General features: G+C 38.9%; 11 protein-coding genes and 1 long non-coding RNA gene across 27 annotated transcripts; 7 read left to right on the plus strand and 5 right to left on the minus strand.

Moving 5' to 3' along the window:
* The first annotated feature begins 41,905 nt into the window (after positions 1-41,905).
* LOC121635395 (L-threonine 3-dehydrogenase, mitochondrial-like) lies at positions 41,906-47,769 on the plus strand. Of its 3 annotated transcripts, none has more exons than XM_041978510.1 (10): positions 41,906-42,011; positions 43,000-43,194; positions 43,318-43,360; positions 43,528-43,598; positions 45,876-46,025; positions 46,109-46,281; positions 46,381-46,471; positions 46,574-46,666; positions 46,754-46,930; positions 47,003-47,769. In XM_041978510.1, the coding sequence occupies exons 2-10, from the start codon at positions 43,008-43,010 to the stop codon at positions 47,137-47,139; spliced, it is 1,122 nt and encodes a 373-aa protein (XP_041834444.1). In that variant the 5' UTR covers positions 41,906-42,011; positions 43,000-43,007; the 3' UTR covers positions 47,140-47,769. The 3 variants fall into 3 exon arrangements, with proteins under 3 accessions (XP_041834444.1, XP_041834443.1, XP_041834445.1); XM_041978509.1 differs by having other exon boundaries at positions 41,907-42,011; positions 47,000-47,769; XM_041978511.1 differs by lacking the exon at positions 41,906-42,011 and having other exon boundaries at positions 43,050-43,194; positions 43,319-43,360; positions 47,000-47,769.
* Positions 47,770-48,524: 755 nt separating this feature from the next.
* Positions 48,525-52,729, minus strand: c24h8orf74 (chromosome 24 C8orf74 homolog). 3 transcript variants are annotated; one of them, XM_041978517.1, is made up of 6 exons: positions 52,627-52,729; positions 51,772-51,781; positions 51,598-51,672; positions 51,231-51,454; positions 49,397-49,555; positions 48,525-49,306 (listed from the first exon to the last, which is right to left on the minus strand). In XM_041978517.1, the coding sequence occupies exons 1-6, from the start codon at positions 52,672-52,674 to the stop codon at positions 49,055-49,057; spliced, it is 768 nt and encodes a 255-aa protein (XP_041834451.1). In that variant the 5' UTR covers positions 52,675-52,729; the 3' UTR covers positions 48,525-49,054. The 3 variants fall into 3 exon arrangements, with proteins under 3 accessions (XP_041834451.1, XP_041834449.1, XP_041834448.1); XM_041978515.1 differs by having other exon boundaries at positions 51,267-51,454; positions 51,598-51,781; XM_041978514.1 differs by having other exon boundaries at positions 51,598-51,781.
* Positions 52,730-58,730: 6,001 nt separating this feature from the next.
* On the plus strand, positions 58,731-91,874 carry rp1l1a (rp1 like 1a). Its single transcript, XM_041978484.1, has 11 exons — positions 58,731-59,011; positions 60,856-61,108; positions 61,495-61,893; positions 61,991-62,255; positions 62,340-64,960; positions 64,991-67,033; positions 67,303-68,247; positions 68,331-69,275; positions 70,901-71,713; positions 73,448-73,450; positions 91,862-91,874. The coding sequence occupies exons 2-9, from the start codon at positions 60,875-60,877 to the stop codon at positions 71,354-71,356; spliced, it is 7,908 nt and encodes a 2,635-aa protein (XP_041834418.1). The 5' UTR covers positions 58,731-59,011; positions 60,856-60,874; the 3' UTR covers positions 71,357-71,713; positions 73,448-73,450; positions 91,862-91,874.
* gckr (glucokinase (hexokinase 4) regulator) lies at positions 75,805-91,337 on the minus strand. Of its 3 annotated transcripts, none has more exons than XM_041978500.1 (19): positions 91,183-91,337; positions 89,924-90,073; positions 89,775-89,843; positions 89,628-89,696; positions 89,312-89,385; positions 87,557-87,623; positions 87,413-87,466; positions 87,232-87,326; positions 87,041-87,146; positions 86,818-86,936; positions 84,599-84,697; positions 81,636-81,733; positions 81,463-81,539; positions 79,940-80,036; positions 79,766-79,869; positions 79,604-79,687; positions 79,163-79,303; positions 77,486-77,620; positions 75,805-77,382 (listed from the first exon to the last, which is right to left on the minus strand). In XM_041978500.1, the coding sequence occupies exons 1-19, from the start codon at positions 91,222-91,224 to the stop codon at positions 77,269-77,271; spliced, it is 1,794 nt and encodes a 597-aa protein (XP_041834434.1). In that variant the 5' UTR covers positions 91,225-91,337; the 3' UTR covers positions 75,805-77,268. The 3 variants fall into 3 exon arrangements, with proteins under 3 accessions (XP_041834434.1, XP_041834433.1, XP_041834435.1); XM_041978499.1 differs by having other exon boundaries at positions 79,163-79,306; XM_041978501.1 differs by lacking the exon at positions 87,413-87,466 and having other exon boundaries at positions 79,163-79,306.
* Positions 91,875-105,193: 13,319 nt separating the features above from the next.
* On the plus strand, positions 105,194-112,663 carry LOC121635390 (XK-related protein 6). Its single transcript, XM_041978502.1, has 4 exons — positions 105,194-106,031; positions 109,369-109,565; positions 110,174-110,591; positions 111,773-112,663. The coding sequence occupies exons 1-4, from the start codon at positions 105,448-105,450 to the stop codon at positions 112,275-112,277; spliced, it is 1,704 nt and encodes a 567-aa protein (XP_041834436.1). The 5' UTR covers positions 105,194-105,447; the 3' UTR covers positions 112,278-112,663.
* Positions 112,664-121,911: 9,248 nt separating this feature from the next.
* Positions 121,912-127,797, minus strand: enpp4 (ectonucleotide pyrophosphatase/phosphodiesterase 4). The gene is given in 8 exon segments (XM_041978506.1): positions 121,912-122,758; positions 122,848-123,117; positions 123,576-123,749; positions 123,825-124,023; positions 124,113-124,217; positions 124,292-124,585; positions 126,074-126,311; positions 127,660-127,797. Coding segments are annotated over 7 exon segments (1,377 nt in total). The 5' UTR covers position 126,311; positions 127,660-127,797; the 3' UTR covers positions 121,912-122,660.
* Positions 127,798-132,286: 4,489 nt separating this feature from the next.
* clic5a (chloride intracellular channel 5a) lies at positions 132,287-141,740 on the plus strand. 2 transcript variants are annotated; one of them, XM_041978507.1, is made up of 6 exons: positions 132,287-132,801; positions 138,184-138,293; positions 140,511-140,636; positions 140,718-140,824; positions 140,935-141,116; positions 141,198-141,740. In XM_041978507.1, exons 1-6 carry the CDS (start codon positions 132,307-132,309, stop codon positions 141,360-141,362), a joined length of 1,185 nt encoding a protein of 394 aa, XP_041834441.1. In that variant the 5' UTR covers positions 132,287-132,306; the 3' UTR covers positions 141,363-141,740. The 2 variants fall into 2 exon arrangements, with proteins under 2 accessions (XP_041834441.1, XP_041834442.1); XM_041978508.1 differs by lacking the exon at positions 132,287-132,801 and adding an exon at positions 136,145-136,334.
* A 5,079-nt stretch (positions 141,741-146,819) lies between these two features.
* mgat5 (alpha-1,6-mannosylglycoprotein 6-beta-N-acetylglucosaminyltransferase) lies at positions 146,820-228,067 on the plus strand. Of its 5 annotated transcripts, none has more exons than XR_006009451.1 (18): positions 146,821-146,992; positions 162,461-162,931; positions 166,397-166,561; positions 178,012-178,088; positions 179,993-180,082; positions 188,063-188,134; positions 190,098-190,259; positions 191,154-191,323; positions 193,176-193,310; positions 197,389-197,522; positions 203,000-203,133; positions 217,202-217,351; positions 221,432-221,578; positions 221,662-221,778; positions 223,695-223,769; positions 224,662-224,819; positions 224,914-225,823; positions 225,872-228,067. XR_006009451.1 is itself a non-coding variant. In XM_041978497.1 (18 exons), the coding sequence occupies exons 3-18, from the start codon at positions 162,691-162,693 to the stop codon at positions 225,110-225,112; spliced, it is 2,226 nt and encodes a 741-aa protein (XP_041834431.1). In that variant the 5' UTR covers positions 146,821-146,992; positions 147,778-147,812; positions 162,461-162,690; the 3' UTR covers positions 225,113-228,067. The 5 variants fall into 5 exon arrangements, 3 of the variants coding, with proteins under 3 accessions (XP_041834430.1, XP_041834431.1, XP_041834432.1); XR_006009452.1 differs by having other exon boundaries at positions 224,914-225,493; positions 227,375-228,067; XM_041978497.1 differs by adding an exon at positions 147,778-147,812 and having other exon boundaries at positions 224,914-228,067.
* Positions 188,779-211,028, minus strand: LOC121635405. Its single transcript, XR_006009456.1, has 3 exons — positions 210,842-211,028; positions 205,152-205,157; positions 188,779-188,789 (listed from the first exon to the last, which is right to left on the minus strand). It is a non-coding gene; the product is annotated as an uncharacterized LOC121635405 (long non-coding RNA).
* A 4,276-nt stretch (positions 228,068-232,343) lies between the features above and the next one.
* On the minus strand, positions 232,344-265,878 carry LOC121635404 (transmembrane protein 163-like). Its single transcript, XM_041978526.1, has 8 exons — positions 265,506-265,878; positions 262,795-262,914; positions 254,786-254,829; positions 254,614-254,705; positions 247,531-247,627; positions 235,682-235,793; positions 235,196-235,337; positions 232,344-234,574 (listed from the first exon to the last, which is right to left on the minus strand). The coding sequence occupies exons 1-8, from the start codon at positions 265,690-265,692 to the stop codon at positions 234,514-234,516; spliced, it is 855 nt and encodes a 284-aa protein (XP_041834460.1). The 5' UTR covers positions 265,693-265,878; the 3' UTR covers positions 232,344-234,513.
* Positions 265,879-268,572: 2,694 nt separating this feature from the next.
* On the plus strand, positions 268,573-274,558 carry LOC121635400 (cyclin-T2-like). Of its 5 annotated transcripts, XR_006009455.1 has the most exons (8): positions 268,573-268,769; positions 269,281-269,362; positions 269,444-269,572; positions 272,054-272,114; positions 272,386-272,448; positions 272,607-272,999; positions 273,158-273,230; positions 274,423-274,508. XR_006009455.1 is itself a non-coding variant. In XM_041978521.1 (7 exons), exons 1-7 carry the CDS (start codon positions 268,612-268,614, stop codon positions 273,255-273,257), a joined length of 612 nt encoding a protein of 203 aa, XP_041834455.1. In that variant the 5' UTR covers positions 268,573-268,611; the 3' UTR covers positions 273,258-274,020. The 5 variants fall into 5 exon arrangements, 2 of the variants coding, with proteins under 2 accessions (XP_041834455.1, XP_041834454.1); XR_006009454.1 differs by lacking the exon at positions 273,158-273,230 and having other exon boundaries at positions 274,423-274,558; XR_006009453.1 differs by lacking the exon at positions 274,423-274,508 and having other exon boundaries at positions 273,158-274,020.
* Positions 274,178-276,538, plus strand: LOC121635513 (cyclin-T2-like). Its single transcript, XM_041978717.1, has 4 exons — positions 274,178-274,202; positions 274,383-274,586; positions 275,500-275,570; positions 275,651-276,538. Exons 1-4 carry the CDS (start codon positions 274,178-274,180, stop codon positions 276,404-276,406), a joined length of 1,056 nt encoding a protein of 351 aa, XP_041834651.1. The 3' UTR covers positions 276,407-276,538.
* The last annotated feature ends 11,820 nt before the right edge of the window (positions 276,539-288,358 follow it).

The following is a 288,358-nucleotide window of genomic DNA, read 5'->3' on the forward strand; positions in this document are numbered from 1 at the left end:
TTTTTTTTTCAGCGGGCTCAAATGACCCTTTATTTATCCATTTAAACAATAACAAATGTCTTCTACTGGTTTAATCTCAGTCTATTCTGTTAAATTATTTTGTTAGCAGTCACTGAATCTTTGTTTTCTAATTTGTTAAAAGCTAATTAAAAGATTTTTATACTGTCTTTCTTATGCTTGTTCAAGCCCAATTATTTAATTTTTAATTGGCTTTTTAATACAGAATTTAAATAGGAAAATGCCATTCAGTAATTGATATTTGGATACACAAGGATGAATTTTAAAAGATATAAACAGGAAATGAATTCAATAGTTTTTTTAATCCTAACTCAATTTCCTAGAAGCAGACTGGTATGCTTTTACTAATTTACTATCACACCTCCATCCATACAGGAATGTGGCAGACATGATGTGGTCTAATCCCTCCTCAGGAGGAAGAAAGGTCAGAAAATCATCACCAAATAACTCTGTGAATTGGAACTACTCTATTGCTGTGTGTATGCGGTTGGATGTGAAAGGCGTGTTACTCCTACGACAACTTCTCTGTTTGGAGATAGAGAGAGGAGGCTCTTTCTTCTCACTCTCAGTGAAGGATATTCAGATAAAAAGGTAGAGCAGATGAGAGGATGGTTGGTGAGAGGTGATACAGCGCACAGAGAAATTTCATTTCCTGCCTTGTATAGAGAAAATAGCATCAGCTGGGAAAACCTGGCCAAGAGATGGGACATTTCCCCTCCAAACATTGATAACCATTTGTTCATTTCCTGACAACAACAGAGGGGAAAAAAAAAAAAAAAAAAAAAAAAGGAGAATGTTGAAATGAAATAGGGTGAATTTTCCTTCTCTTTCTTGTTTTGTTCTGTGGGAGGACGGGCGTCTAGTTCATCGGCAACATGTAGCACTGCTCTTAATCACAGGATCAGTTATTACTGGGGGGGGGGGGGGGGGGGGGTATTGCTGCATCAGCTGCATAGCTGAGAAACGAAAAAGAAGGGGTCTGCGGTCAAATTCTCCCACTTTTGTGTCGCTTAGCTTCTCTCCACCAGGTCGGATTTGCATTTTAATGGAAGGCTTTTATAGACTTCTCTGTGGCGTTCGTGGCACCACAAGTGGCATCATTAAGTGAACTAAGCCGGATTAGAGGCGATGCTGAGGTCAGATATCCGTACGCCAAAACACAACCCAAGCTTTTTCCTCTGGGATTAGGTAGAGATGGAGCGGTGACAGTAGAAGGAAGGGAGCGGGCAACATAAGAAAGAATTTATATTATATCTCTCTCTGTGTGTGTACACACATATACAGGGCTGGGCAATAAGGCCTTAAAATAAAATCTCAGATTTTTTTTTAAACCAAATCTGATTTTAATTTTTTTTTTTCGTTTACAAAACAAACTTACTAAAATATATATGTACAGACACAAATACCTCAAAAATCTTTCAAAGAAATAGATTTTTTGTATGTAATAATCAGCCTCAAAAATCACCCAAAGCACAAGTCAAACTGTCACATTTTTCTGGTATCTGGTCATTTTGATGCTTAACTTTTCCTTTAAATATTTATATTCTTTTCTGGAAAACCTTAAGTGGTCCTTTAAACCCTTAACGTCTTCACTTTCCAAGAATCTAGGACCATCTAATACCTTCCAAATGACTGGATAATATAAAGCTAATGAAACACTCACACCAGCCTGCATACATCAATTGTGAAGAGGTTAGTTGCATTTGAAGCTGTTCTTGGTTCTTGGTGGTGTCTGGTGTAGAGAGGGTGCATTTTAACCTAAACACTCATGTTTTCCTTAACCAAACCAAGTAGTTTTGTTGCCTGAATACAGATATTCATGCATCATTTGCCCCTGATATAATTTAATGTGTCACTGATTAAAAAGATAAGACTTTATTAAACTCATTCTGCACAACCTGACAAGCAGTGAACCTTTACAATTTGCATTACAGCTTATGAGTAGAACTCTATTTAATCGCAGAATTAATCCACCAACTCATTCACCTTCATTGTCCACCAGAGCACCAGCAGGAAACCTACTTTAATCTACAAACTTTCTCCCCTGCTCTGCTGTCTTGTTTTCCAATTAACCTTTCCAGCTTCCAACCTTTGCATGGAAAGACACGGATCAATGCCCTTAGCGATACACATCTGCAGAGCACCTATAACTGACTGGAAAAGTTGCTTTGTAAATACTGTGTAAATATTAACTAATGGTTGTTTGCCATCGGTCCACAGGTCTGATGTGTGCCAGGTGCAGATATGAAGGGGAAAGTTGCTGAACCGTTTAAAAGTGCCGTGGAAGGTGAACTGCTGGAAACACGAAGGACTCAACAGATCTGAGTTCATGTCTGTGTTGTGTCATTTTGCATTGTTATTTAAATGTCTCAAGACTGATGAGTGGCTATAATCAGAAGCTGCTGCTGAAGATGTGTGACAAGTTAGTCAGTTTTTAACAGCATCAACTTCCAAATATGAAAGGTTATGAAGACATTTTCTGCTGTTAACGACATCTAAGTTAGGACACTGCTGCAGTAACATTTCCTAGGTAACTACAGATGTTCCATCTGTATTATGAGATATAATTTCTCCTCTGATTTGTAGAAGACTGGACTAATAGTACATAAAGAAAAGAAAATGTGTTTCAAGGTGTTTCTACTACTATCTGTACAGACCATTATATGTAAGCCTCACTGGTGATACAACCCTAGTTTTGTTTAAATGTTTGACAGTTCATGGGTAGTTGTTGGCTAACAAGCTGGCTGATTGTGATTGTACCAATCCTTGTGTACATGTATAAAACCTCCATGATCTATTTGTGGCATGTGACAGAAAAATAACTCCACTGAGGTGCATCTTTGAGCATTTCATGCAATTCGGTGCTATTAAAAGTTTGCATTTGGAGGTTAATAGGTTTTAGTAATTACTCTAAACTAGGAGATCAGAATTTGCCCTTCAACACAGTACTCCCTACATATTGTAGCTATATTTTTTTGGGGGTGTTCCTGAAGACATTTCATCTTCATTTCTGTACCAGATGTCCAGGTGGTTTTTTTTTCAACCTCTTAATATAAAACATGACCTGGATGACTATCTTCCGATACTCTAAATTAACATTAAAACCTGCAGGGCACTGGTTCAAGAGGTCCGAAGTTTGTTATCCATGCTGTAGAGTATGTGGTTTTGTTCTGAGCTACTGCCTGAACAAAGTGAAGCTGAATGAGGAGAGAAATTTTAAGTGATGTATAGAACGAAAAACAAATGTGCCAGTGGTTGAACGGTGGAAAGACCGAGGCTGGTTGGTAATTAATAAGTTACTTTGTTCCTTGCTGCAAAAGAAAACAAAGAGAATTTTATTTTGTTGTTTAGCTAGTGTACATTCTGACTGATTGGTAACTTTAGGAATGTATCAGCCACATTAGCCAGTAATAAAAAAAGTTCATTTAGAGTCCTGATTTCTTTATTAAGCTTCAACACTTTGTGTTTGAGCTTTCTGAACATTTTCAGCTAATTAGGTTAAGAATTTAAGTACATGGTTAAGTTTAGGCATTAAGAAAAAAAATTGTTAAATTCAGGGATAAAATATTTAGTTAATGTTAAGCAATATAAGCAAGTTGATTAGGTGATATAATGTAAATTTACTTGGTTAGGCCTAGGCATTATAAACTAATTGGTGAGGTTCTGACATTAAAACAGAAAACTACTATGCTAAGCTAAGGCATTGTAAAAAATACTTTTACCATTAAAAGAACTTTGGTCAGGTACTAGAATTATAAATTATCTGGTTAGGTTTAAGCATTACAAACCATTTGGTTAATGTAAAGTAATGTGAGCTAGTTGATAATTGTAACATAATTAACTAATTTATTTAGTTAGGCCTAGGCATAATAGGTTTAATGGTAAGGCCATGTAATTAAAACTATTTGATTCGAGACAGGAATTTAATCTTCTTTAAGTTTAGGCATTGCAAAAATATTCAGTTATGGTTGGGTTTTTATAACCTTTTTGGTCAGATATGAGTATAAGAATGTATCCGATTTAGGCAGAATAAACTAGTGGTTAACATAAAGCATTATGAGCTAGTTTGTTTGTGTAAGATAATAAACTGAATGGTTAGACCAAGGCATAAAGCATAATTGGTAAGGTTCTGGCATTATTACTATTTAATTAGAGACGGTAATTAAAAACTACTTTAAGTCCAGGCCTTGCATAAACACTTGGTTAGGGATCGGCATTAAAACTATTTGGTCAGATACAAGGATTAAATTGTACATGGTTAGGTTTAGGCATTATAAAGTATATTATTAGGGAGGAAATAAGTGTTTAAAATAAAAATCTCTGCAAGAGAAGTAAACTGGGTGAATACATGAACTTTAACGCATGGCTCTGAAAATTTTTCCTGAGTGGGTCAGGATTGCGGTTGTGGGTTATGGCTGTAGTTAACAAATTTTCAAGCTAAAGTACAAAGCATTTAGATGTGAATGAGCAAGTGGCTGCTATACATGACAGTTAATCAAGTCATTATACTTGAGTTGTCAATACTGAAGGAACTTCCATGACTGCTGAGATGTAAAGCCAGGCGATACCATGATGGGATATATTCAGTTTAATCTAGAATATAGACATAGAGTCTCTTTCCTGAAAGACAGATGGCGAGAACAGCATGAAAAGAAAAACTGTCTGAGGGTTAGCGAAACACAGCAGTGGCTCCAGCTTGGTGAGAGGAAGGGTCACTTTAGATCACAAACCTGTGAAAAACAGCAATCTAACAGGCAAGTTGACAAAAAAAAAGTATCATGTCAAGCGTTTGTGTTGTAGATCTAAAAAAAAAACACCAGCACACAATGTAAGTAGATGTTACTGATGCAAAAGCAGGAGTGTGTGTGTTGCTCATGAGCCTAACGCAGCATGCTGAGCAGAGATGAGCGGCCCGTCACTCAGCAGGCATCAGGCCGTGGAGGTCACACCCCAACAGTTGCGAGAAGAAGAGATTACGTCTGTGTGTATTTGTGTGTGTGTTTTAAAAAGCAAAGATTATGCATTGTGATATCAAACTGGGTTAACGTAGCGGACTGTGTTTGCATACAGGCCTGCCGTAGACTCGCGGGTTTTAGCTTTAATCCTCACACACGCTGAATCTTCACCAGCTGATTTGGCACTTTTTCAGAGTATTAGGCCACCATGCGAGAAGCTTTGTTTACCTGACAGAAAAGTCATCATGTTTATTAAAATTTCTACTAAGGCTCCATTTTTCTCAGATTTTTCTAAAGCCGCTTGTATGGAAATTTCACCTTCATTCAGACCTACCTCTGCAACACTGACCCGCTATTCAGCCATGGTTTTAAATCTTTTCTAAAACAAATTGAGTGGCCTCTAAGTGAAGGCCACATTATGGCAACACGAAGCCAAATTAGCATGTTGACACATTTATTAAAAAGAAACATATTTTTCTACTCATATGATTATATGTTTAATGAGACTTTAAAACCAACTTTATATTTAGGCCTATTAGATTTATTTTTAACATTTATAATGCTCCAGGGATAAGCATTAGGGCCAATTTCTCACCATAAATAAAACATACAGTAGTTTGTGAGCAAATTAACTAAAGGGATTAAAAACAAGATTAAAATCAATGGGACAAACACTTCACAGTTGCTTTGATTAATGGTCTATCTCCGAGTGATAAATTAAAGTTGAAAACTTTCTGTACACATTATTAACCCCCCATTTTCTAACTCATTTAAAAAGCTGCAGGCTTAGTGCCCATTATGTTGATAATATGGGTACGGTTTGCCAAAATTCTTTGCGTTAATTGTGTGTTGGTTCAAAAAGCCATTTTCTGTTAGAGTGCACAAATCCATTACAGCCTCCTCCTTGGCCTGGATAATAGGGATTGAATTAATGCTGGAGCTAAAACATGCAGGCCCGGGACTCCTGGAGATATGATTGATCATCGTATTGCTGAGAATTCAGCCGGTTTGGTTGATTTAATCAATACTATTACCTCTTTTGGATTAAACAGCATGCTGTTAAGGAACCCAGACATAAAGAATAGAAGCGAGAATGATCTCAGGTAGTTAGTTAAAACACATTTCACTCATTTTGGCTGTTTTCTTCCATTTTCCACAGCTAGATGGAAAACATCCACTAAAAGATTCCCATCAGGAAGCAGGTCAGGAAATTCTGGTGCCATCAAGTGACAAATTCTACATCACAGCTCATAGGAGCTTGGGTTTTATCATCACGTCATCCCAGTTTGTATTTGTTTATTTGTATTTGTTTAGATATTTTAATGCCATTCATGGCTGGCATTATATTTTTTTTAACAATGTGATTAAATCTTTCATTTCTCCATTAAGTTCACACTAAGTTCATTACTCTGGACATCCATGAAGGAATCCCAGAATACTCATCCAGGAGTCTGTTCAGTGGATAAAAGATGAAACTCATCTTTCAGTTCTGATTTTGGTTGCAGCAGCTTCGATATAAAAATGACACATTTTCATTGTGACTGTTTTAGGACAGTGGTTCCCAACCTGGGGTCCTCCAAAGAGCAGTGGTGGTCCCCAAATTAATGTCCCCACATTGTCCCTATTTTAAGAAAATAAAGTAAGGCTATATGTTGTTAACTTAACTTTGGTTTTATGGATGACAGAACACAGTATTTATGGAGAGAAACTCACTTTTGAAAGCATAAAACCAAGTATTGTTTAACCCCAGGGTGGGGCAGGGGGTCCATGGCATTTTAGTACTTGCATGAAGGGGGTTCCAAAGGTTTAGGATATGACCACTTTGTCTATTCGTCTCTCTTAATAGAATAAAAAAAAAAAAAACTGTTGTAGAAAGGAATGATTTCTACTTTCCAAAAAAAAGACATTTGAAGGTTGTAGGACTCTGGAGGTTTATACTCCATCCCCAATTTTTTCATTTCTACACATCCGTTTTTTGTTTTGTTTGTTTTTTTGTTTGTTGTTTCTTTGGTTGTTGGTGTTAACCCTCTCTCTCTTCAGGGTTTTTTTAAGGTACTTAACAGTAAATGTCTTACCAGCCTGTAGATGGTCATTAAAACCAAGTATAGAGTAGATATTGATAAACACTACAATGTCTTTTGCATGACCTCGCATCAGAAAGCTGATAAAAAAGCGAAGAACATCCATGTCGTCTTGCTTCATGTACAGTGGCTGATTTTCACTGCTGATCAGCTGGAGTTGCGTCTGGGGTGAATTCCTCACTGCCAGGCATTAGCTGGCCAAAGATGGAAAAGATGGTAAGTGTTTGTGCTTTTTAGGTTATTTCTTTGTATTCAACAGGCAGAAATGTCATTAAACAGCCATCCTGCATTTAATAACCAATATTTCAAAGCTATTCATTTGAGAATCTTGTACAAAGATGCCCATGGCAGAGACTCGAGAAAAGGTAGTCTATAACGTCCCAATTTTTTCAACATTAAATTTTTTATATAAACTTAGTCATTATGTCCTTTAGAATAATGTATTTTGGAGAGGAAGGATAGTGCACTGAATATGACACAGCCTAAGCTGTTCTCGTCAATCAAAATTATAATAAATGTTGGAAATATCTCACTGAGTCCATATATTAGTTTACATTTTAAGTTGAATTACCTAAATAAATTGAGATTTGCACAATATTCTAATTTGTTTAGTTTCACCTGTCTGAGTTGCTCATTTAAGTATTGTTTTTAAAACCTTGCAGCTTATAGAAAGGATAGAAAAATAAAGCTTTGTCAGTGAACAGAACAATACAATTAAGATGCATCTCCAGAATGTTCTTATTTAAATAAGAATAACATACAAAATATATAAAGATAATAAAATACAGTATAAAAGTATAACTAAAGGCCTGAGTGCAGTTCAATTTTGTATACAATATATACCACATATGTACAATACTCTAACGGTGCAGCTGAGCAGGTCATTTTGCACTTGGTGGAATTATTGCACATATATTATTGTAATGTTTAAATTAAGTCTTATTACAGTTTGTGAGTGTGTTTGATTCTGGCTGTGTGGGCTTCAATTGACCTACATCTCTTACTACAAGGGAGTGGGTCAAACAGGTGGAGGGATATCATAAAAGATGTTTACATCATCAAAACACAGTGAACACAGGTATTTGTTTCTGTTGTAAGCAGGTGGGTTTGGTAATCATCTGTTATCGCGTTCCTCAGCTATACTAATAAAAATCCAGCCTATCTGCATCTGATAATTCATGAACAAGCCAAGCAGAAGTGTGTGGAGCAGATTACATCGCAGGTGCGGTCGCTCATGGATCACGTTTCGACGTTGTGGGCATCTTTGCTGCCAACCCAGTCACGACGAAATGATCTGTGGCATGAACAGGAACAACAGATACATCATTACACCAGACTAAATGAAGAACTCGCTCACACAGTTTCCTTTTAGATGAAACTAAATGTGTTTGGGAAAGGGGGATTGAAGTGTAGGAGAATGTGTGTTGGGGTTAGACAGCAGGGCAGGTCATTGCAGGAGGGGTGAGAGGTGTCGGTTAATCTGATCTGTGATGATATAAACAGAAATACCTCCAACAGTACGGTTGTTGTACCCAGATGGCTACAGGGCAGCTGGTGGCAGCAGGAGAGATGAGAATGATAAACACTGCAAATTATATCTCGTGATCTTAATTTTTCAACACGTATTATTCATTGCGATTTATATTCTGTCATTCGACCGACTGGAAATTTTTTAAATCCTCTCCATGTTGGAATGAGTCTCTAAATTTTAAGATCTTTAGAGAAGTATGGTTTTTATAAGAGTTTTTGAAGCAAAGGGGATTAGATAGTCTGTCCTGGACTCCTCAGATGTGTCATCTCACACTAATAACCCTCGTCTGATCTGAATCTCCCATTTTATCCTCTTCTTTTTTCCCCATCTCCCTCTCCTTCTCTATTCCATCTGCTTCTCATTAGACCTTATCTCATTTTCCACATTAGGACTGGGTTTTATCTGTCTAATTATGTTGCTACTCACCTATGGAGGCTCAACGAGGAGCCCTGTGGCATGTTGGGAGCCCGATTCTTCTCCAAAGCTCTCCAGCAGCCTGCCCCATGACTTTTACACACATGTATAAGGACGAGCAGAATTTTTCTATCCCCTTTACAATTCAGTCACCTTTTCAGCATCACAGGGGCCCTTTGAGCAGGACTCCCAGCCCCCAAGTCCCCCAAACATCCAGGCTTGGTGATAAAACTCCCCAGACACTCTTCCATTATGAAGCAAAGATAGGAAGAGCTGCTGGGAGTAATGCACAGAAATATACTCACCACCATCTTGCATGTGCATGCACAAATGCAAGTACAAAAGAATTTATACACACTCCTCCTGTGCTTCCTTATCAAGCTTTTTCAATACCTGCTGCGTGAGCTGAATGTGCTCTTCGTAGACATAATCCCTTTATGAATTCAGCTGTTATTGATAGAAAACTTATAATACTGGCTGACTAGTCTGTGTCAGAAAATGGAATTTGTTACCAGCGTGCTAGTTTTGTTTTTGTCTTTGTTTTCTTCTTACAAACTATAGACAGACTTCATTTTCTTTATGAGATGCTTTTAGTTCCAAGCAAGAATCTAATTTACTCAAATATAACTATTAGTACAACAAATGTAACATTTGTATAAAAAGTACAAAATGAAAGCACAGGAATATATATATACACACACACACACACACACAAGATCTATTTGAATATTTTCAGTCATAGTAAAGGGAACACTTGTAAGAAGTGTAAATATCAGTATGTGTGTAACTGGTGAAGAAAAAATTTGAATGGCATATAGCACAAATAAAAAAAATTTCAGGCTTGCCTAAAAAAAACACTTCAGAATAAATCTGAATATCCATGAGAAACTACATCAAAACAACCACTCTTTCATGTAGTAAAACACATTCACAATTTTTCTTATGTGAAGTCATGGTTCATCTTCTACGTCTTTCGTGTCCTTTGAAAATTTTCACAAACTGGTTTAACAAACTTCTTAAAGGGATAGTGCAAGCAGACAAAGAGCTTCTTGTACATATTGGTTTTGCAAATTTTCCACATGAACGCTCTTAGCTGGGATGTGACGTAATTCCAAGATCAGACCTCCGAGCTCCGAGTCAAATGAAATGTACCATTAGTCCAGTCAGGTCAGGTCTCCAAAAAGGCCAGTTTGGCACCATCTGTTCTCCAAGTCCCTTAGTTAGGAGGATAATAGTAACAGTAAGGATAATAAAAATCAAAATAGTATTTAGTTAAAAATTCTTTATTTTCAAAACATTTTTATAAAAAGTAAATGTAAATTTATAGGTAATACTCCTGAAAACTTACATCATTGAACTTGTGTATTTAGCAATTAACAGTAAGCAAAGACATGCTGTCAACAGAATTCAAACAGCAGTCTACAGAAAAAAAGGTTTTAATTCAACCATATTAACATTTTTTAATGCTTCACTTTTTTAATCAGATAAAATGCAACGTGTCTCCCTTTAAACTTGAAGCAACACATGTTTGCATCTCAATTTCAAGCTTCATTGCATTCAAGACACAACAGGTATTTTCTTAAAAGGAAAAAACTATGTAACATAACAGCATAATCAGTAAATTACAATTAAAGTTGATGGTTTAAGATTTCAAATGGTTTTTATATTTCTATAGAAGGTAGAGAAATGTTTCAGTGGACAATAAAAGTTCTGAGAAGGTGTTTCAACCGTCGGACATTAAGAGGTTGCTTTGGTCATCAAATACTGTTTGTTGCTAAAATGGCTTTTAGCAAAAAATTTCAATGCAATGGATAAACAGTTTACCCAGATAACCCAAATTATCTGATAGAGGCCATTTTTATGGATTCAAATTTGACCCAAATCTTTTCCCTAAACTGATTAATTTGGGTTAGTTCCTAAACCCAACCAATTATATATGTTGTTAAAGCCCAACCAAGTATTTAAAATGCCTAAACCTAACCACAAAGGTAGTGAGAAGATGCGTGACACTGAAATAAACAAAAAAGAAAAAAAGACAGAACAAACTTATCTTCAGTGTGTTAGTGTTAGCCTTATACAAGTTTTTGTATGAAAACCAGAAAAAGTCCAAACCAATGGCTTTAGAAGCCTTTTTGGGCTTAAGTGGAAAAAAAATCAAATTTTCAAAAAGAGCAGCTCATCGACAAAAGAAAAAAATCAAAAACTTTCTGTAGAATTTGTTGAGAAACAGAAAAAACCCTTTAATTTTACCTGGAAAAATAACAGAAGATCCCCGCTTTTTGATTTGTTCTGGCCTCGAGAGCTGCAGTCCTGCCGGTTTTAGATGTTTCTTGCTCCAACATGTTAGATTAAAATTAAATGGATCCAACAGATTATCAAGTTCTTCTTAGTGACTCGTTCATTTGAGTCAAGTGTGTTGAAGCAGAGAAACATATAAAACTTGCAGGACTGCGGCACTCCAGGCCTTAACTTGACTTGGTTAGACTTTGCTGTGGCTTGCACACCTGCAGTAAATCTTAATGAGCCAGTCCACACCAGTGTACAAGCTTACTGGTTTAAAGACAGAAATTACAACATCCAAACTATAAAAGGGGGAAAGAAAAAACGCACAAAAAAAATAATTAAAAAAGGACAAAAAAAAAGTAAATATATTTTTTGGAATAAATAAAATAATGCTAAACACTATTTTTTGCCATCTTAGAATAAAGACTTAATATTTTGTAACCAACTCGAGTCATATGCTTTAAAAAAAAAAAAAAAGTTTAAAAAAAAGTTTATTCAAATTTAAAAGTCTTGCATCAAGCAGCCCATAAAAAGTTTATCTAAATTTTCCTCAAATATATTTGGATTTATTTTTTTTTATTATTTTATTTTTTCTCTCCACTTTTGTAGTGATTTTCAGAAGATGAAAAAAAATCCATGTCAGGACACTGAATAAACACTGATCGCCATTTTCTGAACACATTCAAATCAAAACTTGATAGCTGTATGTTGACTAAATCATTGTCAGGCAGACTAATTTTTTTCGTAGATTTCCACTTGGATGTTAATAGTGCTGCTCTGTAGCTGTAGTGCCACACACATTTTCCACAGAACTGGGTGGGAAGACTGAGAATTGTCCTTCCTGTTACTGCTATAAACTTTTTTCCATCTGTAAAGAAGTATATTTCCTTATGGTGAAGCTAAGACTCATAGTTCGTACATGGACTAAAAACATATTTAAACCTTTTAAAAGTTGTCTGTAGCCACTCAAACAAACCAGAGCTGAGTTTGTCAGAGGCTACAGAAAAACCTGAAGCCAGATGTAGATGGAGAGGGGTGAGCAGGGGAGGTTTGCAGGCGTCTTTGTATTCGTGTGTGGCAGGATCTACAAGGGCAATAACCCCAGTAACACTGGCCCTTTTCCCTATCTACACACTTGATCTACACACATGCAACAACACACAAAAACAGTGCGTACAATATGTGATTTTAATGAACCTAATCTCCAGGATCACCAGGTCTCTGAGCCGGGAAATTAACGAGAGCAGGTTAAACACACACAGTAGGTTCAGTAAAACTCCTTTCAAATGATACATGTGTGTGTGTGTAGGGGTGAAATTGGTTTTCCTCGGGATTAAAGGATTAAAAAGGCCGTTAGTTCCTCAAAGTGCTCCAAATACACCCCCCTCAATATTCATTACAGCAGATACAAAAGGCAAAGAGGAGCTCATAATGGTCCAAACCTTCTAATCATTTCAAGCAGGGACGCTCATGATCAGGCACACCGTCTCTCTCACACACACACACACACTCCCTTTTTATTATCATTATCCACACTATTAGCATGATATAAGAACTGTCTGGAAATCGCAACGGGCTGAATCTGATGCAGAAAAGAGATTACTGAGGAAACGGTGGCTGAAATTCTTTTAATATCTGTACACACTGCAGATGCCTCCTCCAGTCTATCGCAAAGCTCAAAGCTAATGACTACCTGATGCCAACAGGTATGGTGTGAGGTCCTTCAACCATATATATTGTTGAAGAGGATAATAAATCAATATCAGTGTGCAATCACAGCCAGGAGGAAGCCTAAGTGCCCCCTTCACACACTTCATGGAAAAACTGTCCTTTTTAAGTCATTTCAAGAGGAGTGGGGGGGATTAATTTAAAGTGATTGAGAGTGTTTCTCACCGTGCCCTTTTTTCACCCAGCGGGTAGCCACTTGTTAGCTGACAGCAACAGAGGGATTGGTTTACATTGTGTGCTGCAGGCCCACCGCTGTGTGTATGCATGTGAGCACATAAAAGTGTGGAGGCCTAACAAGGCTGAAATTGATGCCGTTTTGGGTGGGGAGTCACTTTTGATGGTTGCTGACATTCAAGCTCCTAAAAATACTGCACTGGATGTAGAAAAGGTCAACAGCAAGAGCAGGAAAGGGAAGAAATGGAAAAGAAAAACGGGGGGGAAAAAAAAAAGAAAAACGAAGTGCACATTCAAGATTTGAAGATTGAAGTCAAATGATATTTAATATGCAAGTGAAAACAAACTGATCCTAGTACTAGTCTAATAATATAGTTTAGTATAATAGTTTAGTCTTAGTGATAATTTATTGTTTACTAAAGAGATGAACAATATTTTTTCCCATACAAAAAAGTATGATATACGTAAATATTTTTTATTTAAAATACAGTTGCTTGCAAAAGTGTTTAACCACCTTGACAAAATTTTCATTATCCCCCTAAATAATGTAATATAATAAATAGTCCCACTTTTTTTTTTTTTTTTTTTGGTTCGTTTGTTTTTATGTTAAAGATAAAAAAAAAAAAAGTTGGGACTGCATGTATTTCAGCTTCACAGCTGAGGTTGTCCCATTTTTCCATGAGACCACCAACACCTCATTACACCAAGAAAACCACCCAAACGGTGAAGCATGGTGAAGCATCATGGTGTAGGGATGTGTACATCACTGGGAAACTAGTGAAAACTTCATTTCAAAACTTATAGTGCATGGACGACAAGGAAACATTTATATTTTAATCTGGGGGGTGAAATAATGTTACAGGCTACACAGTGACCTGCGACGACGTCCAAACACCAGTTCATATCAAAGTTTCCTCCATTTGTAGACAAATTTGACTGTGATTTGAAGTCCAAGCTCTTTACAAAATGGTTTTGTATCCTTTTCCAGCTCAATAGGCAGCAACAACGCAGGCGCAGTATTTGAAAGTATTAACCATCTGGGGTCTACGAATGCTCTGGATCACATATCTGATTTAAGATGACGTAGTAGCAAGACACCTTCAAACTTCAACAAAGACAAAAAAATAAATGAAAAAAGAAGAAACCCATTTATACATTAAAAATGACCTACAGCTTGTTGCAACCAAGCGTTAACCTCAAAATGTGAAGCCTTCACATCACGGTTAGTCAATTAACATTTGAGGTCCAGTTACAGAAAATTTCTGAGACCGCTGCGGCTAGCAGTGTTGCTAACTTAGCAACTTTGTTGCTGTATTTAGCGAGTAACTAGTCACAAATCTAGTGACTTCTTCTGGTGTTATTGGAGACTTTGAGACTGCGGTGAAAGGCAGGTATTTATTATTACTTTTCAAAGAGCAGTAGGCTGTCATGCCCCTCCCCCACCTAAAAGCACTCAGTAGTGGCTTCATCCTCACTCAGCATCAGTCCCAGCTGCCAGCGTCAGTCCAAGCTCAGAGTGTTAGTCCCAGCTCCCAGCGTCAGTCTAAGCTCAGAGTGTTAGTCCCAGCTCCCAGCATCAGTCCAAGCTCAGAGTGTTAGTCCCAGCTCCCAGCATCAGTCCAAGCTCAGAGTGTTAGTCCCAGCTCCCAGCATCAGTTCAAGCTCAGAGTGTTAGTCCCAGCTCCCAGCGTCGGTCCAAGCTCAGAGTGTTAGTCCCAGCTCCCAGCGTCGGTCCAAGCTCAGAGTGTTAGTCCCAGCTCCCAGCGTCGGTCCAAGCTCAGAGTGTTAGTCCCAGCTCCCAGCGTCGGTCCAAGCTCAGTGTTAGTCCCAGCTCCCAGCATCAGTTCAAGCTCAGAGTGTTAGTCCCAGCTCCCAGCATCAGTCCAAGCTCAGAGTGTTAGTCCCAGCTCCCAGCATCAGTTCAAGCTCAGTGTGTTAGTCCCAGCTCCCAGCGTCGGTCCATGACCAGGCTGAAAGTGAAACGCAAAAACTTGCTACCGGCTGATTCCACCTTGGCTTACAGTCAGAAATTAATGTCTATTAATGGACAGTATGAACAAAAAGATTTTAAAAGTTAAGTGCTGTAACATGTTGTAGACTGTCAAACCCAACCCAAACTAAACTTAATAAAACTAAACTACATATATATTATTTTTATTTTATTTTTGCTATTTTGAACATTTTTAGGATGTCTTTGCGCCAATTTAGCCTCTCCCATGACATTATTCATCTCCGCAGCAGTGCCTATTACGACTATATGTATGAGGTTGATTATGCAAATTAGATGACATCATTTAGCAACTTCTTGGACAGCCAATAGCTACTTTTCTTACTGAGGAGTTGGCAGCAGTGGCTGCTGGACCAAGCCTCTTCTGAGTGACCAAGCCACTTATCTGTATTAAGTGAGGGGAAATCACGAGCTTGACTCCCCCTACTGGAGCCTGGTGGTACTGCATGCTAATTGACTTAGCCAGCAGATTCTCATGTTTTAACTATCTGTCACCTTCTTAGTAGATAGTAAAGTAAAACTAATCAGCACAGAAATTAATGTGAAAATTGCAAATAAATGTGACAAACATTGAATACTCATCACATTACAATTCTACACCTATGATCCGATTACGTGATGGGTGGCTCAAGACTTTTGTCTTTCATGAACTCAACTTTATCATTAAATCCAGTTTAATGTTTAAATAGAATTTATTGCTGCTTTAAAACACTTGTTCTGTTCTTCAACTCACTTTTTTCAACAATCAGACTATGGATACCGTATTTATCTTTAGTTATTTAACAGCATCCACCTTTCTTCTACCTTTTCCCAGCCAAACTCGGCTTCATTTAAACATTGATGAGGCCCATTAATTGACCCAGAGATCAATTCCTTAGCCGGTGTCTTGAGCCTCAGCTAATAAGGTGTGATTAGTGTTGGTTCTACTCACTGAACCTGTGTGTGTGTTTGTGTGTTCTGCCGTTATCTCTGATCGTTATTGATTTGCTGTTTGGCCAGCAGATGCCCAGGTGTGCTTTCTCTGAGAATTTCTGCCTCTTAGATAGACTATTTTATAATCTCAGCAAGTTGAGCCTAAACAACATCAATCATATGAACGTGTTAAATACCATCAGCATACCAGTTGCAAATAAAACCTTATTTTAACCCTCTTTTATTCCTTCTTATCTCATTGTTTTTGTCGTAGTTTCCATCCATGTTTTGCATTATCCCCACCCAGCCCGTCTGTGGGTTTGAAGTGTCAGAGGAGGCATGGAAGCCTGGACCTCCATGGCTGAAGAATCCCAGAGGTTATAAGGATGTCGACACAGCAAATCAGAGTTTGATGGCATTCCCATATGCTCACAGCTGACTGGGACAGCTCATCCCACACAAGAGATTGGCTGTTCCCTAATAATTCTTCAGATTAGTTCTTTTACCCCTTGAAAGTCAGCCAGATGGCTGCAGCTTAGCGCTGAGAGCTCAGAAATTTTAGGGCTTGCTGCTAAAGTTTGAGAAAAGCTTTGATACAAAGTAGCTCAACTTTTAATCCACAACTTAATGTAAATTTACAATATTCACAGTTTGGTGGCACTTTTGAGTTCTTAATGACTGTTTTTTAAACTTAAACTGTGCATCAACGCAAGTGAGTTTCCCTGATTTGGAGCAGGAGTCCCGACTTTCTTTGTCTGATCTTATGTGTGCATCTCCTGCAAACAGGCCTCTGTGGATTCCCCTTTGAGGTTTGCGGATGATATTGTTCTCTCAGTTTGCATCTGCTGGTTTGATAATCCAGTGATTTTGCCGTCAGAGGGGGATTCTGGGAGCGCAAGTGTGCAACTACACACAAACTCCTGGACTGTGACGGCAGCCATTGTTCCTCCCAAACAATGTCTTCACTTTGATGTCTGTGATGCTTGGCCGGCAGAGGGAAGTTTTTCCAATCTGTCCATTAGCACCAAGCCCCCCCCCCCCCCCCAGTTTTTTTTTTTTTTTTTTTTTTTTTGTCCCTTTCTTTGCAGTCTACCTACTGAGGATCCAGTAAACTACATAAATCTGAACCATGGCCTTTATTTCTACACACGAGGTATATTGTCTTTAATGTATTTATACTGATTTTAAGCAGCAGCATCCACGTATTAAAAAGAAAAGTGTCAAATTAAATGAGCAGTTGAATATTTTATCAAGCCAGGGATCACTTGTGTTTTGCACAATCCAAATTATGTGTTGTAATGATTTAATAGTCTTTATGTAAAATATTTAGTTTTTTCCTATATGATATCATGTCGTGTTTTTATGTCTTCTCAGGGTGAAAATGAGCATTTTGTCTTCACATGTGTGCATTTTTACACTGAAACTAAACTAGAAAAATATTTTACAACAAGCATCATTCCTGAAAGTCTGGAGAAGAGTTTAGTATTTTTATATTGTTACATTTTAATTTAAAAGTCTTATGTTGTAATACCAAAAGTAGATTTTCAGACTAAACATTTTAAACAAATGATTCACATTTTAAAGCCTTTTCTTGAGGAAACGTTCAATTTGTCTTTTGCTCTCATTTTGCTTTCTAACATGACGTGTCGTGTGTTTTTCCTACATGAACAGAGGCTGTGTTTTGTTGAACTAAAACGCCATTAAAAGCCTCTTCAAAGGCTTCGTCCCGGCTCGTATTGTCTTGCAGCAGCGGCCTCACGCTGGTTTGAGTCCTGACTGATGGGTTCAGTCCTCCAATGTTCTCCAGCACAAAAGGTGACAAGCAGAAAGGAAATTGGCTTTTTGTTCCCACCTCTGAGCTGCTTAACCTGCGCCTGACTTCTCATTTATTAAAAACCTGCTGTTTCTTTTTTTTATTATTTTTAGAATATGCAAGCAGAAATTATTTGAGGAGCACTGTAAAAAAAAAAAAGTTTTTCCTTGAAATTTATGCAAACAAATTGCATTAATATTAAAATGCCCCTTTTTTATTATCTTTTTTGCTACAAATTAACCTGCAATTATTTAAAGGGCTTTTTCTTGAATTACTGCCATTATAATTTTTTTTATATTTATTTATATAGTTAGACCAAACAGATACATCTGACTGTTTTTTAACTTTAAAAAAAAAAAGAAAAATTACTTGAAAAAAGCGCTTGGTTTGTCAGTTTAGCTCCATTTTAGGAGGACTTTTTTTTTTTTTTTTTTTTAAATAAAGTAATTACAAACTCAAGCAGCCAGAGATGGGGCCTGCCGTTCACCGTTTGGCCTGTAATGACTTTAGTCCAGTAGATTTGTGCCCCCTTCTGGCAGTTCAGCAAACACTGACCAGCTGATGCAGCTGTGATAAACAGAAATGAGACGCCTGCAATGAAGTGGAAATATATTTTCTTCCACCCAAAAGTCCAGCAACTCTGTTCCCTCATTAGACTTCCACAAGCTTGTCCAGATTTATGAACATTAATAGAATTTAATGTAGCTTAAAATAGGAAGTTTCTCTAAATACGCCTCTTAAAAAACAAAATAGTAATTAGAGATATTTGAAATGCATGTAAAATAGAGCTATTTATTTCATTTCCAAAGCTAAAACAAATTATATCTAAATTAGCAGCCCAATTTCAATCTTTTAAATTGCTATAGAAAATCACAGATAGGAGTGTTTAGGAGAAAAAAAAATGATAAAACATAATAGAAACCAAATCACCCTTAATTTGTCACCCTGATGTTCTCTGAGAACCAACAAGGCAGCACACTTTCCATTTCCCACATCCGCTCCCTCCCTCCTGCTCTTTTGTGACTCCATAACTTGTCACATTTCCCATTAATTTCCATGACAGATGCTGACTTTGCCTCTCCACCTTTTCTTTCTCTCACTCTCCATCTCTTCCAGCCAATTTTTCCATTTCTGCCTCCTCTTCCTCAGGTTTATGTCTGCCCTTTATTTCCCTGTTTACTGTATTGGTGTCTTCCATTTCCTTTCCTTCTGTCTTTCATAGCATCTCCTTTCTCTTCCCATTTTTACTGTTTCTATGTTCATTGCCTCCGTCCTGAATCCTGGTAATTTCCATACGTAAGATGCTGACTTTGCAGCCGTTCAGTGTCGTTGCGGAGGGTGGGCTGTAAATGCAACACACATGTGCATCTATTGCACATAAATTTTAGCTGTTAATGTCCAATTTTCTATGAGTGGCGAAGAGTAAAAGTATCACTAACCAAAGTATTAGGGTAGATGGTGGCTTCTTAAAAAGACTACAGCAGAATTATGATGGAAAAGGCCAAGAGATAGAAGAGAAAGGGTAGGAAAAAAAGGACGGGAAACAACCAGCAGCCAGGAAGCAAAGAGACCAAATGAAGAAATCAAACAAGAGCAAAGAGGAGGAAACGGCTGGAAACTGAGAAAAGTTCAAGAAGCTCGTCAAAAAAGATTGGAGTAAAAAAAAATAAATAGGACAAAAAAAAAAAAAAAGCACGAAACATTCAAACATTATCTCCTAAATCTGATCCCAGAAAGACACAAAACATCACCATTTACATGTTGCTGCTTTAACCAATCCTATTCTAAAACCCAGAGACTTTATGTGAGAATAATTAGTTTATCTAATATTTCTATGACTTCCTCTGAAACAGATCAACAGATGACATTCATCACTTTCATGAACAGCTTATATTTACACATTAAAAAGGTAAAAACAGCGTTGATACTGAACTTCTAAAACATTACATTAACATTTATGTATTCAGGCATGTAATTTATATTCAGCTAAATGAAAAAACGAGGGCTGGAAAATGAAACTATCTCAATGTTGGATTAAAATTAAACCCATCGATTTTGGTGACGTTAAAAAAGCGTTACGTATTTTCTCCATCTTTGGCGAACAGCTGTATCGACCCCTCTCCTTCATATATATTAGAGTTACATAGCAACGTTTAAGCTTTTTTACACCTTTAGTAACTTTTTCCTTAATAAAGCACCTAGAAAAATATTAAGTTGTCTGTTCCTGCTGCAGGTGGAGAGCAAGACGGGCGTCATATGCATGCAAACATGTAAGCAGGTGATTTTACCAGGGGCGTATCCAGGACATTTTTAAGGGGGTGCCCCCCCACCCAAAAAAAAGACAGAAGTTAGTGTAGGGTGGCCAATCAATACATTGACTTGCTGCAATGTCCAGTAGGATTACTATTAACTAAGAATCAGTGTATGAAATGCAGGGATTTCTGGCTGTCTGGAACCTTTAATCGCAGGAACACGCACAGCTAAACAAGCTTAATCTAACATTGTTGTAGTAATTTCTTAGTCAATTTACTTCTAAAATAGATCCGGTACTCTTTATGTTTTATTAACGTCAATCTGAGAATTGAACTTTAAGATGATTTAAAGCAAATCCTAAATGAAACGGTTTCATCAGGACATTTAAAAAGTTAAACTCTTACGGCTTGAATGTTTGTTTTTTTTTATTTCTAGCTTTAAAGTTGGGGAAACACTGACTGGTAGACGATCTTTCTAATATTGTATTTCAGAAGTACATGTAAACATATCAAACAATCACAGTAATCTGATTACTCCCACATGTGATTTTGATGGTAATGTAAATGGGCTCAGTGATTTATCCAAAGTTATCTGAGAATGTCTTAAAAATTCAAGAAGAATTGGTGATATCTGTAAATGAATTGATATAATTTATCAATTCACAAGTTATCACTGCAGCTATTTTAAAAATCTGAATTTGGCATCATCTGGGCCAAGATTTCTTTCAGGCATAATCCAAAAGAAATGTAATAGATTAAAAAATGTAGACCAGGGTTCTTATAATTACTTATTACATTATTATATTTATAATTATTATATTATCCGATTGCTCACAGTTTTCGGTTATGAGGTCGGAGCTTCATTCTTTTCTATTTCCATCATTCTGCTGTTGATTTACTGCTGTGTTTGGGATAATTTTCATGTTGTATGACCACGTTTTAGCTGTCAGACAGAGGGCCTCGTGTCTGAATACGTCGGTATACAGATGAGTTCATGGTCAACTCATTGGGTGAGAGGTGTCCAGGTCCTGTGGCTGCAAAACAAGCCCAAATCATCAGCCATCCACTACCGTGCTCTACAGTTTTTGAGGCATTTGTGCTGATATGCTGAGTTTTATTTTCTCTCAACACGCTGCTGTACATTATGACCAAACATCTCCACTTTGGTCTCCTATGTCTCAAGTATACTACTTCAGAGGCTTTTGTTGTTTATTTAGAAGGAGTTTTGCAAATCTAAGTTGTGCTCTCTTAGCATTTACCATGCTAACTGAAGCCTGGAGAGTCTGACATGTAGCTCGTGTGGTTTTTTTTTTACATTCCATAGTTTGAACTTGCCACTCCTGGGAAGAGAGTTTGGAAATGGGTTTTTAACCCTTCCTAGATTGATGGGTTGCAGCATCTAGGATCATTACTGAAGTGTTTCCTCCCTCCTTGTTGCGTTAACTCACACTTGAATACTGCAGACCAGCATTTTTTTTTTTTAACAAATTCAAGTTCGCCTAATCAGCAGCACCTGGCTGCTACTTGCATCTTAAGTCATATTAAAGCAGAAAGGTGGACTTTTGTCACACACTATTTGCATTTTGGCTTAGTTTAATAAATATCAGCTTCTGCTTGTTCATCTGAGGTTGTATTTACTTCATTTTAAGTCCTCGTGTGTTAGCTAAAGTAAGGCCCAGGAGACTTACGTCCCAGCACATAAAACCATAGAACTGAAAGGTGTGCTTTCTTAGTACTCTATGGCTTCCATGATGTAGACAACATGGATGGAACCACAAAATTTGGTCATGAAAATGGAATAAACTGTAGAACACGGTAAATTGTGTGATTTGCTTATGTGGGTGTGATCTGCTTCCCCTACCAAGAATTTCCTGAGGAGCTCATGAGACTAAAGTTGTTAAAAGAATCAATTCATTTGACGCCAAGTTCCTCTAGAAATAAAATTAAAAAGCTGAGCCTGTATTTGGTTGCACTGTAAACAAGAAGCATTGCTAGAAAATAAGTTTACACCAATTGTATGAGGAGCACATGGAAAATGTCCTGCAGAAATTCTAAATACTGACATAAGAAACTGCAGCGTATATATAAAAAATTTGATATTTCCATATTGAACTGCTGAAATTTTAAACACCAGTGACGTAAGAGATGTTCCTCCTGGAGAGAAATTAGGTCACCTAATACAAAACAAATTTCAGGGGGAAAAAAAAAAACTGATAAAAACAGAAATAATCTGTATAAATGCAAAAGATGTTTATTGTCAAAGTAGGGACACAAAGGTGTTTAATGAGAAAAATTATCCATTTGTATTTAAATCCTACTAGTTTAACCGTTTGACCAGGTTGGATCAGAGTACAATTTTTCTTCTACATGAAGAAAAAAAACGGGTTTAAATTTTTTGCCATTTCAGAATTATTTTTTTGAACAACGAACCTCAGCTTGGAATGGACGTACTACTGATGCCTCATGCAAGCAGGAGGGTAAACAAATCCAGTTTTAATAAGAGCTTGTAGCCCATAATCCTTACCCATCAGCAGGTGAGGACCAACATATGGGGCGAGACGACAACAGGACAATATGAACACACACACCGAGCAGCTGTCACTTGTTTTCCGAGGCAAGACCGATCCAACAAGAACACTGTTGGTCTTCGGGAGTCTGGCCAAGAATGGAAAAGATGGGAGAGGGAGGTGGAGATATATTAAAGCAACCAGAAGGGGTGAAAAAGAAGACATATTTGCCTTTATCTCCTCTATTTAAGTACAGTTGCTGCCTCCCTCTATCACATTTCTAAGCTGATGAATAGCACAACACTAAGTACTCCGTGGTTATTAGAAATCAACATGAAGCGAAGTAATAGCACAATATTTTACCCTGCTGAACTCAAGTGTTATAGCTCAACTAATTTACCACTTTGCCGTTTTGTAAACATAATATGTTTGACTAGTGGGACTTGTTCATGGTTACTTTGCCCTTGTGTGCTCTATAGCGATAAAGTTCTTTCAGTGTGTGTTTGGAGGGGGGTAGATGGGGGGGGTTGAGGGTTTGGTGGGAATCAATTTCTCCCCCGACTGATTTACTTACACACAGAACAGACACTGTGAAGCTCACCGCTGTCTTTTAGCTTCCTGGATGCTCTTTTTTGTTGCTATTTCAGCTTATTTTAGACAGTTCAGAGGTTTTAATGAATTAAAAAGCAGAGTAATCTTTCAAAAGGAGTTCAAATAGGGATGGAAGATATCAACAGGAAAAATGTTGGTATGGTACAATTCGTTTATGGTGCATTTTCCATCAATACCCCCTTAAAAGGGAAATCAGATTTATAGTGTGCATTAATATCTTCATAGCAAGGGCAAACTGATAGGAGTATTAAAAAGCTAGGGTGTATTTTGGGTTGCTGCTGTGAGGGAATTTAGCGAGCAGTGGTTGTAGATGCTACAGATGGGCAATCCCTACATTTTTCCTTTTAATATACCATTAATTTATGGTACTTTTTAATAAATACAAACACCCTTTAACTCTTTAAAACCAGATGCTGTCACCAGCAACAGAAAATTACATTCTTTGAAGTACCGTGACTCTTTCACTGTTTATACCATTGACGTTGTTCTAACGGCTTCTGAAAGCTGAGAAGAGCAGCTTTGCAATGATATATGCTACATTACGGTACCATAATCTATTGGTTTGACTAGAAGTGTGAAAAAGGTCACCAACTTAATCCCTTTGGGGCCGGTCAAAGGGCATCCACCTCAGAAAAATGTGGTTTTAAAATGTGAATTTGGCATTCTGCTGTACTCAGACGAAAATAAACGAGAAAAGACAACATCTGCATAAGAATAGGATAAAGAACATTAAGAGCATGTGCTACAAAATCTGGAATATCACCTGGAAAACCTCGTTTTGTTGATCTTTTTAAAATACCAACAGCAGGAAGCTGTTTTGAACTCCTTTTACCTCAGTCTTACATAAAAGCCGTCTTTCTCCTGGCCATGCTAGATGACACACCAGACCGGTTATCGTCATTCCATTAAACCAGACACTTGTATATGATTTAGTTTTCCCTCTTATCTAACAAATGAAAATCTGACAACTATACACAGAAGCAATTGAGATGGCCTTCCCAAAATGATTCAAAACATAAGACGAGTCAAGATAAGACTGCATCTTACTGGCTGAACAGTACAGGTGGATACTGACTTAGCCGTTGAATTGTGTCATTGCCAAGAAACGGGCAGATATCGCAGTACTGATTCCAGAGTATCCGATGTGCCCTTTACCCAGTTTACGTTTGAACATGAAACCAAAGCTGATGTTCACATGATTGTGTCACATGTGTGCATTTGCACTTCTACATTTTCCCTTCTTTTCCTGCTCTTACAGTCTGTCGTGGCTCTCAAACCGTTTCTCCATCTTCTTTTCAGCTGCAGCTCCTATCGTTTCCTTCTCTTTTCCTCTTCCCCTCTCCTCCATCTCAACCTATTTCTGCCTCTTATGAAGTGTGAAAAATGATCATCTGCAGGATGAAGTGGACAGAATTCGCCGGCTTAATGGCCTGACAAAATGAATCGCGACCTTCCTCGCCATCCATCACCACTCCGAGGCGACCGCGGTTAAGATCTGTGAAGGTGCTGGCTTATTGATTACTGGTTGTAACTACAAAGTGTCTGATTCACTGCTCACGCCGAAGCACTTGCATGGAGGGGGTTGGGGTAGGTGGCCGGTGGAAGGGAATGCAGGCAGCTGTAGCACTCTGGAAAAGAAAAAAAAAAAATCTTCTTTTGATAGATTTTAAATGGTGAAATATTGATTTCTGTCTGGTCCAAGGCCTGGCCGCGCAGGCCGCAGCTATTTGTCGAGGCTATAATGCCGGACACCCGTTTCTGCTGGCCACCATCAGTCATCCTGACACCAGGAAAAACGAGAGAGGAAGCGGGAAAGGGAGGAAAAGAGGAATAACATTGTGAATCACCCTTTTATTTTTATTTAGTTCTAGTTGAACTCCTAAATATGAAACACCTCACACATGCCCAAAAAAACAGCTGATTACACTGAATATTCTGCATATTATTTACAGCATTAAGGATAAAAAATAACAGAACGCCCTCAAAAAATTACAATACACCCTCCAAACTTTCCTCATTATCGCTCATTAGGTAAAAGTAGTGGGACTTTGAGGTGGGGGTGCCATAAAATGGAGGATAATGACCTACGAAGGGACCAGACCATGAAAAGGTGATTATTGCTCTTAATTGCTGTCCACAGAGGATGCCAGAATGCAGGCAGGTAGCATTAATCTACATTAAAGTGCACACTCTGCTTTTCTGCTGATTCACACACTCATTTAAGGCTGCGTGCTGCTGAGCTGATAAGCCGGAATTAATAGTATTTTTAATGCTGAGCTACAGGAAAGAGTTCTGCAGTTAATTCAGTGCAGACTGAGGCGCAAGCATGCAAAGAGATAAAGTCGTTACCACCACGTAGCAGGCAAAAATCTGATCTTTATCTTAAATTTACATTTTTGCTGAAAATGATTTTATGAAAACTGGGAGCAGGGGAAATTGTTAAATCTTAGATGCATCAAAATGCAGATAAGGAAAATGTAAAAAAAAAAGTCACCACCTAGATTTAACTAATAGGTAGGAGCATCCTAAAGGATACATACTGCATGGGTGATGATGTTTCAGCAGCAACAAGTTATTTAACCCTAACTGCTTTGCATTAAACCACCATGTGATCATGGAAAATATTAGTCTGGTTCAGAACGGTCAAATTATTGGCATCAAGCAGAGCAAACATGGAGATGAAGAAACTACTAGAATTGGTTTACTAACTGTACAATTATTAAAAACTGGGAAGATAAAGATGAATGAACAATATTTGCCCAAAAATGCAACATTTTTAAAGTTGTTAAAGTGGGATTTAAGGTATATAGCTAACCGCTCCGGCTGTTCTCTAATTAGTCTACAACATGTTACAGTATTTTTTACTTTTTAAATGTTTTCGTCCACATTCTTAAGCCAAGGCGGGATCAGCGAGCAGCAGCTTCGGACATTTAATTTTCAGGCTCTCTGAAGCTCATGGAGCTCTGAAGGCAGTTGGAAGATGAGGTGGATGCTGAGAGCTGATTGCTGCTGTTGCATGAGGACAGAGTGCTTTTGGATGGGGGAGGGGCCAGTCCAATAACACCAGAAAAAGTCGCTAGATTTTTCACTATGACCTTTTTGAAGTAGAGTCTCTAGAGGATCTTAAAACCTGCTAAATATAGCAACAAAGTAGCTAAGTTGGTATCACTGCGTTAGATTTTCCCGGTGTACCGAGAAATTGTGCACTGACAAACGTTCCATGTTGTTTGGAAACTGCGATTAAATGCATTCATTTTTTAATGTGTTATTTTTTTTCTGTAATTAATCGTAATTAACATGTTAAAATACCACCCCTGTATAAAATAAAAATTTTGAAACGCTAACACATTGGAATGTCAGAAAAACATCCTGAACGATGGTGATTGGTGATACTTAAATATTTGTTGAAATCACATAGAAGAAAAACAGCAGTAGAACTCTGGGCTATGTTTAGTAGTGACAGTAAGACCATTTCCACATGTACAATGTGAAGGAAACTCAAGGGACTGGGAGTGAACGGCTGTGTAAGAAAACCACTAATCAGTGAGGGTAACTGGAGAAAAGGCTTCAATTTGCTAGGGAGCATAAAGACTGGACTCAGGAGCAATGGAAGAAGGTCATGTGGTCTGATGAGTCCAGATTAACCCTGTTCCAGAGTGATGGAGCATCAAGGTAAGATAAGAGAAGGGTAAAGTGATGCAGCCATCATGTCCAGTGCCTACAAGCCTGTGGGAACAGTCTATGATCTAGGGTTGCTGCAGTTGCTCAGGTATAGGTTCAGGTCTAGGTTCAGCAACATTATGTGTCCAAAGAATGAGGTCAGCTGACTACCTAAATATACTGAATGAGCAGGTTATTCCATCTTCCCAGATGGCACGGCCATATTCCAAGATAACACCAGACTCAGACTGTAAAAGAGTGGTTCAAAGTCCAGACCTGAACCCCATTAAGAATCTTTGGGCTGTTCTGGAGGTCTGACTCCTATCACCAATAGAAGAACTTGGTAATAATAGAACTCCAGATGGAGATAAATGTGACACTGCAGTAGCTTATCGATACAATGCCACAGTGAATGCTGCTGCAATCAAAGTTAAAGGCCGTTCAACAAAATATTTTTCTGTGCCTTATTTTTCAGATGGGTAGTGTATTTTGGGAAATTTAAGCTTCTTGTTGACTGGCCTCATATATCTTCCATTTGGGTTATTAATAAAAGATATAGCAGGTAAATTAACTCTTTATTGTAGTGTTCAATACTGTGGACGGATTAAAATCTAGTATGGATGGGTGAGGATGGCAGATTTGGAAATCAGCTACTTCAGTGAGTCATCCAGTATACTACCATTCACTGCTGAATAAATATATCATTTATATACATGCATTGTAACTACTGAGTTTGCCTCAGGAAAATAAATGATAGCTTTACCTTTACAGAATATTTATGTTATGGAAATATAACATTTTATAAATTCTTTAATAGAAAACAGTAGATAAAAATACATTAAAATAAATAAAATTCAAAAGCATCACTGCGTGTCTGTAGAAGGAAAATGTATAAAACAGTACGTAGCACTGTTTTCAATAATTATTAAAGGTTTATTGTGGATTGTGTCAAACACTTTGCAGATTGTTTTGTGATTTTATATAGATGACAGTGACGCATCGTATCAAACTTATTTACACCCCTAATACATTTAAAAAATACTGTATATAAATAAGCCTTAAAAATATTTTACAACCACTTGCTTTCTTTTTTTTTAAAAAATAGAATTATTCAAATATAAATTTCTGTTAAATTAATACAGTATCAGCATGAAATTCAGCCCATTTAAAAATCTGGTTTTTCATTTAAATGCATCATTTAGATCAAACTCATTGGGACTGAAGTGTTATGTTTTGGTCCTGAGAAAAACTGAAATTAGGTTGAGAGCAGGTGGTGACTGCCACCCACACACCCTCCACCCGACACATACACTCCTGGTGGGAGGTCCGAGGTCTGGCCCTCCACATTCCACAGACAAGTGTCTAGCACCTGCTAGGCCTCAGTCAGCCTTTACTAGCCAACAGATTAGGACGGACGGACACACTCCAAATCCGTTTATTTTACAGTCCGTGTATTTGTGTGTGTCTGTGTGTGTTGGAGAAAATGAGAGAAAATAAAAAGAAAATCAATTTACAGAATAGAATTACTTGATAATTTGTGTACAAACAGCTAAAGTTCTAAGAGAATCTCAGGTCAAAAGTCTCAAAAACCAAAATAATACATTTAACAGCTGCCAAGATTCTTCATTTTGATCTACAAGACTCCAGATAGCAAAGCTCACCCACAGAGAGAAAGTATGTACATAATAATGCGCACACACACCTTCAGCAGCCCATGTCTGACAGGTGCACATGTCAGTGGTTAGTTCAACCTGGATCAGAGCATTTGGTCTCACTCTGCGGCAGCCAAACTCTGAGGGGGGTGTGTGACCCAAGGGCCTGATGCGCAGTACCCAGACACTACCCATATTGTTCTTTTTATAGTGGAGCTAGAAAAAGGAAGCTGATTTACAGAGCTGTCTGGCAATGGAGCACATGGATGCATGAGTGACTCAGCCTAATGGAGTTTTCAGCTTTGGATTTACACTTCTCCATCTCTGCATGGAGATCATGGTGTGTCGCTCATAAGCACCACACCGCCGCTGCACACCTCATTGGCAGCACCATGATCCAGAGCTGTGGCCGTTCGCTGCCAAAAACTTCACCTATTTTAACCCTTTAATGCAAAGGGTCCACTACAATGGATGCCTATTTAAAGGCTGTTTTCTGGTATATGCATGGGTGTGGATGGTATACTTGCAAATTAGCCACTTCAATGGACATTGGTGATACACCTAACAGACTGCCACTCACGGTAGAATTGATTTTAAATCTAACCCTTTAATACCGAATGTATCATGGTTGATACATACAGTTTCAGAGACCTTTTGCATCTCTCTTTGGTAAAAAAAAAAAAAAAGGTTGGCTGAAAACCCCATTGTACACAATCTGATAACTGTCTTCTGCCTCCTGCTGGACACAATGATAATAAAATAATGCAGTACAATAATTTTGGCATATCAAATAGCAATAAATATACGAAATTATGATTTCATATACATATATAAAACTTTTCTACCCATTTTGAAATGAAATAATAATTAAATGGTTCAAATCTGAAGCAGTAATGAGAAACACTTTTGATGTTATATACCCAAACCAAGTGGTAGATACGACAGGCGGGTTTATTTCCACAAAAATCTTTATAAAATTCATTATAGTTACTAAAAAAATAAAGAGCAGGCTGTTAAAGGGTTAAGAATTAACTATAATTAGAACATGAGCCAGAGAACTGGAGCTGATAATGCTGGGAATCCAACATTAACGCGTTAACTGGACCTAAATCAGTTTTATCTGTGGCAGATTGCTGGATTGCCATCATGGTAGGACTGTGTAACTGTGCGCAGCTGCCCCCCAAATGCTGGCCTTAACAAATTACCCATTTCACAGCTCACAAAGCATTTAGCCTTCAGACTATGTGAACAAATCCATTCCTGAGCATTTAGAAGGACAGCACCCTATATTTCTATCAGCAATGCCAACATTCTTCAATACAATTGTCCTTCAAATTCAAGCTGCAGTCCGGATAGATTTTGATTAATATATCATCATGGTCTCAATCTAGTTACTCCCCCCCACAATTTATCCTAATGCCACACATCCAGATAGCTATGCTAACATCTTGAGACCCAGGTCGACTTGACTTTCAACACTTTCGCCATCTTGATGGGCTTTCATATAGGATCATGGTGGTGTTGCGTCTGTGAGTTGCACGATGCAAAAACAAACCTATCAAAACCAATTACTCCCTTGGAAGGAGCTGGTTCCAGCTGGTAAAATCCATCCAACATGAACCCAATGTAACAAAAAAATTATTTAGATATTTTTAGATAAAAATAGGGACAGTAGGGACATGTCTTTACCAATATCCAGGAAATCCTGAGTCATCCTTTTCATTTTCCATCAAACAAAACAGCCGGGAGATCCCTGCTCTTTATCTGCAGCGTGGCTGTCCCACCATATAACGCATGTAAACCGTTCTGATTGGCTCAGCTCTTTTGTTTCTTGCTAACGTCATTGGCTGTCCCAGCTGTCACTCTGTTTAATAAGCTAGCACTCCTGGCTAGTGCTAGCTAGCTACTGCTAGAGAGTGGTGCCAACTGTAGTTCGGGCTTCAGTCACAACTTCAGGACATCAGGAGTTATTTTAAAGCGAGTCAACGTTAAACTTTAAGTCACAAGGAAATTATTTTCAAACTGTTAGTCATTAATGACAGTGAAAATAATAGCCTTTAAGTTAAAACATGTTTCTTTAGCATGCTTCAATGTGTTATTTGTTAAGTGACAGAATCAAAGCTGCAGGTTGTTTAGAGAGGAAACGCTGAGGCAGGTGAAGACGAAAGGTGATTGCATTGGATCTACATAATTAATTTAAATTAATTTAATTATGGCACACTGGAGTGTTTACCTGACCGTCAAATTATATTATAGAGACTAAAAAGACATTTGTAAAAATGAAAATGAAAACAATGAAAACATGAAAAATTAACATTTCCTAACAAATTCAATGCAAAATTATAGTTTTTTTTTTTTTTCTCAGAATTATTGCAGCTATATGGTTAAGGATGTACTTGTAACAATGGTTTATTACTGTTTGCAAATTTGTAAATGGTCATATTTTCCTTCAAGGTTGAATTTGAAAAGTGGATTTAAAGTGTGATAGAAGTACATTTCTTGACGATTTCAGTGTAGAAGTTACTTTCTTGTCTGGACAACACTGATGGGAAATAAATATACCAACAAGTCTCAATAACTCACAAAACCACAGAAGTCATTAAGTAAAATAATCCTGGATTCAGTTTTAACAAAAAATAAAGCAAAAGGACAAAACAAAAAAAAAAATTTTAAATCCCAAATTTTTCCTTTGAATTTTGCATCAAACTTTTGCTTGGTCAGACGCTTTATCCACTCATTTACATGTTACTGCAAATAAACGTCTATCAAAAGTTCAACAGAGCACTATTCTTCCAGAGAACGACTTTTATGTCCCTTCCAATGTCAAAATCAAACCCTTGACTTTCAGCAAAGATTATGTCTGAACGACAGATTAGCGCAACTTCCACTCCAAACGAAAACAGATTATACATTGATACTTTAGTGTGAGGCTTGGAAACCATCACAAACTTAATAAATAAGGAGGACAAAGTTGTTTTTGATGGATTCAGCTCACTGCTGTTACAAGGCTCCTACATGCGCGAAACCATGGCAGGCAAAAGGTTTTTGTTTTTTGTTTCCATTAAAATCAACTAAATAGTGTTGAAAGTTATTGTGAGCTCTGTGTTTGATGGTTTTCAGAGAAGTCCATTTCAATCATAATGTAGCCGAGGCCATCAAATCCAAGTTATGGCAGCATTTAAAGAAAATTTTTTTAAAAACTATGGCTCTAGTTCAGGGGTGGCCAACATCGGTCCTCGAGAGCCACAATCCTGCAGGTTTTCCAAATTTCCCTGATCCAGCACACCTGACTCAAATTAAATGGATCAAACAGCCTATAATGATCTGCACAATGACTCATTAGTTTAAGTCAGGTGTGTTGGAGCAGGGAAATTTGGAAAACGTGCAGGATTGCGGCTTCCGAGGAACGACGTTGGCCACCCCTGCTTTAGTGGCTTTACACAGAACTACAGTGAATACCCAACAATCTTCAAACACATAAAAACAATATTAAAAACAAACATTCACCAGGTTAAATATGATGCAGCAACACCTGCATGCAAATCGCCATCATGTCTGACAAGAGTTTTAAATTCAGGGTGACTGAAGCTGTTCCAACTCGAGAGAAGAGCACATGAATTCCTTCTTCCAAAACTTGGTGAGATATCTGGGCCCTGAGGCAGAGAGACAGACCTGGGATTGCATATTATGAGATGGGTTGTGTTTAAATGCAAGGGGAAAAAAAGCATTGCCACCCAAACAAGGCACAATTAAAACCAGCTTAACAAAATCATAAAGTTTGTCTTTGTTGTTTTGTGGCTAGAAAAAAAGCTGCTAAAGTTTACTGCTTTGACTGTGTTAGGTGGAAATGAATCATGAAGGCCCAGATCATTTACATTTTGAAGAAAAAATGTTTTAGGATGGAGTGTGCCCACTTCCACCACCTTTGGGTCAAATTTCCTCTAGACTGTCATTGTTGTTTCTCCAGTAAATGTGAGTGTTAGTTTTCATTCCTCTTAACTGGTTGATAGAGTTGTCAATCATCAAAATCAACCGAATGATGGCAGACACCCCCTCTTTAAAAATACTGCTCTCAGCGCCCCCCGACATTCTCTTAAGCCTACTACTTTAGATGAAACACTGAGGTCCCCCAAGTTCAAGTCCACTGTGTTTCCACCTGAGGCAGGAGGAAAAGCTGTACAGCCAAAGGTTTGCAATGGTTCCTGAAGCTGGGAACACGAGTACTAGGGTGAAGGGCCGTCACCCAGCCTCTATGGAATCTCTAACCTCAAGTCCGTTGAGGTCTTTGAGCAGAGCTTCGCAGAGAGTGCAGTCCTCCAGAAGACAGCTAGCCCTAAGAAGGTGGTTTGACCACTTGGAGTCCATCACACATCGATAACTACAATTCTCATACAAGGGCAGCACAATGTATAGAAAACGTACCTTCACTGCAACATTAGTCTACATACTGCAGAAACTACCTACACTGCGATACATTTTTTGCATAATTTAGGGAAATGATGTGACATACCAAACGCTGTACTTTCATGCTCTGTGTGCATAAATAGACTCTTTCTGGATCCTCCTTGTAGATGCTAACGGCTGCAAGCACATGGAGTGAGCGGTGTGGTGGTGGAAGGTAATAAGAGAAGCCATGAAAAATACGGATGCAGAAGAACATGTGGCTCTGCAAGGCATGCTGGATGCATGCACCAAGCATCAGAGAAACGCATTGAATCGCTGCTGTCACTGACAGGACAACCACAAGGAGCTATAGATCAATCCTGCTGTTTTGTGTTGAGCCATCTTGCAGCGCCGCCATTACTGCAAGTCCTAATTAGCTCGTACCTACCGACATGGACATCAAGACTGAGGACGTTAGTGGTTCACAAGTACTGATGAGAGAATCTTATCTGGAGATCTGTAGAGTTTATGTTAGACATGAGTGCATCAATGTAAAACTAGGATTTATCTGACAGAATCTGCTTGTAAAAACTGACAATCCACACTGAAATATCAAACACTAATTTTATTAGATGTTTAATGACTTTAGCTAAAAGCTAAAAAAGTTTGTGTTTACTTGATCAAGTATTGGGAAGGACACACGTTAATAAGTACACTGACTAGTGGTAGAATGATGGTGGTTTGCACTACAGTTAGAAGATCTCAGCAGCTAATAGAGTTTTAAAATTATACACTTTTATAATCTTAGTGTTTCCTTATAATATATTTTTATTGTATTGTTTGGGTTGTTATCTTATTTTTTGGTGTTCTGACTTAAATGAAAAAATGTCCCCCCATAGTATCACAAATGGTACTGAATATTGAGCACCATCCTTATTATTGATAAGAGTTTGAAATATTGGTATCGTGACATCCCAACAAAATTCCTCGTCTTTCTCTAAACTCGTAGTTCTGAAACTGTGGTAAATGCATCACTGGTGATACTCGCGTTCTCACCAGTGGTGCGCTGAAGAACGTTCCGATATCATCCAATTTACAAATTATGCTCCATATCCTCTTTAAATTAAGAATATCAAATTCAAACCATCATATTTCCCGTTTATGTGGCCAATCAATGTCAAACAATATTGTCAATAAAAAATATTTACCTGTGCGTAAAACTGGGATGACGGGGCGTTGCGTTTCTCTTTCCTTGTCATTTTACTAAACAGAAAAGTTCAGTAATAACGAACTTTTCTAGTGATACGATCTCTTTGTGTATTTTTTGAGCCCAATTTGTAAATGAAAAAGGTCAGAGTGAAAAAATTATCAGATCATATAGATAAATTTGTGCTGGTTTTATTTCATAGATCCATTGTGATGTGTCAGTTGTAACTAATGTGTAAATATCAAATAAAATATGTGAATAAAAATAAAATGGAAATAAAAGTAAAAAATCTTCATATATAAAAATATAAAATAGAAATATAATGAATGATAATTATAATTTTGTTGAAATTTCTGGTTCATGATTTCTAAACGGATAGTTCATTATATGTAAAATATCCTGGTTATATACTCATACTTCTTTGGACTGAAATAAATGGGAAACCTGGACATTTTTAACATTTATAGGTTCTGTTATTTTTACTGGTTTGGCTCACTGGAGATCGGCTTGCACTGAATGTGGCCCCCAAACTGAAATGTAAGCTGACACCCTTGTTTAGGGGGTACTGGGCTAAAAAAACATTATTCAACAGGTTGAAAAAGTTTGAAAACCACTGCTTTCAGCTGAATTCTGTACACACAAGCACTTTACATAACCCTTCCTAAAATATCCCTTCCTAGTTTTTAATCAGTCATACTGAGTGCAGGCAGGTTGCATCATCCACAGCTGACCTGTCTGTACCAGTGTTACCAGAAGATTATAATTACAGGCATCTTGAAGCATCAGCTTTAAATACCTTTCTCTGCACAATGTTTGGTTCTAGATTAATTTTCAATGGCTGAATCTCTGCTAGAGGCTCTTCATTTGATCAAGCTGGCCACCATCATGCCACAGTTCAACTCCTGTGCATCTACATTCAGAGACTCGAAGGCCAACCCTCAACTGTGTGAAAGCAAACCACGAGAGCCCGCTTGAATCCAGGGCTGCCAGACGACTGCGATGCATGTGTGCCATAAATTCAGGGTGTCCTATAATAATGCAACTACAAACCATAGATGAAGCTAATGACTGGAGCATAAACTGAAACCTGATTTTTTTTTTTTTTATTTGATCAATTTACACTTAATGTCTGTCACAAAACAAAATATAAGAAAGAACCAAGCTGATTTTTTTATTGCTGACTTCCTGAGCGCAAAGCTGGGATTTGTCTCTTGGGCTACTTCTGCAACATTTATCGAAGGAAAAAAAAGACAGACCATGGGAGACAAAAAGCAAGAGGAGGATCAAGGTCTACCCTATAATTACAAAGATAGCACAGTCTCCCTCCCTCCCTTGTGGAGCTTCCGAGGCGTCACTCCCCGTCCTTTCATATTGTACAAAGACTGTTCTATCAGCCCAGGAACGGCATCATTGCTTGTAAATTAATTTGGGGTTCCCGTCAGCCGGGCCCTCTTCTTCTCTTATCTGGCAGTGTAATATGGGAGGCTGAGAGGGCTGGGAGATACTGCTGAGAGTACTGGAGGAGCGGAGGTGAGTGAAGAGGGGATGGGGACGAGAGAAGGGGGGTGGAAGCAGCATTAAAGAGAAGAGAGATAGATAGGAGGAAAGAGAGAGGCAGGGACAGACTAAGAGAATCAAGTGAAAGAGGCAAATAGGTCCCAGCTGGGTGTCAAGAGTGGATTGGAAGAAGGACCTGACTCAGTGATAAGTGAATATGGTCTGGCATCCTATTTCACACACACACATACAAGCCATTTGTCATCCAGACTGGACTCTACTCCGAGAGGCCTTCACCTATCAGCAGTATTTGTCGCTGTGTCACAGACCACGGATAAATCTTCTCCCAAGGATCCTTGTTTAAATCCGCCCCCTATTACCAAAAGGTCCGTCCTCGTCACCATCACATGAGCTCAATACACCCTCACACCTCTGACCCCTTCAGTTGTTTGTAATTAACCCCTCACCCACTGTATGTAACCTCAATTCCCTAATGGCAATAAATGGGCGCGACTACAATCCCATTAGCGGACAGAGTCATGATGGGGAATTAGGAGGGACACTGACTAAACGCTGGGAGGAAATTTAAGCCGAGTTGAGCCACAGACAACGTTAGCACTGTTATTCTGATTGAGTACCCTCATTTTCATTCATACTCTCATTAAGTGAAACTAATTCTAAGGTCATTTATGAAGAGCAAAATGTTTGTGACAAGTTGGGTTGGGCTGAAGTCATTTTACAGGACGTAATATAAGGAAAAGGCTCGTTTTTTTCATTTTATTTAATTTATTTCACCTTTATTTATGCTGGTTTAACTCACTGAGACAAAAGGTTAATTTCTACAAATGACCTGCCCACAAATACAAACAATACACTCTGTACTTTCTATATATGCTAAATAAAGGGGATTTAAAAGTTACAAAAAGGGGGTTGGGGCATAAGACTTTTTATTTTTCTCATTTCAGACCAGACCTACATTTAAAAGGAAGTCTATGTGGACACTTAAATTTGTGCTTTCTTATGTTGACAACCACTAATAATCTACATATTAAGAGACTGAATTTTGCACAGAATCCATCTTATTTGTAAGCCATTTTAAAACTTACATAGAGAATACAATCATATATAATGCAATTAAAAATTAGCTCGACCGGAATTATATTTAAAAATTTGCTTTGTTATTTCAACAACAGGTAATTTAATAAAGTATTTTTCCGTTTTTACATCCCTGCCTTTTAGAAAATAAAAAGTTTAAGGCGAATAAACCCATACAAGGAATTAAGATTCAACTGAAACAATTTTCTGGAGCCAAAAAGTTGCATGTGCTAATATTTTTAGCGTAAATGGTTTTGTTTTAACAACATTCATAATGATACTGTAGGCCATCACTTCATTGTCTATTTTTTCCCGCTGCCTCAACAACATTTAAATCCATCTGTAAATAATCGTTTTCACTTTGTATTTCACTTAAATATCATCTTTTTCATGTGGCAAACCAAAGCTGCCGAAGCCAAAAAAAAAGGGAAAAAAGCTTCCCGTTGTTTCCAGTTATTACACAAAACAACAATGTGCTAAACAAGCCAGGAATATGGGAACATATTCAAATATTTGGCAGGGCTCCAGTGTGGCAAAAAAAGAGGAAAAAAGAAAACAACAGAGGCTATTTAAGCACATGAACAATAAGACATGAATCATCTATTGTGGCGTGTTCTGTGGGGCTGGAAATGAATCCACATGAAAAATTGGTTCATATTCAGACATGAAGGTAGACGAGGTTTAAGTAACACTCCAAATGAATAAATCCCTCTCCATTCATTTCAACAGAAGACACCATTTGAGGATATTATGTACATTTTGTCATAACTCTGCTTTGGTTTGGGAAGATTAAACATTTAAACCTGGAAATGCAACACCCAAAAGCACAAAAACACAATTCCCTGGAAATCTTTAAATCATGCCTGCTTTGTTTAAAATGAAGGGAAAAATAACTGTGCATCTTATATAACTATTTTTCTTAAAATAATTATAAAATAAATCATTGTTTTAGCATTTGCAGAACTAGAGGCCGAAAAACAGACAGAAGCTGCTGGATTTCTTAAATTTGTAGGCCTTTACTGCCATCTAGTGGTAGTTGCAGAAACAACCACGTAATCCTAGAAACTCTTTCTGCTTTTGTTTGAAAACTATCATAACACCAGACATCTAAATCTAGCCATCAGTAGATTTATCTTTCATCAGTTCACATTTCAACCTGTAATAAATTTGGCCAGTGCATCATACTGTGCAAAAGACTTGAGTCACCCCTGTTTTTCTATTTTGTTTCCAAGCAGACTTATCTTTAAAGACCTCTTGAGCAACAGTTTTCCAGACTTTCTAAAGGTCTTTGAAAGTTTTTATTTGAACATTGGTGCCTTTCAACTTATTCTTAGTCTTGTTTGTTAAGCCACTAAAACTGACCTGCAGTTTATTCAAAAAGGAATAAATAAATAACATCTCTAACAAGCACAGAACCAAAGACGCGTAATTATTGTGATTATTGTAGTTGCAACAAGGTGTTCTGAAGAGTTACCTGAAAACTTGGTATATCTTAGCATGATGTGCATATTGTTCTTAAAATATATGCGGAAAAGGTGAACCTGAGCTTTGGAAAGTCCATCAAAAAACCTGGAGAAATATTTCAGAAGACTGCTTAAAGAAATCACAAGAAAACTGTTCTCAGATGGTTCAGATTAATGATAAAGCTGTTTTTACTTCACTGCATTCATTTACATTTGCACACAGGTTTCAATAAATTGTCGCACTAATTTCCTGCTTTCTTTTAATACTTTGAAACTAAAGAGTGGTTCAAGACTTCTGTAGAGTTTTGTATCTCTAATTAAATAAATAGATTTTAACCATTTTCAAGGAAAATAATCTTTCACAAATTTGCATCAAACCACTTCTGGTCTTTATTTCTTCATATCTAATCATTCTGGTTTGTAAAATGCATTTATTTGATTTGATTGACTATTATTTATGTATTTATTTTTATATTATTATTTTATTATTAAATTGTGCTTACTTTTTCTAGTCTGTTTCTTTTTTCCCTGTATTTGTTTTTTTTTTATGTGAATTAATTCAGACATTAAGTGGTTAAATCTCTGACTCCAGCTCAAAAAATTTGACTTTACTCATACAGTAATCTGATCATATTTGGATGATGGAAAAATCGCATCACACAGATTCATCAACATTGAAAATTATTTCATTCATTGCAGTACAGATGCATGTTTGCATCTGCCTGTGTGTCACTTGTCCACCATTCAAATTAGTGATGCAAGACACAGATTAATCTCCTAGCCTACTACAGAGAATAAATCACTTGTGCATAATTAACAGAGGGGGGCTGATAACTGACATGAGGTTCCATCTTAATTACAAGATGAAATTTGTTCCACTTATTTTTATTAGGTTTGCATGAACACATCTCGGCTTAATCACACTTGTCACTGTTCTGGTAAATGTTAACAACTTGACACATAATTTATTCTTATGGGCTATTTATGACTTTAATAGCCATGCATTGGCTTGTATGTAATGAATAGTGTAAGAGCATGGTAGTATTTCGTAGTCAGCTCATTTAAACTAATACGTCTTCACAACAAAGCTCAAAAGTTTAAACCTTGCCTGCTGTGCGAAAACACTTAACAGCAAAAATACTATAGATTAAATCCAGTGTGCAGCCTCAACAGGAACACAGCAAAAAGTTGTATCCACATAAAAGCGTTAACCAGATAAAACAAGCATGAAATGCGCAGGTGCGTCAGACTCACCTTTTTATGTCGAAGTTCATCTTCTTCTCCTGCATTTTACGCCATAGTTTCCCAGTTTTTGTTTAATGTAACTATTTTTTTCCGTGTAGAAATACCAGGACACTACTCTAATCACGATTCTCTTCCTTTCAGAAACGTGTCCATTAAAGTTTGTAACAACAGTGACGCACCTGGTTTTAATTAACCTGGTCCTAAAGTGTGCAATACCATCTTCAGCCACACACATTGGATAACGTTCATTACCTATTACAGGTCAGAGGGGCGCTGTTTCCTGCATTTCCCACTGAAGACGCCAGTTGTCAACTGAGAACATAACTGTTGCACGTCAAGCCATGTTGCATTCTGGGACAGCGGAACCATCTTGAAAGGAACGCTCTCCCATTGTCTGAGTTTACAGCCATTGTTTATGGCTAAGTTTGATAAGTTTGGCTGAAACAGAAGAGAGAGACAGAGAGAAACAGAAATAGAGAAAAATAACTGAATTGCACTGCATTGACCACATGCATTGTTTTGAAAATCAATCTCACCTCTAATTTTTTTTCTCTACATATATCAGTAAATGTGTTATAATACTTCCAAATACAATAAGAGATGTGTTTACTTTAAAGTATTTTTCATTCCACTACATTTATGGAGACGTAGTTTATTTTATGATAAATAAATGATCATGAAGATATGTTTTTGTTAGTGAAACTCATTGGAAATGTGTATATTTTAACATGGAGTAGACAGATAAGTTCAGTATTTGGTTACAATGATTAGAAATGGACAAAATTATGATTTAAGAGGCTGATCCTGCTGTATGAGCTTAAGTTACTTTAAAGTAATTTTTCTCTTTTTTTCCCCTAAACCTTTATTGAAAGTAAGCTAGATTACAGGCAATAATATTCAGACAAAACCAAACAATGCAATGAAGAGAAAGCATAAAGCAAGGCCATGTCAGAAGAACATGTATATACAAAGCCAGACAAATTATTTATATAAATATGTAGAAGGTACAGCACAAATCACTTTCATAGTCTTTTCATATTTAGAGAAAAATATAGTTTTCCTGTTTTGTTGTGTTTGTTTCATTTTTCAAAGGTTATAAAAAAAAGTTTGAATGGTTTTAAATATAAATTTGTGTAATAACATAATTTGAAACCAAGCAATACATTCCCAAGAGATAGGGTTAAATCAGTGTCAGTGTTAGCCAGCCAACCTCTTAGAAAGCAGGTAAACAATATGGCAGAAATATACTGTATCATCTTAAAAATTTTCATTCAAATTTGGTGATAAAATACTGCTGTATATATTGTTTTTCCTTTGCTTTGTCACAAAAGCATAACCCCCAAAAACTGTAACAAAATGCAACAAGTATTAGAATAAAGTTGGCTATTCAAACTAGAACAAAGGATTTAAATTAAGCATTTCTTGCACGATAATGGTGTTGTTCTGTACACACTCAGTCTCTCTATCTTTTTAAGACAGATATCATGTTACTTTTCCTGTTGACCTTCACCTCAGATTTATCAGACCTTTTAAAACAATATGAGCCTAAGAAGTCTGAGTTCTTCTGTCAGAAGACTTATGATCATCTCAGAGACTTGAATGAAGACCATGTGCCAGAGCATTTACAATAAAAGCCCTGAAACTCTGGAATGAGTTTCCAGCCGAGATCAAGTCAACAGAATAAAACTCCTGTCCAACATCGACAACCCAAATAGTCCAGTTTATCATCTAGCTGCACTCCCAGGTATCTGTAGGTGTGTGTCACCGCCACACAGTTCCCTTTGATAAGGACAGGCTCTGGGTGCAGCCTGAAGTCCACCACCATCTCCCAGGTCTTGGTACTGGTGAGGAGCAGGTGGTTGGAGTCACACCATGTGACGAAGTCCTGGATAAGTTCTCTGTACTCATCCTCCTGTCCACTCCTGAGACAACCCACAATCCACATTGAGATGTATATGAAGCAACATCTGCTGAATTGGACTAAGTGGTATAGAAAATGAATGAATGAATGAATGAATGAAAACACCTGTGCATATGTAGAAAATACCACTTGTAGGCTTCATCCTGTAAAAAGCTTCTTTCATTTCACATTATTTTCAGTGTTTACAGTCAATTATTTAACAGTTCTTCTAGATTTTTTTTTCATGTTTAAATTTTCTTTTACTATTTAGTGCATATTGCTAATTAACTGTTCTTCAGTCATTTGAGTTGCTGTTACCTATCTTCTTCAACCAGTCCACCCATTTTTAGTTTTAGCACCTTTTTCTTATTTCTATTCTACATTCTGTTCTACAGACATTTGGCAGACGCTTTTATCCAAAGCGACTTACATCTTCGAATTTATTTTGACAGTTCTCACCGGAAGTTCGTCGTCCGGTGGGCGGAGACTTGGTCGCCGAGCCTACCGAGCTTCAAGCCAATCATAACACAGTAGATTTCTCCCCATGCGACAACATTGATGTATAAAACGAACCGTGGAGAAATTCCAAGCGGTCTTTTCGGTTTCCAGCTCACGTTGAATGTAAGGAATGAATGTGCTGTTTACAGTTTTATAGTCACATTTTCAGAAGTTTTATCAGTCTGCTGGGTTTTGTTGTAGCTCGTGTGAATACAAAACATATGAAAGCTTTAATACCAGCCGCTTAAAGCGATATACAAGCTTTGCCGTTATCTAACGTTTGGCAAAGAGCGCGAGCCAAACGAAGACTTACTGTGGCTAACGTAGCATAGCATATAGAGTCGTTTCCGCTGATGGTTAGCATTGTGTTTGAGGCATTTCGCCATATACAAAAGAGGAAACTCATTCAAAAGGCCCTACCCTCAAACCCAAACACACTGCTTAACACAGTTATCAACCGTCTATATACTGGTACATTAACTGTACATGAAGTAAAGCTGCAGCAGTGGGAACAAGTTCCATTTTTTTATACATAAAAAGATCATAAATAGTCCATCTGAGTTATTATAACATGTTATTTTTCTTATTTTCATAGGAATACACTGGGGAAGATTTAGGTTTACATATTACATGGTTTGCTTTACAATAACTGTGTAATATATGTTGCATTACTGCAGTATTTAGTAGTGGTACAGGTCAAGGATTTGGCCACGTTAATCTGAGTGCCCCCATAAGCTTAAGGGTGGTCTGTAATAAAGATCTATATTTAGACCAAGTCAGCAAGAGGCTTTAAGAGGCTATCTGAGATGGGTGTGAGGCAAGACTTGATAGACGTGAAAAAATACACTGATCACTGCTTTTAGAGGAAGTAAGTGGGATAATTTAAACCACAGTGGAATGTAAATGATTGAATACATACATGTTGATTATTTGTGCTGTTGTAGCATAGCAGCAGAGATGTTTATTGCCCTCATGCCAGACGCTAGGTGACCTATTTTGCTACAGACTGTCAAAGTGTGCTTATTAATAGTAATCTAACGTAGCAGTTGTAAACCAAGGATGCAGACGTGCACACTGTTTTAATGCTGTTTACTTATGTTTTTGTGTGCAGGAGGGTTTATGATGTTGCTGGTGCAGATGATGAGAGGTACAGCAATGCATGCTGGAAGCAGGTGGTCTCGCAGTGTTGAGAGGTTGATCTCTTCTGGACGTGACATTAACTCATCTGCACACCATTTCTCTGGTTTTGGGGAAGCTTGCACTTTATCATGTGGTCATGGGGACCAAACCAAAGTCCTCATCACTGGTAGTTTTTTGGCTTGATTCCCTTTTCTGACATTTGTTATCAGAATTTTCTTTTTATTTTATCAGGTCTAATCTAAGACTTAACCTCCATTTTAACCCAAATCTTGTCTTTTTATTATTGTAGGCGGACTCGGGCAGCTGGGTATTGGGCTGGCAAAGTTGCTAAGGCAAGTCTTTTGCATAAACAAAGTATTAGTAATTATACATAGTTTACAAGATTATGAAGACCTGATAACACAAGTGTTTCTTTTAAGGATTTATTAAATTATTTTGACCCTTAAATGCATATTAAATCACATTTCTTGGAAGTGATGAAGTTGAACTTTCCCTTCAGGAGACGATTTGGCAAAAACAACGTGATCCTGTCTGACATCCGAAAACCCCCCAGCCATGTCTATGATGATGGTGTGTACAACTTCTTTTTTAAACCTAGTCTGCACAGGTTCTATTTCTTTCTTTTTTTTCAAATGGACAACATATAGAGGAATATGGTGCAAAATATTCAAGGAATCTGGAGGCATTTTAATCTGTGAAGGGCAGATCTTCACACACTGATTTGTTTTCACTCTGCACTAAATAATAAACTGACATTCATCAGTAGTTAATTTACATTATCAAATGGTACTTAAAACGTCATTGTGCAAAGAAGAAGTGTTTTGTTAACTTTGTTAAGAGGTGGCATCAACCAGGCGCCTGGGATAGACCAATACAGAGTGGAAATAAAAACCTACCACAAAAAGTGAGGAAATTGGTGGTTAAGTTGGTTATTTCTCCCCTTTAATAATGCCAGTTGCTGTTGTATTATAAATTGTTGTAAAGCCTGATTAGTTACATTTATACAGGGTGAATTTGTCAGGATGGTTTTCCTGTGGCATGAGCGTCACAGATAAATGTGAGTGGGACTCCATTCTGGAGGATGGAGTTAGGTCCTAGATGGAGATATAGGATCACCACTGGCTCCAGAATCTCATTCTAATATCTCAAAACAAGAGTGAATCCCAACAGTAGAAAATTACAGGGGATTTTGAAACTGTACCAATACATTTAGCTGTGTTGTTCATTCCACAGAAGCAGAATCTCCTGGTTGTAAAGGTGACTAATCAGGCTTTCCAACCACGTATAATAAAAAACCAGTTGGTGTTATTAAAAGTATGAAAAAATCCACCATGAAAAAAAATGTCTATAGTTTATATTGTGAGGCACATCAGTTTTCTAGATGTTTTTGTCTTTTTAGAAGACAAAAAGAGACTGTTATGGTAACAGGTCCAATAGCCTGGCTCTGTGATGGTAAGGCGTTGTATCAGTGTTCTTAGGAAAGCTCATCTACTGTACATTTCTATAATGGCAGCATTAATACAGAAAAGTTGGGCTGGGCGATATGAACAAAATCTTATATCTCGATATTTCTTACCCGAATCCCGATATACGATATATATCTCGATATATTTTTTTTTGTCAAGTAACCAAAAAAACTGTTCTAATTTACAGCCTTCAGTTCTAAATATACTTTTATTAAGGACCAGCAGCACATGTGCATTAAAACAGCTGAATTAAATTAAAGTACCTTTATATTAGATTAAATGCTCCTGAAACAAAATAAATTAAAAATAATTTTCAATGACCATAACAAAAAATACAGCTGTGCAAAATGTAAAAGAAAAGATGCTTTTAACTCAAACAAGCTATCTCGATATAAACGATGTTCCTTCCTTCTATATTGCGTCTGATAAAGTCTCGATATATTTAAAAATCTCGATATACTGCCCAGCCCTACAGAAAAGTTTATACATTTAAGAGCAACATATGCTTCCTTCAAGAATGAATCTTTTCCAGGGGTTTCCATGTGTTTATTATACTAATGTGTCCCCAAGAGAGTATGTTTAAAGGATAATTAAAAACAGAAATACGACCACAAAAACGCTGTACTGTTGAACACTTTAAAGTAGCACTACGTATTTTCTGACCTTAAAAAATGTGATTCTGACTCATTTTGATGGCACTGTGAAATTTCTGTACATATCTGGAGCCTTTGTTGTCATGCAGCGCCCCAAGCCTCAAGAACTTCACAACTTTTTTTTTTTTCAAGATGCCATGTCACTTTACAGCTGAGTTTCACTTTGCGGTACTGTGTCACACGCTAGCAACTGGATATCAACGCACTGGCTGCTTTGAATGTGCACCATGGCTGATTTATCAAAGAAACACAAGAGGACATTATCTAAGGAAGTAAAGAAAAGAAAGAGAAAGGGACACACCAACATCAGACTGACTTTTACAGATGCAGAATTAGCCGTCAGTAGGGGGTGCCAAGTGCAAAAATGTGTCAGAATTCAGTAGTGCCACTTTAAAATCACTCAAAAACTAACTTTAGAAACTGGTACATCAGCTTTCTAAGAGTCTGAGGAAAAGAAAGTGTGGCAGAGCAAGAGATGAGACATGAGTCAACATCAGACTGACTTTTACTGGCTGGAGACAGCTCAGAGAAGAGACAGAATGCAAGATGAATGCCAAATTAGCCGTCATTACGGTGCGCCCCAATGAGAAAATGTGCCAAAGCTTTCTTTAAGAATTTGTTGCAGGAAGAATCTGACAAACACTTCATCACTGAAGTGCTGAAATTTCAGGAATGTGTTGCAATCCTGAAATACAAAAAACAGAAAATCTTTTATATGTCTTCCACAGGTCCATTCATCTTTTCAGATATCCTGGACTTTAAGAACCTCAGGGAGATTGTGGTCAACAACAACATCAGCTGGCTGATTCACTACTCTGCAGTCTTGTCTGCAGTGGGTGAAAATAACATTGCGTTGGCTAAAGAGGTCAACATCACAGGTCCACATCACTTAAATATCCTGCAGCAGCGTTCAGACTTAATCACTGTAACACACTTACACACAGCTTCTCTCTGTTCGTAGGATTCCACAACATATTAGACGTAGCAACCGAACATGGTCTGCGTGTGTTTGTCCCCAGCACCATCGGGGCCTTTGGTCCATCTTCTCCCAGGGACCCCACCCCTGAGCTGTGTGTGCAGAGACCACAAACCATCTACGGTGTATCTAAAGTCCACGCAGAGCTGATGGGTGAGGTGAGACGCGGATGATACGCAATACAAAATACATACATGCTTTTGTTTTCTATTTTAATGTCCAGTCTGTCTGAGTCTTCCCTTTCCCTCGTCTCTCAGTACTACCACCACAGGTACGGGCTGGATTTCCGCTGCCTGAGGTATCCAGGCATCCTCTCTGCTGACTCCCAACCTGGAGGAGGAACTACAGGTGAGGAGGTGCTGGATGTAAATCCTGAGAAAGCTGTTGAAGATGACACCAAACACAAGTTTGATCTGGTTTCAATATTTTTTCCTTTATTTTTTTCCCCAGACTACGCCGTCCAGCTCTTCCACGCAGCATTAAAGACGGGTCATTTCGAGTGCTACCTGCGCGGAGACACTCAGCTTCCCATGATGTACATCGGTACAGCAGTTGTTTTATTTCATGGTAAAATACTGCTCACAGTTTAACAAATGAGGCCATCTTTACCCGAGTTCCCCCTCTGTGTAGATGACTGTGTCAGGGCTACGTTGGAGTTCCTGGAGGTTCCCACAGACTCGCTCCCCAGCCGCACCTACAATATCAATGCCATGGCTTTCACGCCACAGGAGCTCACGCAGGAGATCCAGAAAGTTCTGCCTGACCTAAAGGTCACCTACAATGTTGATCCTCTGCGGCAGGCTATTGGTAAGATTTCTAAATTACATCCTCATGCCTCACTTTCATACTTTAAATATCAACTGTTTGCATTTGCAGCAGACGGCTGGCCAAAGGCGCTTGAGGACAGCTCTGCAAGGCGGGACTGGGGCTGGAAGCACGAGTACAACCTCCCAGAGCTGGTGCAGACCATGCTGGCGCTCATTACTCAGGGAAAGCAGATGGCAGAGGCCTGCTGAGCTACGTTTTGTGTAGCAACTCCATATTTTTAGCCTTTGTTGTTATGTCTTAATCTAAATCACCAAGTCTTACATTGTCCAACAGATAAAGATCAGTACAGGTATTTATTGAAATAGAAATAAATATAAAGGGAAATACATCATATATGTCTAAAACAGAGTTTCTAAGAGCCTGAACCCTCTTAGACAAGCTTTAAATAGTTTTCAGCAATAGTTCTCCAGGTGTCTTGAAGGACTTTCCAAAAGCTCTTCTTTGTTCCATTCTCAGTCCAGATGATCTCACGCTACGTCAGTAAGGCTGAGGTTCAGGCTCTGAAGACGATCCCTCCATCAGACCTGTTGCCACTGATTCACAGTCCAGTTCTTGTCTATGGCATACCTCAGCCTTTTCTCTTGACACTGACTTCTTAGCAGCCATCCTTCATGGAGACTGTTTCTGACCATCCAGCTCTCTCAGGTCCTGTATCAGGTCTTTGCTGGATTTTTTTTTCCTAGTTCTTCAGGACACTTCTTTCAGACCCTGTCCATCTATTATAGTTTTCTAGTCCCGACACTCCTTCTTTAGTCCTTCACTTATCCAGTTTACTCATGCACATTGTGCAGAGATATGCCAAGATTTCAGCTAATAGCTCTTTGGGAATCATCTCATCTCAACTAAATGAACCGGAAAAAAATGTCTATTTGGTTCTTTGCTAGTTAGGGGCTGTTTTCCACGCTGGAATGATTCATAGGTCAGTGCAGCAATCAGTGAGCAGGTACAAAGACTGGACTTAAAATGAGTTAAAAAAAATTCTGAGACCTTCAGAAAGTCTAGAGAACTGTTGCTCAAGATTAGAAGAAAGTCTGGATGCTTGAAAGAGATATATGTAACAACATAGGGGTAGTCTTTTTTTTTATTAGACATCAGTATTAAAGACAAGAAGACATTCCAAACTACTCACCATCTTAAATTGAGTGATTTTATATCCATCCTCTTCTCCCTTCTCAATCTGCCTCAGTTCTTATTTTTTCTCTATACATGCAGCTTTTTCATGAACCAGGTGGTATTACAGCAGCTTAATGTAACGATCTGAGCGCTTTCTGAATGTACATGTACACGTTTGTCAAGTTGTCTTTGATGATGCTGTCAGCCTGCTGTGGTCTACATATGTGCCTTATAAGGCCGTCCTCAGAGCTAACTCAGCACTAATAGTGTACCGTTATCATTAAACACATTACCTCTGGTGTTGGTTAAACTGGGAACTTCACATAGCAGCTATCTTTTGGACTTTTAGGAAACAAAATGCAGCAAAGCTTTAAAACATGAAGTTGCTTGACTTTGCACTGTTGTTTTTAAATGTCGTTTATATTTAAAATATATTTATTTATGTCTAGAAGCTCTAATCTTATCTTAATATTGGTGCTCTTTTCAGCTTTTACTAGTAAATGGAAAGGATTATTTTAGGTCAAATAAATCCTAAGATGCAAACTCTTCTGACTTTGCCTTTTTTTTCCTTTTTTTAAACCAAAATGTGATACAAAACAACAATAAAGACATGAAAAGTGATCAAAAACATGTGGGCTTAATAGCTTTTAACTAAATCTGATCAAAGATGCAAATTCCAATGTGAATTACAGAGAACAGATCTAGAAATGACCAAGATGAGTCCTAAAACAACGTAGTAATGATACAAAACTGACCAAATTTAACATTAAACAAGTAGAGATGAAAGAATAAGCTGCCAAAATAACTGGAGGGAGATCTGCATTGATTGAAATGAGGCACAAGATGAATAAAAAGGACAAAAACCAGAGAAAACACCCCCCAGGTTATATGAACATGTTTTAGATGCTGTTCCAGCCCAGAAAAATCAATGAGTAGAAGTAAAATGTGACCAAAATCCACAGGCAAAAAAAAACTTAACCTAACCTGTCCTCACACAGGATTTCCAGACTTCTCTCCTGTTTTACTTTTAACTGGTGTAACTTTGCTTTTGCTGCTGCGCTGACTGCTGACGTCGCCCGTGTTGGTGGGAGGTGTGCTGCAGTGCCCTCTGGTGGCCACAGCCTCCTGCTGCAGTTTGAGCTGCAGGATTTCAGTGAGCAGGGCGGCTTCTTGGGTCAGACTTGCTACAATCTGGCTTTCTGAGGCTTGAACTGCTGCAGCACGGATCAGCTCCAAAGCGCGCTACAGGCAGAAGCCGATGCAAATCAAAAAGTCAGATTATATAGAACATTTCATTCGTTTTCAGCTTATCTAAATGCTTTAGTTGGTTACCTGTGTGTCCAGGTGCTTGTCCTCTGGGACACTGATGTCCCCCAGAGTGATCCGTGCCCCGTCTCGCAGATGCCTCAGCTCTTCTTCCTTCTGCTGCAGGGCGGAGGCAAGTCCTGTTTCAAGCTGAGGCTGAGTCTCCCGCTCTTGTAGCTCTGTACCCTGTCGCGTGAGCACACCAATCAGCAGGAGCTATTCTGGAAAGTATCTCTAACCTTCACAAGCCACAATGTTTACAAAGCAAATCTGACATGATGATGACTTAGTGGCATCTCTCTTAGTCTTTTCAACATATACAGGCCAAAGTCTATATATTAGAACAATTTATTTGGATAGTGTGGCATGTTTTAAATTATAATGGAAATTTCCTGCAGGGTCATTTTAAAAATCTGACTTACCAGTTCCTAATGTTAGATTTTATTTAAGTGATTTTGAACCCTTGAGGCACCTATAGGGGAACAAATGTGTACTTTCTGCTAATTAAATTTTTTTATTATTCTCAATATCTTCTTAAGTGTAAAGGCTAATTGTATGAAACTTGACCAGAATATTTCTTTTATTATTTTTTAAATTCTATAATCCTCTTTATTGCAATTTGTACAGAATAGGAGATAATGGGGGATAATGCATATTTCTGACACTATTTACTCTCGGGATGGATTTGGTCCCATTGAATCCCATTATAGCCACATAGTTTAATTTACATATATAATATCCTTATAAAAATTCTGGGTTTCTTATGACAAAAAATAGTATGTTTTTCAAAAAAAAACTAGCAGAGTCCAAAAATAATAAGGCTTCAAATTAATCTTAGAAATTATTTACCCATTCAAGCAAACAAATATATTATGCAAAACTTTAAATCTGTGCTTAGGTCGAATGTCATTAAAAACATCAGATGTGAAAAATAAGTTTAAAAAATTGGAATATATTACATTTTCAGGACATTTTATGAGAGGTACCATTTTGGGACCTAAGGGTATTAAGTGTATGTTTTTTTTTTTATTAAGTGCCTCAAGGGTTTAAGCAGCACTACTAAATGTTGGCAGATTTTCACACTATTGAAGGTTCCTCTGATAATAATATCCTTGCATTTCTTGAAATCAGCTACGGTGCGCTTTCAAAACGACCGATATGTTGACATCTAGTTGCTGGCATGTGATGTGGTGCCGTAAAGCGAAATGATGCACAAGACAAAAAAGTTGTGAAGTGTGGTTTCTCAGTCTCAGGACGCTTCAGAGCAACGACAGCATAATGAATGTCGGTGTGGCACCAAAACGAGTCAGAAGCACAGAGTTTGAAGGTTGGGAACTAAAGTAGTATTGCTTTAAATATTATGGGAATGAATGGGAGTTTCTGTGGGAAACCCTGAACCATATTACAATGATTGTCACACTGGGTGAAAGAAGACAAGAATACCTACGTTTTGATGTATGTACTTTGACGTTTTGTATAGACAAAATTAATTTAGAATATTTTACAGGGTTACAGTATTAAAATCACATACAGTAGAACCAGTTATTAGGCAAAATTCTGTAGCAAAACAATAATGTAGGCTCAAACTATAGCAGCGGCACCTTCAAGTAAACCCTGTTGATGATCTTTTGTATCCAACAACTTCAACAAACTATTATCAAAAGCCTCAGATGTGTAACCATAGTAACCAACTCCCATTACTGCCAGCACACAAGATGTTCTGGCTTGAAAACTTGGTTAAGTTTCTGTTCAGTTATGGCTGCTGGGACAACATGGAAAGTGAGGAAAATCATCCTGAGTGTTTAGTCTAAAATTTCATGACAGAGATGTTAACAGTGGCTGCTTAAAGGGGTTTCCTGACCTGTGCTAAAGGACAAGGTGTGGGCGGCAAATGCACCTCCAGGTGTAGCTGAACTACGGACATGTTGGCATCTCCATGTACCACCGCCTGGAAAAGCCTCCTCCTGGTGATGCAGGTATCTGCAAGGTACTGGGTGAATTCATGTTGGTGGACTGGAGTCAGGTTTGGTAAATGCTCATAGAGAACATCTCTCAGTAGAGACAACAACTTGTCCACATTGAGGTCTGATGGACAGAAGACAGCATCTTTGTTTGCATTCATGTGAGATGTGTACAAAAAAAGAGCTGTGCTGTAGTTTAAATAAAACACATATTCATAGCTAAGCCTTTTATCATGATCTACACAGCACACTGCTGTTTGTTCTGACCGTCCAGCTGTGGGAAGATGCCTTTGGCGAGCTCAGCTGACTGTATCACGTCGGTCCAGGAGAAGCCAAGGTTCGCTGCAAACAGAGTGACGTCATATACAAACTCTTGATGAAAGTGCCGCCTCTCATCACAGAATTCAGACCACAGGAAGTGACGGCTGAGCCTCTGAATACCTGCATCTCTCTGAAAGCACACACACAGCAAGAGCTTTCAAACCATACTACATCAAGGGATAACATATATATTTAATAATGAGAAATCCTGCATTCAAAAGTACTCATTATCTATATCACTGAGTATGGAAGCAATGAATAAGGAACAATTCAACTGTAAAACTGCTTTTATCTAATACAGCTGTACAGTTTGTAACAGTGAATCATTCTGTACAGGTGACAAAGGAAGCCCTGTACTATGGCCTGTCTATGTTATTGTACATTTGTTCACCTGTATATTTGATTACAGTGAATATGATGTTTACTGTGATGTGAAGGTGCAAAATGATATGTTTTCTGCATCATATGTACAATCTCACATGAAAGCTTGTTATGAACTTTTGGTGAAAGCTACTTTTATAACCAATTTTGACACCCTCACCTGTTACCAATTAATTGACATATTATGTTAAGATACATTTAATGCTTTATGTCCATTTTGTGTCCATTTTAAGTTTGAAAAGATAATTATTCTCATAAAATCTGACAACTGATGATTTAATGTCAACATAAAATTGAGATTCAATATCAAATCAAATTTATATGCATGACAACAGAAGTTGACCAAAGAGCTGAACAATTTTTTAGAAGCAAAGGTAAAAACAATAAAATATTTACAAAAATAATAAAGCTTTTTAAATAAACCTGAGAGATTTGTTAAGCGCATCAAAACAGCTCCAAGTTACTTAAAAAATTGGAGGTCTTAGCTTCAAGCTAACTTTCAGCCTCTTGGGCTATTTTGTTTTTACCGTTTCCGCTGAATATACACGTTTGTATCAAATGAAAGCTATTTGTGTGAATTTAACATCGGCCTACCTGGAGCTCTGCTATCTGTGTTATCTCACTCTCTGTAAGGGAATTCATCCTTCATCAACAACTCAAACGAACTCGGTAACCATTGGAGACGGACGCAAGCCCGAAGGGGCGACGCGATGACGCCGTAAATTAGACGTCATCGCGACCTTAGACGTGTTGCAGAAGAAGTGTTGGATTAAACATTCAATCAGTTGATAAAATATTATTGAAATTAGATTATAATTAGCTTAACGTATTTAGTTTAGTACCTCCTATTATTTTTTAGATTTAATGGCGACTGTTTAACAGAGGGATGAGTCACAGCCGTTTCGCGTATCAGTTGTGGAGTCGCATATCTGTTAACAAAGCTTATCAGTCCAGGACCACAGATGGTTCAGACAACTAATCCTCTTTAGGAAAAGTCCCACTCCTCTTCCACCCTTACCTCCCCCCTCTCTTCCTCTACCTTTTCCTCCTCTCCTTATAAAGCTGAGGGGAGCGAGGGGGGATTTATAATCTGTCATGGTGGTCATATTTAGGTCGAAGTTTTCTAACTTCCGGTTAGTTGATTAAAAAATAAAACTTTATATGAATGGATGAATTCCAAGTAGTCTGCATTTTATGTCTCATCTATTTTAGAATTTAGTTTATAAATGACAGATAAATTTTAAAAATAAAAGGAAATGTTGAGCCTGTTAGTTAAAGAAGATGAAGTTCAGGCAATTAGAAGTTTCAAACTTGATTTTATAAATATAATAATAATAATAATAATAATAATAATAATAATAATTATTATTATTATTATTATAAATATAAACACAAAATCTTCTATGTATCTTTATAGTTTCTATTTACACTTAATTATGTTTTAGTTTTGAGGTTCAGGCATCCCTGTTCACAATGTGTGATTGTGAAAATGTATTTAACTAAATTATAACTTGTTTCTAAAAACCCATTAAGCTAAAGGTTGTAGATTTAGAATCTATGTAGAATCTAATGTCCAACTTATGTTTTATCTTTCAATGGAAAAAAAAACATCCTAATTCTTCAGATCTTACCTTTGCCTGGTAATCACAAAGTTACTGCATGATTTGTTTTCTGTCCCTGAAGTTAAAATCAGGAATGATGTTCACATCATAGACATGACATTTTAAAGCCTATGTTGTCTTTTGGCATAAAAAGAAAGCTTGTCAAGTGAATGAGAAGTTCTCTGATAAACACGTTTAGGACAAGGCTTAAGCAGGTAGAGAACCGAAGTAAGCTTTATACTTATTGTTGTAATTCCCTTTTGAGTGGTTTTACTCAATTTTTCTATTTTCTTGTATATATCTGCTCTTGTTGGCACCCACGCACCAAAAGAAATTCTTCTACGTGTGAACATACTTGGCAATAAATCTGATTCTGATTCTGAACAGGGATTCAAAGTAATTGCAGACAAACAGACCTCAAGAAGTCTCAGGATGGCAAAAACTTTGTATGACATCCCTTTATCTTTTTTTCATTTTTTCAAACGTCAAGACAACTTGATAAAGTTGAAACTGTGCATCAAAATGAGGAAGAAAGGAGATTTAAGTGACTTTGAACATGGCATGGTCGCTGTTATGCTACTTTCATGATATGTATTTTTGATTTGGTTATTTAAAAACTCTTAATGACTAGCAGCTCTGTTTTGTGTGTGTGTGTTTGTTTTTTGTTTTTGTATTTTGTAAAAGTTGTAGGAAAGTTTCTGGTGTGTTCATGTACAACTGTAACAGTTTGTTGTCTGGATTGAAGGGTCCTTTCCCTCTGTCTGTGAATATTTTGTCTCCTTTCTTCTTTCCCTTTTGCATCTTTTTGCTATTTTCCATCTTTTTCTGTCCCCTCCGGTCAGGTCCAGCAAGATTACATAGATTCCATGATTCAAAGTAAATAAATACAACAATGAATCAGATTATCAAGCGGAGCCTTACCCATAGGACTTCCCTTAGCAGAGCAAATTTGTTCAGCACGATACAGCAACCAGATTATCATTTTGCTGCTATGATGCAGGACAGAACAGGTTAGAAAAAAAAAATAAAAAAAAAAACAGAAAGGAGATTTAAGTGACTTTGAACATGGCATGGTTGTTAAACTGCTCATCTACTGGAATTTTTCACACACAACCATCATTAGGGTTTACAGAGAATGGTCTGAAGAAGAGAAAATATCAAGTGAACAGCAGTTGTCTGGACCAGAATGTCTTGTTGATGTCAGAGGAGAATGGGCAGACTGGTTGGAGATGACAGAATAGCACCGGACGATAGAATAGCTAGCCTAAATAGCTAGCAGCTTCCCTGTTTCTGAAGAATTAGGAGGGTCCAACCTGGTACATGCAAGGTATATCTAATAAAGTGGCCGGTTTGTCCGGCGTAGGTGATGGCGTTGCAACGCGGCGCATTATACTGAAAATCTTGTTAACCCTGCTTCCGGTTACTTGCTGCAAGCTTCAACGTGCGACTCGCGACGGGACCTGGATGCACAGCGGCTCTCCGGCTGGCGTAGCCGTCCACGTCTCGGCTCGACTCGTAACCGCTTGTGGATTCATACAAGTTTAATATTCTGATTTCAAACTCAGTTTTTTTGTTTGGATTTATCATCGATTATTGATCCTCTGTCCTTCCTGTGATCATGAATATATGCTGGTAAGAGTTTTCTTTTTTCCCTCGGCTTCACTTGTTGCTTTGCAAATAACCTAATTTAAAGCATTTAAAATAATGCCTCATGTAATCTGTTTTTGAGAGATATAAACACGACTAATGAGCGAATTTGTTTTCTTTTGTGATCCAGTTGTGGAGAAGAGGTGAGTCACACCTGCTTATGGGATAAGTGACAGGAGGGATTCAGGAGGTATAAAGAGGAGTGAGTGGACTTGCAAATCTAGGTCATATATCACATAATCTCTTCTTCTTCTTTTCTACTTCTCTTGTCCTACTGATTGAACCAATAATGCATCAGCAATTTCAAACCTCTTCAATTTCAAGAATAAGATTAAGCTCCATCATGCAGTCTCCAAGACACTGATTTATTCCTGTGTGATGAAGTGTCTCTGCCTGAACGCTTATGCGCAACATCAGCAGACAAAATGCACAGGTGATGAATTCCTTGATTTATCCACAGGAAATACCCATTAGCAGCTACAAGTACCCAGAGACAAGCTGCCTGGCTCCTGTCAGCACAGGGCCGACATCCCTGACTTCCTGTCTACCTTTAAGTCCCCAAAGCCCACATTTCTTCCTCTGCTTCTCATTAAAGCTGTGAAGCAAATACAGACTGATGAAATACAGACTTAGATACAACAGAATTATGCAATAATTTGCTCAGTAGAATAACACCTCAAGGCCATTTTAAGCTTGCAAATGGTGTCCTTGCATTCTCAAAAAGTCAGTACTTTTATTTTTTTCATCTTTTTCTGTAACTGAACCCAACACATTTTGAGTAAACTGAATTTTTTAACAGACGAATAACATGGATGTGACTGAACTGGAGATTTTGTGACGTCTATAATGATTAATATGATGTGCAATTATCCTTTAATTAGTTTTTTTTTCGGATTAGATTGAAAGAAAAACCTTTACAAACCATAAAGTCAGAATCTACAAACCTCATTTCCAAAAATCTTTGGAAATTATGTAAATTGCAATGTGAAACTAAATCTATAATTTGTTCATTTATTTAAATAAATAATTTTCAGTGTCTTTACTGACTAACTTCATTGGATTTTGAAAATACAAACAAATTCAAATTTCAGTGCCAGCAGCACTCTAAAAGGTAAGGGTGTCAGGATTGGGTATAAAAGGACTATCTACCATAGCTTCAGCCTTTCCAAGTTAGGATGGGCCATGGCTCAGGCTTTCAAAGAACAATCAGTGAAAAAAAAATAAAATAAAACACTACTCACAAAAGTTAGGGATACTAAACTTTCATGTGTGAATTTATGGAAAAATGTAAAAAGTTTACGCTATACTGATATTCTCTTACGAATTTAGGGCATTTAAGTAGAATCATGGAGTGGTAACTCCTGACTATGAGGTACTGAAAAGTTGTACATGAACATTCAATTGTTTAGAAAAAGTCTATTTAAGTTCACCTGTACAGGTTATAGTGCGTTTTAGGTTCATTCTAATATTTTACAAAAAGCTGAATATCCCTAATTTGAGTGGGAGTATTTCTAAATACAAGACTTCAAAGACCTTCGGTCTTTTAAAACCTACAGTGCATAATATTGCAAGTAAATAAATAAATACAAAACCCATCCACCCTTTGAAAGACTGAACCTGTGGTAGATGCTCCTTTTATTTCCCTCTGGCGTAAATAAAAGAATTTTCATTTCATTTCACTAAGTGCATGTGTGAAGGTAACGTTGCAGAGGTGGATGTTGGTAATTTGGAGACATATGTTAATATAAGATTGATGTTATTTCCTGGAAAGTAAGTGGTTATTTCAGAAAGATAATGTCAGATCTCAATATGTATAACTTGACTTCAAACATTGACCTGTTGCAGTTTAGATCTGTGCCCTACTGGACATGTATGGAGCATCGGGAAAACAAGAATCAGACAGCAATGATCATTGACTTTTGAGCAACTAAAAGCTCATTTTCATTAAGCTCATTCATCTGAACATTTGCAACAGTAAATAATAATATGACACACTGTGCTTCAATCTCAAATTTTTATATGCTGGCATTAAATTTTAAATTAGTTTATCTTTTCAGAATGTGATGAAGTTGGTCAGTGAATCATTTCTTTGGAATGGTGTCTGTTAATTCAGTTAAGAGCGTTCAGTTAAGTTTTTAGGAAACATTTCTTCTCTGGAAATTGTTTTTTTAAACTGAACTGAGAGCAAGCTTTTCTAATAGAATCTTTGTACAATCTAGCCTTCAGCATATACAGCCAATCATATGAGCTGTTGGCTAGTTTTTTAATTATTTACATACAGCCACATACATGCTGCAGATTACTGCAAACGAACTGAATAACCATCTCCCCATTATCCTTAAGTAACATTACATAACAACACGTTTATCTTACTTTATACCTTTGTTTTCTGTCACACAGTTCAGACAGAGCAGTTGGTGTTTTCAGTGATTTCCAGAGAAGAGACACCCTGTGGTCAAACAGATTGTCTGTGATTACAATCCTCCCCTGACCAGAGACATATGTGTGTGTGTGTGTGTGTGTGTGTGTGTGTCAGACATACTGTATGTGCAGAAAATCTCAAACCTAAAGTAAAAGGTCTATATGTGAACATCTCAGTCACCTCACAATCACCAAGACTTTTATTAGCCCAGACCGTTAGCTTAACAGTTGGAGCTTTAACTTGTGTCAGTGATCCATTTAAGCTAACTCATTAGGTTTGTTAATCTATAAGATATATTATTGTTTTGTGAAAATTATGTTAGTTAAAAAAAAGTTTGTTTACAACAAATTACTTGCATGTGTTCAACAAATCTTTATATATTTGTCTATAATTACATGGCAGTGAGCTGTATGTTGGGAATAATCAAGGAACAGTTAGCAATTAGCAGTTAGCTACTCGTCAAGAGTTAAAACTCCCTGTGATATATAGATATTGAAAAATTATGTGCACACAATTATGTGCAAGATAGATAAATTTGCTTTAGCTAGTAGTCTTTTTTTTTTTTTTTTTTTTTTTTTTTTTTTGGCAATACCAATCATTGAACTTTATTAGCCCTAATTAGCTAAATATCTTGAAAAGTTTCTCCTGTGGACTAACCACCGGCTGGAGGGCCATAGGGGTCGGGATGCAATGTGAGCCGAGTGGTGCAGTGTGGACTTTTGTGCTCGTCAAGGATTGTTTAAGCATTGGCTTCACTTTTCAGACAGGAGAGTCCATTCATTTTGTAAAGTACAGTGTAAGGCACAAATAGAAAACAAACATATTAACTCTATTTATTCACATGCAAATTATCTTTGAACTACTTTCCACTGAATAGTATTTTTTCTGCTCAGTGTAGCTTAAAATCATCCCTATAATTGCAAATTAGCATGTGCATCCTCTCGTGAACATTACCTGTCTCATTAGCCGTTCTACCTCACCAATAGCAACCCCCTCCTCCTCCTTCCTAAACACACACATACAGATTCTTAAGTAGGCTTTTCTTTCTATCCTTAGCCTCACCCCTCCTGTCTTCTCTCCTCATTTCTCCTCTCTATATCCACTCCCCCTGCCTTACACCTGATTACTGGCTGCCATTTTACCTTTAGAGCCGCGGAGCCTCAGCCTCTGCTGAACATCCTGACATTTGTCTCGAGCTGTAAAGTTAGCCACCACATTATACACAGGCTAACCGTGGCCAGACTTGGCTGATAGTCACACCTTTCTTCTCAGCTGTTTCACGTCTCTTTGGACCATGTTTCCTGAATATGTGAGTAAAGAATTTAATAGCTTATGGTTTGAATTAAGAAAATTATTTAAAATCTTAAAATATTCGGAATATTACATATAAATTACTAAAAAAATGTCCTGAACTTGTCTTACTGCTCAGAAGCAAGTGCATGTTTTAATTAGTCTAATGATATTAAATTATTCTCAGTGAGTTATCATTTCTTTTTTTTTTTTAATAGCAAGTTAAATGTAAAAAGGTTTGTCATGATGCAAAGTGATTACTGTGGAGAATATGATTGCTTGGGGAATGCTCTACGCTTCTTTAATCTCTAGGGATTTTAAGAAAATACTAATCAGATAAACTTGTAATTAGAAAAATCACTAGTTGCGGCTCTGCTACATATTTTCAGCTACTTCGGTTTGTTTTAAGGGGAAAAATAAGGACACAAAAAGGGTAAATAGTGCTGTTATTTAAGTGTTTACAAGCTGCAGACTTGCATGATGCTGGATTAAGCTGTTCAGGCCTCAGCGGGGGGAGAATAACCTGAATTCTTAAATTGTGTAACTCTTCCTTTGCATCAGTTCAACTTTATATCTGAACCTTTTCTTAGTCCTGCAGCAAAATGAAGTCACCCTTTGTTGGTGGTTTTTATTTTCTTTGAAGTACACAAAAATTATATTTTGCTATCCAGCTCAGAAACTTAATCTTCTGCTCATGAAAGCAGCCAAAATAAGTGATATAAGACGGACTGTAGCAGGTTTAAAGCTAACGAAAAATTGGCTTTGCAATAGCTTATTTGAATATTTCTTGACAATGTGTGGTTTTCTGCTGGACTAAGCTGAAACGAAACATCAGACATTAAATTTGTTGAGAAAGAACAAGCTGAAGAGGGATTAAGAAGGGCAGCGTCACGTTGGGACTGTCTGCTGCTAAGAGCAGCGATTTGGCCTCGCATCCAGTTAAAAGCCGTCTAAGCCTGCTGATAACGTTCACCTTTTCACACAGGTTGTCACAGTTAGACATCAAGTGTTAGATTATGCACATTATACTGGATATAAGAAGTGATAATTGAGTCAAACTGAGGAATTGCAGTTTATTTAAATTCTTTTTGCACTTTGTTTTGAATACGTGTCTTTAATCTTTATCAGTACTCTTAAATAACTGCATGCAGACCTAAGTAACCCATCTAAAACCCAATATTCCTTTATATGAAAATGTTTCTCAGTGTAATGCTGTGCTGTAAAACTAATCAAAACTATTTAAATAACAAGCTTAATGTTACACAAGCTGGTTAACTTTGGCTTTTCAGAAGGAGAGGATTTCTAAATATGTGCAAGGACAATCCGCTAAAAATAACATGTTGTCTGAGGCTCTATCTTTAACATTTTTCTTCTATTTTAAATTTAAAATTGATCTCAGTCTGGTCTTTGGCTTATAAAATTGCCAAAATGAAGCAATGTTGCTTTGCATAATATAATTTGGTTGAGAGGCACAGGACATTTTTTTAAAAATCAGGATGAGTACGGTAACAAAACATGTGGAGGCCTATAGGGTTTTATTAAAAATGACTGAAAGTGAATTCAAATCAAAATGATTTTAAGTGATTAAAAAAATCTTTCCCTGTTTAGACGACATGTAACACCCTGAATGTGAGGCAGTCCTGTTAGAGGATGTCCTGTCCTGAATCCTCAGTTAAACATCCTGATTAAGACCTGTGGCCTTGCAAGATCAATAAGAAAGTATGTAAAGAGGAAAACAAAGAACGATGCAACATGCCAGATAAACTGGAACTTCAGCTGAATGTGAATGTTTTAAAAAATACTCTTTATTTGTTGCTCCTTTATGACTGTTTTAGATTCAGTGCTGCATGTGTGTTCACGCAGGTGCGTGTGAGATCAGAGCATGCATTCAGTCCAGACGAGGTTGTGGGATCCCCGACCCCCGTCTAAACATGTCTCTCCGTTCCCTGCACCACCTCCCTCCAATTTGCGGCAAGCCCATGTGACTTCAGCCCCCCCAGCTAAACGGATCACTTTCTACAAGAGCGGTGACAGCCAGTTTGGGGGCGTCAGGATGGCCATCCACAAGCGCAGCTTCAAATGCTTTGACGCCCTGCTGGATGACCTTTCTCAAAAGGTTAGTGGGATGGGTATGATGCAGGATCTTTTTTGAAGACTTCTTAGATCAGGGGCTGTCGGTCCTCGGGGGCCGCTGTCCTGCAGGTTTTAGATGTTTCCTGTTGCAGCACACCTGAATCAGATTAATGGCTCAATATGTTTGGGCAGCACTTGACAATAAGCTGTTGAGGAGAGTCATTTGATTTTAATCAGGTGTGCTGGAAACATCTAAAACCTGCAGAAGTGCAGCCCTCGAGGACCAGAGCCGGACACCCCTGTTTTAGATGCACATAAAAGAGCATCAGATGTACTTAGGTATAAACAAATCTCAGCTTCACTGCAATGAACAGATAGATTAAATATGAACAGTGTGCACAATGTACATATAATTTTATCTATATGCAGGTTCCCTTGCCGTTCGGAGTGCGAACTGTGACCACACCACGAGGCACCCACACCATCAAACACCTGGAGCAGCTCCAAGATGGCGGCTGCTACCTCTGTTCTGACCGGCGGCATGCTAAGCCAATTAACATAGAGCTGGCCAGCAAACGGCAAGGCCTCTGGTACCACCATGGCAGGAGGCCCCAGAGGCCTGAAGCCCCATCTACAACACCCCCTGGCCATATGCATTTGCCTTACAGGCAGCGACGGATCCTGCTGGTGAAGAACAGTGAGCCAGGAATGAGGAGAAGCATTGTGCTGAGCAGGAGGTCAACCAGAAGCCTGAGAGCCTTTTTAGAGGAGGTGTCCGAAGTGATGCAATTTCATGTTCACAAGCTCTACACAGCGGAGGGACGCAGGGTAAAAAAAAAAAAAAAAAATAAGAACAATTTCTGTATGAATGAGTAGTTAAAAGTTAAAGCATTTTTTTGTGAAAACTGTGTCAATTTGCTTCCAGATCGACAGCATACAAACCCTGATGACTTGTCCTGGTGTGTTGGTGTGCGTCGGCCGGGAAGCCTTCAGTCCAATGCTCATAAATTTTATTAGGAAGACATCAGAGGAAAAACTGCCAGGTTTGAGCAACAAGTCTCCTAGTTTTGGACCCCGGACTCCTGGCAATGGGTCTCGGTCTCCTGCAACCCAAGGAGTAAGGTCCTCTCCTCACGGAGCTCAGTCCAGAGCCAGTGAGCATGATGAAGGCCATGAAAGTAAGAAAAATGGTAAGTTGTTTGATTTGATACAGCAGAAAGGGCAAAAATGAGTAGAAAGTTGTTGTTTCATATGTACTTTATTCTTGTTTACAGTTAACTTTGGACTTGAAACCAAGAAGAGCATTATCCACCCTCGCTCCGATTCCTCAAATCGCTCCGCCCGTTTCTCCTTATCCTCTGAAAAGTCATGCGGTGTCTTCTCCCAGGCAAGACCAGCTATTATGAATGACGACATAGAAAAGCGCGTTCTAGTAAATAAAGATGGCAGCCTCTCAGTGGAGATGAGAGTGCGTTTTCACCTCCAGAGTGATGAGACTCTTCAGTGGTCTACACAAATTAAGAAATCCCCCTCTCTGACCAATGAATCTTTGCCCCTCAGCCAAACACAGCCGGATTACCTGCAGCATGGTCAGTCAGAAAGCTGTTCAGACCCTGATTCTACAGGCTACGAATGTGTGGACTATAATGGACGACCACTGCAGTGTGCATTGGAAGAGAACCATTGCCCCTGTTGCTACCAGAGACAAGACCATCAGTTTGACTTGTGGGAAAACCCCGCTCACAGTCTGAAACATCCTCCAGTCCCACCTCCACATACATCCAACCATACCATGATGAGACATACACACTCCTCTAGCTCTTCCTCGTCATGCAACTCCAGAAGGGTGGTTCGCTGCAGAGCACGGCTCTCTCAGTCTCCAGGTGGATCGGGTTCGGAGCAGAGCCAACTGGTCCAGGAGGAGATGTGCATGACAGAGCAAGTAGAGCGCAGAGTAGAGGTGGCAGAGGACGGGGACACTCAGGTAGAGGTCTGCAAGGTCAGCCGGTGCTGCAGTAAAACTGAATTGGTTGCCATGGACACTAACCTTCGACCACACAGTGGAAGGTCAGTTGAAGGTGAGCTGATGATAGGGGAAGACGAAAATCGCCCATTTTCCACCGTCAGCACCTCGTCACATGTTCTTCAGTCACTGAAAGAGGACCAAGATGATGAGGATGATGATCTGCCACCGAGCGCCTCTCAGTGCTCCCACAGAGATGTACCATCACCATCCTCCACTCCTGAGGCTCACCTGGATGAAAAGCCAATGAGCAGGATCTCGGCCAGTTCGATCCACTCTACTAAACTCAAGGAAAGGGAAGGGACAGGAAGCAAAGCATTATCTGGAGCCCCTTCCTGCCACTGTGGAGCAGCCACCCCACACTCAGCAGAACGAGTTCCCAGCTCCGCATCTAATATAAGCAAATCCAGGATCCCAAAATCAGAGGAAGAAGGCACAGCTGATGTTGAGGATGAAGAGATAAAGAGGGCTGTTAGTGGCTTATCTGGTCACACGGGACTTTCGGCTAACTCCCAGAAGTCAGGAACATCCAGTGTGTGCCCACACTGTGGTGGCTGTAAGCGTGCAGCCAGCTCTAACGGCAGAGCATCAAAGAGATCAAATAATTCAAACAGAGCCTCTCCACACCCCACCTCACCTCTCTGCAACAAAGAGAACAGTGATGATGATAATGGTCATGATGATAAAGCCTCGGATATTTCAGCTGTATCAACGCAGTCAAACAAGACCAACCTCACCAATCATGGGCGCCTCTCTGCTATGTCAAATGTCTTGGAAGGCAGAGCACCCAGTGCCATGTCCAGATCCTCCAACCTGGAGTCAACAGGAATAGATGAAGAAGAAAAACCGACATCAAATGAGGGCCAAACATCCAACAAGTCGCACAAGTCTGTGTGTCATGGTTCATCTGGTGTTACAGTAGACCAAGATGAGGAGAGAAGCCCCAGCACATTGTCGGCTCAGTCTGGCAAGTCCAAATACACAAGTGAAGCACTGGTCATCAACCCAGAAGAGGAAGCAGAGGGAGAAAATGCTATAGAAAGAGCAGCCAGCTTCCTGTCAGACAAATCTGGTGCATCAGTCAAGTCTAATAAGTCCAGCTGTAGTAAAGTTGCATCTCCATTAGACAAAACAACTACAGAAGAAGATGACTCAGGTAATAGAGCTTCTAGTAGCCTCTCTGTTAAGTCAAATACTTCTGCTAAGGCTGACAGCGTCCTATCAGATAAATCAACTAAATCAAATGTTCCTGCAAAGTCTGGCACATCTCACAGGTCTGCTTGCAGTCATTGTGCAAAAGCAACATCTCCAGTTAGTAAGATAGAAGAGAGACCCAAAGATGACCTAACAGAAAGGGAAGAAGAAGCAGGGATAGAGGAAAGGGCAGCAAGTGCAATGTCAGCAAAATCTGATCGGTCTGATAAATCCTCTAAGTCTGCTAAAGCTTCACAAAGATCTTCTTCTCCTACATCAGAAGCTAGAGCAGATGGAGAAGAAAGGGCTACAAGTCAATTGTCTGGAAGACTTTCTGTTAAATCTGCAAAGTCATCTAAGTGTAATGACAATGAAAAGGCAGCATCTCCAAGCTTACAAGTGGCAGAGGATGCTGAGGAAAGCGAGAGGCCGGAGAGTATGATGTCAGCTAAATCAGAAAATGAAAAGAGGCCAGCCAGTGCTCGATCCGGTAAATCAGCTTCCTCTGCGAAGTCTTGCCATGTAAACACTGAGTTAGACGGCACAGTGGACAGATCCCCCAGCGCTACTTCAGGGAGATCACACATCTCTGCCAAGTCCCAGAAGTCAAACCCCTCTGCAGCATCTCCAAACCACGACAATACCGATGCTCCGATTATTGAGACAAATGGAGAAGAGATGGAAAATAAAAATCAAGAGCGATCGGAGAGCAGCATGTCTGCTAAGTCAAAATCTTCAGGGAGGTCCGGTGCTTCTTGCAAGATGAATTCTAGCAGAAATCCTTCAAGGTCAAATGTTGTCACTATTAAAACACCAGAAGGGGCTGATGAGGAAGGAAATGAGAGAGCACCGAGTGTCGCATCAGGAAACGAAGCTGGTGAAAATGTTAATAATGCACCAAAAAGTAAATCTCCTGGAAGCTCTCATGGCCAGACACTGTCACCAAAAAGAACACCTTTGCTTCAGACGCATTCACCTAAAACTCCAGCTGGATCCCCCAAAAGCTCTAAATCCCCTGCACAACATCTGCAGCCTGGCTCCTGTGCTGGAGAGACAAGAGGGTCCAGTGCCTTGTCAGTTCACTCCACAACCTCAGTTAAATCTGACAGAGCCAAATGTCGCTGTGGAGCAGGGTCAGGGGAGAAAGAAAAGGAAGAGGAGAATAAGGAGGATGGAAAAAGTGAGGGAGCTTCCAGCTTCTTGTCATCCTCATCAAAGAGGCAGAGGAAAGAATCAGAAGGCACAGAGAAACCTTTGAGTCGTGCTTCATCTGGGTCGGTGTCTCTTGGGCTGCCCGAGGACCAAGATACAGCTGATTCAGACAGTGGCAAGTCTAGTGTTTCTTTTTACAAGAACACCGAGGCAACTCAAAATGCCCCCAAAAGCCCAGCGAGTTCCTCTGTAAAAAACGATATGGAGATAACAGGGTCATCTGCGTCTCAGAGGTCCAATGGAAGCAGTCAATCTCACAATCCTATCCCTACTATTGAAATGCCCAGAGGAGGTGAAGATGGAGGTGAAGAAGGTCTGGAACAAAACACAGAAAGAGCCACCAGTGCAGTTTCAGTTAAAAGCGGCAGGTCTCACAAGTCCTGTAGCAAGTGTAGTGTCAAATCAGCTCAGATGCCTGAATCTAAAGAAAGAGATGCAAGTCCTGGCCCTATTCCTAGCCCTTCTAAAACAGGTAGTGTGAAGTCTGTGTCAGCAACAAATGGGAGCAAAATGGATACCGTTAACAACAGGGCCTCATCTGCAATGTCAGGAAGTGCTGAAGTTCGGAGCAAATCCCCTGCAAGTGCCAGCGTTAAAGATGCAGCAAAAAGTTGTGTTTCAACAAATAGTGACACTGAAAACCAGGATATCAGTAGACCAGCTAGCGAGGTCAAGGATAAGCAGGATTTTGCACAAAATAAAACAGCCAGCATCTACTCCCAAAATCCCTGCTGTCTCAGGCCTGAGTCAGCAGCTTCAACTCAGTCAAAGTCTAAAAAAGCTTTGCAGGAGAGTGAGGGAAAACAGGATTTAGTCAAATCAGAAGGTTTGAGTCCAGTCAAAAGTAAAAAATCCAGGTCAGAAACATCAAGTTCACAGAGGAAAGAAACCCATGTTAAATCCTCTAGTCCTTGCTCCTTACGCAGCTCCAAACCAGACAGCAAAGTAGAGGCTTGTAGCGAAAGCACACTGTCTCACTCTCTGTCAGCTGCTGATCTGCTGAAGGAAACCATGGCTGCTGCACGCCAAAACAGCCAGCAGTCAAAAGCCAGCAAAACCAGTGATAAACCCAGAAGTGAGAAAAGTGATAGGTCTAAGAGAAGCAGAGCTGTCAAAGAGCGGGAGGGTGACATGGAAGTGACACCTGCCTGTCTGCCTAACGCATCCCCCAATGAGGTTGTCAGTGACTGGCTTCGGAGCATCCCAGCTAACACCAGCCTGCATGCACTTGGCAATGAGTTAAATGAGGAATTGGAGGAACACAAGGAAAAGGAAATGGAAGACACACGTGGAGATGAGACGAAAAAAGAGGAGAGCTCCGGAGATGAGAGCGCCGACAAGGATGAGAAAGTTGGGTCGGGAGAAGAAGGGGAAAAAGAGGATGATGGCAAATGTGATGCAGCAGAAGAGGAGAAAAGTTCAGGTCCAGGCTTTGGTGATGCAGTGGGGATTCATCTGTCAAAGAACTGGCATTGTTCTGCAGCCGTGATGAAGGTTCTTTTGAGCTCTTCTTCGGGTCGATGCCGGAGCATGCCCGAGGTAAGGCACTTATACAAACCAACCCTACCCTCATATGTACCAATCAATCACACAGCAGTTATTAAGGTGACCATTCTGTAATTTTAAGAAGAAAATAAATACAATGAAATAGATGTAACCACATAAAATTTGAGGAGGTTTGGGAGTTTGGATTTTGTTTTATTCCCTCCAAATCTCTTTCAAATTAATGCAATTCTCATGAAAGTGAGTAGATAAAAGGTATCTAAGCTGGTCTCACTCTCTTTGTATTTGTTTGCCATCTTTTGTAGGTGTCTCCTGTTTATGGTCGTAGACTAAGCACATCAGCCAGGGGCCTTTTGGACTGTTTAGCCCAGCTCCAGCTCATTGAGCCAGCAGCAGGCAGCGGCAGTCAGGAACAGAAGGACCGCAAGCAGCAGTATGATGAGATAATGGCCATTCTTCAATCTCTCTGGCTCACTGAACCAAGGGACATTGAGGTCAAAGAGGCTAAGGACGGTGGATTGGAGCAGGTGACGCCACCAAGATCCTCATCCGGAGTGGGTATGAGCAGTGGCTCAGGCGGATCAGGGAAGGACAATGGACATCAAGGAGAAGATGAAACACCTGCAAAAGAAACTGAATTGCTGCAGGAAGAAGAGGTTGTGGCAAAGGTTGCAGAAGAGGACGAGGGGGGTACAAAGACCAAAGATGAGGAAAACGGGACAGAACCCGAGGAGACTTCTAAAGCAGAGGAACTGATGAAGAGTGAAGAGCAAAATGGAATTCCTCAAAGCCCCAAAACCACTGAGAACCCATCATCATCAGACAAGAGCTCAACCAACAACAGTTCCAAATCTGCCACGGATAACGAAAGAGAGACCCTGGAAGGCTCCCCCTCTGACACACCCCCAAATGCTCCACGAGCACCCTTGTCCAAAAGATTATCACAAGACCCTGATCCAGTGTGGGTACTCAATCTGCTGAAGAAGCTAGAGAAACAATTCATGAGCCACTATATTGATGCCATGGCAGAGTTCAAAGTTCGTTGGGACCTGGATGACAGCATCATCTTGGACACCATGATCTCCGAGCTGAGGGAGGAGGTGAGCCGGCGCATCCAGAGCAGTATCCAGCGGGAGATGAGGAAGATTCAAAGTCGCGCCGGCAAAGGGGGGAAGTCGCCTCGGCCACCGCAGTTGGCGAATATCTCTCGGGATTCCACCATGACGGAGAGGAGGCGTCGAATGTTGAAGGTAAATGCACTGCAATTCCCCTAAACACCTGATACAAACTAAAACTTAAGCAGTCTAAAATTCATGACTGATTTATGTTGCAGGTGATGAAAAACCAGTCTGTAAAAACTGCTGATTCTCACAGTGATGAAGAAACGGCGGGTGAGTTCAGCGACCAGCGAAGTGATGACGAGTACTGCCCCTGCGATGCTTGCGTCCGCAAGAAAATGGCTACTCGGCCTTTTAAAACCAATCCACTAGCAGCTGAAGCTCCTGTGATGATGGAATTTGACCTCCTGAAGATACTTCAGCTCAAGAAAAGTCCATCACCTGCACCTGTAACGGTGCATCAACCTCAAGAGGTTGTTGATGAGGAAGGGAGGAATTTAGAGGTAGTTCGGGAGGAAGAGGAGGAGGATGAAACCAAAGAGGACATCAAAGCCGATCTTGTTTTAGAGGAGACGATTGCTGAAGAGGACGAGGAAGTAGAACAGGATAAAGATGAGGGAGATACACAAGAAGAAGCGGAGGAAGAGGAAGATAGTGAAGAGCAGGAAGAAGGCGCAACAACTGGTGAGGAAGCTGAGCAAGATGAGACATCTGAAAAAGGAGAGGAGGATGAAGGAGAGTGTACATGTCAGTGTACCAGAGAGCAAGATGAGAACGAGAAAGATGAGCGAGAGGAGGCTGAGGAAACAAGTAGTAATACTGGTGATGAAGGGGAGATGGGAGGAAATGAGACAGGAGAAAAGGAGGATGAGACGGAAACTGGGGAAGAGGAAGAGGAGAGTGACAAGGAGACAGTAAAAGAGGTATCATCAGGCGAAGTAGAGGAAGAATCCGGGGAAGACGGAACTGCAGAAATTGCAGCAAATGAAGAATCAACGCTGGTGGAGGAGGTTGTGCAGGGAAATGTCAGTGCATCAGCAGAGGATGACGATGATGAAGATGATGGCACGGGAGAAGGAGAGTTACACGAAGATGAGAAGGGGGGAGAGAGTGAGGAGCAGGAGGGAGAAGCATCTGAGGAGGAGAGAATCTCCTGTCAGGTAAAGATTGTAAATTTGTAGTTTATTCAGGGGTCATTTTAAGAAAGAAAAACAAACGTAAAAGCAGACAGGCTTTCTGACCTGAAGTACTTGCTGTAGTAAGTCAAACACTTTATTTTAATCCCCCTTGGTGGTGTGTACAAATTTCACATTTTGGTCTGATTTGCTTTTATGGACAGGGCAAAGACAAAATGGGGGATCAAAGTCTTAACTTTTTTGTGTGTGTTTCCATATATTAGGCCAGCATCGTAGCATTGTGTCAAGTTGTAATGCGACGAGAATTTAACAGGATTATTAGAGTACTTCAATGTGATCAGTCTAAATATTTTAACTTTGTATGGTTTAACATTGTGCATTACACTGCTAGCTAGAGGAAATAGTACAAATGATCTATTGGACACACCTTTTATAAGCAGCAACACATGCCAACTTCACTGAGTTAACTTCAAACATCCTCTGATTGAACAAATTGTAGGACCATCGCCTTGCTTCGCTACCATAACTTGCAGAGGGAAGTTAATAGTCACATTTTGTCAAAAGGCTGTGAAAGGAGGGCAAATTACATCACCAGTTTAATCCTGTGTTTTTATCTTGCAAATATGAGCATCTGGTATACCTAACATTAAGCACTGTGGCATCACATCGGTGAATCCTGCCTTATACCAAGACTTCTGTATTCCCAGAAGGGAACAAAAACTTCCTTACTTTCTGGCAGGTTTAGCACCATCCAAACAGAAAGGCAGTATTTAAAATTAAAAAGAACCTAGTTCACTTTAGTGAGAGGAGTGATACCACCGAGAACCACGGGGGCGGTGTTTAGCAGAATACCTGACATGCGACCAGCGAAAGGAACATGGTTGCCTAACAACCATTTCAATGTAAAGGGACACATGGGAATATGTGGTTTTGACACAGATGTATCTACTTATTTACATAAAGGTAGCATAAATGAGACTTTCAATATAGTTTTGACAACTAGCAACCATTTCTGACCTCAACTGACCGACTTATTTAATTGTTCTTAACAGTTTCTGGCAGTAGATCAGTAGATGGAAGTAGAGGTACCATAATATTACTCAAATGTATCTTTGTGAAAGTTGTATTTTACTATCAGAACCACATATTGTCATGATGGCACACAGATCCAGGCAGTGTTTACTGTCAGGAACTTATATTTATTCATAATATAATCATGTAGACACATCAGTAACAGTTGCTGAATGAATATTTCTGGCTCTCTATTTTAAAACAGCTCTAAGTTTCTGAATATGACCCTGGAGTTACAGTCTGCTGTACCTTAAAAAGGAATCTGACCTACTGCAGCTTCACTGCTAATTCTAAGCCAGTGGGAAAAGATAATCTCACCATCCAATTAGGCAGCCTGAACAAATCTGTTTTGTTTGGCTGCAAGACAGAACTTCCCCTGATGGATGTTTGCTGTAACTGTAAGCCATCCACCACTTCTTAAAAGATGTTTCCATAATTTATTTCCATGTGTTTTCAGCAGTAGTTTCTATTCTAGTTAATCATACAGTGGTGAAAATATTTTTGCTGCATTATGACGCAGTTTATTTTATTATGACTGTTCAGCTATAAATCTTTTGTTGTTGTTGTTTAACCCTCAGAGCCAAAAGGCAACTCCAACTATCTGTGTGACTGAGGGAGAGGAAGCCGACGCCGAAGACTCGGACGACAGTAAACGTCGGAGTGACACCGGCGTTGAAGATTCAGGACAGGAGGAGACTGGAGGTACAGGAGATGAGGAGGAGAAAGAGAGCGGAGAAGGTGGAGAAGCTGATGAAGATACAGTAGAGGAATTCAAGCCTGAGGAAGATAGCACAAACAAAAAGGAGGGGGCACTCCTCCATCAGTTCACCAAGACCTCAGTAGAGTCCCAGTCTGGCTCCATGGAGGAAGTTGACATGGATCCATCCTCAAACCCTGTGGACGCTATAGAGGTGCCCAAAATGGCCGATGGTGTATCCACTGGTGGTGGCGTTGGCCACAAGAGGAGCCGGTCACCAGCCAGGGTGAAACGACGCAAACCCAAGGAGATTGACAATGAACTGGAAGACTTTTGACTCACAACATGGGACAACATGTCAGGTGGATCCCAGACGTGGTAAACATCAGGACAAAAACATGCTCTTTCAGAAACTACTCTGGTAAAATGTCTCATTCCTTTGGTTGGTGTTGAACACTCAAAGCACTTTATTCATCCAGATCTGGTAGGTGTCACTGTGATTCACATAACTGATATTTCCCATGATTGTAGAAACCTGACACTTGAAACAACTTAATTTATTCATGTATTTATGAATTATATTTGGTAATTTGTATATTTTTGAAGTTAACTATTTAACAAAGAACATGTTATCATATTTTTGGAACTAAAAGAACCCTTTTTGACACCTGTGAGGGGAATTAAATGAACTCTGGTTGAATATTTAAACAAATCATATAGCCAATAATATAACAAGTACCTCAAGGACGTAATTTATGCTAACTGACTGTCTTTGTAGTCTTTAAAAGACAGTTTCTCACCACTTGGTTTATCTGTGTGTGTCTTTTGGACTTGTCTCATGAGGTAAGTGCTGTATTCTCAGGGGTTTAAACAGCTATCTTGCTTTGGTCAGGTCATCTCATAGCCATTACTTAACTGCCTGCTTAGATCTGTAACCTGCTAAGCAGTTCTCTGTTTCAATATATATAAACTCTGTAATGTAATCTGATTACCTAAAAGAAAAGAAAAAAGACATTTTGGGAATAGATTTCTTTGATTTCTTGCTTTATGAATATACAGACCTGTTATTGAGATCATATTATGTATGCATTTTACTCCTCAGGAGCCTAGAAATTTGCAGATGCATGACACTGAGCTTATCTGTGTGTATCTATTGGAAACCTAAATTTAAGTTAAAGACAACCTTTCTCTGCTGCTTTAGTTTTAAAGACTTTCTTAGTTGGGTGTCTTATATGCTGTAGAGCCAGGTAGGATTTGCGTAACCAGCCGTGTGGAACAACAGCCTGAAGCATGGTATTGATGCCTTATTGAATCCGTGATTATAAGAAGGTACACCTACAAAGACAAAGGGAAGCTTCTTTCCTCTGTTCGATGCTCTCCAAGAGAATCCTGTTGAAGAGGCTGAACTTGAATAAAGCTGCTCTAAAAATGCTGGGAATTCTACTCTTTTGAGACATATTCTTGTCGTTCAAGCTAAGCGAGCTGGGCTCCAGGCTTACTCCTCAAATGTAGATTTTAAAGAGAGGCACTGTACAAATGGTCAGCATGTTCTGTGGACAGAGTGTGAGGCATAAACGTGTTCTTTTACTGCTTGGTTTGACCAAAGCCTCATATTTTATGGTGCAAAGAGGGTGAGGGTGTGTGCCTAAGCTTCTGTTGGTTCTTTTAGCTGTCGTATAATTTCAGTCATCACATTGTGTACATCATATAAGTGAAATTATATGACTGTAATGACTCTGACATAAATAAACTAAATGTACAGATGGTGATTTTTTATACTTTAAAAAAATAATATTCATGCTTTTAAGTTTCTATATTTGTGGATTCTTTGGATAAAAGGTTTTGGTTGTTCATCCAAAATGTCAGGTTATATAATAGTACAATTGCAACTATTTGGTTTTTTACATTAACACTTATTAAACAAAATCCTAATATATAAAATTCATACATTTTCTTTATGACTGAGTTTACATTTAGTCACAAAATTACTTAAGATCTGAGATATTTTAAAACTGGATTTAATTACCTTCTATAGTGCAGATAAGACACAGAGGAAAAAAAACAAAGTAAAGTAGTTTCTCTTTAAAAGAAAGTCATTTTTCTAAATATGTTAAATTGGTATTACTAAAATCCTAAATGCCTATTAGCTTAGCTATATAGCTTGAAGAAACAGCTAGCTTAAAAAGAAAAAGGAAAAAACATCAAGACTTTTTTTTCCTGGAAGTTTGCAATTTTTCTAGATACGTTTTCTAGATATGCATCTTGTTTTTCCAATATTTATATTACAAATTTGTATTACTGTAAAATCTATGCAGTCTGTTAGCTTAGCTATAGCTGGAGGAAACAGCTACCTTAAAGAGAAAAGAAAAACACATCAAAACAGTTTTTTCCTCTTAAAAAAAGAAGCTCGTTATTTTACTCAATATAGTTTGTCTTGTTTTTTACAATAATTATATGATAAATTGGCATTAGAGTAAAATCTATGCACAATATTAGCTTAACTATAGCTTGAAGAAACAGCTAGCTTAAAAAGAAAAGGAAAAAAACACCAAACTGCTTTTTTTCTAGATTTCTTTTGTCTCTTTTTCCAATGATATGATAAATTTGCATTACAGTAAGTTTATGCAGCATATTAGATTAACTAAAGTTACAGGAAACCGCTTAAAAAAGAAAAAAAAAATGTTTTTTAAAAAAAAAAAACCTTTTAAACTAGCCTGTCATCTAAATGAAAAAAAAGCATTTTTTTAAAAGTTAGTCATTTTTTCCTAAATCTATTTAGTCACTTTTTATTTGATAATTACTTGAAAAATTGGTATACCTGTAAAATCTATGCAGCCAATTAGCTTAGCTATAGCTGGAGGAAACACCTACAGCTAGCTTAGCATCCCGTAACCTGACTACAAGCTTTTATTCACTAACAAATTAGGTTTTGTTAGTAGTTGTTTTAATTAATTTGCAAAAGGTACAAAGATTGACCTTTTTCATTTCTGCATTTGTAAACACAAAAAACAGTCAGTAGCACTTTTCTTGTCATTCAAGTAATTTTGTAATAAGTAGTAAGTAATTCAGGTAAAGCTGTTTGAAGGCATTAGCATTTAATATTGATATTTAGAAAGATTACAGTCATAATACTTGTGCCAATGCTTAATGAAACAGAATACCTTTCTCTTTTTTTTATATGCAAACAAATACTGACAATAATGTGCAAATGCTCTCTGATCCAGACCTGGGGTGTACTTGACCTTTCTGAAGTAGCTTTTGCTCTGTGCTTCCCTGCTGTGTTTGGCTCTGATCTAAAGGTGTTTACAAAGCTCCTCAAGCGTTCTCAAGATATGCTCACACGTCACAGTAATCCGTTACCTGTGATTGTGTATGTGTATGTTGAGCCACAGAGGAACAGATCGAGATTGAGGTTGACTTACATCATGGAATATGGCTTCCATCCAGTTTCAGTGACTGTAACTTTAAAACCAACTATTCTAACACTGATCATTATGAAGACTCGAGAAGGACAGAGTGGACCAGCCAGTACTGGTGGCACAGTAAAGACACAGTAAATATGAAAATTTACTGCTTTTAACTTTTCTTTTGGTAAACATGATCAGTGTAATCTACATTTTCCATTCAGCAATGCTGCTGTTTTTTAAGCAACGGTTATTTCACCAATGTGGGAGGTGTTTTTGTTGATTGATTGCCGATTTAAACAGTGCAGCAATTAAAACAAACGTTTTTCTGGGCCACATTTCACTTAGTTTCTAAATTCGTAACATCATCTTAGGAAAACCAAGAATACTCAAAGGAAAATGACTGTTCTATCTATAACTAAAATGGCTGCCACCAGGAGAAGAAGGCTTATATTTTCCTCCTATTATGGATATTATGGAAAGGTCAGTGGTACCAAAAGGCAAAGCTGAAGGAACATGTTGCAGATAATTTGGTTAACTGGCAACAGGTCAGTTGCATTTTTGGGTATAAAAAGAGCACCTTAGAGATACAGAGTCTCTTAGAATTAAGATTGAGCAGCTCAACAATCTGCAAAAAAAAGCATCTACTAATTGAAAAGCCATTTCAGAATGTTTATCAACATAAAATTGCAAAGACTTTCAAAATTCCTTTTCCTACAGCACATAATGTCAAAAGATGAAAAGAATCTGGAGAAATCTCTGTAAAGAGGGGACATGACAAAAAATCAGTAGTGAATGTGATGCTTAATCAAGAAAGTTTCTGCCACAGAAACCCTAGTTAAACAAAGAGGGGATGCTACACATTGGTAAACATGGCCCTTTCCCAACTTTATTCAGTTTTTCCTCCATCAAATTTAAAATAAGCTTAAAATAAGAATTTAAAATAATATTTTCCATGAAATAATGAAAGTGAATTACTTTAACTCTCAATATGTTTTCAATGTTCAACTGTGAATAAAATAGTGAAAACCAGAATTGGGATTGCATTTCGTAAATGGTATTTGGTGCCTGTAAAAAAATGATGTTAGACCTCCAGCTTTAACTGTCATCACACTGCCATGTCCAATCACGTCCATATTGTATCTTGCATTTCCAAGGCATTAACACTTAGTAATCATAAAAACAATAATGTGTTAATCAAAACAAGAGAGACATTTGTGGCTGAAAGTGTACCCAATACTTGGGTTGCCTTATAAAAGGCCTTAAATGAACATGCTCACGTTAATAGGCAAATTAGCATGCTAGGATAAGCTCCAGCTCTCCCATAACCTTGAACAGGATAAAGTAGGAACAGTAAATGAATGAAGGCTGAGAAGCTGACAGCTTTTTCTGAATTTTAAAGGAACAATATCACATATGAAACACATGAAAGGCAAACTGCAAACAGATCATTCAGAGAAACAGATTTTATAATTAACACAGGAAAAAAAGTCTATATGTTGCAGGTTTCTGAATATATGAGGAATTCCCGTTTGTTTCCATTTGATAAAAAAAACACAGCTGGTGTACTTTCCAGTCCGTGCAACAGTCTCACATTATACATCTTCATTTTAAAAATAACTTCTCAAACACTCCCTGTTGTATTAATCATACACACCGACAATTTTTCTAGTTCACAATATAATAAAAAATGTATGGTCCCTTTCATTGAAGGCACAGTTAAAAATTCATTGAATCATTAGAGTTATAAGCTTAAAATCCAGTTAAAATCTGTCAATTTTGTGTAAACATTTACATATAGACATGGAAACTTCTCTGGTTGATGCGCTTCTGACTGACCGTGGGTTGGATATAAAGGACAGTTTGGGCTATATGTGAGCAGAAGTAAAGACGGCTGCATTTACAACATTTAAGAAAGATGAACGGGATGATGAGAGAACATGGGAGGTGGTACACCTGGGAATTCATGTAGAAAGGGTTACTGGCTGCAGACGCAATAAGTACGTGATTTAAAATGCAGCAGTGCAGATCTGGATGATACTGCATGTGCACATGAGAACATATTTGTCCTCCACCAGACTGCGATCATTTGATGTTCTCTGATTATGAGTCCCAGTGTTGTTCTTAATGCATTGTTCAGCCGATTGTAAGGATCTAAGTTAATAATAATTAACGTTTCTGCATCGTAACGACTCTTCACCTCTCTTGCTAGCTTATCATGGTAAAGTCCTTTTTTCCATGTTTTTAACACAGTTTACTAATAAGAAACCTTAAAAGGGCCAATGAAAACAATAGCCGGGTCCTCCCAAAATGGCAGTGAAAGCCGCAGTGACATCACTTGTGAATTTTCAATTAGCTTAGCTACAGCTGGAGGAAACAGCTAGCTTAAAGAGAAAAGGAACAAACATCGAAATACAAAGTATTTTCTCTTTATGAAGCTTGTGATTAATCTAAATATGTCTCTTTTCTTTTTACAATAATTACATGACAAATTGATGTGTGTGTCAAATCTATGCAGCTGATTAGCTTAGCTTTAGCAGGAGGAATCAACTAGCCTGTCCTTTAGCACCTTCACAGCTAGCTTAACCTCTCCAACCATGAGTTTAGGCCTTCACCTACTAGTGTTGTTAGTTATTGTTTTATTTCACCAAAACAGTTAATTATGTGTAACCGGCCATCATAATTACACTAAATACTGAGATCTGTTTGTCAGCAGTCACAGCTGAGCAACCAATCACCTGCTTCCTGTTTTCACCAACAATAGCATACATAGTCTATGGGAACGATCAGGTGATTTGTATAGATTAATTTCATATGAATGGACAGAATCTGATAATGACATCAGTTATGACAAGCACACCTCCACAGCCTCCCTAACAATGGGTCTCTGCTCCAGGTGAGACTCCGCCTCCTTTACAGAGCAACCAGTCAGCAAACAGACCAAAGCCAATGGGACCACCTAAACAGAGAGAACATATGATACAAACACCTTTTATCCATCCATCCAATCCTCCGTCAGCATTCATTCATTTGATTCTCTCTGCATCTTATTGCTTCCCCACCTTCCTCCCATTTTTGGCAGCACGAGTATGCATGGTGATGTCGCAGGATGTAATGTCCTTCGTTAGATTGTCCACTCGATAGACGGCCTTCAGAAGGGCCTCCTCACATTGTGACTCTGGACGACCAGACAGCTTCTGTAATAAAGTTAGTTAGCTTCATACAGATTTACTATTTATTGTTGTTGCATGCGAAAATTATCTTTGTGAAAGAGATAGCTTCGAGTTAGACACACATTTTTACAATAATAATACAGCAATAAGTTATGTCTCATCTGATTGAGATGCAGTTTGACTGGACGTGTTTCAGGTGTGTATAAACATTGCTTGTCACTAGTTTGAGTTGTTTAACTGAGCAGACCTCTGCAACTCTGCTTATTATTACTAAAAACCACTAGCTCAAGGTCACATGCATGAGCTTGCAGTGTACAGTACTTTGCAAAAATCTTTTTTTTTTCTTTTTTGCTTCCAAGCAGCCATTCCTATAATCCTTTTCCTGTCTTTCTGAAGGTCAGTCAAAGTTTTCTTTACTTATTGGTTGCTTTATTCCCTATTTTTAGTCCAGCTCTTGCTCCTGACCATCATTACAATTAGTATTTTTAAGACTGACATGAATTATTCAAACATAAAATCGTCACCTAACTTAAGAAAGAAGCATATGGTAAATACATGCATGTTGTGCAATCTGTTCCTAAAAGGGAAACTGGGTAAGTGGAGGACAAAACAAGTACAGTCTCTAAAAGTCATGTCCCCTTTTTACAGAAGCTGTATACTTAGCCCCATCAAAAATGGTCTCCATGGAAACGTGACTGTCAAGAGACCATTCTTAAAGAAGGGAAACAGACTGAGGTATGTCACATGACACAAGAACTGGACTGAAAATCAGAGGCAGCAGGTGTGATGGGGTGATGGATCCTCCCCAGAGACTGGACATCAACATTATCCAAGCAGTGTGGGATCATCTGGACAATGAACTGAAGAGGAGCTTTAGGATGTCCTTCAAGAACCCTGGAGAACTTGCCTAAGAGGATTCAGGATGTGTTGAAGAACACTAAATTTCCCATTTTCCAGGCAATACAGAGAAGAGAATAAGAATAAGAAGTGATGCAAAACTTTTGCACATTATTTTAATACTCTACTGTTGTTTACCCTTTAAAATAAAACAAAAACATGTTGTCAGCAGGCAAAACCAATCATTAAATACAATCCCAATTCTAAAATATAGTTGGGACACTGTGTAAAATGTAAATAAAAACTGAATAAAATGATTTACAAATCCTGTGAACCCATATTTTGTTTCCAATAACACATTAATAACCTATCAGATGAGCTTTTCCATTACATAATAAAATGTCTCAGTTTCAACATCTGATATGTTGTTTATACTATATCTGCAATAAAATATATAGTTTTGTGATTTTTCAAATAATTTTATCTTGTTTTTGTTTACATTTTAAACAAAATCCCTTTGTTTGGTTTAGTTCTTATATATTTATACATATGTCTGATGTTTTTTAAATGCTTCTTATAGTTTTTAGCATTTATTTATGTGCAGCACTTTGTTTCAGCTGTGCTTGTTTTTAGGTGCTTTATAAATAAAATTAGTATGGTTAGTAAGGGATTTTGATGTGGAGAAAATAGGAAAAAGGTTGTTTCTGTGCTGCCTGTTATTTTAGATACCTGGAGTAAACGTGCGGCTCTACGGTAGAGTTTGCTGTTGTTAACCTGCACGTCCATCATGTGGTTCTGGTATATCTTCCCCTTTAAGATGTGAGCTCCAGTACTCACAGCGTTCAGCACCAGCTTAGTGGACAGCTCCCACTGCTGAGAGAAAGAAGATATTGATTTTCTTTGTTATACAAGCTTAGCTAAAAGGTAACATTATTAATATTATTTAAAAATACGCTAATCTGATCTCCAAAATTAGACCCACAGCAACTAAAAGAAAGTAGAAAGAGTTACTCTTTTTGTATTCAACTGTGGACAAACCATGTTTGTATTTCTGCAAGGTTACATAAGGTGGCAGACCTAGAATAAAGGAGTTAATGAGGAAAGGCTGTTACTTGTCATGCTCTAGTGACTTCTTGTACTGATTTGTATGTGTCCATGTGTATTCTGTACCATGTGCAGTAAGCTCCCTAAAGCAGGAGTTCCCCGAAACCAAGTGAAGTTGAGTGTGGATGAACACAGCGTATTGATTTGATCCTGTGAAGGACAGACAGATCGCTCAGTACATAGCTGGATAAGTAGAGATCTGAGATAGCAGAGCAGGTAAATGTATACCTGTACAGCTGCCGTGTCTCCGTCAGACTGATGGTAAACAGCGTGGAGGTTCAAGGTCTTTTCTCTCACTTTTTGTGCCAACTTCAACACTTCACTGACATTGTCTGCGGAGATTCGCAGTTAAAACAGACCTGATCGGTGTCACATTAAAACAAGAAAACAAGCTTGTCTCACCAGAGTGTGTGTAGATGAGGAAGACAGTGTCTCTGTCAGTCAAACAGGGCAGGACATGACGGAGGAAATCCTCATGTGCTATGCAGAAACTAGGACCCTAAAAGAGAAACATAAACGGTTTTACTAAAGGTAGAAATATTTATAGTGGAGATATTGTGTGTTATTGTTATACATCGAGTTCCAGGATAAATAATTAACACAAAGCAGGAAATGAAATTATTGAAACTGTTTTCACACTGTTGTGTAATTAAGAAAAAAAGTGCCAGCAGCAGCATCACAGGATGGAGTGAAGGACTAGGTTGGAGGCAGGCAGATAAAAACAAATAATAAACTGAATAATAATTAAAAATTAAACAAATAAAAATAATAAACAAGGTATATATTATTAACAATATGTGTAATAGTTAAACATAAATGATATTTATTGAAATATATATTAATCAACACTAAAATTTTTGATTTATACAAATAAATTATATTAAATATTGTAAATAATTATACTTACACATTTTCAAATGATTTATTTTTACATATATAACAGATAATTTTTTATTAATATTATTACTATAATTACTATTAGTATTACTATTATATCAAATAAATAATGACAATGAAATAATAATAAACATTCTTTATTTTAAATTATTTATATTGTTTATGATTATGAAAGATAAAGAATTCATTTTTTATAAAAAAAGTATAAATAAATAAATAAATAAAAAAAGATAAAGAATACTTTAAATGATAACTAAATATGTAGTGAACACATATATTTAAATATATGCATAAATATATTGAAATACATATATTGTAAATAATGATTAACATATCTACACTGGATAACATATACATATTATTATTATAAACACTCATTTACCGGCTTTTTTTTTTTTTTTTTTAATTACTGTCATGCTCTATTGTTAAAGGAGGACTATGATCCATGTACAGGACAGAGTAGACTGGAGGCAACCAGATGAAGGAACTCAGTTCTTTTAATTAATTAGACCAACACCAGGGGGCGCTGCTGAAGCAGGGACTCCAAAAAACATTTTTCCTTTTCTTTATTTTTCAGCCTTAAAATTCATGTCAACTTTATGTGTTCAGCAGTTTCTAGTAAAGCAAATTTTGTGTAAGAGGGGTATATTGTGAGTGATACTGAAGTTGGCTTGAAATCCTAAGTAGGACAATGAGTCCAATGGTGCTCCACATAACAGACGTTCTGGGTTTATCTACCAGTGTCATGCAGCAGGCAGATTTCTCCTTACATGCTGCGTTGCAAGATAAAAATGTTGTTATAATTGAATTTTACTGGATTTCTGACATTTTAATGGTTTTAATAAATGCAAACAAGCCAGTGCAGAAATCTCTGTTATACCAGTGCTGACAGCCTTTCTGCAGGTATTTATTAAATCTGCGACTTAGATGTGAAAATTCAACATTTCTTTGAGGCTGTAATTACCTTTTTGTTTTTTCTAGAGGCTGCTAATTTGCTAAAGCAGACGTTATTGTTCCCATTTACATACCAGAGAAGTTAAAGGACCTTCATTGTTGTTCAGCTCTTTGTATCCACCGCTGACAAAGCCTCGAACATCCTCATAGTCTAAAACAAAGACAGTCATTTGGAGGACAAAATGATTACTTACAGTATTCCTCTGGATGGAAATGAAGCGGTGCTAGTTTGCTGGACTCCTCTCACCTGCTCCAAAGGTGGGGTTACACTCGCTGGCATCAATAAGACCCAGTAAAGACAGGGATCCCCAGCCCAGGTAGCACAAACGGCCGCCAGACAGCAAACTGAAACCCACACAGCAGAGTTGCAGATGATTCAGCTGTAAATGGGCTGAAGATCCTGCTGGAAAAATGCCTGAATTCCGAGGTCCACCTTGCTAGTACCGGATTGGAGCGCATTTTAGAACTGCCTTAATTCTTGGTGTCATAGATGGAACAAGGTGTGGAAACCTTCCTCAGAAGTTTTGCTCCATATTGTCACAATAGCATCACACAGTTGCTGCACATCCATGATGAGAATCTCCTTTTCCACCACATCCCAAAGCTGCTCTATTGGACTGAGATCTGGTGACTGTGGAGGCCGTTGGAGTCCAGTGAGTCCAGTGAATGGTCAGCAACAATACTCAGGTAGGCTGTGGTGGTAAAACCAGGCCACGTTGGTAATAAGGGGCCCAAATTAAATTAAATTAATAATCCTTTATTAGTCCCACAGTGGGGAAATTCTTTCTCTGTATTTAACCCATCCCTAGTTGCTAGGAGCAGTGGGCTGCCAGATTCCAGTGCACAGGGAGTCAGTGGTTAAGGGCCTTGCGCAGGGAGCCACAGCGGTTTTTACCTACGTTGCTAGTCTGGGGATTTGAACCCAGGCTCTCCAGACCCAAGCACACCTCTGTAACCACTAGGGCAGCAGTCTGAAGCATTGATCCAAGGCAGGATGGATCCATGTTTTCATGTTTTTACCAAATTCTGAGTCTAGCATCTGAATGTGGAGCTGAAATGGAGACTCATCAGACCAGCAACGTTTCTCCATCTCTTATGGCTGTCAACCTTCCAGCCTGTGAGACTGATTGACTAAAAGGCTGCAGCCGGGCCTGATGATGATTGACAGCTGATCTCAGCTGGGATCCACCCTCTCCACGCCAGGATTGGTCTGTGCCTCAGTTTCGGAATGGCTGACCAATCCCAGGAGAATCGCTCCTACAAACCTGCACCGGCCACAACAATCAGGGCGCCTGTGGACAGTGGGACACAGTTTGCCAGCCTGGGAGTTTGGACTTGTGTGGTGATTCAGAGTTTTCCTGTGTGGGCCTTTTGCTGGCTTGTGATAAGAGTAAGTTGATTTACGTTCTGAGTTTGCATCTATCGTCCCTGCTTGAGCTGAAGTAGCATTTTTGGTTATAAATTGGTAACCCTTTAGGGGACATTTTCAGTTTAGTTTTGTTCCGTAAGCGTTATAGTAATTATTAACCCATTACGGGACACTTTCAGTTTGGATTTGATCGTATTTTGTTTATTAGATTGTTTTCATAGCGGAACTGGATACGGTTTGTTTTGTGAACCCTTTTGTTTTATGTTTGAGCTAATTAATTGTGGTATTTGATCGAGTATCCGACTCACTTTGTGTTCCGCCCTTATACCCCTGGATAACTTGGGACATTTCTCCATCTTGTTTACTGTTCTTAGCTGACAGGAGGAACTCGGTGTGTCTTCTGCTGCTGTAGCCCATCTGCTTCAAGGTTGGCCGTGTTGTGTGTTCAGAGATGATGTTCTGCAGACCTTGGTTAAAACCAGCGCTTATTTCTATCATCTCCAACCAGTCTACCCATTCTCCTCTGACATATACAGGAAATTTGGGTCCAGACAACCGCTGCTCACTGGATATTTTCTCCTTCTCAGAACATTCTCTGTAAACCCCAGAGTTGGTTGTATGTGAAAATTCAGCAGGTTCTGAAATACAAAGTACCTTAAATCCCCTTTCTTTCTCATTTTGATGTTCAGTTTGAACTTCAGCAAGTCGTCTTCACCATGTTTACATGACTAAATGCACTGAAATGCTGCCATGTGATTGGCTGATTAGTTATTTGTGTTAACAAGCAACTGAACAGATTGACCTGATAAAGTTGGCTGTCATTATGACACTATTTCCATATGCACAAAAACACACTGTTTGCACCATAACTGAACAGACGTTGAGAAAAACGCTGCATTACGCACCAGACACAAGGTATAATTTAAGGTCTATATAATGAAGCAACATTAAAGCAGCACTATGAAACTTTCTGACCTTAAAAATATGTTTTTGACTCATTTTGATTAAACTTCACTCATAATGAATTTTTCGCTTTAGCCCTACCTAACGGCTGATTTAGCATCCATCTTGCATCCTGTCTCTTCTCTGAGCTCTCTCAAGCAAGTAAAAGTCTTGTCTCTTGCTCTTTCACTTCCTTTCTTTTTTTCCACTTTTCTGATGTCTAATTGTATTTTTTTGCTGAATCAGCCATGGTGCAAGTTCAAAACAGCCAAATATCCAGTTGCTAGTGTGTGCCACAACGGCTCCGGGAATGTACATAATAAATCATTGTGCCATCAAAATGAGACAGAAACACATTCAAGGTCAGAAAACTGCATAGTGCTACTTTAATTATTAGCAATTTCTACAAGAAAAATACCTTTTACATCATTTTGAGTGTTTACTGTCGACTACTTAAAGGTTTTAATATTCTTATTGGTTTTGTTTATGTTTCACATTTAATTCCCCACAACCATTTTTTCCCTGCTAATTCTAAATCAGCAGCTCTGTGGATTTAAACAGTTCAATCAAAATCCATTAAGGAAAGAAATAATAAACACACACACAACTGCTGCTGTACTTTCAGTCCAACACACCCATCCTGCAATTAATTTGAGCTGTTTTGAGGGATTTGGCTTCACAGTTTTACTGTAAACTAAATACTTAGTCATAAGGATTTACTGACAGATATTTATGTTAAACTGCACTGAGTTTTAGTATGAACTTCAGGGACTATTTCACCTCTAACCTTTACTGACAGCTTTTAACTGAAACCCTTCTATAAATTAAAGCATTTTGTGTCAGATTATCATGTTATATAAAATTCAGGGCTTGAATATATTTAAAGCGAGACACTTCACCTCTGTCCAGCAGCCTCCACCAGAGTAATTATCCCCTCTCTCTGTGAGTATGTGATGTCCAGAGTTTTCTCATATTCTCTCAAATGCTGTAGAATACCACTATCAGAAAGAAAAGAAAAAGAGACAATCAGAAATGCATCCTAATGTATGCTACGTGTATACCTTATACTTCTAAAGGCACCGTTATCAGATTCGCTGTATCCTGCAGTGTCCTCTAGGGGTCAGCAGCACACAATAAAAAGCAATAGAAGTGCATGAGAAAATGTTATTGATGAATAAATGCTGTTTAAACTCTGTCCAGCTTCATTTTATGGCACAGCTTTGGCTTGTTTTATGCATAAATTGTAATTACATAAAAAACAAATTATTGTCAAGTAATTTCTGTAAGTACCACATTAAGGCCACTCAAACTCAAAATGTTTTAACATTATGTACAATATGTGGCACCAACGAATGGGAGCTCCATTCGACCAAGCAGCACCGACTCCCAGAAGTATGTACGATCAACAGTAATGTGTAAAACTTGTTTCAGGTTTTCAGGTTTCTGTTAAAGAGGAGGCTGAAGGTTGTCAGCTACGAACACAAAGAAGCACTTAGAAAACAGCGAGCAGGTCCTCTGGGTGCAAAGAAGGAGACTCTCTGCACCCAGAGGTGCTGTGAGGATAAGTCAGGCCCACTAATGGAGTCTGATTTTCTTCTAATCTTAAGAATCCGTCCAAAGACTATAAGCACTTTAAACCCCACTTAAACTATATATATATATATATATATATATATATATATATATATATATATATATATATATATATATATATGTATATATATATATATATATATATATATGTAAGTACCACAGACAGATAGCTAAAATGGTGACTATGAACAAGTCCTACCAATGACTAGAGAGGGCTGGATTGAAGCATTGGAGCAATAGAGACCCAGGTCTACCACCCCAGGCAGGATCCCAGGTGCAAATTGTTGAGGGTGCAAGATACTTGCAGGAGAAGAATTACTGAGAACGCCATAGCCAAGTAACCGGCATAGTGTACAAAAACATTTGTGCAGAATATAGACTGGAGCCCTAGGTCACAATGAGAAACACCTCATAAGGTGGTGGAAAATGAGAGGGCTTAGATCCTGTGGGACCTCCAGGTACAGACTGACAAAATGGTGGTGACATAGTGATCATGGATAAGCAGCAAAGGAAAGCCGTAGTGATGGATGTAGCCATCCTCAATGATGAAAATATCAGGAAAAGGGAACATGAGAACCTAGAGAGACACCAAGGACTCAGGGAAGAGCTGGAGAAAGTTCGGAACGTGAAGGCAACAGTAGTACCAGTGGTCATTGGAGCAATGGGGGCCATGTGCCCCACACTGGAGAAGTGGCTCCAACAGATACCTGGAGAACCATCAGACATCTCCTTCCAGAAGAGTTCAGTCCTAGGAATAGCTATGACACCACGTAGGACCCTCAAGCTCTGAGTCCTTTTCATGTTCAGGTTAACTTTTTCATCACTTCTCATGAAATATGTCTTTAAGATGAACTGGCCTTTTATGTGCCATTTATCATCATGTAATATTTGATTATCATGATTATTATAGTTATTGAATCAAAACAGTGATGATTTTCATTCGTCTGATCACAGGGACGTTTTATTTTGTCCATCTTTACATAAGCTGAGGGAAGTCTGTGATGTTCCTGGATCTTGGTGATACTGTAAGTCTTCTTGGCATGTTTCATTTGTTTCATGAGGTCTTTTGGAGCCCATGCTGTCATGAACCTGAAGGTTACAGATGTTCAATGTCTGTTTCCAGCTTTGACTGAGAAAAAATGTATTTTATTTTTTTAAACTCCTTCCACGGGGAAGACTGTCACCTGTTTCAAAGATAAATCTTTGAAGAACTTCAAGCTATAACTTTTAGAATTATGCTAAATGTGTAAGTGTAGATCTACAGTATATCATCTTTAGTTAAGTGCAAATTAATTCACCAAGAACCAGCTGTCCATCTCACATATAACAGTTGTTTTTTATATATAAAACTAAAGTGATAAGGGCTAAACTGCTCGGGGTAAAAGTGGTCTAAATTTAGCCGGAGATATCCGTGGTTAAATGAGGGTTTAAATCATGCCAGCACTGACTGGGAAACTAAAATGGAAACATCCACGAGTACATGTAACTGAAAATTAACTCATTTAGACAATTTCTCCATTCTTACTTGTAAGTGATTGGTGTGCTGGAGAAAGTGGCAGCGTGAGCAGCAGACAGGATGACCTCCAGGAGAATCTTAGTGGTGCTGCCTCCCTTCATCCTGGAAGAGCCGCTGATGGCTTCCGGCTGAGTGGACACACACACATATCCGTGCACGCTGAGTCACGGCACATTTTGAGCCTTGACACAAATGCAACCTGAACAGGCGGCGAAAGAATGTGAACATGTACCCCGACCGCCGGGTTGATGAGGAAAGCCTGTCGCCTTTGGACGAGCTCTTGCATCCTTTGCACAATGCTGCGAAATGTGAATGTACAGCCTTGTATGGGCTCAGCTCTGCACATCATGTGAAAAATAGAGGTATGTTTATTAAATTATTTAAAGGAATAAGGATTAAACAGATGTGTACACACTCACACACCTGGCTTGATGTGCAGGGTTAAAGCCTAGCAGTACAGGAGTGTAAACTTCAGGATGCTGCATGCAGAAGTCCAGCTGGCCTGCCACAAATGGAGCCTGCAGGGCCAGAAATTATACAAACAATATAACAGATAATTTAGAATGATTATGTGATCTAGTTCTGCAGGAGAAGGCAAATTTACAGATAATCCACAGGAAATGCCGATGAACAGGACTCTCTTCTTTCCCTCACACACCTGCAGAAAACCAAAATCATTCAGTTTACTAGCAAAGCTCCAAGACCTTTACCACTAACATGTTCATTCTATTTTCTCTCAAACACTGACCTTCTTCAGACTAAGCATGCCCAGTGTGGGGTCGTCTTCAGGAGCCTCTTGGGAGGAAAGCAGAGCTCTGAGGAAAATGGAAAGAAAGATAAATGAAAGTGTCTGAAAGAGGTACCACAAAATTCTTCATACGCGTTTTGCTGCCATAGCACCAGCTCAAAGTTGCCAGATTTAAGAAGCTCCACACCAGTTCTGCTTATTAAAAGGTGAATAAATAACAGGCTGGTGGGGTTTTTCTGCAGTTATTGGGCTTATACATAAAGCATTTCTATATTATTATTACAGAAAAATTTAAAGGCAATGGACATGTACTTTATGCTTAATATTTTGGTTGTGTTTTGAGGTAAAAGTGACTCATTTTGGAGCCACCTTGCAATGGCTAATAGCATAATTGCTTCCTGTATCTTCTTTGAGATCTCTGCTGTCGGTAAAAGCCAGTCCAATGTTGACTCTTGTCTTATTTCCTGATCTGTCCCTTTTTCTCTGTCTTTTCCTTGCTTCCTCTGATAATGTCTTCTTAAGTTTCTTTGCTGAATCAGCCATCGTGCACATTCAAATTGGCAAGTGTGTTGATATCCAGTTGCTAGCGTGTGACACAGTTTTGTAAAGCAAAAAGCTGCTTCAAAATGAAGCGCTGAGCAGGAAAAAAAGTTTTGAAGTGCATTTTCTCAACTTTGGGAAGCTGCAGAGCAACGATGGCTCCAGGAATGAACATAATAAACATCAGTGTACCATCAAAATAAATCAGATGCACAGATATTTGGAGTCGCAAAGGTTACGTACTGCTACTTTAAACCGAATGAGTGTTGCTTGGGGGTCATTCTGAATACTGAAGCTCCATCTCAGTTCTGTAGAAGACTAACAAAAAAAGGCTTTTTTTCTTAGGAATATGGCTGTTTCCTAGGCCCTGCTGATAAAAGTTATTGCAACAGCATAATCCTGCCACCACCATGCTTCATAGTGGGCACTGTGCGTGTTAGCTTTGATTCCGGTCACTGTTCCATAAAGTGGATTATATGCATCCTAAAATCAGTCCAATCTCTGCTGTGGAGATCTTATAATAAGTCAACAATTACTTATTCACTTTTTATTTCTTCTTTATTTTTTCTTATTTTAAAATTTAAGGTCTTTGAGACTTTGAGAATAGACGGTGCCAAAATGACCATTTTGGAAACCTCACCTGAACTATCTGTATTAAAACCTCTAATTTTGTTCTGCTTCACTTTATCCGAGTTGACCTTTGTAGAGATAATGTTCATAAAATGTTTTCTGATCTGATAGTGGTTTGGACCTACAGCTGCATCCATCCAAGGAGATATTCATATTCATTCTGAAAGTTTTTTTTGTTTTTTTCTTTCAGGCAAGCCCAACATTTGTGCACTGTGCCATCTTCATTTATTCTCCACCACCAACAGATATACTTTTATTTACCTATCTTAACAAATCTCACAAGTGTTGCCTTTACTATGACTCTAAAAGTATCAAACAGACCTTGTAAGTATGGCTATGCAATTTTCAAGCAGAGGCCTAAACAATTAGGCACGGGGTTCAAAGGGTCAAACGTATAAGATATTTTTCCTCCTAATTAGTTTGTGCAAATACATTACACAACATTCCAATAAATCCTCATTTAAATTTCAATAAAATCTGAAAAATGATTTAAGGGGGTGAAATAACTTTTCAAGGAACTGTATTAGCATAGCCATCAAGCTTACATTGTAATAGAACCAGCAAATAACCCCCACCCAAACCTACCTGTCCCCTCCTGCAATGATGTAGGTATAGACCAAACTGTGGTTCAGCTGCCTCAGAGATCTGTTGAAACCTGACTAACAACACACATAAAGAATACAAAACATAGCTCATAGGATATTAATTTTTCACAGAAAATTTGAATAAAATATTTAACCAGGGGATATTTTTCTGATATGACAAGCATTGCTCTGCCTGCTTTTTCCATTTCCATTATGAAACATTCAAGTGAGTGCTGTGGAGCAGCTGTTTGCATCCTTACTCCTGGCATCCAGGGGGCTTAAAAAAATCATGGTGAGCATTTCAGGACAACTTTTACCGTGATGAGGAAAGCCAGTCGACCAGAAGTCCCACAGCCGCTCAATACAACAAGGCTGTCCTGAGGATCCTGGTAAAGGAAGAGAAGAGGCCATTTTAACTTATGCCAGAGTGACCAGCAGAAACAGTACAGTGATGGAAAGGATACCTTCAGTATGAGCTCCACCCTCTCTGCTACATCCATTAACGTTTTCACCACCTGGTCACTCAGAAGTCTCTATAAATGACATTTCATTTTATTTCCTCAGAGGCTATTTTACTCATGCAGGATGCTCATTTCTAACAGAATGCCTTTACCTGGTAGCTTGATCCGGTTTCTTTTATAAAAATCTCTGCATCGCAGACCTGCAACATCCTCACAATGCTGTTAGCTGAAGCTCTGTCGATATCACATGTTAGAGGGTTGGACTTCTCTGTAACAGGAAGTGAAGGCTCGTAATCTGCAGACTGTGGAAGAAAAAAATGCTGTAAAGAATAGGATTCCCCCTTTTTCCTAGTTTCGCTGTAATTATTAGAAAACATCCATTTAAGTGATTTACCTAGCTTAAGTGATTTTATGATTTTTGGCAAACAGTGGTAACGAAACTGGGATGTTGTTACTCAAGAAAAATGGTTAACCATATATAATGGGTAAGAAAACTGTTTAATGGCCCAAAATTAGATTAACTTTATCATTTAATGACTGCCTTTCAATGTGATATAAATGTTTTATTATTAATTATATTATCTGAGTTTGGGACTGCAACAGTTTTGTGCTGAAATTGCATTTTAAAAATTGCATGTGATTTTGGTTGCCAATAAGCAGGACTGAGTGGTGAAAAGTGCAGCAAAACAGACACCATAACGTCTGGATAAGTTTTAAATGAGACAGTTTTGACACAGTTCAAAGGCAACTTGTGTTACAGAATAAAAAAGAAACTCAAATACATGAGCTTGTAAATAGTTAATATACAATAGTATAACAATAGAATGTAACGAGACCTTAAGTTGCACTTAATTTTTAGAAAATATAAATTACTGTTTAAAACATCTTAAATTGGTTCTTTTTATTATGTAAATGATGGAACTGTTGTATAAAAACCAAATCATTTCTGGGCTAAGCCCCCAACGTTTCAAGGTCTTAAAAACGCCCCTGCGTCTGTGAACGCACGTACGTGTCCGCCCAAAATGAAGCCGTGAGCTTTCCTTCACTAAACAAGGCACTTTTTTCGCATAAAAAAGACTGCTACTAAGACAATATGATACCAAATTTACCTGTTTCCGCCTACTTAAAGAGTTTTAGAGCTGTTTATAAAGCTGCGTTTTAAGTTTCACTTTCGGTTTTGGTGTGTTTGTTTTAGTTTTGGTCGGACTTTCTGCTGCTGACTAATTTTCAAAGCTCGTAAATCCCGTTTATTGATGACAGTATTTACTTTCATAGTCGGTCACAGCGTTAGCCTTGCATATCACCTGGTATCTAGTCTGGATGCTGGCTAAGCTCACCAACTTCCTGCTTTAGTTAACAGGTTTCAGAGAAAACACGTCCCACAGCAGTTTTCCACATTCCTTAGACTTACTTCCCAATGCCGCTTCGTGGATTGGCTTTCATGTCCTGCCATTGTACACAAGTCTGTACTCTTCTGCTAAAAACCGTTAGCTACTCGACAAATATCCCCCTGTGGACCCTTTTAGAGATTAAAACTACAAGCGCACTTTTGTCTGTGACAGCAAAGTTCACTTGTGGACCTTTGAGAGGAAGAAGTGAAGAGACAAATATACCAACAGCAGTACCCAGACATCCTGAGCAGTTCTTTAGAAATTAAAATGAAAATATTTCATCCCAGAGGGAAATTTTAATGTTATAGTATTTTTTTTAAATAAAATTAATTAATTAGAGGAAGATAAGTCCTTGTTGTGGAGGGTGATGACTGCTGGCAGGAAGAATCTGAACTTTTCTGTATAGTATTGAATTATAAAAGTCTTCCACTGGACAGCTTTGTTTCTTCACTGTGTTGTGTAGAGCAGTGATTACAAACTTTTTGAGCCACACTCCCCAAGATAATGTTGGGTGTTGGTGATTGTGATGCCAAATTATGCCAAATTCAGATTTTTAATATGCCATGAGTTACAACTTTGTTACTTATTTATTAATGCGTAAAAAATTAAAATGCTAATTTCACTGATTAAACTATTATGTTTTTTTCTGGCCCCCAAGTTTGGGTAAGACTGCTCTATATAACAGCGAGGAAACACTAGTGTGTTCAGTCAGAGGCTTCTTCAAGCAGCTGCACGACAGAGATACAGGAAATCTTTACTCTTAAAAGCCAAAATAAGATTATTAACAACTAATTCTAAAAAAATAAATAAATAAAATTATACCAATTTGTAAATATCAGGGGATTAATAAAGGATGTCTGGTTTAAATTCTTTTCATTTCATTTTGAACATGTATTTCAACCCTAGTACACCACAGATCCAACTGATTCTGGGCAGTGTGGTAATATTTACACCACACCAGATTGTGGAGTCTGATACATTTCATCACTCCTCCAAACTCCCACTGCAGTCTCTCATAACTGCCGGCTAACTGCTGTCAGTGACACAACGGCAGGGATATTTTTCACATCGTGCTTCATCAAGAAAGAAAAGGCTAATAAAATTAGTCACTTTGCAACTCCTGTTCAGTTTTTTATTTTACATAGAATTATTTGCTGAAGGCCACTGACTGTCTGTAGTGATGAATTTGTGTTACTCATTACCAGCTAACACTGATTATTAATGACATCTGAAGTACAGTTTGGTGTCAACCTTTCTGAGTCAGTCCAACACTAAAGCTGTATATGTGGGTTGTGTGATAAGTCAAAACCAGGATGTAGCTTCGTCATAATTTATCTGCATCAACCAAGATGTTCTGTATCAAACACACAGTTTAATATTAAAGGCAATATAATTTTAATTGTAGTTGCATGCATTGAATACAGCTACAGCTATATGTTAGCATCTGTTGTATGATGAAGGATAAACACAACACTGAGTACAAGACAAGTCTTAACAGCTTAGGAATCACAGCTAACCAGTCTGACTGGATGTGGACCACAACCCACAGAGCCTAAACAATCTTTTGCCAACATGGCTGCTGCTTCCTCCAATCATAGGACCATCCAGATAGCAGGTCGCAGCCCACCAACCCCCCCAATGACCTCACCACCTTCTTCTCCCAACTCAAAGAACCCTTAATTGTGGTCTCCATTCCTATGAAGACCTTGGTCAAAACCCTAAACGACATCAGGCCAGTGGCTCGCACCTCACTTCTAATGAAAATCATAGAGAGGCTCATAATGAACCACATCAGCAAGGTGACTGAACCTCTCATGGATCCTCTCCAGTGTGCGTACTGGGTAAGCAAGGGGGTTGATGATGCTAAAGTATTTATAACAAACAAACCATTCACAAACATCTGGAACTCCAAAACACTGCAGCCTGACTCCTGTTGGCAGACTTTTCATCTGCATTCAACACACTGCAACCACACATTCTGGCGGAGATGCTTCCATCTGGACGACATCCTGACCAAGAGCACACAGAGGGCGATGATCAATAAGACCTTCTCCGACCTCTCCTTCACCTTCACTGGCTCTCCTGAAGGCTGCGTCCTGTCACCTCAGCTTTTCATCCTGTACACTGATGACTGCAGAACCTCCCACCCAAACTCATGTGAAGTGCATGTACACAGTTCACCTGTCGCTCCCGCCTCGCTCCTCACACCACCAACTCAGCAGTGGTGTGATAATGTCTCTCTGGAGTTAAACATTGGCAAGACCAAAGACATGGTGATAACCTTTTCCAGTGAGCTGAGGGAGCTGGCTGCAGGATCTGTAAGCACAAGTCAGGCAGACGGTTGAGGTGGTGGAAGAGTACAAATACCTGGACATAGCGCCTTAAATTTAGCCTCCAACACAGTGGACATTCTACAGAGATGTCAGCAGCTCCTCCTGAGAAAGCTCAAGCAAGGACATCCTCAGGATGTTCTACCACTCTTTCATCGAAAGCTTCGTCACCTTCATTACCTGCTGGTACAGCAGCCTGCGTCACAGAACATGTCAGCACAACGTGATGAAAGTCTGCTCCAGGATCACTGGACTCCCGGTCAGAGCACTTTCATCACTTTGTGAGCAGTTTGCAAGATTCTCCATGACCCCTCCCACGTTCTGTTCTGACTTTGAGTGGCTTCCCTCAGGATGCTGACTCTGCTGCTGCAATTCTTTCAAACCAAACACATCGCTCCCACTGCATGAGGCAGCAGATATGTTGGCCAACAAATTACAATGTCATACATGATGCAAGAGGAGGACCTCAAGCTGAAAGTCTTTTGTTCTCTTCATGCCTCAGCTGGTGAAAACTGCTATTTTTTTTATTTCTATTTTATCTTTCCTCTCAGTAACATTTACCGGTGCATTAAAGTAAGAGTCTTGCTCATGGAAAGCCTTCGTAAACAAGTTCTCCTTCCCTTAAGCTAATCTTTCTAACTGAAACCCGCATTGACCCACGGTAGCACATCATGGAAGATGCTTCAATTGTGAAGAGGCTGTTAGCTCTTCCATCCCACTTGTTTATTATTCTCAAACTTCCCAAAGAAGAAAGAAAGTCAATATTTCACCGTCTCTTTGTTAGAAAACTCGGAGAAAGAACATGGCTCATTAAAGCTGCAGAAGGAAATGGATTTTGTTCCACTTGTTTTCAGCGCTGCTGTTTTTACTGTTATATGTTTGATGTACAGAAACCCGCTGCATCACAGTAAAATATGTGATTATATAAAGATTGGCTTATCTTTTGTCTTTGCTTAAAATTGTGTCAACATCACACAATGCCAAAGTCTTGCTGCAGAAATAAGAGCATGAGCATCAAACTGCGTCAGAGTGCTGAATGAAATAAACATTAAATGGCATTAAGCTATGTTTATTCCCTTTTCCAACACTAGAATGTTATTTATAAAGGTCTTTAAATACCTGCGGCAGTCAGGCTGGCATTTAAGAAGCAGTATCTTTTGTACATTCAGCAACCAGTGATGTTGAATAAGGAGATCTTTTGAATCAGCTGTATTGGAACAGAGAGACATCTAAAACCTGCAGGATTGTGGCCCTCGAGAACCAACTTTGGACACCCTTAAACCTTTGCTCAGACTGAATGCAGATGGCATTGTGGTAAGAATCATGAAAGGGCACCAAATGCCTTGAACCATTATGTATATTAAAAGTGCTCTCTTCTCTTTGTAAATGGGACAAAGGTACCAAGGTAATGTTAATGTTTGAGGTCACATTAGAAAGAAAGTTTGAAACTGATTCATATTCAACACTGTAGCACTGAGAAACTATATAAATAATTCTGGCTTTTCTCTTTAGTGACTACACTTTATACACCTCACTTGTTTCTACCAGCTTAAGACCATCGTTAAAATCAGGGCATGTCTTTCGACTGCTGACTTACAAATAGTTAGGCATGCATTTTAGATGAATTTTGCTCCTGCCTCAGTGAGAGCCGCTTTCATCACTTCCAACAGATTCAAAATGCTGCAGCTAGACTCATCACCACAGGAAAAAGAAGTAAGAGTCGATGTGCTGCTGGAACACTGGGGTGGGTGCTGGCCCACGCCAGAGGGTTGTCTGGGGGGTCTGGTCCTTCTAGGCATGGTGCAGTGCGGGGCTTCTGGGCTCTTGGGGCCCTGGACCCGTCGCTTTGGCTGCCCTGGATGGCCAGTGCCTGGCAGGGTTGGCGGCTGCCGATCTTGGCCCGCCGGGGCCTGTGCCCCATGACCATGGGGGGCTCTGGCTGGGGCCTTTCTCTGCCACCCTCGGGGTGGTCATCTTTGTGGTGGGGTGGCTTGGGTTCGTGCTCCAGGATTGCCGCTGCTAGCCCGGGTCTCTGGGCCGCCCTAGTCTGCCTCTAGCCTCTGTGGCGTTTGGATCACACTCCTCTCTGATCACTCCTTATTCCTCATCCTCTGCATGCTGACACAGTCACTGAGTTGTCCAGTGGGTTTATACACTTTTGTTTAGTTTTTTTGTGTGTGTGTATCTGGTACTTTGGTTGTTTTTGTGAAACCCTGAAAAGGGTGGAGTGCTCTCTCCGGGTCTGCAATAGGGTCTTGCCCCAAGTGGAGGAGTTCACGTATCTCGGGGTCTTGTTCACGAGTGAGGGAAGGATCGGTGCGGCGTCTGCAGTGATGCAGACTCTGCATCGGTCTGTCATGGTGAAGAAGGAGCTGAGCCAAAAGGCAAAGCTCTCGATTTACCTGTCAATCTACGTTCCTACCCTCACCTATGGTCATGAGCTGTGGGTAATGACCGAAAGAACAAGACTGCGAATACAAGCGGCCTAAATGAGTTTTCTCCGCAGGGTGGCCGGGCTCTCCCTTAGAGATAGGGTGAGAAGCTCGGTGATCTGGGAGGGGCTCAGAGTAGAGCCGCTGCTCCTCCACATTGAGAGCAGCCAGATGAGGTGGCTCAGCCATCTGGTCAGGATGCCTCCTGGACGCCTCCCTGGTGAGGTGTTCCCGGCACGTCCCACCGGAAAGAGGCCCCGGGGAAGACCTAGGACGCACTGGACGGACTACATCTCTCAGCTGGCCTGGGAACGCCTCAGGATCCTTCCGGATGAGCTGGTGAATGAGGCCGGGGAGAGGGAAGTCTGGGTTTCCTTGCTTAGGCAGCTGCCCCCGCGACCCGACTCCGGATAAGCGGAAGAAAATGGATGGATGGATGGATAATTCCAATTTAAACCCCAGGGCAGGAAAATGGGAAACCAAACTGATGACAGCGTGTTTGTCTTAAAACTTTTTTTTTTTTTTTTTTTATAGCACATCTGATTTTTCAACAGATGATCTCATGTTGTCTGTTATAGCAGCAGTTACTTCCTTTTATTGAATTAGCTATTTAAAAAAAAGATATTTATATTTGAGTCTCTTCAGCATACACAGTAGAATGCTACTGTTCCCAGTTATCCTTCCTGCTGTGCTACCTTTATCTTTACCTGTGTGATTCCATGTAACAACCCAATTTGACATTATTTTTGTTTAAATTTTCCCAGCAGCATTGTTGGCACATCTTAATCTCCTCTGTTAAATGTATGGCTCTTGCTTAAACATCGTCCTTCAAACTCAGAGCAGGTGAACACATTTCCGCTCACTTAGGAAGTGAATCAGGAAAAAAAATATTCTCACCAAGCTTCATCTTCATCACAGTCCGATTAAAACTCTAATTTTGTGTCTTTGTTGTTTCCATTAACTTGAATCAAGGTCATTGTTTTGATCGTACGAGGTTCACTGCTGATCTAGCTGCAGCCTTGTTCCCTTTCCTGAATAGCACCAAATAATCAGTATTGTAGATCTGAAGCCATCAGGCATTTTCACTGATTCATTTAGATAAATATTGTGCTGTGGAGGATGTGAATGCAGCTGCATCTCTTTTACTCTGCGTATGTATCCTTTATGTGCATTTTTTTAAGAAGTTGAGCCCAATTCTGTCATGAAAACAGGACAAAAGTTGGACAATTTCATATTAAAATTCAGAAAGAAACATCCAAACCTCTGCTGACACGTGCTGACACATGCATCTGCAGGTTGGACTAGATTTCACAAGGTTTTTTGCACTTGGGAAAATATCCCACGTTGTTCCATGTGTTTGCCAAGCGTTGCCGTTACCCGCTTCTACTGTCCATTGCTCAGACTTTGACGGCTCAGTGGCCATCTACTCCTTTTCTCATGTCCTTAGCTGCGCAGCCAGGGTCGTCATGACAACAGAGGCTAATCTCCAGTGGACAGAAAGAGAGAAAGTGCAAGAGCTTGCACAGAAACGTGCCTCTGAGAATGAGGAAAGATGGTGTTTGTGTGTGTGTGTGATAAAGATATGCAGTTACACCATAAAAAATATTACTACTATTTTTTCTGTATTAAAAAAATTTCTTGTAACCTGCCATGCAAGGTTAGCACCTCCCACAATTTTTACTTCTTTTTGGATCCCTCAACATAATTGACAGATAATGAATCGATTTTTCTGATTTGTATATCGATTTATAATCTTCCACGTCTGCATCTCAATGCATCTAAAAGACAACTTTTCCCTCCACCCCTAGTTAGAACATGAGTGATCTAGTGGGGTTTTAAAGGTCAAACATTAAAAAGTCAAAATAAACCTACTCCTTTATTACAATATTTTTCTGGCATCCTCATGGCTGGAAGATTGCTGGGTTGTTGTTGTTTGGGTTTTTTGTTTTTACAGTGTAGGGAGTGTATTTGGGAGAAGTTTTGTGGATGAAGATGAAGATTATATTAAATTTTATGTGCTTCTTCTGACCTTCAAAAATCCAGATTTGTAACCTAATCCTGCTGTTTCCTAATTAATTTCCCAAATTATACTCCTTCTTTTTATTCATTTATTTGCCATGTTCTTTTTTTCTTATAGTAAGTCATTTGCTCCTCTCAGAGAGAGGATGCCATTTTTCTTCCTCTTTCTGATACTCTTTTCATCCCTCCAACAATTCCTTAATCTTCCTCTTTCTTGTACTCTTCCAGTCAATCTTGTCATCCTTTCAAACAGCTTCATCTCTGCTCATACACTCCTTTCATCACTCCTGTAATTCCCGAGCCCATCCCTCTTTCCCTGTCCATCCCAAATCCATGCCTCTGTTTCCCAGCAGGAACCAAATATACAGTGTCATGGCTGATTAGGTTGGCACAGCCACGAGGCAGTCAGCCCTCTGAAGGGATGATGGAGGGATGCAAGGAGAGCGTGATGGAGGAACGGTAAAGTGGAGAGCTGAAATGGAGTAAAGTCTGGCAGATTAAATATTTTGTTTTTCTCTCTTTTTTTCTTTCTGGCTGAAGATTGAAGGAACACGATGTTTTCATTGGAAACCAATCGCTGTGTTTCTATCCAGCGCAGTATGGCAGAATCCTGCAAAGCGCACGTGCAGATGTGCATTTGGAGTTGAAGTTATGGGCGGACTGAGCGCGCGTGTGAGAGAAAGCGATCAGCAGTGGAAGCAGTGATGGGAAATCCAGCTCTTTTCAAAGAGCCGGCTCTTTTGACTTCTAAATGGTATTCTTTATTTAGTTTCAGTCAGAACTTCTATTTTAGCCTAATTTATGAATGAGTTTTATGTTGGAAAGTGTTATTTAGTGTTTAAAATATATAGTTAATATTTAACATTTCAATCAAAACAACAACTGAACTCACAACAAACCAAATAAATAAAGACCAAAATCTGATCATTATGGGACTTAAGATCCTCTAATTTTCCAATTTTTCCCGGCATGCTTGTATTTAAATCCACTTCCCCATTTAGCATTAATATTATTATATTTCTTTGGTTTAAAAGGCATGCCTCTAAAAAAGTATTTATTGTACATTAATGCACCGATGAGTAGATCTACTTCATCATTTCCAAGAAAAATTGAACAGTATTAGAAAATATCAGTCCAGCATAGAAAGAAATTGCAGTTTGCTTTCATTACTTTTATACTTATTTAACATCAGTGCTCAGCTTCAAACAGTTAAATTCAAAACTAACAACCAAAGCAGAAATCTGGGAGTTTTCATGGACTCAGACCTGGAATTTAGCAGTTATAATAAGACAGTTGTGAAGTCAGGCTGTTTTCATTTAAAGAACATATTGAGGATTAACACTAGAAGTCCCAGGAATTTTGATGTCTCCCTAAAGTCCCAGAGAAGGGTCGAAAGACCTTTAGTCCAAACTGACGACTCTGCTGGCAAAAATTAGCATCTCTTCATTTGTAAATGCAGCCATTACCTGAGGAATGCACCCATTGCATCCAGCCCCTCCTTGTTACCTTGAAACGTCTGGTAAATTCTGTGGCAGTGGGGGATGGTGGGCTGAGGGGGATAAATAGTAGCTAGCTTCACCTCGAACAAATAGAAGGAAGCAAAATGCAGAGGCGGCTTACAACTCAGCAGGCATTGGACCTGATCCTCAGCGATACAAACCCTTGTGACTCAGATGGAGAAGAGATACAAATTCAGCTGGATTCGGACTCTGACTCTGAGCAGTCTTCAGGTAAGATTTGAAACTATTATTGAACTTTTTGGTATGACAAATTTCTTTCTTTCTGCTTTGTCCTGTACTGTGAGTTGCAACACTGGAATTTCTCCATTTTGGTACAAATAAAGGATTTTTTTAATCTTATTTCCAAAACATCCTATTTTCGTCCTCTGAAATTGTGAAATTGTTTACCTTGCAGATGATGAGACTGCTCCACTGCCAGAAAAGAGGGCTCGGTTGGGAAGTGAGAGGACAGAGATGGCTAAAGATGGCACAGTGTGGCATGAAGAACAGCTGGGGACATGTCTCAATTTCACCCCAATAGAACCATACGGCACAGATGGAGAGCCAACTGCTAAGGCCAGAAGAAGTATCCGGACTCGTCTTCAAAGCTTCTTCTGTTTTATAACACTTGAAATGCTTCGTAGCATTCAAGAATGGACCATTCAGCATGCACGGCAAAAGGAGCAGGCAGATTGGTTCATGAACCTCCCAGAACTAATGGCATTTATTGCAATTATTATCTTGCGGGGGGTGAAGAAAGTTCCATCACTACGTGACAATTGGTCAGCAGAGCTGGGAAACCCACGAATCATTGCTACTATGGCCCGAAAGCGCTTCCAAAACATCATGCAACACCTACGCTTTGATAACATGTTCACACGCAGTGAGCGAGTGGAGACAAATAAGTTTGCTGCAATTTCTAATCTGTGGGAATCTTTTGTCAATAACTGCATCAGATCTTATAACCCTGGTCGACACATCACTATTGATGAACAGCTTTTCCCGACAAAGACTCGCTGCAGTTTTCTGCAGTACATTGCAACAAAACCGGACAAATTTGGCATTAAGTTTTGGCTGGCTTGTGACTTGAAATCAAAGTACATTTGCAATATCCTGCCATATCTTGGCAAGGACCCCAGTCGTCCCAGTGGAGAGAGACTCTCTGAGAGTGTAGTGATGAGGCTGATGGAGCCGTTCATGGATAAGGGCAGAACTGTAACAACAGACAATTTTTTTACATCGCTGTCCCTTGCGCAACGACTGCTTAGCCGGAAAACCACCATCCTTGGCACAGTCAACAAGATTCGCCGGGAAATTCCTCAGTCAACTAGACTGAAGGACCACACTAAATTCACCACTCGAGTGTTTTCCACCACTGGTGCAACACTCACAGTATATGCGCCGAAACGGAAAAAGACTGTCTATCTTCTCAGCAGCATGCACAATGTGGTTGAGACTGAGAATACCACCAAAAGGAAGCCAAACACTGTCACACAATACAACACCATTAAGTGTGGTGTGGATGTGATGGACCAGATGGTGCGGGAGTACAGCGTGCGTGCAGGAACACGGAGATGGCCAGTCGCCGTGTTCTACAACATGATCGACATGGCGGCACTGAACGCTCATGTTCTTCATAAGGAATGCACCGGAGTGCAGGAGAGAAGAGTGGACTTCCTGGTTGAGCTCGCGAAAGAGTTGGCCAACTCTCATGTGAGTCAGAAGAAGGCACATAAGGAGCAACTGCTTCAGCAGCAACCTCCCACACCTAGCCCTGGGAAAAGGGCAAAATGTCAGGTCAACCATCGATGCAAGAACAATTGCGCAACTGTAAGATGTGTTGACTGCTACAAATACACATGTGGCAAATGCAGGATGGAGATACCATGGAAGTGCCAAGCATGTTTGGACTTAGGACAGACGGACTGCTGAAAGAGCAGAAAAGCCATTCACACAAGGGCATGCCACTGTAGCCTTGTGTAAATATTTGTGAAATTGTTTCATTACTTGCATTATTTTAACTGTTTTGTTGTTTTTTTTATGACAAAAATAAAAAGCATTGGAAAAAATTCACAGTTGTTCTTTTATATCTTTGTCATGTTGACATTTATGCCCTCTTGACTTAGACACTAATGCTTCTGGACATTTTACTCACAGACCCTGCCTGTACCACCACAATCAAAAAATGTTCATTTTAAATATTCAAAATTGTTCATTGCTTGGGCTTTTTGGACATAAGGTACATGAACATTGGGTTAGAAAGTTTGAAAAATTGGTAAAAAATTCTGAAAAATTTGTATTTTTTCATTTGTATGAAAAGAGGAGAGCTGGACCTTTTAAAGTGATTTTTTAAAAAAATATGAATTCATCATTTTGTCATATCATTCTAAATTGTTTGCTTTTTTATTGAAGGCCCACAATGATTATCTTTTTTTTTTTCTTCTAAAAGCACACAAATGTGTCGAGGAGGTATATATCATATATCATATCAAATATATTTTTAATTATTTGAAATATACTAGAATGCAGGAAAACCTTTCTGAATCTGTTTGAGGTCTACTCCAATCTCATACTCAGGGGACCAAGCAGTGTCTCAAGCCAAGCTTTGGGCAAAAGTTGACAGTCCAGTTTCAAGAGTCTACAGTGTCTCCCCTAAGTATGCGCCCTCCTGGGGTGTGCCAGTAATTGACTCGTCTACAAACAAAAGAAGCTGTTCACAGCTTAAGACAGGATTTTAGCTAAAATCCTACTGGTCAATCGACGCATCTCTGGGTTGTAAAGGTAGAAAGGTCAATTGACCCCTCTCTGGGACTTCTAGTGTTAAAGGACTGATGACTCTGCAGGATTTAGAAAAACTGGTCCATGCATTTATCTTTGGTAGATTGGACTACTGTAATGCAGTCCTCACAGGTCTCCCTAAAAAGTCCATCAGACAGCTGCAGTTAGTCCAGAACGCTGCTGCTCGAGTCCTCACTAAGACCAAGAAAGTAGATCCTAGAACTCCAGTCCTCACATCTTTACACTGGCTTCCTGTCTGTCAAAGAATTGACTTCAAAATACTGTTATTAGTTTACAAAGACCTGAATGGTTTAAGACCAGAATACATTCAGGATCTTCTGGTTCCTTATGAACCAACCAGATCCCTCAGGTCATCGGGGTCAGGTCTACTTTCTGTCCCCAGAGTCAGAACTAAACGTGGAGAGGCAGCGTTCAGCTTTTATGATCCTCACATGTGGAACAAACTCCCATAAAACTGCAGGTCTGCTGAAACTCTCAGCAGTTTTAAATCAGGGATAAAAACTCTTCTATTTGCTGCCTTTTTATCAAAACAACTGTTGAATTCCCCACACTGGAATTTTATTTCTTGCATTTTATCTATTTATTTGACCTTTTTCTTTCTATATTTATTTAATTTCTTTTATTTCTTTTTAAAGTTTGTTTTTGATGCTTTTTAAATTGCTTTCTGTACCCTGCTGTGATGCTTTTAATGTTTTTTGTAAAGCACTTTGAATTGTCTTGTACATGAAATGTGCTATGCAAAAAAATTGCCTTTGCCTAAGGAAGAACAGGAGAAGCCCTATAAAAGGACCTCCAGCAGGTTAATGTTCATGTTTCTGTGACCTTAGGCCTCACTTGTGGATGTTGGATCCTCATACATCCACAAGTGGGGCTTAAGGTCACAGCCCAACACCATGCAGCCTGATTGGCTTCTTCCACAGAACACCAGGACTGGCCAGTGGTGCCCTGTGATCTTCACGGATGAGAGCAGGTTGCTTTACATGTGACCGGTGTGAGAGAGTCTGGAGATGCTGTGGAGAATGTTCTGCTGCCTGCAACGTCCTCCAGCATGCTCGCATTGCCAATGGGTCAGTGATGGTCCAGGAGGCATATCCTTAGAGGGCCACACAGACCTCCATGTGTTAGCCAGAGGTACCCTGTCTGCCATTAGGTACCGGGATGAGACCCTCAATTCGGCCCTATGAGGGCTGCAAACCAAAAGGTTTTCCATGTATCCCTGCTTCAACACACCCGAATCAAATTAATTAGTCATTTTGCAGAACTTGGTTGGCTGTTAGATGCATTTAATTTGATGCCCAGTGTCAGAACATATGCTGCTGCAGTGGGATCAGGGTTTTTCTGATGCAGGACAATCCTCTGGCTCATTTGGATGGAGTGTGTCTGCAGTTCCTGCATGACGAAGGCATTGACGCTATGGACTGGCCTGCCCATTCACCAGACCTGAATCCAATCCAGCACCTCTGGGACATCATGTCTCGTTCCATCCACTGCTGCCACGATGCACTACAGACTGTCCAGGAGTTGACTGATGCCCTGATCCTGGTCTGGGAGGAGATCCCTCAGGAGAACATCTATCACAGGGCTATGCAACTCGGTCCCACGAGGGCCACAATCCAGCAGGTTTTCAATGTCTCTCTGCTCTAACACACTTGACTCAAATTAAATTAGTCTAGCTGCCTATGTTCTATGCAATGACTCATTAATTTGAGTCAGGTGTGTTGGAGCAGATAGACATTGAAAAGCTGCTGGACTGCGGCTCTTGTAGGACTGAGTTGAATAGCCCTGATCTGTCATCTCATCAGGAGCCCAGATGTCGTAGGGAGTACATACAGGCACATGGAGGCCACACACACTACTGAACCTCATTCTTGAGGATTTTCCATGGATGCTGGGTTAGCCTGTGATCTGATCCTTCCACTTTTATTTTGAGCTTGATTCTGAATTCAGACCTCCATGGTTTCATCATTGTGATTTCCATTGATCATTCTTTTGTTATTTCTTCTCAACACATTCTACTATGTAATGAATGAAAATTTCAACGTGGATATTTAATTCCCCCCAAAATAAAATAAAATAAATAAGTAAATCATGTTAAACATAAATAATTAAGTTACTTGGAATTAGAGTGGTGCAAAGAAATTCTGTTTGATGTGGTCATAAGGGTGTATCATTATAATTTAATATCATTTAATATTAACCTTTATTTATACAGGCAGTCCCATTGAGAGTCTCATTTACAAGAGAGACCTGTTTGCACAACCTAACGTGCATGTCTTTTCCATGTCCTTCCCAGTAATTAGTCTGTTTATTGTCCCACCCATATCCCTCAAAATGAAATGGGATTTTCACCCCTGCTTTTAACAAATAAATACTGAAATTTTATCTTTCTACATCTGATATATTTGATTTTATTACATCAAAGTTAAAAAAAATAAATCCAGTCCTCTTCACATTAGTTAACTTGCCAGGTCTCACATAATGGTAATTCTTCAAAATCCAGCCAAATAAAGACCCGCCCCTTTTTAAGGTTCGGTCTTCTTGTGTCAAGAGTCGACTCTTCTCGTTCACTATCACAGCCAGCTCGTTCCCGAACGCCACATCATTGAAAGCTGCAGCTGTAGAGGACTGAAGCTGCGGAGAGGAGAGGAGCGGGCAGCGGTTGCCGCGGATCCCGGGAACCTGCAGCCTGAGTGCGGGCAGTTTGAGGTGCAGGAGTCGGGTTCAAGTGAAAGGAAGGTTTTTAGCGCGAGCTGGGGTTTAAAAGAATAACCTTACAGGTCGGGTGCGCGCCCCCTCACTTACTCATTCATTCATTCACTCACTCACTCGCACGCTCACGTCTTAAGAACAGCGGGAGATGCATTACGTCATAGCCTCCCATCGCCCTAGATGACCGCACGCGCAGGACGGGATGATGCAGGGCTGCTGGACTAGAAGAGAAACCAATTCCGCTGCTCCTGCTGCACGCAAGCGCCCGGGGGCGGTGTCTCTACCGGACGAGGAAGAAGGGGAGCCGCCGTCGCGCGGTCGCCGGGTCTGATGGCTCCTCGCGCCCCGGGTGGGAAAGAGACACAGCAGACGCCGCGGCGCAAGAGGGAACGGGACAGCAGGTATCTGGGAAGTGACGTGGTGTCCGCACCCCGCCAACAAGCACAACGGTGCGGTTGTCGTGCGTTTCTCAGGAGGGCAGGAGCGGGAAGGGGAACATGGCCGCCCAGTCGGACGGCGGCAAAGCCGGGGTCGGGTGCGGCGGCGGGTTCGCCCAGCTGTACGATGTCGACGCTGAGGAGCCTCTGGACTCCGCTGCCATCCACATCTGTCAGTGCTGCCGCTCCTCCGCTTGCTACTGGGGCTGCCGCTCAGCCTGCCTTGGCTCTCTACTCGGCGGGGGGCAGCCCCCTGGAGGAGTCGGCGTCCGGGAAACTCACTGCCCTCCCCGCGAGCAGCTGTGGCTGGACTGCCTCTGGATCATCCTCGCCCTCCTGGTCTTCTTCTGGGACGTTGGCACAGACCTGTGCCTCGCGGTGGAATACTATCAGAGGCAGGACTACCTCTGGTTTGGCCTCACCCTCTTCTTCGTTCTGGTGCCGTCGGTACTGGTCCAGATTCTGAGTTTCCGCTGGTTCGTGCAGGACTACACGGGAGGGGGGCTCGGAGAGGTGGAGGGGTTGACAAAGCGGGGCACGGTGGCTTTGGGGTGCCTGTATCCCGGAAAGGATCGCCTGCAGCTGGCCACTATTTGGTTATGGCAGGCCATTATACATATCCTCCAACTGGGGCAAGTGTGGAGGTAAGGGAAGGAAGGGAAGGGCTTGGTGTGTGTGTGTGTGTTGGGGGTGTTGAAGTCGAGTGTCTTGATGTTCTTGCTCCATACTGACAGGCTGGACTGGATATTAAGGTATTAAATGGGACATTGATCCTAACTCTACTGATAAACTCTGAAGTATTGCAACTTAATCCAGTTCGTTTTGATTGTGGGGCCATTTAACATTTTAAACTTTGAGGCATTCTTTTTTTACTTTGTTTTTTTCTTCTTGTTGGGTTTTTTTTTTTTAAAGCAAAGATACATGTAGAAAGTCAACCTTTTTAATCAGTCAGCATGCAGACGTTATGTTTTCAGGACAGCCTTAGTTGTCAGATTATGAGGCAAAAATGATGTAAAACAAAACAAGAATTTATTACTAAACACACAGATAAACAGTGACCAAGCCTTTTCTCATCTGCATATCATTCTTGAAACTTTCTGTTCGCTTGTTGATCTTTTGCTGCTCCTAATTAGACATTACTGTTAATTCAAGCTCTGTGATTCGTCAAAAGTTGAACAGAAAGTGATTTAATAATAAATGTCAGGTCTAAATAGAGGTCTCTTAGCAACATATGTGTGATAGTGATCTTTTTCTTTTGTTATGAAAATGTGATAAATAACTTATAACATAAATAACTAATTATCATTGCGTATAGTTTCTGAATAAGCACTACATTTTGTGGCTGTATTTTAAACCTCCTGGACAGGATATAAATATCTGGAAAACTTTCGTAGAGCACCTAAAGGATAGCTATCCATCACAGTTTACCCCCCAGAGCTACACACTACTGGTATTGTTGACTATATAAGCAATATAGCTTGGATTTGACAATTTAGTGGAGTTTTAAGGGTTAATAAAAAGTTCAGCAACTTTCACTGCAGAATTTATATTTGAGAGGGGTTTAAAGTACTATAGTGGTCCTAAAGCTTTAATAGACTATAGAAGATAATATAAATACTCAAAATAAAGGCGAAAATGACTGAACGCTGTCCATGGTCCTGAATTCACTTCCAGCCCAGCCAACATTATAACTGTGAGTTTTTAAGTTTAAGTTAGAGATCTGAGATGTCAGGCTTTCGTGTATGTGTGTGTGTGTGTGTGTGTGTGTGTGTGTGTGGGTGTGTGTGTGTGTGTGTGTGTTTTCATGCATGCCAGCGTGTGCGACCAGTGGAAAAACGATGTCACAGCTCATCCCCTAAGTGTCAGCATGCATGTAGAGTACAAAGAGGAAAAGCATCTGTGCTTCTGGCAACGCATCTCTTTCATGCTCACTGTCCACCTCCCCCCTTCATTTTACACACAAACACATGCATAAACACACATCAACACACAGATGGACCAGTTTAGGTGCTAATCGTGGTGCTAAAAGCGCCGTTGGGGTAAAAGCGAAAGACACAAATGAGCCTTTTGTGTGTTGAGCACACAGTTGTGAGTTTTGTTGCAACTTTCAGGAGAACAGTAGCTTTTTCTGCAACCAGGTTTCTCTTGGAAAAGACTCGCTAATGGCCTCCGGTTGCCTGTGGGTGATGTGTTTACATCCTGCTGCATGAGAGATGTGCTACTCAGCTCCTCTGTTTCAGTTGTAGGGTTAAATCCACCTCCCCTCCAGATGCAAACATCCCTACTCCACCTGCAGAATGGACTCTTCCACCTTAGAGAAGTAGGGTGGGAATGGTAAAGCTGAGAAAATGGCACGGCCTGATTGAGACAGATCTCTGTAGAGATGTAGAGGCTGAGGAGGGGAAGTGTAGAAGGGGTATAAACATGCACAATGGTAGTTGAGAAGGGGGAGGGGAGAGGGATAGAAAGCAAGAAGAGAGAGAGGGAGAAGTGAAAGTGGTGGGGGTAGGGTGGTCTGGAAGATCTACTATATTCAGATCATATTCCTACTAATCAAACGACAGGATTTCATCTAAAAGAAATAATACTGGTTATTTATCTCTTGTGGAACTTGAGTCAAGGACATGCAGCATTTTGGCGTGTGAGCCTCATGTTAAAGCTAAAACATTCATCACGTCTCCTTGGAAGCCCAGAGGAGGCTTATATGTGCATTTTCCTCTGGATGCTGCATTATTTATGCCACCTAAACCTGGCTTGTATGCTGGCAGTAAAAGACACATTTACAGAGTCGTGCATGATGCAGAACCAAGTGCATGCGCATGCAGCGACACCCAAGAATCATTAGGAGTGTTTGCACACAGGTTAGGTAACACATGCATGACTGCATGCACATGCTGGGTAAGTGGCCCGCCCACGTGTGCTGTAGTTTCCCCACAGAATCCACTCAGGTTGGATACAGGACCTGGTCACAGAGGTTCTGTAAATTTCGGGACTTGTTTTTAGAAGAAGTTTAGAGGTAATGGATGAAAAACAGGCGTTCAGTATGAAGTGAACCTGTTAGCTTTGGTTCAGGAGGCCACTCCTCCACCACACCTCTCGTCACCTGCTCAACCCTGTGTTCTTCCATCCAGCCTCATCCTCCCATCCTTCCTTACTTCATTCAAATTCATCCTCACCCTCCCATGTTCTGTCATCCTTCCTCCTTTCTCTCATCCATCCATCCTTATTGTTTTATCCATCCTTGCATCCTTCTTCCCCCTCCCTCTTTTATTTTTTCTTCCTCTCTGTCCTTCATCATCCATCCATCCTTTCCTCTCCCCTCATCCATTCTTCCTTCCTTCTCTTCCTCATCATTCTTTCTTCCTTCCATTTGCTCTTCTCTTCATCCCTCTCGTTCTTCATCAGTTCTTCCCTCCTTTCATCCTCTTCTGTTCATCCCGCCTTCCCATGCTCATCCCATTTTCCTTTCCCTCATCTGTTCTTCGTTCCCCTCATCCATTCATCCCTCCTTTCTTTCCTCTTCCATTTATCTCTTCTTCCCACCTCTCATCTGTTCTTCTTTCCTTCCTGCTTCTGTTTGTCCTTCTTCCCTCTTCTTCTTCTATTAATTCCTCTTCCCTCCCTTTATCATATTCATCCCTTCCTTCCTCCCTCTTCCATTCAACCTATCTTCTACTCCTGTTCTGTTCATCCCTCCAATCAGAGAATGTTTAAATGTTTCTATAAATTCATCCAGACATTTCATTTAACTACTACTCATACTTGGGTAATCTGTTGGTTTTGTCTACAAACTACCAGGAAATCGTAGGAATTATTACCATTAATTGATGTAAAAGTTACTACGACAACAAGCATCATGTCCTTTGACTGGCATTAAAAATGTGTTGTTGCCCCAGTGAAGTGCATCGGAAGTAGTACACTTCATGTCTGTGTTTGAAGCTGAAGTTAAGACTAGAAGCTGTGCTTTTGAACCCCCTGCAGGTACATCAGGACGCTGTACCTGGGCCTCATGTCCCGCCGGCAGAAGGAGCATCAGCGGCGATGGTACTGGGCCATGATGTTCGAGTACGCCGACGTCAACATGCTTCGCCTGCTGGAGACGTTCCTGGAGTCGGCGCCCCAGCTGGTCCTGCAGCTCTGCATCATGATCCAGGAGAACCGAGCCGAGACTCTGCAGTGTAGGTTGGACTGCATGGGGCAGGACACGGCTCTGCCGGCATAATGCCATGTTTTCATGTAGCCAGCAAAGCACTTGTAGACCAACAGCTGTGCAAGCAGTAATTAGCAATTTGCACACATTGTGCTCGGTGGTGTGAGGCTGCAGATGGTGCTGCACTTGTTTATGTACTTTTCTCTGTTTGTTCAGGTATTCTAAAAAAGACAGCTCAGTCAGAAGCGTAGACATGCTTATCCTCTTCCTTATTCATCAAGGAAATGTATCATCAAGGCGGCCACCCACTGGTATTATTCATCCCTATCACTCCTGAGTTTTAGGACAGTTTCTGCAAATATGTGACTAGCACATGGGAGGTGGATGCAAATAGCACCTGGGGCATTAAAAATAACTTCATCTTTGAGGCTCAGACCATTAACCGTCATAGTTAAATGTTTCTGTCGTGTCATTCGCCACCTTTTATGTAAGGATGTGTTCACATCACCACACAAAACACCCCCAGTGAGTCATAATAAGCTTTTGTACCTTGAAACAATGAGTCTGTCTTGTTCTGATTGACTCAGAGGTGGATGAGCTGTGTTATCTTTTGTAACTCTGTGTTTCTGTCTGTAGGCATCTCCTCCCTAGCTTCCCTCCTCTCCCTCGCCTGGGTCCTGGCCTCCTACCACAAACTGCTGCGTGACTCTCGTGACGATCAGCGCAGCATGAGCTACCGCGGGGCGCTGCTGCACCTCTTCTGGCGCCTCTTCACCATCTCGTCCCGCGTCCTCTCGCTCGCCCTTTTTGCCTCCCTCTTTCACATCTACTTCGGCATCTTCGTGGTGGTCCACTGGTGCGCCATGGCCTTCTGGGTGGTGCACGGAGGCACCGACTTCTGCATGTCCAAGTGGGAGGAGGTGCTCTTTAACATGGTGGTTGGCATCGTCTACATCTTCTGTTGGTTTAATGTGAAGGAGGGCCGGACGCGGTACAGGATGGTAGCGTACTACACTGTGGTGTTGGCTGAGAATACCATCCTCACCGGCCTGTGGTGAGTTTTCATGACTGAAAGCTTGGCTGGCTTATCATGGAAAGTCTAAGTTGGTTTTTCTTTGACAGGAGACCAAATCCTGTCTGTACCAAGGTTGAAATGAATGTGTTTGATTAGCTTGTAAAGGTAAATGAGGTTTAAAAAACAAAACATGGGACTTCCTGTGTCCAGTGGACTTCATGTTAAATAACATCACCAAGGGCTTAAATATACGGTGGATTTTTAGTTGTGTAAAGCCACATGTCAAGAAGAAAGAACAAAAATTGGGGGATGTCCACCGTTCAAAGACATCAAGCTATTGCGTAGCTGATGCTTCTGTCGCTATCTGGCTTATACCCTGCCTATAAGGTAAGGTTTGACTCTGGAAACACAACAGAAGTGAGGGTTTACAGAGTCAAATGGTCCCATCCCGAGTCAGACCCCTTAGTGGAAACAAGACTCTTGAAGCAGATGGGCTACAGCAGCAGGCTAAAATTTACACAGACTCACCAAAACTGGACAATGCAGTCTCCATTTCAGCTCCACATTCAGATGGTAGCTCAGAATTTGGTGAACACATCATGAAAACATGGATTCATCCTGCCTTGGTTAAGGCTTCAGACTGCTGCTTGTGTAATGGTGTGGGGGATGTTTTCTTGGCCCAATTTGGGCCCCTTAGTACCAACGTGGCCTGGTTTAACCACCACAGCCTACCTGAGTATTGTTGCTGACCATGTCCATCCCTTTATGACCACAGTGTAGCATCTTATGATGCTGCTTCCAGCAGCAACATAATGAGTGCACTGGATTCCAATGGCCTCCAGAGTCATCAGATCGCAATCCAACAGAGCAGCTTTGGGATGTGGTGGAACGGGAGATTCTCATCATGGATCTGCAGCCACTGTGGGATGCTGTCATGTCATTATCTCTGAAATCTCAAAAGCAAAATCTCTAAGGAATGTTTCCAACACCTTGTTTTCTCTGTCATAATTAAAACAATTTAGAAGAAAAAAAGGGTCCAACCTGGTACTAGCATAGACTGATGAATCGTTAGTGATAGTGCTGAGGCAAATAAAAGAGTAGACGAACATCAGTCAGTAGTAGGACCTGAATTATTTTAATCAAAATCCAAATTATAATGGGATGGTGCACCATACTGGGATTAATGTCTGAACTTAACCCCTCTCTCCACAACTCTCTAGGTATGCCTACAGGGATCCAGTACTGACCGACTCCTATGCCATCCCAGCTTTGTGTGGCGTCTACCTAACCTTTGCCGGTGGCGTCCTGGTCATGCTGCTGTACTACGGCTTCCTGCACCCTGCCACCGCCCACCTCCAACCGAGTCCCGCCTCTTCCTGCTGCGCCCAGCTCCTCTGGGGTCTCCCTCTACCCCCATCGGCTCCGCCCACTGCCCCTCCCACCCCAGCTCACATGGCCAAATCGCAAACGGAAGAGGATGTGGCCGAGACGTGTCTTCCCGTCTTTCAGGTGAGGTCCGCTCCTACCACCTCCAAGCCCGAGGGCCCGCTTATAAAAATCGACATGCCCAGGAAGCGCTACCCGGCCTGGGACGCTCACTACGTAGACAGGCGTCTGCGGAGGACTATAAACATCCTGCAGTACATAACGCCAGCTGCTGTGGGCATCCGCTACCGTGACGGACCCTTACTGTATGAACTGCTGCAGTACGAGTCCTCACTCTGACACAAACACACATGCACAAGTACACAAGCACATAAAGCACCATTTAAGAACATGTATGTATATGTGGACATTCAGATTTAGAGAAGATTTAGAAACACTTTATATAAGCACACAATGAAGCAATCTGTCACATCATTATGTGCTCACACACATTCCTTGTGGGCACCTACAACCTGTGAGTCCTATGGCCATGACTCAGCAAGCTGCTTCAGCACGAGTCTGTCGCCTTCTTCTCACTTAATCCCTCTGTCCCTTATCACATGAGGAGAACCTGAAAAAAGTTGGCTGTTTATGTTGCAATCGTCACGCGTTCACAGGTTTTGTTAGAATTAAACAACAGAAAGAAGGAAAAAATTACACTTTAATAAAAGAAATTGTGAAACTTTTGTCATTAGTCTAGTTGAAAAGGTAGTGTATAAATTTTCTCTGTACAGAGGGGATGTTTTTTTAATGTAATGTCAAGTTGTGGTTGGGAAAGACATGTAGACACAGGCACGAAGTACAAAGAACAAAAGACTCAAGCCTCATTTATGCTCACAGTTAAACAAAACTTCTGTCTGTCTTCTGGGTTAATTTTGTGAGTATTTCAGTTGGTTTTCAGATAGCTTGGGGATGACAGACGTAGCAAACGGTGCAGTACCACCGAAAAACATGGGGGGCAGTGTTGAGCAGTGCAACCAGTAAAAGCCTTTTTTTTTTTGTTCAGGTAATTTTTCCCTCAATTTTGGCCATCATTTTGGATGTGTTACCTCATGTGAGCTGTTTTTTGTGATAAAGTGTTTCATTACCATTGTAATTTTTACAAGGTCAAGTTGACAGAAACAAATTTACTACCTTTCAGGTCTTTAGAGGACAAAAAAGTCCTCTTCCTAAAACTGCTATAAAAACACTAGTTGCTTTTTCACCCCACTTTTTTGCTCAAATCTTTAAGTCAACTTCTATCTTTTCCAAAACTACTACGTATGTAATTATTCCATTTATTTTAACCCTTTAAATGCCAATCCAGTTACATGATGTCATTATATTTATTTTAAAAATATGCATAAAATTAGTTATTTTCCACATAATATATATAGGGAAGCCACAGATTTTAGTGTTTTTTTCATTATTATTGTCTTAAATATATTGTTAAATAGAGTGTATGTTTAATAGATTATTTGAAATCTGACTCTGGAATACATCAAAATCAATGTTTTTACTTATTTTTAGTAACACATTAATAGACTGATCTTTAAAAGTAAAAAAAAAGTGCCGCTATGTAAACACATAGGTATTTAAAGGGTTAAAATAATTTGAATAATTGCATATTTGGTGGTTTTAATTAGGAAGTAGAAGTAGAATTGAAGTAGATTAAAAGATCTGAGCAATAAAAGTGGAAAAATATTTGTTGGTTTAGTTGAATATAGTTAATTCAATGTTTTTATAGCAATTTTTGGTCTTTTCTCTCCACTAATGTGGGCAGTGACGTCTGACAATGTTTGAAACGGATGTAACGATTTTTGTAAGTAAACGGAACATAAATGAGGCTTAACTATCTCTAGCTAGAGAGCACAGCACAGGGACAAGCAACAACAGAAGTTTCCCCCAAAAAATATTACATAACAGTACCTTTATTTACATACTGTGTCGCTTTTGGAGAAAGGAAAATTTGTATGCTTTTTCTCCCAGCAGAGAGATCAAGAGGAAGGTTAGCCTACCTAAGCTTAGCTTAGCATAGGAACTGAAAGTTGGTTGTCTAATTACCCAGGTCATTTTTAAATCTCATCAATATCATTAAAACTTAAATTACTTTATCCACACACAAATGTTGAAACTAACTAAATTTGTTTTCTGAATTTCATCCAGAAACTATAAGTTTGAGGAAAAACTCAAAGAAATTAAAGTTAACTGGTGCTTATCAAAAAGAAGGTAAGCATAAGCATATCTCCTGAACTATGTTGAGATGTCCATTTTGGTATATTATCTTAAATGTAGTTAGCAGCGTTATCTCAAAAGTGAGAAAATTAGAGGTCATTGTTTCTTAAAATACAATTAAAAACTTCAAAAACCACTACCATCTTTACTAAACTGTGAATTCATAACAGTTTCCCAGAGCAGAGCAGATAAATGTTTTGGCGAAATAAAAAATAAAATAATATTTAGCATCTCCTCTGCTCAGATTTCGTGAAAGAACCAATGGAGTCCAAACCAGAGCAGATCCATTAATTAATTATGAGCTTTTATTTTCTGTGTTCATGTTTATGTCATAAATATAACCATAAATACAGTGAGGTCAGGGGGGGTGGTCTGCTATAATTTCCTGATGCTTATAGAGCTGGAAGGCTTAATATATCAATAGCTGGTAATACTCAATAAAATTGGATTACATTAGTGCTAATGGCCGATAAAGACTTTAACTAAGAGGATATGGGAGATTAAATATTTATCCATATGAAATACATTTTCTGTGTGATGTTTTAATCATGTTGATCCCACGCTATCAGGGTGCTGCCACCGAAGCTGATACAAAACAGTTGTAGACTTTAATCATCACAACGGTCTCGATGACTTATCTCCTGTATCGCGTCCAATATCAACTCCTCCAAAGACACCCACAGCTGAGCTGTGATGTGTGGCTTATGATGTATTTATTTATTTATTTTTGTTTGTTTATCCCCTGCAATCCAAGCTGTCACATTGGCAAGTGACAACTAATGAGCTGACATATCAGTCATCTGACCGTCAACGGGAACATTGCAGCTCTTGACATGCGGTTGTTCTGGCACAGCGGTGTGACCAGTAAAAATAAAACACAGCCAGCCATTAACTATCACACAGTGTGCAATTAGAAAAATAAAATGCATGCTTTGTAGTAATACTGCAGCCTATGAGTTCTGAAAAGGTAAAAAGAAAAAGACTGTGAGAGTGTCTGGGAAGTTAAAAGGGAATACTTTGACCTATCTGGAGTTTCAGTCTCTTTCTTTTTTGTCTTTTTCACTCAGGTATGTCACATTTTTGAGAAAAATAAACCTCCCAGATACTAGATTTGATTCAGTCTGGTATTGAAAAGATTAATCAGCACGTTACACCACGTCTTCGCTACTGTGATGTGCACCCAGCTACATGTGAAACAGACAGTGCTAAATCCATTTCTGCTGGGCAGAATTTGTAAAAACACTATTTTTTATCATTATAAGCTGTGATAACAACTGTCATTAATTTTTTTTATCAGTTCTTTAAGTGCTCTCAGTTTGAAGAATCCGTGAGCTAAGCTAACTGCTACTAAGCTGTTAGCTTAACATGTTAACTAAGCTAGAAGCCACAACAGAGTGAATTCTTGCTAATATATATATAATAAAAATTAAAACCTAAAAATGTTCATGTGTTCTTTTAATTTTTATTAATAGTTGGTATTTAATGATTACATCAACAATATGTAGCAACATGTTCTGTTGAGAAAGAGTCTGTAGAAAAACAACTCTGTTGCAAAAGGGACACATTGTAGAAAATAGCTATATATGGTATTAGTTTGAACTAATATGAGCTTATAAAATAAATTTTGAGAAATTTAAATTGTGAAAAATTTCTCTTCTGTTAGCCCTATTCTAAGTAGCTGTTAGCTTAGCTAGGAGCTAAGCTAACTCTCCTTGGTTCTCTAAACTGAGAGCGCTCTGGCATTTGTCTCGTGCAAATAAGACACAGACTACTCATAAATACTTAATTTTACTTTTTAAAAACCCCTTTAAAAATATTTCATGAGCATATGTTGGATAACATATGCCAACATAGGCTTTGGTTTACTTAAAATTAAGGTTAATATCTGTTGTTTTTGTTGAAAATGAAAGCCAAATTTTATTTTGATGCTGAAATGACAGCTGTGTTAGTCAGCTGAGGATCACGAGGATCTGCTTAATATGAAGAATTCACAATAATTGGGATCTAGACACTTGTTTTAGACTATATTTCCAAACTTTTGCTGCTGTAACACCCAAAAATGATATAGTATGTACCTATGGCTCTGCTTATTGCATTTTTCGTTTTTTTAAGCAGTTTTAAAGTAATCAATAGCAGCCTATGCTAATTGTTACATACCTATTCAAATAAACTATAAATAGCTAAATTATTATGGCAGATTAAATTAGAGTACAAACACCAGAAATGCTTAAGTATCCCTTTAAATTCAAAAAGTGCAAATGAGGAATGAGCTTACATTATATTTTCATGGTGCTAGCCGACTAACAGAACAGACAAATCAGTTAACTTGCTGAAATCTGGCAACCAGATTCAGCAGGTGCAAACATGCAACGGAAGCAACCGCATTGCCGTGCATATGGTGCAACGCTCTCAAGCTATAGAGTCAGAGTCAGAGAATTGGCTGCTAATCCCACTTCATATGGTGCAAATAGGAAACACGCATGTACTAATGGTGCAATAAGGGCAGATTGTCTCTTTGAATTCTATGGTGCAACTTGAGTACTGCCTTCAGTTTTCAGCCAAGGCTGTGCCAAAGGCTCCTTCCAAATGGACAACTGCTCTTCCTGTCCTGCAGAAGCTATGCAAGTCTCCGATGCAGGGAGATGTGCTTAGTGTACACACACATATATACACACACATACACAGGGTTTTCCTCTGCAGCAGGGAGATATACTTAATACACACACAATACACAGTAAGTAGTATAACATGGGATGCATCCCTACCTCACCATTCAAACACAAACACACTCAATGTCCAATAATCCCTCACCCCTTTATAATTTGGGAACAATATTCATATGGTGCTATCGAATAAAGAAAGATAGTTTTTGTATAGTTGTGATTATAGTAAAGATTTTAGCCAAATATGTTTAGAAAACCTGAGTGTTGCACATTCAGACTGTCTGAAGAGTGTAACTTTAATTTTGGGTTTCCTCACTGTAAAGAGTGTACAAAAAAACAGCAACACCTTCTGTCTCTGTGAAACTGAGGCAAAGCTACCATGCCTTATCTGCTCGACTAATGATATCCGAGTCGTAGGAGGGTGGTGCTACTTTTTGGTACACTTTGATCTGGATGTGCACTGTACATTACGCATGTGTTCAGTGTGTCAGTGCACAGAAATCAAAGGAAAACAGCACTGCGTTCGCACTACAAACCGAATATGTGCCATTTAGACAACACGGTCAGCCATTTTGCTGTTAGTTTCACAGGTAGTGCTCGTGAATTTCTTGCATGAATGTTGTAGATTTGAAGGCACAATATATGGTCATTGCGGAGGCTTTGAGGTCCGAAGAGTCACGGCTTCGTAGGTGCCTCTGGGTTGTTAAAAGGAGGTTAATTTTAAGCTCCCAAGCAGCTGATTTCCAGTCATTTTCCCCCAAACCATGCCCCCCTTTGCACCCAGAGCTGTAGCCAATCAGAGATCAGGTTGAACACAGACAAATCAGGTCTGACACAACCAAATAATACAGTTTTCTTTCATACAGAAGCATTTATGTGTAGTGTTGAATCGACTGTGGAACCGCAATTAAATTGCAGGTATCATTTAGTGTCTGTTGTATCATCCAGCAGCAAAAGTTCATCTATGCTGGGTCTGCAGTCGATCATGCACGCTGCACATGAAACCTTTCCTCCTTCACCCAGAAAACCAGAGCCTTAGCTAGACCCACTCTGTAGGAAATCAAATCCAATCAGTGCTTTGTCACTATTGTATGGCTACTCACCCACAGCTATGCAAAGTAACAAAAAGCAGAATAGCTTTGGGCTTAAAAGACCGAAACAAAAACACCACATCACTGTTTTTCAGTGTTATTTTTGCCTTTTTTTTGAGTTTTAAAAGAATAAGTGCAGAAAGAAAAAAACCATGAAGTGTTCATGTGCTAAAAATAAGCATGATGTACAATTTGTTTACATTTTTAAACTTTGTGTATTTGTTTCTTTGACATTTTTCTCTATCAGGATTGATTAGTCGGGAGGGAAATAACTTCTAATTTTTAACGTGAGAAGAATGAATGCCGCCTCCCGATGAAGGAATGTGTATCTTATCAGAATCGTCTTTTGGATAAACACAAAAATGTTTCACTATCAGGGTCAAAAGCAAAGCATATGCGATGTGTGTGTGTGGGTGTGTTATAAACCGTATGCGTTGCTAGAGCTTCAATTTCTTTTAGCCAAAGTTTACTTGTTTGGTCTGTATCTGCAAAATTGTCACCACTCATTACGATTTTGTGAAGCATGAAGCCAGATGCTAATCTGCTTCTATTCTCAGACCAGTTTCTACCAGGCCCGAGTCCAACAATTGAAATCGTTTCCTTTTTTGGAAAAATACTCAGATTCAATCACTGACAATGAGCGGAAACAATTCCAGGGATTTGACTCAGGTTTGGATGCTACAAGCACCGGGCAGGGTCAAACTAAACTTTTACGTTGGATGTATAAGATGTACCATGAGTTTTTATTTTGTCAAGATCATGCTTTTCTACTGTGTTCCTTAGCTTGGAAAAAAGGAAAAGTAATTCTAGCTAAATGTGTAAAAGTAGCTTTTATTTTTTTGTGGTACGCATTTTGATTGTAAATACCCTTTTCTGGTAATTTCCCTCAGTTGGATCTATGTTCCATGGGTTTGTGTAGATGGCTCTTTAAAATGTACTGATAATAAATGTTCTTTATAAATATTTAGAATGTAATGATGACAGAACAAAAAAAATACAGATCGACTGGAAACTGTGTTTTCGTAGGAATCTGTGCCATTGTGTTGTCTTGAATATAAGCACACTGATGTTAGCGCTCTGAGCAGGATGATGTCTTTGGAGGTGTTAGCCAGATAGGTTTACTCATGCTTTTCTTCTATTCTCTAATTAGTTTCCACCCATCAAGCATTTAGACAAGCAAATTGTCCAAGTCAGAACAATGATTTGGTAGAATCAAGCTGGTTTAAAGTACCCGACGTCAAACGTTTCTTCAGAATATCTCGGGAGCTGAATGTTTTAATTGCCAGTTCACCTAACTTTCAAACATTAGCTTAGCATAAAAATGTGGAAAACTGCTAGCTAAGCTCTGTTCAAATATAACTACCTTTAGCGGCAATAAAGTTCATTCTATTTTTATTAATCTAATTTAGTAGACACTGGCTGATTTACAGAAACCAGTTTTTGCCATCACTTACAAAATAGCATGCTAGCTAAATATTTCAATTGCCACTTCACCTAAATCTCAAAAATTAGCTTAGTATAAAAATGTGGAAAACTGCTAGCCAAGCTCTATCAAAATAGAACTACCTTTAGCGGCAATAAAGTTCATTCTATTTTTATTAATCTAATTTAGTAGACAAAGGCTGATTTACAGAAATCAGTATTTGCCATCACTTACAAAATAGCATGCTAGCTAAATATTGCAATTGCCACTTCACCTAAATCTCAAAAATTAGCTTAGTATAAAGATGTGGAAAACTGCTAGTTAAGCTCTGTTTAAATATAACTTCTAGTAGCAAAAAAAGTACATCCTCTCTTTATTAATTTGATTTGATGTAATCATGCTGTTTACAGAAACCATTTGATGCCACTTGCAAAATAACACAGTGGATAAATGTTTTGATCACTGGTTCACTCGAGTGTCAAATGTTACCTAAGCCCATATGTGGAAAACTGCTAGCTAAGTTGTGTCCAAAATATAACTACCTATAGCTGCAATGAAGTGATCTTTATTAATCTAATTTGGTGGACTCAAGTTGGTGTACAGAAACTAGCATCTGAAATCACCTGCAAAATAGCATGGTAGCTAAATAATTTTATCACCACTTCACCCAAATTTCAAAAGTTAGCTTAGCATAAAGATGTCGATAAGCTCAGTTCAAATGTAACTACCTACCAACAGATGTAAAGTACATCCTTTCTTTAATAATTTCTACATGCATGTTTCCCTTTGCACTTAGCTCAACTTGCCAAATAGCTATAAAGCCAAGCTAAAAGAAAAAAAAATATTTTTTTACATTTTTGTTATTGAAAGGTCCAACACTTCAAGCACAAATTCTATACATGTAGAACAAGGCTGTCTGACTAACATCTCCTGACTTCATTTATAGGAATGTTGGTTGCCATTATCAATCAAGCACGCTCGAACTTCTCCTGCGTTAGCACATCAAAACAGCATTCAGGAATCTTCTATATTTTGGTCCTTCATATTTTTTTGAAGGGTTTAGGAATGGGTTTCTTTTATTCACACCAAATATTCCTGACCAATCACCAAATATGGCAGGAGAAAAATGAGAAAATGTATTGTGCATCTCTGGTTAGTCTGTGTATTCTGTGTCTACGATAGTTTTAAGACATTGTGTTGAAGAGCTGAATGATATTTTCAATGGCTCTTGGTGGCCATCATTAGGAAATTGTATTATTTTTGTTACAATACCTCCTAAAAAATAAAGTCTATTTATCTGTGAAGAGACAAAGATTTACAGTATTACAGATGACTACACAGAAATAAAGACAGATTTTAAAATATAAATGAAAACATGTACAGTTGATTTGGTTTTGAACACGATACAGAAATGTATTGTCAGTATTGAGTTTGATTTTATATATTTAGCATTTTATTACGTTGTAATGTTGTGACTGCAATGAAAAAAAAATATAAAGGAATATAAATTAATTTTTCCAAATGTGTGTCGATTTTCTTTTTCACCAACATGTGCTGCAAGGTTTTAACAATCTCTCAAGTCAAAAACACAAAAAGTCTGATTGTGAATAATCTTTATTCACTTTTTTCAAGTTTAATTTATCCACAAAAATCTCTCAATAGGCACATTACCATAAGATTTTTCCCCCTACTCCTAAAAATAACTTTTAGGATCAAATAGACTGCAACAATGCATACATGTGGAATTTAAACACATGGCAGCCTTAAAAACAAGGCCATCTTCTTGAGAATGAGACTTTTGTACTGCGATTCATACAGTACATCCATTATTTCATGGCACAAAATTCCTCAGAATTTACGATTTCACATTTATTTTCTTTTGTTTAACCTCCACAATCAGGAAAACTTTTAATAGTAAATAAAAGGTACATTTAGTGACCTAATGTAACTGTTTATGAAGTAAATGGTTTCACTTTCAGGAAAAAAAACATAACTACAATAAACTGGTGATGTTGAAAATTATTTCAATAGTTTTTTTAGGGAAAAATCATGGATTTAACATATTGATTTCAGAAACTCTTTAGGCTCCTTTTACACATTCAAACACAAAAACAGAAGCATGGACAACATATACCTGACTATACATGATTACAACAAGCAGTACTGCATTTAGAGATAAAGTTTGTGATGTTTTACTATTCTTGATCATTTTGACAAACGTATCAAAAATCAACAATGCATTAGTCTGTATATAGCGCATCTGAATAAAAAAAACACCTCTTGGGTAAATATATAACTGCAAAAATAACCATATTTGGGATAAATTCAATGTTTTTTGGTATTTTTGATTAAAATATTTGTAATGAGAAAAATACAGCATATCAACAAGCTTATTTTGTTACCTTTAGCAGCAACAATTCACAGTTTCTGATCCCTGCAATACAGTCGTTTGCACCCGACATTTCAAGCTTCATTCTGCAACCTCAATTTTATCAAAAATATTTAATGAATTGCTTTAAAACTGATAGAAACTTTTTTTTTTAAATCAGATTATTACTTCTTTGGACCAGCTGTTGCTCATCCTGACTTTTGTCTTTGCAATCATTCACACACAAATCCACAGATTTAGACCTGACGATGCTTGAAATGCCCCATTTGCATAGAAACCTCCTCATCTTCAGTAATGGCTTCACCTTAGTGATCCATTACCTGGAGTAGTGTAATTTAGTATCTATTTAGATTTCAAAACCTCAGTTTTAAGAGTACAAACAGAATTTTTTTTAAAAAATGTGAGAAATTTAAATAAAACTAACTATCGGTGTAACAAATAAACCCAAATAGTAAGAAAACGGATGTCTCAATACCCTGGTGAGATTCTAAAATAAGCTACCAGCTCTCCCTGTTGGCTAAAAAATGCAACTGCAAAAACATATTAAATAAAACAAACCCTGTAAACAAAATTCCCTTAGAACAACAGAAAAGTAACCACATTAACTCAGTAGCTTGAAGAAAAAAGAACTTTTTTGTTCCCCAAGATAAAATATATTAATCTCAAATGCCTTTCTGTCACAAGACATTACACTGACCTATTGAGACCTAGGCTTTCCATGATAACAGCTGTTTGTACACCAGCACACAGCTCCTCAACAAACCTGAGGGCTTTCAGAGCTACTGGCTTCTCCTGCATCTGTGTGCACAAGCACAAACATGCCAGGGAGAAAACAAGAGGAGTACAGTGCAGCACAATCGGAGAACAAACAAGCAGCACAAGTGGTTATCGGCTCCATCCTGTTCACCCCACCAACGGTTCATCGTCGTCGTCCTGGCAGATTTGCAGCCTCTGGAAAGGTGGGGAGCCTTGGCGGCGGGAGCTCATCAACTTGAATAAAACTGAGGAAGAACACATCCTGTTAGTTTGTTAATCCAACAGAGAAATTTGTGGCAGTAAAACCACAAAAATACACCAATTGTTCACTTACCCATGAGTGTAGTGAGTAAAAGCAGGACGCCCACCACCAGGCAGACCATCAGGGGTACACTCCAGCAGGTCTCAGCAGCCAGCAGACACCGAGCTTGATCCAGGGTGCCGTTGTTGGGCCGCGCTGGCACCGACAGCAGGTGGCACATGAGCGGGTAAACGTCTACGCTCTGTAAGTTCTTCATCCGATAGCTGTGACGGAAGCTTGGGCCTGCCGCTGCCAGGAAGGGGTGCATGCTGGGCAGGGAGTTGTCGTAACCGTGGTCACCCACTAGGAAAAGAGAGGAAGAGCAGAGTCTGTCATTTATCTCTAAAATCTTCCACAAAGTTATTTTAAATCAATTAAACGTTCATTTACAGAATAACAGTGGTCGTTCTGAAGATTCTCAGTCTGGATTTAGGGCATGTTACATAACTGAAGCTGCATCAATAAGTACTACACTATAAAAATATTACAAGGTTTTTGTCCTCTCTGACAATTTATTTTATTTTGAATCCTCGCTTTTTCTATTTGACTTTCAATTATTCTTTGAAAGTTGCTTTTATTATTGTCAACTTCAAATTTTTTTATCATTTTTAATTGTTGTGTCCTTTGATGTCTGTTTTACTCTGTAAAGCACTTTCCTCTTACGTGCTTGAAACAGCGCTATAGAAATAAAGTTGAGTTAAACAGATGGCTGGAAGGCCTTTAAGGTTATTTAAATAAAACCATTTCTTTGTTGTACTCACATCTGGGAAGCTTGTTTCCTTGCCGCACAATTGTCCAACCCTCGTCAGCGATCAGTATGATTGGCTGGATGCGCTCGTTGTTCCGGTAGTGCAGCCTATCAGGGATGTCCTTCTTTAAGTATGCAGTCATGTGGGCGTGACACTTTTTTAGCAGGCTGAAGATGGTCTCTGGATCTGCAAATTAAACAGAAGCAGGCATTTTCTAGCAACAATTCAGCAAAAAGAGTTCAAAGTTGTGAGCTCAGTTACCTTTGTTTGGGATGAGGGCAGCGACAGGTGTGAGGTCTACCAAGGTGTAGTTGTCAGGGTGGAGGCAGTCGTCCAGCCGTATGAGGCGGTCGGCTGAGCACTGGGCCATGCCGTGGTCGCTGGTAACCAGGAGGTTGATGCGACCCCAGAGGCCGGTCTGGTTCAGCTCCGACATCAGCAAACCAATGTTGTCGTCGACCTGATGGTACGCAAAGGAGCTCAGAATGAAATTCTGGACCATGCCAAGCATTATATTAAAATATAAACATGTCATCTAAATGGCCGTACCTCTTTAAGCACTTCAGCCATCACAGTGGTGTTGTCAGGGCCAAACGCATGACCTGATCAGTCCGGCTCCTCCCAGTAGAGAGCTGCAAACATCACTCCTTTCTCCTGATGGAATGAGGCAGACATTAGAGAAAGGTATTACACCTTTACTAGAAAGTACACTTAGATGACTTTTCTACCTCACTGTTTCCTAGGAGCCAGTTTGTAATGTTCCCTAGTCGTTGTTGGAAGGTGATATTGGCGTTATAGGAAAAGAAGTGCGTTGCTGTGCGGTTTCCAATGGTGACGTCGGACCCAGGCCACATCACGGCTGCTGTTTTGTACCCTGAGTCGAGCGCTGTGAGCCAAAGGGGCTGCGCTTCGCTCCACCACATCGGGTCGCTGTCATTTTGGAGGCTGAAGTGTTTGTGGGTGATGGGGTCATACATGCTGCTGGCTAGGATACCGTGCGACTCTGCATACAGTCCGGTTACCTGGAGAGGAAGATGACGATAACCGTTGTTCTTTAAAGGATTAACAGCAGCTGTTTATTTAAGTTAATACAATGCAAAGGACAGTGAGAAGGATTATTCTCAAGTGAAAAACGTATAAGTGCTCCTGATGATTGTCTGCTGTGCATTCTTACAGCAGCAGTAGGAATTTTTGTTTCTTTACAGAAAACATTTGTTTGTTCTTTGTTTGGGTTTGACTGTACAGTTGTGGTTGTTTTCTGTTCACTGTATCCCTTCTTTTGTCTTCCCTGTCAGTTCCAGCATTAATACGTAGATGCAGCAATAAACAAATTCAAAATAAAGAATAACACTTAAGTATCAAGAGGAGCCTTAATTTCATAAAACTCCCGTTGGCAAAGCAAAACACAGCAGTCAGACATCACTCTGCTTTCATGATGCTGGACAGGACACGTTAAAAGAAATAAAAATAAAAAGAGTAGCAAAAAACTTAATAAAAACAATGGAAAACATCTTTCCTTAGCTGTTTTCTGATCAGAATTTTAATTTAAGTAAAAAAAAACACTGTTAATACTTTCTTCTTTGACTCTGCGTTAGTTTGAAATTAATATCAAAAGTACCGGTTGTTTAGAAAAAGACGAGGGGTTTTTACAGTGAACTGTGCATTCCTTGTTCAATATACAAGCTTTGCGTTTACTACTTTCTGGACAGTTCTGGGTTTCTGTGGTAAATCTGGGTGTTATTCTGGTATTTTCTGGACTGTGATTGGTCTATGAAAGTGTCAGGCATGAAAGTCAACCAATGGGTTGCAGAGATATATATTTTATTAGTGAAATATTTATTTTTCCAGTCTGGTCAATTGGCACATTTAGGCACATTTAGGTGGTTCTGCCTGAACACACCTGTGTTAAAACATCTGTAAAACTGCTCAGGTTAATTTTATTAGCTTCTACTTTTGCACATTTACTCATACTTTCTAAATTCTTAGATAATGTTGGCTACTGTCTTGTGATTCAAAGGTTATTTTACTTTAAATAAAGTGTTTTTGTTTTTTAATTCTACTGTGTTCAAATGAATTCACTTATGTCTTGATCCTGACACTTGTTAGTAATTTTACATGTCTTGGTTTTCTTTTAAGACCAAGATTACACATAAACACATACAGCCCTTGCGGTTGTGAATATATAATTAATTCATTTTGGTTATGTCATTTCGAATAGGAGGCAGAAAATTAGGTCTCAGGATGAAGGGTTAATAAAGGTCAAGAAAGGAAAGACATCTGCACTGATCTTAGGGAAGCAACTGTTACTCATTATCAGTCTGGGAAGGGTTATAAGGTCATTTCTAATCCACTATGACTCTATCATGTTACAGTGAGAAAAGATATTATGCAAATGGTTTGGGCTATTCTGACATTTTCTGCCACGCTACTCCAAAACAAATTAATAAAAACATGGACACTGATAACAAATCATCTTTCACAACAGATTAAAAAAGAAAAGAAGTGCTCACCAGACTATAATGGTTGGGAAAGGTCTTGGTGGTGAAGACATTGGTGAGCTGCTCCACCAAGACCCCTTGGCTGTACAGGCGCTTCAGATTCGGCATGGGAAACCTTGTTAGATAGTCAGCTCGGAAACCGTCAAATGACACCAGCAGCAGAGGAGGCGGACTCTGCTGAGCTTTGTCGTCTTCTGTCGCCAAAGCACTGATGCAACACAGGAAGCCCAGCAGTATTTTGAGTAACATCCTGAAAGCAGGTGAAAGACACCAGACCAAAATCAGACGGTTTCACATCACCAATGATAATAAAGTATGTCTCAGTAGAGGGGGGTAGTTGTAATTGATACTTGATGTGACAGAGAGGTATTTTATGTTTTCATTGAGTGTTTTAACAAAGGATGAACTAGTTACACCACTCTATGCACACAATATATTGTCTCTTTTTAAAGGTAAAGAATGAAAAGTTTCTCTATAACATTCAAATAAAGCGCCTGATTTTCTGATCAGAGTCGATGTCACATGAATAACCGGTTTCATACCCATAAAGCAAGATAAACAAGGCAGGAACAGCAATGTAGCTCCATAAACATGGATTTTTAGTCACACATAGTCACAGTTTCTGTATCTAAGATCATACAAATCCAGTTTATTATGTGTTTAATCCATCCCATGAGCCTCTAAAAGCAGCAAAAAAGATATAAATACATAAAATTAAGATATTAAATGCTCCATAGAGAAGAAAAGTCGTGAAAATAACCACACTGGGGCTGTTTTGACTATCCTCTTTTTCCCTCCTCTCCCTTAGAATAAAATTTACTTCAAACTAAACCATTTACAAGCTGTCACCTTATGCAATTGGTACAAATCTAAATAAATCAAATTGGCTAAAAAGACAGCTTGGATACAGCTGCAAGAAAGACAGAAACTGCTTTATGTCAACCTCCTCCTTTCTCATCTGATTAAATAAAACACATTAACTTTTTAGACTTTAATATGCCACTGCATTAGTGTAACCTTGCCAAGGTTAAGTAATAAATTATATCCCATTTGAGATAAAACTACAGTGGAACAAGTTGCTTAAACAAAAATAAAGTTTGCATACCCTTAAAGTGTATACACCTTAAGATAGCATAGCATTAAGAAACGAAAAGAAGAGGGAAAAAAAAGAAAAGAAAACGAAAGGAGGAAGCATGTGACAGGAACATTTTGTTTTGTTTTTAATAGGCTCTTGTCAAGTAATTTATATAACTTTTTAAAAACTGTTTAACAAGATTTGTCCCCCCGCGTTGGAGCAGATAAGGCGGATTTTACAAATATTGGAAATGTATATTTAAAAAAAGTACATAGACACAACCAGGAAGTCGCTGTTCCTGATTTAAGGACTTAAGGAACTTTGAACAAACAAACAAACAAACAAAACAAAAAAAAAAAAAAGAAAAAAAAAGTGAATGAATATGAATACAATCTGGATGCATTAGCAGAAGTAAATTTAAAATAAGAAAAAATTAAATTTTACTGCTATTAGCAAGTAAGCAGTCTGTATGGCATATGTTAGCATGCTAATTTTACAGTTCTAGCATGTTTATTCGCGTTACCTGTTAAAAGGTTTTTCGGCAGCCGTCCTTTTGACGGTCCGACGGAACTACTGTCCGGTGTTGAAGTCTTTGGAAACAACCTACTCAACAGACCTCCACAGGATTCACAATATTGATACTCCGTAGAAACAGCTAACGTTGCTTTGACCAACTTCCGATACTGCTTACCAAAATATTGTCCTATCCGCAAAATCACCCAAAACTAATACACAAAATAAGGTTATTTTTCCATCAGCATGCTCAGTTTTATGTTTTAACGCTAATTTAATCGCTAACTCCTGATTTTTAAAGGGATATATTTTCAATTGAAATTTAGGTTTTAATACGTTGTGCTTTAATTTTGAAGACCAAACTTTGGCTTTGGTTTCTATTCGACTAACTAGAGGTAAGTGACGTAACCGTCTTTTGACAGTTCAGAAAGCCATAACCTGATAATTTGAATGCGTACAGGAACTATACTATTTTCTATGCAACATTTTACATTCAAAAAGATTAATTTGCATTTTCTATGCGACATTTTACATTCAAAAAGATTAATTTGCTTGATCAAATCCTAGGTTTCAATCCTTCTTTCCCAATTTTTTTTTAAGCCTATCATTTCTGGATAAAAAAGAGTAACACATCCCTTAACTCGTACAAAAAATTACCAACATAACCCTGTGTTTTTATGTATGTATTAATTTATTGCTTATTCGTATATTTACTTAAATATCTCCATCAAGTTTATCTCACTGTATCTGTTCCTGCCATGGTTTCCATGCTATTTTTGCTCAATGTCAATAAAGTTTAAAAAAAAAAGAAGAAGAAAAAAGAGTGAGAAAAAGAAATCATAATAGGTTTTTTTTTTATTATTTATTTATTAATTTTCTACTGAGAGCAAAAAGGAAAAGGTGGAGTATGATGATGTAGTGGTTAAAAGTGTTGAGACACACCAGAAGGTTATTTATTGCTGTAAATTTATTTGTTGTCTTGTAGTATGGATTCTTTGATTGAAAAGTTTATTTGAACAAAATTAACTAATTTAGAAACAAAAGCAGAAATAAAAATAAAAATCAAAAAGGAAACAAAAGTTTAAAAGGAGTGGGTGGAAGTCATACCATAATCATAATCATCATTAACTACTAGGCATTACATAATCTTATAATTAAACAATACAATATGCAGTATACACAATCAATATCTCCTTTAAGAATACATTTTTGCCATTGAGTTATACAGTGATAATAATTGTACCAACAACAATAATGGTTATAGTAATAGTGATACTAATATAGTAATTCTAAAATTATTAATATGTATATATAATCTATAAGTTTACAATAATTAATTATAATGGTGGAGATATATATATATGTGTGTGTGTGTGTGTGTGTATGTGTATGTCATCTTTGTTTTTATAATTACCAAGGACCATTACCTTAGTCTGTCCTTTATTTAGTGATAATTTAATATTATTCATTTTTTAAAAATTTACATAATTCATTATTTATAATAATAACCAGCTCCTTATAATCCTTTCCAGAATAAAAAAAATATATTAGTACCGTAGGCAAATCATATTAATTTTAGTAATTTAGACACTTGAAATATATCATTAATGTATATGTTGAACATTTTGGAGCCTAACACTGACTCCTGGGGGACACCACAAAGCTCCATACACCCAGACACATAATCTCCCACCTTCAGATATTGTTGTCTCTCAGACAAATAACTTACAATCCAGTTCAGTGCCACTCCCCTGAACTCCATACAGTTGCAGTTTATTAAGAAGTATAGAAGGATTTATTGTGTTAAATACTTTTCTAGTCTACAAATATGGCAAGTGCATGTTTTCCTTGGTCCAATGCAATAATTATTTCTTTTGTTTCTTTCATTATTGTAAATGATGTTGTACTCTGCTTTAAATCTATACTGACTTTAGTTCAGTATTTCATATTTATTTAACAAGTATTCAAGTGTTTTGTTAAAAGGTTTTTCTAGGATTTTTTAAAATTGTGGGATTATTCATTTTACACTATGGTTAGCAACTAGGTAGAGAAGTTTAAAAAAATGTTTACCAAAATATCATCTAACTTTAGCACGAAATGTAAAGAAATTAGTGTTTGGTGGATTATTGTTTGCTGTAACAATGCTTATTGTAATTTGGACCCATATTATTCTCATTATATATTAACAACTTACAATAACAGAAACTAACAAGACAGAAGTAGACCAATTTTATATTTTCTTTATCTGTCAGGGACTACAGATGGAAAATAGCCACGGGCTAATTCTGGTATATTTACATTTTTATGTTTATTAATATGTATTGTCCCTTCTAACTGAATACATTAAATCCTATTCTGCGATTGGGCAGTAGAGTTTAGTAGCAGAATAAACATTTTAGCACAAGCAAAGATTTGGGGTTTTTAGAAACCCTCATACTGAAATCTGCTGCTAATCCCACAAATACATTTGGAAATAAAAAAGAGAAAAGGGGAAATAAAAAAGACTTTTCAACAGAATTAGATTTACTGTCAAGAAGCATTGTTACAACAAATAAATAATCTACCAAACACTAATTTCCTTCATTTTCGTTCCAAGTTTAGACAACAGAATTGAACTGAGAACACTGAGCAAAACATACCAAATGAACAGATATAAGGAAAAGATAGGAGTCCTATGGCTCTGTAAATGTGGGAAATGTTGAGAAGGGCCTTCACAGAGAGGTGCTTTATCTCTGAAAATCATGGGAAGATAAGTCAGGTGACTTTTGGTGGGAAGAATAACCCTTTCTCATATTGTTCAAGTAGATTAGAAATGCATGACCATCGCCAATGCAATGCATCTCAACCATGGAACCAAACAGTTGCACACATCATGAGATATCTCTTTTAGAAAAGCAAGTGACGACAGTTATTGTGCTGTGCAGCAAAACAACTCGTAAACTTTCTAATCTAGTGGTTTTGCACACTGTTTGTCAACAATATTGAGGACAAATACATTGTTCAGATTATTTTTGCATTTACCAGTTTTTCTTCTTAAAGTTTTTCCTTCTCTTTCTACTGCTCATTCCTCAGTTTTTCCACAAAAACTGAAATTGTCTCCACTTTTAAATTTTCTTTTCACTGTGACAACTTGTCATCATCAAGACAATTATTACCGGAAGAAGTCGATGACTGTACAAAACCAAAAATATTTCATCACATGAACGCAAGTCACACAAGCAGTTATCTTTAGATAAGTTATTCTAATTGTAGTATGTTTGTTATTTTCCCTGTTTGATGGTGAGGATGTAATGTGGTTTATTTGTGAAGCTTCATTACTGTGATATGTTGATCACATAAAAACAGTCAAAAACATTTTTTTTCCACATCTAAACTGGTTTAGCAACATTGTAGAGACTGACATGAGCTTTATTCCAGAAAGCGAAATTTGGGGCAGTAAATGGAGTTTTCAAACAAAACATACTCCAAGATTGGCTCTTCTTTTGCACAACTTTAAAATAGGAAATGACAGTATGATGGCAGATGACAGACAAGTTTCAAAAACACATTTTCCGAAGAAAATTCTTTCATTATCAGTATTAATTAGTTTTAAAATGCACACTAAAACTTATATGATACACTAGCAGATTAATCTTAACAATTGTAGCATTGCTTGAACTAATCAGAATGCTAACCATTTTCCCTTTTCCCAGGTTTGTTTAATCCTTGCTACCTGTCGCACAGATCATTATTATTAAGCAGATGAGAAGTTACCTCAAAGTTAAAAACTCTGAAAAATTCTCTAATATTCTGAACAAAAACAGCCTATTGCTAACATTAAAAGTATCCTATTAGCAAGCTAAGCTAACACTGATTTGGCTGGCTTAGTTGTTGAACTAAGCTAGTAAAACTAACACTAATAGCTAACCTGTTGACCTAATTTTACCAAGGTCACTCCGGTTTTGATAGTTTAGCTGTTTAAATTATTGTCTGCTCCAGTTTTCTTTAAATTTTCTGAAGGAATTTTAGCCGAAATAGCTTAGCCACTGAACTAAGCTAGCCAAACTTCACATGCTGAAGGTTTGGTTAGCTTAGCTATTGAACTGAGCTAACCAAGCTTACATTGGTTTGGCTAGCTTAGCTGTTGAACTACGCTAGCCAAGCTTACATTGGTTTGGTTAGCTTAGCTGTTGAACTGAGCTAACCGAGCTTATATTTGTTTGGCCAGCTTAGTTATGGAACTGTTAGTGTTAGCTTTCTGTTTTAAATTTATTGCAGCAGAAGTAAAACATATCTCAGGTGAGTGAGTGACATAATAGGGAGAGTGCTGTTTGCCCTGGAAATATTGCAGGATGTAACAAAAACAGGAATTTTGCTAAAAGGAAGTCTGGTTAACTGACATTCCCTGAGCATAGAGAAGGGGTGTGAGGTCCTGTTATCAAACCTTCCATATAGAATGGAATGCAGCTATAGTGTCTCATCTCCCTTCAAGAGCAATAAAATGCCATATATTTCAGTTGTATTTTTCTTAATGAATCACTGCTGTCTTTCCTTGGGATGGCTTTTTAGCCATCAGAGTCCAAAGTCCTGTGGTGCACTTTGATAAGATAGCCACTCTTGGCATTACAATCACTCTCCCGTTTACCCTGACACACTCAGCTTGACTTTCTCACCCAGGATGGATCCTTCTAAGGAGAACGTCTATGAAAACCCTTATGAGAATGATTCTTCAAACATATATGAAATGCCCTATGAGGCGGCGTACGAAGAGCCTGCACATCTTCCTATGCAGTATGAGAACATAGGACCTGGCATAGAAGGAATACCTGATCCCCCTTCTCTGCCGCCACCATATCTTCCTGCAGAGGAGAGGCGAAGCAGTTCATCCTCTTCTTCTTCTTCTTCTTCATCCTCCTCATCTTCTTCAGATTCTGAGGACCAAGAGAAAGAAGAGATGAAGGCACATAGCAGGAAGGATGAGAGAGAAGAAAATGAAGAGGTGATGGTGATGACCAAAGATCTGAATTGGGACACAGAATATTCAGAGGTAGAGGTGGAGGTGGACAGGAAGAACTCATCACGCAAATCCTCTTCATCTTCTTCTTCATCTTCCTCTTCGTCAGCCTCTAAGGAGAAGCAAGGAGAAGAATTTAAGATTGCACTTTATGTTAAGGTAAGGAGGAATCGCACACAAAGTTTATTTAAACTGACAAACCTTTTCAACTAAATTGCAGCCATAAACCTCAGTCATAATTAAAGTCATATCAGCAGGATATGAACAAGTGTACAAGGTCACTGGATCTCCCTGAATGTGTGCACGCAGTCACATTGAATGTCTATCTATCTGTTATGTATACCGCTTCGTTCGTCACATGGAAAATAATAACTCTAAATCTAACTATAGCTGGACTTTACCTCCCATTGTCCAGGCAACCTTCATCATTGTGCCATCATGCTTAGTCATTTCTGTGTTTGTGTGTTGGGGAAGTGAGAGGGGGGGGCAGGGGTGGTTCTAAATATAAGTTAGTTGTGCTGACAAGAATGTTCTGACTCAGACTGGAATAGTTGGGGGGGGGGGGGGGGGGTTCCTTTCACAGAGAAATGTGAATATGAGTTTGTGTGCCTGTCTATCATACTTACAAGTTCAGTGACTAATTCACTGTCCTGAAACGCTTTCAATAGACTGTAACAAGCTATCTGATAACAAAAGCACCCGGAAGCAAAATTATTACATAATCGACAGATTCCACTCCAAAGTCCAGCTACAGAATAGAAGGTCATAAATTTTATACCTTAAAATTACAACCACATGAATTATAGCAATATAACCAGAGGCCGTGCAGTTACAGAGATCAAAGTCTATTGTTTACAGCTTCGAGGCAAACCGAGAAGTTCCAAACTATTTTTATGTCGAACAGCCTAAATTGAACAACTTAGTAGATCTTTGATACCTTTGATTTTAACACATTGCATTTTTATAAAGTTTTCTTAATATATCGTTAAAAACACACAGATAAGTAAATCTGTCTTTTTTTTTTTACCATGTCCTGTCCAGGATCATAGCAAACAAAGTGTTGGTCTGGCATGTATCCACATGGCTCCCTCTTCATAAATATTATTCTTTATTTTTAAATTTGTAATCGTTGAATTTACATATGAATGCTGGACCTAATGGTGCGGCCAAAAGACAGGTGAGAGTAAACCGAAGACGAAAAGAGCGAAAAGAAGAAAAAGGAGACAAATACACACCAGATGGAAAGCAACAGCATCAACTGTTCAATTTAAACAGAAAACCAGACAACCAGCTGCTACAGCTGTAAGGAAACAGAAAACGTCCTGCAGTATCTGTAACAAAAACAAAGCTCATCATTCAGAACACATGAATCACAATCACAACAAAAACATCTGCAACAGAAAGAAAAAAAAATCATAAACCATTGTTTGTTTATCTTTAATTAGAGTCTAGATGGGTTTCTTGCTCACAGCTAACTTGCCAATGTGTTATGCAACATTATTGGATACGCATGTAAACAGGAGGCAAAACTGCAGCTGGTATTCATTGGATTGTGAAAAACTATATAAAGCCTTACAAACTTCAATCTGTCCACAGTGACATATTTATTGATGATAAACAATGTGGTCAAGCTAACATTTCCAGATACTGTTCCAGACTAAGCTAGCTCTCACATTTCTGTTGATCAATGGGTGTTTTTGCAAAGTTAAATCTGTGAGAGGGCAAATCCTCAAATGCACAGATTTGCAATTTCTGTATAGTTTTAAGAGATAATCATGACGTATTAGCATTGTTTTACATTTTAAGACAGAAAATAAGCAATACAGAGATTTTGCTGCTTTAGGGGCCATAGTCTGCTAATTTACTGGCCATAATCTTTACCTGCCCTTTGCAAAGAACGTCTTTCCCCTTGGAATCATTTTCATCCATATTCTTAGATTATTTGTAAATTTTACAGCCCGGTCTTCTAATTTTTCCAACAACATTCACACACTGATGGTGGAAGCTGCCATGCAAGGCGCTAACCACGACCCATTGGGTGCAATTTGGGGTTCGGTGTCTTGCTCAGGGATACTTCGACATGAGCTTGACAGGTCGACGATCGAACTGGCAACCCTCAGGCTACAAGACAACCACTCTACCCACTGAGCTATGCCCCCCAAGAGATTGCATCTAAAGCAGGACATCCATTAAATTAATCATCAAATTGTTAAAAGGCTTCTAGACTGCAATACGAGACAAATAATCAATGATCAAACTCAAGCAGTGTTCACCCTGGGGATTTCTATTCTTAAACTATCAATGCCATATCCAAAACTTTGGACAAATTAAATTAAATGCGACAAATAAAGCCTCACACACAGCACACTCACTGCTTCCCTGCCTGTGTTCAGCTACTGAAAGGAAGCTTGGATATAATGCTGTGGACCAGCAAGGATGGAGATAATTTACAATACAGATTTATAGACATATTTTAATTCTCTAAAACAGTTTGATTAACTTGCTGCTGCACTGTTCTGTAAATGCATGCTGCTTTATTCATACCACAGCCATTGACAAAATTTGAGTGAGTGCATGAGTTTGTAGTCTGTAACTGGACGTTTTCACCAGGAGTCAGAAACCTGCTTCAGAGAGGGCTTTGTAACTTGGCACATATAAAAAGAAAAAAAGAAAATGACACAATCAAAAAGCCCCAAACTCTCATTAACATTTACAACTGGCAAGTTAACAGAACACAATTACATTATTGGTTAATGATTTATTTGTAGTGGTACTTTTCCATATGACGTGAAGTTGGGTTGTGGACTTCTGCCCTCCTCTCTCTGTGATTGGTTTGGGATTAGAAAAATTGATTGGTTCTTGAGTAGGTGTGTAAAAGATATGGTACAAATAATTTTTACTTGTATTTTCAGACTTGTAGAATTAATCTATACTCATAGATTCTATTTGTTCCTGTACTTGTTACAGTTTCAAAACCTGAGATAGAAGTTACAAAGCTTACAACCCCATCCTAGCTCTATAATTTTAAATCTTTAAAGATTTAGATGAAATTTGAGAGATGTGTGAACACTTAAGTTGTGTCATGTTTGTTTAACCAAGCAGCCAATAAACATCAAATATAACATCATCCTGTAGCTGCATTAAAGGCGAGTTGTGTGCAGAGTCTAGACAGCATGGGACTTATGGGTACGGATGAGTCTTAGAAGGTGACAATGATTCTTCATGATTCAAAGTCACCAGCTTGTGACCAGTTCAGCTGTACGAGGTGGGAAATGCAGATCACCCTTGGATAACATGCTCTGCCCATTCCCTTTCCATTACATTACTGCTTATCCTGACACCCCTGCCCTGCCCCACCGAAGAGGGTTATTTTTGCCTAACACAGTCACGCCTCATAGCTGAGGCCCTGGGTACAAATTGAACCCCCTCACACACATACCCTGGACACACACACACACAGTCTCTCCATGTCACGGTCGTCCTCAGCTGACACTCTGACAGAGCTGCTATGGGACTGCATCGAATAGACCTGGAGTAGAATTTGCTGCAAGCTGAGAAGGCTCACAAACACAAGCCGAGACACAAAACACACACAAAAAAGAAAAACACTGAAGTAAGGTTAATTTTTCTTGACCATGACGGATACTGCAGCTGAGGAGGACAAGGACCCTGATATTGAGCTATTTGTCAAGGTGGGGTTTTTCCTGTGTGTATGTTGGTGTGTGTACATGTTCAGGCTGACTCTATTAATTCTTGTCTCTAAATCAATTCCTGCACAAGTTAGACAATAACACCCAGCTTATTGCATAAAATAGTTGTTAAATTCATGAATCTCAAATGAAATAAGTACACTTTATAACCAAAAAAAGTAACCAGCAGTTTTGTTTAGGGTGGCTCCTTTAAGCGTGTGCATGCCATGTTGTTGTTGTTGGGTGCTGATTTTCCATTTGTTAACCTGACACCCACGTGCATTGACAATCACTCTCTTTCTCTCTACCACTGAATTATTACTGGGGTCCTTTCTGTATTGAAAGCAGCAGCTTTAAAGGTTTTCATCTTTTACATGGTAATGATATTTGATTATGGTTATGTCTGCTTGTACCAAAACAGATTAAAAAATTCAAAAACAGAGAAAAAATAACTACCACTGATTGACAATAAAACCATTTTACCGTTAAAACCAATTAATAAAACCAAGAGTGTCTTGGATTATGGGGATTATGTGTTGGAATAGTTCCTGACCTGATCCAAGGGCTTCCTAAAGTCTTTGCCACCTAAGTGCTATTTTCCATTAAGCTACAAGCTATGATGCAAACTGACCATGCTAGCAATATTAGCATTTCAAGCTCACAGCAGAACATTAGCTTCTATTTTGCACATACAAACACTGTAGCACAGGCAGTTATATTTGTGTGATCAGTATAATCAGACACAAACCGACAGTTGTGCTACTTGTGGGGTTTTTCTCACTGAGTCAGAAATCCAACTTCAAGTGGCGATCTAGTTTATTTTTCATACAGGGAATTTAGATGCAACACACCACTAGTACAGAGCACTGACCATGCTTGCAATATTAGCATTTCAAGCTTATTGCAAAACATTATCTTCTAGTTACATAAAAATCTGTAGCAAAGTATAGATTTAAAAACACTGATCTAACCTTTTTATCTACAGGGAAGTAAAAACAATTGATTTCTGGGTTTAAATGTAGCACAGAACCATGCTAGTTATTTTCCATGCCCCTACTTTTTCTGCACATCCAAGCTAACTAGCATATTGCTATGTTTTGTAGCATTTACAATGTAATTTTTCTTTGTTGATGATTCTGTATGTTGGCTGTGTAATACTGTTACATGTGCCTTTAGTTCTTGTGCAACTGTCTTGTAATAACTGTTCTTTGTGATAATGTAACATGATAGTTTTGCTAACTAGATAACAAGTGATACTGAATAAACAAAAGATGTAAAGAAATATGGATGTGTTTTAATTTTTAGACTTTAAAACTAGAAAAAGAAATGTAGGATATATATTTAAGGAAAAGTGAGAGTGTAACCTTGACATGGAAGGGCAGAGGGTTATATGATTTCTATAGCTGACACACATTGCGACAGTGAATGAACCAGCGGTTCATATGGGCAGCGAAGCAGCTAATGGAAGCAGTGTGGATTATTCATGTTAGACTTGGTGTCTCATTACAGTGTCCGGTTGCAGCTTTGCACACATTCAAACATGCGTGCATGCACAGATACACACACATTTATTCTACTGTTTGTACAGAGACCTAACCTATAAACTAAAATAACTTTTCCTCTTCTTGTCCTTTATAATAATCTTCATCAGCTCATAATTAATAGTTGTTGCAAGAATCGTGTACGTTAGATTTCCACTGTTTCTATCAGTATATACGACACATATGGGAGTCCCTATCAATACTTGTTGCATTACTAATCATTTACACAGGCGGTTTTGTACTCAGACCTTAGACTCAAGCTATTTCTGTTCAGTATTAGTGTCTCACTATGTTTGTGTGTGTGTTTACAGGCTGGCAGCGATGGGGAAAGCATTGGAAACTGTCCCTTCTCCCAGCGTCTCTTCATGATCCTGTGGCTTAAAGGAGTAGTCTTCAATGTCACTACTGTTGACCTAAAGAGGTATATATACCTGCAGGGATAACTGTAGTGGTGAATGTACAGTTTAAAGTCCCGTTCCAGTGGTTCATGATTCTCCAATAACAAGTTTTTCTAAAAATGTAATAAATTAGAAAGTTTTTTCCAATGAAAAATCTCTTAAGGGCTTGACTCATTCAAGTCCTTCCTAATCGAGTGAGTGGATTTTTATGAATACTAATGAGCTCTAACCACAGTCCAGTCTCAACACTTCCTCAGTCTCTCCCAAATCTGCATATCTCCTTATGCCTTACACATCTACACATCTTGGCAAGAACAAACAGCAACTAAATAATAATAAGGGCTGCAAACTCGCACTTACTGAATGCTATAATCATGGATTTACAGTATGAGTCTCAATGAGTTTCTGTCCAGGGAAGAGACATTCCCCTAGAGAGCCAGCAACCGAGGAACTGCCACCTCTCTCTTCCCAAAAAAAAGTCTGCTCCCTCGACACAGCCTGGTGAAATAGATGGTTTGCAGTTGCTGGTGGAACTGCTTAAGGTTTTTCCCTGGCGGGATGAGTTGTGCTTGAGATAAAACCCGAGAGAAATTCTGCCCTTTCCTCCTGATTGTGTCTCCCAGATGAATTGCCAGAATAATGTTAACCCTACAGTTTTGCTTATTTTGGGGTTAAATTTGAGAGTGGGAGGAGAGAGGAGTCATTGCCCTGCGAGATAGCCATCTATCCCAGAGGAATATACCGCTCTGCATAATTTTATCATGGTTAACCAAATGCAGGAATTGTAGTAGTGTGAAGCGATTTATAATCAATTTAGTGGCAAAACTCAGAGTTATGGAACGGCTTTTCTCTTTGGTATATTAGATAGAACTCCAAATAAATTGAATCCACTTCTCTCTTAGTTTAACACCTTAAGGTAAGACACAAAAGCTTAAAGAATCTGATTTCATCCCATCATCTAGCTTGTGCTAGCTTCTCCTTTAACTCGCTGGGGTCCCACCTAGCAAGTAGGATTGGCTGGTGCTGGTTCCTCCAACTTTTCCATGTAGAACATGCAACCTTCCTGTCTTCTTTGTTCCGAGGTTGAGGTGGTGATTGGTAGATTGTTGATGGATTTCTTCAATTAGTAGCAATGCTGTTTCATCAGGTGTTGAGGAAAGACTGCCCATCCCGGTGTCACCACTTTATCACAGATGCTATGCAGACAAAGAGTTTGTATGTTATTGTAAATATCTGCTCAGCAAATTGCACATAGTTTCTAAAGCTTTTTTCCACCCGTAGGTCCTGCTCAATAGGGGTCAGTACGCATTTCTTTTGTGTTTCCACAAACAAAAACTGCCAAGGGTGCCAGATTACTCGATTCGAGCCATCCTACTCTTTTGGGATCCTTCTGTTGAGGTCCAAATCTTACTGATCTGAGATTAAAGGGTGGAGCTTGATGCACTGTAATCCACTGATTCGCCGACGAATCATCACTTCCTGTGTGACTTCTATCATTGGGTGTCCAGAAACTGTGTGTGCTGTGGCCTGAGGGTAGTCATCCTGCAGGTTTCTTGTTGTTTTCCTGTTCCAACACATTGACTCAAATCAAATGGATCCAACAGTATCTTGTTCATTTCTCCACAAGGAGTCAGTTGTAGGTCAGGGATACTGTTCATATTTCCATTCATGTTTTATTTTCAAGACAGAACACAGGGAAAGTTCATCAGTGGGGGCTCTTTTTTTCTATTTTCTTTTTTTGCTATAGTTTATTCTTTTTATATTTTTAAAAATATGCCAGCATGTGGCACCCTAGGCAGCTGCCTATGTTGCCTATGCCAAGGACGGGCTCTGATAAGCAGAAAAATGTTAAATACAAAAAGCTGGGAGCATTAAATTCTATTTTGGCTCTTAATGTTTCTTTGCATAGTGTACAGAGGAAAATAAACAAATTCTTTGAGGTTCACATTTGGAAACTGCAACATCATTAGCCTCATTGCTTGAGTCATATTTTTAAGGTTTTATAGGTAATGAGGCACAGTAAATCAGCAATATTAGGAGAGTACAGATAGACGGATATCACAATTTAGCCAAAAGATGACAGAGGCAATCATGCTATGAGGCTAACAATATATTAGTAGTACTATTAAGTATTGCCCCAACATCAAATCACTGGTTCACTGTAAACTGTTACATCAGCCATAACATTTATTTTAAATATAATCCTGGAGGGTCTTGTTAAATTATTGATTTCTGATTAGGAAACCAGCCGATCTCCACAACCTGGCTCCAGGGACACACCCTCCTTTCCTCACCTTCCAGGGGGAGGTTCTCACAGATGTCAACAAAATAGAGGAATACCTGGAGGAGATGCTGGCTCCACCAAAGTAAGCCTCACCCACACAAACACATATAACCATAAAGGGGATTTGAGAAAATCCTGACACTGTTAATATCCTGTTTTTCAGGTACCCCAAACTTGCAGCAAAGAACCGTGAATCCAACACGGCAGGAAATGACATATTTGCCAAGTTCTCCGCTTATGTCAAAAACACAAGACCAGATAAAAATCGAGGTGAAAACAATGAGTTCAAAATATTTCCTCAAAAAATTCAGTATTAATCCTGGTTTCTAACAGAACCTGTCATGGTCTAATTATTTCTTTACCTTCATCTTGTGTTTCAGCATTGGAGCAAAGTCTGAACAAAGCCCTGGCTAAGCTGGATGAATACCTGATGAGTCCGCTCCCTGAGGAGGTTCAGACAGGACGCCACAGCGGTGATGGTGTATCTAACCGCAAATACCTAGACGGAGACGAACTGACGCTGGCTGACTGCAACCTTCTTCCCAAACTTCATGTTGTCAAGGTAGCAAGCTTTTTAGGCTTCTCTCAGTTTATTTCATTTGATCTTGGAATTTGGCTTTGACAGTTTACTTGTTTTTGACAGCTTGTTGCAAAGAAGTACAGAAACTATGACATCCCATCTGACTTCAGAGGGCTGTGGCGATATCTTGGCAATGCCTACAACCGAGAGGAGTTCATCAATACATGTGCGGCTGAGGTGGAAATTGAACTGGCCTACAAGGACGTAGCTAAAAGGCTTGGAAAATGAATGTGTCATGGCAATAAGCACTACTAGTTCTGTTGTTCTTTTTAAATTTACCATATCAATCATACGTTTGAAGTGCATGATGTGTCATTTTTAACGCTAATGTGCTAAAAAAAAAAAAGTCTTTATGTCTCAGAGAAGATTGGTGTTAAAAATGATTCGTCGCTTTTTTTTTTATGGTGCTGTGCAGCTGAATATGACAAAAAGTTCTCTAGCATATGAATATGTCTTGAAAATTATTTGGTTATGATGATTATATTTCTGTATTTTTTTCAAAAAATAATGTGGAAAAACTCAGAGCAACATCTGTCTAATCAGCTTAATGGGCAAGCTAAGCCTGAGCTACTTCTTTAACATTTATAAGTAGTCTTCTTGTTTTTTTAGAAAAAAAATAAGAATGAAGTCACTTTGTTTATCTGCCTTAACAGCAAATATCACAACAAATATTTAAATGTTTACCTGCTGTCTAGCTGAGTACCTAATCAAGAGCTTTTATCAAAACTAAGAAGCAGTCTCAACCTAACTTTTAGCTATTGCCAGAGAGATGCAGTTTCAGTCCTTTAGCATGCCACCATTTACCAATTAAATAGTCCTTAAATGTTTATCTGTGCATTTTTGTTTTTAAAACAATTTAAATTAATGTAGGACAATTGTGATTTTCAAACAGCTGTAACTTATAAACTTAAATTCTAAAGTTTGCATATAATGTTAGCATAATTTAGCTAGAGCTGGATGCAGTTTAAGTTCTCTAGCATGCCATCATTTAAAGTATGTGACAATTTAAATGGTCCAATACAAGTTTATCTGGGTATTTTTCTTTATAAAGCAAAGCAAATCAACCCAGGACAATTATGGTTTTCAAAAAGCTTTAGCTTATAATAGCTTTAAACGTTAGCTTATAACATTAGCATAATTTAGCCTTAGCCAGATGCAGTTTTAGTCCTTTTGCATCACATAATTTAAATTATCTGACAATTAAATGGTCCATAAATGTTTATCTGTGTATATTATTGTAAAACAGCTTTAGCTTACATTTGTTTTAAAATAAATCAAATGAATACAATGAAATTCAACATTTTTAAATAGCTTTAGCTTAGAAAGTTAGCTCATGATGTTAGCATAATTTTGCTGCTCCCAGAGAGATGCAGTTGTACTTCTTTTACATTTGATTTAAAGAAAATGACAATTAAGTAGTCCTTAAAAGTATATCTGGGTATTTTCGTCTTTAAAATAAATCAAATAAATACAGGCAAAAACAAAGTTATCAAATAGCTTTAGCTTATAAAGTTAGCTTATAATGTAAGCACAATTTCGTTTTTGCCTGAGATGCAGTTTCAGTGCTTTTACATGCTATCGTTTAAAGAATGTGACAGTTAAGTAGTCCTTAAATGTTTATATGGCTATTTTGTTTTAAAACTAATTATAGAAATACAAAAAACAAAATGGTTTTAGCTTCAAACAGCTTTAGCTCATGAAGTCAGCTTAAATAGCTAGCTTGCTGCAGCTAAGCAAATTAAGTAAGTGTTGCTGTTCAGCTGCATAACATCATGACAGATGGCTTGAAAAGAAAGCTACTCTTTTTCAACCCTCTTTTAAATATGTGGCCATTGGGGACAGGATCAGGGCTCTGTAATGCTTAAAACATACAAACAAACAATCATCTAGCACAGTGGTTCCCAACCTATTTTCACTGGGGACCATATTCATGCAAATACTGAAAAGCCATGGACTCCCTGCCCCACACAGCACTAAAACCATGCTTGATTTTTACGCTTTCAAAAGTTGGATTCTCACAATAATTAATGTAGTCGGGCTGAGACCTGTCGTGCAAGTCTAGCAGACTTTCTCATAACATTGATGTAAATTTGCAGTATGAAAATATGATAGAATCCTCAGGTGGGACTATATTGAACACAAATCACTGCATAGGCTCTGGAGTACCTCTGATATCTGTTGTTAGTGACCACAGTTTGCCGCTGCATTTAGAATTTTGAGTCAAACCCTTTTTCAGGGCAGGTGCTGCTTATTTCAGCGATGCTAAACCACATTCTCCACCTGTGGAAGAATCCAGGCTCTTAACTTCTCTGTCTGCACTTCAGACCTGTCATCTGTTGAAAACACTGAAAACTACATCAGTTGGTCTCCTCATCTAAAACAGCTACACCATTTTGAACAGATTGGTGAACATGGCCTTGTTTAAATAGCTTTTAAATGTGTTATTATCATATATGTTGATGGAGTTAAGTTCAAGTTTAAGTTCAGTTGGATACAGGATTTTGGAAACATGGTTATATTTCTGTCTAATGTGTTTTAGAAAAAGATAAGATTTCCCAGTGCTGATGTTAGCAGAAAGTCAAACGTGTCAAAATAGAGGAAAAATTTAAAATCATGTCAATGAGAGCAGATTCCTGTTCAGAGCTGCTTTGATGTAAGTAAATGCAATACTTTGATGCATAAAGCAGGTTTGATTATTTTACCTGTTCTCTATCGACATTGTTGGAAAAAAAATGTGTTGCCGCCAAAGTAGTTAGTATCCTACTGGTTAATAGACATCTTTGTAGACTGTTGGGACATTATATCCCCTTCCATCTTCTAATTAGTCAAAGATCAATCAGATATTTAAAATTCTGAGTATAGGATAAATTTTTCAAAGCCATCTACAACAGTTTACAGTCCATATTCTAGAAAAGGTCAGTCTTATTTTAACAAGCATCTTTATTTTGGAGATGAAACCATAGGCTCAATCTGTTAAATCAACGTGAAGTCAAAAGACACGTTTCCTGACCGAGAGGAGAAAGCACCTATATTAACTAAGTTCCTCCACATGTTGTGTTCTCTCATGATTTAGTCGGTGCACACAGATGGTTGTGCATGTCTCTGAGTGCCTTAGTGAGAATCAAACTCACTTTTACCTTCAGCTCTTTCTTACTGTACAGTTAAGTATGTTTTTAAATGCTACAAGGATGTGAATTTGCTGTGTGTGATGATTATATAACCTAAATGTCTGTAAATTATCATTGACTGTATTCTCTCAGATGATTAGAACCATGAACCTACTGTGTATACTATTTTGCTTATTTGGATAATAAACCTATTTTCTCAGAAACGGAGCTTGAGGGGTTGTGGTTTTTCTCTGGAAACTGCTCTGCTGATGGATGAATGCAGTGTATTCATGTTCAAGAGTAGAGAGTGGGTGTTCGAGTTACCATGCATAAGTTCTAATAAAAACTGGGTTTCCCTCTCATTGTTTTACTGAAGTATTTGTCCAACAGGGGTACACCTACATCTTGGTACTACTTAACAGGGGGCACATGAGAAAATGCATGTGGAAATGTACACGTATATACATTTAAAATAACTTGTAGATCTTGAGAAGTTACTCTAATCATCATGTAAAACACTGTATGTTTTAGTTCCTGATTCCTTTTCTGAAAAGATTTGTGATTTTGTTGATGAATCTATCTGTAAGTTGTAATAAATGTTTATGTAACATAAATAAAATATTTACATATACTGTAATAAAAAATGGAATAAAATTAAATAAGTTTAATAAAGTTTTTATAGAAATAAATGATTAATAGAAAAAAAAATTTATATAATCAAATAAAAAATCTATAAAATAAAAGTTTAGAATATTACATTGTTAAAATTATTTAAATATATAAATTTGATTAACTTAATAAACATTTTGAATAAAAACAAAAAAAATCTATTTGATTGTTTAAAAAGTCTAAACATATATTTTATATTTAAAATATATAAAACATTTAATTTGAATATTAAATAAAATATATAAAACAAAAAAGTTTTTAAAAGGTTATATAAATAGAAATATAATGTATGTAATGAAATATAAATTATATTTAATGCATATAAAGTTAATAAAATTATTTTAAAAATATATCAAACTGATCAATTTAATAAAGTATATATTACATATATATATGAATATTAAATATAAATAAACAAAAGGCTGCAAAAATAAACATAAAAATAAAATATGTAAATAATTAAAATAAGAAATAAAATAGAATAAAGAATAATGTGAATCTGTAACTGAGACAAAATATTGTTGAAACTGTGCTTATTTTTCTCAAGAAATTTTAGGTTATTCATCATGTTTCATTAAAAGATAGCTCATTAAATGTAAACATCTTGATAATGTATTTTTACGTCTTTGCACCAAATTTAAATAAATAAACAAATAAATGTGGACTTTTCGTCATTTATGGATTATTTTGTTGATATTTTTCACTGCTCTGACTCGCTGAATGTGGCTCTTGGAATAATCACTAATTAATCTTTCAAGATCAATTGAAAAAAATAAAAAATAAAATTTTCTCGTTTCTATACTTTTTGCTTGCAGTATTTGTAACTTACACAAGCTCAACCACTCTAAATTTTTTTGTACTGATAATTAATTTTCTCTGGTGGAATAATAAATTGCTTCAATGTATTCACATCTGTTTTTGTAGCCTAATCACAAAATACACAGAGTGAATGGAAGGAGAAAAGCAATTTAATGTGGACAATAGCTTGAAATAACCTTCAGGGATTCGTGTACGCGGTTATAGCGCATGTCGGCCAGCAGATGGCAGTAAACACAAAGCCTGCATTTGTGTGTGAGGCAAGGAACACGCTTAGGGACCGTACTCCAAAATGTCTCCCTTTTCTGTGAAAAACGTCAACATCATAACTAATAAAATTTGGTTTTTCGTGTGATTAGGTACTATAAATGTGAAGTTTGAATACAAGTAAAAGTCCAGCACCAAAAATTCAAATTATTTTAATCATGACAGCACAAGAGGCTATATGCAGTTTAAATGGAAACAAAAGGAGGACATGTACATAATACTGTTCATAACGTTATTGTGCAAGTGCACCGTTTTAGAAGTATATCATTCAGCTTGTGTGGCTTTATATGGTTCCATGAACTGGAAGGGCGAAAGGTCAACTTATAATTGTAGGGTGTGGTAGGAATGAGGTGGCATAAATGGCCCCACTCCAGTAATGTAGAAAAACTGGATTAATAAAAACACAACTTAGTTTTGTTGTACATTTTTGTAGTACTTGTCTAAGTGTAAAGGATTACAAAAATAAATAAATAAATAAATAAAAAATCCTTGATAATAACCCCTATTACAGGGTGCCTAAGTCCAACTACTATTGTGCAACTTTTAGATGCAACCCTTCTCTCACACACCTGAATCAAAGTCGTGGCTCCTAACCAGGCCTCTGCAGAGCTAGATGACACGCGGACGAGGGAATTCAGCCATCTGGTTGTTGGAGAAGGGATTATATCTAAAATTTGCAGGATAGTAGCTCTCAGGGACTGGACTTGGGTACCCCTACACCATCATAACATTGGTTACTATATACATACATATATATATATATATATATATATAGTTTAAATTGTACGTTTTCTGCTGGCTGTTAACACGCAGGTGGTCCCTAAGTGTGTCAGTTGGGTTGTGGGCTGAGCGAAGACAGGGGCTCGTGCGCTGCCTGGAATCTCATCTTCACAGTCTGCTCAACACAGCGACGTCTTCTACGGTTTCTCCGATGTTTCCAGTCTTACCGCTACTCTATAGCATCACTTTGGACTTCCCGACGGTGCATTTAGAAAAAAGGTAAGCCCCGGTCGTGCCACTGTTACCCCTGTGACGCTCGTTTTGTGCTCCGTAGTTCAGAAAATAGGGCTACGTGTGCTCGGGAGTGGGCGACTTGTCATTGCGGTGGTCCGTGTTTTGTTGTCAAATGTACGGTCGACCGAGGCAGCATAGCAAAGCTACTGTAGCCAGAAATGATGTTAGCTGATAGGTGAGGCGGTGGGGCTTGAAGCGAAACTGGTGGGTAACAGAGCAAAATAGCTAACGGTAATGCTAGCTGATTTATTTTTATTATATTATTATTATTTTATTCTTTACAGCTAGTTTGGGAAACGAGACGTCAATCGCTGCAACGACCGGGGGGTCCCATTGTTATTAGACGGCCGTCTTAGCTAGCTTGTAAATTAAACTACGCTACCATTGTTTAATTTTAAAAATCAGCTCAGCATACGGCTGAGTGCCTTAGGTAGAATAGCTCATTTGTTTAGGAAACACGTATAAAACAGGTTGTTCAGGAATAAGTGAAGGTCCAGCTTGTCGCGGTCAAGGTGCTGTCTCTAAGCTAGTTTCTATAATTCATCACAGACAACCAAAGCTCTCTTAACACCTTTATTTTCACATGTTCATGGTGGGAAAGGGGTAGTTAACATTTACAGCTGCATTCTTGAGCGTGTCCAGGACAGACGACCTTCTCCTTGCCTGATGACAGAGCTGCACTTCCTCGTGTGGTTCAAGCACTTTGAACAGACTGTGAAACAGTAACCTGGCATTTCACCTACTTTAAACAAGCCATTTTCCCCTCCCAGGGCTAACATATGTTTCATCTAGCTGCTACAGGCAGGTAAGGTTAATGCAAAAAATTTGGTTGGAAAGCATCACAAGAAATGTTGCAGAATTTATTTCATTTAAATTTTTTGCAAGCAGTTGTGCCTTTTGAGGGTAGCCAAAACTAGTAAAGCCTTAATGGTGGAATAATTTAGTAAGAGGGAGTAGAAGAGGCTCTAATTTGCCTTTGGCTCATTGCAGAAGCACTTAACTCACCAGTGCAGTCCATGTGTAGCTCATGTAATCAACTTGTGACATGGTGATTTGATTATATGAGATGTGTCCCATGTTATTATCATGCAGGCTGCAAATGTGATAGTCCAGATGTCTTTAATGATGATTGTGGTGGAGTTTTTTCTAAAATTCCCTCTACGCTGCTTGCAATCCTCGACTGCATATGCCACGGGCTAATACAGAATGTGGCGATCGTCCAGAGGTGAGCCTCTGACTGCCCCCCGGCTTTATAAAGAGCTCTTTCAGCTGCTTTTTTTGCTGGAGCTTTGGGATTATAAATCCTGAGGAAAAGAAGCTTTGCTTCGGTGGCATGCTTCACTGGCAAGGAATAGTTTGAGGGCGTGAGGGGGGTTGCATTGGTGGGCTCTGGTGGAGGGATTGGACCAGGGAGAACTGAGTTGTGATTGATGCCATGCGGGAAAGTGGAATATTTAGGCACGCTGTGATTAAAAGGCTCCTGTTTTCTCTGCACATTCACACACAAGGACACCTGTCTTTTCATATTTGTGCAGTCAATCTGGATCCTGATCATAAAACCAAAAAATGATAGTTTTCCCAAAAGCGGCGACTCCTAAAAGTGATGTCAAAGACTGGAAGAGGTGTTCTCACTGCTGGGGAGAGGTATGAAATTGGCTTTTTGTCACATTTTAACCTGAATCTTTGCTTCATCGACCAAAGGCACCTTTCAAAGTAGCTTTGCGATCATGAAACATGACTGCATAAACTTGGTGTAGCTCCATTGGTTACTTGCGATGAACCAATCATTTTCAGTCCTGACCAATCAATGCTGATGCCGTTGGTACAGTAGCTTCACCGATCAGTTATCAGCCTTAGACATGTAAACATTTACAGCTCAGTTGTGTCTCATATGTATTTAACTTGGACGTTTAGTTATTGTCCCAAGTTTTTCTACAAATAAACCATGAGATTAACTGGTGATTAAGATAAATGACTCCCTAACCAAGAAAGTTAAAGCAGCAACTGTGGTGCACATCAACAGGAGCAAATTGGAGACGGTTGTTCTTCAGGAACTACTTTCATCTCAGGATAAACAATCCCAGATATTCCCAATCTGGAAAGACAGCGAACAGTCATATGAATTTATGGTTTGACGATTCAGACTTAAAAATGGCCAAAGATTCACCCTAGTTTAATCTTTGCCAGGTCAAAGCCTGGGATGGGACCTGTGGAGCAACCCGTGACCAGTTGAAGGTTTCCAGGCAGGTGTAATTTCACTTCCAACTTCATGGTGGAAGTCCAGCTAATCCACCTTTGGATAAAATTCGATATAGAAGAATTTCGGCTGTATCAGTCTGTTTACATGTTTTTTAAAAGTCAGATTCTAGTCTGACTAAGGGCACATGCTTGGTCCGTTTCCAGGGATAGTACAGTTTATTATGTGTGAATTCACTTTCTGCTGCAAACCAAACAAGCGAACTCTGGTCTGCTTGGAAGCTGAAGGTGAAGGATTTCCATGTTTTTTTTTTTGTTTTTTTTTTATCCAAGCAAATCAGTAAGCAGGTTTTCTTCTTCCTCCTGTTTTTTCTTGGTCAGCCGTCATATTCGGGTAGAGAGTGCACTGGATTATTCTTGTGAATGCCCCTTAAGCAGCTGCCATGATAAGATCTGGCTGAATTTTCTAAAATTAAAGTAAAGGAGCTTCAACAACTCCTTTGTTTCCTTCAGCATTAGGAACTGAATCATCCCTTATTTATTAAAGTTATGGAGACAATTCCTCGAGGACACAGCATTCAAAGTGACTTTCATCCAGTCATACTGCAACTATCATTAATGCAAGTATATATGAGTGCAGGAGGGTCACTTTTATGGCTTTTTATTCCTTTTTTTGATTAATAAACCAAGATAATGAAACAGTACTTTGGATTTTATCTTATCCTAAAATCATATATATAACTTTTAGGAAGCCTGATTCAAACATACGAGGCCTTTTTAGTGAAAAGTGTAAGTGTATTTCATAAATCGCTGTAAACTTGGTCTGTTGCTGGGAAATAAAAACAAAATACCCATCTAACTTCCTTCTTGGGCTATTGGATAACCAGCATTACTTCTCCTTTCTATTTACTACATTTTGCATTTTCCTCTCAGAAGTTGACATAAAGCTGCTTTATATTTCAACTTCTGTTGGTCATAATTTGGTATAAGCTCACAATTTCTTCATGGAAATGAGGCAGCTGGAGGCATTTGCTTACATCCAAATACCAGTGTAAACGTCCTTAGCTTCCAACAAATAAGTCTCATGTTTCTGGCTGGAGTTTGTTGGATATTTTGCTTCCCCTGATGTCTTTAAAGGGTTTTAGAGGATTTGGATCTGCATTAAGACTAAAGGCCAGAGTGAGGATTAGGATTGCTTTTAGACAAAGTGTTGTGAATTAGGCATGAAGTGCAGAGGTTCAGGGATTTAATGAAATCAGTGATGAGCCTTACAGGCATGTTGCTATCAGGGTGTCCATGTCTGCACATTCAATTACACAACGTCTCCTTGCCTTTAAATGCTCCCCTTTAGTTTTTAGAATAGCCCTGTCAGCTGAAAATAATTCTGTTATATAAGGAATTGAATATATTCTTTAACTTTATTGCCTTCGTATTGTTCCCGCATGCCGTCTCGTGTTAATGTAACAACGGAGCTTGTATGTGGTGGTGCCAGGAAGTGGAAATGTTAAGCGCCTCATCTGCAATTCTTACCCCACGCTTGTCACCAGGCATGTTGTCAACATGCGGGTCATGCTGCGGGTGGTCTTGTTCTCCCTTTCATTGCATGTCATGTTGTGGTGGGTCAGACATGTCAGCACAAGTCTAAAGGCAGCCATGCCTGAGCACCAACGGCTACGACTTTAAAATAATATCATTACAATCTAATTAACAGCAGCAAAGGGGGATAAAAATGAGGCTGTCACAAAGTTAACCGAGAAGCAGACAAAGGGTCAGAAATTAAATGTAAATCATGTTGCAAAAGAGCTGAGATGGTTCCTCTTGTGAGGACAGTGATTACACTGATTCCCAGCGGTGCAGAAGAGAAGCTCCTTCGTACTGTAACAGTTGATTGCATTAACTGTTCAAGGTGGGTCCGTGCTCCTTACCAGGGAGGTCAGGTGTTCGGCTTAAAACTCCAGATTCATGGCAGGTTTCTGAGAATTTAGTGGGGAGGAGGAACTGTTACCTCGATTCTTGAGATCTGTTGATATGACTCACAAAAAAGGTGGATATCATTTCCCTTTGCGTGCTTACATTACAGACAGTTTCACTTTCACATCGAGTTGAATGTTATGCAGTGACTAATTATAAAAAATACCTCAGTCTTGTTTTGAATTAAAACATTATAAAACATGTTTAATTTAAACAAATATAAAAAATAGAACTGCAGCATGCACTCATAGCTAAATAATGCAATTTCCTCTTTTTTTTATTATTATTATTGTTATTTTTTAAGACTTAGCACCAGCAGTATTTTTATATAATAATTATTAGGTGCAGTGGAGCCAGATAAAATGAGTAACCACAGACTTTGCAATTAAAGCTGATTTAATTACAGCCTTTTGCAAGAGGATGGTAAATATCCTGGATTAACCAAAAACAAAAACACAGAATAATTTAATTGATTAAGAGGTGTTAAATGAATAAAATGAATGAATTGTAATTGATACTGACTTATCAAGTTTTAAATGACCAATGCTACATGACACTGACGTGACTTAGTTTTTGTTAGATGATCAACAGCGTGTTTGTTTTTAGTTTGCTTTTCCTGCGTCATATAAATGACGTGCATCTACTTTCGAAGTTTTACACGTTTACTTCCTGTGGTTTCGTGCCACTTGTCCATAAAGAAGCATCGGCGACTTCTTTCACAGAAGAGTTATCACATACAGGAAGTGTATTTTTTATTTTATTTATTTTTTTCATTTTCTCCTCTCCCCTAACCACAAACGCTGCAGAGTACATTTTCACACCTTCCCTTGCTGCCACCATTTCAAGCTTTTTGATTTATTGAATTGCATATTTTTATGTGATCTTCAGAAATTTATCTGAATATGCACGTATGCTGGAGACACCAGAAGAGCTCTTTGTGACTGTAAATAACACTTGATCGCTGATTTCTGTTCCCCTGACAGTTTGAATATTTTGAGGCTCGTCTGCAGCCACATCGTGGCCGCTGATATCTGGTTACAAGCTGGATTCACACCAGGAAGGTGGTGAAGCTGCAGCATGGCCTGTTTCTCTGGAGGGCCTAATGAATAATTAAGATGTGGGTCTTATGTGAAGAAGTCCATTAAGATGCACAGGCACGCCGGTCTCCATGGTAGCAGGGGTATATTATCAGAATCACGTCTCCTTTGGCCTGACAACAGGCAAACTAGCACAGTGTTGGTCTGCGAAAGGTGGAATATTGGCTGAAATGAGGAATTTCACTTTGATAGTTCAGGTTTTTGAGACAGTATTTGAAAGAAATCCCTTGGAGCTTCTAGGCTTAGTAAAAGGAAGTTTGCTTTCATACAAGAGAAACCTCCTAAACAAACCACACAAATACCTTATACTTGGTCAGTTTTGTTTTATTTTAGAGGTCTGATACTTCTGATTTGGCCTTTACGTACCACATAAAGCATTGTTTCCATACCCATGTCTGATTTTTGTATTATCCCAAAGGAAACTATCATATCTCCAGTTTTACATGGTTTATCAAGGTCAAACAAACTGAGTTTCAAATCTGCACTTTAGAGTGAAGTTAAAAGGTCCAGGTGACCTTGTTCCTTTGTAAAGTCACGTGATCTGACCACACCAACGTGACAGAAGTCACCTGAAGGTTGAGAAACTGATCATAGTCTGATCATGACACATCCAACAAGGCTGATTGCTGAGGATGTTATAAAAGAAAAAAACTACAGTGTGAGACATCGTCGTCTTTTCTTTTCTCTGCTGAGAGTTGCACATGCGCAATAAAGTCTGCCAGGGGAAAATTATGGCGGCCGATCAGGGAGAGGAACGGCGGCAGGGGATGTCGAAAGTCTGAAATAAGTTCACGTTAAACTTCCAAAATAATTAAATACATGTGATATTTGTAAAGCGGACATTGCGTACCATTGAAGTACGTCTGCAATGCTTGAACATTTAAAGAGGAGGCACTTACATAACAACCTTATGCAAGATTTCAAAGCTGAAAGTGAAATAAGATCCATTTAATAATCATGAGATACATAATCTGATTGGTCGACTAGTCGTTTTAATAGTCGGTGACTAGTCGACCATCAGAATAGTCATTAGTTGCAGCCCTAATTGATACCCTTCAGGCTGAAAATGTGGGTTGGTATTTTTTTATGAAAAAATAATCCTAAAAACAAATTTTAAACATAGATGTAACATGTCTATGAACTGAATCTTGAGAAAAAGTGGGATATGCATGAATGCGACAATCCTAACAGGAGCAGATGTTCTGCTGAGGACCTCTAATACAACAGCATATTTAATGCTGTGGAATGACCAAATCAGTAGGTTTTTTTTTTTTAAAAAAGGAGAACTACTGAGTTTTAGCAGATTTTCGCACTTTGGTACCCCCTAACGGCGGCTAATTCAGCATCCGTGTCGCATCCTGTCCTCTTGCATTTCTTTGCTGAGTCAGCCAAGCTGTGTTCAATATGATCAGAACGGAAAGAATCGCTAGCTGTAGGCATGTGACATTGTGCTGTAAACCAAAATGCACGTGATGCCCTGGGCTAGAAATAAGTCATAAAACAAGTTTTTTTTTTTTTTTTTTTAGTATTGACAAGCTCCAGGAATGTTAATAATTAATGTCACTGTGCCTGTTTTTTCCCGGGGGAATGCATCTAATAATGTGGTGGATGTAGTTTTTGCACTATTATTTAACGTTGTACTTGATCGCAGTATTAAAAGCTATAATTAATCGTAAAGATCCCTCAATATTGTCACTTTCTATAAAATATTACGTGTGAACTATGTCAGTGGATCAGCGCAACTTCCGCACCTCATCCCCGTGTTTCCCCTTGCGTTGCTTTGTCTTGGTTCCCTGAGGCTGCCTGAGTTTTTCTCTCCAAACAAATGGATTAAGACATCATTGTCGGATTTCTTTTTATGTTTTTGGGTTAAAAAAATGACCAGGGTGTCATTGTGGAGGAGATTCCCAAGATTAGTCAATTAGTCATATGTCGACTATAAAATAATCAACCAATTTAATGTACAATATATCATTGTTTATTTTTGTAAGCTTTGTTTTTCTCTCAAAACATGTAGTACATATTTATCTAAAATTACAAGTTGTCTATTTTCCAAGGGTCTCGTAACATTTGCGGCTCTAAACGAGTTTTATTTAGCTGGCTGAGGGAAAAATGGCTCTTTGCATTGTCAGCAGGATGAATTTAAAGCTGAATTTAAATAGCTTCCATCCATACACTTTTAGCGGTTCATTATCCAAATTTCTGGCCTATAAATTTTCTAACTTTGCATTCTTAGCTTGACTGTTTAGCTTAAACTCCTGTGCCTGCACCCTCTGCTACCAGGAGTTAAGAGGTTAACATCCGGTTTTACAGGTGTGACATCAGGTCTGTAAATGTAACTATAATAAAAATAATAATAAATCTTTATTTGTATAGCACTTTTAAAAACAAGGTTTACAAAGTGCTGAACAGCACACAGCAGAGTAAGGTAATAAAATCAACAGTGAAAAGATACATGCACGAGTACATTTTGAAAATAAAGTAAATAAAAATGTTATAAAAGAGCCAGTCGATAAAAGTGTGTTTTAAGAAGTGACTTAAAAGGTGATACTCATGGTGCCAGCCTTATCTCCTCAGGCAGGTCGTTCCAGAGTCGAGGGGCTTGAAAAAGCTCGGTCACCTCTGGTCTTTAGTTTCGACCCTGGCACAGCTAAAAGGGACCTGCCTGAGGATCTAAGGCTGCAGGAGGCTCGTAGGGTGTCAGTAAATCAGTAATGTAGCCGAGTGCCAGACCTAAACGAGCTTTAAAAGTAAAACTTTAAAATCAATTCTGAAACGTACAGGGAGCCAGTGCAGCGAGGCTAAAACAGGACTAATATGTTGTCTTCTGCTAAAACCAGTGAAAAGCCGAGCCGCTGCGTTTTGAACAAGTTAGAGGCGAGAGAGGGATTTATTGTCAAGAGAGGAGGGAGTTGCAGTAGTCGAGTCTGGAGAAAATAAGAGCATGGATAACTTTCTAAATCGGGACGATAGAGGACAGGTTTGATTTTACTGATGGTGCGGAGGTGAAGGAAACAGGACTGGGTGACTTTTTTGATGTGAAGATGAAAATTAAGATTGGAATCAAATATGACACCTAGGTTTCTGGCAGAGGGGGTGATGTTAGAAGAGAGAGGACCGAGGCTGTCTTCAGTATGGGCGGTGAAGTGAGGAGGGTTGATTAAGATCATTTCAGATTTAGAACTGTTGTAGAAAGTTTTGTGCCGTCCAACTGTTCACATCGTTGAAACACTCTGACACTCTAAATGTGTGGTATCCACAGAAAGTTCAGAATCTCAGCTAACAGCTCAGTAAAACCATTTCTATCTCCACCAAACACAGTTAAGACAACAAACAATTAAAAGACCAGGGGTGTAGCTACGAACGTAGCTAAAGAAAGCCAGGCTGTATCGGGAAAGCCTCGCTTGAACTAACACCATCTCTGAATTTAGGTTCAAGCCGTTGCATCTACTTGAGGCTAATTCAAGCGAGGCTTACAAAGCCTGGCTATGTGGGAGGAACGTAGGAAGCCCTGACAGGTGGATGGTGGAAAAGAGGAGCCGGCAGAAAAAGAGAGCAAGCCGACAGCTTCATTTTCTCTGCAGCTGAACAAAGAATGCTGATGGAGATCAGTGACATGTGGTGGGGTTCATGGCTGGTGAGGCACTGACTCCTCTGGAATAGGCCTGTATGGACGGGGCTCAGCTGATCCCAGTTTTACTGTTAGCCAACCAGAGGCAGTGGAGGTCGGGTGTGAAACATAGTCATAAAATGTCTTACCTTTGCTGTCTTCTCTTAAAACTTATATCCACCAGAATAAAACCACATTTACATAAAAAAAATAAATAAAAGACCAGACATGGAGGAAGAGACATGGATGCAGCCTCTGCATGTGGTTTCTCTGTGTTCAGAACCAGTGAGCATGAACTTTTAGGGAAAAATTATTATTATGCTGGGCACATTATCGCGTTAACGTGGCCAGCCCTACTTTTAGCATTTTGTTAAAGGGCCAAACAAATCCTTAAAACTTGGTGGAAAGAAAAATTCTGCCCATTTTTTCTTGGGTTGAGCTTTAAATGATTAATTTTTCTTTGGTCCAAATAAAAGTAATTTATATTAGATATTAATTTTCTTGTTTAACTTCGTGTCATAGTTGCTCTCAGCCACACAGTAAGGTCATAAATGTCAGGCATTGAAATGGGTGGTAAATGTTGATCTTTGTCCTCACTGAGTTGTGTTGTAGTTGGATAAAAAAAATCTTCATGTTTTTATCTTGTGTTGGATGTAGCTAGCTGAATTAGCATCCAGGGATTCACAGTGATGTCTCATAGAGCGGGAGGGGTATCAGTTCTGTTTTTATGAATATTCTACAGACTAGTTCTGTTCTCCTTTTGTCTTTAACCATCCAAGTAATTTCCACACTTGAGACTTGATGTTGCACCATAAACCTCATCAGTGTCAGTCATCAGACCTGAAGTTGTTCTTCACAAGCAACAACCTCGGGCGTAGAAATTTCTTTCTCTGCAGAATCTCAACAGGGCGTAGTGACATTTTATTTCTGATGTTGTTGTAGAAGTCTTGCTTTGACTCTGCGCGGGGTCTGTTGCTTACCCCTAGCCAGCAGATTCCTCATTTTTGGCACATTTTAAATATTTTATATTTTCATTAGTCCGATTTATATCAGTTCATGTTTACATATCCCATAGTGGAAGCCATACTGATCTAAAAATATACATGCATCATAAAAAAGTAAGTAGAACATGTCATCTGAAAGGTGAGGTTTCCACCTCCTCAGAGCTCAGCACTCACCTGAACATTAACATGCAGAAATCTATTTATATTGAGGAATAAATGGATCCTTTTTCAAAGCAAATCCATAATTGATGGCTTAAACCACATCTAGAACGTATCCTATTTTTTTCTTTTTCTTTTTTGTGCTTATGCAACAAGGCAAATCTTCTTTTAGACCAATCAAATTCTCTTTCTTTTAGACCAGGAGTAAAGTACTGGAACTAATCTCCACCTCCTCTGGCCTGCTCACCTTTAACTACATTTAAAGAAAGTTATTTTCAGCTGCAACCACAGATGTGGAATAAATTGATGAAGACTTTACCTCACTTGGCCATCTGGTGTTTGACAGGACAAGGGTGGAGGATGCATGATCGGTGCACTGCTGAAAAGATATTAAAGGCTAAGATTATTTTGACATTGATGCAATATCATTGTTGACTCGTAATCCCTGTGACATTTTCATTAAGCACTTACATCTGGGAATCACACTGTGGGAAATAAACCGGGCAGCCATGATGGCTGCAGGGTAGACTGATGGAAGTCATTGTTGAAGTTCGTATTGCATTCTGCTTCGGGCTTAGTGCAACCCAGGAGGTACTGGTTAATCCTAAAAGGTATTAACTTACACAGTTTTTAGTCAGGTTTACTGTAATAGATTAAAAACAACTTGATATGAAACTTTAAGTTAAACAGTGAACTTTGTTTCTTCTAGCTGAGTCATTTTTGTGTATGAACAGTTTCTACTGTTTGATTTTAGATCTTTTACATTAAGATAATTCACCCACCATTCGTCAGATCTTCCACATGTAGACACGTCTCTAAAGTCCTGTTTCCACCAAAGGTCTGGCTCCATTTGTGATGGAACAGGATGTATTTTTCTTTAATTTCCACAGGCAGAAACTGGGACAGGTACCAGAAAATTCAATCCGAGCCGCCCTATGTTTTTGGGACCTTTCTGTTGGAGTCCTAATCTTGCTGATCCAACCCTAAGAGCTTGACACACTGTAATCTGTTTATTGGTCAAAACAATCATAACGGCCAAAGCAGAAACAGGGCCTTGTTTAAATATATATTGTGGTTTACAGCAGACACTTCTGGATGCCCACCTTTCTCCTCCTTTGTTTCTTTGTTGGATTCTTCATTAAGGTCTCATTAAAATAGCCGTTACGCAGCTAATGCTGTTATGTAGCTGATGCATCTAACGCTATCCCACCTACAAGCTAACGGTACGGTTGGCTGTGGAAATGCAACAGGTTCATTGAACCTGATCATGGTTTATTGATCCAAACCTTCCTGTCCCAAACCAAATCCCTTGGTTACTTTATAGAAACACACATTTAGCAACGCTAACGTCAGATATGGAGAAATTTACAACAACAGCTCAAGCTCAGGATCGCCAGAGGTGTAACAATACCTCTGTAAACAATACTAATTAAAAACATTTCGATGCAGTGATCATTCGTAAGAAACACTTAAAAGTTTGCTCTATATCCTGCTTTAATGATTACAGATAGTTTTCTTCAACATGACGTGAACTTCTTAAATCTGAATATCCAGAATGTGTTGGGAGTCTTTTTGTTCAAGGAGCAGATTGTTGTTCGTTTAAATGTCAGATTGAGCTCAGGAAGAAAATTAAATTTAGGCATTTTTGTTGTTTTTTGGGGGGTTGATGTGATTTAGAAGTGATTGAGTTAAAACCAGCCTGTGGTATCATCTCATATTAATGGCTGGATCCTGAATCTTCCCTTCTTCTTGCTGTTCCTTACAGTTTTTTGTTGGATAATGAGATAGAAATGGCTTGATTCCAGTCCCAGTTAGCATGTCAGACTTTCAAAATGCTTTTGGAGTGTTATCCGAACTTTAAACCGAGCAGCTGAGTTCAGATTTCATTTCATTTGTCGAAACATTGTGCTGCAGGTCTGGGACGGCACCGAATGAATGATCCGATTGTTTAAGTCTTACAGCCTGCAGAGTTTTACATTCAGTTTCATCTTCCAGCAACGAAGCAGCTATTCAGCTGGTCGTTATGTTATCATCATCTCAAGTTGCAAAGGATCAAATATTATGCAACCTTAGCTGGCTGTCATCTCTGAATTTTTCTTGACTGTTGCTGGAGTTAGCTGGTGGGCTTTCTGCCAGATAAATTAAGATCCAGAATTAGAAACCAGAAGGTAACCGAGAGGAGAAATGCAGGGATGTGCTGCTGAGAGTGAATGGTGAAATCACCTTTTTCTCTAGAGATAATGGAGCGTAGTGTCTTTGGAAAGCCTCCTAACAGTCTACAATTTCATGATCAGTGTCAGGTAATTAGGCCAAGCAAGAGGATCAGATATGTGGTTTCAGAAAACTGACGCGGTGAAGTACGCATCCTTGTCTCCACTCCTAGCCTTTTCTAGCTCAAACAAGCCCCAGCACTAAAATCAAGAGCAATTTGCATGTTATGTTTTTTTAGGGAAATAGTATCCATCCAGCTTTGCTACATCTGTCCATACAGAAGACAAACACGGCTCTTTTGTCTAAATGACTGAGCAGTTATGGAGTATCATAACCTGCTGCGAGATTCCAGCCCTGCTGGAAGCTGCTTGCAGCTGTCTCTGACCTATTTATGAAGCTGATGGATGGAAGGTAAAAAGAGCTTTTGTGTAGCTGTCTTTTGTGTTTCTGGGGAAGGTGCTGATAATTTCCTGTATGATGTGACCATTTTTGCAGGTGCATTTGGGAAAATAATAAATGACTGAAAAATCAGGATGATTTTGATGCAAACAGGTGAAAGACTTGCATGTGTAGCGGTCAAGCGAATTTACTTTTTCTTTTTCAGTGTCGCATTCATAAAGGCGACTGGTCCTGACCTGGTTAGAGCCACTTTGAAAGAACATAACAAAGATGCAGTTTAAAAGAAAGGCTGCAGAAATCCCTCCCCACACTTAGCCTCATTTACAGCTACAGCGGGTGAATGCAGATGAGAGAACATGAACTTCTCATTTCTTTTAGCTTGATTGTACGCTGGAATGATTTTTCTTCTCTTACTGCTTCATGCCTGAAGCCACAGGCAGTTGTTTAGCTTTGCATAGATTGCCTAGAGGTTGTCAATTAAGACTTGTTGAACTATTTAACAGCGTTAAAAGTGCCTCAGGGCTCCCCTCATTTTGCATCTCGAGCAAAAGTTTGATTAAAAACCATTTGTTGTTGCTGGCATGAGTGTGTTCAAACAGCAGTGAGGATAGCAGGCATGAAAACGGCATACTGCGGTTTAATGTTAATCAATCTGGTGAGGTTTCTCCCACACGTCTACAAGACTGTTCACACAGACTAAGAGGAAGTGTGTCACACTCTGTATGTTATTATGACTGAAGAAACATTAATTTGAATGCATGTTATAATTTGAAAGCTACACAGACTAAAACGAAACAACCTTCATGCCTTTGCACATTTCTATTAAAGGATCCTCCTTGCAAACAACACAAACCTTTTTCCTGTTGTAGTCATTCTGTCTCTGCAGCTTGCATTATATCTGAGAGGAGCCTGAGGCTTTCTGAGGTTGATTTCTAGAGTACGCTCTTTATAAACACCGGTACTAGGTATTCTCAGTTTCAAGCAGGAATGCACCGATACTACAGAAAAAAAAAAAAAGTACTGGTACATGTACTTGCCAAGTAGTTTGAGAAGGGATTTTGTGTGTACATCCACTGCTGTCTACCCACACCCAAAACCAAAATGTAACGCTTGAGATTTTGCAGCTCATGACTTCTGCTGATGTGTTTCTGCTGTTGACTTTTTTTTCTTGGTTATGCAAAAAATCAAAAATCACCTGAAACTGCCAAAAAATTAGAGGGAAAAACAACAACAGTACTATTAAATAGCCAGTAAGAGCTAACTGATGATAAACATGTGGAGGGATGTTTTAATAAAACTTAAGCAAAAATATGGTATTGTCCTCTCATGCAGCTTTGATTTCCTGTCCATGCTGATTAATAAAACTATTACGTAATCATCGTGACCAACGTTTAAATGATAACTTTAGAGCTGGCATTGTCGCCTCCAGAAGCGCAGTAGCGGCAGGCTGCTCTGCTGTCAGATATCTGACGTGAACACTGCATGCAGAGTGCAGAGCCGGGCAAAGAGGCGGGGCCTAATTAAACTTCATTAGTTTAGCCCACAGGCAAGGCAAACTTTAAGAGCATCCAATAAGCTTATTGCTGTGGAGTCCGGAGAGAATAAAACAAAGTTGAATAGACATTCCATTGAAGATGTTGATTATGAACAGTAAATGCGATTTTATTTAACATTGCTGCAGCAAGTCTCCATCTTTCCAGAGCCTGCTGCAGCTGTTGCCACAGGCCAGCGCAACCGTGCTAACAGCTCACACTGATAGGGCTCAGGACCACCTTGTTCTACCACCACTGCGTTGTGTAGCCGAGGGGATTCTGGAGGGGAAAAGTCTTCCACCTCAAAGACTGATCTAGTGACTTGCTAGTGGCTACTAAGCTGCCCACTCTCCACCCCCTCATCCCTCTGACATCTCCCACCCCAACACTTGCAGTTTCTGCCATTTTTCTAAGTTTGTCTTTAGGTGGAGTTAATGTAAAAAGTAGGGGTTGGAGCTACACTTAAATAGACTGTTGAATCATAATTTTCTGTTGTTAATGGCGCCTGTTTACTGGTTTGGTAATAAAACAACATTGGCATCAGTTACAGTAAGAGTGATATTTAGAATTGGTATGTGGTATGATTGATCCGTGTTAATAAAAAAAACATCAGTTGTATTTGTTATTGGTATGTGACCCCGTGCGTGTACAGTTCCCACTGGTACCACCACGGCTACAGTATGTAGGGGAAACGCTGATTTGTTGAAGCTTTTCTCACAATTTTCAACAAAACAAACCAAGAGCTTAACTGGCAAAAGTTAAATGAAGCCCTTTAATAATTTGCCTTGCAGGAAATCCTTGTGAACTTGCTGCTAAATTTTACTGTAGAAATGGCGAGACAAATATGTATTTACTTTTCTGGCTGTGTTTATTTGCTGTCTCTTGTCACTGAGGAAGATGAATTGAAGGCTATCCAAATGTTTGTAGTCTGAGGGGACTTCTGCATAATTTCCATGCAGCCACATCGATCACCAGCATCACGCTCTGGACTAAACAAGGCTGTTCTGTGTATTTCTCTCTCAATGTCAAATCAACGTTCAGCTAAAATTACATGTTTTTAGCATGGATGTTATCTAATGTCAGATCAGAGATAAAGCTTAGCACCATCAGCAGTTTTGTTGTGTGTAAAAAGCTAAATGAATGAATGTGTTTGTATTGTAATCGTTTAAAGTGCATGTGGGTTTATGTTAGGAGAGGAAACTCCCTCATTATCTGTGTTTATCAAACCAAGCAGCTAACTTATCAATCTGCCTTCTTCTCTGTCTTCTCTGCAGCAGGATGCCGGACTCAGCTGCCTGAGATGTTACTGAGCTATGAGGATGGGTCAGGGAAGGAAGTCAAGTCGGTGAGACAAAGCAGCACACAAACCCCTGAAAACCAGCTGCCTGCCAGAGCCATGCTTCTGCTGTCCTGATCATTGCCTGGTACCCCTCCCCTCTACCTGCACCTTCCCTCAGTCAAATCAAAGTCACAGCAGCCCCTTTCACTTCCCCGGCAATTCAGCATGGCGACACCCTTCCTTTGGAAGCTGTCGTCTCAGAAGCTCGGCTTCTTCCTGGTGAGCTTTGGCTTCATCTGGGGCATGATGTTGCTCCATTTCACCATCCAGCAGCGAGCCAGCCATGAGAACAGTGCTGTGCTGCGGCAGCAGATCCTGGATCTCAGCAAGCGCTACATCAAAGCACTGGCGGAGGAGAACCAAAGTGTCATGGATGGACCGTATGTTGGAACAATGACAGCTTATGGTGAGTTTTGGCTTTATACTGCTGGTTCATTTGATCTGACGTGCTGCACTGAGGCCATATGACCGACTTCTAATCTACTTATTCTTTCTTAGCCCTTTTGTGCTGTTAAGATAAAGCGACAAAAGGGCTGTTAACTACACATTTTGTACTTTGAGCTTTTAAAATGCAATAAAATTATGAAAGGGTTCTCTTTTAAGTTTTCATGATTTAATTTATTACAACAAAAATGTGACCCCCTCCCTCCAAAAAGCTTAATTTGTTCTGCTGTGGATAGGAAGGACTGCTGCCTGCATGCTCACTGCTAAATATGAGTGAATGGGCAGGAAAGGGGGAAATTACATGCAGGATATTTTTTACTTTATATTAAAGATGTCAGAAATATAGTTCTTAATGGAAGTCTGTGGTATAAACCTTGTAGTTAACATTTACAATGTAATGAGACAAAATAAAGTAAATATGGATGAAACTCAAGAATTTTAAAATTCAATAAGAAATGTAATTATTTCCCAATTTTCATGTATACTTTCACTCATTTTATATAAGTTTAGTTTATTATTTTTACACAAGGAATCTTGAACTTGCATCTGTAAATTCAAGTGTGGAAATAATTGTACTGACTTATTTGATTTTAATAAAGTAATAATTAAGCTAACTGGCAACCTTTATAGCTATAAAGCTGTCCCTTACTTTGCCCCTCTTTTTTACATCTTCTTTTAATCAGATTTGGTTTTACTTGTCCGCCTCCCGATGTGGCACAATAGAGGCTGTGTTCAAGAAAACCATCCCTGGAAGATTTAATGCTGATACAGCTGCATTAGAGAATAATACTGTAATAGCACAGGTCCAGAAGACTCATCAATAAGTTATTCATGCCATTAATAGACCTGTACGGCTCGATGGAGCGCTTCATTAGAAACCTGAGATTGGAATTGATTGTTCTCTAATTCCCAGAGAAACGGCAGGATACAGTAAAGCTTTTAGAGATTAAACCAGATCTCAGTGAACCTAAAGAAGATGCTGGAGTATGTAAAGTATAAGGAGCAGTACCAGCTTAAGGGGTTACACAGATTTAATGTGGAGGAGCTTTAAACTGATGTATTTAATCAAATGTATGCAAAATGTAGACCCTCAAGTATTATAGCATCCAAACTACTGCCTGTTATTCTGAGTAGTTTAAAAAAAGTTTAAACTAAATGAAATTGTAGTTTATGCTGTAAATTCTCTAATTTAAAGGAAAGCTTGGCACAAGCTGTAGGTTTTACTGTAATACCAACCAGTTTTTTCTTTATATGATGGATTGATTTTTCACATTGCTGCAGCAGTCTGTTGACCACTGTCCAATATCATAGAAAAATCCATTTCGAAGGCTTGATTAGATGGCGAGACGACAGGATACTTTGTGCTTCCTGTGCTCGCCTTGATCTAATTTGTAATGATTCAAAGAGGAAACAAGGTGTCCTTCTTTTCTACTCGTATATGACCCATAAAATCCATGTAAATCTAATCTCATAAATCCCATAACTTTATTTGGTCGACGTAGTTGCTTTATTGGTTGGATAATCACAATTTTGCTAAATAATTAGACAGGAATTTGTTTGTAGACCAAGAGAGAGTGGCACTCATCCTAAAGCTTCAAACCTATATGGCTTCCACAGTCGAGTCAGACATGAAAAGAATATGATGTTTCCCTTTCTGCCCCTTTTGGAAATCGGTCCATGCAGCTGGCTTTGAACCACCTGACACCATGCTTTGTCGTCTCACGGGTTATTGTGGATTTCTCTTGCACTCTGTGGGATGGCTAATATCAGAATCAAGAAGAATCCTCTTCCTGTGTGTAATATAAGCTTCCATTTATTGCTGCTGTAATCCTCTTCGCCCTCTCTGGTGTGTAAGGTCACCGCTGCTTCTGTGTCTGTCCACTCTTTGTTTTATTATGCTGGTAAGAACCCACAGCCAAGGTGGGTTGAGTCTTACGGTAGAAAGGAAACAATAATGTGTCACTAATTGATGCTCTGGGCTTATACTTCTGTGTAATCATTTCTTTTTATTGGTTGTATTTTAAATTAAAGCTTGCAAAGAAATATTGAGACATGCAGATAGTGCTTCTGTTTGATTACATGGCAGGGAGTTAGTGTTATAAAACCTCATGTTTCGTCACATCCTCACAGTTGGTAACGTAACATTTTAGTATGCAGGAGGTCCAAGATGTTAATTACACTTGCTTACATTTGCTGGAAAGAATGACATTTACTGTTTTTAAGGCATGGAAGCAGTTTACTTATCTTTTAATTTTCCCAATTTAAAGTATGTTAAATATAATCTTATGAACATGGGGTATTTATTTTATTATGGTTGTCAGTTTTCCTCCCAGTTAAAATATGTAAAATTCTCCGGCCTTTTGTATTCGCACAGATCAGGCTGGTGTGGCATGCCGTGCCTGACTTCGTTGTGTCCTCGCCAGTCTCTTTGACATGATGAAAAGTGTCGTGTCAAATGCAGGGAGGCGCGGTAAAACATGCAAGAACAGGGATGGGCCTCTGATCATTTCTGTTGTACAACAAGAATAAAATACTTTCGGTTTTGGTGATTATAAAAGAGCTTTTTGCAGATGAAAAATGGCAGACTCATTATGCTATCTGCTGTTATTATCTATGCACCAGTTACAGCCACATTAAAGAACTTAACATTTCTAAGTAAATGCCAATTCAAATGCTGCAGGTTAAAGTATTAAACAGCACAGCAAAAAAGGCTAAAGAATGCCATGCTTCATCTTTCTGCATACATGCCCTAACCATCACATTACCGACCAGGATTATTCCTGCCTGTTATGTTAGTCTATGTACGAAAAATTATGTATTACAAATTTGATATCCGTATGTAATGTTAATGTAATCTGTACTGGCCAATTTATTATCGGTTTTATTCACGGATCAATATAACAAACTACATATAATGATAGTGTCCCTAACAGAAAAAAACATGTGTTTCACATGTATCCCCATATAGTTTTGCACGTGTGAAACATGTGTTCCACGTGAGAAATATGTAGTTTTGGAACATTATCATGGCCATGTTTTAACATGTAAGACTTGACCATATAAAATGGCATAAAAAGCATAAAATCCTATACGTTTTACATGTGTTTATATAGGTTTAATGTGGAAATAAACTTAGGATTCACCTGATTTTAGATGGGAGTCATGTTATTACCATTAAAATGTGACAAAACCACCTTTCCTATGTACAAAATATGTATTTTCTATGTGTTTCACATGTGCAAAACCATATGGGATCATGTGTTTTCATTTTTTCTTTCTTTTTTGTAAGAGGTGCCAATCTCATCATAGAAGAAGCAAAACATGTCACCTTGTTGGACATCAGCAAGAGTGCAATATTGTTTATACCTACAATTTTTCCTGTCCTTCCTTTATGAACAGAAATAAAAACGTCTGATTTTATCCACAGACTTGAAGAAGACCCTCGCCGTGCTGCTAGATAACATCATGCTGAGGCTCGGCAAGCTGGAGTCCAAAGTGGAAAACATTTATAATGGCACAGGGGGCAACCTGACCAACGGCACCAGCCCTGCCACACCCAGCGCCTCAAACTCCGAAAAAGTCAACGTGGCTGGTATGTACAAGATTTTTTTTGTATCCCTGGAGTGTGCAACATGTGACCAGTATTGCACAAACAATGTCCATCTGTGGATATCAATCAAATCAGGCTTCTGTTCATGCTGCATGACCCTTTTTACTGGTTTTCATTGATCTACCTGCCAGCTTTCAAATGATGAATGAATGAGATGCCGACTCTGGCCTTTGCTCTAGCTTACATTAAACACTAAAACTATTAAACTTGTTTTTTTCAAAGAATTCTTCAATTAAATCTAATCCTGACTGTCACCAATTTTTAATTAAATTAATTAGAATCTCCCTTTGCAACATTTTCTTCTTAGTTTCTGAAGTTCAAATCCAGCAAACCACCTGGTTTTATTCTTGTCAAGTTGTTTTAGTCTTCCTGAAAAAAAAAATACCCACAGCTTGCTTTGTCTAATGCGTGCGGATCCTCTAAGAGCTTCCGTCTCCTCCTAATGCAGATATTTCTACACTGATATTGACAACCCAGATATAAATCAACAGATAATGTAAAAACCACTGAGTGAAAGTCTGTTGTTTAAAAAAGCGAGCTAAAGTTCAATGAACATTTCTCCTGATCATTCCTTATTGGACTTTTTGATGCTGATAAGGTCCATAACCAGGAGGCCGTGTACAGCATTAATATTCCTGCATAATTCTGATCTTAAACTATATGAACTGTCATTTCTGTAGCAGCCATAGTAAAACAGATCTGCATGTTATTTTAAGGCACATAAAAAGCCACGTTTGTACACTTAAAGTTACTGAGGTTAACATCTCCTTACAGTCTGTGTACCGGGGTGGGCTGTCTGACACACATTTTCTGCTCTTTGTGGACAGAAGACTATTTTTTTTACCGTAATGTTAGCACCCAGAACTGTGACATGTCAATAACTTGCAATACCCAGCAGTGCCCTTTTTTTTTTTTTTTTTTTTAAAAGAAGGATCTTTGATGCAGGACAAGCTAAAAAAGCAACACCCACGTCTCCCTTGGCATTGAACTAAAGGCTCAAGCACTCCAGAGTCTATTGAAGCATGTCTCCAGTCTGGAGTGGGTGGCAGGCAGAGCTGTTGCCAGCTCCAGTAGCGCTCCTCCCTACCTGGAACGCAATTACAGAGATAAGAGTCTGGACAGTGAAGGGAACACGCCTGTCTTTCACCTAGAACGCTATCAAGATGGAGCTGAGCAGCAGCGCTGGGACTGCACAGTTTCCACCCAGTTTCTTTAAACCTTCACAGTCAAGGACTTTGGCAGGTCTGGGACCAAAGAGTCTTAAACCTGGTCTTTATTCTGCCTGGCTCAGAGTGCAGAAATGAAGGCTTTCTTTTAAAGCATAAACAGCTGGTGGCCCTAATTGTAAAGTGAGGTGCCCTTAAACCCCTGCAGATCAAGATAAAATAGCAGGAAGCTTTAGTAAAAATGCACCAGTCAAATGAGGAAAAACGACTCCCAACTTTCAAGTCAGATGTTTGTCGTTTTCTTTGTTTCTTGAGACAAATGCAGACAAATGCAGACAAATGCAGACACATGCAGACAAATGCAGACACATGCAGACACATGCAGTGCATATTTGCTAAACCTATCTCCATGAACTTTGTTTTATTGACTCTTAGTGATTTATAAACATTTCTCCTCCAATGAGATGAGAAATAGTAGTGGGTTTACTATGATGAATTTAGTCTCAGCTACACAACTGGCTTAAGTTTCTTATGTGATCATGAATAAATCAAGTTTCACACGTTTTTAAAGGAATTCTAAATATGCTAGTTTTTATTATGCTGACTAAAAATGTCTTATTGGAAAAGTGAACACAATGTAATTGAGTTTTACCAAAGAAGGTTAAATCTGTTAAAGCACCAGAAAGTACTACTACTCTGGTTGCAACCCTTAATAAAACACATAAAAAGGGTGAAACTGGCAGCAAAGGAAATCTAAGGCAAAATCTGTCGTCATCTGTCTAAATTAAATTTAAATTATAAGCACAAAGTTTGTCATTTTCAGTTACATTTTTTTCTCGCTTATTTGTTGTTTTTACAGAACTGTGTAATTTTACTATAAAACAAATTTATAGTTGAAATCCCTTCCATGATTTTTTTATGTTCATTCAAAGACTTTTTTTTTATGTGTCAAGAAATATTTTCGTTTATTTAGGCTCTTATCATCCTTAATTAATGTCTAATGCAAAACATTTTGCTTGTTCTTTATGTGCTTCAGATCTTTAAAACCAGAAACATCCTTTTTGAGACATGCACAAATGTTTTTCATGCTAATTTAGTGTTTTCCTCTTCGAAATCCCCCTCAAACAAATGTAGTCGAGGCTATTTTGAAGAGAAAAGACTAATAAACGCTCCACATGTTTGGGAACTGCTGGAATTTGCAAACATCTGAAAACTATGAGAGATTTCCTTCAACACAACCAGCAACTCATGGACTGGTTAAGTGTTGTATCAGGTTAAGCCTCATGCTAACACATAATCAGCGTAGCTTCTACCATCATATCCAACTTCTCTGTTTTATCTGCTGCTTTTGTGAGCTACAAGCTGGGTAAAACAATCTTGGTCGTATTTGAGCTTTTTATCTTTGCCTCACTGGCCTTGTGTTGCTGTTGCATCCAGTCAAGGTCAAGAAACAGAAACTCGCTGTAGAATAAAATAAAAAACATTAATCCAGCTTCGGTAGTTGCTCAGCAGGAGGCTGATGGAGTGGTGGCCCAGCGGCAGCCTGCCACGCCTCGTCTTCCAGCGTCGCTCTAATGTGGATCATCAACCTCCACTGTGGGGTTTCATCTGAGGTCCAGCCCAAAACATCCTCTCAGGCAGAGACAGATTTGCAGCTATTTAACTGGCCCCTTGTTTCTCTCATTTTCCATTTACTCCCTCCCTGCGAGTGTTCAACTCTATCAGCGTCCTTTCCGTCTTGCCTACTTTGTTGGAGATGGGCTGATTTGGCATCTCCCTGTCCCTCTGATACCAATTTTTTTTCTTCATTCCCAGTAAAGTGCCACACAGTTAAGGGCATACTCGCTGCTCTGCCTCTTTCTGCAGCTGAAATTCACTTTGAAAAATTAGATCCAAACTCATCACGCCCCCCCTACAGTTCAGTCCTGCACAGAAACACATCTTCTAATTGGATATTAAAATTCTTTCCGATAAGCTGAGGCGTTTACATGATGCATTTTTAGTTTGATTACACTTAGACTCACAAGCGTTTAATGGAGCATTTTTATTTGCAAAAAACTGCGGTACTTTGTGTTTTTTACACCTCTCCATTCAAACACGTCGCTTCATCTTTCAACCTCTCTGAAAAGTGTATCTAATGCGTGATCTGTGCACTGCATCCGGCTCTGGGAGGCCTGTTTACTCATTCAGTGTAAAAATCAATAGTCCACACATACACACAAGCACTGTCCCACTCAGCACTAATAAGTTGCTGAGAGATGCCGTCTGCTCCCACACACTTAAAAACACTCGTAGGAAACCTGACTCTCATCGCCCAGCAGTTCACTGTTGCATGTGTTGCATCGTAATGAAAATGATCTTGTAGTCAGCCACTTCAACATATGGAGGACTGAGTTACTTATATTTACTGACACTTTTTCCTTCCACATCTCATTCATACCTGCTTGCTCCACATGGACTGAGCCTCTGCAGGAGCCTGCAAGCTCAGACAAGTTCTTCTTCTGTGACTGAAACCGCCTACCTGGATTTTTTTCATTCACAAATGAAGCAAACCGTATTTGCAAGTATGAATTTTTTTGATCTTTCCCGTATATGGAGCAGCAGATCTTCTTATAGCTGTGTTGTAAACAGTGTTTTGTGGCGCCGCTCGCTGCTACTGCTTTCTGGGGCGCTGTTGACAAGGTCTGACAGTTAGCGTGAAGTACGAGAGGCGCTTTGTTTTTCTCATCTTGATTCCCAAACAATCCTGCAAGTCAAATTTGGAAAACATTGTCTCAAACCCCAAAAATGTTGGCAAAAATGTTAGAAGATCAACAGATTTGAATGAAGATCAAATGGAGCCACATTTGGTTCTGTTGTTGACAGAACTCGCAGTGTGACTATGTTCAACAACTTGCTTCAGTTATGCAAACCGTACAAATTCCCAACTTCGTCTGTTTAAATTTGATTCTTTTTTGTCCGTGAGGATCCTTAAAAATCTTACCTGTTTATTGTTTTGCATTATCTGGAAGTTTGGTTTGTATTTAGCATCAAATTAAAATCCAACCCTTCTGTTAGAAGAACTTGGTTTCGCAGCTTCACCCAATAAAACCAGTTTGAATCAAATTTAACGAAGCTGAGGCCTTTTAAAGGAAATACTGAAGATGCACGTGCACCATCTACATCTTTTCTCCCTGTTTCTTACAGGCAGACTTGGCCCTTTCAGGTCATGGCTGATTTAAGAAAGCATGAAAGGGATGAGAGGAACATGTGGGGCTGACATGCATTAGTTGCGCCATGATTACCCCATTTTTTTTTATACAGATGCAGCTTTGCCTTTCTCTGTTTTACATTAAAGAAGCTCCAGTAATGACGGAAAATGAGATGCACTTATTGAGATCCCAAGATTAAATTTAAATATAAAATGTGAATTATTCTTTCTCTGTTTGAACTTTTATTGTCATATTCTGTCCTTTCTTTTTGGCTGCCACACTGTTTCTTCACCTCCACATCCCTGCTGACACCTTTTCTCCACCATTCAGGATTATTTTACAAAAAATAAACAACTTCCCCAGGCATTAATATTATTATTATTTTTACACACTCAAACATCCACATCACTTCTGGCCTTTTCATTTACTGCTGATGATTTTATTCGTGCATGAATGGCTGGATGTAACTCAGAGGATTGAGCTCTCAGGATGCAAGCAAAGATGCATTTCCGCACTCTGACTGGGAAGTGTATGGACACACTTATTTGTTGATGTGTTTCATGTTCAGCAGACCGTTCACACCTTACAGTATGTGGAGGGAAAGTTTCTCAGTGAGGTTATTTCATGGTTCAGCATCGTGCAGCTGCGGCTCTGAAGCTGCTGAGTGTTTTCAGCGTGAGGTTGAGCATAGCTGAGCTTCTTCTTACTTCATTGTTTACAGGCAAGGCAAACGTCTAAGAGGGATTTTCCTGTTTCAAACCTTAGGGAAATGGAAAATTGTTTTTCGAGGATGCACTCAGGTGGTTTTAGATGCTGTTGATGAGTTCTTTGGCAGCACAGCAGTACAAGTCCAGCTAGTTTTGCAGCCTGAACCAGCAGCTTTACTTAAACCAACAATGGAGAATTAGTCATAGGCTGCAATGATGGCAGCTAATCTGTTTACTGAAATTATTTCCTTGTGCAGCTGTTGGTGCAAAATCTGCATCTTCCTCTTGGTTAATTTTGGAAGTAACAGGGAGGCCTGATCAGATTGCCCAAACACAAAAGGCAGATTGATTGCAGCCAGACTTTGTTCTCAGTGCCGCAGAGGAAAGGAGAGAAAGCTGAAACCCGACATGGGCCAGGGATTGGGCTTATGTGGGGAAATTTTGACTTTTTTTTTGCCTCAAGGACTTGGCTGTGGAACACTTGTGTGGACCAGAGGTAGGAAGAGACATGTGTTTTGACCAGCTCCAAACACGTGCTCCTCACACTGGACGGCTCCTCTGGTTTGTGTTTGCATGCATGCTGCACACAGCAGGCTTTTAGGAGGCAGGCTGACCCAATGAAACTGTTTCTTGTTGCTTTGGGTATTCTAAAACTTTGCATTTGAGGTGAGAAGTAGATGCATATTGTTTAAATGAAGCTGAGTTTAGTGTATGACCAGAGTCACTTGTTGTTTTTAGCTCCTGTCCCTCTCTCTTTTGTTATAGTTGTCTATTTGCAAACCTTTTTTCCATGCTTTATTCACTATAGATAAAGAAATAAAGAGATCATAGTGAGCCAGTTGACATGCACACCACAAACTCTAATCTTTATCAGATAATAGCAGTTATCTGATTATGAGAACTCACATTAACACACCTTCTGTTACACAAAACACAAGTAGGAGTTAAAATGCAGTAGTGTTCATGTGCAGTCTGTTCTGCAGGCTTATTAGCTCCCACATTAGCAGCTAACGCTAAGGCCGCGGGTACCAGCATCTTCAACAAAGACCAGATGTTTTCAAAATAACAGGAAGTTTGAGTATTTCGTCACTAAGAATGAATGTACTCAGAAAATAATCAGATGGTGGACAGGAAAATGTACACTGAAATTTTTGTAATTGCAGAAGTGCAAGTAGATTCATTTGAGCCAATTATTACAAATATCTGCTTACACCCAGTTATAAGATTTTGACAGTCATGTAAACAGGCTCATGTATTACTTTTTCACCAAAATGTGGGCTAGGGTACTACCTTTAGCTTTAATCTACATTTATTACCATACCATACAAATTATATATATATATATTTTTTTTTACACAATACTTTTTCCACTAATGTTAAAGCTTAGATTTATCAAGCATTCAGATAATTTATTCTAGTCTATTTTACGCAGTTTTTTTGTGGCTCTTGTGACTCATCTATTGACATCACTTCCTGGCCCATCAGCGTCCTGCAGTCCGTAGATCACTGCAGTCTTTAGTCGCATTGTTGGTTTGACTAAGCTGGCTTGGAACATCGGCCAAGTAGGTGCTAAAAAGAAAAGTTCCTGGTACCAGATGCTACTACCTAATGGAAAAAGCCTTAAAGTGGAGTTGAGTAGATACTAATGGAAAATGTCCAACAGAGCAAAAGCTTTGTAACCAGAGCCATCGCCCTTTGCTGGACATTAAAAAGACCACAGTTTAAAGACACTTTTGCATTGACTTCACTTTTGAGAAGTTTTGGTTCTTTAATCATTTATGGAAGATTTGGCAATTTTTAAACAGAAAATGTTCTGACAGCATATTAAAAATACTCTTTTTTTTATTTTAATCTGTTAGCCAATTATTCGTTCTTGTCATTGTAATTAACCTATCGCTGTGGATATCACAATTTCCCCTCAAATTTGGTACTACTCTCACGATTGTCTTTAGTTTGTTTTTTTATAAGCCTGTCTTAAACGTGAGCAAGCTCAATGTTAGTTGATCAGCTTTTTCTCGGTGTGGCACCAGCGAAACCAAGGAGATCCCAGTTGGACCCGTTCCTGAGACGACCCTTGCTCGTACAGCTTCGATGCTCATCAGTTAGCCGGGCTCCTGTCTAATGGATGAACCGAGATGCACACACTAATACCTTTACATCTTCTTGCAAAGTGCTTCTAAAATCAGTGCTTTTAAATCTGTGGAAAACTGCACTTTTCACCTTTTAAATTTTTCATTCGTAGGTTTAAGCTTTCCCCTCAGCAGGACTGCCACCCAGATTTCTCATTCACTGCATTCATATCAATGTTAAACCTTGTTTGTAAAGAAAATAGTGGCTTTATTGTCACAAAACATCTTTTACATTCCTCTTAACAAATCATTGAAGTGAAACTGAGCCGAGCTGAAAGGTTTTTACTTTAGACGACCTGAAAATTGTTGAGAGGGAGGTAGAGTGACTAACACAAACCAGATGTCCTTGATCCAGTTCTGGAGTTGTCAAATGTCAGTTTACCTCATGGACTTGGAGGAAAAACAACCCTTTGTGTGTAAGCTCGCGTATCTTCAGAGATGAGGCTATTTAAAGGCTATCAGATAGCGCTGTGTGCTGGGCGCTGCTTCGTGCTGACATCAGTGCTGTAAAAGGCGCTTGGACATCTCATTCAAGTTCAAATGATGTCATGTGTTTTCTGCTTCACATTTCTTTTCAGAGGGATCCTTGGGTCATTATTTCCACTTTTCCTCACTCCACCCTCTGTTTATTTCCTTTTACTGTGTATCTGCTTGTTTTTAACTCAAATCATTTTATTAACTTCTTTATAAACTTGGTTGAGAGTTGTTTACTTCCTGTTTTTGCTTCTTCACTGCCGTTTTCTCTGCGGTAAAATGGGGTTTGGTGGTGGGGAATTTACCTCCCCTTATCTCTGCAGAGCATCAGTCAAACCCAGTGTGTTTAGTGACTGGATGCTGCTTTAATATAGTATTGAACTAAAATATTAGTCATGTTAAAAGCTAGAATTTGATCAAAAATGAAACTACACTGGTGTGGTGGAAGTGAATGACGAGCAAATGGCTTCCTTTATGTCTCCTGTGTTTGATTATGAAGCGAGCTATATTTAGCTCTTCCTTGGCAGAAGCTTCTGCTTGATTAAAGCTAGAAGATTTTCCTGGTGGCGTTGGCGCTCACTGGCTGAATGACAGGCTGCCTTTGGTTGTTCATTTGGTTGGCTGGCAGGCTGACTGGATGGCTGGTTATCTGAAGGATGGAATAACAGCAGCTCGCTCTGCTTGTGTCTCTGGAGTGCTTCACAACACAGCCCCTCTGCCAAATCACAAGTCATATTTGACTGAGCGGCGCTTTCAAATAAACACAGTCTTGGTGTGGTTTACACCAAGAAATATTTAACAAAGATGGACATGATTTACTGGCTAGGCTTGTAATGGAGCCATATTTTTTGTTTGAGGTGTAACAGTGACCTGGTTGTGGAAGTCCGATGCAATGAGACAACTCCCATAAAATATAAGCCACTGGTGCATAAACCCTCTTAATTACTGGGTTAACATATCAAAACTTAAGTCTCAAAATGGTCTCACTTAAACCTCAGAGCAACAACACCACACATAATATTACAATGTGGTAATATTTCTAATTCAGGAAGAAGTAAGAATTAAAAGCAGCAGCCAGGTGCTGGTAATCAGTTACACCCGCCTGTTGTGGTGAAGCTGGAGCTGAGCTGAAAGGCAAAGCTCTCAATTTACTGGCAAATCTACATTCCTGCCCTCAACTATTTTCATGAGCTGTGGGTAGTCACCGAGAGAACAAGATCGCATTGACAGAGGATGAACTCTTATTAACAAGTTGCTTTGCTGCAAGTTTTTAATTTTTCAGTTGTAATAATATGCTCTTTTCTCTGTTCCATCCCTGTTGCTCTCTGTAGCAACCTCTCTGGGAGGCACAGGTTGAAAACCACTTGTTTAGTCTGTGCACAAGTATAATACACTCGTTTAATGTCTGTTTGCATGAGAATAAGATGTGTTTATTTACACACCATATGGGTAACACAGCCCAGAGGTAGATACTGGCCTCAGTATTCACTGTTATTTAAAAGTATGAAATCATCCTGTTTCATTGCTCCACTCCTGCTGCCTTTAGAAACAGACACTTTGGTATTTACCAGGAGTAGCTAACAAGCCTCCTGCTGCATCACTCCTTTTCTCCTGCAGCTTTAAACTCATGGATTTTATCTGCTGCAAGGAAAATAACTGTTCTTATACTTCACTGTTCTTGTAATTGTGAAATCAGCTAAGTTACAAGAATGTGCTGGGTCTCAAAGGCTGATATAACCATGCGTAAGCTCAGCAACCCCCATCTCCTCTTGATGATGACTGAAAGCAGTGGGAGGAAACTTGTGTTGGTTGCTTCCTACCCAACTACTGAGGTTTTTAGCAGCAGTCTGTAGGTGTCATCTTTTTATCGCTCATTGCTGTAAAGTGGGACACAAGCCAGAGAATGTCAGCTCCAGTGGAAAATCCTTTTCATTGCTGCAACTTTTCAACAAATAAACTGAATCTGTAGTTAACCTGATCCCTTACAACCCTCACCCACCCGGACCGACAGTAGCTCAAGCCACATCTGGAGCTGCTGATTGACTGTATGCAAACGCCTCCTCAGACCCCTGTTATCCTGAAATGCCACAGCACAAACTTACTCCATTGCGATACCTGATTATCTTTTGGCATATAAAGGTCAGCATGATGACGTTAATGGCTGTGAATGGTGATAGCAGAAAAAAAAAAAAAGATTAAACAGCATGAAGCTTGCATGCTAATCCTATGATGGTGTTGAAAGCACTGGGGAAATATCAGAGCAGCTCCACCCCAACGGCATATTTTTTAAATAAACTGCATTAAGTAAATAGGTCAGAACAGAGGTTTCATCTGCTTTTAGGTCTCCTTGTGGACTTAACTGGTTGCACTCTCAGCTCTTTGTGGTTTTCTTTGTCAAAGGTTGCAAGCTAATTTCCATCCCTGATTGCTAAGTAATAGATGGCATCCATCTGTCAGTCCAAAGAAGCCTAAACACAATGCAACGAGCCTGAAGTGCCGGAAGTTTTAAGTTTATTTCAAGTTCTGCATGATTCAAGATGGTTCTCCTTTTGCACTGCAGAATTTTTTTTTTTAATTTACTCATAATTAAAAAAATCTTGACTCATTTCCATTTTTATTACCCATGTTAAGATTTCCTTCATCCCCAAATCCCCCCCCCCCCCCCCCCCCCCCCCCCCCCAAAAAAAAACAAACCCGAGTAGAAGTAAGATTTTTCAAATTCTCTGGAATTCTTTAAGGTTTGGAAATTTGTTTACTGCCTTTGTAAGCTAGTGTGTGGCTGCAGTCATGTTTGTTTTACATCCACAAACGGAACTCATTTTTTTTATTGGACATGGTCCAGGCTCTCTTGTATGGAGCTAAGTTAAGGACATACGTTTTGTTTCTTTTATTTCCATAATTTTAAGTGCAACAATTACAGGTACAAATCAAATCTACATTTAAGTAAATTTTGAGTAAAAGTACAAAACATTTGCCCTGCATGTTATCTGCTTACTTAAGAACTAATAAGATTTCTCTGATCACTAACCAGGTACAGAAAGGGGAAAGTAGAGGTCCAACCGGTAACAAATCTACAAGCCACATTGGCCAGTTATTGGTATTAGAATAGTAGTTGTTAGTTATCTAGTAATTATTAGTATTATAATATTATTACTACTTTATTATTAAGAATAATTCTTTTTTTTTTTTTAGTAGTTTTCACTTATTATCCCTCTGGGATAAATATTTTTTTCATTTAATTTTTCTTTTCATGACAGTGTGGGAGAAGCAAAGCAAGTTTGTTTGTGCAGCTCAATTCAACGAGCTTTACAGAATACAAGATTAATAAAATAAAAAGGAAAACGAAAGAACACTGGGAAAAAACAGCATTAAAACTATCACAGCTACGAGAAGAAAATACTACAAGCAGATGATTTTACTTTTAAAGTGTTAAAAAAACTTGACGTGTTTATATGTTTTCTTTAAGCTGGAATTCAGCACCACATATCAGTCATATGTTCCTGTAGCTTGGCTTCTTAAACGAGACATTAAATGTGAATTTAATTGTGTCAATAATAAAAAAAATTAATGGAAAAAATTATCTTCAGTTTGGGGTTTTGAAATAATAGACTCACCTTTCGTACTATTTTTCCTCTGCAGACTGAGTCCTGAAATGTCTCCAGCATGACGATGTAAAAGAAACAGACAGCTAAAAAAAAGGAAGAAAAGTTGGACTCAATCGTATTGATTTTTTTTTCCTCTCTGCCTGTTTCTGTTTTCCTGCAGACCTTCTAAACGGAGCCCAGGAGAAGTGCGAGCTGCCTCCTCTGGATGGTTTTCCACACTGCGAGGGCAAGCTGAAGGTGACTGGCACATCCAAACACACCTAAACACAAAGCCTTGACCTCTCCACCGGTGCCCTGTGATGAATAACTTGATCAATAACATTCATTAGCTTAGACTGCACATGCTTTTACTGTAGCAAACCACTACACAACCTTATGGTCCAGGTCAGGCTTTAGTAGTCATAGGTGCCTGATCACAAATTTTAACATTTGTGTGCACAAATTCTTTGCAGTCTTGATTTTTTTCTTTGTTTGTGTATGTGCTGCTGTCCCAGAGGCTGATAGGGCCCTATCATGCTCACCATCTGCTCAGCCAGTTGCAGTCTTTCCACCGATACTGTCAGCATTTCCAAGCAAGCGCAAAGTGATGCCAAGCGTTTCTTTAAACACGCCCTGCGGCATGTATGAGCATCAAAATTTCTTTCTTTATTCCACAGTTCATTTTTAACATCTGACAAATCAATTTTCTCAGTTTTATAGACTTTTGGTTCTGGTTTAAACAAAGCCTTCAGCATCCAAATGACTCATTCCAGCACATGTGCCAAGTCTCTCCTCCATGAACAGCTTTGAATTGTTAAGTTTTGTTTCTCTGTGTTTTTGCCTGCAGTTACTGTAAGCTAGCAACTACGATGGATAGAAGCTTATTAAGATTAAACTTAGTGCTTCAAATATCTGGCTGGAAGAGGAGCAGATTTCTCAGTTGTTGGTCCACACGCTCCTTGTTTTTCACTCTTGTTCATTCTGTAACATTTATTTAGATTAGATTTTCTTCTGCTTTAGGGATAAAATGAGATTTTCACATGTGCAATTTCTCCTGTCCGTTTGATCCCTGATAACAATCTCAGGTTTGATCATTAGTTTTCAGGTGAGCTTCACTAAAGAGAAACTATGTTGTTGCACATAATTAAGACCCGGTTTCCATGCGGTCTGAAGGAAAAAAAAAAGGATCTTTTTGAAAAGTGTGAAAGGAATAGAAACATTAGACATTCAGATAAAGGTTCAGGTAAAGTCATATCAATGAAAGCCTCAATCAGGAAATGCTTCGTATTCAGAGATCAGCTGATGAGCAGCAGCAGGTATCTGAAGCTGCTGGTGAACCTCGCCATCAGGATACTACAGTAGCTGTATCTGGGCCTCCCTTCACCAGTTCTCACAAAGAGAAATGTTTGCAGTTGACTCTGAAATACATGAAGACTCATTTTCAACCAGTTTTATTCCCTGATGAATGCTGTTCTGCACTGGGTGGTCCAGATGGATGGAGGTCTGGATGACTGGATGGACATCATGTCCCAACATGGCTGCCATGTCAGCAAGGTGGTGCTGGAGTGATGAATTGGGCAGGAATAATGGGGAGTGAGATGGTAGGTGTCCAATGACCTCCATTCAGTTTCTAAAGGACCATTTCCTGCTGTAGTATAAAGGAAGAAGCGTTCCTTCTGCAGTAAACACTCCATCCCATGCTGCAGAAGTTCAAGTGGAATCTTATGCTGCTATGGGTTTAAAGGGAGGAAAATTCATTATGGAGCTACTACTACCTGCCTTCAGTCCTGCTGAGAATCCCATTGAGATGTGGAGCATCCTTAACAGGAAGACCTATGAGGGTGGGAGGCAGACGTCCAAACAGCAAGTTTAGGAGGAAATTCTGGTCTCCTCATTGTGAACCAGACAGAAACTGTGCAGGGACCTCCAGGTTAAATGGATGAAAAGGTCTTTATGTTAACATGGATCTGGAAAGATGTTTTTATTATGTTTTAGAACAATTATCTCCTATGTAATGGACAAAGACAACAGGTGAACATTTTCCATTTTCTCCAACCTGTTAAATAATTTGAAACTGTCATGTAGAATCATTTGAACTCTGGATTTTGGGTGATTGACATTGTCGTCTTCAAATTTTAATCTAGCTTTTTTCTCTTTCTCAGTGGATGAAAGAGATGTGGCGCTCTGACTCCTGCTATGCTAACTACGGTGTGGATGGGTCCACCTGCTCCTTTTTCATTTACCTCAGTGAGGTGAGTCCTCTTGTATGTGTTGTGTATGTGAGCTATTTGTAAATGTCCACTCCTGTTAAAAAAAGTGAGGAACATTCTGTTCTGTCTTTGCATCATTGCTTCAGTTCGTTCTAGTTTAGAATATTTTGGTACACAGGCTAATCAAAACAAGCTTAAATAATCATTCCCCTACCACCGTGCATTACAGTTAATATTAGGGATGCACTAGTATAAGAAAATTGACATCCCATTGAGAGAAAATCACTCAGTATCATTTTCTGTGTGTGTGTAATAAATGATTTGCAAACTTTGTACACTAATTTGTGTGGTTGTTTGTGTAATACATAGTTTGTAAATCTTTATACCTTTTAGTATGTAACTTTGGGTACTTACTAATATATGTTCATTAACATTTTACACACAAATTTTTTTACCTTCAACCTCATGAATCTAAAAAAATTCTAGTTCAAAAAAGTTTCTATGCATCCCAAACTGCATTTGCGCACAGATCAGTTTAGTTTTGAGACTCTTTTATGCTTCAGAGAGCCTCGCAGCTTCATGTGTAGCTTCATGCCTTTTAATGAACAAGCTGCTCCAGATTTTTACGTTGATGATACGGTGATTTATAGCCGTGTTTTTCTCAAGTTCTCAGGCTTTTGAGTTTTTACAGACCACTTTTAACACAGTTTTGCCTCTTCTGCAGACATTAAAATTGTTTTTTAAATACAGACAAATAGAAGCACCTCCACCAAGCCTATGTAATTTTTTATTTTGCCAATAATTATGGGCATTACTTTTGAGTTAGAAGGCAAGTCAAGTTTATTTGTATTGCACAATTCAACAATAATGTGATTCAAAGTGCTTTACAGAGTACAAGAAGCATAATTTAACATTTAAAACAAAAGAAAAAAAAACATTGCATAAAAACAGTATTAAAACATGATCAAGTTTAAAAATTCAAGCTTAAAAGAAACAGATGCAGATTTAAACTTTTTAAAATAAAAATTAGTGAAATGCAGCGGAGAACAGGTGGGCCTTGGATTTAAATAAACTGTGTTTCAGCTGATTTGAGGCTTTTTGGGAGTTTTTTCCAGAAAGGCAGCCAGTGTAAAGACCTCAGAGCTGGACTGATGTGATCCACTTTCTTGGTCTTAGTGAGGACTCGAGCAGCAGAGTTCTGAATAAGCTGCAGGTGTCTATTTGATTTCTTAGGTAGACCTGTAAAAACACTGTTACACTGACTAAAGATGAAAGCATGGACCAGTTTTTCCAGGTCTTGCTCAGACATCAGATATTTTACCCTTTATATATTCCAAAGGTGATAGTAGGCTGACTTTCTTTAATGTGTTTTTCAAGTTTAGGTCTGAGTCCATCAACAACCCAGATTTCTGGCCTGGTTGGTGGTTTTTAGGTGTTTAGACTGAAGCTTTGTGGTGACCTTTAATCGTTTCTCTTTCGCGACAAAAACCATCACCTCAGTTTTGTTTTTGTTTAACTGAAGAAAGTTTAGACACATCAAGTCATTAATCTCCTCAATGCATTTACCAAGAGCCTATACGGGGCCTCGGTCTCCTGGTGACAATATATATCTGTGTGTCATCTGCGTAGCTATGGTAACTAATGTTGTTTTTGTTTATGACCTGTGCCAGTGGTAGCATGTAGATGTTAAACAGAAGAGGCCCCAGGATGGAACCTTGAGGGACTCCACATGTAATTCTTGTCTGCTCAGATGTAAAATTATCTATTGACACAAAGTATTTTCTATTCTCTAAATCAGATTTAAACCAGAGTAGTGCAGTGCCAGAGAGGCCCACCCAGTTCTTCAGTCGTTTGAGTAATATGTTTTGGTCAACTGTCTCAAATGCAGCACTGAGGTCCAGTAAGACCAAGACTGACATTTTTCCATCGTCTGGATTCAAACATATGTCATTAATGACTTTGGTCAGAGCATCTCAGTGCTGTGGTGCTGTCTAAAACCTGACTGGAAGACATCGTAGCAGTTGTTTTGTGTTAAAGTCATTTAGCTGAGGAAAAATGGCTTTTTTTTATGATCATGCTTAGAAACAGAAGATTTGAGGTCGGCTTGTAGTCGTTCATTTTTGTCTTGTTTAGATTGTCCCTTTTTAGCAGAGGTTTGATTACAGCTGTTTTTAGAAGCTCTGGGAAGACGCCTGAAATTATAGACAATCTGTAACAGATCTGACTCCAGAGTCTGAGACCTTTATGAACAAACCTGTGGGCAGGATGTCCAAACAGCAAGAGGACAAGTTCAGCTGACACAAGATGTCCCCCAGAATCTTTGCTGTTAATGGGATTAAATGGGATTAATGTCTCTTGAATCTGATGTGGATGAACCAACGGCTTGTCTGATATTCTGGATTTTGTCTGTGAAGAATTTGGGAAACTCATTGCAGGCTTTGGTTGTGTAAAGTTCAGTTCATTGTGGCAGTTTTTGCTAATGTCAGAGAAATACGACTTCCTTGCATTCCTCAGTTGTAAATTATGAGTGAAGTTAGCTCTAATGGCAAAATTATTCCCACCTCTCCATATTAAAGAATCTTTAAAACATTCCTGGATACAGATGGTGAACCAGATCACTCGCAAAATCACATCACCTTTTCCTTATTCCATTTGTTTCCTGAAAATTTAATCAAACACCGCCCATAACTTTTTGAATTATGTCACTAACAGACAGACGGACAAACCAACACCACTGAATACATGACTTCTGCCTTGGCAGAGGTAATAAACTAATAGAAATTTGAATTATCAAATACTGTTAGGCCAATAATAACCTCCCAAGGCAGGTTGATAGTCTCCAAATATAAGCACTTGGGCTTTCTACTCAATCATGAGCTTTCTTTCTAAACTCATCACAAATTTGGTCTGTAAACAAAGGGTGAAGCATTGAATTAAAACATAAACACAGTTGTTTGTTGTTAAAACCTATTTTGTAGTTGTATTTTTCATGACGCTGTCCTCTTGGCCAGGTTGCCTATTTAAGAGCTCTTGATCTCAATGAAACAAAATTCCATTAACAGATTTTAATTTGGCTTCATAAAGGTTTAATATAAATAAATTGAGACTGGCAGATGTCCTAAATAATCTTTCTCAATGTGAAACGATGGAGTCGTCATTGTTTTTGGAAAGGATCCCACAACCTTTCCTATTTTGATAGATCATTGCAGATGTCTTTCCTCCTTGACATTGTGTTACATACCCTTGTGTTCCTTTGTAACACAATGTTTTCGTATTTTGGCTTAGTCTTTGTTCAGTGAGTAATGAATAAAATGTCCTGTTCGTTTCATCTGAGCTTGTATTATCCTCAATCAATGTTATTTAAGAAAATTAACTTAATGTAGATTTCATCACTTTATTTTGTTTAATCACTTAAATATTCCAAATATGGTCTGAAAGGTATGAATGGTTTAAAAAGAAAAAAGTCAAATGTAACCACTTATTATTACACTTGGAAAAGAGAAGGGGGCAGAGAAAGAAATCTCAGCTGTTCAAACATTAAAACATGTAAGATACTGCCTCCACATACTGCAGAGAATACAGAAAAATGAATGGCTGTACAGTCGGATCAGCCCGGCAATGTTGTGTAACCAGAGAGTGATCCCATAAGAATGAAGTGTTAAAAAGAGCGAAGGAGAGAAGAACAGTGGATTTCATTTTTTATGAGAGCAAATTAGTGTGCTGTCGACAACTGTAAGAGAGAAAGGGGGGATGAATGGGGAAGAAGGAAAGGAGAGAAGGGATTAGTTTTCAGCCTAGAAAGGGAGGGCATGGAATGACTTTGCAGCCTTGCTCCAGTCTCCACATATACCAGGAAAAGATGGAATCTTTCATTATTAATAAGCATTAACTCATAGAGGCTTCTGTTTCCTCAAGGGGCACCTTTAGACATCCATTTTTATCTGTTTATTGTTTTTAGTGCTCAAATAAAATGTGTAAGACAAATGTGTTAAGACACATCCAATCAAACATGGATTATTAGAGTAATAAAATCAATCAAATCAGCTCTCAAAATCACAGGTTATGTGTACACATACGTTTTTAACTCCTATGTTTCTAACAAAAAGCCACATAGAACCGCAGCTGTAATAAAAATCTGTCAGCATCGTGCCAAACAAAAAGGTTGCGATTCAGGTGTGTTGGAGAAGGGTTGCATCTAAAAGTTGCAGGATGGTAGATCTTGAGGACCAGACCCTGATCTGAGAGGTAAGCAGAAGGTGTATGAGGACAAGGTAAGGACAGGACCAGTCAGAGCCCAGCAATCTATGTGGTTTATTGAAAAATACAATTACATCATCAGTATATAAATGAATTAGGATACATAAAAGTGAACCATATAAAAAATAAATACATGAATGACAGTAAAAAAATAAATATTAATCAAATAAAAAATATGAAAACCTGGAAGCATATTATTGCATATTTGCAAAAATAAAAATACAATACAATATTAAATTGATAATAATAAATATACAAATACATATACTAAATTAAAATAAGAATAAATTGATTAAATAAAAGGAAATAGAATTTTTAAAAACAAGACTGGAATTGTTTTGTTTTTATTTAGACTGAAATGGTTTATCACTAATTTGCAACATTAAAAATACAATTCATAAATAAAATAAGAACAATTATCTTTAGCTAAACTCAGAAAACACTGGAGCTTGAACAAAAAGCAACTGGAAAAGCAAATTTTTCATTTGAACATGTCAGATCTCAGATTAATGGTGTCAGCAGCAAACTTATTAAATCGTCTCAATAAACGGGAATTAGCCCGACTTTGTGTGGTCCAGAACTCTGCAGCAAGACCTCTGCTCCTTCATTCCTAAATTACTCATTTTCAACCTTCTCAACACCAAACTGGTACTAATAAAACATAAACTTCTGATCTGTTTCACAGCCTTTAAACTCTCCAGAAAACAGCTTTTCTTCCTTATGAGATCGATTACAAAAACAAAAAAAAATCCTCCTTGGATCCTGAGACTGATAATCATTCTGTGTGATGCAGATGCATTAAAGCTCGTTTTAAATGAGAATCATGATTTTCTGCTGAGGAGCTCCCTCTTCTTTTCCTCTTTTGGATATTTTCTTAACAGAAAGAAGATTCCAGTCATGGCTTTATTTCTGGAAAGGTCAGGTGTTAGTTATGAATTTTGTATACGAGCTGAAAGCTTTGCAGACAGCTAAAAAGTAGCCTGCTCTGGATGGAAATAGAAGTTGGACAACAGTAAAACCCATTAGAGTCAGAGAATCCTCTTCTATTCTCGTGTTCATTGAAATGGCAAAAAAACTAAAAAAAGTTTGCCATTTATAACAGCATGAACTCCACTTTCTCTGTCGGTCCAGTTAGTCCAACAGTCCTCAGCCTCACTGTTACCATGGCGATATGCCATGCATTTTCTATCTAGAAACAGCTGTTATCAGTCTCTCAATCCGTGTCAGCTCGTTTATTAAAAACACACAAAGACCCAAGGACATTTACTTGGACTCAAACACACTCTTTGCCGTACATAATTCATGTGTCGACCCCCACTTTAACCTTATGAAGGAGGCGAATCAGACAGTGTGATGGATGTCAGCGGTGAAAGGTCAGGGCTCAACTACGTGTTGCACATGTGCTGTGGTTGGAGAAGGAAAATAAACACGTCCACTTCCACTCAGAAAAACAAACCACCAGTTGTGATTTGTAAAGGAGGAATGGACACGCTGTCGCAGAAGCAGCAGTTTGAAGGAGGCGGCTTGATGTCCATTAAATAATCACAAATCTACAGTTCTGCTCAGCATTGAACTAATCATCGTCTCTGTATGCAGGTGTGTTCCACATTCTGTCCTTTTATGGGCATTTCTTGTGGTGTTTGACCCATATTTGTTTTTTCTCTTCTAAATTGTCAAAGGCAGCGAGGAACTGTGGAGGAATGCGTGAAAAATATGCAGGGTTCGTACTTACCGTATTAAAGAGGAAATCACTAAAGTGTGAGATGTTCTTTCTGGTTAAAGTACAGCTGATGAAGGAGACCACGGTTAAATTCAAGGAGACACATTCTGCCCTATTTTGCACAGGATGACAAATTACTGAGGCCTTAATGGAGGTTATTTTCTTTTAAATACGTCAAGGATACACAACAACAGTCCCCACTCCCCTTTGACGTCATAGCGGCACAACGCCTTTCTTAAATTATAACTGAGTGCAACATAGAAGCAGAGGAGGAAAATGGACATCCGGACGTTTGTATTTTCTTCCTGGCATGTGGCTTTAAACAAGATATACACCTTATTTCATACCTGGTGCTGATCATACTTTGTTTTCATAGCCAAGTCGCGCAGGAAGTGACTACTTTTTCCAACCAATCAATAGACTGCAGGGTCTTCACCCTCAACAGAAATACTGTATGTTCCCAGTAAAAGTAAGCCAAGTTGGATTGGATTTTCTGGCATCCTTCCCAGTTTTTGACTGTGGAAACACAAAAAACAACTTATACTCCCCTTATGTAAGTAAGTGTCTGTTTTTAATGTTGTCAAACATCACTACCAACATGCTCCCATGTGTCCGTTACCATAGTTATTGGAAAATACATCCATTAGAGGGCATTGCAGAGTTCAGATTTCACCTCCGAGCTCATGCGTCTGTTTCAGACTACATGGCAACGGTGGGGGGAGATCATGGTAAATAGACTTCTTATACAGCACTTTTCTTGTCATGTTGACCACTCACTGTGCTTCATACCACATGTGCGTCCATACAGCACTTCTGTTGTCTATATTAAGTGCTCACCTGTCACTCTTATTCATACCCCGATCACACATCAGGAGGCCACGTGGGGTTCAGTGTCTTGTCTGAGGACACTTAGACATAAAGTCTGAGGAAGCCATGAATTAAATTGATTGTTTGTAGAGTTTGTGATTAATTGTAGAATTAAGTAATCATGACATCCCTACCTTGCAGTAGACAGTACATTAAATTAATTAGGCCATAAAGATACACAACAGGGTTTTTGGGTAGAGGCTGTGTGTTGATGAATGGGCTAGAAATTCATTTATAGCTTTACATATATGTATTTAGAGCCATAAATAATGATTTTACATTTCCATAGAATTTGGATTTAAATTTCTGGAAAAGTTGGGAATTATTGTAGGTTCCACGGCTATTATAAATTTCAGATAGATGTTGTCTACGCCCTCCCGTGGAAGCCATTTCTAAGAGCGTCTACAACCGCAACAACATCTCATGAATATGCAGTTCGGTTCAGTCTTATTCAGGAAGTGATGTGAGCCACATGAGTCCAGCCTTCTCCAGGGTTTCCCTCTTTTCAGATCAGTAGTACAGCTTTGTGTGAGCACACAAATGTAAATTCGGACAAAACTTAGACTCTTTGAAAAATGTATGTAATGGCTAGACTCAGAACTCACACTAACATTTGCTAAACTGAAAATATATAAAATTACTGTTATCATCACAGTAAAAGCAAAATAGTTCAGAATTCCGACTTTAGACGTACAGCTCATGCAAAGTGATGGGGTATTTGGTAAAGATGAAGACTATAATTTTACTGCTTCAAATCTAAAAATAACTTACTGAATTGCATATTCTCTCCTAGGTAGCCCAAACAAAGTAACAGACCTGTTATGTTGGAGTTTTAAATCACTTTAGACATCCAAATGTACACCCTGAAGCACAGAAGAACACTTTAGTTTGATAATATATCCTGATTAAGAAACCTTAAAATAAAAAGTAAAAAATGTGGTGGAGAATAAGAAGTTGGTCCTTCTAAAGCCTTGTAAATCAGAGGATTTTGAAACTTTTCTCTTGTCTCTTGGTAGCAAATGCAGAGACATCAGCAGAGGTGTCACATGACCTCAGCATGTTAAACAATGGCATAAAAACCAGCAGATGGTTTTATTTATATCTGGACTTTAGGTAAACATAATTTTATGATGTGAATGGAGTTGACTAAAACAGCTGTGTATGGGTTTTTTCCAAAGGTGGAGAACTGGTGTCCTCGTCTGCCCTGGAGGATGAAGATCCTGAATGATGAAATAGATCGGAGGGGCCAGGTGAGAAACAGCTATGTTTAAAGATGAGCATGTTCGAGGTAACATCTTTATATACTAACGTAGATTTGGTCTCCTTTTACTCCCTCTGAATACTGTAAAAGCCCAAATCAGAAAAAATATGACAATATGACTTCAAAATATTTAGTTTGTTTCATATGAGCTTAATTAAATTAACACTATGAATTTAATTTACCTTTTTTTGGATCACCATACACACGTTTGGGATCCTTTTATTGCAGCACAATCGCATCTAAATAATCTGTTATTATAATAATAATAATAAATATTTTGCACAGTCAAATTCAAATCTCCGGTTTTACGCCGTTTATCAACGTGAAAGAAAAACTAGGAGATTTTTTTCAAAGTGGAATAATGGTCTTCTATCCTGGCCAATGCAGCAGTTCACTCAAATCTCACTTTGAGCTTGACTGTGGGTCAGCGCGCCACAAACACACCCACCCTCCTCTCTGCTGCGGACGAATCGATATTAAGCTCTCTTCATCCCTCCCTTTCTCCTGGATGCATCAACAGCACTGAGCCTTCTGTGGTGAAGAGACGGGCTTTGGAGATTTTAATTCAGGCCCAGATTTTAATAGCTTCAGTCTGTGGAAGTGATTTCCTGTCGTAGTGAGGGATGCTAATGCCCTCCAACAGCCTTGTTTCCACCACCTTAGCAACTGGTAATGGCTCTGTGGTTTCCCCCTCCATCTTTCTGTCACCGACTTTATCTCGTTCACTTTTTTTATTTTTTTCTTCCAGCTTTTCATAACTCTTTGAATTTCCAGGATCTGAAATACACCAATCAAACGTCTAATTTTCTCCCTTCAGACGTGGCAGGTTGATAATGTCTTCAGTTCCAGTAGATTTCATGGACGAGTGGCAGCAATGTGCTTTTACTTTATTTGACTTCCAGTTAGTCAATACTGTGACAAAACAGAAAATAAACGCAGCAACCCGCAGTTATCACGTCTCATTTATTAAGCATTTAGGTAAGAAACCCTGCCTCTGTAGTTCCTTTACTTTTATCTATTATCCTTCATTTCCTTTTTATTTCCTCTATTACTTAAACTTCTTATTAAGAGTATGACTGATTTATTCCTTTTCTGACCAGCTCTTTAATGCGTTCAACTTGATTGTCTTGAAACTCTGAATATTTAGCTATTCATTATTTCTATCGCAATAATAGTCTACTGGACAATACCGTGTTCTTTGAACTGTTTCTTGTACAGACGTCAGACACCTGAAACATCCCCTTTGACGGTTTCCTCTGCAGAGTAGATCACGTATCACACACGGATATATATAGATAGATAGAGACAGAGAGAGATAATATATTTATTTCTTTTAGTTTATTTTTTTGTTTTGTTTGTTTTACCTTGTCCTAATCAGCAGAAACTGTACAATCAAAACCAAAACACAAACAAAAAAACAGACAACCAGCTGCTTCTTAACAGAAAACATCTTGCAGCCTCTGAAATAAAACAAAACAGGGAATCATTAGGATAACCTATAAGAAGAAAATCTGAGAAAAACGCTTAACACCAAGTTTTTATGAAAACTTAACTGTTGCTGTTGGTGATAATTTGTAAAAGGATAAAATAATAAATGTAGAAATAAATGAATAATAAATTAAAACCAACAACTAAAATTAAATTGAATGACAGAGTGAATACATTTTAACGAAATATTAACAGTTGAACATTTCAACAGAAATGTAATTTTCTTTATACATTTAATACAGCATAAATATTTTTATTTTAATTTAGTATAATCAGCATATTTTTATTGATGGTTTAAAATAATTTATTTTTAATTATGGCAGCTTAATTCTTCATAAACTGCAGCCCTCATGTCGTATCTTTTTCTTCTAGATGTGATTTAAGAGCCGACTTTTATGTGTACCAAAGCCAAGAAAAAAAGGAAGTTGCACACACACATTTTTCAGCAGTTTATTTGTGTGCAGGCGGAGATCCGAACCAGTTTTGAGGGGCTTTACCGCTCCATGTCACAGCGGGAGGAGTTTCGCTGGATGATGCTGAGGATCCAGCGCATGGCCGAGCCGTGGGTCAGCGCCATCCGCTCTCTGGCTGCCAAGCAGAACCTGGCCAAACGGCGGCGGAAGAAGGTGACGCAGCAAAGATGGCTCACAGACAGAATTCATTCATCATTTTTAACTCGGATGTAACCAGCACAACTAAATGCTCAACCCTAACCGAAATCTTTGCTTCATAGAGCCAATTACTAATCCTGAAAGAGTTTAGACTCACTGACCCAATTTTTTTTACAGCCGTTACACAAGTCCCCGAGCTGTTGGGTTACAGTCTCCACTTGAAGCACATAAACACACATACATGCACTTATTCACACTTTTAATGTGTCCCACTTTTGCCTGGAGAGCTATTGGAGGGAAACAGCCATGGATTGACATGGATATTCCATTGTATCCCAAGCTGGGGGCTGCTCCCATCTCTGAATGGCGTCTTCCATACTTTCCACTGGCTTTGTGAATAATTCCCATGATATTCCCTTGATACTTTGACGATCTCCCCATCTGTCCATATAGCTACCCATTTCTGGTATATCACTTATTACCCCTTGACTGTATCAAACAAAGAGCTTTTTCTCCTGATATTTTGAAAACCACTTCTTTATATCTGCTGTTAATCTCTTTTGGATATTAATCTGCTCATATTAATCCTTGATGGGTGTGCTTTAGGGCAGGGCCTGGCTCTCGACAGTAAAAAGTACATTGGTCACTTCCAACAAAACCTTGTATTACTCTGTACCCACCGGCTCCCATCAGCGACTGAAACCACACAGTGTTGTTCACCTGAGAAACTCCAGATGTTATTTTAAGACCCCTACCACGATAAGCAGCTTTTATGCTTCTATGTTTTACAAAACTTCAATAGTTTCTTTGCAGAAGCATTCAGAAACAAGAGAAGCACACATATATGCAACTGCAGATTATTTATTGGTGTCAGTTTAATTTTTCTATTTTATTTTCCCTCTCCAACAGATCCTGGTTCACTTAGGCCTGCTCACCAAGGAGTCGGGTTTCAAGATAGCAGAAAATGCCTTCAGTGGCGGCCCATTGGGGGAGCTGGTCCAGTGGAGCGATCTCATAACCACGCTGTACCTGCTGGGTCATGATGTCCGCATCTCTGCTTCACTGGCTGAGCTCAAAGAGTCAGTAGCAAACACACATAGTCATCCGAACCACAACTAACTGTCTTTTTAGATTAAGCTTGACCTTTGTGATATTTAAAACGTAAAGAGGGCGCAGGGACTGAGGAATTTCATGCTGACAGTGCAATGACTCATGGAAATGGTCATTTGTGATGCAACTGTGGTTCAGTTTTGCTGAGTTTGATCTTTGATTGACGTTTCAGGCCGTGGATGGCTGAGAGAGTGCTTAAGTTTAACAATAGCCTTCCACGCCCGAGGTTGCTGTGGAAGGCACTCAGCCTTTCCACATATGCTCTTCAAACCAGGACTTTTACTTCAAATTCTCACGAGTAATGTGTAAAGGCACCAACATGCCTGTGACCCAATAAAGGAGGAATTAACAACATTGCTAAGAACTTAAATTTCTCAAAGTTCTGCAGGTTGTATTTAGCTGCAATGTTAGTGGTGAAATGAGTGGTTTTCTTTTATTAAGAACTTTTGAAGTCTTTTGTACAGTGATTCCATCATTTTGAGTGTATTTACACCTGTTAACTGGTAAAGCAGTATTTTATATGAGAGGATGATGGTGTAGGAAGGTTCTAGCAGCACAAAGTGTTAAAAACGGCCTGATCTGTTTAAAGTTTTGTAGGTTTATTTTCACTGTGCTTGACACCATTTTGATATGACTCCTGAGACTTAGTGTTGGGTCCAATTTCACACCAAAATGCCTAAATTTGTTTATTCTAGTTCCTCACTTCTCAAAAATACCCCAGAGTGTTTTATGTCTATTTTACTGACACTTGAGAATTGTTCATTTTTTGGGTTACACAATGATGCCGGACCTGACATGAATAAAGGAAAGAGTAGAGATAGAAAAGATACAGTTAACACCAAGCAGAAAAATGAGACAACTGCTTCATTTGTGAAGAAACTGAACAGAAAACATTTTACTGCCTATGAGAGAAAACAAAGCAGATAATCATCAGGAGCACCTATAAGAAGCGGAAGTGAGAAAACTATGAACAACACCAGCAACAAATGTCATTTGAGGATTTTAAAGATCAAAAAGTTTTTTGACAACCATGTTTCAGTAGTCTTATCAGTTAAAACATCTATGTCCCTTATGTTGAGTCTGTCTTAGACTTTAGAAAATAATCACAAACAGATAAATGAAAAGTAGAAAAATAGTATTTCTATTTTGCTTTCTTTTTCCTTCCTTGGCTTTGTGTAATCCACATTTAACCATGACTGAATGACACCTATAATGAAAAACGCACCATCATTCTTAACTTCACTATTTGCTTAGTGTCATTAGACCAAGACTATACAAATGTAGCTCCCATCTTGTTTGTTTAATTTACCTTTTTTTACAAGCACAGATGCATGCTGGTTAATTTTGAGCTGCCTCACTTTGTCTTGTGGGTGTGTAGTTTGACCTGGGTGCTGTTTGAAACTATTTATACAGTCTATTTTTGTTATTTTTACATTTACACCTCGTTTAATTCCCTTAAGTATACAGTTCAGGTAATATATTTGAACTAAATAGCATTTTACAAAATTAAATAACACCAAAAGTTTTTCACATCGAACATTTTAAAAAGAAACTTTGAACATATTTACAGAAACAATTTCTCTTTGTGGTGAAGATTAGCCGTTCTAGACCCATCTAATGTGCTCATTTTACACTATGCAATTAAAATTTCATAGAATATGTAGGAAAAGTATGTAACAGGCATATTTCATACACCTGGCATTGTAAAGAATGAGTAGACATATACAACACCAGCGTTTCATACTTGGGCTATAACATGAATATTTAAAGTCAGTGGTTCCAGTTTTTAATGTTTTTTAATTCAACCATTTCTCTCTGAAGGATCATGCGCAAAGTGATGGGGAACAAATCCAGCTGCCCCACCCAGGGCGATAAGATAGTGGAGCTCATATACATCGACATCGTGGGTCTGACCCAGTTTAAGAAGACACTGGGGCCTTCCTGGGTCCACTACCAGTAAGTATAGTCATTCCTTGTTTTCTCTGTAACTTGTACAGGCTTTAACCACTGCACTCTATTTAGTATCTGCAGTTTAAGAGCTCCTCTCACGTGTGTGCAGAGCGTCGGGTTGGTATTTGTCTGACACTTGTTGGGACAATGGGTTTGTTTTCTGCTCATACATTACCACCATTTCCCAAAAGACTCGAGGATTGTCTGTTGTTCATGTTGACACCAGACGTGCCCATCCTCTCCCTGAGTCTCCACTGAGGACTGTAGATCAGGCTCTGCTGGGTTGTTTTGAAAACGTTCCCATCAGCTTCGACTGTCAAGAAGAGAGAAAACATAAGACTGGCGTGTTAACAGATGCCTAATCATCACCAGTTTTTGTTTGTGGGTGACTCAACACATCAGACGGCATCTGCTGGCTTGGTGGCATCAGGAAATTAATTTAACCTCAGGCACAATGAAGGTTCATGTGGTGGTGTTTGCGTTATTGTAGTTATTACACGTTTGTTTCAGTCACTTAATGTCACAGATTTTCTCATTTTTTCATTCTTCTTCCACAAAGTGAAACCTAATCGGTTTCCCTGCACCGCTTTTCTACCAAAGTGTCTTTAATTCTGTAATTTCCTGTTAAATGTTGTCTTTGTGGTAAGAATAAGCAGAACAATTCACGCCTTTTTCTTATATCTGAGCTCACATACAAACAATAAACGCTGACTGTTGTCGCCTTTTTTCCGCCGTCATATTTCTCCATCTGAGGTCACCTTCTGTGGGTATAAACCTGAGGCATCCGCTGCACGGACGTTGTCTTTTAAATGACTTGAGCGGTAATTTCTGGAAATGCTTTACACACCCGTGAGTTTGACCCAGAGTCTCATTGAGCTGCTTTTCAGTCACAGTTTCTGAGACATTTAACTATCTGACGCAAGAAGAAAAAAATGCAAATGAAAGCAGGAATTTGGGAATTTGACGATATGAATATAAACTTTACTTTTTTTGCAAAAAGATGCACAAATATAGGACTCTGATGCATTTGAGTCTATTTAGATGTACATATGCAGGAGTAATCCCCATCTTCTTATCTAGACTTTTAATTTTGTATGATTTTAATCAGGCTTGCACATCTACATTCATAATATTCCATAAAACGCAGCTAAATCACAGCAAGCACAATTACTTATATCATCACCAGGGTCTCAGGAGCTGTAGTGTGTAACTGTGTGAGTTAACCTGTGATGGATATTTTACCCTTTAGGTGATCTAAAGAAGGTTTCCAGGCATTTATATCCCATTCAGGAGGTTTACAATCCTGTCACAAAAAGTAGTGTTTATTCAGAGACTATAAGGAAAATCCACAGCCATCCATGATAACAGCATTATCACCATAAAAAGATCACTATCACTACTTTGTTGCTGAGAGACCTCTATTTAGACCTGGACATGATGATGAAGCCACTTCCTGTTAAACAGTTTTAATGCCTGGTGGCTCCAAAAACCAGTTGAGTTGGTTTTGTGAGGATTGCAGGTAAATAGCAAAATAACTGGAAATGAGGAAAAAGAGTAAAAATTCTGTTTCGGCACCAATAATTTTATCTGATTATCATATCGTCTGTTTACTCTTTTCTTTTTCCTTTTTATAGTTTCTTCTCAGTCTACTGCTGGCATCAAATTAAAAACTTGATTTAAAAAAAGCTCAAACAAATGAACAAATTACCGATTTGAGTTTTAATTCCACTTTAGATTGAACATGTTTCTGTTGGCCTCATAACTTCATGCAGTTAAATAATGCAGTACAGACTGAGGCCTCGTGGAGGGAAATGTCACATCCCTGCTGTCAGCTGGGCCTCGCCTGAGTTAAGAATTGCATTGTTCTTGTACTGCATTGTTCTTGTACTTCCTGTATAACAGGCTAAGTAGGGTAGTTGAATCATGAGGCAGTGTGCTCCAAAAGTAACTGTAAAAGTTCATGTGATTAGCTGCATGACAGGAACGTGCTTTCAGTGTGACAAACCATTAACAGATAAGTGTTTATCGCTAGCTGTTGTGATTGGCTTCAGGGCCGTGCAGGCGTATAACAGCCTCTGGTGGATCATAGAAGACAAAAGTTCCCATGTGATAACACTTGTGTCTTAATGACTCTTGTCAGGTCATATTTCTGTGAGGGAGATTGCTATGGAGTTTCTGCACAGCCATTTTCATGCACTCTCCATTTGGGTGGATTACATTGTGGTGAAATTATACTCAGCTGGAGTAACGCTTCGAGTGTCAGCATGTTCATACTTGTTGAGCTGAACAACTTCGGCTTTTGACTCGTTACAAGTGTTGCTATAGTTGCAACGGCTCCAGCAGCACTTCCCCATCTGCTCAGAGAGTATCTTTACCAGGAACAGATGAGGGTTGTTTTTTTTCCTTCGAGTGACTGGAGATGGCATGTGGCCATGTTGTTGTTGTCGTTCCACTTTCAGTGAAAAGTTTCCTCCTGGTGAATCTTGTTTCTGAGCTGCTCGCTCTCTCAGGGCCGTTCACAGTTCACACAGCCAGCTGCTTGGAGTCTGAGTGGGCGGACACACCATCACTGAAACAGGGTGTGTGTGTTTGGGCTAGTCTAGCATACCTAGCTGCTTTTTATCACACTATCATTTACCCACAGCAGAAAAATAATCGTCTCAGTATGAAACCAGAATAATTTGTGATTCATTTTAGATTTACTTTAATGGACAAAACAGAGAAGACACAATTAAATCGTCTAATATAAACTAATATGAGAACAATGATTAAGAGAATACAGGGGATGGGTTAAAGGTCAGGGTGTGGTTTAAGATTCCTGCTCCTGGTTGTGGTCTAATTAATCCTGCGCTGTGACCTTTGAGTTAGCTGTGATGTTCACTCAGCCTTCAGAGAGCAGGGGCTTCACTACCTGACAGCAATGGAGGCTTTTAGCTGTCGTTACACATTTTCTTCTGCATGAATTGTATAGAAATCTCAACATACTTTATTCTGCAGAAGTAGACAAACATTTTGGAAATTTAGTCCTGAAAGTTGACGGTTACGTTGTGAGGCTCCATTATAACCTATGTTATAACCCAAATAAAGAATAAATACAGACGGCGGGTTTTGTTAGGATGTCAACACGAGCTTACATGAAAGTAGCCTAACTAAATCTATATTGGTTGCCAGGCAACGAGGCACAAGCTCAAAAGATGGACATGCAACAACACGTCCAGTTTCCATTTTACCCAACTTCTTTTTTTTTATTTAAACTGTCTTGGTGGTTTTTTCCTTAGCTTTCTTAAGATGATTATTTAATCTGAATTTTTTTTTATTTCCTATATCTTTTAACTGCTGTTTGGTAGAGGAATTTTTTAGTGCCTCATAATGAATTTCATTCACAGTTAGTGGAAATAAACCTGCCTGATCTATCTTTACTACTTGGTTTGGGTGTATAATGCCAAAATATGTGTTTATCCCATTACTATTTTAAATTTTGACCATTTAACTATTGTTGCTCTATAATTAACCTCTGCTGGACTAGAGACCCTGTTCAGGGGACAGCATGAAGCAGCATTTCTAACATGTAGCATACCCAAATAAACCCAGCTATAAGACTACCGAGCATTGGCATCCTCACTCAGGAAACTCAGGAATGTTCATAATAAACGTCAGAGTTTTATGTTTATTTAGTATTACTTTATGAAAGGTGCATGCAACCTGCTCTACACAACCTTTAAAATGTGTCCACATGCATCTGAGTCTAGTTTTATTTATTTATTAGCAATATGCAATGTGATTTACTCATTTTACTTCCCTCTTTATACTTTTTGGATCTTTTTGTGGTCCTGAAGGATTTATGTGGGTTTTTATCTGGATATAAAACCTGTTGAATATAGTTGGTTTAGTCCCGCCCCCCCCTCTTTTATTGTACTAACATTTGGATTTCATTTATGTAAAAATTTCCAATGAAATGTGGTTTTTATGCTTCCATGTTGACAAGAACTTCCTGGAGAAGAGATCTTACATCTTAATGGGAATAGTCTAAAGAAAAACAATAAAGCTTTTATAGTAATCTTTTAAGCATTTTTTTTCTCTACAGGTGCATGCTGCGGGTGCTGGATTCATTTGGGACTGAGCCTGAGTTCAACCACGCCCACTACGCCCAGTCCAAAGGACACAAGACGCCGTGGGGGAAGTGGAACCTCAACCCGCAGCAGTTCAACACTATGTTCCGTAAGTTGGCTGCGTCCCAACACTTCGACAGCTCGAGGTGTTTGGGAGCCATTTGGCCGAGTCATGGTGTGCATGAAGGGTTTAATTTAAAAAAACTCTCCAGTTTATGTAAAAAAGATTCCTCATAACATCTCAGGATGTTTTCTGTGTCTCTGGTTCATTGTCTCTACCTTATTTTAACCTATAAATGAGTTGGTTTTGTTCCAAAAAACGATATAAAAATATTTCAGTGCTGCTAATGGAGCATCATCAAGCAGATTAGGAAGTAAGAGGTCACGCTATCGGCTCTTTTTTTTTTTACTGCGATTATAAATGTAGAGGTTTTATAGCTCCGTATGTGTGCTGCAAAATCTCTCTAAGTGGAGTCGGCTCCATTTCCGAAGGCAGATAATTGAAGGAAGTGCAGCCGAGGAGAGAGAACGCTCCATCCCCCTGGGGTACTGACCTTTTCCCCACGGCGGGGAGAAAGTGAAATGTTACCCCTACAATCCCTGTTTGCGAGGTGAGGCCTGGAGCTGTCCAGAATGCCACTGCACCTGAATGGGCCCTTTGTCTGCTGGATAGGGGGGGGACGTCTTTCTTATAAAACACTGGGGCTTTTTGCACAAATCCAGCTAAGAGTCGCTAGGCTAGATGATATCGCTGGTGAAACAAGTGCACAGCGGTTAGGCCAAATGTTAAAACCACCAGGATGGCATGCAAACAGGAAAAAAATCATGAAACATTTAACATATTTCATGTGTGAAACACATATTTTTGTGACATTTTCAGGGTAATAAAATGTGACACTCGTGGACATTCCCATGAGACACGTGGTTTTTTTAATTATTAATATTGCGACTTAGATGTAGATGTAACGCCGGACAAATCGGGTGCCAGTAGGGTCATTTATTCTCAATACAGATTAGTCCATTTGTTACGATTAGACTACACTCCATAAATCATCGGTTGGGGGAATTGGGAGTGTGTGGCCTCTGGTCAATAAGACGAGACGAAGCTAAATTGACCTCATTAATCTGTTTCAGAGTTAAGATTGCAGGGTGGTGTTTTCTACTGTCCCAACTGCTATCTGAATAGGCTGCATGGTGGTCATGGTCTCTCAGTCTTTGTCTCTGCAACAAAACATGAGCCAAACCGCAGTGTTTATAATACATTCATATATAAAATGTGTTATTAACCCTGAGATACACGATGGATCACTAGACTGGTGTATCTGCTTTTAAATCCAGAGCTAATTTGTTGCATTGAAACCAAAAGAACGGAAACGAATTAAAAAACATAAGTTCTTAGAGGATTAATAAACAAAAACAGACTCATCTGATGACAAGAAGCTGCTCTGTGTCTGATGACGAATAGGCAGATGTGTTCTTGGGCCTCGTTTGCACTCATGTACCGAACTGACTGTGTAAACAGGACAGGCTGTTAATTTGTGTTCAGCCCTCTTGATGAATTTGGCAACAGATGCCTCTTCCCCCACCAGAACCGCCACTCAAAATGTCACTCAGCTTGCCACAGCTTTATTCACTATTAGCTAACAAACAACCAGGGAAGACAGGGTTGTAGGAGAAGCAGCTGCTTTGTTGCTCTCTGGGCCAACTTGTTAGTGGAGGAACAAATTAGCCTCCTAAGGAAAGGCTGTATTCACTCCGTTAAATTGGAAGTCAATATAGGCTAAATCTGATTGAGCTGTCAGAGGGACAGTGGGCAGAACGTTTCTCTCTGCTCAGAATTAGTCTAAAAATACTTGGAAACACTGAACTGTTTATATATACACTAAAAATCTGATTATTACCTGATTTCTGGGGTTATCAGATCATTTCAGCGTCGTGCAGACGACTAAATCTGACGTCTTTTATCAGACAGCTGCCATTATCAGATAAAGAGAAATCTGTTTAACATGCGTAGATTTCTTCCCAATGATGTGGAACTATAATTACTCAAGTAGCAATAAACTAAAGACTGTTTTGTGGCGCATTTCTTCATGTTTCTTTGTACGTGTTGGGGTGCACGTGGTAGTGGTGGTGATCTTGGCCCCTTGCACCAATTTAGCAAAACCTCCATAAAAAACCTGGGAGTCATTTTTGATAATACCTTTTTATTTGACAGACATATAAGTGGCGTGGTCAGTCAGTTTTTATCAGCTCAGAATTCTTGCAAAAGTCAAGCATGTTATCCGAATGAGCAAATGAAAAAGAGATGAATCACAGTCCAGTCAAAGTCCAGACCTCAACCGGATTAAAATGCTGTGGTGGGACCTTCAGAGAGCTGCAAACCTCAATGTACTGAAGCAACCAAAATTCCTCCACAATGATCTTAGAGACTGATAACATACAGAAAACAATTACTACCAGTTATTGCTATTAAAAAGGCTTTCTGGTGGCCCCTCAGTCACGTGTCTTGGCTTAGTTTTTGTTGAGTAAATAGTGTGTAATAGGTTGTGTTGTTAATGTGTTTTTTCATTTTCACACTGCCGTTGTTTAGGCCGCTTTAAATGAACCCTGGTCCACTTTCACAGATACTACGGTTCATTTGGAGTAGTAAATGCTCATTCACACAGGTGCAGACCAAAATAGTGGGTTTACCTGTAAGTTAATCCTTGTATAGAAACAAAAGGACTATACAGTGAAGCAAAGGGAGGAAGTGACATTGAAAACTGCTTTAGGGTTAAACATCAAAGTAAAAACTAAAACCCAAGACTGAATAAAGTTGGTGTTGCTCCATTGTTTACTTGCGGTGAACGAGCCGGGTAAGGGGGAAGGATTTCTGTTCTCAGTCCTGGCCAATCAATGAGCCAGGTTTTCTTTTTCCTCCTGTTGTTTTTCTGCCTGGTCAGAGGGCGTTTCAGGAATATCACCCTTACCAAGCGGTTGTTGTACGTCCAGACAGTTTCTCCCTCTCACTTTCCTGGTGTGAATCTGCTCTTAACCTCAGGTCATGTTAACACCAGGTTACGACCAAATTATTAGTTTTTTATTTTAGTCCCCAATATTTAAAATCTGACTGTACTTGTCCACTGTTTCTTGCACCCCCTCATTTAAATTTCATTATCCTTCCTCCATCCTTTTCTCTTCAATGCAACCACACCTGAGAGATTAAAGTCTTTTTCTCAGACACAGAAAAAAGCCGAAGCTGCAACAGCCAAGATATCCCGACTTTCCCCCCCTAGTATGTCACAAATGCTGCTTTTGCTTCTTTTTCTTTATATTTACTGGACTAATATGACTGTAATAATGAGTCTTCTTGAGCCATTTTAATGGCCATAAAGCAGCAGGTATTTTAGGAAAACCTTTCCCCCTGCCTACACTGACACCTCATACAGATCTAATCATAACAACTACACCCACATTCCTTTACTCTCTCTCACACAATCCAAAGTGGACCAGTAGTGCTTGGTGGGTGAACGAAGAGCAGGTTTCATGGTGTAAAACAGTTATTGGCTGGAAATTTGATAAGAAATCTAGAAAATTTGATACTGAAATTAAAATAAACGATTACAGGACATTATGGGTCTTTTGGGGTTTCTGCTCTGTCATGAAATACCCAGAAAGTCATTAATATTTCTTTACAATTTACAAAAAAAAAATGTAAACATCTTGGTTTGAAAATAAAGCTAACACTTGTGAGATTTCATCGGAGGTGGAAACATCACCGAAGATGCTGCTTAAAGTAAATGAGCATGAAACATAAAAAAATGAAGAATTTTCACTTTGCCTTCATTTTTTTTTATATCTAATTTTATGTAACAGCTTTGAAAATCTGCTGCAGTAGACAAAAAACATTAATTAAGGTGGTGATTGTGTGCAAAGTGAAGTGAAACAGAGCAAACTTACGGAGGTTTTAGGAAAGCTATGCGCTTTTTAAATTCGGCTCAGTTTGGCATTGAGTGAGGTCATTGTCACCCAATGAGGAATCTGGGACACACAACTCTTTCCCACCGTCTTTAAAATCATCTCCAGCACTTCTTCTGTTATGGACATTTCTTTTAGGATGCTCTTTTATCCAGAAGCATCTAAAAAGTGGAAGAAAACACTACAAACAGGTGGATCCCACACGTAAAGCTCACAATATACATGTTCTGTAGGTCTGGTACGCCTCATAACTCCGGCTTCAGCCAGTCATTTTTCATGGTTAACCCCTCCTATTAATCGTGAAATCCAGTAAAATTATGCTGACGTCACATGTTTACATTCATCTGACCAATCATCAACAGTAAGGAGGGAAATATCTGTGATGCTGAATGGCTGACACCTTGTAACTGGGCAGAAAATAGTGATTTTTGGACGGAAAACTGCTATCAAAGGACCTTGGGAGGTGTAAACTTTTAGTGACTGTGGTTTTAAACCAGTGGATAGAAGTTTCAGAGGCCAGACAGCAAAGGTAATTTGATGGTCTTTGACATGTACATAAGAGACCTGACGTTACACCCCATGAAACCGGATGTTAAGAGGTTAAGCCATGTTGGGGTGTTTACAAAGCCTTGGTTGATGCCCTTTTCATTTTTTTCATCGTTCAGCAGTTACTTGGGCTCGTTTACTCTGTATAACACACGTCCTGCTTTGTGTTTCTTTTCCTATGTTTGCTGAAAGGTATTCATCCAGAACCAATAAGTGAACTGCCTGGAGAGGCAGAGCGAGCAAACACTGGTGTATTTATCACATTCCAGCTAACACCCCTACAACAACATGCCAGCTTTATTTGCAAACAGCGCATCATTTTAGCTTCTTCATGTTGCTTTTGAGCCGAGACTTATCATGCGAGTCATGAATGTAGCTGAATTTGCTGCATTGGACTTTATTTACTTCACAGAGATGATTCTACGTCCCCCGAGTGGCTGACCTCAGTTTCCTTCTGTAGTAAAAAGGTTGTGGTAAATATGAGCTCTGACCACAGCTGCTCCCTGGAGTTCCAGTACAAACCACAACTGTGTGCCAGGGCACCTCCCTGTTTGATTCACATTAAAGTTGTTGGTGACGTCTGCCTCCCAGACCCCAGATGATTTATTAAGTAGCTTCATTTGTGACTGGATCTATTCTGTCTTCGCTCCAGACCCTTGTCCGCAGATTTGTTTTACAAGACAGATGGCATTGAGGTAAAACGCTGCCAGCTTTGGTTTCCACACTTGACCTGCTCATCTTGCGGTTCCCATAGCAACCAGTCATGACTTGGCTAGGGAACAAACGGAAGTGAAACTCAGAGTGCTTTGCAGGGTTGTTTCTGGGATTATGAACTCTGCAGATAAAATGGATTTTTATTAAATCGGATGAGCTCTTAAAGGCTGAATAGTGTATGAGATTTATTTGTGGCTGTTTTGTTTTGGCCTCGGGGATGCTTAAAATGAAAGAAAACTTGGGTGAATATGCTTAAAATCATTTGTCTTTTTACTGTCAATGTGGTGATTAAACTTGCTTGCTACATTTTTAAAATCACTCCTGTTTTTGGGACTTTTGTTTACTTATTTTTTCTCTTTTCTGTCACAGCTCACACCCCAGACAATAGCTTTCTGGGCTTTGTTGTGGAGCAGCACCTCAACGCCAGCGACATCAAGCACATCGATGACATCAAGAGGCAGAACCAGTCACTCGTTTATGGAAAAGTTGACAACTTCTGGAAGGTACTGCGACTTTTATTCACCTGCATATACTGTGATGTAGTAATGTTTTGATCCACCCGCTCATTTCTTTAACTTTTTCTTCAAAGAAATCTCTGACATTTAAGTCGTTTTGAGCAATAGTCCACCAGGCTTGGGGGCTTTAACATTTATTCCCAGTCCTCATGCCTTTTTGTTTTTTATTTTATTTTATTTATTATTTTATTTTATTTTATCTTTATTTTATTTTTCATTTTATTTTATTTTTTATTTTATTTTAATTATTTTTTATTTGATTTTATCTTTATTTTATTTTTTATTTAATTTTTTTATTTTATTTTATTTATTTTTTATTTTATTTTATTTTATCTTTATTTTATTTTTTATTTTATTTTATTATTTTATTTTTTATTTTATTTTATCTTTATTTTATTTTATTTTTTGTTTTATTTTGTTTTATTTTATTATTTTATTTTATTTGATTTTATCTTTATTTTATTTTATTTTTTGTTTTATTTTATTTTTTATTTTATTAAATTTCAGTAACTTTGACTGTGTCCTCACATTTAGTTTGTGGCCTGTATCATTTTCCCCTGCAGCGACAGCGGTGGGCTTAACTCTACAGCTGTTGTGCCTAAACAAGCAAATATGAATCCTGCAGTCGTACAAAAAAATTCCACAATTACAACTGAAACGTGAACATTTTACAGGAAATACACTGAAACAGACTCAGCCAAACTTAAACCTTCCTCCTGGTCAGTGGATGCAATCAGATGCTTGGAGGAAGCTGCAGAAATGATGTTTAGGTTTTTCTGCTTTTGTCTCTCGATCAGAAGAAACTCCATCTTGTAAAGGAAATGCTTTAAAATCAATATTTCCTCTAAATCGTAAAGTGTTCATACATTCACAGATAAAAACCAGGCGTGGTGTACATTTACACCAACATTATCGCACCTTTTCAAGGAAATGCATCTTGACGTAGTACAAATTGACACATACAGCTGAAATACGTGGGTGTGCCTCTGAAGTTGAAAGTGACAGATTTCACAGTTCACACCACCTATAACTCATTTCCACAGTGAAGCTCTTAGCAACCTTGTGTAAAAGTCTCACAGCAACCTATTAAAGCTCCGGTTCAGCAGCTCAAATGCAGCTTAACGTCCCCTCCGTGGAGTTTTAATGTATTCAAATTCATGCTCACGCTGCAGCACAGAGACCAAAGGATTACTGTATGCCAGACTAAAATGACTTGGAGAGATTTGCACATTGTCTGGCTTGCCATTGATGGCTGGATTACCGCCCGAGTCTTGATGTGCTTTCAGCCAACATATGTATGTTTTTGACTGGGTCGCTCCACATCCGGCTATTTCTGACAGAGTTACTCTTGTTTCAACATTACATACCTGCTGTGCAAATTCCTTCTTACATACACGGGCTTTAAGTTTTTTATTTACTTGGGAGATTTTATGTAATTGTACACGCAGCTAGCTAATTTACATCTTTGCAGATTCAGCTATGATGGAATTTCACAAATTAAACCAGTCAAATCGAAAATATATTTGATATCTTGATCAAAGCCACGTTATAAGGCAGTAAATCCCAAGCCAACAAGCTGTTTTTAATCTGCAGGTAGCTGCTGTGGTTTCTGGCTCCCACCGAGTCGGAGCAGTTGTGTGCCATTCAGTGGAGCTTTAAAAAGGGCAGACGGAGGAGCTCATCAGCTCACAGCAAGCAGCATTAACTGCTAATCAGATTCCTGAGCATGTTCATTACCTCCTGCTTTTAATTAAAGGGCCATTTCAAGGCTCACTGATAACAAGATGACAGGTTTACTCCGTTTTCCTTCGGTTACCCTTTAAACTGTGATCTTTGTCCCTTGATGGATATGATTTCAAAATAAGTGGACTTTTTAAAATTTGTTACAGAAAGAGAAGAACATCCAGTGAAGACAGTGTTGATGGCAGGGATCACAGGGGATGATAGAAGGGCACCAATTGCCTGGTAATTATTTGCATTTAATGATGTAAATAAGGGTAATGGACAGGTGTCTCACAGGAATAGTGGTTGAGCTATTCTAGAACAATCTACTTTTAATTATCAATTATTCATTCATTTTCTATACCGATTAGTCTTATCCAGGGTCATGGCAAGTAAGTAAATCTTTATTAATTTATACACTTTTCAAGATAAGTCTTTCCCAGCATCTGGCAGGCGTGAGGCAGGCACACCCTGGACAGGTTAATACCTAATGGAATAATTAATCCAAGTGGGGGCAGCTAAATATAAAAAAAAACATAAATAAATACGTTGTAAAATACAACACTACATGGCAGCAATTTGAAATTGGGTCTGATTAAACTGTTTTAATTTATTTTGCACAAAAACATATAAATAATTGTTAATATGATGAAAACATGAGAATATGTGACAAAGCAGTTTTCTCCCTTTAGTTCAGATGAGTTTAAAGCCTACAGGTTAGTGTGTATTTAAGTTGTGTATTATATAAGGTAAAGTTTGGCTGGTTTTATGCAGAATTTGTCCCTCTTTCATTCTCTTACATTTTAACACCTTCGTAAAATAAGTCGCCATCAAACAGTGAAGTAATTCAGAATTACATAAAGGAGCAGAGCGAAGTCTCCTTTCGCACTGCCACATTTGTTTTATTGTTGCATTGAGCATTAAAAGATGAACAGCGAGGAGAACTTCCCGACACATCAGCGTCGGAGACGGGAACCTTACGGATGTGTCCTTTAACCGAAAATGAATTTGAGTTGGGAAAAGTAATAGACTGTAAATAAACTTGATGGTAGCCCTCTCTGCCTGATTAGTATGCAAAGGTGATGCCGTCTCATTCATCACACAGGCGTGTGAAGCAGACTGAGCACACACACATCTTTATTCTTGCACATTTTTCATTCCCTTTTTTTTTAATTAGGATCAATGCAGCTGGACATCAGAGGAGAAATTAGTTTGTTTTTCAGAATTTCTTTGAGGTTCGGAGCTAAAAAGAAAAAAAAATCCAGCCTAAAAGGCTGCTTGGTAGGAGCTGCTTCTGCTATCTTGATAGCCACATGTGTAGGAACTGCCATTTTAGAGGTTGCTTACAAGAATCAGGTTGTGCACGGGTCAACCACAGATGTTTAACCCTTCGATCCCTGTGCCTGTTTTTTTAGGTTTTTGCTAAACCTAAAAGGAGATCACCCCAAGGTTTATTTGAATACTTTTGGAGTCATAGTAAATAATAATAATAATAATCCTGTATTTGTGCCACAGTGGGGAAATTCTTTCTCTGCATTTAACCCATCCTTTGCTAGGATCAGTGGGCTGCCAGATTGCCCAGGGAGCAGTCGGGGGTTAAGGGCTTTGCTCAGGGACCCACAGTGGTTTTTATCTCAGTTGCCAGCCCGGGGACTTGAACCCCGGTTCTCCAGACCCAAGCCCACCTCTGTAACCACTAGGGCTACCAGGTAAAGGGAACACTTGTGGGATTTTAATGTTTATTTATGTATCCCGATGTTCCCCAAATGGGGGACCTCAAGATTTGAAATCAGTGGCGTCGTCAGCCAATTTTCCCGGGGCTAGCCTAGCCCTGGCAGCAAAGACCAGTGTAAATCACTGTATATAGACGCTGTTAAACTTAACTACCACCCTCTCCTCCAGCCGCTCTGCTCCGCTATTTCTCAAAAGCCACAGGCTACACACACACACTCACACTCTCTCAGATCCAGAGCAACGCTGGGCTGAGCAGGGCTGGACTGTGGGTTGGAGGGTCGGATTAGCTCTGTCACTAACGTTAAGTTACGTTACTGGGTGTCATATTACAGTAGTTGCTTCTATAGCGCCACAAACCCACAGCCGATAACCAGGGGGCTCGGTGTGCGCATGTGCAGAGGAGAGAGCTGCAGCAGTCGGAGCGCGGCAAACCAGAGCTAGCAAACCAGAGCTAGCAAACCAGCATACAGCTAGCAAAGTGGACAGAAAATCTAATATAAAAAGTTACAACTCCTTAGCTTTTTAGAAGAAAAGTAAAGGGTAAGATATACAGTATTGTCCCAAATATGTGTATTTTTTGTTTGACACAAGCAGATCGCCGTCGGGGGTCGCTGCACAAGACATTACATTATGTTAGACGCACGCAGGTGTCATTGTGTGTGTGCATCTCGGGAGAAACTCCGAGAAGCACGATAGAGATCAGCTCTGACATATGACATGTATATCCTATACAGTCTATGTGCATATCAGCTAAATAACACCACACTGTTTAGTTTTTTTAAATAAAAGAACTCAAACTGTTTATTGAGCAAATGAGATTTAAAGGACTTCTGCTGTGACTTGCTATTACATAGAAATCAGATCAGAATAGTTCATTTTGATCTGGTAGGGGTATAATGTTAGTGGAAACACAGATAGTCTTTTTCTGAAGATTAGTTATGGAAATTGGGGGTTGTCTTATAATCAGGGTTTGGAAATGTGTCTACAATAGCCAACAATCATTCTGACTTATACACCATTTTTGTTTAGGTATGCTAGTGCTACCTAAGCTGCTATCCTTAGTTAGCATTAATGTAACTGAACTGCAACATCTCAACCCAAATGAAGGCTGCACGTTTAAGTCCAAATTTTAACAAAACATGTTAAGTTATCATATCTTGAATCATGATTGCTCATGCTCTATAGCAGGGGTTCTTTTTCAGTACTTCACCCCTTTTGAAATATTTTTTTTCCAGTCTTGTACCCTGGACCGGATCAGGGCAAACCCCTTGTTAAGAAAAAATTATAATTACAAAAATGACATGGGAAATACTTGAATAGTAATGTTTTCTAGGAAATATTATTTTGTTCTTTTATGTCGATTTATTTTTATTTATTTTTTACTCATTTTTAATTACTCAGTTTTCATTACCTGGTGTTGTATTTATCTCATGTGCCTCCTGTGTACTCCATGGTACTCTTCCCATTTCTGTATGACGGCTCTAGATGGCCAGGAAAGGTAATGTTTTCATTGTGCTGGAACCTGAAATAATTATTTTTTGCGTTTCTCTCATTTTTTTTCTCTGTGAACTTGGTTGTACACATAGAGCAGGCTGTGCTATAGCGTGTCTGGAGGACGGATTCATGCTAGGCCAGGTTTCGTACGTTGCTGTGCTATAGCGTGTGTAGGACGGATTCACGCTAGGCCAGGTTTCGTACGTTGCTGTGCTATAGCGTGTGTGGAGGACGGATTCACGCTAGGCCAGGTTTCGTACGTTGTTGCTTACGCTCCCGCCTGTGGCCGCTTTCAGCGACACTGGCCTCATTAGTCATGACTCACTTTCACTCAGAGACATCTGGAGAGTCAATATCCAAGGTTTGAAGTACTTATTTTGTTGCTGAAGAAACGGACCTCTAAAAATGGCTAGACCACCTCTGAGAGAGCCGTTTCCATGACAACATGGTAACCCAAGTGGAAGAGTAGGGATGCAAAGCGAGGCAGCTGAGAGTGACTGCATGTCTTATCTTTCTACAAACACACACGCAAACACAAATGGTGTGTGAAGGATGCGGGAGAAAAATCATCAGTGCAAATTGATAAAACAAAGCAAGAGTAGTAAATGAACTTACACACATGAGCGAGGGAGAACGACTTCATTTGTGCTGAAATCATCAGTCATTGTTTGTATTTCAAAGAGAGCATTTGTCAAGGCAGAAAGGTGAGAACGAGTCGGATGCACATGCAGGGGCAGAGCTGCAGGCTTTGGCGTCGGATCAGAAAGACAAACACAAGGCGAACGTATAGGGAGCAGCAGTCTCTGTTCCACCTGCAGAATCATTAACAAACAGCAGCGTGTCTCATTCCGCTGTTATGATGGATTATTGAGTCGAACGCCAAACTTTCCTCTGAATAATCTGATGAAGCGCAGCTACGTGCCAAAACAGCCCAACAAAACCTGAATATGATGTGTGAGGAGGATAGATGTTTTACTGAAGAAGCTTTTGGGATTCCTTTGTTTTTATCATTTGAAAAATATCTCTAAAGTTAGGAGAATGTTGCCCAAATCAGATCTTGAAATGATCATTTGTAATTTCAACTCATATTGGTTATTGTAATTCTGTTTTCACTTGTTTCAATAAGGCGACTCTCAGCAGAGTTCAGTTAGTGCAGAACTCTGCCGCCAGACTACTGACAGGTACACAGAGCAGCCCGCATCACCCCGATTTTATTAAAACTTCATTGGCTTCCAGCCAAATTTTATACTTTAAAAGCACTTCATAAATAAACTTTATTTACTTACTTATAGCTCTGAAATGAAAAGAAAAAGAAGATAGATTTGAAAGTGGGGAAAAAAGTTGAAATGCACTCGGTGCAGTCATTAGCTCTCATGGTTTCTCCTACCACTGCTATGCAGATGACACTCAGCTTTTCCTTTCTTTCCCACCTGATGACACAACCGTCTCAATGCGAATATCAGCATGCCTTGCTGATATCTCTGCATGGATGAAGGATCGCCACCTTCAGCTAAATCTGTCCAAGACTGAGCTTATTGTCTTCCCAGCCAGTCCTTCTTTACCACCACAGATAAGTGTGCAGCTTGACTCAATCACACTAGTGCCTACATCTTCTACCAGGAATCTTGGTGTCATGGTAGACAACCAGCTGACCTTTAAGAACCATGTTGCCTCGGTTTCCCGGTCTTGCCGATTTGCTCTCTACAACATCAGGAGGATCAGACCCTACCTGACTGAACACACGACCCAGCTCCTGGTCCAGGCTCTGGTCATTTCACGCATTGACTACTGCAACTCCTTACTGGCTGGCCTGCCTGCATGCTCAGTTAAACCTCTGCAGATGATCCAGAACGCAGCAGCACGTCTGGTCTTCAACCAGCCCAAAAGAGCTCATGTCACTCCGCTGCTAATTGCTCTTCACTGGCTTCCAGTTGCAGCACGCATCAAATTCAAAGCTCTGCTTCTGGCTTACAAAACAATAACCCAAACGGCTCCGGTCTACCTTCACTGCTTAATCCAGAGCTACACTCCCTCTCGAAACTTACGCTCTACCAGTGAAAGACGCCTAGTGCTCCCACCACAACGTGGTGCAAAATCAGTAGCTAGACTCTTCTCCTCTGTTGTTCCCCGGTGGTGGAACGATCTACCAAACTCCGTCCGATCCGCAGAGTCCGTATCCACTTTTAAGACCAAGCTAAAGACTCAGTTGTTTAAGGAGCATTTCCACATTTAGCTTAACTAAATGAGTCAGAAAGATTTGTCCAGCTTTTTGGCTCAACCAAGTACTGAAGAAGCTGTGTGCACTTATGCCCAAGATGATATTGTGTGATGAAATCATGCACTTATGCCCAAGTTGATATTATGTGATGAAATCATGCACTTATGACCTACTTGATATTGTGTGATGAAATCGTGATCCTGTATTTAAATAAAATGACTAAAAAAAAAAAAAAAAAAAAAATAAAAAAATTATATGCACTGCACTAGCACTACATGACAGCACCTGGGTCCAACTGGACTCAAAAGCGGTCTGACTATCACTTAATTATGACGTCCCATCTTGTTTGAATTCATGCTTGTGTTGTTCTTACTCTCAAATGTAAGTCGCTTTGGATAAAAGCGTCTGCTAAATGACTGTAGAATAGAATAGAATAGAATAGAAATGTCAGAGTGTTAATCCTTAAAACTCCACTAGATCACAGGCACCCCCGAGCTCTAACGTTTATATAGTCAACTTCTCAGTAACAGTAGTGTGTAACTCTGAGGTGAATTGTGATGGATATTTTACCCTTAAGCTGATCTACGGAAGGTTTTCCGGCATTCGTATCCCATCCAGGAGGTTTACAATCCAGCCACGAAATGTGTTTATTCAGAGACTCTGTATGGTAAAACCACAAGATCCATGATAACAGCATTATTTATCACATTTCATAGTAAAACAAAGATCACTATCACTACTGTGTTGCTAAGAGACCTCTGTTTAGACCTGGCATTTGTAATGAAACCACATTTTATGCACAGTGGTGCCAAAACCAGTTGAGTTGGTTTTGTTAAGATAGGAGGTAAATAGTAATATAAATAACTGTAAATAGCTAAAAAAAAAAAAAAAAAAAAAAAAACCCTGGAATATAAATATGTAAATAGTTTCTGTTGTGTGTTTTTCAATGACAAGGCAAGGCTAATTTATTTGTATAGCACATTTCATGTACAAGACAATTCAAAGTGCTTTACACAAAACAACATTACAGCAAGGTGCAGAAAAAATAAGTGTCTTAGAAAAATATACAGATATTAAAAAAAATAATAATAATAATAATTAAAAATATACTATTTTAATATACATAAAAAAAAAAAAGCTCAGATAAAGAAATAAAGTTAAGATTTCAGCGTAAAACAACCAGATCCAGATCTGGACTTCTAAATAAAAACTATTGTAATGCAGCAGAGAACAGGTGGGTCTTTAACCTGGATCTAAATAAACGGAGTGTTTCAGCTGATCTGAGGCTTTCTGGGAGTTTGTTCCAGACATGTGGAGCATAGAAACTGAACGCAGCTTCTCCATACACCACATATCAGAAAATTCCACCATATTCCATGTTTTACAATCGATTCCAGCTTCTTCGTCGTACTCTAATAAGCGCCGCTGTTGATTTCAAACCAACAAACAATTCTAGATCAGAGCCAATCAGAGGTGAAGACCTGCCCCTTGTTATTCTTCTCTGAGTTCAGGTAAAGCGGGAATGAATACAGAACATTCAGAGAGATAATTAAAGTCCTTCACCTAGACCGAGAAATGATGGGCACACCTGTGCAACTAAAATAAAAAGTTAGTTGCACTCAACATATTTTTGGTGGCGCTCTAGAGCCCTGTGTTGTAAGATGTACACTCAAAGGTCATCAAAGGTTCAGTAAGAAAGGTAAGAAAAGCTACACAATATCTGTGTTTAATAATGTAATAACAAAAGCAAAATAACAGTTCTTACATACATGTACTTTTTTTTTTTTTTACTTACAAAAAAATAGCTAAACATGTCTTGGAGTTTTAAGGGTTAATTTGAAGTAAAAAACTAACCTGGCGGGGTTGTAACTCAAAGTAAGTCTTTATTGTTGAGCACAGGGAGGAAATGGTAATAATATCAGCACTGTTGGAATTAATAAAAGCAGCAGTTCTTTAACACCTGCGTAGGAGTAAAAGCCAGTAAATAATATATTCTTCTCTGTGTAGCACCTGGTTTCTTGGCTGCATGCTTCACTGAGCAGCATTTTAAATGTATGGAGATGGTGTTATGATGCCCCTCAGCACCATTAGCGTCTATATACCAGTTTTTAATTGCAGCCAGTGAAGCATGTTAGGAATACAGGTGTTTCCATCACTGCAGTGTGTCTGCATTTTATTTACTCCCTGTGAAAGGGTTGCAGCTCAGCGTTTTCCTCACTGATGTAGCCTTCGTTGTCAGATATCAGCTCATCTACTGTCTCACAATCAAACGTGCTCTGGCAGAACACCAAACTCCAATAGATTATAGGCTGTTTGGTCTAATGGGGCATGGCAAGGCATTGAGGTGGAACAATGATTCCTGACTTCACTCCAAACACCTCTGGATATTGTTTCACTTTTTTTCTTTTTTTTTTTTTTTAATCCAGATTTTACTTATTTTTTTTTATATATATTTTACATTTTAGGTCCCATACAGTTTGAAAAATATAAACTCTAAAATAAAATGAGAGGCTGTGCTGAAAAGCATGAAACCAAATAAAGCAGATAAACTGAAATATAAAAGATAAAACCAAAAGTAGTTAAAAATGGCCAATTTTGCCTTTGCGTTCCTAAGATGTTCGGATTTAAATGGACAAATTTCATATCACTGAATAAAATTCTTAAGCTTTGTACATGTAAGTTCTTAAGTAAATCCCTTGCTGTTATCTCTGACTGAAAGCCTGCAGAGATGATATCTAACAGGCTTTGCATGTTAGTTGCTACATGGAAAAGTGATTTATATTTCTTTACTGGCAACCTTCCAGTTTTGATGCCTCAGTCTGAGATACGTTTGATGTTGAAGGCAGTTTGAGGTTTGAGTGCACCTGTCTGCATACTGATGAGGCAAAAGCTCCTTTAGCTTTATAAAGTTACCACCGTAGACTCAACATTTATTTTTCAGGACCTGGGAAGAAAAAGAGCATGAGAAATAAACCTAGGAGGACAGCTTTGTTGGGGGAGAGAAGTCAATCTTTTCAGCTGGAATGAGCTGTGGTGTTTTGACACCTCTTCCTGTCATGATTACTTGCTGAAAGGTAATAAATATGAAGCTCTGTCATCTCCGTAAAGAAGCTTGGTACCTACAAAAGCTGAAAACTAAAAAATAAAGCCAGAATAAGTTAAATTAGTGTACTGTATACATACTGTATGTATCTTAGCCTTTTCTTTTCTTTTTTTTTTGCCTTAAAAGGCATGTCAGGTTGTTAGCTTCCTTCCCAGGACGCTCATCCCTCAATCCTGAGTTCTGCTGACTGAAAGCAGCCGCTGCCTCTCCTGTTTCCTCTCCAAGCCAACATTTACAAATTCCCTCTGATTTACAAGGTCATAAAACTCACCTCCTCCTCCTCCTCTCCTGCTTCAGTCAACCTCGCCAGCTGTAGCAGTAATTTTAAAACTCTGCAAGCATGTGCTTCCACACAAAGCTGCCGAGATTGATCAGCTACTGAGATAAGTTCACATACGACACACAAAACTGTGAACTAAAGCCATCAGCTGACCCTTTTCTCGCTTCCTATTTGACCTGTTATTGTTTGCTTTTAGTAGAGGTTTCATTTTTTTTTTTTTTTTTTAAATCCTGCAATTTATTTTCTGCCCATGCTTCCATTTATCTAAAAAGAAGTGTGTGTTGCCAAGCAGAATCCAACCATGCTTCAGAAAGCATCTGGCATCGGGTCACAGCAGTCTACAGCATGTTCCTCTTACGCACGTAGTCAGTTATTAGATCGGTCGCAATGAAAACACACATCCTGCCTCCTTCAACGACTTTCCAACTTTTAACTTTCAGGCTCCACCCTTTTGGGTTTGATAGGAACGAACAGGAACCCAACGCAACCCAAAATAGTACAACAGCTTGAGTCGATATTCTGGCACCCTTCCCAGTTTTCACCGGTGGAAACCTACCCGTTCCGATCCAGACCTGTTGGTGGAAACAGGGTTTTAATTGAACCGAGATTTCATTTAAAGCAGAAAGGGAGTCGGGTATTTGCAGTTGCAGCCTCTGGAACAACCTTCCACCCAGTATTTCCACTGCAGAGTCATTAGTCTTTTAAATCCTGCCTAAAAACCCACTTTTTTACCCTCGCTTTTAATTTGAGATTAGTTGGAGTGCCAGATTGTGGCGTCTTTTTCTTTTAACCTGTTTTGGTAATCTTATTGTGCTTGTTTGATTTTTATTTATTTAGTTGGGCCTTGACGTTTTTAAATCAATTTTTAAAGTACTTTGATCAACCTTGTGCTCTAGAAATAAATTTGACATTGACGTTGTACTGTAAGCCCAACCAGATTTAGATTTTTTAAAAAAGAACATTAACATTATTTTATCCAGTTATTTACCAATTTATCATGATTCAACATTTTAGTATTGGCGCAGCACTAATAATGACATAATAAAAGAAAAAGTATAATTTTAAATGTGCAACTTTTTCCTTTTAAAAAGCTTAAACTTCATCTATTAATCCCTTCTCAAACACACGTGCATGCACTTAAATCCTACCTCAACTCTTCTGAGTGAAAAGATTACAGGATTGTGATTTCACCTTCTAATTAGGGCTTCAGTTCGCACACACACCTGCACACACACATCAGGCTGCTTTAGTTACAGCAGGCTGACAGGAGGCATCTGATAGTCGGGCCTCCTGGGACCTAGACGAGCGGCTACCTGAAATTTAAGCCTCAAAAGGAAGCAGTGAAGTCGACGCACACACTGGCATGAAGTGCTGGCGGCCGAGCAGTCCATGTGCGGGGTGTGCGTGTCTACCTGAAACAAGTCGTTTTAAGTAACAATGAGGACTTGCTTCTCCTATTAATGTTGGGAGTGGTTTTATCAGTAATGTTTCAGTGCATGTGTGTGTGGTAGCTGCACCTTCAAGGCTTCATCTGGACTGAACGCTTCTCCTCTGTGGCTCAGTGTTTAGGACGAACAGAGAAAGATCTTTTTGTACAACTGTAGGACTTATATGGGTCATGTGTGCTTGGCAGATCATTATGACCTATAAAGCTATGTTTAAAATATCATTGTTTGGACTGATGGAGCAGTTTAGCAGACTGTTAGACCATGGTCTCACTAAATATAACTGCTGAGTCGCCAAAAATTAACAAACCATGATGAGGAATCTGCTCTGTATCGCTATGTTTAACCAGATTATCAGGTCAGACTGACAGAAGCTTTTACTGAATTCAAGGACGGGACTAATCAGATCCCAACAATCAGTGATTGTTACTGATCTGACTTTGTCAGCAGCTGCAGATGTAACGTGAATAAATGAAGATGGTGGAAGATGTTCTTGTTTGGGCCTCAGGTTATTCCTAATTTAACTTAAGCTTGTAAATATATTGCTATTGCTTCAACCTCAGCGTGAGCTCTGCGGCGCTTCTGTAGGCTGAAAATAAGCCGTACGTGAGTTTCAGTGCAAAGTTTTCTGGTTCCCCTTTGAAAGCTATAATGCCTTTTTGGTCAACAACGTGGAGGATCAGGTAGAGTTTAACAACAGTGGCGACAGTGTGCATCAGTGCTCTTTATACGGGGCTATTTTTAGCTCTACCTGCCGCTGTGGCCAGATGGTCAGTCATGTAGCTCGAACAAAAGGCCACATCACGAAGCTGCAGATCCCCCGCCTCCCTCCCCCCAGATTGGCAAGGCAAATTTATTTATACAGCACTTTTCACACATAAGGCAACCTATTGTGCTGTACGTGATCAAAGGAAACAGACAGTAGAATGCATACTGTGAGTTACCTATAATGCAAAGCAGACATCAACAGGAAAACATCACCACCATCATCGACGTAAATTTGAGAGAAAATGTATTCAAAAGAAAAACTCCCCAATTTTATTAAAAACACTGGAAAATAAGAGTTTTAAGACATGATTTAATAGAACTAAGGTTTGGAGCAGACTTCTGGGTTTAATGGTGGCTTGTTCTGTTTAATTTTAACTCCTGGGATGAAAATAAACTTGACCCAGATGATCTTAGAAGTCTTGGTGGGTCATATAGCTACAACAGATCACATAATTATTTTGAGCCAGAACCATTCAGAGCCTTGTACACCAGCAGCAACATTTTAAAATCAGTGTAGATATCTGAGAACTAGATTTTCTTTTTTTGGTCTTGGTCAGGACATGAACTAATCATTCTGGATTGGTTAGTTTTCTTTGTGAGTTTCAGAGAGACTTGTAAAAATGCCATTACCGAAGTCAAGACTACTGAAAACAAGTGAAGTTTTTTAAGTCATGCTGAGCCATCAGTCACCTTCCTCTTGATATATTCTTCAGGTGGTAAAAGGCTGATTTGGTTCCTGCTTTAACATGACTGTTAAAATTTAGCTCAGAGTACAAAATGACACTGAAATTTCTGGCTTGATCTGTTTCCAATATGGCTCACTGAAATTGGACACAAATCTTTGGAGCCTAATATTTGTTTCAAAATACAATGAATTTGCTTTTATCTTTATTTTACTTAAGAAATTTCTGTCACATAAGTATTCATTTGGCTGAGACATGCACTTAAGCATAATCTGGGACCAGAGTCTCGTGGTGAGACAGTGATATAGAGCTGAGTGTCATCAGCATAATTATAATCAGATAATTGGTGAGTTTGGTGATCTGAGCCAGCTGAACAAAGGGGGCCCAACATGGAGCCTGGGAGAGCTGCACAACGCCTTTGAGTAGTCCTAGTAGTCCTAGTGGTCCCTGTGTTCTAGAACCTGACCCGAGATCCTTTTCCCATCAGCGTCTTTCAGGTTTCCCAGGAGTTTTTTTTTTTTTTCTTCTTCTATTTATATTTATTCAGTTTATTCTTTTAAAAGGAATTATTTATATAACCGTTTGTTTTCCTCTTTCTGTTTGTTCCAGGACAAGAAGAAATACCTCGACATCATCCACAGTTACACGGAGGTTCACGGCACCGTGCACGGCACCAGCACCGTGCACCTCCCAAGCTACGTGAAGAACCACGGCATCCTGAGCGGCCGAGACCTGCAATTCCTACTGCGAGAAACCAAGGTGAGACTGAAAAAATGAGCCAAAATTAGGATCTGCCCTGGAACTCCTCATATAATCACAGCTGTAAGATCATTTTATAAAAAAATGTATAAATAAATGTACTTTTAATCACTACATTACAGTCATTTATCATAAGAAGTATTGGAAGTTTCATTAGGAAGGAGCAACAATATGAGTACTGGTTTAATGAAAGTTGTTTTTATCCTGCATTGTAAATAGGAGTGCTGTATTTTGGCTTCAACCTTCATTCTGTACAGAAGAATCACTGGTTGAGAAGCTTTGAATATTCTCGCCTCTGAAACCAAATATTTTACTGTCAGACAGACAGAGACAAAACAGACATCAGGCAAAAGTGAAAATAGGAAGTACATCTCTGTTTCACTTCTGAGGATTCATGTTTAAGAACAGAATTTAAAAAAAGGGAAAAAAAAGACTGGATCCCTAAACTGAGGAAAGTATTATGGACTTCCTCCAATGGAAGATTGCTTTAAAATTTCTTCTTTTAATTTTAAATACCTGACAGAACAGGCTCCACGTTATTTACCTCAGAGATGTGCAGTCCGCCACCCAGGACCAGACAAAAACACAAACCCCCGCCGAGCTTTTCCTCCTGAACTGCTGAGTAAACACCACTTTCTATCTGATCTGTTCCCATCGTTCAGAAAATCATCACTAGACCTGATCCTTTTCTTTTTGAGCCGAAAATTTTTATTTTACTATCAGATTTTTTTTGTAAGTTTTTATCATATTTGAGTTTTATTTTTTTTTATTCTGGATTTATTATTTTTATTTATAATTTATCAACAGAAATGAGTAATTTATTTTTCTATACTGTTTATTTTTATTAAGTCATTAGATTTATTCTAGTCACATATTTATTTTATTCACATTTGTGAATTTTCATTATTTACATTATTATATAGTATTTATATTATTTACCTTATTATTTTTAATTTTGACTGGCGACCTGTCCAGGCTGTAGCGTGTAAAAAAAATGGAATAATAAATTTTATTTATTTTTTTTAGTTTTAGATTTTATTTTACTCTATTTTCCATTTTTTATGAATGTTTATTATATTTTATTTACTTATTTATATTACATTTTATTTTATTTTATTTACTTATTTAATTTTTATCATTTATTTATTCACATTTTTACTATATTTTTTCTGAGTTTAGTATTTTTTATTGATTTAAATTATTTTTATTAAATCTATTATATTACTTTTTGCGTCCTGTAGCATAAATCCTTAATATTAAAAGATGTATTTTCTTTTTCCCTTTATTGTATTAACTGTATGTTCATGTTCATGTCCTGGTACAGTACAAACCAGCTTATAATAACACATTTCTGTGTGAAAGCCTGTAAAGGAACAGCCAATTACATCCCACAGAAGCTAAAGATTTCTGCTGCATTCTTTTTTCGGCTGCTTAAACAACATATTTACTGCTCCCAGCAAACACACTGCCTGGAGTAATTGGCCTCATGGGGTTTAAATCGACAGAGCGCACCATAAAAACACTCCTGTGAGAAGACGACCGTGTTGCTGTTCACGTCCGACGTTTGATTTTCCTCTCAGACAAAATTTCCTGAAATAAATTGTGACGCGCTGTGCGGTACGAGGGGAAGAGTGTCAGTGATCAAAGCCAAAAGGTGTACGCGTCATGTCACAAAGGTTTTTCATTTTCAGCCTTTTCTTCTCATATCTGTCCAAGCTGACCTGTTTAATTACCCTCCTGCTGTCTAATTTCATCTCGTCTTACTTGTCTTTGCTTCGCTTTCCTTTGCAAAACTGGTGTTTTTTCAAAGTACAGTATCATTTATCTCTGCTTGTCTTTGTAACCTGGAGGAAAACAGATCCCATGGCAGGTGCTGGAATTAGAAATCCCACAAACAGTTTAATTAACTCACCGACTCATGAAACTGTTTAAAACCACATGCAGCTGATCTGCAGCAAGACAAAACTGGTTCTTTGATCATTTGCATGACAGTTGTCACCTTTGTTTCACTTCCTCTCATAGTCTGTTCTGGAGGACACGTAAAGAATTCATGGAAGATTTAATCCCTATCTGCACCACCTCTGCTTGTGGTTTTCTCTCTTGAAACAGCACATGATCTGTCAAGTCAGGCTCCTACTCAAATTCCTCGGAAAGATGTCAGACTGTAAATGCAAATTATGCTTCACTGCTGTCCACACCCGTTTTTTTTATAAATGAAAGAAGTGAAGTGATAACAGAAACGGATTACATGTGTAAAGTAATGAAAATCAGACCTAAGAAGTTTTTTAAGTCATAATGGTCATACAGTATTTTTCTGCAGTGAGATTATCTGAAACATGTCGGACCAGCAGCTCGACGCAGGCGCTGAAGATAAACCGAAGGTTTTATGTGACCAAAGGTTCAGGGCAGGATGCAGATAACCAGTGAGGCAGGGAGTTTCTTCAAGCGGACCAGTCAATAGAGGCTTTGATATGGAACGTTGCACGATGCAGGAGGAGTGTGTATGTGATGTGTTGCACTCTGCTTTGCAGCAAACGTTTGCACACAACGGTTTTAACGTGGGCTAATCAGAAGAATCTGGGTCAAAACTGTATTTTTTATTTAAATTATGTTTTTTTTAATCCATACCAGCAACATTAGAGATGAAGGCTGATACCACTAACTCCTCCCTCTGAGTCCTTCAGCCTGTGTAGATTCTGCCTCCTCTTCCTCACCAATAAAAAATATAAACGCATGTGCTTTGCTGCCACCTGCTGGTAGAAATTTATAAGAAACATCAACATTACTGTAACACATGAGCTGAAAAGGAGTCAGTGATTAGTCATGTGAGTGCAGACACACTTTATGGTACAACGCTGCTTTGTGTGTTATGTAAAGTGTGTGTGTTATGTAGATATGCAAACACACAGTAGTCATTGTGGCCGGCTGATTCTGGTCCTCCACTGACTGAGCACTTAGTCCACTCAGTCTTTCAATAACATCTCATGCTCACGTGGACAAGCTGCCTCTGGCTTCGACTTGCTGCAACTGCTAAGCAAATATTTGCCCCCACCCACATAATTCCCAGTATGTATGTACACCATTTACCTGAGTATACTGTATGAGAGTGGCACAACAAACTACATGCTAAATGGTAAACAATATTTTCCTTCAAATTTACTGGATGTTGCATAGTTTTTATGTATTCTAAAAGTGAAAACAATCATTTTTATTATGTATATATCACTAAGACATAAATAATTACTGGGAAAAAAATACTAATAATAGTTATTTAGGGTTTAAATGACTTATTCATTATGACTTAGTGCTTTCACCTACAGAATCTCTAAGGTGAAACTCCTGGTCTGAGGGAGGAACCAGTGTAAGGATGAAGTCTTCATTTTATCCTGTTTTTTCTGTCCCGTTTCATGGAGAAAATGTGCTTCCTCGGCCATATTTTGTGCTGATGGCAACAAAGTTTTGTTTCAGTAAGGATTAGCTGCTGCTTCGAGCAAACAGAAACTCACCAACACAGCTGGTAAACTTTCTGGCACCTCTACTCCCTCTGGTGTTTTTGTTAGTCAGATTTCTCCCAGGATGCCTCCTTCCTACCTTCCTGCTGGAATATTTGTTTGCAGCTTGAAACGAAGTGTGAACGGTAGACTGAAGGAGCTGTTGAGCTGTTTAATGATACTGTTGGAAGAAACTTAAATCATGTAGGTGAGCTGCAACTTCCTGTTGATTCAAAGCAGGTATACGTAACTCATAATGTGGCTACTTTTCATAGTTTTTAATCTGTTAAACCTGGAGTCTCATCACAGCTATTGACAATAGCAGTGGCATAACTATATATATATATAAACACACACACACCCTCTCTCTCTAATGTAATAATAATAAATAGCAAAATGAAGATGAATTGGTGTGATTGCAGTACTCTTGTCAGAATTTGTGTTAATGTTGTGATTATGTCATTATTGTGAAAGACGAGGGCAAACACAAGAACATCACACGAAACACGTTTGTCATGTTTTCTTTGATCATAGAAATCATGATGACAAATGACACAGTGATACTATTGATATATTGTCTTTTCTGCAGTTGTTTGTGGGTCTTTCATTCCCGTACGAGGGTCCTGCCCCCTTGGAGGCCATCGCCAATGGCTGCGCCTTCCTCAACCCGAAATTCAACCCTCCAAAAAGCAGCAAGAACACCGACTTCTTCAAAGGCAAACCTACTCTGAGAGAGGTGAGAGGAAGATGTGGAGTCTGATTTCTGCTCTGCAGGCTGTCTGGTGTTTGTTTTTCTCACCTCTACGTTTCCACCTGCAGCTGACCTCTCAGCATCCGTACGCGGAGGTGTACATCGGTCAGCCGCACGTGTGGACGGTGGACATCGAGAACTCTGCTGAGGTGGAGAGGGCCATCCGCTCCATCCTCAGCCAGAAGGTAAGCGCTGGAAACGTGACCACGACCGGAGTATGGAGGCAGAAAAGTGCCACAAGGAAATACATCATTAAGTAAAATGTGTTATTGATTTATTAAAATTAGACATAAATACTTGAATAAATCATTAAATGTATAATTAATTTATTAGAATATAATTTCATTTTATGTGAAATCATATATGTACAATATTTTTATAGTTTAATTTTTAGCCGTCAAACGTTTAAATTAATGCTGCCACCGTATATGTTAGAGTATTTTAAACTGAATCCTCAACTATTATTTATATTTATTTCTTATTTTTACATTTAACAAATTATTCATATTTAATCAGTTTGATAAATGATCAATTTATTTCCAAATTTTACTAATTACCAACATGTTTAAGTAAATATTCAATTATCATCATATATTTATATATTTGATTCAATACATATGTATTTATGTCCAATATTTATATTTGAAAAATGTATTCATTTAACGTATTTTCAATTTTAATGAATTACTGACACATTTAAATATTTTTCAGAGCTGATTGTTGTTTGTTTCAATCACTGAAAATTTTTATTTTAATGGAAATTAATCTGCTGATTATTTTATTTCTAATCAATTTCTAAAACAGGAATGTCAAACTCCTTTTAGTTCTTGGCCCACATGCAGCATAATTTCATCTCCAGTCCACCAGACCAGTAAAATAACAGCATAAAAAACTTTAAATAATAATAAAAACTCCCAATTATTTTGCTTTGTTTTAGTACAAATAAGTACATTATCCAGACGTTTAAATTATATGAAACGATTTGAACAACCTGACATTGACAAAAATAAATTTAGTTAAATATTTTATTTTATATTATAGTTATTTTAGATATATGTAACATGTATATTTTTATATTTATTAAATTTAAAAATTTAGTTGTAAAAAAATGTATACAATTGTATTTATAAACTATATATTATTTCAACTTAATTTATAAAAAATTATATATTTTATTGTTTTATATTTTTTGTTATATATATATATATATATATATATATATATATATATATATATATATATATATATACATATAATTTTTTTTTACATATTTTATTATTTAAATGTTTACACATGCATTAAAACCTAAAGATCAGAACGGATCTACAAAATCACAAAGCATTTATTACAGGTACCTGAAGCAAAAAAACCTGTATTTCATGTCATGATTAAGAGTAACTTTTAAAGATCTATAAGTTCTTTTAAATGTACATACATGCACATTTTAACACGTGTAGTAATCCCGATTCACCTCATACTACAAACGGTTTTATGTTTGCTGGTTTTTGGCCCTCGGACCGTATGTTTGACACATCTGGTCTAAGAGTTTATAACCTCTTGATGTGAGAACAGAAGAAATGGGAGCTGCTTTGATCAAAGCTGGCTCTTCACTGAAAAGCCATAGAAAGCAGGAACGAAAGCACATCCGGATGCATGAATATTCAGCAGCCGGGCTCGGGACCTCGTGTATCGCTGTGCTCCGCCGACCGGGTCGGAACAATGGCTTTGTTCAGGGAACAAGCCTGCCGAGCCTCATATGCTTTGTGATCAGTGGCGGGCTGCAGCCTACCAGGCTCCAGCTTGGCTCCCTCTCCCTCCCCTCATCCTCATCTTCCTCTCAGCACACAAAGGCACTGAGAGCAGAGACTTAGTGCGACAACAAAGGCGGTGGTTGTTGGTCCTGCTTTGAGTTTTCTTCTGAAGATCAGAGTCTGCAGAGGCCAGAGAGGCTTGGGAGGAAGAGGTGCACAGAGCTAACCTTTCAGCAGGAGGACTTTTCTGTGCCTTCATGTACACAAACACACACACAGAGGCTTTGTAGGTAAAGTAGAAACATAAAATGTGACTTGACGCTCGTCTTATTGTCTTGTTTTGTGACCAGATTGAGCCGTACCTGCCCTACGAGTTCACCTGTGAAGGGATGCTGCAGAGAGTAAACGCTTTCATTGAGAACCAGGTAATGTCTCTGGAGGTTCCAGGAGCTGTAAACGGTGTGCAGTTCTTAACCATACATGAAACCAGCATTAGTTGGTAGTAGGTGGATTTCCACAGGAGTAGTTTCTAAATTATGTAGCTGCTATCACTGAATGACAGTGATTTTAAACTGGACTGCAAGATTACTGCAGTGGTGAAGTCCATTTATTGCTGATGTAAAGTACTTTGTCTCAGCTGTTGCTTGAAAGTGCTTTATAAATAAAGTTGGTAAGCTACAGTAATTCATGTTATTGCTGTAAAATAAGAGGAAAACAAAAATATGTACCAGTGTCTGGTTTGATGAGTGGTTGTCATCTAACATGGCCAGATGCGATTTGGTTGGCTTTAACAAACGTTTATGTTAAAGAAAAAGGAGTTCTGGCCCAGTTGATAATATTTATTTTCTATTATGAGAAAGTTTAAGGAGGAAAATGCTTTTCATGTAGCACAGCTTGATTCAGGGCTGAGGTGCAAACGGAGCTGGTTCAACACTGAGGTGAAGGGAGTTCAACACAGCTTCCTGCTGATGGGCAAAGCCGGGTTTTCCACATATTCCAAATTTCTCAGCACTTTTACAGGTTTAGTTCATCACCATTTTCACACCATCTAAGTTTGCAGGTGTGATAAATTAGATAAAAATAAATTAGATAAAAACTGGATGAAGACTGATGCAACACTTTTTTTGAAAATGATTCAAATAAAAGCTAATTTCATGTATCATTAATTTAATTCTACTTTTTTCACCTGTATATCTTGATGAATATTTGGTTGGTTATTGTATTAGTTATTGAGTTATTATTTTAAAAGCAGCTGTTTTCTGTGGTGACAAGGCATTTGCTGCTCTTCTGTTCGCTGACACCACATTATGTTGTCAGGACTTCTGTCACGGCCAGGTCATGTGGCCTCCCCTCAGCACCCTGCAGGTCAGACTGGCCGAACCCGGACGCTCGTGCAAGCAGGTGTGTCAGGAGGAGCAGCTCATCTGCGAGCCCTCGTTCTTCCAGCACCTCAACAAGGACAAGGACCTGGCCAGGTGGGAACACTGTAGTAATGTTCAGAGGCCACCAGGTGGCAACACAGCACAAGTATTAAAACAGACGTAAACTGTGTTTTTGTGTATGTGTCAGGTTTGGTGTGGACTGTCAGACGGTGGAGTCGAGCGCCGACACGGTGGTCCCAGCCTACAGCGAAACCCGCCACCACTGCATCTTCCAGTCAGACCTGCTGCTCTTCAGCTGCGCCGGCGCCCACCAGACGCTGCGCCGCATCTGCCCCTGCCGCGACTACATGAAGGGTCAGGTGGCGCTCTGCAAGGACTGCCTATAGCACCAGGATATACGCTGACGAAGCGCAGAGAGGAGGGAGGGGCGGTCATTCCAGTCTCACAGCTGTCAATCAAATTCACACAGCAAACAGAAGGAAAAGAAACACACTGATGGGACTGTGTTTGCTCTTCATATTTATTGTTTCCCCTCAGCTGCATCTGTCAACCCTTGCATCCACCAGCAGGGGGCGCCATGAGTCCAGCTGGGTGAAATTACTTGAATCAACAAAGGGAGTGGTGTTAGACTTTAAACTGACAGCAGATGAGCTCTGAGCTGCCGCCTGGCTGGACTGCACATATCAGTGACTGCCTGCCCGTCTAACGCTCCCTCCTGACCGCCACCACCCGTCCATCCACCCTAATCTGAAACTGTTACTCTTTAGGTAGGTTTGCACTGGACTTGCACGCCTCAAGGCCCACACACACAAACACACACACACATAAACACACACAAACATACAAGAAGAACCCAGTTTACACTGTAACTATCTTGTTCCTCTCCTCTGCACAACAGACGAGTGCCGACAAGTGAAGTAGAAATCTAGATTTTTATTCTGGGAGTTTAATCTTTTCCTGAAATAACCCGTCTATGGAGCCACGATAGAGACACAAGTTTTGTAACTTTATATTTGAAACTGACAAGTACAGGAACAAATCGAATCTAAAAATACAGATTTATAATGCAAGTCTGAAAAGACAAGTCAATTTTACAAGTCCCAAAAAAGCAAGTCAGTTTTACAAGTCAGAAAAACAAATTAAAGTCAGAAAAAAACTAGTCAATTTTACAAGCCTAAAACTAGAAGTCAATTTTATTAGTCAGAACGTACGGATCAGCTTCACAAGTAAACATTGTACTTTGTCTCGCATACGAAAGAACCAGTCAAATTTTTCAAATTCTTAACCAATCACGGAAAGAGGAGGGTGGAGATCCTCCACAACCAAACTTTGTGTCGTGTGGAGAAGTACTGCTACGACTTTCTGACCAAGGCCAGTGCAGCTGTCCCTGAAGATAAGTTGGTTAATAGAAACTCAAAATGTTTCCTTCTGGAGATGGAAACACATCTCTACTATCAGCTAATTCAGCTAAGGCTTTTAAAATCTTTCGTTTAGCCATAAACAGACTTGCCTTTAGGGGTTTATCACGGTTGTACCGGCCTCTGTAAGCTCCCTCAATCATTGGTTAGGAAGAGAAATCTGACTGGTTGTTGAGTAGGTGTGTAAAATATAGGACAAATACTTTGTACTTGTGAAACTGACTTGTATTTTCAGATTCTATAATTTGTAGATTTGACTTGCACCATAAGATACAAATGACAAAACTTTTGTCGCTATCGTAGCTCCGTAGCCCCAGACTTACTGTAGAGTCCAGTCAGCATCGGTTTTATTTTTCTTACTTCAAAAGTTGAAAAAATGTTTGTTCTGCAAACGGCCAGTAGAGATTTGTGAAAACGTGTCAGTACCCCGCCCGATGCTCCGAGGGAGCGTTTTTAGTCGCCGCATCGTAGGATGTCGTGACGTTGTGTCGTAGTTGGTAGGCAGTAACGCCAGGACGTTCATCTCCTAGACAACAGATGTAAATGTTTTCCGACATGCCAACAAAATGTCCGTCACAAAACCTCGCAGCTCCTTGTTTTTTCTAAAGAATAATTGTTTGGTTTTTAGTTTGCCTGCAATCAAACTATTTGTAGTTGTTGTGATGAATGGAAAAAATGCACTATGTTAATCTGTCTGCAGAGGTTTGACGGGATATTAGTGACACTGTATATTGTTCATATGGGTTTAAAGTTTTTCTTTTGTATTTATTTTGTATACAGATCTTTATCGCTGTGTTTTACTGGAAAGCTTTTTTTATTTATCACGGGTGTCTTTGATTTTCCTTTTTACAGATTTTTATTTATGGGTTTTAATTTAAGAAAAAAAGAAAAGTGTACTTATTTTAAAGTTTCTGATCAAGACGAAAGGTTTGCTGCTCTTCGGCTTTCTTCAGTGATGTTTTTTTTCTCTAATCTGGATTTAATATTTAATTTAAAATCAGTCTGAAATGATCTGTGTGAGATGTCAAATTTCTGTTCTTTTTATTTTATTGGTGGTTTTAAGACGAGCAGCAGCAAACAGCCTCGTTTCATCCTGGAAGAAGCAGCAGCTTCGTACACTTGGTGTTTTCATTTCCTCGCTGTCCTTCTCTTCTTTTTACTTTTACAGATATGTCATCTGCCACCAAGTTAGTTTTAAAGATCATGATGTGCCTTTTTTTGTGGTTTCAGCTCCCTTCTGTTGGATGGTTCATGTCGTTATCGGGCACCTTCGGGTCCACCGGTACGATGTGGCATGTCAGGGTTACTTTAACTCAAAAAACCCCAGCTGACTTTGTTTTTCAGATTAGTTTCTGTTAAATTAAACTCATTTCTCAATAAATCGGTTAAATAAATCAGTATAAATCTTAAGATTTTTATTTCAGCTGCTCAGGTTTGGAAACTCGGCAATGTGAGGATGATGTTGATTTAAACCTTAAAAAGTAATTAGTTTAACCAGTAATCAGATAATTGCAGCACATGTAGATGAAATGGGTTTTCTGATTTTTCCATTGCCTTAAACTGATTACTCAGCAAATTGGTGCCTTCGCTCAGCGAAGCACGTGGCCCGACCGGGTTGGAAACAAGGATGCTTCCACCCAGCCCTCCTAACCGAGCAGCTGCCTCTTTCGTTTGAGTTTGTCCGAATTATTTAGCTGTTTGGTTTCCGAGTATCCAGAACAGATCACCGTATCATCTTTGAATGTCTACGTCCTAAAAAGCAGCTTTTATCACAAAATCCCACACTTGTTTGAAGAGCAGCGGCAACCGTTGTCCATGCAGGGGGATAAAAGAAAATTTAAAAGTGGCATTTTTGTTTGTTCTCACAGTCCTTGATGAGTCAGAGGGTACAACTTTATTTTTAAATAAACCTTTTTTCTGTGACAAACGGCTCAGATTCTGGATTTGTTGAACATCACAGCAAAACACACCAAGTATTTACACAGAAACAGTCCGTACAGGCCGAGGGGCAGCTCCATCCAAAAGACCCGGCTCATACAGTTACATGTGTGGGATAAAGAAGCCCAAGCTTCTCCCAGCTTCTCATTATTAAATGTGATCAAACTGGTCAGCACAGTGTGTACATTCAGTTCACCCCTCATATTTACATTCAGATTCAACTGGTCTGCAAAGTTAAGGCTTTGGATTTTACATGTGGGGGATGGGACGTGAGTTTGGGGGTCTTTCACACATCGATCAACCCTCTAACCTACAGCTCAGCGTTGCTCTTACACTTCATGTCCACTATATATCAACTTAAATAATATCAACCAATCAAGGTGTTTACAAAAGCATCAACTTTCAGTCCAGTAAGATGTTGGAGTTGCTACCAAACCCGATTTAAAGGCAAGATGTAATTTTCTGATGTGTGAAGAAGGTAAGAACACTGCAAAAGTGGCTTAATATTAGAAAAGAAAGAAGATTTAGGCTATAATCACAGGAAATAATCTAGATAATTTCTCTTAGATTTCCTGAAATAAGGAAAGGTATCTGCTATAGACAAGTAAGAAATATTTTAAAACCATCAAAGCCAGCTTGTTGGTGCTTGAAGATGATTCTTCTGAATTCAAAAATTCATGTTGAAGTAGCACTATGTGAGTTTCTGACCACAAAAACATCTTTTGATTCATTTTGATGGCACAGCGCTGTTTAACATGCACATTTCTGGAGTTACTGTTGCCCTGAAGCGTCCTGACGCTGAGAAACTGCACTAAAAGCCTTTTTCTTCCAGGACGCTGCAGCACTTGGCAGATTAGTTTTACGTCACTGCGTCACACGCTAGCAACTGGATATCAACACAGTGGCTGTTTTGAAAGCGCACGGTGGTTGAGTCAACAAAAAAGCAAGACAACATAATCAGCTAGAGGTAAAACGAGTCAACAGACGGACTTTTACTGACACAGGATGAAGACGGAGCCTGAGTACGTCTCACTAGGGGGCGTTAAAGTGAGGAAATATACCAAAGTTTACTAGTGATTCATTGATGTAAACATGTAGCCAGAGCTCTTGGGACAGACTGATGGAAACCAGCAAACATTCATACACCAGCGTAGAGGGAAAGTGGGGGAAGTCTTGTCCAAGGACCGATTGACCAGCATGAAGCCAGCGTTGAACTGCCAACCTGCTCTACCAACCAAATTAGCAATTCATCAATTCAGAAGAATCGTCATGTTTTAAGATCTTTTCTCTAAAAATGAGAGAAACGGCACCAAATGAAACACTAACACGCTGGTTTTGAGGATTGAATGTTTAACATCAGATATGAGGAAATCTCATTAAGTGTGATTATCTAACTGCCCTGGCAGATAATTTCACTGCATTATTGTCTGAATCTTCCCTCATTAGGTGGTTTTACATTATGTTGAGACGGCTCATTTCTAGTGTGTAAACTGGTACAACGATATTTTTAAACAGGTTTTCACAGCTAAAATTAGGTATGAAATGTGATCTTAAACTGTCTCAGTGATTACATTTGGAAACTACGTAAGAAATAAAACATGATATTTGTTTTATATCCTCTGAAAACAACACTTTGACTGGATCAAAGTTTGTAAGACTTGGTTAAATGGACTATTTTTGCCCTCAATCATATTTAAAATGACATGAACCGTGAATAAAAATACATGTGTATGATGAGTTTTCTTTTTTACATGTTCAGAAATCCATTTTGTTTGTTGCTCGTTGACAACGTTGTGCAGCAAGCGTGACCTTGACAGCACTATTTGAATGTAATTTTAAGTTATTTCATGTATTGGTGCAGAAAAACTGCCTTTAAATGCAATATTTTTTTCATTTTGACAGTAAAATGGTTGTATTATTGTTCTATCTGTGCAAATAAAATAATAAAGCAAGAAAAGAGCGAACCAGTGGTGGGATTTCCCAAAAGGATGAAGAGGAGGAAGCAGCAGGTTCCTGGTGAGTAGGAATATCAAGTCTTATGGAGAATTTTTGGATGTTTTTCTTGCTCCAACAGTTGTTTTATGATTTATTAACAAATAATTTTCTCTTTTTTGTATTTTTTTGTACAACATTGCCCCAGGCTACAAAAAATATCTTGCTGTCGTCAAAAATAAATAAATAAATAAATAGATTTGCTTAAAAATGATAAATAATTTATGTTCGATCACGATGTGTGTGGAGGATTAAGAGGAAAAAAACGGTTGTTTACCAGTGAGTCGGGATGGAGTAAATGATTAGCAGGTATCAGTTTTTATTACCTTGCCACTTCTTCGTAGGTTAACTGTTTTCATTTGCCAGAAAAATGAGGAGTTGTCCTTTAAAAGCCCAAAGCAAACAGCAGCTCATGATAAGAGCCGACGCCACGGACTCCTGATAAATATTGACTCATTTTAACTGTGAGAGGCAGAACAATAAATGTGTTTATTTAGTCACAGTTTGCTGAACAAGAAGCAGCTACTGGACGCCGTTGTGGAGTCGAGCTTCCCTTTTTATGATGTAAACTCCGTTTTAAGTGTTGATGGATGCAGATGAAGGTTGAGGCAGTGAACGCCTCACACTGTAGTTTGATGCACAATACCAGTGTGTTAAACTGGGGATCCTTCGTGCACACATAATAGACTCAGTTCTTTAAGATTCACTTTTCTGAATAAAATGTTAAGAGCGGTACAGTATTCACACTCTCATGATCTCCTTTCTGTTTTTGTAAGTAAGGCCTCTTGCGAAGATGGAGACTGATCCTGGACCCCAGTTGCTGACTGCAACCTAATAACAATAAGAGAGCAGCTGCAAGAAAAGGGCTTTAAGAATAAAAAACAATCTCTTGCTGGACTTCTTCCTGGAAAGTAGTGTTTCTCTTTTGGGTTTCCCTGATCGACATTCGAAAAGTCCCATTGAAAACAATTAGGAATGCTAAACATTCCCACCAGCCTCCTGGAAGTACTGGGATCAAGCATTCCTAAACCTAAACAGATTTGGAGTGATCAACTTAAATGGTTAAGCTACCCATGACTGAGTAATGTTACATGGCTTTTTTTGCCTTGGTCTTTTGAACAGCTGATGAACAGCCTATTTCAGTTTAAATCATGGATGTCAAATAAACGGCCCGAGGACTGAAACCGGCCCACCAGATACCTGAGATTACATGTTGGTGATTTATAAACAGTTTTCACATGTAAATGATGATATGACGCACGCAGGTTCATAATAACTTTTCTAAAAGGATTGTTTATCAAATGTAAACATCTTATTAAAGTACTTCTTTGTACTAAAACCAAAGAAGAAAGTGAGGAGTTTTTATTATTTGTAGGTTATCATGCTGTTATTTTACTGGTCCCGCCTCATCAAACTGGGCTGTACATAACTAAAATGAGTTTGAAGCCTGGTTTAAATGCATTTTTTTCTTTTGTTTTCTTTCTCTTGCTCATGTTTCTTGTGTGGGCATTTTAAAGCTCTGCTACAAATGTGAATACTTTCTCTCCCAGTCTTAAAATTTTGTTCAGGAGTGTTCCTCCTGTGGTGTGAAAACAAATGTTGGCTAAATTCCTGGAGGAGCGAGAACTGAGGAGGGTAAATGAAGCTGCTCAGGTTTGTCCTTTTCAGGAGGTTTCTCAGTGCATTTTCAGTTTCTAAAGCTGTGAGTTAAAGTAAGATTCATGAAAGCGGTATGTACAAGACGATGTTAATCATATTTAAACGTTTAAAATGACTCGTCCACTTCTCTTTCCTTGAGTCCTGGCTTCCTCCACTTGCATCCCAGGAGGGAAGGAGGCAAGAAGGATGTGCAACTTGAGAAACACGATAATGGATAAGTGTGTATTTCAGGGTTCAGTACCACACTACACACTGTATGTACACATTAAAAAAAACCTGGTTTCATTTGGGAAAATGGAGAAATTCTCAGTAAAACCAACAAAAACAAGCTGTTGAATTTCAGCATCTGAACAATTTCAGCACAAAAAAACTCCTAAGTTAACAGAAACATATCACATTCACTTGAAGAAAGAAAAGCTGTATCGATTTTACAAAAAAATAAATAAAAATCCTTCAGATATTTTAGAAATTATGTTAACAAGAATTTTTGAGCAATAAATAAATAAATAAAACCATTAGTTATTTTCTATACAAGTTTTACTAACTAATTTTTTTTATAAATAAAATCTTCTTAATCTTGATCATTCACAAAATCCGATTTTTTGAAAAATTATCTTAATATAGAAAAACAAAATTTTGGGGGAAAATCTGCGTTTTGGGAAAAAATGTTGATCTTTTCTTACAAAAAAGCAGTTTTTCTGCTTTTTTTCAGTGTCACATCCCCCGGCGTGGCCGGGTTCTGTGTTAATGCAAATCCAACTGTGTGATTGCAACTCTGCGATTGGCTGTGGATCTGAGGGACCGCCCAGCTCTTCTGACTCCCTGATTGGACGACTGCCACCCAGCCAAACCAACCAACGGAACACCTGGCCTTTAAAAGGGAGGAAGCACCAACTGGTCATTAGGCCCTCAGCTTGCCAACTGGGATTGTTAGTGAAGCGTTGGTTGGTTAATTGATTGTAGGAGCATTTGGTTTTCCCCGTAGTTACACGATTGTGTTTGAGTTAAGATAAATTGTTCGCTCTCATCGTTTGTGAGTAGCTTTTTGTTTTGGTAGGTTTTGTAGCTGTATTTGGTTTGTAGTTTAAATACCTTCCTTATTTATTTTGTGGGACTGATTTTGGTTTGTTTTTTCAAAAGAAGCTTAAAGTAAGTTTTAATTAAGATTTTGGTTTGTATAATGGTTTAAGATTGTATAGATTGTTAAAGTTAAATAAGTAAAGAGAACTATTTATTTTGTATTTGTTAATTGTTACCTCAACTGAGGACACCTTTAGTTAATTAGTTTTCATTTTTCCTTTAACCAGACAAGATATTCCGTACCTTGGACACCTTTGGTTGTTTTGTTTTTGTGTTTGAATTGGAACCTGGGTTTGTAATAAAACGGTGTGTATATATATCTTTAAGTTTGGTCCAGCTTGTTTTTGTTGTCGATCCCTTGATCCCCTGGATTTCGAGGCGGGGTCGTAACATTCAGAAAAACAAAAGTTTTTTGGGTGGAGAGGGTCCTCGTTAATTTATAAAAAGCTTTTTTTATGAAATTTGTTTTAAGTCATAAAAAGATTTTTTGAGGAAAACGTTTATATTTCAGAAAATTTGATGAAGATTCAATGATTCTGTTGGGGGAAATTATCTTTTTCCAAAAAAAATTAATTCAGAGAAAATGCTTTCTTTGGGAAAACATTTCTACTTATTTCAGAAAAACAGAGGTTTTTTGTAAAAATCTTTTTAGGTCTTTCAGAAAATCTGCTTTTTCATTTCATTGAGTTTTTTTGTTGTAAATTATCTAGTTAATACAAGAAAAAATTAAAAAATGATTTAACTAATTTAGAGAGACTTTTTGGTTTCCTTTTTTCAAGTGAATGCAACACACTTATGTACAAATGGAAGCAAAAAGTAAAATGTTGTGGTCCCTAAACTGATGCCTGATTACTTCAGAAAGCTGTACCTTTGTTATATTTTAAGAAAATTAATTTATAAACTGGAGTCTCATTTATGGGAGACAAACTGATACTAAATGCGGATATTTTCCCTCCACAGTTGAGGGGAAGTCGGGTCAAGACTGTGATGTGACCTGGATGCCAGAAATGATGATTTTCATTCAGCACATGAGCTGCTGCTTGAAGCGGTGCCCACATAAACATTGTGCCTTTCAGCATGTACTCATGTACCTGCTCCCTTTGCCAAATGGGCCTTATATTGATATCCTCTCAGTAGTAATAAAAAGGTAAGAACCATTAATAATCCACTGCTACATCCATCAGTTTGACCTGCTGCGCTGCAACATTTTACAGCACAGCTGAGCGCAGGCCTCCGGGAACCATGGGAAAAATAATCTGCTGTGTTGTGACAGGGCCATGAGGTGAAACTGAGGTATTATAAATCAAGCTGCTGTGCAACCATCTGTTGCTTTTATGGAGTTTTGAGCTCTCGGAGCCCCATTTATCTCCAGTACATTGCAGCTTGAGCTCGTCTCTTGTCTACAACTCCCTCTCGTGGCTTCGTGAGCCTCCATTTTAAATATGGAGGCATGAAAACAGCAGGCTGCCGGTCACTGTGAAGATGTAGATGTATGTACACTAAAACTAAAACAATTAAAAGGTGCCGAAGGGTTTTCATCTGTTGCTGCTGTCGCCGTCCCCTTTAACGATGCCTTCACTGACACCTCGACTGAATGTGATTGTCTGTGGAGAGACTGTGGGGAGCTTCTCTACAGTCCCTGTCCTGTCAGTCATTCAGTCGGCCTCCATCCATCCCTCCACCCTTTCCTCTGTGATCCATCACTCAAAGCGCTCGTAGTTCCTGGTCTGTCGGACCCGGGGGACCATGTCCAGCAGCAGCCTGCAGCCATGGAAACCATTTTTGTTTTAGGTCAAACCTTTGATCAACATGATGTTTAAACTGTGAATTTCAAATACTTTAAATCTTAGATTTCATTGAGTTTAATATAAATTAAACAGGTCAACTGTAAAAACTGAGAAAATTATTCATTTTATCTCCTCATTTTGATGGCAGCAATAAGTGCTGAAAAACTAAACCAGGTCTGAATTGGCATGGGGCATTTTGATTCATTTTACAGCTTAAAAAACATTTCAAGGGTGTGTTGCCCCTTTAGCTTTTTCCCTTCTCTATTACAAACAAAAAAACATTGTAGACTTGTAAACCATAAATTAATCTGACACAGAAAAGTAAACATAGAATTTGTCTGGTGAAACTCTGCCCCCTTGTGGGGAAAATGTTTTAGGATAAAACACACTAAATACACCTTTAAGTTAAGGTTCAACTACAGATACAACAGTAAGTTTTAAAACTAAAATCCTTCATAATATCTCGATATTTTCTTGTTTTACTGTTTTTATTTGTGTAGACAAATGCAGAATGAGCCAAATGACTTTTGAGATGAGAGAAAAATATCATCCAAATCTATCAGTAAATCATCTTTATCACATTATTTTTACTTACTTGACTCCATAAGCGAGGATGATGAGGCCGATGAGGACGCCTATTGTTCCATCCAGGTACCACACCTTGGGCTCATGCTTGAACACTTCAGCACTGATGAGGATGGAGAAGCCCATGATCCCCCCAATCAGTGAGTTAAATCCTGAAAAGAAGAAAATCCAGTCAACTCATGTTTCTTTTGTGAATAAAGTCAGCCAATGGGAGGCCTTCGAGCTGCAATTCAGCCCCAGAAACCCGTTGAGAGTTCAGTGCTCGTGTTTTTGTTATCTCTAATAAAGAACAACGAGGAGGACGATGTGATGGATGCTTGAAATGCCTCCTATGTATGTCACATTCTGGGGGGGGTCATCTTATTATAGCTGGGCAACAAACACCAGTAAGAAGTTATTACGTCTGACCGGGCAGGTCGACAGACATCTGAACAGGAAACACTGATTTCCTTATGAAATATTTCAGAGTATTTATGATACGTGAACATGCACCTACCATCGGTGATAAGAGCTCGACTCGTGAGCACTTTGCCGAGCATGAACTTAATCACAGCCAGGGTGATGCACACCAGGCCACTGACGATGGAGACGCTGAACAGGAAGTCATCCTGAGAGAGACAAAGAAGGTTTCATGGTTTAATCTCTTAAAACGCACCAGTTTCTAATTTGAAGTTTTAAAAGAACATCACCTAAAATCTCACAAAGAAAAAAGTAAATAAATTATATGAAGTCTGTCATGAAAAGGACGATAAATTAAAGATTTCATCTCAACTGAAGCGGTTTTTAAATAATATACGTTAGGACGTGTATATTAACCTTTACTTCATCATTAAACAGATTAATAAAAGATCTTGCGGACTTTGGATCTAGATGGAACCGGCATTTTGGGAGTTTCCTGTTCTTAGCTGACAGGAGGCACCCGGTGTGGGCTTCTGCTGCTGGAGCCAATCCGCTTCAAGGATGAACGTGTTGTGTGTCCTGAGATGCTGTTCTGGTTGGAACCAGTGCTGACAGGACTTCCTGTTGCCTTTCTATCATCTCCAACCAGTCTGCGCATTCTCTGACATCAACAAGACATCCTGGTCTAGACAAATGCTGCTCACTGGATGTTTTCTCTTCTTCAGACCATTCTCTGTAAACCCTAGAGGTGGTTGTGTGTGAAAATCCCAGTAAATACTCAGACCAACAGCCACGCCACATTCAGAGTCACTTAAATCTATTTTTTCCTCATTCCAATGCTCAGTTTAACCTTAACTTTAGTCTAGATCATGTCTCTAGATGAATAATGCATTGAGATGCTGCCATGTGAACTATCTTTAATAACGAGTAATTGAAATGGGTACCTAATAAAGTGACCAGCTCCTGAGTCTATAATCTGAACACTACAGTGACTCTCAAGACAGCTGCACCCCGACTGCAGAACTCAGCTCAGTACTGAAGGCTCAATCTGTTCTCTCGTCTGTTTTTAAACATGACACCAGATTTTCCGCCATGATCAACCCTCACTCCTCCATACAACCCATCCTGTTCATTCTCTATCAAACACTTTTCATTTTAATTATTTCCTCCAGTTATCCTACAGTAATTGCTCTCCAGAGCACAGATTTATTTGCCAATATCTGCTGATGTGTCCTTGTGCTTTTCAAGAATTTGGAAATGACTTTGCTGTTGTGTTTTAAAGTGAACCTCAGAGGGTGTCAACAACATGGGAAATGTTACAGCACAAAGGATGATTGGAGGAGGAGGGGTGGATGAAAGAAGAGAAAGGGAGCTGCAGAGCACTTAGTGCCTCTGCGGCAGCATTAATATTGCACTACGGCCTTGGAGCCATGAAAAGCTACTTTGCAAGAGATTGAAGAGGAGATGGGGTGAAAACATCAGCGTGATGTATAGACCTGAATCAGTGCTGAGACCTTCATATTAAGATTGTTTAGAGCTGAACGCATTGTTCAGCAAAAAGAACCGATTCTTTGTCCAAGAAAAGGAGACAACTAGAGAAATCGATTCAGACTCGTTCAGTTTTCTTTTATTGATCTGTTTAATGATGAAGTAAAGGTTAAATCCAGAAGCGGCGTTCCTCAGGGATTAATCTTTGGAGTACTTTTTCTTCATGTAATTTAAGCCGGACGGTACAACTTTCTTGCGTTTCCACAGGCAAAAACTTGGAACGGTGCCAGAATATCCGATCTAATGCATCAGCAACCTAATAATGTGACGTTTTAACAGTGAAACACCATCCTTGAATCATAATAAAGAAGAACATGACAGAAACTACAAAGGAGAATGGTGGACATCCATCAGTTTGTCTTCTTTCTTCCTGGCATTTAGCTTTAAATTCACACTATTTAACTTTGCGACTTTGCTTAAAATTCCATGTTCCTGACTCATTTGAAAGCACAGTGACATTTATTATGCACATTTTTCTGAGGTTGAGAAACCGCAGCACATGTTAGAGCTGAGTTTCGCTTTACACACCACTGGCAAGCGGATATAAACACACACCGTGGCTTCTTCAGCAAAAACAAAAATGCAAGAAGACATTATCAGTAGAAGAGAGGAAAAAAAAGAGAGAGAGCGCGAAGCAGTGCAAGCGATAGGACATGAGTACATAGAACTGCTTTTTACTGGCTGGAGAGATCTCACAGTGCAGGCAGGATGCAAGATGGATGCCGGATTAGCCGTTGGGGGCACATTACTGAGAAAATCTGTAAAATTTCTTTAGTGTTGCTTTAAAAAAAAAAAAAAAAAAAAAAAAAACCCACTCTATATTTAAATGTGGAGCAATTCCCGTTTTGTTTGTAGTGTCAAGTAGCACGGGAAATTATTTTTTCAAACAGTTAATGCATGGCAACATGTCATGCTTGACCTTTTTGGGCTGGATCAGAAAGATTGGGACCCCAACACTGTTGTGGCTGTGTATGGTTCTTCTATCTACATGATACTGAGACCCCAATATGTCTTCTTTCTTAAGACTTCAATCGTTAAATCCAATGAATGACACCAAACAAGAGTCAACGGGAGAATCAGCTGTTTGGTATGGGCACATCCCACATACTCAACTCTGCTTTTCATTCCACAAATGCATTTTCCTTACAAATGTGGTTCCATTTAAAAAGGAAATAAACAGACTTTCCAAAAAAATGAGATTTATTATAAAGAAGTATTTCTACAATAAAGAAATAATCCACCAAACAAAAATTTCCTTACGCTTTGTGCTACGTTTAGATGCTGATGATTCAGGATTAATTATAAACTTCAGAAACTACATTACGTTGCCTCTACTAGATGTTATTAACATTCAGATTTGAGCCCCGTTTCCACTGAGCCGTTCGGTTCAGGCCGGTGCAGTCTGGTACGCTATTTTGTCTGTTTCCATTAAAAAAAATGGGCCCATACAACCGAACCATACCGCAACCTTCAGTTGTAGGTCCATAGGAATGGTACGGTTAAATCAAAGCTACTGGCATCTAACGATACAATTCATCAACTGGACAGAAAAACATCACTGCCCACGACAAAAGCAAGCGTGAAACCGTTCAGTTCATGCTTCAGTTGGATGATAAAAAGATAACAGGAAAAAGATAAGGTAAGGTTTGGTCATACAATGCGGCATGTATAATTCGTACAGAGAACCAAAGCCAAGCAGAACAAAAATGAGCTGCTGATTGGCCTCCATTGTTGTTTGTAGCGTCACGTTTGTATTTGTTGCACTAGTATGACGCCACGCTTGGCATTTCGTGAAAACCCTGCATGCCCATTGGCGGTCAGACTTGCAGTGGAAACTCTCACCTTCTGAACCGTACTGGCCCAAACCAAACTATTCAGTGTAACTTTACATGAGCTGAAAAAAATTGCTTAATTTAAAATTGGAGAAAAGTGAGGATTTATGTAGGCCTGTGTCACCTTGAACTCTAGATTAAAAAAATATATGAATAGGGGATCTATTTAATTTATTATCCTTATAAAAAGCTTGGTTCTATAAATAATTCTGTTGTCTTAAAACTTTTACAGCTCTAGTCAGGCTCCCAGAGTAATGACGTTTTATTGTTTTTGCCCAAACCCTGATCAGAAAATTGATAAGCAGATAAATTCAGTGGTAAATAGGTTTTTTTTTCCCCAGATGATGTTGAACTTGAACATAGTTATCAGTCCTATTAACTGCTTATACTTGAGTATCAGCCAGTCTCTTTTATCCCATCAGCTGGTCCATAATTCAGACTCCTAAGTACTACCAGATAAAAATAAATGTTTGAATTCCTATTACACAGAACCTGTTTTCTACTGGCAAGCGACTGGCAGCATTCCTGCTTGTGAAATGTTGCGCTTGTTCATGTATAGGTGCACAAGGGGGCTTGCGACGCGTCACAAAAAAATAGAAAAATGTTCTATTTTTGTAGCTTTCGCATGGCACCACAGCCAACCAGCGAGGGTTTCATTGTCTGACCAATGAGCTGAGAGCAGGCTAGACAGTGCAGTCTGCAAACACTTTCAACATGGAGGAACAGATCATTTTAGAACTGTATCTGACTTTCTCATAGTTCACAATAATTCACACAAAGATTATAGAGATGTAAATAAAAGTCAGCCGCATGGCGGCAAGGTGAATTTGTCCGAACGTAGGTCCTGTATGCCTATGCTGTAGTCGTTGCATCGCCTCAGGAAGTCCAGGAAGTAAACCCGGGTGGTCTGGACGATCTCCAGCCGCAGCCTTGAGGTCTGCCAAGAAATTATGATATTCACCAAGCTGTTTGTCTTTCTCTTTGTACAATAGAGTCAACAGCAAGATTTCTGTCAACTTGAGCAAAATCTTCTGACCGTTCATCCGTCATGCCTTGTCTGTCACGGACTGCTTTGAAAATGTCGAAATTCCCTCCAATATCATAACCAATCAAAAGTGGTTGAAGAGCGCGATGTGTGATGCTGCCGCTGCTAATTGTTGAGACCATGTGTTGGGTTTTACCTGGGTGGCGATGAGTTTCGCCTGCTGCTGTCGTTGGTTGCCTCCCATGTGTCAAGCCCATTAGGTTTAAACCAGGACCAGGATCAAGCAGAGCCGCTCCTTGCAATAGCTCAAGTAGAGGTTAATGTTGGCAGACGTCAACAACCTATCTAAGCGCTCAGGAGCAGCTTTTAGAACGTTTAGAAAAACGGTTCCAGTGTAGAGGTATGTGGTTTTATATGACGTTAAAAATGCTGTGTAACTTTTAATCTGTATTAGCCAGAGGCTAGCTAAGCTGGAATAGCGCAGACTTTACACATAATGATGCTATAATTAATAGGTCTCAACCTTGCGAACAGCGGGTCAAATCCAGGTCCGCGCAAAGATATTTTGTGGCCCCCTACCTGACATTAAAGCTAAATGTTGTGTCACACGCTCCTTTTTTTGCCAAATCTTTACATTGCTGCGTTTCCACTAATCAAACATAGCTTTGCAGTCACATGACCACAGCCCACAAACCAGAGCAGCTGTCTGTGATGCTGAACTTCTGGCCTCAGAAACGAAGTATGTTTGGAGGATAAAGTGGTGTTGGTGGATTCTGTTCATCACTGTGACCTAACCATAACCTCACCTAGGGCACCAAAGTGTCTAGGGCCGGTTCTGGGACCAAGGCTTAATTCAGAATGAATGGGTCATTCTGCACAAGAAGCTGTTGGATCCATTTAATTTAAACCAGGTGTGCTGGAGCAGGAAGTTAGGACAGCTGTTCTCCAGGACTGGGGATTGACATCCTTGGCTTTAACCTGTTGGTACCAGATGTCCCGTGGATGGTACATGACAAATAAATATTGTATGTATTTTACTCAGTCTACCTTCAAAGTACCTCCACACATTATACACCATTGGAAAGCTATGTGCTATGTCTATGTTTTACAGGCTGGTGAGCACAATGACCTCTGGTCTTTTTTCTCTTTAAGCAAAGAAATCTGACAATGGTGAGTTAATCTGTATGTTTGGAGGGAATGACTTTTCCTCTGCCGTACTTTCCAACTGAAAACTGAAAACGGATTTGTGGTCGCACAGCGTCTGCGTAACCGCCGTAGGCTCAATGCGCACCTCTTCCAGATCTGATATGCACCCTTGCTACGCAGACGGTTACGCGGAGGTACTCCCTTGTGATTGGTCAGCTTGGGATCACGTGTTACTGGATATCTGGATCTTCTTGCTGAATGTGTGTGGTAATCACCCTTTTTAAGAACAATAACCAGTGGATCAAGCTGATGAGAGGCTGATCGAATTATTTCTTCGTTTTCTTCCACAAGCTAATAAAGACACTAAACCATGCTGGACGCCATTGTTGTTTTAATACTTATCGAACTGAAGTTAACCATCAAAAGAACTCCAACATGGTGAGTTTACCAGCCGATACCACCCCTGCTGCCATCTTCAGATTAGGAGGAAAAACTGCAACACAACACCAAAACGACACGTAACCCCTACGCTCGAGTGCGAGAGCAAACTCACCAGTGTCAGCTACGCTGTAACCAACCGCACGCAGACGCTGCACGAGCATTTATCCACCTTAACTCACCTCTTCTGCAACTTGCATGGAACAAAAACAAAACAACACAAGCTGCAACATGTGGATGATGTTTAACTTTGTTTTTGTTTGATGAACAAGCTGTGATAATGAGGGATCTTTGCGATTAATTAATCTTGATGTTTAATACCACAATTAATTGTGGAATTAAGTCATCAAAACATTTGCAATGTCAACAACAAATCAATCTGCAGGGAGTCATTTAGTACAGATTTGTTTCCAGTCAGCTGTAATAAACTTTTATGACGGGGAATCCCACAGAGACATAATCAGGATTCAAATTTAGACATCCGTCTTTATTTGTGTAGAATGTAAATACAGAATTTGACATTTATGTTTTACAGCTACAGATCTGTGTAGAATCTGAACACCACTGAAGCATAACATTCATCCAAAGAAAAAACAAAAAAACGAAAACACCTCTGCTTTGAGGAAAAAAGTCTGGATTTAAACCTGAAATTTAAACCTGAGAAAAAAAGAAAAAGAACAACAAAAAGAAAAAACTCAAGCTCATTTTAAAAACTTTGGTTCAGTAACTAGAACCAGTGTGATCATCATGAAATATAAAAGTTTATCTCTGGCTTTTAAATGGATTTCATAAGGCTTCAAAATCTCTCAGATCTCAGAGGTCACTGCAGAGCTAAACTGAAGTGACATGTGAAAACCTCTGCTGGGGGTTAAAGGGTTTTTTGTATTTGGAAGCTTACTGACATTAATTAGCCACAGAGGATCAGAGCAAAGCAGTCAGGTGTCAAACCAAACATCCGACCACAGTTTCCTCCTCCACCCCCACCTCCTTCTCTGTCTAACCTGCATATTTAAGCAGCTGCTTGCCTTATTAGCATTTCATAGAGTGAAGGAAGAGTGGGAGGTGGTGAGAATAACATAAATTTCCAACACCGGCACACAGAGGAAGGCTATGAGGCATCAACAACTATATTTAACTTCAGCAGAACTCGGTTTGGTGAGACGAAGAGCAGGCTGACGAAGAAAAAAAAACCTGTCTGCCTCGCTGCTCCTTCCTTCTGCCTGTGTTTATGCTTTGGTGCTCGGTCGGTATTACGTCCGTCTGTCTCAGCAACAAAAGGAAAACACAGTCGGTCCAGTTAATCAATAGAGGATCTGAAAAGCCTCATTTAATTTCTAGGCTGAGTTAGCTAAAGGCTAAGAATCAAGTGCTTTACATATAAATGACCAAGTTTTATCAAGAGCTAAAAACAGCCTCAGATTAATCTAATCCAAATGTAGAAGCAGCTCAGACAATAGTATCTACTTCTCTTCATCCTGTTCAGAGCTCCAGAGTTTCTACGGCGATGACTATTGCCTAGCAACAGGGTGATAAAGCTATTTGCAGAAGTGTGAACCCTCCTGAGTCTTCACACCTGAGATTTGTGACATTCTTCAACCATCAGCAGCAGCAACTTCACACACTTACAGTCTTAATGAGAAAAAATACAAGAAACAGAATAAAATTAATCTCATCTGATTTGGGCTTTGAAAAATGTTTTTTGTAAAAGCAAATCAAAGCTACATGTGACTTTTCCCCTTCCCCAGTTTCCCAGCTCTTCCCTTTCCTCCCTGTTTCAACCTTTGTGAGAATTTATCTGATGTTAGCTACCACCTCTACAAAGATGATACTGAGATCCACTGGTCCTCTTCTTCAATAATCAAAACTATAAAATACTTTCAGTCAGAGTTTGATCTTATAGGATTCATTTAATCCATAAAGATCCCAAAAGTCATTGCTTATATTGTCAACAGTAGTCTGTAACTGTGGAGTAAATAGTTTTCAGTGTATTTATATCCCGTCCAGGAGGTTTAAAAACGAGCCGCAAAATGTAGTGTTAATTTAGACTCATCATATTTACATCATAATAAACATTACTATCACTACAATGTTGCTAAGAGACCTCTATTTTGACCTGGAAATTAAGACAAGGCCACTTCCTCCTCATGAGAGAGCTTAATTTGACAGTAATGTCCAATTAGGAGCAGTCAAACATCAACAAGTGAACAGAAAGTTATATGTGTGTCTGAAAAGAAGAAAAATAATGCTCCTCTATGGCTGGAATAAAGCCAAGATGATGCACGGTGGCGCGAAAAAGCAGCTGGAGTTGGTTTAGAGAGGATAGCAGGTAAATAGAAGCAGAAATAACTGAAAATGAGGAAAAAGTGGAAACATGGAAATAGTTTCTGTTGTGTGTTTGTCTTGAAAGCCAAGACTTGTGAGAATGATATGTAGATGAGAAAAGTATGGTAGCCCAGAACTGTCACAGCAACACAATAAGCCATAACACAGCTACAATGGACGTTGCACCACATGAAGTGGGCAGCAAAACTTACACTTTGGGAAGTGGGCAATTTTCAGTCCTATTGGATAAAAAGTGAGAAATCTTTTGAAAAAGCTTGTAAAACACTAATGGTAAAAAACGTTCATTAGTTTCGGTATCACTATTATAAATGTAACCTGTGATGTGTAAATAAAGAGTTATTGCCTGTTACAGGCAGTAACATTTGTTACTGCTTACTTCCTGTGGTGCAACTTTGGCTGTTTCCAACTTTGTGTGGTGTAACTTCTAAGAAAAAGAAAAATAATAATAATAATAAAAAAGTTTTGCACATTGCAGCTTTTGTGTTGTTGTTAATTGTTTTGTGGCTAAGTGTTGTGCTGTAGCTAACTGTGTTGTGTTGTAGCTAACTGTGTTATCTAGTGGCTAACTGTGTTGTGTTGTAGCTATCTGTGTTGCGTTGTAGCTAACTGTGTTGTGGCTAATTGTGTTGTGTTGTAGCTAACTGTGTTATCTAGTGGCTAACTGTGTTGTGTTGTAGCTATCTGTGTTGCGTTGTAGCTAACTGTGTTGTGTTGTGGCTAATTGTGTTGTGTTGTAGCTAACTGTGTTATCTAGTGGCTAACTGTGTTGTGTTGTAGCTATCTGTGTTGTGGCTAATTGTGTTGTGTTGTAGCTAACTGTGTTATCTAGTGGCTAACTGTGTTGTGTTGTAGCTATCTGTGTTGCGTTGTAGCTAACTGTGTTGTGTTGTGGCTAATTGTGTTGTGTTGTAGCTAACTGTGTTATCTAGTGGCTAACTGTGTTGTGTTGTAGCTATCTGTGTTGCGTTGTAGCTAACTGTGTTGTGTTGTGGCTAATTGTGTTGTGTTGTAGCTAACTGTGTTATCTAGTGGCTAACTGTGTTGTGTTGTAGCTAACTGTGTTATCTAGTGGCTAACTGTGTTGTGTTGTAGCTAATTGTGTTGCATTGTAGCTAACTGTGCTGTGTTGTAGCTAACTGTGTTATCTAGTGGCTTACTGTGTTGTGTTGTAGCTAACTGTGTTATCTAGTGGCTAACTGTGTTGTGTTGTAGCTATCTGTGTTTCGTTGTAGCTATCTGTGTTGCGTTGTGGCTAATTGTGTTGTGTTGTAGCTAACTGTGTTATCTAGTGGCTAACTGTGTTGTGTTGTAGCTAACTGTGTTATCTAGTGGCTAACTGTGTTGTGTTGTAGCTATCTGTGTTGCGTTGTAGCTATCTGTGTTGCGTTGTAGCTAACTGTGTTGTGTTGTGGCTAATTGTGTTGTGTTGTAGCTAACTGTGTTATCTAGTGGCTAACTGTGTTGTGTTGTAGCTAACTGTGTTATCTAGTGGCTAACTGTGTTGTGTTGTAGCTAACTGTGTTGTGTTGTAGCTAATTGTGTTGCATTGTAGCTAACTGTGTTATCTAGTGGCTAACTGTGTTGTGTTGTAGCTAACTGTGTTATCTAGTGGCTAACTGTGTTTCGTTGTAGCTAATTGTGTTGCATTGTAGCTAACTGTGCTGTGTTGTAGCTAACTGTGTTATCTAGTGGCTAACTGTGTTGTGTTGTAGCTAACTGTGTTGTGTTGTAGCTAATTGTGTTGCATTGTAGCTAACTGTGTTATCTAGTGGCTAACTGTGTTGTGTTGTAGCTAACTGTGTTATCTAGTGGCTAACTGTGTTTCGTTGTAGCTAATTGTGTTGCATTGTAGCTAACTGTGCTGTGTTGTAGCTAACTGTGTTATCTAGTGGCTAACTGTGTTGTGTTGTAGCTAACTGTGTTGTGTTGTAGCTAATTGTGTTGCATTGTAGCTATCTGTGTTGCGTTGTGGCTAACTGTGTTATCTAGTGGCTAACTGTGTTGTGGCTAAAACTGATCACTCCATCCTTTCAGGTAGTTGAACCTGAAACTTGCTGAACTTCAGCTAGTTCTCCATCACCCTGAGCTATCCTCATACACAGCCCTGCAGGCTCTGGAACAGTTCTTAGTCCTTCATTATCTTTCAGAAGCTGAAAAGTCTTTCAATCAGGAGGTTTGATGGCCCTGCAGAAGGATTTCAGGTGTTCAGCCTCAGTCCTCTAAAACCTGAGCTACTCAGTCAGATGTCAGGCTGCTCCATCTTGGAGCTTTTCAACCTTTAGTTTAGTTGCTGAGTTCTAAATCTGAGCATCTTTTAGACACTGTCCCTAAACAAAACTTAAAGAATAACAAGTAGACAGCTAAAGCTAGTTGGCAGAAGTTGGCTGAAGATTTGCAATTAAAAAAAGATATCTGTTGGACCTAATATTTCTGTTCATGCTCCTACACCACAACACTAATTGTTTAAACTAGCATTGATGGACTGGACATGAAAATCTCTTGGAATGACCAGTCAAAGTCCAGACCTCCATCTGATTTAGAAATTGTGGTATTATTTAAAGATTACAACCCCAATATGACTCATCCAGATGGAAGAACTTGGAGCAATTTTGTCTTGAGGAATGGGCAACAATCCCAGTGGCTAGATGTGCCAAACTTCCAGAAACCCAGAGAGATAATCAGCTGGGATTTCTGCAAAGTATTAGTCTTCAAAGTGGTTGGTATGTTGAGTTGATAAAATGATACAGAGCCCACCAAAATCTATTTTAATTTCAGGGATTTTTTTTTATTTGTTCTGCTCACTTCCTGGTTTGATGTGGGTGAGACTTCATTGTCAAGTCATACATGTGTTCTCTAATTAGGATTAAGCAACATCTGTGGCTTGTTGGTCGCTGCCAATAAAATCAGGACAAATCTCACTCACATGGTTTGTGATGAGGAAGATTAGACTTTTCAGACAAATTAAATGACGTCACAGAAAGAAGGCTAAACTGAATCTGAATGCAACTCCTGGAAAGTTCCAACCTCCAAATGGGACATTAAATTTCTCTCGTTCTTTTATAATCATGACTAAATAAAGCTGTCCTCTTTTGATTTGTTTCTTAAAAGACAATGCCCTCGACCTCAGCCGGATCCGAACTGCCAGCCATCCAGCGATCAAACTTTATGGCCAAATGTGAGCATATGCTCTCGCATCAGATCTGCTGTCAATTCAACAAGGCTAGAAGTGGACGAATAAACCAGCTTCATGTAAATCTCATACGCGACTACAGGAGCTGTCTGCTTGTTGTTGTTTTTGGATGCTGCGAAATACAGATATTATTAGATTCAAGCACTAAGTCAACAGGGCTTTTTCTAATTCTGAAATCCTCATCTCTGGCAGACAGTTGGCATTACAGCAGGGAGAGGAGAGTCGTCATCCCGGCTGGACAAAATGCTTGTTATTGTCTGGAAAAGGCTTTAAAAATAACTACAAATTCCGCTGTAATATCTGATTATGCATTAAACGCTTGGGTTGAGTTCATCGAGGTTAACAGGGATGTTGAATGAGCCTGTACTGAGATGGAAAACTACATGTATTCATGTTCCAGGTTGGTGAAACTTCCCAGACTTCAGGATCTTTGTGTTTTATGTTTGTGGTTGACAAATTCTCACCACTTCAGGCAGCAGTTTGGTGGCCAGGTCGTGGATAGCTTTTCCCAGGATGCACATGGAGGATAGGATGAAAATCACACCCAGGATGACACAAGCTCTGAGGAGGAAAAGGAAAGAAACTGATCAGTTACCAAGCAGACAGATGGTGAGACTAAGTTTATTCTTTCATGGTTAATTCTTCAATGCAATGATTTGTTTGATCTACAGTCACGTAGATTAAAAGCACCTTGATTATTTTCTTTTTGAGTGATTCTGTTGTAGATCTGCTGTGTTTGGGATCATTGTCCTGTTGGATGAGCTAGTTTCAAAATCGATGGCCTCACATTTAACCCTTTAGGTCCCAGAGTTTTTAAAGTTTTAAAGGCATACGGTTAATAAGAAAAAAAATATATATATACAACATTATTTGATTTAAGTTAAGTTTATTATTAAAATGTTAGAAAAATATATATAACAGTAAAAATGACCAGAATGAAACAACTGCTCAACTTCACAGATCTCCTTGCACACTTTTAGGCTTCAGTAGCTAAAGCCACATTTTTCTACAACACTTAATGGTCCTGAATGACAGATAACAGTCTTATAGTGTTATACAGAGTGCTATTGTTCTCTAGGTATTGATTTTAAGACAGCAGCTGTCCTTTAAACACTTTTATCCAATTAACAAAGTCTAGAGGGAAACAAAAGCTAGTTGGAGCAGATGCGCTGGTCATGCATGGTTACCAGAGTGCATGTGCTCAAAGTCTGAAGGCTGATAGTTGCTGGCTGAATGGATGAGGTAACCAAGGCAACACCCAGCATCTCGATGGGAAGTCCACAGCATGACACACGCACACGCAGGAGCTGTATCCCTAACAGACCTCCTGCTGTTTCCTGCACAACATGGAAATAAAATCTCCGAGCTGCCGACTGCAACAAACACAGTCGAGATCACCTGGGAAGGTTTTTGCTTTAACATGACCAAAACAAAACAAAACAGAACATGGCTGGCATCGACAAACATCAGCATCTAACCCCAACTACTGAGATATCCCTAAATCAACCTGCTTTGACACCTTGAACGTGTTACCCTGGCAACAAACCAGTCCTTGGACATAACCGTGCAATAGCAACTCTTTTATTAAACACAGACAGATGAAGAGATGAAGAATAGCATAAATCCCCTGAGAGAGCATCAGCAGGTTCCTTGTTTAGCTGGTAAAACAAGCTGACTGTCAAACAAACAAACAAACAAACAAAAACCCAATCGCAACAGAAAAATGATCAAATTCATGCGTTTATTCATATTTGTGGTCATATTGTCATGTAATCTAAGTGTGTGACACCGCAGGAAGTCAAGCCAATTACTAAGCAGCAGCTCCCCGAATAAAAACTATCTCCAATTAGCGGGTGGACTGACACAGAGAGGTGTGTGAACATCTAACAAGCTGTCAAAGACTCAGCAACGATCCAGCCGACTGGTCCTCAGTGCAGACATTTGGTATGCTGCGTTGGTCCATTTAATCACTGTCGCTCAAATACAGTAAATCTCCCAGATTTTCACACACAAGCATCTCTATGCATTACAAAGAAAATATCCAGTGAGCAGCAGTCGTCAGAGAGGAAGACATCAGAGGTCAGAGGAGAACAAGGACGTAGGTTAAATTTTGACATTGGTGCGGACATAAAAGTGTCTTCCCCTGGAAGGTAAGTGTTTTATTTGCAGTATCATAAAACTGAGTGAAGAAGAGATCTGAACAAATCCAAAATATTCTATTCGGGGACTGACAATCAGATTTTTTTCATTTATGTTTTTTTGCAAAACTGAATCTAGGAATATTTTACCTCATGATTTCTGTAATTTTATGAGATGAAGACATCTGTTTGTGTGTTTGTTTCACATTAATATTGTCCAAAAAAGACTTTGTTCTTTAATCACACAGTACAAGAAATCCATTACTTAAATGAATCAATTTAATAAAACACTGATAAAATATCACCTCCTGCAGGAGGGGCCATAGGGGCCACTGGGTGCAGTGTGAGCTGGGTGGCGGCCAAAGGCGGGGACCCTGCAGGTCTGATCCTCGGACGCAGAAGCTAGCTCCAGGGACATCACCTCTCTGGCAGGAAAAAAGCCTGAGCTGAGCGCAAGGTTGAGTGGTCCTGGATAGATATAGTTGGACTCAACGTGCACTTAGCACCGGGACACTCTAGGCCGCAGTTCGATGATCAACTTTGTAGTTGTACCATCAAACTTATGGCCGCATGTCTTGGACACTCGGGTGAAAAGAGGGGCGGACGGGGTGTCAACTGATCCCCACCTGGTGGTGAGTTGGCTCAGATGGTGGGGGAAGATGCTGGTCAGGTCTGGCAGACCCAAACGTGTTGTGAGGGTCTGCTGGGAACGTCTGGCGGAGTCCTCTGTCAGAAAGAGTTTCAACTCCCATCTCCGGCAGAGCCTCAACCATGTCCCGGGTGAGGCGGGGGACATTGAGTCCGAGTGGGCTGTGTTTCATGCCTCTATTGTTGAGGCGGCCAACCAGAGCTGTGGCCATAAGGTCGTCTGTGCCTGTCTTGGCACAAATCCCCAAACCCGTTGGTGGACACCAGCAGTGAGGGATGTCGTCAAGCTGAAGAACGAGTCCTATTGGGCATTTTTGACCTGTGGGACTCCGGAGGCAGATGATGGGTATTGGGAGGTTAAGCGCAGTGCAGCTTCGGCGGGAGCTAAGGCAAAAACTCATGCATGGGGGGAGTTTGAAGAGGCCATGGAGAATGACTTCTGGACAACTTCAAGGAGATTCATCTTATAAGCTGTTGTTACGTCTTTGTTTCTGATAAGAAAGTGGTGCACACGCTGGGTGTGTCGTGAAGTTTGACCACCCACTACAGTCAAGTCTGGTTTGCATTTTCAGTATGCACCGAGGTAGTTTTCTTTTGTGTAAATGCAACTTTTTTTGAAAACAGGAAGGTAAAAATTTAAGGTTTTGCATGGAAACATTGTGTAAACAGGGCTTACTTACCAGCCCTGATCCACATGACAGTAAGCATATTTAATTTGCTTATATAAGAAGTTTTTACTACTGAACTGTTGTTCATTTGTAGCTTTGCTAAGATGAACTTAAATTCTGTTTGAATTTTTCAATCCTGTTGGACCAGACAAGAAAAAACAAAAGCTTAAAAACAATTATTTGTAGTTTTAAGGCGGGCTCTTGTATGCATAAAGATTTAACAGATTAGATGCATGCAAACAACCTTCCCCTGCTTCCTCTTTTGATGTTAAGCTAGGCTTGAGAGCTGGCACACAAGATACGAGTGTAATATCAATGTTCTCATCTCAGCAGGTCAAACTCCCAAATATTTGTCATGAATTTGTTTCAAAGCAGGTTTTATTTGCTTCAGAGTTGCAGGATAAAAAATGCTCAGTTGTTAATTTGTTTTTTGAGTTTGTGACTGTCTTGTCTTGAGAGGACATGACCTCATCCACCGTCTCTACTGCAATTATGTGATGCTCCTCTGAGACCATCTCCATAAATCTACCACACGCTCCAACATCCAGAACAGAGGCACTGGTATTTTTCTTCCACCCAATTCACGCTAACGTGAAGCTGGAAGTGTTGATCAGTCCGAGTATTTCCGTGTCATGGTAACAGAAGAAGTTAAGTAGCATCTGATTCTGTTCTGCTGGCTGCAGGCACACAAAGCTGATGCTATAACACACTCAGGCTATTGTCAGTCAGGTGGAGATAAGACGTGAGGAACTCATCTGAGATCGGTCCCACTGGGCCAAGTCTGCTAGAAAAGAAGAAACCCACTGTCTGACACACTTCTCTACAGGATAAAGCAACCCACACACATATCTATGCTCTCATCCATCAGACACCAGATTCACATAGAATTTAATGTTTTTTATTGCCTTAAATAATTTAATTTAAAATGTTTCCGGCCTTTTTAATTGTGCATTTATTCCTGACAGTTGGGACTTGGTGTCAAATGTAAACAAAAAGGGGATTGAAATGATTTGCAATTCTTATAAACCAAATCATTAACTTACATTAGATCAAAGAAAATATGTTGACATTTTAAGGCAGAAGCAGGTCTAAAAAATTTGAGACGGGGCAACAAAAGGTGGGAAAAGTAAAGCTGGATTTATACTCGTGCCTTGTCTGCATACCGGTCCAGCAATTAAGTACAGATTCCCAAGTGTGAGAGCGCATGTAGGCCCCATTGTCCCGTTTATGGAGTTTCTAGCACCCTTCCTGATCGTTTTAATTTGTTTCCATCTGATCCTACAATCCTTGCGCTGTCCCAGTCCAAGATGCGGTTGTTTCTCCTGCAGGGATCCGATATGGCTGATTTTAAATGATCCTGTTCTGCCTTTTCTTTCCGTGTTTTAGTGAGTCGTCTGGCTGTTTTCCTCTCACATTCTTTTTAATGTTCTTCTCATGTTGAAGGTCCTCTCTGGCTCTCCTGCGTAGGTTTGGTTGCAAGATCTGGATGGTATTTCATATATTACATTGCAATTCTTTTCCTTTTGTCTTTGGGATGAACAAGAAGCTGCTGTAGTTTTGTTTAAAAAATCTAAAAGTCATAGTTCATAGGGGAAGTTATGGAGTTAAATTAGATGAGAAATTTTACTGCCAACATTGAAGGCTCATTAAGTCTCATTTACAGAATGAATTAAAAACTTAAACCTAAACCTAGGGCACCTAAAGATTAAACATTAAATTTCCTACAACTGTCTGGAAATTACTGAACCCAGCAGCTGTAAACATACTACCTGCACCGCAAAACCTCTGTTCATCATTATAAGTGACTTTAAGTCTGTAGACGAGTCTTTCTATAATTTGTTATTAAGTGTGCAGGATGGGGTGATTTACCAAATGTCCTAAATAAAGCCATCTTCATGCCATCTGTACATGAACTGAACTTACATGTAAGAATGTTTGCTTGTGCAAACAGCATGTAGCGCTGTCTATAAATGTCCTCATCATGGGTCCATTGTCCTGTAATAAAACGTTCAAGGTATTTAACCTTTATACTGTTTTTTCTAAGAAAATCTGTTAAGTTTTTGTCAGGTGGAAGACTCCTTTGTTGTGGAAGCTGGTTTTATGTTCATTAAGCTCATACTCCCTCGCCATGGTTGTCTTGTTTTTTATCTACATAGGTTAGAGATGCTACTCCCTGCTGCAGGGTGGGCATCCAGTTCTGGTCCTTTGTTCTTATAAAGTTGTTTGTTTATAGTCATTCTAAGTCAGAGGCTCATTATGTTTTGATTTATTTATTTGAGTAGTTTTTTATTCTATGTGCACTGATCACCATCAGCAATAAACCCTTTTTAACATCTTAAAATTCAGCTTTATGTTACCTCCCACAGTCCCCAGCAGAGTTGTAACGATCCAGAAACGCTGTCTCCTCTGGACCAAAGCTCACTCAAAATGGACCGAAGCAAAGTGGAAAACCTTCTCTGTACAGACGAAATTCAATTTAAAATTCTCTTTGGCAATCACTGAAGGGATGGATCATCCAGTTTGTTATCAGTGCTCAGTTCAAAAGCCTGCATCTCTCATAGAATGGGGGATTAGCAGGGGTTAAAATGGGATTTGCTATGTAGGGGGTCATTTATCCCTGACTGACTGGGGGGGCACAGTAACAATTCTAAAAAAGAGGATAACTTATTTATTTTTAATTAATATAGATAAAAAAGTTTACAATAATCATAAATCACCCATGGAATCTGTCCCACCCCCATCATTCATACAGCATCATCACACAAGCGGACAATGTGCTAATAACTGTTTTCCATCCTGCTTAGATTTCAGAAAGAGGATGTAAAAGATAGAAACCACCAGATGTGACGACTGTGTGACGTCAACAAAGTATTTGTGCAGCTGTAATTAGACAATGTTAGATCATCTTAAGTAAACAACTTTTAATGAAAAATATCATTAGCTATTTGACTAAAAATGGTGTGTTCACTTAAGTTTTTTATTATCTGGGTGTTTCTGCAGGTTTTTGGCAGTTGCATGAAGTTTTTCAATAATCATTTAAACATTTCCTTAAATCTTTTTTGCTCCATTTACTTATTTATTTTCATGGTCTCCTTTACATGTGCCATCCTTTTTCTGGTCTCTCCCCCTGCATGCCCCCCCCATCACAATTTTTCTAGACCCACCCCTGCTATAGTAGATAAAATCTTTTCTAATCAGAGCTCTTATATAGATGATTTATTTATATCTGATAAAAAGAACCACAAAGGAGATTCATCATCTCAATTGTTAAAAATATTGTTTTGATTATTCAGAAGTTTTATGAGAAATGTTTGTTGATTAAGATCACATGATGCATCCCCGGTTTACATGCCAGGCCTCAGCTCAGGACAGCCCATTTTAAACCCTGAGGATTAGTGTGTCCTGGCAACTTGCACATCTGGGAAGGTACATACAGCTTTTTAGAGCAGCATCTCTCCCATCTAGACGTCTCTTTCAGGGAAGACTTTGCATATTTCAGCAAGACAAAGCTAAAGCACATACTGCATCTGTTACAACATAGCATCATACCAGAATTATCCAGGTGTTTTCTTGTTTTTATGTTGTTTTCTTTGTTTGTATTTTGTATGATGTATATTAGGTGAATGTGGACCAGACGAAGAGTAGCCGCTGCTTTAGCTTTAGCTAATAGGGATCCGAATGAAGAATAAGGAGTGGCCTGCCTGCAGTCTAGACCTTTTACTCATTTAGTGCATCATGAAATAAAAAAATTGACAGACAACCCAGGACAGGTGAGCAGCTAGAGTCCTCTATCGGACAAGAATGGGAAAATGTTTCTCTAAAACACAAGAGGATGGTAAAAATGCTCCTGTCTCAACTTTTGGATGGTTTGCTGTCTTAACATTGAAGAAAAGTTAACATTTTTCATGAAACAGATGTCTTTCAACATGTTTTCATTGTTTTATTGTTAAAAAATGTTGTTTATAAGATTCCTAAATCATTGTGTTCCTAAATCACAGCATCCCGAACATTTTGGGGTTGTTGATGCTAGGATGTTTTTTTGTCATTTTTCTGTATGTTTGTGTGGATGTGGGTGAAAGATGGTGGCACTTACATGTATTCCCTGTGTGCTGAGTGGACAGCTGCTGCGTTGCTGTATCGCCACAACACGATGACGGAGGACAGCACGTCCAGCGTGGCGTCAAACTGCAGAGTGAAAAAGACGTTTTACTTCACACTGTTAATCACGAAGCAGTGAAGGTGTCGGGGCTTTAAACTGGACTTACAGCAAATCCAAAAGCTGAAGCACTGTGGCGCATGATGGAAACGGCTAGAAAGGAAACAGACAAGAGGATGAAATGTAACTTTATACTTTAGATTGCATGTCGATTACAAGTTTGAGGATAATTATGTTGACTCATAACTCAACATAATTTTATTTACTTGTGTTTTGCCCAATGATTTCAATGTGAATGAGTTAAGATAAGCAATAAGCAATGCAACCATCCACACCTGCAGAGATTAAGAGACAAATAAGAGTAGAGATACAAGTAGATGCAGGGTAGAAACCCCTCCTCTCGTGGTTATTTTTAGCAGACTCACAGGGGGCTTGCAGCCCTCCTCAGCCCTGCAGCAGAAACTCAACAGTCAGGTGTCTCTATGCTTCCCTTGTAGCTGCTCATTCTGTTTCTGCAGTAACAACGTTAATGTTGTTTCTTTGTTGTCTCCTTTCCCTTCCTGTGTATGCTCTTTCTCTTCCCCTCCAGCCTCCCAAGCTCCCCTCTCCTCCATCTTCCCTTTGCCTCCTTTATTCTTTTATCTACATTCAGTTGCTCTCTCAAGGCTGAAGGCACAATCTACCACTCCTCTGCCACAGCCCAGGCAAATATTAAGAGAAACTGATGCTGCATTCACTTTCTCTGAACAGTTGGACACAAAAGAACCCACCGTGCATACAAATGAGTGGCTGGATCTTTTAGGACACCTGAAGTCTGCAGAGATGCAGCACGGATGTGTCAACCAACTGTAAGAATTATGCTAAATGTGTATGTTATAGATGTTAAGAAAGCTGGTATTTTCTGAGCTTTAGTATGAAACAATTTCCTGTTAATAAATAAGTTATTATTCTGTTTAAACTAGTCTCGAAATCAGGTTAATCCAGCCCTTTTCGCGGCAAAATGAGAAACTAAACGTGTGTTGATGAAAGCTAATTCAGTGGGTTTTTTCTGCTAGCTAACCTGAAAGTAATGTATGTAAGTCAAGGTGGATTCTGCAGCTAGTTATCCGGGAGGATTTAGATCCATGTGCAGGACAGAGCAGGCTGGAGGGAACCGGATGAAGGAGCTCAATGGCTTCATTTGAAAAAGATAAAAACCAAAACTTTTAAAACTTTAGACAAAACAAGAAATTAGAACAAAATCCTGAAAATAGACTCAGGAAAGGAAAGACTAGGATCTGGAAAACAACAACCAAAGAAACATGGATGTCCAATTCTGGACCTTGAGAGCCATCATACTGCAGGTCTGACTTATTTTAGTCAGGGGCCAATGCTTTTTACCATCCAGAAACCAGTGCAAATGTCTGACTAACCATTTATGCTTGGAACAGTCCATGTGTGTATCTCAAAGTTCTGAAACCATGAAAGCTGGGACACAAGATAGTTATCTGAAGGCCCAAACATTGTCAACCACAAAGGTAATTTTCTTCCATTTTTGAGCGGCTGACATGCCTACCAGTTGTGATCATTTTGTATATTCTGAAAGAGTGGGTAGAGGTGTATTACCACACTAAATCTCAATTTCCTATGAGGTGTAGTTCCTGAGATATGGACACCTGAAAATATAGGAAAAATAAAGATGCAGGAAAATCACTAAATAGGCCATAACTCTAAAAGGATCCATTTGAGCAAACTAAAATTTTACAGTGTGTCTACTGAATAAATAATGAACAACTGGTGAAAATTTCAGAATTTTTTGAGACTCAAGTGCGTGGGAGATCCTGAAAATGTGTTGAAATGACTTGGATTGACCCGTATGTATGTTACATCGTCATTATACATGATCTGAAGAAAGTGACAAAATGTAAAGCTGCATCCAGGGTGGAGACATGAAGACATGAAAGAGCAAAGAGATACTGACAGGTGATGACATGCGAGCAAATAAAGAAGTGTTTAAACAAGTTTCATGTGCTTTATCTACAAACAATGACATGAGGAAAAAGCAGCAGGCAAACAGAAGAATTTTTCTCAGGAAGAAAACGTTCTGCTTTCTTTTTAACTCTACTTCTCAAATCTTCTTTTTAGCACAAAGGTGTATTCTCTGCCCTTCATCCCTCCTCCCTCCCTTCCTCTCCTTCATTAAGAGCAGAAAGAAGGAATTTTATGTAAATGAATCAGCGGTGGTGAAAGCTAAACCCATTGATGGCTAATTGGTTCCCAAGGAAGCTGGGTGGATGTCAACAGGGATGAAGATTCAAACCCACACATATGCACAGCTAAGATCACTCGTCTTTCCTTTCCCCTTCGCTTTGTCACATCTGACATGAGAGGAAAGAGAAGAGGAGATAAAACAACATCCATGCAGTCAGATTTTATTGGCTGTGTCTGCAGGTATTTTACATATCAGTGAAACGCTGTCACGGCTGCGTTCACGCTGCATGCATGCGCCTCATTATTAAAGCAGCAGTGAAGCACTCAATTAGATTTTTATTCAGACATTTGATTCAGTAGCACAAACAGACTAAACGAGCTGGAGCTGCACAAATTCTGCATCAGTTTCAGAGCTGATATCTCAGTTTAACTGCTCTGAGAGCAGTCCAACCACATGTCAAGCTACCGCGGTGCAGCAACGCTTCTCAGGTGTGAACTGTCTCATGAACATGTCATTTTCCTCACTGTTGTGTCTCTGATAAACCTTAACATGCTAAATAAACCAGCCTTTAACAAAATTCACACAGAACACTCCTGTAAGTGTATTATGTAGGGGTGTGTATCTCTCCCTCACACACGATTTGATATGCATCTCGATACATGGTCCACGAGTCGATACCTAAAAAGGTTCAGCTAACTTTGTAACGATACGATACAGTGCAATTTCAATTTCAATTCAGTTTAAATATTTAGCAATAATGTGACATTTAAATCTATAAATGAAAGTTTATGTGTTTTAACAGCAGGATATGTTTTTTCCTCACTTGCGCTTACGGGCAAACCAAGCAGCAGCTGGTTCTGGTGAAGGCTGTAATGAAAAAAGGTAATAATTCGACTCACTGGGGACAGCACTCTTGCAGCACCTTTTTCTTGAAAAGCTTTTTGTGAGGCCAGATCTATGGTGTGTGTGATGCAGGTAACATGAGGGTTCATTTCTGCCTCTTGATCTGCTGTTAGACCGTCACAAGTGCAGGATTTTATTTTCATTTATTTATTTTTTTCCATCTTCCATTCCGTGCAGGCATCTCTCAGGGCACCAATATTCTTTCCTGTGTGCGTCTTGTGAAAGTGTAACCACACCCTACTATTTGCATAACTCCACCCACTGCCGAATTTTACATGTGCAACTGCAAGGATCGGGGTGGGAGGTGTGGGGGGATCGGGGGGCGGAGAGTGGGCGGGACGGGATACACAGGCAGAAATGACTGACAGACAGAAGCTCAGTGGCCACTAGCAAGATGCAAAGCGAGATTCACAAAGCAGCTACGCCACAGAGCGTCTTTGAGGTGGAAGACTTTTCCTCTTCTGAATCTCCTCAGCTACACATGAACCAGGTGGTCCTGAACCACATCAGTCTGAGCCGTTAGCGCTGTTAGCTGCCTGTCAGCAGCTCTGGAAAGCTGTGGAGACTTGCGGCAGGTTGTGGCAGCTGTTGGAAGAGCTGCTGGAAGTTGCTGCTGCTACGATTTGAGCTGCTGTCTGTCGCCAGATGAGGATCAGCAGGTAAAGAATAAAGTCCGGTGTTACTTTTACACCCCTCAAAAGTACAAATCCGTCCCATCGCAGGAACATTTAATCCGAATAGAAGTCTGAAACTAGCAAATCTACACCGGATAAGTTCACTTCCCTTCATGTGCATTGGTGGGCGTGGTTTTCTATGCCTGTTAGGCGAGGACCCGCCTATCTGCATCTGGAGGGAGGAGCTGTCAGGTTTTTAAAATTTTCTCGTGACGTAGATAACCTGTCAAATGTTATCTACATGCTAATATATATATATATATATATATATATATATATATATATATATATATATATATATATATATATATATACTGTATCTTTATATAAATTTACCTCCAGATAAAGTTTGGGAACCAGTGAATTATAGGATCAGTTATTAATTATGACTGGTCTATCTGCAACTTAACAATGCAACTAAACCAGCAACTGAAACACCTGCAGAATAACAACAACATATATCCACTAGCATATATTACCTTTTCTGTGTGAACAAACATAAAAGATTATGGTGCTGCATTCACACTGAAATGTTTTATTCACAGAGGAGCTCACTAATGAGGGTGAACTAATGTTCAGTACACTCTGGCTTGTGTTCACAGAAATTGTGGCAGTTTTAGACATTTCAGCAGAGTCTTTAATGAGCAATCATACAGCTGCTGCAGTGAATTGTTTTCTAATTAATGCAAATTTTTTCTGAGCAATCGATCTCACAGGAACAGACACTGCAGTGTAATTAAAGAACTAAAGCAGATCTGATTTATAGGGTGATTATTGACTCTGATATAAAATCTTTACACTGATTGAACAGTTTTATGACTCCACAAACCACAAAATACAGAACATAACACTAGAATTAGCTCACAGTGCAGTTAGAGCACAGATATCTACACAGAACTAAGCAAAGTGATGATTATTTTGTTTTAATAAGAAGAAATCTAAGAAGTTAAATATTTTGACATTTTTCAGGCAAAGTCAAAGCAGTTCAAGTGCACATCAGCGTTTCTTGATAAAACATCCATAATAGAATTACTGAGATTGGATTTTACAATTTACAGTGAATGAAGCTCTTTGATGGAGAAATATATTAAACATGCAACACAGAGGTGCTCTGCTAGGGTTTCCTTACCAAAACAGGAAGTGGGTAAAGCATCTAAAATAATGCACACTAATGCAGGTTTATTTGTATAGCACATTTCATCAACAAGACAATTCAAAGTGCTTCACAGGTGCAGCATTTTTGCATAAGAACACTTAAAAAGTGCATTAAAATATGAAGAATTAAAAAAACTATGAAGAAATCTACATCATCACGTAAATATGCAAGAAAATATATTCAGAAAGAAAATGAAAAACTTTTTATCTTCATTTAAAATGTCAGCAAAAGAGTTTTAAGGCCAGATTTAAATAAACTTTGGTTTGCAGACTTCAGGCTTTTTCTCTTTGTTTACTTTGAACTCTCTGGATCGAAAACAAAATTCAGTAAAATAAAAATAAAATGCGAGAACTGGAATGATACACTAGTCATGTAAAATTAAGGATTCCTGACTTTCTGTATGATGTCAAAATAAACCTAAAACCAGTATAACCTTTACAAGGAACTTAATTCGACTTTCTCTAAACTTGCACATGTTCAGGGTTTAAGTACTTATTGTACAACTTGCTGTTCTCTAACAAGATGATTAACCAAGTGTTTGAACACTTCTTGTTCAATAACAGCATTCTGGATTAGTCGCAATTGTCTTGGTGAGTTTTTGAAGAGGAAAAAAAGCTCCATTACACAAGTCAAGACTACTGAAAATAATGAAGATTTAAAAAAAAAATGTTGACCCATCAGATCCATTATTGTAGAAACACTCTCCAGTTCGTAAATGGCTGATTTGGTTCTGCTTTAAAGCCTCACAACTGAGCTTCGGCAGATTTTTCTAACTTGGCAACTCTTAATCAGCATTCGTCTTCATCCTGTCTCTTCTCTGAGATCTCTCCAATCAGTAAAAGTCAGTTGACTCTTATATATTTCTCTGTCTTTTACTGTCTTTCATTTTTCCCGCTGTCACGTTCCCTGGCCTCTGGCCTGGACGTGTTTGTGAATGTCTGCTGCATATCCTGCAACCCTGCTCCTGGCCTGCGAGACCGCCTTCGTTCCCTCCTGTATGGTGATTGGATGTCCTCGGTTCCACCTGCTCAGGGGAGCCCCGCCCCACTCATCTTACAGGACAGCACCGCCACACTGCTTCCTCCTCGGCGACCAACCAGCGGGAGTACCGGTCCTTAAAAGGGAGGCGGTGACGGTGATCAGGGCAGCTGTGTTCCTTCAGGCCCACAGTTCGCCAGTTTGGGACTTGCAGTAGTAGTGGTTTGTTGATTGACCCTTAGCGGTTTGTAAGAGCATTCTTCTTCCCTTTAGTTAAGACATTTGAGTAACTGATTTGATTGTGATTCTGCGCTCGTCCGCTCTTTACTTTGTGTATTTTGGTTTAGTAGACATCTTTTGTTGTTGAATTAACGGTATATTAATTATAGATTAAACATAGCTCCAGTTTGATTAATTGTTAGAGCAGTATTTTGGTTTATAGGAATCTTTTGAGTTTGTGTTTATTAATTGGTTTATTGTTTACCTCGATTGAGGACACCTTGAGTTAATTATGTTTCTTTTGTTGTAATTGATGGCCTTAGATGCCTTGATTTATGTTGAACCCGTTTGTTGTTTGTAAATAAATAATTGTTATTATTTTATATTTCGTCTTATTTGTTTTGTTGACGACCCTATCACCCCTGGTTCAACAAGGGGTCGTAACACCCGCTTGTTCTGATAATGTCCTCCTGGGTTTCTTTGAAGAATTACCCATTAGAAATAGTCAGTGTTGATATCCAGTTGCTAGTGTGTGACACAGCGTAAAGGCAGATGTAAATTAAATACATCGAAATGAAAATAGAAGTTGCGATTAATTAATTTATTTCTGTTCATTAAGTATTTTTTATGTATTTATTGTTTATTTATTATTTATTTTGTGTTATTGATTTGTTTTATATTTAATTGTTGACTCTATTTACTCTTTTCCAGTCATTTTGTAAATTTTTGCTTATTTTTCTATAATTGTCTAAAATTGTAAATAAATCCAGGTATTAAGGGGTTCAAATTTATCTCTTATTTCTGGATTGATTCGTTGTTTTTAACCTTACTGGCTGATGCTGAACACTAATCTTTGGAAGCTTGATCGATGCCTCCATACACAGGTTTTTTTTATTTTTATTTAGCTGACAAAGGCACACACTTAAGCTTTGTTTGGGACCAGAGTCCCCTCGTGAGAGAGTAATATATAGAGCTGAGTGTCATCAACATAATTGTGATCAGATATTTGGTTTGATTACATGATCAAAGCCAGTGGGAGCATGCAGATGCTGAACAACAGGGGGCCCAAAAAGGAGTCTTGGGGAACTCCCCATGTCATTTTGTTGGAGTAGCTATAGCTATAAAGCAAGGGGCATCAGCAAACTGCTCTAATCAACAAATCAAATTAATCAAATTCCAGTTTTCTCTAATTTTAGCTTGTTTGTTTGTTGTGCCTCACAACAATGAGGTGTCATAATCAGAGAAAATAACTGTGTAATGACGCAGGAAAAATCAGTGTTTATTATAATCGCTGTTGCCACGCTGGCCTCAATCATCTCCTCTTTTCATTTCTGCAACTGATCTGGAAACTGTGTCATTTTTAATTTATGAATGAGAGAAGGCGGCGTAAGCAACGAGCCCAATTTGAAATGCAATAAAGACGATTAACTACACACTTATCTATTGGCACATGTCTTCAGTGACACAGGAAACTTTGCACATCTGCAAACCACACTGCAGCAAGCACCGACTTAATGACTCAGAGCAAGAAAAAAAGCATCAGATGCAGATTAGCATGCATGATGTCAGATTTGAAACTGAGATGTCAAACATCAGTCTCTGGCAGCTAAAATAAGCATATCAAGCAAACTTGTCAAATCATACTGGGTTTTTCTGACAGAAAAGTGATCTGAGAAGTTCCCCACATCTGTCAAACGTCTAAAAATTTTCTGTAGTAGCTTCATACTTCAATTTAACAGAGTGGAGAAGATGAAGAGTGTGGATTAAAGGTGATCTAAGACAGAAATCATCCACTTCTCCTCTGAACCCCAGAGAAGCTGCTGCATCTAAATGCTCCATGTTGCTTTTATAATTCAAAGAAGATGAAACAGGAGCTTAAAGTTATTTTTGATTTTGAGTACTCATGTTTAATCAAGCTGCTGTGGATTGTTCAGGAGGGCGTGGCAGTAAGTAACAAACCTGTCCTTCATGCAAAGGACCAAACAACGTCTACTCACTGAAAGCAGCGATGGCCAGTATGATGGTGATCATGATGGACACCCAGGACACCCAAAGAGCTTTTTTCCGGTAGCTCTGTGCTTCATGAGGCTTCAGGCGCATGCTGCTCTCCAGGAGGCCTGCAGGCAGCATAACATAATGTTAAATTAAACTCACTTTAACTGCTCTTAACATTTAATTCCACAGAGTGCAACAGTCTTGATATACATATTTCTTTATATATAATGTCAGGAAAACAGGAAATGGCTGCAGAGATCTGCTGATGCATACCATACATGCAAAAACAGAGTTTGTACAACTCTAGCAAGCTTGAAAGTCAATATTTGGCAATCTGGACCCTTTTACACAAGCTTTTCTGTCATTTCTTTAGATAGACATCTCTGGAATTTTATTTTCCAGATCAACATAAACCACCTAACAAACCCTACAGATACCAATGTTTAGTCATTAGTTTCCAGTTTCTACCTGTGGTGTCCCATTATTAATATTTTTCAATAATAATGTTATTCAGTATCAGTAACTGTCCTTGGACACATGATAGATTTCTAATAGCTAATTTAGTTCCCATCAACCCACAACAGGAATAGTTCTCCAGACTTCTTGAAGGACTTTTCAAAGCTCTTCTTTGAATGTTTCTGCCTTTTGTTTTGTTCTCTGTCCAAATGATCCAATTATGTTGAGGTCCAGGTTCCGGGGAGGATTCATCCCTCCATCACACCTGTTGCTACTGATTTTCAGTCCAGTTCTTGTGACATGTACCATACCTTGCCTTTTCTCCCTTTTTTCCCTTTCTTAAGCATGACTTCTTGACAGCCACGTTTCCATGGAGACCATTTCTGATGATGCTTTAGCCAAGAGTAGATGGATCAGCTGATGTCCAGATGCATTTCTCTGGTCTTTTTCCTGTTTCCAGGGCATCACTTTTAGATATTGTTCAGCTACTGGTGATAGCTTTTAGTCCTAATATTTCTTCTTAAGTCCTCCACTTGTCACACTCATTGGGAATAACCCTTTGAGCCCTGCAGCTATTTTCTAAGCCTCCACTTGAAAACCTCTTTACCTTTTGTGTTAAAAAAAAAATAGACTTCACATTTTACCGCCGGAGGTTACCACTTGGATATGAATGGAAAAACTGGAAAACTCTAACTTTTTTTGATGGATAGTGGTGACTTGACATGGTCACCAGTGCAATGCTCTGAAGAAGAAACTGCATGTAATTCCAGACATGTGCTCTTGTTTATTAACTTCCACTGTTCCAGTATTATTTCTGTGTCAAACAGCAGCTGTTCTGCTAAAGGACAACTAGAACTCAAAGCTAGCTGGATGTGTTTCCTGTTTCTAAATTCTCTTCTCAGGCTAAAATAAAAAATATTTAAAAACATTTTCATAATCTAATGTTTGTTACTTTGCTTGTGTTTGAATCAAAAGACAGAAATAAATTAAACCTAAACACCTAGAAGAAGTGTTTATGTGAAATTAATTAATGGCAGCACAAATAAAAATAAATGTGGACTTGCCTAAAAAGACTTAGAATAAATATGAATATCTCTTTAGAATGATGCAGCTGTAGCTCTAAACTTCTATCAGAATAGTTCAACATCTCTGCAAAGTTAAACTTCTATAAAAATAAAACAGAACAAAATCAGAGAAGTTTTAGTCCAGAAAGTTCAGGCGAGGTCCCCAACAAGGGTTTTTTTTTTAAGGTTTATCTGCAGAAACTGTAATAAATTATGTTTTTGCATGACAAAGTGTCTAAATATTCTATTTGAAATTGATTATTTAGTAATGTGTCGACCCAGCGCTTGTTTCTTTGTTGAGTTAGGTGACTTTTTACGCTTGATTGATTCATTCATCTGCATCAGTTGGGCCTCATCAAACAAACCACCTTCCTCTGAAAATGATCAGATACAAGGACTGGACTTATAATGAATAAATGAAAAAGAAGAAAATCATCCAAAGACCTTCAGAAAGTCTGTAGTACTGTTGCTCAAGATTATTTTAAAGATTACAAGAAATACTGGCTGTTTGGAAACAAAATATGAGGACGTGATGAGTAAATCAAGCAGGATTAATAAAAACAATGATTTATTAAAATTGTGACTGTTCATTCCTAATTTAGCTACCAATAACTATTAATCATTAAACTGCAACAGGCTGTAAACATCCACACAAAACCATTTTATGAACTTCATCTCATGGGTTGCAAATGATTGGCTGTTTACCAACAAACAATCAACATTAAAAAATCATTTGGAGTTTGGTGTGACTTTACTTTCCCTGTAGCTCTGGTTTATTTCCTCGTTCTTTCTTTTGTGATGATTAAGGTGCAGGAACATTAACTGTATATGCTTAAAGGAGTATCATGTCTTCTTGTTTTGGGTCTGGTTTGAGAAAAGAAATGTTGGATTTGGATGCTTCAGTGTCTGTTTTAGCTCTTTCTTGTATTTCAGTGAGCAGCCAGCTCAGGTTTAAGATGATTAAATGCTGTAAAAAGGCAGAAGAGTTCTGTTTATAATCTACAAGGTGGTTCAAATTAAGCTTTACTCTTTAGTTATTTCCCTCAGAAATTGTGTCTGAATTGTGCGCAGAAGAGGTGGATTTTAATTAACTTAATTAGTAAAACATTAGTTATCTCTTCTATAATTACGCACAGACTGCGCCCTCCCCACATCTGGCAGATGAAGCCTAAAACACATCTGACACCACCCACCTCGGTCCTCTATGCTCTCTGTTATCTTCATCTCTTGGTCCATCTTGAAGCCCCCTCCCTGACTTTCTGTGTTGGGCTCCTGCTGTTGTTGTTGTTGTTGCTCGCACTGCCCGTTAACCATCGTGGAGTCCACAACAACAGCCGGGACCGGGATGGTGGTGGAGTCTGGCGGGGACGAGTCTGTCATCTTCTCGGCGGTGAGATGCGGTTCCAGAGAGGCACTCCAAAAATGTCCCACCTGGGTGAGAGGTGTAGCTTTTCACACGAGACCCAGAGACAGACGGGGAGGGAGGAGGGCAGAAAGTCCAGCTGCGTCAAATTACACAGTGTAAGCAAGACAAAACCGGAAGTTGGAGATGTGGAGTTCAAAATAAAGGTCTAACTTTTATCTTGATGCTAATAATAAAAAAAAGGTATTTGTTTTCAATTCAAATTGTTTTTGGCAATAAAATTATGTGTGAAAACCAGCCCTGGTATATTGCTTTAACCTTTTCATGTTACATGATTATGATAATCTATCAGATATCCTGATGATGATGATGATGATGATGATGATGAGGTGAGATAAACTTTACTTTCCCAAAAGGAATTTGTCTTAGGCTAAAAAGTGCTGGTGCATAACAACATTTATTAGGGCAAAGTTTCAAACACACATGACAATAAAAACAACAGCATAGCTAAAGTGTAAAATGTACACATTACTCAACCCTACACAACACATGACAACAATGTAATTAGTCAACAAATAAATTTATTTACTTTATAAGAGTTATGTGGATAAAGGAACAAATGAGAGCATGAAATGTCCACTATTGTTTACTGTCTCTAAACCATTTATCTGATGGTAAAAGTTCATATTCTTGCATTAATGATAATAATGTTGTGTTATTATATTTTATTGGTTTAATGCAGGTTCTTGAGCATTATATTCTTTTCATCAATCCTTCCGTCCTTCCATCCATCCATCCATCCATCCATTTTCAATGCTGCTTAGTCCAATTAAGGGTTGTGTTGAAGCTGGAATTGGCAGGCAAGATGGAAAGTATAACCTGGACAGTTTGCTAGTCTAATTATATACTTTCAGTTTAAATTTTTTTTTGTTACTTTTATATTAATTTCTTGTCTATCTTTTAACTTTAAAATATTTATTTTCATCTTGTTTAAATTTCACTTTCTCATTTATATGTCTTATGAAAATTTTCTAAGCATTTTACAAGTATGTATGTTCATGAGTTTTATCTGTGTACAGTAAAATCCTGTGAGTTTCCTTTAAGAAGTAAAAAGTATTTTTTATCAGCATAATTAATAATTAAACTGTATCATAAAATAATAAAGGCAAAAGGAAAACTTGATTAAGAAGCTCTGATTGGGTTTTGCACAGTTGTAAAATGAATTTGTTTCTCCATCTACAATATGACTTCAAATAAAAGTCTAAATGAAAAAAGTTTACTTGATATATTTTCATAATCATGTTTTCTGACTTTTTTAAAGCTAGTAAAACCGTGAACCGCTTTTCGTATTCAAGACCTTTACCTTTTAAAGGTCGTGACCGGAAGTAGTATTTCTAAAAACTAACAAACTTCACAAAATATCTCGCGCACAATCTGGAAAAGAAATATGAAGAATGATAGGGGCAAAAGACTCCGATTTGTGACATTTTGAATCAACCACACTTGGTTTCTAATTACTAAAGTCTGAGGAGTTCACGAGACTTTGCTCGAGTCGAAACGAAGTCTTGTTACTTGTTCTGGGTCACGCGCCCGACGAGCAGCATCCACAAAGAGAACATCTGTCCCATGTGGTTTGTGCGAGCTGATGTGAGGCGCACGGCTCAGAAAATAAGTAAACCATAATATTTCCTGGTGAAAAAATAGATTTTAAGCAGTTTTAATTTACCTATTTTCTGTGGTACACAAATAGAAATACCGTAAAATTGAGAGCACGAGACCAGACTAATTAAACGCTGCTGAGCTATAAACTCTGACATTGCGTTTTACCTCCATTTAGTGGAAGGTACGAAGTAATCAACGTGTTGTGCCCTTAAATTCGGAATGATCTGCTTGCACTTCCAAAAATAGATCTTTGTGCTATATAGAAAATAAAGAGGATGAGGAAACTATATCTGAAATCAAAGTAAAGGATTATGGAAACCAGGAAAATAACAGGTGATCGTACAGAATCAAGTTTAATGAAAGAGATGCTGTTAAACCTCTAAATATGCTGTTATGGAAAATTATGACTCGTTAAGAAAAGAAAAAGTACATGTGTGACCTCTAGTGGTGAATCCGGGTATTTCATCTCTTCTCCTATGATTTAGTTAAGGCGTTTTTCTCCTGTCGGAGCCAAATGTTGAGTTAATTAAGAAGTGAATTAATTAAATTCTTTGACTATAAATATAACAACAAAATGGAGGACCAAACACAGTAAGAAGAAATTACACTTTTAAAGCCTTTCAAAATGAAAATTGACCCAAAGGCACAAGATGTACAGTTAAAGATTATTAACAAAATTGATCCCATGAATGATTTTCTGAGGCGTTTTATATCATTTATATGTAAACCAGTTAGTATAGTTTTTTTTATTAAGTAATTTATTAAATGTGGGATAAATGGAAATTTCATTTATAGCTGTTTAAAATAAACATTTTAATTAATACCCCTAACAATCTACCTTTTAATTTAATTGTCTATTTATATGGTGTTTTTTTTTTCTAAAGGTTTTTTAAATCTCTGTATTTATTCCTCTGTTATTTTCTTCCTGGATTTATTTAGCTATAGGTAATATTAATAAAAATAATTGACTAGTAAACGAAACTAGTAGAAAAATAATAATTTCAATTTTGCAATATATTTTTATTAAAATAAAACTTTCTGGCCATAGTACTTACATGGTTAAACACACTCAAAGCAATTAATTTAAATTATGTATGTAAAGCAAAAAACGGTCCATCACACATTGATTATATTAATAGTACGTATTGGCGCACCACCAGCCGCTAGAGGGCGCTGTTCCGATACCTAATTACCGGTTTTTAAACTTTTAATTTCATTCTTCCGGTGCCCCAGTCGTCCCACTCCCTCCCGTCGGGCTTCGCTGTGGGAGCGTAATGGCGGTGCACCGGGGACCCTCTACGAAATGGCTCTTTACCCGGGAGCAGCTCGAAAACACACCGTCTCGGCGCTGCGGAATAGAAGCCGACAGGGAGCTCTCATACAGGCAACAAGCCGCTAACTTAATCCAAGATATAGGCCAGAGACTCAACGTGTATCCTTTCGGAAACGCAGGAGAGCTAGCCGGTAAACAGTCCGGCTAGCTGCTGCTAGCATTAGCTTACAACGAGCGTGGGATTACAAGGCTCGTTTTATTATAAAAATTAACATTTCACATGCACATGTTAATCTCCCAGTGTTGGACATAGAGTCTTTTGTTAAATTAAAGCATGATAAATCGATATTTATATCTAGCTGCGGGCTTTTCGGCCTGTTAGCTAACTTAGCTATTGTCTGATCTATATAGATTACAGATTCTATTGTTTGCTTTGTGTCTTCTTATAACAGAGAAAAAATAATACCGATTGTTTCTGCGTTTGGATTAAATGCTTAACTCTGCGTTATAAAAACAGATCTGTAAATTCTTGATTAATTTGAAGTTAAGGATTAGATAATACGACCGGTTTTCTTAGATGTTAACCCTACGTTTAGCTAGCTGACGTTAATGCTCGCACAGTTGGTTTTTCTGCTTGCCACTCATATATTTACCTTAACTACTCATCCAGATCTCAATTAATTATCAACACTGCTATAGTTTATATGCATAGGTTTTATATGATTCACTCTTTCACCAAATTCCACAGAAATGTAAGTGCACACGCAGTTTTGGCCTATAGTTCATGGTGCTACGTATTTGGGAAATTAAGTTGTTTCCCCTCCTCTGCATAGATTATCTCCCAGACCACGTTGTTCCTGGCAGCCAAAGTTGAGGAGCAGCCCCGGAAGCTGGAGCACGTCATTAAAATTGCCCATGCCTTTGTTAACCCACAAGAACCAGCCCTAGACACTAAAAGCAGTGTAAGTGTCTGTCTTATTGAATTTATTTCTTTTCACAGGATTCCTACTTCCATGTCGGCCTAGACTTGATGTGTGATGTATGCTGCATCATATTGTGATCATAATAATGCTTAATGTAAATTGTATTTCTTTCAACATCAGTTTTGAGGGAAGTAAAATATGCTAGACTTTGATTCTTTTTTCTTTTTTTTTAACTGTGTCTTTGAGGTATGTGTTTAAGTAGTTGGCATGTTTCTTTTTGGATGTCATGGTAGCCACTAAATGAGATGTTTTTCTTTGATTTAGATGTTTAAAGCTAGAATAAGAATAATCTTGGTTCTTGCCAATGTTTCACCTTTCGCCTGAAAGGGCTCTTCGGTTCAGCCAAGTCTGCTAGGCGGTAAGGTTTGCCTGGTTTCGGTTTTGTTGTCTTCACCAGCTGGGTCCCTCTGTGGCCGACCACGTGCAGCTAAGACATTTGTAACCACGCGGGCTGATCGTGTTAGTTACGCATACACCTGAAACCAGAACTGAAGAAGCTTTTCGGATGAGAAAGACAAAGTCCAGTTGCCTTTATTCAAGCTCTTAGGATGATCATGACCTGGATGACGAGCCGTCTCTGAGATGTGTTGTGGAGACTCTCTCATACATTAGATATTTATTCATTTATCTGTGAAAAAGTATTAAAAACTGTTTGCCCAGAACTTGTGATGTTGTGTCCTGTGGTCAAATGGTTGCAAGCCCAACACAATTCTTTTTTGGGATTGACAACTTAATAGTCCACAGGTAGACAGATGGCACTGTGTTTGGTTAATTTAGTTTTTTGGAGGCCTTGCATGCTCTAAGAGACAACAACCTAAGGGGATATGGTCTGCGGATTGGCCTTTAAATGGCATAATTTTGTCTCTTATGTTTTGTTGAATTGGTATTTGCCTGGTTATGTCTCCAGATATTTGGGTTTAAGGCTGCTTTTGAATGCCAGATTAGCTTATTTTAATGCTGTGCTTGTCTGACCTACTTTGTCGTCAGGTGCAAAGACAAATGCATTTACCACAAGTTCTTTTTAATCTCTTCATTCCAGTGCTGCTAGCATCCTTCTTTTGGAATGAGAACATTTTCAGAAAAAAATATCTTGAATGTGGCTGCAAAGTTTTAGTGGTGTCTAAATCTTGGAAGTTGGATATTATTTATGTTTCCCCTACCTTGCTTGTCATGAGATGTGACAGAATTTCTGGTTCATTTTTGCAGGTTTACAGCACATAAAAGGTTTTGAACTTGGATCTGAGTGAACACAGCGTTCACTCAGATTAGTTTCATGTTGAGAATCGTACGTTTAAGCATGGAAGCTTTTTTTTATTTATATGAAATGTCCACAACTGTGATATTTTATGCTCTTAGTTCACAGTTTGATACCATTTCCTGAGCTGTTAATGAAACTGTTTGTGACATGCTTTGGTTAAAAAAAAAAAAACTACAGACAGCAGCTCAGCTCAGCCCAGGTCTTTGAAGGAAATCCGAACACTCGACAGCGAGGCTTGTGTGGTAAATTTCATCATCCCCACCAGCTGTGTCCTTCTGTAGCTCAAATATTTGTCGCCGAGTAGGCTGAGTGTGTCAGTTACTCATAAACCAGGAGCAGTCAGAAAAACAGCAGAACATACAAAGACATGGAGCAGGGAACGCTGCCGATGGTGGTTTTCATGAAAGGCTTGTGCAGGAGAATTTCCGTATCCATACCTGCACAGCCGATCCACAACAATACACTAAATATACTCACATCAGCTATAAACACCAGGCTGAGCTGCTGCAGTTATAACGACATGGAAGTTGTTGTTTCTTTAATTTCTTATTCAAGATATGAAACATAAAACAAAGACCTGGAAGAGCATCGTGAGGTCATCTTTCTACGTCACTGCTGATGAGTGCAGCATGTTCTGATGCTGTGGCTGGAGATAAGATGAGGATGCTGATAATTTCAGTAACCTCTGTTATGTAACAGGTGTTAAACAAATTGAAACTTTTCTCGATCATTCTAGAAAATGCTTCTATTTCTAAGAATGCAGACAAGACATTAAGGGTGTTTACATGCACAGCATGATTCTGATCTCTGGAGTCATCAGATTATTCAGATGATCAAGTAGACCAGTGCTTCCAACCCATTTTCATCAAGCAGTCCCATCATGTTGCTACCAAAAGGTGCCTACACGCTACAGAGAGGGTAGGATAAAATTAACTCGACCTTCTTTGGGGGGCAGGGCGTCCCCCTGATTTAATGGTAGGGGAAACATGTTTAACAAAGACAGGATGTTTGAAGAAAGAGAAAAGGGAAAAAAAGGAAATTAGTGGACTAGAAATTGTAGACCATGTCATTATTACAGTTGTCTAATTAGACCCAGTTATGGGATTTTGATGGTCATATTAACGGGCTTATTTAATCCTTTGTTTGCGGTTGTTGTGAATCTCTTCTCTGGATTTAATTCATTGGTTTATTTTTTTTTCCAGGCATTCCAGCTGCAGGCACAAGAGCTGGTAGCACTGGAAACGATAGTGCTGCAAACGCTGGGTGAGCTCCTTACAGCCCAAGTGCTGCACATACTGTATGAGCTGTTTCTATGGAAACTAGTCGTTTCAGTCGTAAGCTGCAGATTCCAGCTGAGGCTACATGATGACGTTATACAAGCCCCACATGGGCGTGTTGACTGAAGTTGTATGTTTGCATATTCAAACATTTAAAAGACGACATAGTTTGTTTTCCTAAACAAATGAAATGTCTTTTTGTCTTACTGTTGACTTTGTCCCCGGCTGATTGTCTTTCTTCAACACTTTTATTGCAGGATTTGAAATAACAGTTGATCATCCTCACACAGATGTAGTGAGATGTTCCCAGCTAGTGCGAGGTATTTTCCTTTTTCTCACTTTTTATTGGGGATTAATTTCCTAGTGCAGATCTCTTGTTGGACCCAAGCTTTCCCCCCTCAGCCACAAGTTGTGTAAAAGTCACACAAATGCTTGTTATTAAATGAGCTCTAAAGTAAATCTTCTTTTTCTTTTACAGCAAGCAAGGATTTGGCACAGACTTCCTATTTCATGGCTACCAACAGGTTATTATCCTGTTCCCATTATTGCACTGTAATGGCACACTATAGCTTCCTGTCCTGCAGGGTCCCCCTTCCTGTGTCCAACGCCCTGTTTGCACCCGGATCCTGGGAACCCCCATGGTTGGGAAGTACCATCCGGGCTGCTGTGTGCGGTGTATTGTACAAGGGCTCTGTGTTGGCACATAGGGGTTGAATGCACAATGCGGAGTGTAGTGGTGCTGTTCACCTCTCAAGGTTGCTTGGTACGGAGTGCACATGTCTTTAAAAAAGAAAGAAAAAAGAAAAAAAGCTCAAATGGTAGCCTGAATATAGATTGCCACTAAAGAGTCTTAAACTTTTAGACTTTCTTGGTAAGTATAGTTCACAGTTCTTTATTAATTTGTCCTTTTTTTTTTGCTTTTTTCTTTTTACCCCAGAGGAGCTAACAGTGAAACGCCAAACTATACTGCAAACTGAAGATAAAACAGTTTTTCTTTGATAATGTGTTGAAGACTTGTTGAAATTGCAGGTGTATCACAGGATTATTGACTTACAGAGAGAAGATGGTGGCAGAAAAAACTTTGTCTTGTGGTGTTTTTGAGGTTTGTTACACAAAGAAAGGAGTTTGAGTTTCATATGAATCAGTTTAATTTGCATCCAAAGTAGAGTTTAGAGGTTACAGAATTATAATAGTACCTTTATATGTTTATATTTAAGAGTAATGGAAATAAATGAAAGACTATTCAAAAAGGCCAGATATGAATTCCAAATGTTTTCTAATCTGGCCAGACAGTCTGATTCTTTCCAGTTTACGAGAATCTCCCTCATCCAGCTAGTTTAATGGACGAGTGTGAGATTCCTCCTCCACATGTGGACTTCATGACCCTCAGTTCAGTTCCAGTGTTTTTACAATTCTGGAGGCTGTAGTTTACATCAATTGTCACCAAGCAGCTAATTCATCTGGTCTCGTAACTGTACAGTTATGTCGCAGAAGGATCCTCTGGTCCTTCCATAGTGATCTTATCACACTTGGGAACCTTTTCAGAAAGAAAGAAAGAAGCAACTGTATGTTTGTTTAGTGGTTACTGGTTTGAATGAGCTAAAATCTGCTGGAGAATATTAAACAACATAATATACACTCAAATATACATTCACTACTGGATTTCATGGCCATTTAATGAACATTTATTTTTTTACACGATTCGCGTCTTGGAAGTGCTGCTGATCTTCATCACTGTGCAGCTCTTCCTCATGTTGTTTACCTCCACAGCCAGTTTGCAGTGTAGTTTGGTAAACAGAATGTAAGATGTCAGGGAAATTAACCCCCGAAGACTTTAGTCCCACCTGTGACGGTGTTTCTCAGTCTCAGAGATATGTTTTTGTGAAATTGTGTGATCACAATTAATGTGCACTCTCCTGACTAATTTCATGGCTGATGATGAACGTGTTGCATTTGATTGTCAAATTTTAGAGTTATTTCATATTAAGAGATTGAGAAACATTGTTCCTTCTTTTTCTCTTCTTTTTTTTTTCATTAAAAATGAAAAACATGACCTCATGCAGGTTCAGTATCTGTTGGTTACTGTGAACATTTAGAAACATGTCCTAACACACGTAGGTTTTCCAGTTCTGGAAGGTAAGGTTGTGTGGATGAGATGCAGAGATTTGTTAATTTCCCTCATTGATGAGAATTTAAATAATTATTAGTCATTGTTGTGTAAAATGTGTCTTTGTTTGTGTAAAATCCCTCTGAGCTGACAGATGCATCTTCGTGGTGTTTGTCTCCTCCTGCAGTTTGCACCTCACCACCTTCTGCCTGCAGTACAGACCCACAGTTGTTGCATGTGTCTGCATCCATCTGGCCTGCAAGTGGTCCAACTGGGAGATCCCTGTGTCTACAGATGGGAAACACTGGTGGGAGTATGTGGACGACACCGTGACGCTGCAGCTGCTGGATGGTACGCTCCTCCATCCTGTTTTGAACTGGAAATGTTTGCGTGTTGTATTTTTGTTTTCTATTACGTTGGAAGATTATTTTATATTTAAAAAAAAAAAAGTTTCCAGATCCAGTCTTTTCTTCTAATATCACCATAGCAACTCTTTAATCCATTAAACCTGGAAATTTATGGATAGTCCCTGTCTGGATCTCATTGAGGAGACCAGAGTTTCCACCCAAAGCTGCTGTCTGGAGGTCTGCTGCCCCACCATGAATTTTCTTCCCTTTACACCCATAGCAGCCTAAGACTCTGCTGGTATTTCTGCAGCATGGGATGGAGCGTTGTCTTCACTGCAGAAGGAATTCTCCTTCCTTTATACCACAGCAGGAAATGCTCGGTTAGAAACTGAATGGATTTAGTTGAGACCACCGTAAAGGGGTCTACCATCGCACTCCCCATTACTCCAGCCCAAATCATCACTCCACCACCACCACCTTGCTCACGGGGCAGCCTTGTTGGAACATGGTGCGCATCCACCAACCATCCAGACCTCCACCCATCTGGACCAGGGGTCTCCAACTCCGGTCCTCGTGAGCTACTGTCCTGCAGGTTTAGATGTCTCCCACTGCAACACACCTCTGCACAAGCCTGTTAATGACCCAGTGATTTGAGTCAGGTGTGTTGCATCAGGGTAGAATCCAGATCCCTGATCTGGACCACCCAGTGCCGAACAGCATTCATCAGGGAATAAAACTGGTTGGAAACGAGTCTTCATGTATTTCCGAGTCAACTGCAAACATTTCTCTTTGTGAGAATTGGTGAAGGGAGGCCCAGACACAGTTACTGTAGTATCCTGATGGAGAGGTTCACCAGCAGCTTCAGATACCTGCTGCTGCTTGATCAGAGAATGAAATGACACATCTGTTGCTTTTAGAGCTCACCCATGAGTTTCTTCAGATCCTGGAGAGGACGCCCAGCAAGCTGAAGAGAATACGAAACTGGCGGGTATGTCATAAAGGCATCACAGGACACATTTTGATGCAACTGGTTCTGTCCTTGTTTAATTGTCCAAAATTGTCTCGTAGGCCATTCAAGCTGCTAAAAAACCAAAGACAGAGGGCTCGGCGGTGGACGCTGCCTTCCAGGGAACGTCCTTAGACAGTCTTCCTTGTGTCGCCAACTCCTTCTTCCCCTCCACGTCGTCATCAGACTCTACAGACATGCCCACCCTGAACACTATCACAGCCCCCTACGACTTGTATCAGCCACTCAGCGACCAGTCCAAGGCTTGTGGCTATGACCAGTACTCCCAGCCCCCAACCTCAGACTTCACACTGGTCAAACACAAGCACAGAGCTGCAGGCGGGTCGAGCGAACAGCAGCAGCTCGGTGTGAATGCCGCTGCTTTTTCACGGCCGCAGAAAGTCTTGACTCTAGAAAAGTACCGAGAGAAACAAGCGGCCGAGCTGGCCCTGCAGGGCGTCATGAAGGAGGACGTGTACGCCCCCCCCCGCCGTCTCCTCCCACCACCACAAGAAGCGCTCCCAGCAGCAGCAGGGCCACCAGTCGGGCGACGGCAGGAGAGAAAAGTCCAGCTCGAAAAAGCCTCGGGTCTCCGCCTACGCCGAGAACGGCTCCGCCACCGGCGAGGAAATCAAAATGCGAATCAAAGTTTCATCGGAGCGGCATGGCAGCTCGGAGCAGGGCGGGACGCTGTCCGGCAAAGACAAACACAAAGAGCACAGTGGTCACCGCCACTCAAAACACGGTCACTCGTATTCCCTCAGCTCAAACAGCACCTCCTTATCTGTCCGAGCTCCCAGCAGCCACTACGACGGTAGCTCCTCCAGCTCGTCTCGGAAGAGGCCGCACTCCGACTCCGGGAACCACCATCACCACTCATCTAAGAGCAGCAGGTCCTCCAAAGGAGGCCTGAGCTTGTCCCACTACTCAGACGGCGGCCAGAGGATGATGGAGCAGCACCATGACGGAACAAACGGCGTGCTGATGTCCAACGGCCAACACACTGACTACAAAAACACATTCGACATGCTGGACTCTTTACTAAGTGCCCAAGGAATGAACTTGTAACGCTTAGTCCCTAGGATTGTCTAGGATAAGGTATTATCATGTTTTATGAATTTTAAAAAGTGAATTTATTTGTCTTAAGTTATCTAAATTCTGCATCGCCCTCAGTTGTGTCTACACACTGATCACAGATGATTCTCGTCAAACTGTCAAATGTAAAAGTAAATGCAGAGATGTGTACTACTACCTTGCAACACACACAAAAAAAGTTTTAGGAATGTGGCTGGAAAAAGACGATTTAAATGTTTAAACAGGAGCTGCATTGATTTTAATGTGCATGTTATCAGTCACAAAAGAGATCGCTTGTATTTACCATTGTGACAGTTTATACTTTTTTTTTTATGTTACAACATTTTGTTCCACTAAAATCTCAGGTCTTGAACATTTTTGATATAAAGAACGAATCTTCCTCCGTTTTGGGTTCATTACCTGTTCTGTGGTATCACCTGGTCCGTTAGCTGATACAAACGGGCAGAACTTCGGTATCTGACTTTAGGAAATATGGTCTGCTTATATTTCAGTGCATCAACAGCTCCAATCAAACACAAAATGTGAGACCGACTCCATTTGATGTCTATTTGAAGTACCAAGGCTGCGCCTGAACATGTGCACTCATTATAGAGCTACGAATAAAGTTTACGTTACATCTGCTGTGAAAGTGCATTCAAGACTTAGCGGCTAAAACTGCAAAATGGCCTTGTGATTGTACCTAGTCAAATGCTATTCAGTATGATAAATGTTAATTATCAGAAAATACAGATCTTTAAGATTGTGTACATAGGACTGTAGTTACACAAGTAAACTGTCCGAACTTTACTCCATTGTATTGAGATCCAAAGCAGACTGTGTTTTGATGAACAAATCCTTGATTTATGTACTGGGAGCCCAAATAAAGTGATGCAAAAGTGACTTTTTTCTCTTTTACTGGTCCTGTCCAGCATCATGACAGCAGAATGATGGTCAGGCTGATGTGTTGCTTTACCAAGAGGAGACTGTTAGAAATGAGGCTTCTCTTGAATCTTAAATATTCTTTTTAAAATTGTTTATTGCCAGATTTCCATATAATTGGTGGACTGGAGGAACAACAAGAAGCGAAAAGGGAAAACATTTTAAGGTCTCTTAAGAAAATACAGCAGACAATCATCAAGAGCACCCGTGGGAAGAAAAAACTGAAAACCTTTAACAACTAACAAGTATAGGTGTACATTAAATATTAGGGGTGAGTTGTATTAAGTGATCATGCAAGTACAATTGCAGTGGAAAGTTTAACAGGAAGTGGCTTCTTCATAATTTCAATGTAAGAGGTTTCCTAGCAACAGCATACTGATGGTGATCTTTTATTATTGAGAAAATGTGATAAATAATGGTGACTGGATTATAAACCTCCTGGGTGGGATATAAATGTCTGGAAAACTTCTGTAGATCACCTAAAGACTTGAAGGTTTCTTGAAGGTTTTTAAGTCCATGCTGCAGCACCTGACTCAAGTGATGGGTCATTAAGAGGCTCGAGCAGACCTTGACAAGTTGTTGGAGAACTCTTTCATTGGAACCATGTTGTTGCAGCAGGGATACATTAATAATCTACAGGACTCTGGCTCAAAAGGAGTTGGAGATCCCTGACCTAAAGGGTAAGCTCTCTTACTACCATTCCTTTCATTCTTTTCCTCTATTCCGCCAATAATGTCGTCCTGGGCTTCTTTGCCATGGTGCGTTCAAAATAGCCAATGTGTTGATATCCAGTTTCTAGCGTGTGATGCGGTGCTGTAAAGCGAAATGCTTCTGTAAAGTGATGCTGCTGGATAAGATAAAACAAAAAAGTTATGAAGGTTGGTTTCTCAGCCTCGGGACTCTGCAGGGCAACAACGACTCCAGGAATGTACATGAATGTCACTGAGGCATCAAAACGAGTCTGTTTTAAAGTTATGATGTTACGTAGTATTACAAAAGTAGCCTATTAATTGTTCCTTTTAACAGACACTCACTGGCTAATAAGCAGGTCCAGAAAACATGGATCAAACTTGTTTTTCTGGTAAATTACACTGATGCTGGATTAGATTAAAGCTGCTTTGGAGATGCACATTTCAGAGTTATCCACTTGTACCCATTTGGTCCTTGTCTCACTCCAATCTTCCCATTGGTGCCTCAGCAACAATATTATTAATGCTATGCACTTCAGCTCACATACCTGAATAAAAACACTCAGCATTTCCAGCGTGCCACCTGCAGTGACCTCTTTCTTGTCAAATCTAAGGAGTCTTAAATCCTCATGTTATGAAATCAACAGAACACTTAGAATGGCCTTGACTCACTGTCATGTTAAAAAAAAAAAAAAACAGCAAAAGAAAAGTTTAAGCACTCGATTTTGGCTTTCAATGCACATTAGGCATGCAGAAATAAAAAGAACTGCCAGATCACACAGATGGTTTAATCCAAGCCTCATAACACTGGATTTACTCCCCGATGAATTTAAGCCCTTGCTGCATTTGAAGATAAAACAGTCATTTGTCAAACGCCGCCAAAGGAAATTCTCATCAAAATGGCACATAATGGTTGTTTCTTGCCATCAGTCTACTTATATGTAGTATATTGATTAATTGGTTGTAACCAGCTATAATGATTACATTAAATTGCCACATTTCCGCTGTGGTACAGTCTTTATTAGTATTCAGAGGTGATTACAAGTTGGGTTGCTGTGCTGATGACTTGTAGTTAAAATGACTGTTTTGTTCTTGCAAATGAGACACAAAGAGAAATCTTTGATGATGAAACCTGCTATTTGGTCCTTTGGTTTTCTGATTTGAGCTTTGGCCTCTACTTTCTCAAACAATACATCCTCAGCAGCTCTTTTGTGGGTGGCAATCCAGATTTTGATAATTAACCAGCTCCATCTGAGCAAACGCAGCGTTTTCACTGAGTATTACCTTCTAATTTTAGCCTGGAAAACAATGGGGAAATTCAGCAGAAGGATGCTGGTGAAAAATCAACCATCTGGACATACTAGTGGGAGGGTGATGATTTATTTTCAGCAGCCTCTTGAACTGAATAAGAGACGCCTACCGCTTGAAAATCTGTGGAGAGGAAGGGAAGGGAGAGCTGCTTTTGTGAGCAACAAATCCCAGTATTAAGAGCCATCTGAAAGGAAAACACCATCCAAGCTCCTAATTACAAGTAAAAAAAACATTTATAAACGTGCCCACATCAAGGTCCCACACACAAATGGTTGTTTCAGCAGCTGAGGCAGCAGATTTAAAGTTAATGGCTAATTAAGTTAAGATGATTTAGAGAGGCTTCCTCATTCAAGTCATGGTCTTTATTTTAATGTTATCCAGTAGCCATGGGCATCAGCTTATGCTGAATGGAGATAAACAGAAATAAACAAATAGCAGAGAAGACAAAGAACACATTCAGGCATATCCAGCATTTTTCTACAGACAGCGTCTTCATGTCATGATGCATCCCTTGGTTATACCTCATGTCCACTAGATGGCAGTATTACCTTTGTCCATTTGCACATCTACAGCAAATTCAGCATCATTTTCTGCTTTTAGAGGAATTTAAAAAAAGAAAAAAAGCAAACAAGAAGCAGTGTTGAATAACCTTGGAAGTAAGGACGACGGTTTTCACAGCATAAATCCAAAGCGCCTGTCCACACACTTTGTGATCCTCAGTCACAACAATCGCACACACGTGTCAGCTCGTACTCCCACAAACTTTGGACTTGATCCATCTAATTAACAGATTCAGATAACTGTGGGATGGCAGGGGCCCACAGACATTCCAGGAAGTGTCAGAGCACTCGGTAATTTCAGCTGTGGAGCTGATCAAAGGGCCTCTGCAGAGCAGTGTGTGGTGCTCTCACACCCGTATGAGATTTAATGCAAATGATGCCCAGGAAATTGTGCAGGAAAGTGGCATAATTATAAGTCATTGAAAGTCCATTGTCATTTCTGTCTGAGAGGTCTCTCTTCAAAAATCACGAGCTGATGGAAACCCCTCTAAGTACCTGAGATAGAGCCGGAGGGGGGAAAAAAATGACTGGGTCTGAGCGGCTATTATACCAGGCTCACACAATTATATCCAATGATTGGCAGGAGCATACATTAGCCTCTGTCTTCATGGTGTGGTTTACTTTTTGTGTCCAAATACTGCTAAAGATGTCCTTTTTTTATTTCTTTTTTTAACATGGTACTGAAGAAAGCTTTCACACTCTCTCTAGCCAGCTGTTCCTAATGAAAAATAAGACATTATTTCCTAGTTTTAGTCTGTAATTAGTCCCGTAACTACCCCAGTTTATTTTAACGTCCTCGACACCGGAGAGTCACGGTTGTGGTGAGAACCTCACAGCACCAGCTGTCTTTAAAAAAACAAAAAAACAAAAAGAAACAGGCAGTTGATGTGAGATGTCTTCCTCCCTACTGGTCCCCAATCATCAATAATTCACCAGTTTCGACATTTGAACTAATTATGGAGCACCGATGGCCTATTTGAGCGGGGTCCTGTCAGATGAGAGCTGGGTCCTTCCTGACAGCAATGGAGGCAGCAGAACGGAGAGACAGCAGCGGTGGAGCCATTAAAATGAGCGGAGAGCTGCTCTCACACACACAAACACACTCAACATCATCCTTTGCCTCACACATACCTCCAAATAATAAAAAGAAGAAAAAAAAAAAACATGAATTGCTTCCTCACACACATGCATGAACATGATGCACTACAGCCCCTCACACACACTCAGTGATGTGCTCTCCACCTGTGTGGGTTGTTTGGCCTCCTCATTCAGACCTCTCTGGTTTTAATTAGCCTACTGCTGAAGTGTTTTCCTTTTTATATTCTCTGAAGGGTGATGATAACGGCTACAGCCGAGATGGAGGCTCTCCGCTGGTTTGTTTCATTAGGGAGAGCATAATGACCCTGAAATCACAACAACCAAGAAAATACCCCCCTAATAATTATTTTCTTCCTGATGGTTCAGTTTGTACACTGCTTTGGCTTTTGTCATTAGTGCCTCTGCTACGAATATGATAATAATGTTATAATATGATAATAATATCTATGAAGAATAGATAATAATAATTACATGTACTTTCTTGTTTTGATGCACAGCTGAAAACACAACTGAAACTGAGGTTATGTAAAGGTGAAATCAGTTCTTTGGGTAGATTGCTAATGAAACGTAATGCGTTCAACATTAATATCAATAAAACTTTAACGCTAAACGGTTCAGGTTTTGCATTTAATTTTCACCTTAAAATGTAATAAATTTCGTGCTTTTACAATAAACTATGAAATTAAAATGGAAAACTTCTTATGTTTTAACAATCGACTCACATTGTAATATAACTTATGTTTTCATTATAAAACTGTTATTAAGCAAAGCTTAATAATGTTATAAGGTGATGTTTCATGTTCTTACAGCTGAACTGTCATTGTAACATGATAAGTTTCACATTTTTACAATAACTACCATGTCATAACGTGTTAAGTTTCATGCTTTTACACTCAAACCGTCACTTTATAGCTTTATATGTTTCATGTGTTCACAAAAAGAAATCACGTTATACAGTAATGGTTTAAAAGATGAAACATTTCGTGTTATATCATGATAATTTTTTGTAAATGCAAAAATTTGCACTTTTTTATAATAAAATTATCACTTAACACAAAAAATTTACATTTTCTCTGTTTGGGTGGAAGCTCTGCGTTTTCATTGATGGACGTTATTAAAAAAATAAGTTAGAGCCAAAGTCATGGTCTGGAGAAGTACGGGTCATCCCTAAAATGTGACTGGCGCCTTAGGTGCCACCCCAAGAATAGAGAATAACATTCTAATGAATATTATGTGTAAATTAAACTGTACCTGATTAAACCTTAGATGTTCAAGTGCAAATGAATGCAGCATGTAATGTATTTCTATATGTTGTTCTGCATCAAAACCACCATGTTCTTGACCATAATACAGTATTTATACAGCATCATCTCACTAACTTAATACCTGGGTTTACATTTTATGAAATGCCATGAAATCACCAGATGTGACGAATATGTAGATGATCTTCAAAGCAACTTTTTCTTGTTATCATTGAAGTATAGGTGTGTGCAGGATAATCCTAAGAAAAATAGGAAATTTTAAAAAATATATTTTAGACTGTTTTCTTTTTATATTAGCTAGCCACTTAAGTTTTAATAATCAGTTATTTTCTAAAATATAGAACCTTTGTTTCTTTTTAAGGTCACATTTCAAGTCTGTGCCTGTGCATGGTCCCCCATCAAAAATTTTCTTGATCTACCCCTGAAATGAAGCTACGACTAGGAAACATTAGGTTTACCGTAAACTTAGCATTGCACCTGGACTTAGCATCTCATTAGCATTTAATGCAATATATCGAACACAATTTAGACACAACATCAAAACCATCAAAATTTTTAACATTGAGTTTTTAGTGACTCCAACCCACATACTCAACCCTCCACAAATGTGTTTTCCTTAAAAAATATGGCTCCATTTAAAAAGAAAATATAAATACCTTCAAGAAGAATTGTTACAACAAAGAGATAATCCATCAAGTACTAATTTGCTTATTTTTACTTTTTGTGCTGAGCTAATTTTCTTTGGACCACATTACAGTCGCCTTAATGGACGCCATTTTGCCACTTCTTATGCCGCGAGCGCTAGAAATGGCATACATGTTGAATTATAGTTTACCTTAGAGGAGGACAGCCTCCGCTTTTCTTATTTTTATTTCATGTAGCACACTTATTTTGAGGTTGCGAAATTTTACTCACAAGGAAGCCCCGCTTCCTGTGGATTTTTTTCCTCTATTTTATTTCTTAGATTTCTTTTTTTATAGCTGGATATGAGAAATCCAAGTTTCCAGATGACATCAAATGCAGCATAACAGAGAACAATTTAATTTCTCAGATCCAAGTCAAATGTTGACACTTTTCTGGTGAAAAATAATGATAAATAATTCTATAAATTTTTGTACATTTGTACATTAAGTTGGATGTAATGACACCTAGTGGCAAAATGGGCAAACTGCAACAAACTGAATCTCAAATTAAATCAATTCATTAAAATCAATTCAATAAAATTGTGCTTTTGTAATAGGTAGGTAGACAGACAGACAGACAGACAGACAGACAGACAGACAGACAGACAGACAGATAGATAGATAGATAGATAGACAGATAGATAGATAGATAGATAGATAGATAGATAGATAGATAGATAGATAGATAGATAGATAGATAGATAGATAGATAGATAGATAGATAGATAGATAGATAGATAGATAGATAGATAGATAGAACTAACAACCGGTGGCTAACCATGTTTTTAAAGACTAAATATAACAAAATAGTGACTAGAAGATGATGTAACATAAAACTGCTGGATTTAGACTTTACAGTAGCAATTTATCCTGGATGGAGCTCCTAAATAGACTCAAGCATTTAATACAAGCCAGAGATTTAGATGTCCTTGTGCTTCTAAATGAGCTTTGATGTCCTCCTGGAGACTGGCTGAGTCAAGTTTTGTACAACTAGCCTCAGGCAGCACCGAAGGTCAGAGCAAAAACACAATATCAGCAGCCAAATATAACAGATTTGGAAATTATCATTGAAATGTTGAGGTAATGTGCAAGTAGACTAAACGATGATACAATAACAGAAATTAATTCTTAAAATCAACAAAGCACAAGGTGTAATATGGAAGACATAATAATTAAAAGAAACCTCTCCAAGCTGGTAGAAACTTGCTGTACTTAACAGAGCTAACAGCTATTTGGATCATCAGGTTTCTGTGGGAGATGCAGCCGGGTGTCATCGCACCGCAGTGAAACAAACCGCTATGGATTAGGAGGCTGTGTGGGAGTTTGAGTAGGAGGATGAGTTGGTTATTGAGAAAGCTGAATTGGAAAGGTGGGAGTCGAGGCTTTCCAAAGCTGGATTTGGGTCGACAGAGCATAGAAATCTGTTTGCACCAGTAGGGTGAAGCAGTGGGGGTGCTGCAAAGGCTTTATTGATATTTTAAGGTGGAGAAGCACAGATGAAAATAGTGACTCTAGCCTTGGTTTTAAGATGTGATAAGAGTATCTTGATTTTATAACTATTGCTTAAATATAACATTAGATTTTAGATTTACTGGGCCACGTGTGCATGTCTTCCTCTGCCAGTGATGCTGCAATGCTGAGTCACAAATAACAGAAGTAACACTGAGATGATGAAAAGTGGTATCGCTGCTGCAACATGTGTAATTTTCAATCAACTTCTTTTAGAGCAGTGATTCATGCCTCAGTGTATGCATTTGTGGGAGTAATAGAGCTAAACCTGCATGTGTGTCTGGGAGAAATATCCAGAAGATGCACCTGCTGCAGGATAAATCCTCCAGCATGCTTATGTCCCGTGCTGCTCATTAATTTAACAGACACAATCACTCATTTCAGCACATGTGCTTGAACTTACATATGAGACTATAAATAAATACAAACTCATTTGTACACTCTGCTTATTATTGATTGTTGTGGTTATTGGTGGTGTCACGACTATTGCTCCTCGTATCCTGATTCTAGTCCATTGCTAAAACAAGTCACAGATATTATATCATCTAGTTTATCTAAGAGCAGTATCCCAGAGAGACGTACTCAAATCAAATCTGAAGTTTTAAAGAAATTTCGAGAAACATCAGCGTAACAATAACAAAAAGCAACGGTTTGGATCTTTTAGTAAAGAACATTTTGGATAAAAGGGGTCGTCTCCACTAAGGGGTCCAGCTCAGGACAGGACAGTATGCAGTGTTTTGCATTTCCACTGCAAAAACTGGGAAGAATCCCAGAATATCCAGTCTGAACTTCTTTTAACCCTTCCATTGGGGTCCCTATCTTACCAATCCAACGCTACATGGTGGAGCTTGACACACTACAATAGACTGATTGGTCGAAAGAATCTGCACTTCCTGTGTGATTCGCCAATAACAACAAACAGGAACAGTTCAACGTTTAACCTCTTTATCATGAGAGCTTCTGTACAGGCAGCATACCGAAATCACAAGGAGAAACTCAGCTAAAAGACTGAGCATTGGCATCCAAACCAAACACAGTTCAAACCCCAAGAAATTATATGGAAATGTAAGAAAAACACAAGAACAGCTCTGTGCACTTTAAAGCTTCTCATCACTGTGCGACAGAAAGTCTTTTTAATGCTTCTTCTGTACCCCGCTGTCATGCTTTTAGGTGTAAATACCTTTGAAGTGGTACATCTGTGTCAAATGTTGTCAAACATTATTGACTATATACTCCAATATGTCCTTTACATAGGTATGGCTGTTAGACAGTACATCCATTAGAGCTGTGGTTCTCAAACTTTTTGAGCCACGACCCTCAAGAAAATGTACGTTGGTGTTAGCGACCCCCACCCTCATGCGGCGACTTTGTGATTAATTGTGACATGTATGAAATGGGTCATCTTGCAGCATTCTCTAAATGTGAGGCTGAAAAACTGTCAGAGTCTTCATAAATAAAGAGGATAACATGGCTTTTGGTGGCTCACCACTGTAACAAGGCACCCACATGCCCAAAATCCGCTCATGGAGATAATGTCAGATTCAGATTTTTAATGTGGCATGTGTACTAACTTTGTTGTTTATGCATTCATGTGTTAGAAAAATAAGATGCTAATTTCAAAGATTTACCTCTTCATTAATGGTTTAATGACAGCTCTAATGCAAATCCCAAATACTTTTGATAAATGTAGGCTACATATTTTTTACAAATACAAATAACCCCCTTAAATGATCTCACAACCCCTGCACTAGAGGGCAGTGCAGAGTTTAGAGTTCACTTCTGAGTTGTTGTGTCACTTTTAAAACAACAGCAAACATGGTGATGGTGGAGGTCATGATGATGCACATTGTCAGAAAGAGACATAAAAGGATGCAACACAGTAGACAACGATGGTCCATGAGGCCATTAAATGCATCACAACGTCTTTGTTCCTTTCCATGGTCACACATGAGCTATACTTGCAAACACTGCTCCAGTGAGTTCCAGTAGTACTACTTTCTTTGCTCCATTAACGTATCCATCAGCATGCTCTCTGGAAACTAACCCATATACATATGTAAAGGATGCAGAAGAATGACAGAAGGCTCCGCCCATATGTGTATTTAACATAGAAACAATTAGGCTTTATTTGCATGTAACAGCTTGCAAACGTGAAATATAATTTCTGAGGAAGTGCACAAACGACACTTAAAATAAACACAAAATATGTGAGGCAGCCATGATAAACAGGCAAATACATTTTTGGCCTATGGATGCTGCAAAAGCTTAGAAATTAGCCACTTTATTAGCTTAGTATAGAAAGTGGAAGCAGATGAGAAAAGCTAGCATGACAAACCAGTCATGCTATTAGGCCCTCCGCAGTATACAAATTTATAACATCTTGACTTTCAATTCAAACAAAGTCATTGTCTTAGTGGGATCAAGTTTGGAGTTATTATGGAAGGAGATGTAACCTGTTTATGCTAGCCTCAAAGTGATGGAAACAAGTAAATGTTTAGCTAAACTCGATAATATATGGGCTGATATTCCTGTGATAAACTGTATGTTTGTTTTAAATGTGAATATTTGCAATAGCATACCTTTACCTTCAAACAAGGAGGATTAAATACTCATATAATTAGCCTGTCTGAGTCTAGTCGATGCCTTTAGCATTGATACTCCCTGTAGTTTCCCCCTTTTTCACATACAGCATTTTTGTGACACTAAACTCTCTAATGACACTGTGACAGATACTGAAAGGGATCATCCACGATCAGCTGTTATCAGACACTGAACACCTGATTTCCTGTTAGTTGACAGCAGAGCTGTTTCCTGCTAGCTAATACAGCAGATAAGAATCTAAAGCATCATATGGTCAAAACTTACCCAACAATATAATAATGTGATAGTTCTGACTCAATTTTCACCTTCTCTAACTCCGACTATCCTTCTCTGTGTTAACACATCCAACTTGTTAAGAACACCTCGCTTCTCCAGGTGTGTGTAAACACCTCGCACCTTTAATTAGGGCTGGCAAACCTGCCCCCTATCAAATACTTAAATAAGATTTATATCATCACATAGAATAATTCTGTGTGTGGGCTGATGGCAAGCGTTTCTACAGCCAAGTTTCCCCCTTTTCTGCACCAGCCCACTCACACAGGAACTGGCATTACTAAATATACAAAAAAAAAGTGGTGTGGGTGTGAAGAAGTCCATGGTTCAGTGGCCAAATTCAGCCCACGCAATCGGCCAAATGTGGAGGTACTTATCAATAAATTTCAATGAACATTTGTGACACAGGTATAATTGGTTTTGCATGAGGATAAAGTCAGTTTTATGTATGTGGTGAAAGATTTATGTCAGAATGTTTGCACAGTTTTCAGTCAGATTTTTGTGTTATGAAATCTTGGGATAATTCATGTATAGTGTCTTCATGATATAAAAAAGGGAAAAATGTGCTCTTCTTTGTCCTTAATAAGAAGGTGTGTGGTAATGACAGAGGAAAGACTTCACAATAACGTTCATTAGAGTTCTGGATTCATGTCTGAGTTTAAATGCCAATGAGTAATTACATATGCTGCTAAGAAAAGACGTCCATTTCCTTCCTGATTTGTTTGGACAAATTCAGTCTCTCTGATGGACTCAAAATAGCACTGAACAATT

This window comes from Melanotaenia boesemani, chromosome 24 (genome assembly GCF_017639745.1).
Source record: "Melanotaenia boesemani isolate fMelBoe1 chromosome 24, fMelBoe1.pri, whole genome shotgun sequence".
NCBI lineage: Eukaryota > Metazoa > Chordata > Actinopteri > Atheriniformes > Melanotaeniidae > Melanotaenia > Melanotaenia boesemani.

Excerpts from the sequence above, each read along its gene's own strand:
- LOC121635400 (XM_041978520.1), top strand. The coding sequence starts at position 268,612 with ATGGCGGTGCACCGGGGACCCTCTACGAAATGGCTCTTTACCCGGGAG. Across the intron at positions 272,115-272,385 it reads GATAGTGCTGCAAACGCTGG|GATTTGAAATAACAGTTGAT; the intron begins GTGAGCTCCTTA and ends CTTTTATTGCAG. Across the intron at positions 272,449-272,606 it reads ATGTTCCCAGCTAGTGCGAG|CAAGCAAGGATTTGGCACAG; the intron begins GTATTTTCCTTT and ends TTTCTTTTACAG.
- c24h8orf74 (XM_041978514.1), bottom strand. The coding sequence starts at position 52,674 with ATGAATTCCCTTACAGAGAGTGAGATAACACAGATAGCAGAGCTCCAG. Across the intron at positions 51,782-52,626 it reads CACAGATAGCAGAGCTCCAG|AGAGATGCAGGTATTCAGAG; the intron begins GTAGGCCGATGT and ends GTGTGCTTTCAG. Across the intron at positions 51,455-51,597 it reads CATCTTCCCACAGCTGGACG|ACCTCAATGTGGACAAGTTG; the intron begins GTCAGAACAAAC and ends TCTGTCCATCAG.
- clic5a (XM_041978507.1), top strand. The coding sequence starts at position 132,307 with ATGGATCCTTCTAAGGAGAACGTCTATGAAAACCCTTATGAGAATGAT. Across the intron at positions 138,294-140,510 it reads ACTACTGTTGACCTAAAGAG|GAAACCAGCCGATCTCCACA; the intron begins GTATATATACCT and ends ATTTCTGATTAG. Across the intron at positions 141,117-141,197 it reads CCAAACTTCATGTTGTCAAG|CTTGTTGCAAAGAAGTACAG; the intron begins GTAGCAAGCTTT and ends TGTTTTTGACAG.
- rp1l1a (XM_041978484.1), top strand. The coding sequence starts at position 60,875 with ATGCATTCAGTCCAGACGAGGTTGTGGGATCCCCGACCCCCGTCTAAA. Across the intron at positions 68,248-68,330 it reads GGAGGCGTCGAATGTTGAAG|GTGATGAAAAACCAGTCTGT; the intron begins GTAAATGCACTG and ends TTTATGTTGCAG. Across the intron at positions 69,276-70,900 it reads AGGAGAGAATCTCCTGTCAG|AGCCAAAAGGCAACTCCAAC; the intron begins GTAAAGATTGTA and ends TTTAACCCTCAG.
- LOC121635513 (XM_041978717.1), top strand. The coding sequence starts at position 274,178 with ATGACCTCATGCAGGTTCAGTATCT. Across the intron at positions 274,203-274,382 it reads CTCATGCAGGTTCAGTATCT|CTGACAGATGCATCTTCGTG; the intron begins GTTGGTTACTGT and ends AATCCCTCTGAG. Across the intron at positions 274,587-275,499 it reads GACGCTGCAGCTGCTGGATG|AGCTCACCCATGAGTTTCTT; the intron begins GTACGCTCCTCC and ends TGTTGCTTTTAG.
- gckr (XM_041978499.1), bottom strand. The coding sequence starts at position 91,224 with ATGGCAGGACATGAAAGCCAATCCACGAAGCGGCATTGGGAA. Across the intron at positions 80,037-81,462 it reads AAGGTCCTTTAACTTCTCTG|GGTCCTAGTTTCTGCATAGC; the intron begins GTATGTAAATGG and ends TTTCTCTTTTAG. Across the intron at positions 79,870-79,939 it reads CCTCATCTACACACACTCTG|ACAATGTCAGTGAAGTGTTG; the intron begins GTGAGACAAGCT and ends GAATCTCCGCAG.
- LOC121635404 (XM_041978526.1), bottom strand. The coding sequence starts at position 265,692 with ATGACAGACTCGTCCCCGCCAGACTCCACCACCATCCCGGTCCCGGCT. Across the intron at positions 254,830-262,794 it reads ACTGGCCATCGCTGCTTTCA|CCGTTTCCATCATGCGCCAC; the intron begins GTGAGTAGACGT and ends TTTCCTTTCTAG. Across the intron at positions 247,628-254,613 it reads TCAGCACACAGGGAATACAT|AGCTTGTGTCATCCTGGGTG; the intron begins GTAAGTGCCACC and ends TTTCCTCCTCAG.
- LOC121635390 (XM_041978502.1), top strand. The coding sequence starts at position 105,448 with ATGGCCGCCCAGTCGGACGGCGGCAAAGCCGGGGTCGGGTGCGGCGGC. Across the intron at positions 106,032-109,368 it reads CAACTGGGGCAAGTGTGGAG|GTACATCAGGACGCTGTACC; the intron begins GTAAGGGAAGGA and ends AACCCCCTGCAG. Across the intron at positions 109,566-110,173 it reads CCGAGCCGAGACTCTGCAGT|GCATCTCCTCCCTAGCTTCC; the intron begins GTAGGTTGGACT and ends TTCTGTCTGTAG.
- mgat5 (XM_041978496.1), top strand. The coding sequence starts at position 162,691 with ATGGCGACACCCTTCCTTTGGAAGCTGTCGTCTCAGAAGCTCGGCTTC. Across the intron at positions 191,324-193,175 it reads TCACTGGCTGAGCTCAAAGA|GATCATGCGCAAAGTGATGG; the intron begins GTCAGTAGCAAA and ends TTCTCTCTGAAG. Across the intron at positions 221,579-221,661 it reads GCAAACCTACTCTGAGAGAG|CTGACCTCTCAGCATCCGTA; the intron begins GTGAGAGGAAGA and ends TTCCACCTGCAG.
- LOC121635395 (XM_041978509.1), top strand. The coding sequence starts at position 43,008 with ATGATGTTGCTGGTGCAGATGATGAGAGGTACAGCAATGCATGCTGGA. Across the intron at positions 43,599-45,875 it reads CAGCCATGTCTATGATGATG|GTCCATTCATCTTTTCAGAT; the intron begins GTGTGTACAACT and ends TGTCTTCCACAG. Across the intron at positions 46,282-46,380 it reads ACGCAGAGCTGATGGGTGAG|TACTACCACCACAGGTACGG; the intron begins GTGAGACGCGGA and ends CTCGTCTCTCAG.